At 43.9% G+C, this 288,358-nt stretch overlaps 1 protein-coding gene across 1 annotated transcript; it reads right to left on the reverse strand.

Annotated features, from left to right (window-relative positions):
- Window positions 1-27,970: 27,970 nt before the first annotated feature.
- On the reverse strand, window positions 27,971-208,858 carry LEPR (leptin receptor). The gene is made up of 19 exons (XM_082264988.1): window positions 208,771-208,858; window positions 144,154-144,214; window positions 106,897-107,220; window positions 103,892-104,015; window positions 96,362-96,540; window positions 80,735-80,880; window positions 74,095-74,233; window positions 72,588-72,881; window positions 65,253-65,370; window positions 61,973-62,172; window positions 56,290-56,438; window positions 54,174-54,327; window positions 53,995-54,077; window positions 51,254-51,467; window positions 45,816-45,995; window positions 44,164-44,259; window positions 36,228-36,333; window positions 32,980-33,055; window positions 27,971-28,807 (listed from the first exon to the last, which is right to left on the reverse strand). The coding sequence occupies exons 2-19, from the start codon at window positions 144,191-144,193 to the stop codon at window positions 28,019-28,021; spliced, it is 3,411 nt and encodes a 1,136-aa protein (XP_082121114.1). The 5' UTR covers window positions 144,194-144,214; window positions 208,771-208,858; the 3' UTR covers window positions 27,971-28,018.
- Between the last annotated feature and the right edge of the window lie 79,500 nt (window positions 208,859-288,358).

Here is a 288,358-nt window from a genome sequence, read left to right on the forward strand (position 1 = left end):
AGTAATGACATGGGGTAGTTATCTGGGTTTGCGGATGGTACATATTAAATGGTGAACACAAGATTAAATGTTGGGGCATTTGCTAATGTCTTAGACCAGGCATGTCCAAACTGTGGCCCGGGGGCCGCATGCGGCCCAAAACTGCAGGCAATGCGGCCCACTGCCCCATGAATATTTTTTGCTGTGGAGGAAGGAAGTCAAGTCAGGGGCACGGCCACAGAGGCTGCTTCGGAGGGGATCATCCACTAGTTGTGTTAAATTAGTGCTGGGGGAGGGGGGGGGCTTTAGCACGGGAAGGGCGAAGTGGCGTTTTAGTACTTACCTTATATACCTTAACTATAGTATATATTTTTTATGCGGCCCGAGAAAATTTATCTACACTCAATGTGGCCCAGAGAAGCCAAAAGTTTGGACACTCATGTCTTAGACCGTAAGTATCAGGCTACATCACTGAGCCACATTGTACTGTGTGTACAGTAAAATAGGTTTGAGACATTCATTTCCATGCATCCCCCCCCCCCCCCCACTGCTATACCCCATTTCCTCACTTCCACCTCCAAATGGCTTGAGATTCTTGTGTAAGTTTAACACTGTGCACAACCCCCCTACATTCCTTGACATTGCTGGTGCATGGCTATTGGCCAAACATGGCATTCCCGGAAGGACGAGGGAAGAGTCACTTGTTCCCCCATGCCAGGAAGAACCAGACATTTTTGGGAAGTTCTTGGGGCAGATAAGATGGTGGTGGGATGTATGGAAGGTTAGTAAACATTACTTAGACTCTCTGCTATAACTGGAGCCTGTTTCTTTATCTTTTATGGGAAAAATACAAGTTTATTACAAAGCTCAAATCCAGACAAAACATTTTTAGTTTAGGTAAAAGAGGATATGATAGGGAGCCTCTCCCTTGGGACAGAGAATGCAAAAAAATAATTTTCTTCATTGGAATTGGTATGGGTTAGAACCTCCCATAATTTATTACTACTGTGCTCTCCTCATTTCTTTTTTGTTCTTCCACAGGGACATAATGGGGGGGGGGGGGGGGTCTCCCGAACAGGGTCATGTACTCAATAAACATAATAGAAGCATTTGCTCCTGCAAATTATTCAAAGAAAACTTTTTGGTTGGAGTTGGGCTTGAAAGTGACCATAGACATCAGAAGGCATCAGACTTGGAAGCACATTACAACCTTCAAAGGCATCTTTAGGTTGTGAATCATGTATGAACAAATGGTGGTATGCCATGAATGTGGGAGGTGCATGGAGACACTTCTGCTGACAAGGCATATACTAGGGTTCCAATCGCTGTTGCCCCTTAGATCATAGGATTGTTGACATCTGCAAGCCATAACTGACAATAATCATCTAATGCTGGTGGTAGGGTTACTTTTGGGCTGATAGACTATATGGCCAAAAGTCTGAGGACAGCTGACCATCACTCCTATTCAAGCTGGTTTGACATCCCATTGGCAAACAAAAAATAATTGAGTTCAGCTGTTTCAGGTGAAGGGTGTTGTTAATGCTACAGCATACAAAACCATTTTAGATAATTTTGGGTTTCCATCCTTGTGGTAACAGTTTGGAGAAGGCCCTTTTCTGTTCAGGCATGACTGTGCTCCTGTGTACAAAGCCAGCTCCATAAAAGCATGGTTTGACCAGTTAGGTTTGGAGGAACTCAAGTGGCTTCCACCGAGCCCTGACCACAACCTTACAGAACACCTTTGAAATGAAATGGAACTCTAATGGCGAGCCAGGTGCTCTCATCCAACATCAGTGCCTGACCTCACAATGCCTATTTTGGCTGAATGGGCACAAACTCCCACAGACACCCTCCAGGAGAGTGAAGGCTGGTATAGTCACAAATGAGGGCAACTCCATATCAATGCCCATGGTTTTGGAATAGGTTTACAGTAAGCTCCTACACTTTAGGTGCAATGGTCTGTTGTCCACACACGCTTGGCTATATAGTGGCCTCGTACATTAAAATGAGACGTTTCAACGTCCCTCCCTGCGATCCTGAACGAGTTCCGCAAATTTGGCCTTATGAGCAACTTTAAAGTTAATCACTCTAAATCGGAGATACTAAATATCTCCCTGCCTAACTCAACTCTCCAGCGTATCTCGGATGCTTATCCCTTTAAGACGGGATCATCCTCCGTTCGCTACTTGGGCGTTCAGCTACCTTCTGACCCGACACGACTCTTCGCTGACAATTTTGCCCCTCTCTTCACTAAAACCCTATCTGACCTATCTACCTACTCCACGAAATGCTTGTCCTGGTTTGGGAGGATCAATGTTCTGAAGATGGACGTTCTACCTCGATTTTTATACCTCTTTCAAGCGCTTCCTATCCACATACCTGCCTCCTTCTTTGACAAGCTACGCAAAGCACTCTCGAGATTTGTATGGCTTCATAGCCGACCCCGCTTAAAATATGCAACTCTCACCCTTCCAAAGTCTAGAGGGGGCACTGGTATCCCAGATTTCGCTCTCTACCACCGAGCGGCGACCTTGACGCGCTTAGTGGATTGGTTTCACAATGCCCCAACTAAACTGTGGGTGCAACTTGAACATCTTCTGGCCCCCTTTGATCTCAGGGCACTCCCCTGGACCCCGGTACATCTCCGTGGCCACACTTCTTCTTTCGGCGCTTTAACGCGTCAGACCTTACGGGTCTGGGATTGCCTGAATAAATCGGGACATCTGTCAAGTCCTCAGGGCCCCATGACGCCCTTCTTTGGATCCCTAGCGTTCCCTCCGGCGTCCTCGTGTTCCAGATTTGGCTCCTGGAACGCGACGGACCATCAACGGGTATCCCAAATTCTCCGAGCTGACCCGTCCCTGTTGATGTCTCCTGCATCCGCCACCCCCAGTGGTGCTCTTGTGAACTGGCTGCAGCGCCGCCAGGCCCTCTCCTATATACACACTCTACCCTCGTTGACTGATGTTAGGGGAGACCCTTCGGAGTTGGACTCTATCCTGCTCCAGGATGTTCCCCCCACGCACACGGTGTCTCTCTTATATTCCTTGTTATTGCGTGCCCTCCGCCCTGACCTGCCGACATATACTGCTGTCCGGGACAGGGACCTGGGCCGAACCCTTTCATCTACCGACTGGCACAAATGTTTTGCGATGACCCACTCGCTGTCTCCTGCTACCCAAGTTCAGGAGAAGGGGTTCAAACTCTTGAGCAGATGGTACAGGTGCCCTTCCTCGATCGCCTACATTGACCCACTCCAGTCGGACCAATGTTGGCGGTGCACGTCCTCTAGGGGAACGCTTATTCACATCTGGTGGGAATGTCCCCAGATCCATGAATTGTGGACTGGAATTATAGCTCTGTATTGCAGGCTCCAGGCAACCAATGTTCCTGCGACAGCGGAACTGGCCCTGTTGTCTTTGTTACCTGGCTCCTTCCGGTCGATCAAGAGAGACGTTTTGAGGTTTTTCTTGGCGGCTGTTCGGACGGTGATACCCAGACACTGGAGGACCAAGCGTGTACCCTCTAAACTTGAGTGGGCTCTGGAACTGGACCGGCTTAGAGACATGGAAAACCTGTTGGCGCGGGAGGGGGGCAGGGAGGACCGATTCTCTGCTGCTTGGAGGTCCTGGGACATGTTTCGGTGTTCGGACGCCTTTCAGTCCTGGCTCGAGACGTCTGTGCTACCTGGTGCTGGGGGGCAGTAGTGGGACGTGGGCGGCCCCTCCTGATTTCCTCCGCCTTCTTTGCCCCCTTGGCATACCTCTTTACATTCTCCTGCTTTATCCTATCCTCTTACCTTTATTCCCCTCTCTGGCTGTACCATTGACACCATAAGGCAATCCTCTTTTGCTTATTTGTTGTTTTTAGGCGCTTCTCAATGGAAAGCCGGGATATTTATCAATGCCTACCACACTTCCCACAATCTCCTCAAGTGACGCCAGCCATGAAAGTGTTTATACTGGTGTTGGCCTTTCCTTGACTTTTCTCTTATTTATGTTACCACCTGACACCCCAAGTTGCTGTTTTCTTGACCTTGTGCTGCTGCCAAGATCTGATGGACCTGGCGGTTTAGGTTCCTTATTTGCACTTATTGATATTGATTGTTGTATGCACTTACTCACAGTTTACCATATGTCATACCTGAACAATTTATTTCACTGTATGTTTCATACCCCCATGTTTCTCCCCTAACTCTGTAAAACCCTTCTCTTTCAATAAAATAAGATTGAACTAAAATGAGACGTTTCACCAAAGTTATTGGTAGAAAGGAGCCATAAGGCAGTGCCATCTTAGGAGCATTAAAGGGCCTCAGGCAATGCAGTCCACTGGGGCCCCGCCTACACAATCACCCACGAGAATAAAAATGCAAATTATCAATAAGGCAATATTTATTGGTACAGCAGTGCCAGGCTAAGGACAGCTTCCAAGTTTGGCAGCTGGGTCCAGTTAACACACACATGGAGTCAGACTCGACTGACCTGTGTGTGCCTGTTCCCGTGGCCACACTCCACGGCCCAAGTGGCCTGACAGCAGTGCAGGGCCGACAGGCGATTGCCACCTGCTAAGTTCAGTGGCGGGAATCGGGACTAATGGTTGGCTGGGGCTGGGTCGGTGGGGCCCCCCAGGCAAGTGGGGCCCCGGGCAAATGCCCGGTCTGCCCATTCAGTAAGATGGCCCTGACATAAGGCATAAGGTGTAAAGGAGTAGGTGATAGCCTGTGGTCACCTTTAGTCCTCACTATTTGATCATTGCCTGAAAAGAAAAGCTGACCCTCCGATTGTTCAATCTACATTAGATCAGCCAAGAACTTTGTAATGTATTGGATTGTCTAGGTAGGCCCTCGCATTTCATAGCACTAGATTCCAGATTGCAACATGTGTGGCCAGCTAAAAGCACACTGTCCATAACAGTCAATCAGAACACACTACCGTTTCCTAAATTGGATGGAAGTTAATTGGCTGTTATGGGCAGCGATGCATTTTTTTCCTTTCACATGCATCTTATTCATCGGGCCTGTAGCACGCGGGCTGAGCGAATACTTTTAAACTTGATGAATTAATTAGTCTCTTTGCACCCAGCAGCGGAGATCATGTGACAGCATCGTGTTTTTTTTAGTCATTGTTCTGTCACTCCGCAGGCTGGTGACAACATCTGTGCAATTAATCCGAACGTTCTCCGAAGTCTCAGAGGGCCGCACTGGCTTCGCTTGTTGAGGCACAATAATTATGCCTTCTTTCTTACAGGCTGCCGAGAAAGCGTTAACAGCAATTAACTTGTCAGCAGTCGGGTTCTTAGAAGGAAATCAGAGTCAAGATTTTTCTTTTTCATATCTTGTTAGCAATGTGCAATTTTTATACACTTTAGGAATTGAGCCTGTAGGCTTCCTTTATGAACAGCATTGGAACGGAAGGTGTGATGCCTGTGGAGACCAGCTGGCTTACAGTTGTCATTCTTCCAGTGCAAGACTGAAGACAAGTCGCTCAGGGTAGAGCTACATCGGGGATTTCGATCTCTTACTACCAAGGGATTTAGCCACCTACTGACAGTCAACCTATTAGGCTACAGCTATCAATGCGATTTTTATTGTGTTAATAAAATTGTGAAAAATCCCTAAGATTAGAGATGGGATTCCATTTTTTTCCTTTTGTTTTTAATGTGTGCTCCCCCCTTTAAAAAAAAAAAAAAAAAAAAAGAAAACCAGTGCAAGGTGTGGAAGGGGCCCTCCGCAAGGTTGCCATTCCAGTGCCAGCAGGAGCCCGGGTCCACTGTAATCTGTTTGTCCAGTTGAGTACAGAAGAGGAGAAGGAACATCATTTCCTTCCCCTCCTCTGTGGGGAATGAAGCCAGTTATATAGTTACGTAGTTAGTTAGGTTGAAAAAAGACACAAGTCCATCTAGCTCAACCAATAAAAGAAAAAAAAAAAAACATACAATCCCATATACACAATACCCACAGTTGAATCAGAGGAAGGTGAAAAAACAAAGCAAAGCATGATCCAATTTGCTCCAGCAGGGGAATCAAATTTCTTCCTGATCCCCCGAGAGGCAATCGGATATTCCCTGGATCAAACGTTACCTATAAATATTAGTACCCACTTATATTAAGTACACCCAGGAAAGAATCCAGGCCCATTTAAAGCAATCTAGTGAGCTGGCCAGAACCACCTCTGGAGGGAGTCTATTCCACATTTTCACAGCTCTTACAGTGAAGAAACATTTCTGTATTTGGAGACAAAATCTCTTTTCCTCCAGACGTAAAGAGTGCCCCCTTGTCCTCTGTGATGACCTTAAGGTGAATAACTCAACACCAAGTTCACTTTATGGACCCCTTATGTATTTATACATGTTGATCATATCCCCCCTAATCTCCTCTTCTCAAGAGAGAATAAATTCAGTTCCTCTAATCTCTCCTCATAGCTGAGCTCCTCCATGCCTCTTATCAGTTTGGTTGCCCTTCTCTGCACTTTCTCCAGTTCCCCGATATCCTTTTTTGAGAACCGTGCCCAAAACTGAACTGCATATTCCAGATGAGGCCTTACTAATGATTTGTACAGGATTAAAATGATATCTCTCCCTCTGGAGTCCATGCCTCTGTTAATACAAGAAAGGACTTTGCTCGCTTTGGAAACCGCAGCTTGGCATTGCATGCTATTATTAAGTTTATGATCTACCAGAACCCCCAGATCCTTCTCAGCTATGGATTCCCCCAGTTGCACTCCCCCTAGTATGTATGATGCATGCATATTCTTAGCCCCAAGTGCATAACTTTACATTTATCAACATTAAACCTCATTTGCCACATTGTTGCCCAATGAAGCAGTGCATTGAGGTCGGCTAAACAGTACATTGAGGTCGGCTAAACAATGCATTGGGGTATAGTTTGTTGTTTACTAGCCGTTATTGCAGGGCTTGACAACTTTGCTTTGAATCTAGGAGCCAGCTAAAAAACGTAGGCGCCAGTTTTTCTTTTTTTTATTAACCTAACAAATCTTACGGGTGCAACATGTAACATGTTCCCGAAGGTGAACTTAGCCATTTTTGCATTTTTTTTGCACACATTTAAAAAATAATTTTGGGCCTGAGGATTACATAAAACCCCCAAACATATCTTTTTTTTGAAAGAAGACATCCTAGAGAATGAAATAGTTATAGTTTCAATTTTTTACGTCACAAGATATTACTGCTAAGGTCTAGGAAGCAAAAATTTCAGTGAAAGAACACATTAAAAGTTAATTTTAGGGGGTAAGAAAATGCAATAAATTACCAAATTTTTTTGGTAAAATAAAAAAGGCCAAGGTTGCACCGAGTAAATAGATATCTAACATGTCAAACCTTCTTGGGCGGGTCCCTACTGCGCATGTGCAAAAACAGGTATCCGTTCCCCCCTCCCCCCCCCCAGAAAGGTGCCAAATGTGGCACTGGAGGGGGGGGGGGAAGCAAATGAACGGAAGTTCCACTTTTGGGTGGAACTCCGCTTTAATATAAAAAGCCTTCTGTGTGCAGCAGCCCCTCTAATACTTACCTGAACCCCCTCTCTTTCCAAGGATATGTCCACGAATGTCTCAGTCATCCGGAACTCTCTCTCCTGATTGGCTGAGACACAGCCTCGCTGCAGTCAATCAAACTCAGTTAGCCAATCAGGAGAGAAATGGGGTGGGGCGAAACGGCAGATCCATGTGTGAATAGACACAGGGAGCTGTGACTCGGCTCGAGTGCCCCCATAGCAAGCTGCTTGTTGTGGGGGCACTCAGCAGGAGGTAGGAGCCAGGAGAGCTGAAAAGGGACCCGAGAAGGGGAGGATCGGAGCTGTTTTGTGCAAGACCAACTACATAGAGCAGGTAAGTATAACATGTTTGTTATCTTAATAGAAAAAGAAAACAAGACTTTACAATCAATTTAAACATGTCAGTACCCTATATTTTCAATAGGTAATGCTTTAAAAGCCCCCTATAGGTCATCTGTGTAACGTTACAAAGGAGGTCTGGTACTAGAATTATTGCTCTCAATCCCTGCGTGCGCAGTGATATGTAACATGTGTTTCGCAATCCACATTTTAAGTCATAGGCACACCACTAGGCGCCTTTACGTTTGTGCGTGTGTATATGTGGGGGTGGGGGAACCTAATTTTTTTTTTTGGGGGGGGGGGATTTCATGTGTTTGGATGGGCTTTGGCATTAACTCGACTCACTGTGTTTGGAGGAAGAAAAAAGCTGTTTCTATGCTGAAGGTACAGGCCGCATTGAGGGGCCATGTATTGTAAAATATTGGATGAGAACCTTCTTCCCTCAGCCAGTACATTTAAGATGGGTCATGGATGGCTCTCCCAGCATGACTTCTGTTGGATAATTCTCCTTTAAAGGGCGTGGCAGGGGGTGTATTCTATGCTTACGTTCTTTTGCTAATACGTGTCCCTCGCGTCTATCTTAAAAAGTTGGGAGGTGTGCACAGTACCATGCATACCTCCCAAATTTTTGAGCTGGGAATGAGGGACACGTATTAGCAAAAGTATGTAGGAATAGGACACCCCCCCCCCTGCCACGCCCCTTTAAAGGAGAATTATACAGCAAAGGTGATTAGTTAACCACTTGCCGACTGCCTAACGCCGATCTACGTCGGCAGTCAGCCCCTCACAGGCAAAGTGAGGTAGGGCTACGTCACTAGCTTGTGAGGGTCTAGGGAGCGAGCGCGCACCCCCGGAGGCGCGCTCCCGCTCCCGCGTGGTCACGGACCCCCCCCGCGCGTGTGACCGGCGGACCCGATGTCCGCCGGTCACTCGGCGATCGGCGGGGGAGAGGGAGAATGTCAGGCAGCTTGTGTAAACAAGCCACCTGTCATTCTCCTTGCTGTTAGGATACTGATCACTCGGATCTAGTATGTAGATCCGTTGATCAGTGTCCATACAGCTCAAGCCCCAGCCAATCACAGTAGAAAGCACGCCCCTAGGGATACACACAGCCCCTCCCTCCCAAATAAAGTTAACCCCTTCACTACCAGTGTATTTTTACAGTAACAGTGCATATATATAGCACTGATTACTGTAGAAATGTCACTGGTAACCCCAAAAGTGTCAAAAATGTCAGTCAAGGGTCCGATCTGTCCGCCCCAATGTCGCAGTACCGCAAAAAAATCGCAGATCGCCGCCATTACACGTTAAAAAAAAAAACAACAAAAATGACAGAAATCTTTCCCTTTGTTAGTAAACGCAATAACTTTTGCGCAAACCAATCAAAATACGCTTTTTGCAATTTTTTTTACCAAACATAGGTAGCATAAAACAAATTGGCCGAAAAAGTAAAAAAATTTTGATTTTTAAATTTTTTTTTTGGGGAATTTCATATAAAAAAATGTGAAAAATATTGCTATTTTTGCAAAATTGACGCTCTTTTTTTGTTTATAGCGCGTGATCAAAAAATCGCACAGGTGATCAAATACCACCAAAAGAAAGCTCTGTTTGTGGGAAAAAAAGGACGCCAAATTCGTTTAGGTACAGCGTCGCACGACCGCGCAATTGTCCGTTAAAGTCACGCAGTGCCGAATCGCAAAATACCCCCTGGTCGGAATGGGGGTAAAATCTTCCGGGGCTTAAGTGGTTAAACCCACAAGTGCTTTTTTTTAACCAATACTTTTCCTTTATATTGGCCTTTGAAATTTACAAATGCAGCAATTGAGAAATTGGATGAAAGGTTTAGCGCTGGGAAATAATTTTCAATGATAAAAAGTGCATTTCATATACAATTATATAGATTGGACCAAAATGAGGGACAAATGAGGAGGAAAGAGGGACTTTGTTCCAAATCAGGGACAGTCCCTCCAAATCAGGGACAGTCCCTCCAAATCAGGGACAGTCCCTCCAAATCAGGGACAGTTGGGAGCTATGCACTGTGCCAGTACTATGAGCTTTGGTGCTGCGCCTTTTTCAAAAGTTGTGCATGCAATGCTTTTTGTGTGTTCAGGTGCAATTTGCAAGATCCCACTGCAGGGGAAACGCACAGGAGTGCTGACTCTGTTTCTCTGCAATGCTGGTGTGAACCCCAAGTTAAGGGACAAAAATGAGGGACAAATGAGGAAGAAAGAGGGACAGAGGGGCTTTGTTTCAAATCAGGGACAGTCCCTCCAAATCAGGGACCGATGAAAGCAACGGCTATGTGATCTGGTGCCTGCACACGCAAAGCGTTTTGAACGAGGTGCCGAAAACATGCCCTAAACGCACCATTCCCGCACCGTCCGCGCTCTGGTGTGTAAGTTAGGAGGCCAGTTCTGTTCATAAGAGAAAAAAAAAATCTGACAGTATTTTTGATGAAATATTTATATTTACAACTATTATGTCACAAAAATATAAGGAAGAGGACATCTGATGACGAAACGCGTACATCGCCGTCGCATCACTTCCGGTATTCTGGTGGAACGCATTGCGTTCCAGGACGCTACTCATTGCTTGTGTTGACTGCAATACTGTGAGTACCCATTTCTTGTATGATTTTCCAATAAAGGCTTTACGGTATCACACTATTAGCCTTCTTTTCTGCCCTATATGACCCTCCTGCCCCTACATATTACCGATTGGCCGAGGCCCACCCACGGACCATTGGATATACTACCGCTCCCAAAGTAGATGATCAGAGGATTCTGAACTCCTTCTGGGACGCCTATACACCCCGGACATCCAGGGAGGACCCCCGACATCCCCCCATCACAGAAGGGAGATAGGAAACCTACGGAGCAACCTTCGCTTGCACCTGATATCCGCTCTATACCCCTGTGTGGGGTGGGTATATCTGGTGAGTAGGACATTTACCTTAGGGGTCACCCAGTCCCTCACCAGTTACCCACCACGGGGTCACCCTATGATTCATCTACGAAGTCACCCTTATATATTCATTTGGTTATGGACTAATTCGGTAATCTACACACCACCACTGTATTACTGGCTATAAGGACTCTTTACGGCCAGTCACTCCATTATATGCATTATTCACTTTCGTGCACTTCATTGCACCCTATTTTCTATTGTCACTTTAATTTTTCTGAGCGCCTAGACCACTTTACATTTTTAGTGCACCTTATTGCACTTTCGCTTGTTACTGTCACTGTACTTTGTTTTATATATTTATATCTTTGTATTGTACCAATTGTATAGTGCACTATGTATTTTATTTTATATTTCTAATTGCTTGATCACACTTTTAATTCTTATATACACGTCGTCACCTTGATTGCACCATACCACCTGGATATTGGTACACACCATTCACTGTGTTTTACTATTTATATATTATATGTTGCTTTTATATATTTCTGGAATATTTGTTGCACTGATACCATACTGACCACTATTTTCTACATATACATCACGGTGTATTTACATATTAGTTTTATTTATCACCGTTTACAAGTCCACTACCAAAGGCAGCGCCAATTACCCTAATTTTTTATCTAATTCCTTTTGTTTATACACAGAAAAAAAAAGTCTGACAATATTTTTGATGAAATATTTATATTTACAACTATTATGTCACAAAAATATAAGGAATGTCTATACCGACATCCGGTTTATTACACATTTACAAAAATAGGTTCACAGTATACTGTATATTATGCAATATAGTCTTGATATGAACTCCAGGTTCTGTCTCCAATGAAAATAGGTTAAAGAATCATCATTTATATACGAGAAAGACAGAGAAGTGCCGTGAAGAAGTGCGGTAATCCATAGCGGCCAATCAGAAATGATCCCTTCACTTATCCATGGTGCTACGGGTTACTGTACTCTGCATACCACCCTTTGCATCACCGAGTAGTCAGACAACAGCATCGGATCATTTACATTTTAAATTCCACACATTTGTCATGTTTTTACACTGTTTTGGGGGTGGGGATGGATATTAAAATCGCTCGCCGACTGCCTAACGACTATTTACGTCGGCAGTCAGCCCCTCACAGGCAAAGCGACGTAGGGCTACATTGTTAGCCTGTGAGGCTCTAGGGAGCGAGCGAGCGCCGCCACCGGAGGCACGCTCCCGCCCCCGCTCGCTCACGGACCCCCCCGCGCGAGTGAGTGCGGCGGACCAGATGTCCGCCGCTCTCTCTCGATCGTCGGTTACATCGGGAGAAAGGCAGGCGGCTAATGTAAACACAGCCGCCTGTCATTCTTCCCTGTGTAACAGCAGAGATCATACGGTCCTGCTATGTAGGACCGTAGATCTCTGCTGTTACATCACTAGCCACATCCAATCACAGTTAGAAGCATGCCTTTAGGGACACACTTAGCCCCTCCCTCTCTAATAAAGTTAACCCCTTCCCTGCCAGTGTCATTTTTACAGTAACAGTGCATATTTTTAGCACTGATTACTGTAGTTATGTCACTGGTACTCCCAAAAGTGTCAAAAATGTCAGTCAAGGGTCCAATCTGTCCGCCGCAATGTCGCAGTCCCGCAAAAAAATCGCAGATCGCCACCACTACTCGTTAAAACAAAAAACAATAAAAATGACAAAAATCTTTCCCTTAGTTAGTAGATGCGATAACTTTTGCGCAAACCAATCAAAATACGCTTTTTGCGATTTTTTTTTACCAAACATATGTAGCAGAAAGCAAATTGGCCTAAAATGTTAAAAAATTTTGAAAAATATTGTTATTTTTGCAAAATTGGCGCTCTTTTTTTGTTTATAGCGCATGATCAAAAAATCGCACAGGTGATCAAATACCACCAAAAGAAAGCTCTGTTTTTGTGGGAAAAAAAGGACGTCAAATTCATTTAAGGAACAAGGTCGCAAGCAGCGCAATTGTCCGTTAAAGTCACACAGTGCTGAATCGCAAAATAGGCCCTGGTCAGGAAGGGGGTAAAATCTTCCGGGGCATAAGTGGTTAAGGCTCAGTTTACATATATGTGAATCGGATGCTTTTAAACCGCATCCGATTCGTGTAACATGTAAACCAGACTGACTTTCACAGGAGTCGGTTCACATATATGCGGGACGCTTGCGCTGCAAATTTCAGTCGGGTTCAGGTGCGATATAAGTGTCAAATTTGCACCTGAACCGCTGAATGGAGACTGCATTGGACTCTGCGCAGACACCGGCCCTTCATATATGTGAGCCCAGTCGAAGGCTGGCCATACATTATACAATTTTTCTTATCCAATTTTCCTTTAGATTTACCAAAACCATATAATATGAGGTCAAACCTAAACACTTTCAATGTGTATGCAGTCAGGCAGGCCCTTGCACTGCATAGTTTAAGGTAAATCTAAAGAAAATTGAATAAGAAAATTGTATAGTGTATGGCCAGCCTAAGGAGGGCCTTCACCAAGTTGTTCTTAAAGTATAACTAAAGGCAAACTTTTTTTTTTTTTTTTAGTTTTGGATAGAGTGGAGAGGGATTAGAACCCCTGTCAGTTTTTATTGTGGTCTGTGTCCCCATTAGGGAGAGTCACCTTCTCTATTTGTCCTGTTTACTATTACACAAAGTGAAAGTAATGAAAATCCCAAGTTTTGGGTTGTCCCCAGAAAAGTAATAGAGGAGAAATCAATGGGAACACTAATTATGGTGAGCTGGGGGGTCCCCAAGAAATTCCCCTAATTTGCAGGGATTTCCTCTCACTTCCTGTTTGGAGATGGGACAGGAAGTGAAGGGAAATCTCCCCAATGGGTCACAGATGGGGAAAAAAAAAAAAAATCTGACGAGTTATAACCCTCCCTTGCTCTATCCAAAATGTAAAAAAGTTTTACCTATAGTTCTACTTTTACTGCTGCCCTTCCACTGCCCCTGAACCCTTTTCACAGAATCACAATTTTTGTGTGTGTGTTTAACCACTTCAATACCGGGCACTCCCCCCCCCCTTCCTGCCCAGGCCAATTTTCAGCTTTTAGCGCTGTTGCATTTTGAATGACAATTGTGCGGTCATGCAACACTGTACCTAAACCAAATTTATGTCATTATTTTCCCACAAATAGAGTTTTCTTTTGGTGGTATTTGGTCACCGCAAGGTTTTTTGCTTTTTTTGCTAAACAAATAAAAAAAGACCAAAAAGTTTGAAAAAAAAAAAAATTTTTTTTGTTTATGTCATAAAATTTTGTAAATAAATACGTTTTTTTCCTGCACTGATGAGGCCGCACTGACAGGCACTGATGGGATGGCACTGATGGGGTGGCACTGATGATGAGGCACTAATATGCAGCTCTGATGGGCACTGATATGTGGCACTGATAGGTAGCACTGATATGCAGCATTGATGGGCACTGATAGGCTGCACTGATGGGCACTGATAGGCGGCACTGATGGGCACTGATAGGCAGCACTGATGGGCACTGATAGGCGGCACTGATGGGCAGTGGTGGGTGGCACTGAGAGATGGCAATGATGGGCAGTGGTGGGTGGCACTGATAGATGGCAATGATGGGCAGCACTGATGAGGAGGGCACTGGCAGGCTCCCTGAGCACTGATTGGCATCCCTGGTGGCATGAGTGGGTATCCCTGGTGGCCATAGATGGGCAATCCCTGGTGGCTCTAGTGGCATCCCCAAAGGGTCTGCACTGGTTATCAATGCTCTGATTACCAGCACAGACCCCCCCACTGTTAAGACTGGAGAGCCGCTAATCGGCTCTCCTTTACTCACGCCTGTCAGGCGCACACTGAGGAAAGCCAATCAACGGCGCTTCCTATTTACTTTGTGACCAGCTGTGATTGGACACAGCTGGTCACATGGTAAAGAGCCTACGTCATAGGCTCTTTACCAGGACCTGAGATGCGGTGTGTCAGAGTGACACGCCGCACCACCGATCGCCCCCAGGGGGTACGTCATATGTCACCCACTCAGGATAGAGCAATCACTTTGTGGCCGGCGTTTTGCTATATGACGGGTGGGAAGTGGTTAAAGAAGAATTCTAGGTTGGCGCTGATGAGTGTATTCGGGGGGGGGGGGGGAAGTCTCCCCCCACGGCCGGAGGGATGAGGATGTGGATGGGGGAATCGAGTCATTTTCTTTCGTTCAACCAATGAATTGAAGAAAAGAAAATGACTCAAGTATGGCAAGCTGTACAGTTCCCATGTCAAGTGGTTGCCCTGCTACATTGTGAACAATGTGAACTTTAATGGCATCCCAGTCTTAGTCCGTAGGGTTCAATATTGGGTTGGCCCACCCTTTGCAGCTATAACAGCATCAACTCTTCTGGGAAGGCTGTCCACAAGGTTTAGGAGTGTGTCTATGGGAATGTTTGACCATTCTTCCAGAAGAGCATTTGTGAGGTCAGACACTGATGTTGGACGAAAATGCCTGGCTCGCAGTCTCCACTCTAATTCATCCCAAAGGTGTTCTATCGGGATGACTCTGTGCAGGCCAGTCAAATTCCTACACCCCAAACTCGCTCATCCATGTCTTTATGGACCTTGCTTTGTGCACTGGTCCACATCATTTGGTGGAGGGGGGATTATGGTTTGGGGTTGTTTCTCAGGGGTTGGGCTTGGCCCCTTAGTTTCAATGAAGGGAACTCTTTTGGCATCAGCACACCAAGACAATTTGGAGAACTTCATGCTCGCAACTTTGCGGGAAGAGTTTGGGGATGGCCCCTTCCTGTTCTAACATGACTGCGCACCAGTGCACAAAGCAAGGTCCATAAAGACAAGGATGAGAGAGTTTGGGGTGGAGGAACTTGACCTTGCTTTGTGCACCTAAAAGTCACGCAATTCTACCACATATTTTTTGCCACGATTTTGACTGGACTTGAAGCAATGCCTATGTTTATGGACCTCATAGTCGGACCAAAGTAGTGCAGGGACTACTTTGAAGTGGCTGTGACTTGAAGTCACATAGATATGAAGGGTAATCATTGGAAATCATGTAGTACAACTTGTTATGCGACTTTTCAGTCCCAAGTCGCAGGACAAGTTGCACAAGTGTGAAAGGGGCCTATAGTTCTATAGTACTGGCTTTTAAAATAGTGTTCCTTTTATTTTGTATAGATTGTGTTTTGCATGGTCCTAGATCCCCCAAATCCAGCTTACACCCTTTACTGGGGCACTTTCCACTGGCTGCATTGGTTAGTGGGATGAGAAGAGGCATGTAAGAACTGAGTGGAGACATCTGATTGTTAAGTACAACCAATTTTGGGTAATCCTCCTGAGCCACAGAGTGAAGAGAAGTGGACAAATAAAGAGTCAGGCCACCCAAATAAAGAGTCAGGCCACCCAAAAGGTACATTTTAGCTGTAAATTGGACCTGTTAGGCTAAAGCCAGGTACACATGATGACAATATCGGACGAAAGATCGTCCGTTTTTTTTTTTTGCATGCTAATCTCATACCGAAAATGAAGAGGTTCTAGAAGAGGTTACTAAACATACCAAAATTCTCGTGCGACAGAATAAAATTTCGGAAGTGATGTATTGTATTGTATTGCATTCATTAATTTCTGAGCATGCGTGGTCTTGCTTTTCCAGTCTTTTTTCGGACAAAATCTGTACTGATTAATCTCTTCCGCTCCGGATGGTTTACCCCTTTTCATGACCAGGCCATTTTTTGCGATACGCATTACTTTAACTGACAATTGCGTGGTCGTGCGACGCTGTACCCAAATAAAATTGATGTCCTTTTTTTCCCACAAGTAGAGCTTTCATTTGGTGGTATTTGATCACCTGCGCGATTTTTTATTTTTTGCACTATACACAAAAAAAGCGACAATTTTGAAACAAAAAACAATTGTTTACTTTCTCCTATAAAACATACCCAATAAAAAATGTAAAAAATAAATTTCTTCATAAATTTAGGCCAATTTGTATTCTGCTATGTTTTTGATAAAGAAAATCCCAATAAGCGTATATTGATTGGTTTGCGCAAAAATTATCGGGTCTACAAGCTATGGGATAGATTTTTTTGGGCTTTTTTAAATTTTTTAAATTTGTTTTACTAGTATTGGCGGCGACCAGCGATCTTCAGCAGGACTGTGACATTGCGGCAGACAAATCTGACTAGTGACACATTTTTGGGGACCAGTGACACCAATACAGTGGTCAGTGCTGGAAAAAAAAAACCCACTGTTACTGTACTAATGACAGTGGCAGGTAAGGGGTTAACATCAGGGGCGATCAAAGGGTTGAATGCGTCCCCTGGGAGTGCTTGCTAACTGTGGGGGGGGTGCTTTGACTGGGGAAAGACAGAGATCAGTGTTCCTGCTTAGTAGAAACACAAGATCTCCATCCTCCATGCAGACAGAACGGCGATCTGCCTTGTTTATCTTTCCCATCTTCCTTCTTATAGCAGAACCGGTAAGAGGAAGATCTTTCCCATTTTCCTTCTTATGGCAGAATCGGTAGGAGGAAGATCTTTCCCATCTTCCTTCTAATAGCAGAACCCGTAAGAGGAAGATCTTTCCCATTTTCCTTCTTATGGCAGAACCCATAAGAGGAAGATCTTTCCCATTTTCCTTCCTATGGCAGATCCCGTAAGAGGAAGATCTTTCCCATCTTCTTTCTTATGGCAAAAACCCGTAAGAGGAAGATCTTTCCCATCTTCCTTCTTATGGCAGAACCAGTAAGAGGAAGATCTTTCCCATTTTCCTTCTTATGGCAGAATCGGTAGGAGGAAGATCTTTCCCATCTTCCTTCTAATAGCAGAACCGGTAAGAGGAAGATCTTTCCCATTTTCCTTCTTATGGCAGAATCGGTAGGAGGAAGATCTTTCCCATCTTCCTTCTAATAGCAGAACCCGTAAGAGGAAGATCTTTCCCATTTTCCTTCTTATGGCAGAACCCATAAGAGGAAGATCTTTCCCATTTTCCTTCCTATGGCAGATCCCGTAAGAGGAAGATCTTTCCCATCTTCTTTCTTATGGCAAAAACCCGTAAGAGGAAGATCTTTCCCATCTTCCTTCTTATGGCAGAACCAGTAAGAGGAAGATCTTTCCCATTTTCCTTCTTATGGCAGAAATGGTAAGAGGAAGATCTTTCCCATCTTCTTTCTTATGGCAGAACCCGTAAGAGGAAGATCTTTCCCATTTTCCTTCTTATGGCAGAACTGGTAAGAGGAAGATCTTTCCCATCTTCCTTCTTATGGCAGAACCCGTAAGAGGAAGATCTTTCCCATCTACCTTCTTATGGCAGCACCAGTAGGAGGAAGATCTTTCCCATCTTCCTTCTTATGGCAGAACCAGTAAGAAGAAGATCTTTCCCATCCTGATTCTTATGGCAGAACCCGTAAGAGGGAGATCTTTCCCATCTTCCTACTTAAGGCAGAACCCGTAAGAGGGAGATCTTTCCCATCTTCCTACTTATGGCAGAACCCGTAAGAGGAAGATCTTTCCCATCTTCCTTCTTATGGCAGAACAGTAAGAGGAAGATCTTTCCCATCTTCTGTCTTATGGCAGAACCGGTAAGAGGAAGATCTTTCCCATCTTCTGTCTTATGGCAGAACCGGTAAGAGGAAGATCTTTCCCATCTTCCTTCTTATGGCAGAACGGTAGAAGAAAGATCTTTCCCATCTTCTTTCTTATGGCAGAACCGGTAAGAGGAAGATCTTTCCCATCTTCTGTCTTATGGCAGAACCGGTAAGAGGAAGATCTTTCCCATCTTCCTTCTTATGGCAGAACGGTAGGAGGAAGATCTTTCCCATCTTCTTTCTTATGGCAGAACCAGTAAGAGGAAGATCTTTCCCATCTTCCTTCTTATGGCAGAACTGGTAAGAGGAAGATATTTCCCATCTTCCGAGTCCTAACACACAAAGTGATAATGCTTAGGCGCATGGAGTGATTAGAATGTGCCCAGGCTCACCCAACACACCCTATGCGCACACCTATGCTTGTTTACATAGGCAGACTGTCTTTCTGTCTGCCTCAGGAATGATCGGCGGGTCCCGGCAGACTTTGGGTCCGACGGACCTGCTAAATTGGCTCCCGCTGTGTCCAATCACAACATGTGCGCCCCCCGAAGAGAAAAATCACATACAGGTTCATGATTTCATGCTGAAGGGCCACCCTGCCCCAGCATATATGCATGAGGCAGTCCGGGAGCAGGTAAATTAAAATCTTACAATCAGGTATAATACGAGAACAATTTTCGCATTTCAGATTATCGGCTCTCGAAAGCGTACTAACTATCAGATTATTGTACGATCACTTCGAATTCTGTATTTTTCATCCGATGTTCTGATCATGGGTACTAGGCTGTAGTCAGCCCGTGTTTATTTTTTATGCCTTGGAAGCTCCATCAGTGAGATTTACCTGCCATGATTACCAACTCCGTTCCTCTCCACCTGGGAGTTTTGAGTGTTCCCTCCCACCTTTGTGTGTTCCAGCTCGTCGGATTGTTAGATTCTTCATAACATAAAATTTATAAAAATATTCCAGAGGGATGAAGGGAACCCCATCATTTTAGCCACAGACCTGGGAACTCATCTCAGAGGGATAGGAGGTACTGGCAGCTGGTTTAACTCTACATCAGGGACATGACTACAATTCAAGGGGCCCCATTATCGAATTTGTTGGGTCCCCTCCAGCAACTTCTCTCTGTGACACCTGGCAATGTCAATTGTCTCAATAGTGTAATTGAACCTAACATAAAGTACAGGTGCATCTCAAAAAATTAGAATATCATCAAAAAAATAATTTCAGTCCGCATTGTTGAGTCTGGTGTCTCTCGTCTTTCTCTTGACAATACCCCACATATTCTCTATGGGGTTTAGGTGAGGCCAGTTTGCTGGCCAATCAAGCACAGTGATATCATGATCATCAAACCAGGTAATGATAGTTTTGGTTGACTTGATAAAACACAGTAGACCAACACCAGCAGATGACATGGCTCCCCAAATCATCATTGTCTGTGGAAACTTCACACTGGACCTCATGCAACTTGGATTCTTTGCCTCGCCACCCTTCCCACTTGACTCTGGGACCTTCATTTCCAAATAAAATGAAAAATTAGCTTTCATCCGAAAAGAGGACTTTGGACCACTGAGCAACAGTCCAGTCCTTTTTCTCATTAGCCCAGGGAAGACGCTTCTGACGTTGTCTCTGGTTCATTAGTGGCTTGACACAAGGAATGCGACAATTGTAGCCCATGTCCTGGATATATCTGTGTGTGGTGGCTCTTGAAGCACTGACACAAGCCATAGTCCACTCCTTGTGAATCTCCCCCAAATTTTTGATTGGCCTTTGCTTCACATTCCTCTCAAGGCAGTGGTTATCCCTATTGCACGTGAAACTTTTTCTTCCACACTTTTCCCTTTCACTCAACTTTCCATTATTATGCTTGGATACAGCACTCTGTGAACAGCCAGCTTCTTTAGCTATGACCTTTTGTCCTACCCTCCTTGTGGAATATCTTCTGGTCAACTGTCGAGTCAGCAGTCTTCCCCATGATTGTGTAACCTACTGAACCAGACTGAGAGACCATTTAAAGGCTCAGGAAACCTTTACAGGTGTTTTGAGTTAATTAGCTGATTAGAGTGTGATGCCATGGGCTTGATTTACTAAAGGCAAATCCACTGTGCACTTGGACGTGCACTTGGAAGTGCAGTCATGTAGATCGGAGGCAGTACCGCAAGGAGTGGGCAGGAGGAGCATCTTCCCTGGGCACTAGGGTATCATGTGAGGCTTGGGGGAACCACAAGGAGATTGACGAGAGGGAATATGTGTTGGGAGGGCAAGTTTAGGAAGGTGTGCTAGGAGTGGTGCTTTGAGGGGCTTTTGTGTTGAGAGGAAGAGGATTTATGCTGGGATGGGGGTTTGTGCTAGAAAAGGTAATACGGTGGGGAGGGGGGGAATTTGTGCCAGGAGGGGACATTTTTTTATGGGAGAGGGATTTGTGTTAGTAGGAATGATTGGAGGGCATTTGTGCTAGGAGGGGAAATTTTGGAAGGGGGGGGGGGATTTGTGCTAAGATGGGGGATTGGAGGAGGGGAATTTGTGCTGAGAGGGGGGATTTGGAGTGGGGAGGAGAGGATTTGTGCTCGGAGGGGAAATTGAGGGGTGGAGAATTTGTGCTAGGAGTAGGGAAATTTTTTTTGTTTTCTTGGGGGGCGGGGGAATGATCTGGGAGCATATGGAGATTGAGAGGAATTGAGCTTAGCATGCAAATAAGCGCTCAACTTTTTTTTTTTTGGGGGGGGGGGAGTTTGCTGACCCATGATGCTCATACATGTTTGGGGGGGTGCAATTTGGCATGTTCGCCCTTGGTTCTAGATGACCTGAGGGGAAGATTTGAAATGAGGGGAAGCTCTACTGATTTCTATCATCCAATCATGTTCAAGCGTAGAATGCTGTTTTTTATTTTCCTTGCATGTCCTCCTCAGATCTGCAGCGACTGCACTTCAAAGTGCACTTGTAGAACACAGTGGATTTGCCTTTAGTAAATAAGCCCCACGAGTCTACAATATTGAACTTTTTCACAATATTCTAATTTTCCGAGATACTGAATTTTGGGGTGTCACTAGCTGTAAGCCATAATCATCAACATTAAAAGAAAGAAATGCTTGAAATATATCACTCTGTGTGTAATGAATCTATAATATGTTTCACTTTTTTTAATTGAATTACTGAAATTAATTAGCTTTTTGATGATATTCTCATTTTTTAATGCACTTGTATATCTAAATCAAGGATAGGAAAAAAGACAGATGTTAACATGGTCAGTACATTACTAGGGAGAAGAGCTGGGGACAGAGGTTGCTAGAGAGTGTTACTAAACCCAGAAGCCTGCACTCACTATATCTGCTCTCCCCTGGAGCCTGCATTCACTATATCTGCTCTCCCCAGGAGCCTACACTCACTATATCTGCTCTCCCCTAGAGCCTGCATTCACTATATCTGCTCTCCCCAGGAGCCTGCAGTCACTATATCTGCTCTCCCCAGGAGCCTGCAGTCACTATATCTGCTCTCCCCAGGAGCCTGCACTCACTATATCTGCTCTCCCCAGGAGCCTGCATTCACTATATCTGCTCTCCCCAGGAGCCTGCTGTCACTATATCTGCTCTCCCCTGGAGCCTGCATTCACTATATCTGCTCTCCCCAGGAGCCTGCAGTCACTATATCTGCTCTCCCCAGGAGCCTGCAGTCACTATATCTGCTCTCCCCAGGAGCCTGCAGTCACTATATCTGCTCTCCCCTAGAGCCTGCATTCACTATATCTGCTCTCCCCTGGAGCCTGCATTCACTATATCTGCTCTCCCCAGGAGCCTGCAGTCACTATATCTGCTCTCCCCAGGAGCCTGCAGTCACTATATCTGCTCTCCCCAGGAGCCTGCATTCACTATATCTGCTCTCCCCAGGAGCCTGCACTCACTATATCTGCTCCCCCACAGTACACAGAACATGGAAATGCAATTATTGTAGTAAAAATAAACTGCTAAATACCTTTTCTCATCAGCAGTATATAGCAGTCTTGTGACTTCTATCAGTGTCTGGTTAAAACTTGTAGGGGGAAGGAGAATTTCCATTCTCCTCTGACTGTCCTATGAGGCTGCAGGACCCCTGATCCTCTGTCTGGACAGTGCTGATTGGTCCTGTGCTGATGACATGCACCCTCCCAAAAAAGAAAGAAACTCTCTAGCAATACACAACCAAACTGAGCATGTGCAGAGTGCCCCCAAGGCTCTGTTCTATCAACAGGTGAACTGGGGACAGTAAAAGAAGTGGAGGATCAGAGAAGACAGGATCAAACAGCTTTTTTTTTTTACACAATGCAGAGGATTAATCCCTTAGATTCCACAGTGAGTATAACAAGCATGCTTTACTGCATATACTGTACACACTGATTTTACTGTTATGGGTTTAGTAAAACGGTAACTTTAATCCTCCAGCTGGCTACTTAGTAGCTCACCAGCATTTTACAGCATAAACTGATCTTTGTCCGAGTATAAAATCGTAGGGCTTTGGTTTGAATTCTAAGCCCTCCCACCCTTTTTCCATTACAGCCAGCAAGTTTTGAACATTGTGTGGTTTAGTAATCTGTAAAAAAAAAAAAAAAGTTATATTTTAATAATGGGGGGGGGGGGGGGGGTGGGCGGTTCCAAGGGAGGGTTGTGACTAGTAATTGATCCCAAAGCACGATCCCGTGCATTTGCCGTCAGCTCTTCTGGAATCGATTTGTCAGGAAACTTCCTTAGTGGGGGGCCCTCATCCCAAGCTCGGGCCCCATAGCAGCCACTGGGCTCATAGGCGTGCACACAGGGTGTGCCGGGTGTGCCTGGGCACACCCTAATCACCTAGGGCACCTTAGCATTATCGCTCTGTTTGCCAGTGAGGAGATGGGAAAGATCTCCCTCGGACCTGCTCTGCCATAAGAGAAGTGCCACACACTTCTATTTCACTTTGCCAGCAGGGAGAGTAATGTATCGGGGCCATGTACATGTAGGCAAACACATGCATGTGTATTTAAACTTTGGGGTGCACACCCTAATGCAATAGGCTGCGCACACCTATGACTGGGCTGCTATGTATAGCTATAGTTAGGCCACTGCTCCTTAGCATCTAGCAAACATTAAGGCTCAATTCACACCGATGAGACTCCAAAGTTTCCTGACTTTGAAGTGCAACTTTAATGCAACTTTGGATGGGTGTGACTTGGATACGACTTTGACAGTTATAAGTAATAATGCGGCGCTCCCTCTAAGTGAAAACAAAGTGATCAATTTGCTATGTGAAATGTGAATATACGTGCGGGATCGCATATCAATGTCAGCGACACCCATTATAAAATGAGCTGCCGTAGTTTTACTGTCGCTTCGTGGGACCGTTAGTGGGGGTGCATGCGTGCCCATTGGCCACCGGGGGAGCCTATCAGCGGATCTGGCGGCCGCAATTGCCGTCGGCACCCACGATTGCTCCCCCATGGAGACAGAATGGCGGTCTGCCATTGTAAACACGGCGGACCGCTGTTCTGTCAGTAATGAACACAGGGATCCTGTGTTACTTTTATTTAGGAGCACAGGTCTCTGTGTTCATGCAGCAAGCCCATCCCCTACACAGTTAGAAAGCACCCCCTAGGGACACATTTAACCCTTTGATCGCCCCTGGTGTTAACCTCTTCCCTGCCAGTGTCATTAGTACAGTAACGGTGCATATTTTTAGCACTGATTACTGTAGTAATGTCACTGGTCCCCCCCAAAAGGGTCAAAAATGTCAGTTAGGGGTTCGATCTGAAATTGCAGATCGCCGCCATTACAAGTAAAATAAATAAATAAATAAAAATGATATAAATCTTTCCCCTAGTTTGTAGACGCGATAACTTTTGCGCAAACCAATCAATATACACTTTTTGGGGTGTTTTTTTTACCAATAATATGTAGCAGAATACAAATTGGCCTTAAAATATGAAAAAATTAATTATTAAATTTTTTTATTGGGGATGTTATATAGCAGAAAGTAAAAATTATTGTTTTTTTTTTTTTTTTTTTTCAGAATTGTCGCTCTTTTTTTGTTTATAGTACAAAAAATAAAAACTGCAGAGGTGATCAAATACCACCAAAAGAAAGCTCTATTTGTGGGAAAAAAAGGACATCAATTTTATTTGGGAACAGCTTCGCACGACCGCGTAATTGTCAGTTAAAGTAACGCAGGACTCTGTGCAGGCCAGTCAAGTTCCTCCACCCCAAACTCTCTCATCCGTGTCTTTATGGACCTTGCTTTGTGCACTGGTGCGCAGTCATGTTGGAACAGGAAGGGGCCATCCCCAAACTGTTCCCACAAAGTTGGGAGCGTGAAATTGTCCAAAATGTCTTGTTATGCTGACACCTTAAAGTGATTGTAAATGATCACCTTGTAAAACAACCCATTCGGTTTAAAATAGAAGAGAAATGCAAAACATTTTTGTATAGATATAAAAAAAAAAATTATAAATATAATTTTCCCCTTTTTTTAAAAATGATCACATTCCCTCTGTTCTCAGCTGCATAAGGAGCTCAGAAAGCCAAGGGAGGGAAGCAGCAGGACACTGAGTTTCCCAGTGAATGGCTGGGCAGCGGGGGCGTGTCAGGACAAGTCTGATCATTGGGGGAGAGACTACTGAGTTCCCAGCATAGCTAGAGAACTGACCACGCTGTGCTCTCCTGCTTAGTGTAGTCAGTTTTTACTTGGAAAGCGAGGGGATTAGCAGAACCACCAGGGATTTCACATAAAGGAAGCAATACAAGGAAAACAGGATCATTTCTCATGCAAGTACATAGTACAGCAGCCACATATCAGGAATATGAAGTGTTGGGGTAACAAACACTTTAAGAGTTCCCTTCACTGGAACTAAGGGGCCAAGCCCAACCCCTGAAAAACAACCCCACACCATAATCCCCCCTCCACCAAATGATTTGGACCAGTGCACAAAATTTGTGGGAACAGTTTGGGGGTGACCCCTTCCTATTCCAACCTGACTGCACACCAGTGCACAAAGCAAGGCCCATAAAGACATGGATGAGTGAGTTTGGGGTGGAGGAACATGACTGGCCTGCACAGAGTCCCGACCTCAACCCGACAGACCATCTTTGAGATGAATTAGAGCCGAGACCGAGAACCTTCTGTTCCAACATGAGTGTCTGACCTCACAAATGCACTTCTGGAAGAATGGTCAAACATTCCCATAGACACACTCCTAAACCTTGTGGACAGCCTTCGCAGAAGAGTTGAAGCTGTTATAGCTGAAAAGGGTGGGCCAACTCAATATTGAACCCTACGGACTAAGACTGGGATGCCATTAAAGTTAATGTGTGTGTGAAGGCAGACGTCCCAATACTTTTGGTAATAAAGTGTAGCTTATAACCTTAAAAAACCCATTTAATGGGTACAAGGAAACTCTTCCTCGTTACTATGGGAATTTAAAAAAAATTTAAAATACACAAATAATGCATCTCTATCATTAATGTATCTGGTTTAAATAAAAACTAAAGAACATATTACCAGTTCATGCGCTGATCCTAGATTTAAACCGTCCAGGCGGGTGATTTTTAGAAATAACACACGGTGATGTAGGCAATGGGGCGTTGCAGCTCACCTAACTCTCCACTGGGTGGTGGACAATCACTAGAGAAAATAAAGGAAAAAGAGCGCACAACCGCCCTAGCATAACACCATTTACTAAGATGAAAGTAAAAACAGTCAATGATACACTCACATGGAACAGAGTGATAAGGGCACATCGATACATCAATTGACCCCAGGACGTCAGCAGCTTCCTGTAGTGTATGACCGCACTCCCGCTCACCGTGTGCCTCCTGTGTACCGAGACTCCCGGAGATGGAGACTGCACAAAAAACGGGGTTTCCGGCCCTCGCCGGAGAATGGAGAGTGCGGGGTTCCTGAGGAACGGGCGAGGGCCGGAAACCCTGTTTTTTGTGCAGTCTCCATCTCCGGGAGTCTCGGTACACAGGAGGCACACGGTGAGCGGGAGTGCGGTCATACACTACAGGAAGCTGCTGATGTCCTGGGGTCAATTGGTGTTAGGGCCGGTGCTACCTATAGGCAAGGTAGGCGCCCGCCTAGAGTGCACATCAGTTGGGGGCGCCACGCTGGCATGCCGCTGGTGTGTTAAGCAAGCTCTGGAGCTGGCACTGTTTGTTCTCTGAGTTTTCTGGCCAGGTCCAAAGGCGCAGGTGTTGGCCCGGGACCTGTGGACCACGGCTGGGCTGAGGAAGCGAGCCAGGGTCACCACTATTTGTCTTCAGGCCGGATTCAGAAGTGCAGGTGCGGGCCTGTGGACCACGGCCGAACAAATGACCTGAGAGGCACCCGCAAAAATCTCCACCCCCGCCACCTTCACTGTACACATGGGCAGGGCAAAGGGGGTGGAGTCAGTGACGGAGCCAAGGGGGCGGCAAAATGAGTTTTCGCCTAGGGTGTCAAAAATCCTTGCACCAGTCCTGATTGATGTATCGATGTGCCCTTAGCCATCTGTTCCATGTGAGTGTATCATTGACTGTTTTTACTTTCATATTAATAAACCGTGTTATGCTAGGGCGGTCGTGCGCTCTTTTTCCTTTATTTTATTTTCTCTTGTTTTAAATAGAAGCAGTGTAATGTAATTAACTTAAATTGACCTAGTACCAGCCTTGCAGTCGCTGTCCCTGTACAGCAGAGCTCAGTCTGGTAGACAAATAAGCAGCACAAGGAGCCAACCAGCTCATGTGCTGACAAAAAGCATGCCGATAGGAGTAAAGTGCAGAGTGACAGAGAGCTGAACTTATCATTGTGCTGCTTCTTCTTTCACAGTCTAATCACAGGATGGGGGGGGGGGGGCAGGATAACCTGGGCTCAGAGGAAGTAGGTTGAAGGATGCTTTAAGAATTGGCACTGACATGAGAAATATGATTGTACTAAGTTCACCCCACAAGTCCCTTCCTAAAATAAAGTTTGGCACGGAGGCCTCTCATAAAGTCAATCTTTTTAAAAAATATAAAGAAAAATACTTCACCAATTCCAGTTAAAAAAAATGTTCACTACTGGAAACCATTATCCTATTCACATTTTGAGAAAATCATTTCCATGAGCTTATTCCTGCAGAGCAAAATGCTCCAAAACATGCTAATTATCTTTGCATGTGCAAATGTTCATACTTATCAAATTGACGAAGGTTCCCCAAGCAGCACAGCATGGCCGTTCCCATTGAGCATATTTCGTCATCCATGAAATCCTTTTTTGCCCTGTGTTCTGCCGAAAACTCCAACTTGCCGAGATCTCCAACCTCGTTATTTCCGGTGAGTGTACACCAGTAATAATTGGAGATTTCGACCACTTGGGGTTTTCACACCACACCGGCAGCCTATACATGCCAGTAGATGCTATAATTAGTGCAGGTTGTTAGTCCGCCCGCCAGTTGTCGCTGCTTCGGAGGCCGCCATGTTTCTGGTTTCTAGCGGACGGACTAACAATCTGCACTAATTATAGCATCTACCGGAGTGTATAGGCTGCCGATGTTGTGTGAAAACCCCAAGTGGTCCAAATCTCCAATTATTCCTGGTTTACACTCACCGGAAATAACGTGGTTGGAGATCTCGGCAAGGTGGAGTTTTCGGCAGAACACCGGCCTCAGCTGCTTTGCTGGTATATGAAAAGAGCCCGGTGACCTAAGCTGCATCATGTGCAAATGTCCACCATTCCCGCTGAATTTGCCGATTGTATCTGAAATTGAGGAATGTAGGGCCGCAGCGACTTCTTCACGAGATCTCGCTGGCTATAGTCCATGTTGATAAATTCTGATGATTCGTTGTGGCTGAAGTTAATCGTTCCATAGGAGACATTTTCCTGGATGTGATAGGTCATTAAAGGATTTTCAGAGTAGTAGTTGCTGACCTCGTCGTCGTTTTGGACAGACCCAAGCCCCACGTAGTAGAGATTCTTCTCCGGACTATCGCCTTCGAAACTTTGCTCAGACGGCTCCGAAAACCCCTCGGAAGACACGGTGGAATTAGAAGACATTTTGCTGGGCTGTTTTGCCTGTAACCCCGCCATGATCAAAAAGGTTGGATTGTCCTTGTCCAGATTCCTAATAGCGGCTGAATTGGCCCTCAAAAAACACCCGTCGCAGGAGCTGACGCTCAGTTTCCTCTCGTTTATGCCTGGCTTGCTTTGTTGGGGGTTACTTAAGATTGTTGCATACTTGATGTTGGATTGGCAGGGGCTCCCCCCGTACATGGCGGTCTCGCTGTTGTCCGCGTAGCTGCAACTGCTGCTGAAGTGGCTGGTGGCGCATGCAGAGTCGCGGTCGTCCGTCAGCTTCCCGATTATTGAGAAGTTGTCTGTTTCTTTCTCCCAGGCATTCACGATGTTGACATTTTCAAACATGGTTTCTGGTTCGAGGATTAAGGGGAAACTGTGCGCCAGGTGGTCGCGGTGCTTGGTAAAAAGGTTTTCTAGTGTATCTGGCTGGACAAAACAAAAAAACAATCACTCATTTTTAGTAAGGCTCTTAATACCGTGAAAGGATAGCTGTTCTTTACATGCTGAGATACAACGGGATTAGAGAAAAGAAGCGCGGATTGTAGGCGGACGGCTTGCGTTTGCAGCTTGATCTGATTTTAATAAGCGTTTCTGCTGGATATATTCATATAGGGCTTATTCTGAAAACAAACCTAAAAACCATTATAAAATCAAATCACCCCTGGGACCAGTTAAGCAAAAAAAATAAAAATACTTGAAGAGTCAGCCCAACCAAAAAGTGATACACTATATTATCAAAAGTATTGGGACGCCTGCCTTTACACACACATGAACTTTAACCGCTTGCCGACTGCCGCACGACTATTTACACAGACCCCCCCCCCCCCCCACGCGTGTGCCCGGCGGACCCGATGTCCGCCGGGCACTCGCGATCTTCCGTTACACCGGAAGAAAGGCAGGCGGCTAATGTAAACAAAGCCGCCTGTCATTCTCCCTTGTGTAAGAATAGTGATCATTCGGTTCTACTATGTAGGACTGTTGATCTCTGTTCTTACACCAGTAGCCACAGCTAATCACAGTTAGAAACACGCCCCTAGGGACACACTTAACCCCTCCCTCTCCAATAAAGTTAACTACTTCACTGCCAGTGTCATTTTTACAGTAACAGTGCATATGTATAGCACTGATTACTGTAGTAATGTCACTGGTAACCCCAAAAGGGTCAAAAATGTCAGTCAAGGGTCCGATCTGTGCACCGCTATGTCGCAGTCCCGCAAAAAAAAAAATCGCAGATCGCCGCCATTACACGTTAAAAGAAAAAACAACAAAAATGACAAAAATCTTTCCCTTTGTTAGTAAACGCAATAACTTTTGCGCAAACCAATCAAAATACACTTTTTGCGATTTTATTTTACCAAACATATGGTAAAAAAAAAATTGGCCTAAAATGTTAAAAAAATTTAGATTTTTACATTTTTTTGGGGGGATTTCATATAAAAAAAATGTGAAAAATATTGTTATTTTTGCAAAATTGATGCTCTTTTTTTGTTTTTAGCACATGATCAAAAAATCGCACAGGTGATCATATACCACCAAAAGAAAGCTCTGTTTGTGGGAAAAAAAGGACGTCAAATTAGTTTAGGTACATCGTTTCATGACCGCGCAATTGTCCGTTAAAGTCACGCAGTGCCGAATCGCAAAATAGGCCCTGGTCAGGAAGGGGGTAAAATCTTCCGGGGCTTAAGTGGTTAATGGCATCCCAGTCTTAGTCTGTAGGGTTCAATATTGTGCTGTCCACAAGGTTTAGGAGTGTGTCTATGGGAATGTTTTACCATTTGTCCAGAAGCGCATTTGTGAGGTCAGGCACTGATTTTGGAGAGAAAGCCTGACTCACAGTCTCCGCTCTAATTCATCCCAAAGGTGTTCTATCAGGTTGAGTTCAGGACTCTGTGCAAGCCAGTCAAGTTCCTCCACCTCAAACTCGCTCCTCCGTGTCTTTATGGACCTTGGTTTGTGCACTGGTGCACAGTCAGGAACAGGAAGGGGTTAACCCCAAACTGTTCACACAAAGTTGGGAGCATGAAATTGTCCAAAAGGTATGCTGATGTCTTAAGAGTTTCCTTCACTGGAACTAAGGGACCAAGCCCAACCACTAAAGAACAACCCCACATTATAATTCCCCCTCCAACAAATGATTTGGAGCAGTGCACAAAGCAAAGTCCATAAAGACAGGGGTGGAGGAACTTGAATGGCCTGCACAGGGTCCTGACCTCAACCCGACAGAACACCTTTGGGAGGAATTAGAGCGCAGACTGCAAGCCAGGACTTCCCATCCAACATCAGTGCCTGACCTCACAAATGTGCTTCTGGAAGAATGGTCAAACATTCCCATAGACACACTCCTAAACCTTGTGGACAGCCTTCCCAAAAGGGCTGAAGCTGTTATAACTGCAAAGTGTGGGCCAACTCGATATTGTACCCTACGGTCTAAGACTGGGATGCCATTAAAGTTCATGTGTGTGTAAAGGCAGGTGTCCCAATACTTTTGGTAATATAGTGTATTTTAGTAACAAAAGGCGCCTGGAAGTCAGACATCCTTTGGGGTCCATTTATAAAAAAAAAATTGCTGTGCAAATTTCTCAAGCATTTTGACTGCTGTTACGAATAATCCCCATAATTTGCCTAATATGCCTATTTCCTATGGTTGTCAGCTCCATCTAGTGGCCATAATACAGTATTTTCCTGAAATAACTCAATCAGTAAAATACTACATTATAGTCACTTGATGGAGTTGATAATCAACATACTAGGCAAATTATGGGTATTATTCGTCATAGCTGTGCGAATGCTTACGACATGCACACAGCGATTTTGTTTCATAGACCGATCTTCGAGATCTCCCTGCCAGAGTTCCCAACTATGTTCCTGTGTTACCAGAAGTTTTCAGTCTCTATTATATAAAATAAATAAAAAATCCAGGAGGGAGAGTGGGAGGGTGCAACACATGTGCACAGGTTAGCTATTGTTTGAGATCATGCTAACTCAACATCTGAGTGATGGGTTGATGTGCGTTGTTCATTTGTTGAAGCACTGATGCATGTTATAGGGCATATTGATAACAATAGCAGCTTGCTGATAAGCTGATAGGAAGTGAAAATCAGTGGGCCTGAGCATGGGGCTGGGTCAGATGGCGGAGTAGGCGGTGGGGCTAACAATGGAGTGTTATGCATGATGTGAGAAATAGTGGGTGTGGTCATATTTCACTAACAGTGGGAGGAGGGGTAAAAAGGTACAGTTAAAAGCCTACTCTGCTCTGGGTCAAGAATACTAATTGACGCTAAGAGTACATAATTCAAAGAGTGCAGGGGTCAGACGCATGTAATGCACAGAAGGTAGGGGTCAGGAGGGTGTAATGCACAAAGTGTTGGGGTAAGAAGTGTATAATGCACAGAGTGCAGGGGTCACGAGTGTGGAATGCACTGACTGCAGGGGTTAGAAGTGTATAATACACAGTGTTGGGGTCAGGAGTTTGTAATGCACAGAGTGCAGGGGTCAGGAGTAGGTAATGCACAGAGTGCAGGAGTCAGGAATAGGTAGTGTACAGAGTGCAGTGGTCAAGAGTGTTTAACGCACAGAGTGTAGGGGTCAGATGTGAGTAATGCACAGAGTGCAGGGGTTAGAAGTGTATAATGCCACCGAGAGTTGGGGATAGGACTGTATAATGCACAGAGTGTAGGGGTCATGAGTGTATAATGCACACAGTGCTGGGGTCAAAAGTGTGTAATGCACAAAGTGCAAGGGTTCAGAGTGTGTAATGCATAGGGTGCAGGGATCAGGAGTGTGTAATGTGCAGGGGTCAGGAGTGTGTAATGCAAAGAATGCAAGGGTCAGGAGTGTGTAATGCACAGAGTGCAAGGGTCAGGAGTGTGTAATGCACAGAGCGCAGGGGTCAGGAGTGTGTAATGCAAAGAGTGCAGAGGTCAGGAGTGTGTAATGCACAGAGTCCAAGGGTCAGAAGTGAGTAATGCACAGAGCGCAAGGGTCAGATGTGAGTAATGCACAAAATGCAGGGGACAGAAGTAAGTAATACACAAAGTGAAGGGGTCAAAAGTGTATAATGCACAGAGTGTTGGGGATAGGAGTGTATAATGCACAGAGTGCAAAGGGTCTGGAGTGTGTGATGCACAGAGGGCAAGGGTAAGGATTGTGTAATGCACAGGGTGCAGGGGTCAGGAGTGTGTAATGCACAGGGTGCAGGGGTCAGGAGTGTGTAATGCACAGGGTGCAGGAGTCAGGAGTGTTTAATGCACAGAGTCCAAGGGTCAGATGTGAGTAATGCATAGAGTGCAGGGGTCAGAAGTGAGTAATGCACAGAGTGCAGGGGTCAGGGGTGTATAATGCACATAGACCAGGGGTCAGAAGTGAGTAATGCACAGAGTGCAGGGGTGAGAAGTGAGTAATGCACAGAGTGCAGGGGTGAGAAGTGAGTAATGCACAGAGTGCAGTGGTCAGGGCTAACACTGTTTAGGTCTAGTAACCAAACCAAAAATCTGATACTGCCAGGCAAGATCCAGTTATGCTGGTAATGCATGTAAAATGCATGAAAACACACAGAAAAAAAATATGAAAATTCAGGTGTTTTTCTGGGACGAACTCACCTTTTCGAAGTTGACACCCTGGGCCCAGGAGCAGTATTTGGGATTTGGTACATCCTTCCAGAACAACCTCTTCATTCTGGAATTAGCAAGATAAAGGATAATTAAATGTCATCTGACAATATAGAGATATGGTTATGGGCTGGGATTTTAGGGACAATTCTTCTGTGATTTTTCTAAAAAGAACAAATACACCCGAGGTAAACAATGTTAGGTAAAGGTCCTAAAGGAAACCAACAATAGAGGAGCTCTAGGCAAATATCATATACCATCATTTAGACCATCCATTCTCAGCCAGGGTATAGGGAACCCTGGGGTTCCTCCAGAGGCTGATAGGGGATCTTTGAACAATGAGCAATTTCTAGCACTCTGATCAGTTATTACCAACAATCTTTTCACCCATCTGTAAGGGGGAAATTCTTCCCACTGACCACCAATGCAAGCTGTTTTCTTCCTTTTCACCACCAATCTAATGCCCCATACACACGTGCAGATTATCTGCAGACTTTTGTCTGCAGACTTACCTTTTCTATGTAGTGCAAGGGCCTTCCGGATTGCATACAAATTGAAAGTGTTTAGGTTTGACCTCATATTATATGGTTTTGGTAAGTCTGCAGACAAAAGTCTGCAGATAATCTGCACGTGTGTATGGGGCATAAAGCTGGCCATAGAAGTTGTGATATTTGTTCCTGCAACCTTGTAAGGAGCTTTCTTCCCACTGAGCACCAATGTAAGGAGCTTTCTTCCCACTGAGCACCAATGTAAGGAGCTTTCTTCCCACTGAGCACCAATGTAAGGAGCATTCTTCCCACTGAGCACCAATGTAAGGAGGCATTCTTCCCACTGATCACCAATGTAAGGAGGCATTCTTCCCACTGACTCCAATGTAAGGAACATTCTTCCCACTGACCACCAATGTAAGGAGCATTCTTCCCACTGACCACCAATGTAAGGAGGCATTCTTCCCACTGACTCCCAATGTAAGGAGCATTCTTCCCACTGACCACCAATGTAAGGGGCATTCTTCCCCCTGTCCACCAATGTAAGGGGCATTCTTCCCACTGACTCCCAATGTAAGGAACATTCTTCCCACTGACCACCAATGTAAGGGGCATTCTTCCCACTGTCCACCAATGTAAGGGGCATTCTTCCCACTGACTCCCAATGTAAGGAACATTCTTTTCACTGTTCCTCAGTCTGTACTCTGATGACACCATACTGTACATTGTATTAAGACCAGTCTGTACCCTGATGACACCATAATGTACATTATATACAGACCATATATACCATGTGTATATAACATACAGTACAGTGTCAGAGTACAGATTGGTCTGTATATAATGTACAGTATGGTATAATCAGGGTAAAGACTGGTCTGTATATAATGTACAGTATGGTATAATCAGGGTACAGACTGGTCTGTATATAATGTACAGTATGGTGTTACCAGGGTACAGACTGGTCTGTATAAAATGTACAGTATGATGTACATATAATGTACAGTTTGTACCCTGATGAAACTATTATTATTATTATACTATTATTAACATTATATACAACCCATGTTTTACCGCTCCAGGTGACACCAACCCTGGTGACGCTACTGTGTAGTTGACAGAAGATTGCTGGGAAAGCTGAGGACGTTGTTTGAGATTTCAAGTTTCAAGAACACTGAATTTCTATCAGGATCAACAGTTGTTTTTCTGTACTTGCAGAAAATGTATTTAGCCTGAAAAAGGAAAACTTTTACAACTACCACGTGTAAGGAAAAAATATGCTTTAAATGGCTATGGGGCCCCATCAATCATAGAAACAGCCCTGACTCACTGTCTATGTTACATCTTCCTCTAAAAATACTGTGATGGACCCCATACTCAAGAAGAGTATGTCCACCGTATATGCTTCCCTTTCCTGATACCAGCACGATCCAAGATCCCTTAGCCCACCCAGTCGAGACATCAGTGTAGGGTGGTGAGAAGCCTAAGAGTTTTTTCAAACACAGGCACAAAGAGATATACACTCTGAGACAATCCCCCCCTCCCATTTAGCAGCTAATCCACATACACATATATACTCCATAATAGGGTGATCCCAAGGCAGACAGAAACAATAGAACAATGGGATACAGGCACTTAACAATAACAAACCCCACCCCACCTCAAACGATCTAGCAATGGTCTATGAGATAAGCTTTTACAAGCAGCCTGAAAAGGTCGAACCAATGTATCATAATATATTTCTTCAAGGGGTATTGTTTATAAATATTACTGTCCTAAGGCAGCATTCACATGTCAGCGTTTGGATCGCGGGCAGAATCTCCGCGATTCCGCCCGCGATCCAGAGATTATTGCAAATCGCGGGACGCCTGTGCATTGCCCGTGATTTGCAATAGCACCCCAAACGCTGAGCGATGTTGCCGCGATTTCCGCCTGCCGAAATGCGGTAACATCGCGCAAAAAAAATCGTGGGACGCTTTACGCCCAAAAAAGTACAAGAGCTTCTTTGGAGCGTATTGCGTCCCGCGATTTTTTCTGCGCGATGTTACCACGATTCGGCAGGCGGAAATCGCGGCAACATTGCTCAGCGTTTGGGGTGCTATTGCAAATCACGGGCAACGCACAGGTGTCCCGCGATTTGCAATAATCTCTGGATCGCGGGCGGAATCGCGGCAATTCTGCCCGCGATCCAAACGCTGACATGTGAATGCAGCCTTAGTGAAAAAGCCCTTGCATTCTTTCAACACAAACCACACATATAGAACCCAGGATAACCGGGGTAACACGAAATGCTGAGTCCGGTGTGGTTGTACTGTGAGTCTGGTTAGTGCAGACCCGACTGCGGATCTTGGTCACCCTGTGCGCCTAATAGACACAGGTTGACTTACACATAGAAGGGGCCAGGGAAGCTGGACCAGGAGTTTCCCGACCTCTCTAAGGTAATCTGGGTTCCACGAGCCCCCCGCCCAAAGTGACTCCCGTCACAGATACGTTTCCAAGATCTTTTCACTGTCACGTCTTCAACAACATACACATATCCTACATCAAATATCATGGGCTCCCCAATATACAACATCTATGAAACAGCATACAGCTCATAAAACTGACCCGAATCGTGGGGCATGCAGATACTACGAATTACAGTATTAATAAAAATACTAGTAATAATATTTTAGAGTGTAATTATTTTGGTTGGTCAGAGTTTTGCTTTAAACTCTCTTTTCATCTCCAATAATAAAAGATGACATTTACCTTTGATGTGATATTGCCAGAGTTATCACTAGCAGAAAGGATGTGGCCGTTATCACAGGTAATATAATATATACTCCTCCATTATTCTGCATCTCATTGGGTTCCTCTGCAAATAAAAAAGGGAAACATTCAGACAAAAACATCCTGACAATAATTATATATTGCAGTGACTGTACTGACGTTCTCTCTCCTTCATTGCCAATAAATTAATTTCACCAGTGCATTTGTTTCCGGTACTCAATGCATTTGGAGACTGCAGAGTATTAGCAGGTAATTAGAAGGTTTTACCCCCTTAATGACCAGGCCATATTTTGCGATTCGGCACTGCGTTACTTTAACGAAAAATTGCGCAGTCATGCAATGTTGTACCCAAATAAAATTGATGTCCTTTTTTCCCCACAAATAGAGCTTTCTTTTGGTAAAATTTGATTGCCTCTGCGGTTTTTAGATTTTGCACTATAAACAAAAAAAGAGCGACAATTTTGAAAAAAAGGCCATATTTTTTACTTTCTGCTATAAACCCTTCTCAATAAATTTTTTTTTAAAAAATCAAGTTTTTTTTTATCAGTTTAGGCCAATTTGTATTCTGCTACATATTTTTGGTAAAAGAAAATCCCAAAAAGCGTATTTTAATTGGTTTGCGCAAAAGTTGTAGCGTTTACAAACTACGGATAGATGTTTGGAATTTTTTTTTTGTTTGTTTTTATTAGAAATGACGGCGATCATAGTTTTTTTTAGCGGGACTGCAATAGTGCGGCGGACAGATCGGACCCCTAACTGACATTTTTGGCACTTTTTTGAGGACCAGTGACATTAATACAGTAATCAGTGCTAAATAATATGCACTGTTACTGTATAAATGACACTGGCAGGGAAGAGGTTAACACTGGAGGTGATCAAGGGGGTTAATGTATGCCTGTTGGTGCTTACTAACTGTGGGGGGGGGGGCCTCAGTGACAGGCACAGAGAGATTGGGGTTGCAGCTTAGCTGAAACTCCTGATCTTTCCCTGTCTGAGTGACAGAAGAGCTGCCTGCTTTGTTTACAGAAGCAGGCGGGTCTTCTGTCAGTTTCTCTGATGATCGCGAAAGACTGGTGGCAATCGTCGCCACTCCTCCCACAGCCCGCCTCCTGTTGTGTATAAACATAGCGGGAGCGCGGCGCACTGCCGAGACCTCGTACACAAAGTCATGTAGATCTACGTGATTTAGCGCAGCCGAGCCGCCCTGCCGCAGTATATCTGCGGTGGGCGGTCGGCAAGAGGTTAAGGGAATGAATAGGTGTGACGAAACCACATATTTGGGTTGTTTATTTATATCCTGGTTATTTATAACCTTGGTACCGAATACCTTTTTCCCCTTCAGCCAGGAGAGCGTTTTGGCGTGGCTGCCCCTAAGACCCAGATGATCCAACACTACTCCTGAAACCCGCGGACAGTTCACCTTTTTGGGTCAATTTGGAGACATTCAGCACTCACCGACCGCGACCACTGAACTTATGGAACATTGTATGAGCTTTGACTCATAGACTATTGTAGGTCGGAGGCGGACAGTCTGCTACTGGAGTCTCCTGCTATTGTCTGTTTAACCCCTTCAGCTCTGGAAAGGTTTTACCCCCTCAATGACCAGGCCATTTTTTGCGATTCGGCACTGCGTTGCTTTAACTGACCATTGCGACCCTGTACCCAAATACAATTGATGTCCTTTTTTACCCACAAATAGAGCTTTCTTTTGGTGGTATTTGATCACCTCTGTGGTTTTTAGATTTTGCGCTATAAACAAAAAAAAGAGCGACAATTTTGAAAAAAAGAAACACAATATTTTTTACTTTCTGCTATAAAACATTTCCAATAAAAAAAATTATGCGCAAAAGTTATAGCTGATGACGTATGTGTTACGAAACGCGTACAGCGTGTCGCGTCACTTCTGGTTTGGATACGAGATCGAGGCTTGGACCGCACAGCGTTCGGATCCATCCTTATTTGCCTGTTTATATCAGCTCAATTGCACATACTCCTGAGTGATACCGGTGGGTACTCTGGAACATACCGTTACTGGGAGCCTAAATAGGAGCCATAGGAAGGGACACCTTACATTAGGACCATCCAGGTTTCCAATAGGACGTTCCCATCTGACGCAAGTGGATATCGCTGGGCTGCTGGATTTGCTCTAATACACCCGTTATATACCCCTGTGTGGGGTGGGTGTTTCTGGTAAGTGGGGTCTCTTACCAGAAAGGATCACCCAGCACCTCATCACTTACCACGGAGTCACCCCTCTTTTTGAATCATTCACCAGAGTGTTGTCACCTATATTGGATTGGGGATCACATTCCTACTTGTGGTCACTGCATGTGACATATAGACTGTTTATTCATATTGGACTTTCTCTGCGGTGTACACCGAATACCGTTTATTGTTGGCACCTTATATCACCCTGATACCATATTACAGAGTCGAACTGTCTTATATGACACTATTGCACTTTTTTTCTGCGGTGTATACTGAATACCGTTTACTGTTGGCACTTTATATCACCTTGATACTATATTACAGAGTTGAACTGTTTCATATGACACTATTGCACCTTTCTCACTAGCACTTTATATATTTTTGCATGTATAAATTGATACACTTATTGAGTGCTAACTGTTGCTCATTGCCATTTATCACTATTTATAGATTTATGCACTAGTCACTTTATAAGAGCACCTTATATATTGCACATTGATATTTAAATTATTTATTGTGATCAATTTTATTTACACAGGAGTGTTTATATCGTTATTTATATTTATGAGCAACTATCTATACATTTTTTAATATTACCAGCACCAATTTGATACATTTTGTTTTAACTATAGGCAGCGCCAACCATCCCTTCTTTTCTTGCAAAAGTAATAGCGTTTACAAGCCACGGGATAGATTTATTCGACTTTTAAATATTTTTATTAGTAATGGCGGCGATCAGCGATTTTAATCGGGACTGCGACATTGTGGCGGGCAGATCAGACCCGATTAAAATCGCTGATCGCCGCCATTACTAATAAAAATATGTAACTGACATTTTTTTAATTTTTTGGGGACCAGTGACATTACTACAGTAATCAGTGATAAATAATATGCACTGTTACTGTATAAATGACACTGGCAGGGAAGGGGTTAATACAGGGAGTGATCAAGGGGTTAAATGTGTTCCCTATTGTGCTTACTAACTGTGTGGGGGGGGGGGGTTGGACAGAGGCAGAGAGAGATAAGTGATTCAGCTTAGCTGAATCACACAAGCTTTCCCTGCCTCTCTGACAGAAGAGCCGTCTACTTTGTTTACATAGGCAGGCAACTCTTCTGTCATTCTAGCCAAAGAACGCGGGAGGCCGGCGGCAATCTCGCCCGCTCCTCCCGTGGTCTGCCTCCCGCTGTGTCTAATCATGCCCTGCCGAAACCTTCGTGCACATAATCGCATAGATCTACCTGATTATGCGCAGCCGAGCCACCCTGCCGTAGTAAATCTGCGTGGGGCAGTCGGCAAGTTTAATAAGGTGTTCTGTGTTTATACGTAGGATAATGTGTGATGTACTTTGTTTTAGTCTTGTTGCTGGCCAGTCTGGTCACCCAGGCTGGTTTAAGTGCTGAGTTAATTAGCATGTTAATTATAACATTGTCTAGGTCTAGATTCCCATTCACCTATTGTTTCTGTCCAGATGGCTAGTTATATAGCTCAGGTTAATTACATTTCTATATACAATTTCATCTGCATACGATAATGTAATCAGGCTCACCTGACCTGGTGGGGTATAGAGTCTGTTCAATAAAAGTTCCTGTTTTACCCCTCATCTAGTTTTGACTGATGTTTGGGTATGCGATTGTTGAGTTGCTTTATTTTTCTTCTATGTTCACTAGGATTTCAGGAACGATTGACTGCGCTCCAGGCAAAAAGGGCTATAATCACAAAGTCCCTAGCCGGTTCAGGAATGTCTGAAAGAACAGGTGTTTGGGATACCAGCATTCTTTACAGTAGGCTGGAAGTTTTGATCTCCCTCCCTTAACCAGTTCCAGACCACCTACCGCCGATTTACTGCGGCAGGGCGGTCCTACTGCGTGAAACGACATAGACCTATGTCGGTCGCGCGCTTGCAGCTAGGGGGATTCCGATGCACGGGACTCCGATGCATGGGACAGACGGCTCCAATTGCCGCCTGAGACCCGCGATCGTTCCCACAGCTGACCATTCTTCTCTCTGGAATGATCACAGAGCGCCTGTGATCCTTCTGTATAGGATCACAGGTCTCTATGATCATTTCACAAGCTACACCCCCATACAGTTAGAAACACGCCCCTAGGCTCACATTTAACCCCTTGATTACCCACAGTGTTAACCCCTTCCCTGCCAGTGTCATTATTACAGTAACAGTGCATATTTTTAGCACTGATTACTGTAGTAATGTCACTAGTCCCCCCAAAAGTGTAAAAAATGTCAGGTGTCCGATCTGTCCGCCGCAATGTCGCAGTCCCGCTAAAAATTGCAGATCGTCGCCATTACTAGTAAAAAATAAATAGAAAAAATGATAAAAATGACATAAATCTTTCCCGTAGTTAGTAGACGCGATAACTTGTGCAAACCAATCAAAATTTGCTTACGGCAATTTTATTTTATTTTTTTATTCACCAAAAATATGTAGCAGAAAACGAATTGGCCTAAAATGTTAAAAAATTTTGATTTTTTTAAATTTATTTTTTTGAGAATGTTATATTGCAGAAAGTGAAAAATATTATTTTTTTTTTTCAGAATTGTCGCTCTTTTTTTGTTTATAGCGCAAAAAAATAAAAATCGCACAGGTGATTAAATACCATCAAAAGAAAGCTCTATTTGTGGGAAAAAAAAGGACATCATTTTATTTGGGTACAGCGTCGCACGACCGCGCAATTGTCTGTTAAAGTAACGCAGTGCCGAATCGCAAAATATGGCCTGGTCATTAAGAAGCAAAATCTTCCAGTCCGGAAGTGGTAAAATGCTATTTGGCTGGCTGTGTTTGTAAACCAATCACTTTAATAGTAGAGTCACTGACTTATCACTGACTTTCTAAATGAAATACTTTCTTGTTTCACATGAGCGATGGCACTGAAACTAGGGGCAGCCAAGCAGCTAGCATTTTTCAGATAGAGGTTAGCAATGGTGGCCTTTGTGCTTCTCCAGCCATGCCAGGGCTTAGTAAATGATGGGAAATGTAGCTTCACATACAGGAACTACATGACCAGAGACATAGCATACAGCAGGGGTACTCAAATGTAAACTTGAAAGGTCCACTTACAAATTTTCCATTCAGTCCGAGGTCCGGAAAAGTGACCGTCAAATTCCAAATACAGAACGCCAACAACAAAAAAAGGCATTCCCCAAAACTTGCCCCCATCCAATGCAGAGCGACCATTGTGCGTGCCCCCATTAATGAAAAGCAACCAGTGTGCATGCCCCCATTAATGCAGAGTGACCATGTGCGTGCCCCCATTAATGCAGAGCGACCATGTGCGTGCCCCCATTAATGCAGAGTGACCATGTGTGTGCCCCCATTAATGCAGAACGACCATGTGTGTGCCCCCATTAATGCAGAGCGTGTCCCCATTAATGCAGAGCGACCATGTGCGTGCCCCCATTAATGCAGAGCGACCATGTGTGTGCCCCCATTAATGCAGAGGGTGTCCCCATTAATGCAGAGCGACCATGTGTGTGCCCCCATTAATGCAGAGCGACCATGTGTGTGCCCCTATTAATGCAGAGCGTGTCCCCATTAATGCAGAGCGACCATGTGCGTGCCCCCATTAATGCAGAGTGACCATGTGCGTGCCCCCATTAATGCAGAGTGACCATGTGCGTGCCCCCATTAATGCAGAGCAACCGTGTGTGTGCCCCCATTAATGCAGAGTGACCAGTGTGTGTGCCCCAAATAATGCAGAGTGACCAGTGTGTGTGCCCTCAATAATGCAGAGTGACCAGTGTGTGTACCCCCAATAATGCAGAGTGACCAGTGTGTGTGCCCTCAATAATGCAGAGTGACCAGTGTGTGTTCCCCCAATAATGCAGTGACCAGTGTGTGTGCCCCCAATAATGCAGTGACCAGTGTTTGTGCCCCCAATAATGCAGAGTGACCAGTGTGTGTGCCCCCAATAATGCAGAGTGACCAGTGTTTGTGCCCCCATTAATGCAGAGCGACCATGTGCGTGCCCCCATTAATGCAGAGTGACCATGTGTGTGCCCCCATTAATGCAGAACGACCATGTGTGTGCCCCCATTAATGCAGAGCGTGTCCCCATTAATGCAGAGCGACCATGTGCGTGCCCCCATTAATGCAGAGCGACCATGTGTGTGCCCCCATTAATGCAGAGGGTGTCCCCATTAATGCAGAGCGACCATGTGTGTGCCCCCATTAATGCAGAGCGACCATGTGTGTGCCCCTATTAATGCAGAGCGTGTCCCCATTAATGCAGAGCGACCATGTGCGTGCCCCCATTAATGCAGAGTGACCATGTGCGTGCCCCCATTAATGCAGAGTGACCATGTGCGTGCCCCCATTAATGCAGAGCAACCGTGTGTGTGCCCCCATTAATGCAGAGTGACCAGTGTGTGTGCCCCAAATAATGCAGAGTGACCAGTGTGTGTTCCCCCAATAATGCAGTGACCAGTGTGTGTGCCCCCAATAATGCAGTGACCAGTGTTTGTGCCCCCAATAATGCAGAGTGACCAGTGTGTGTGCCCCCAATAATGCAGAGTGACCAGTGTTTGTGCCCCCAATAATGCAGAGTGACCAGTGTTTGTGCCCCCAATAATGCAGAGTGACCAGTGTTTGTGCCCCCAATAATGCAGAGTGACCAGTGTGCGTGCCCCCAATAATGCAGAGTGACCAGTGTTTGTGCCCCCAATAATGCAGTGACCAGTGTGCGTGCCCCCAATAATGCAGAGTGAAAAGTGTTTGTGCCCCCAATAATGCAGTGACCAGTGTGCGTGCCCCCATTAATCTGGACCGCCGAGGTCTGCTTCCTTCTGTCATCAGCGGGGGGGTTAGAATTGAGAGGATCGGAGTGGCTGTGTTTAGCGCTGCATGATTACAAAAAGCCGAGTACAAGTTCTTCTGCGGCGGAGAGGATGTCCTACAAAGTCCCGCCTCCTGGACACTGGCTCCTATGATAGACGTCACCAGTGTTCTGTCTATCATAGGTAACAGCCGGCCCAGGAGGCGGGACTTTGTAGGACATCCTCTCCGCCGCAGAAGAACTTGTACTCGGCTTTTTGTAATCATGCAGCGCTAAACACAGCCAGTCCGATCCTCCCGATCCTCTCCATTCTGTCCCCCGCTGAGACAGAAGGAAGCAGACCGCTTCGGCGGTCCAGATTTTAATCCGTGTGGGTCCGGAGGCGGCCCGGAGTCCGCCTATTGAGGACCCCGGGCATACAGGGACGGTGTGACTTAATCCAAAATTTCAGTCAAAAAATAAAAAAATAAATAGCCTATAAAAAGATAAAATAAATACAGAATCAGATTTTTCTGCCATAATAATCTTCAATCCAGACATTTCCCCTGCAGTACCTTTTTCTGCCACTAAATGCTTCCGGTCTTATAGTCATCCAACCGGCTTCCTCAGAGCCCAGGTCACCCTAGCCTGTGACTGGACAGTGAAAAGAGAAGCAGCACTGTGACGCTCTCTCTCACTTTATTTTCTGTTCCTATCAGCACGCATCTTGTCAGCACATAAACTGATTGGCTCCTTCTGTTGCTTCCTCCTCTCACACTCCAGCCCTGCTGTACAAGGACTGCAAACAGCGGATACCGGGACACATTCAGGTACTTACACTGTTTGTACCTAAATATTACATTTAATGGTGTAGTAATCATTACGGAGATGCATTAGTGTGTGTGTTTTCTATATCAGTTTTATTTTTAGCATTTACCTTTAGAAAATTCATAGGTGATTTTTGGGCTTCCGACACCTTCCAGAAACACCGGAGTCAGGCTGAACTGGTATTTTTCAATTTTGAAAAAATGGTCTGTAAAATTAAAGTGAAGGAAGATGTCATACTGGGATCCTCAGAGAAAAGGCAAAATGAAACAGAGTTTTTCTTCGGGCAGGGGTCTCCAAACTTTCTCAACGAAGGGCCAGTTTACTGTCCTTCAGACTTTAGAGGGGCCGGACTGTGGCCAGTGGCAATAAAGAAAGGTCTTGTGTTGGTGGAGGTAAACAATGCCTCATCATTGGTGTCAGTGGATGGAATAGTGCCCTATTGGTGCCATTGGGAGGGTGAGTGCCCCATCAGTGGTGTCAGTGGAAGGAATTGTACCCAAAACTTGGTGTCATTGGAAGGGATAGTGCTCCACCCTTGGTGTCATTGGTAGACATTGTGCCTCATTGTTGGTGTTATTGAAATAGTGAAATAGTGTCCCATTGTTGAGGTCATTGGGAGGAATAGTGCCCCATCAGTGTCAGTGGGAGGATATATGCCCCTTTGTTGGTGTCAAAAGGACGAAAAGTGCCCTTTGCTGGTGTCAGTGGAAGGAATAATGCCCCATCGTTGGTGTCAGTGGAAGGAATAATGACCCATCATTGGTGCCAGTGGAAGGAATTGTGCCCCATCCTTGGTGTCATTGGGAGGAATAGTGCCCCATGGTTGATGCCATTGGGAGGAATAGTGTCCCATCATTGGTGTCAGTGGAATGAATTGTATCCAATACTTGGTGTCATTGGCAGGAATAGTGCCCCATCCTTTGTGTTATTTGGTAGGAATTGTGCCCCATTGTTGGTGTTATTGGGAGAAATAGTGCCCCATTGTTGGTGTCATTGGAAGGAATAGTGCTCCATCAGTATCAGTGGGAGAATATATGCCCCTTTGTTGGTTTTAGAAGGACAAAAAGTGCCCTATCGTTAGTGTCAGTGGGAGGAATAGTGCCCCATCGTGGGTCTCAGTGGGAGGAATAATGCCCCATCGTTGGTGTCAGTGGAAGGAATTGTGCCACATCATTGGTATCATTGGGAGGAAAAGTTGTCCCATCGTTGGTGTCAGTGCAAGGAATTGTACCTCATTGTTGGTGTTATTGGGAGAAATAGTGTCCCAATGTTGGTGTCATTGGGAGGAATAGTGCCCCATCAGTGTCAGCGGGAGGAATTATGCCCCTCTGTTGGTGTCAAACGGTGGAAAAATGCCCCAGCATTGGTGTCAGTGGGAGGAATAGTGCCCCATTGTTGGTCTCAGTGGAAATAACTGTGCCCCATCCATGGTGTCACTAGGAGGAACAGTGTCTCATCATTGGTGTCATTAGGAGGAATAGTGTCCCATCATTGGAGTCATTGGGAAGAATTGTACCCCATTGTTGGTGTTATTGGGAGAAATGGTGTCCCATTGCTTACTGTCATGGGGAGGAATAGTGCCTCATTAGTGTCAGTGGGAGAAAGGCTTTGCCCCTTTGTTGGTGTCAGAAGGAGGAAAAGTGCCCCATTGTTGGTGTCAGTGGATGTAATAGTGCCCCAAGGGTCGGATAAAGGCAAGCTGCAGTTTGGAGACCATTGTCTTAGTGCTTTCCATTGCCCCATTTACTGTATTTCCCTTACCTTTAATGTAGTATCTGCTGACATTGGGGGGGATATATTGCCAGCGCACATGGGATGCCTTGCGGAGGTTCTTCCATTCCAGGACAAACTCGAGGACTTCGTACTCCACCGGGAGCAAACGCCACACTGCAACCACACTTTTGTTTAGAAGGTACATCTCCAGAGATTCTACTGCCTGCACTTAAAAGACAAAATACACAGCTTATTTAAGTTGGCTGATCTGTAACTTAGTTAAAGTCTATTTTTTATCTAAAACATTTTTTTTTTTGTTAATTTTGGATTGTGAAAGAGACGGTTAAAACGCCTATCAGGATTTTTTTTTTTTGTTTTTTGCCCTTGGCTTGCGTTTGGTTGCGTTATACAGCTTTGGAACATTTGTCATCACTATCTGAGGCTCGGGTACATGAACACCTACAAAAACGGCTACCCCTATTAGGCATTTTGTGCTATATCATGCAAACCAACCAGATTCCACTCTGTGTGGTCTATGTATAAAATATTCTATATGTGGATGTGACAAACATCTGCACATTTGGAACAAAAATCGCTGTATTTTCTGTAATATATGTGCTTGATATATCTTCATTGCCACCTAGTGGCCATACTATATTCTGTTTTTTTTTTTTTTTTCTATAAATACCTCAATCAGGAAAAAAACACATTTTGGTCACCAGGTGACGCTGGTAATATGGGAAATCCATGGAAATTGAATGGCATCCCAGTCTTTGTCTGTAGGGTTCAATATTAGGTTGGCCCACCCTTTGCATGAGGTCAGGCACTAATGTGAACGAGAAGGCCTGGCTCGCAGTCTCCGTTCTTAATAATCCCAAAGGTGTTCTATCCGGTTGAGGTCAGGACTCTGTGCAGGCCAGTCAAGTTCCTCCACCCCAAACTCGCTCACCCATGCCTTTATGGACCTTGCTTTGTGCACTGGTCCACATCATTTGGTGGAGGGGGGGATTATGGTGCGGGGGTTATTTTTCAGGGGTTGGGCTTGGCCCCTTAGTTCCAGTGAAGGGAACTCTTAAGGCGTCAGCATACCAAGACATTTTGGACAATTTCATGCTCCCAACTTTGTGGGAGCAGTTTAGGGATGGCGACTTCCTGTTCCAACATGACTGCACACCAGTGCACAAAGCAAGGTCCATAAAGACATGGATGAGTGAGTTTAGGGTGGAGGAACTTGACTGGCCTGCACCTCAACCCGACCACGATTTTGGATGAATTAGAGAGGAGACTCTGAGCCAGGCCTTCTCCTCCACATCAGTGCCTGACCTCACAAATGCGTTTCTGGAAGAATGGTCAAACATACCCAAAGACACACTCCTAAACCTTGTGGACAGCCTTCCCTAAAGAGTTGAAGCTGGTATAGATGCAACTCAATGTTGAACCCTACAGACTAAGGGATGCCATTAAAGTCCATGTGCGTGCGTGTAAAGGTAGGTGTCCCAATTCTTTTGGTAATATAGTGTATGTATATAGACCTTATAGAATGGGACCTAATTGGTTTGCATAGCGTAGCACACAATGCTTAATTGGGGGTGACCATCTGTGGAGGTGCCCATGTTGGTAAATTGTAACCCCCCCCCCCCCCCCTCATAAAATTGATCATACACGATTTTTGTTTAGTTTTGAATAGAATATGGACTGGTTAGAATCCCTATCTGGAGGCCTTCTGGGGAGATTTCCCTTTATCCTGTCCAGGAGACTCAACAGGAATTGAGAGACAATCTCCCCATAGTGAGGGAAAATCGATTCTTAAACAGTTGTTACTGGAACAGGTGTTCTCAGTGAAATATTTCCCCTCACTTCCTGTATATACAGTGCCTTGAAAAAGTATTCATACCCCTTGAAATTTTCCACATTTTGACATGTTACAACCAAAAACATAAATTGATTTTATTGAAGTTTTATGTGATAGATCAACACAAAGTGGCACATAATTGTGAAGTGAAAGGAAAAATGATAAATGGTTTTCAAATTTTTTTTACAAATAAATATCTGAAAAGTGTGGTGTGCATTTGTATTCAGCACCCATTTACTCTGATTACCCCTAACTAAAATCTAGTGGAACCAATTGCCTTTAGAAGTCACCTAATGAGTACATAGAGTCCACCTGTGTATAATTTAGTCTCATATAAATACAGCTGTTCTGTGAAGCCCTCAGAGGTTTGTTAGAGATCCTTAGTGAACAAACCGAATCATGAAGGCCAAGGAACACACCATGCAGGTCAGGGATAAAGTTGTGGAGAAGTTTAAAGCAGGGTTAGGTTATAAAAAAATATCCCAAGCTTTGAACATCTCACAGAGCACTGTTCAATCCATCATCGGAAAATGGAAAGAGTATGGAACAACTGCAAACCTACCAAGACATGGCCGCCCACCTAAACTGACAGGCCGGGCAAGGAGAGCATTCATCAGAGAAGCAGCCAAGAGGCCCATGGTAACTGCAGAGATCCATAGTTCAGGTGGGAGAATCTGTCCACAGGACAACTATTAGTCGTGCACTTCACAAATCTGTCCTTTATGGAAGAGTGGCAAAAAGAAAGCCATTGTTGAAAGAAAGCCATAAGAAGTCCTGTTTGCAGTTTCAGAGTTGATAGGAAGATGGATGGAGCCAAATACAGGGCAATCTTAGAAGAAACCCTGTTAGAGTCTGCAAAAGATTTGAGACTGGGGCGGAAGTTCACCTTCCAGCAGAACAATAATCCTAAACATACAGCCAGACCTACAATGGAATGGTTTACATCAAAGCATGTTCATGTGTTAGAATGGCCCATTCAAAGTCCAGACCTAAATCCAATTGAGAATCTGTGGCAAGACTTGAAAACTGCTGCTCACAGACGCTCTCCATCCAATCGGACATAGATTGAGCTATCGTGCAAAGAAGAATGGGCACAAAGTCCCTCTCTAGATGTGCAAAGCTGGTGACATCCCCAAAAAGACTTGCAGCTGTAATTGCAGGGAAAGGCGGTTCTACAAAGTTTTGACTCAGGGTTGCTGAATATAAATGCACGCCACAGTTTTCACATATTTATTTGTAAAAAAATTTGAAAACCATTTATCATTTTCCTTCCACTTCACAATTATGTGCCACTTTGTGTCGGTCTATCACATAAAATCCCAATAAATACATTTACGTTTTTAGTTGTAACATGACAAAATATGGAAAATTTCAAGGGGTGTGAATACTTTTTCAAGGCACTGTACCCATAAAATCCTGTGCTCACCTACTGTTCCAATAATGACAGTCACCAGGACAGAGAGGGTGCATGGCATTGCACCCAAGTAATTGGTGGGCATTGTAAAGGTGGGTGTGACTAAAGGACATGGTTATCGTGACACACACCTTTTCACATCTTCCAGCACCAGCTTCCTTTGTAGATCTCGGCATTCGGTCACATGACGTCTCAGAGCCACAAAGGAAGGTAACGCTGGAAGCCGGTAATAATGCTCATCGTGTGTCAACTGACTCTGGATCTTGCTGTGATTGATGTCTGAATGATGAAGCATCTCCACTCAGGGCCACCAGCCCATTATATCTTATGAGTCTTGGCCTGGGATGCCATACTGTTCCTAGTCCAGTCCTCCCCTAGCTCTAGTAGGGACTGGTAATATTGGTTATCCATTCACACAGGGCAAGAGAAGTGCCAAAATATTTCAGCAGTCATGATCATGGAGCTACACCAAAATAACTGAGCATAGTCCTCGTTTTCAGCTCCCTTGGATATAGAAACATTAACCACTTGCCGACCGCCCGCTGCACATATACTGCGACAGGTTGGCTCGGCTGCGTGAACTGCTGTACTGCTCCTGGTGACGCACGCGCTCTGCCGGTGGCGCGTGCCCACCCCCTTAGGAACAGTGGTGTATTTTGCTTTTGTGCTGCCCTAAGCAAGACTAAAATTGGGCGCCCCCCTCCCCCACCTATGTAACTTTTCCCCACTCCTTTTTTAATGGATGTGGCTCCCTCAAAAATTGAAGGACTACAAGTCCCAGCATGAACCCCTGAGATCTCATGAGAGAGGGGGTGGGTGAGGGACAGAGGGGGGGGGGGGTGGGTGAGGGGGGATGAGAGAGAGAGGGGGGTTGAGAGAGAGAGGGGGGATGAGAGAGCGAGAAAGGGGGGATGAGAGAGAGACAGAGAGAGAGGGGGATGAGAGAGAGCGAGAGGGGGGATGAGAGAGAGAGAGGAGGGGTGAGAGAGAGAGGGAGGGTGAGAAAGAGAGAAGAGGGGTGAGAGAGAGAGAGGAGGGGTGAGAGAGAGAGAGAGGGGGGTGAGAGAGAGAGAGAGGGGGGTGAGAGTGAGAGAGAGGGGGGAATGAGAGAGGCGGCTCTAGCAACCAGTGGCCAATAGAGTCTCAGGTGGAGGGGGGCGGCTTCTTTGCTGCCCCCTGCAAAGTGCCGCCCTAGGCCTGGGCCTTGTTGGCCTAGGCCAAAATACAGCACTGCTTAGGAAGCGGAGAAGTTGATCCATGGGACCGGTGGCCGCGATTGCTGCCGGGCACCTGCGATCGTTCCCTGCTGAGAGAAAACGAGTTGTAAACACAGCTGACCGATGTTCTCTCTGGAATGAACACATGGCTCACAGGTCTCTGTGTTCATTTCACAAGTCCCTCCCCCATACTGTTAGAAAACACCCCCTAGGCTAACACCTAACCCTTTGATCACCCCTGGGTTAACCCCTTCCCTGCCAGTGTCAATATTATAGTAACAGTGCATATTTTTAGCACTTATTATCGTAGTAATGTCACTGGTCCCCCCAAAAGTGTCAAAAATATCAGTTAGGGGTCCGATCTGTCCGCCGCAATGTCACAGTCCCACTAGAAATCGATGATCGCCGCCATTACTAGTAAACAATAAATAAATAAATAAAAATGACATAAATCTTTCCCCTAGTTTGTAGACACGATAACTTTTGTGCAAACCAATCAAAATGCGCTTATTGGGATTTTTTTAACCAAAAATTTGTAGCAAAATACAAATTGGCCTAAAATTATGAAAAAATTTGATTTTTAAATATTTTTTGGGGGGAATGTTATATAGCAGAAAGTGAAAGATACTGCTTTTTTTTTTTTTTAAATTGTCGCTGTTTTTTTGTTTATAGCGCGTAATCAAAAAAGCGCAGAGGTGATCGAATACCACCAAAAGAAAGCCCTGTTTGTGGGGAAAAAATAAATGTCAATTTTTTTTGGGTGCAGCGTCGCACGACCGCGCATTTGTCAGTTAAAGTAACGCAGAGCCTAATCGCAAAAAATGGCCTGGTCATTAAGGGGGCAAATCCTTCGGGTCCAGGTTAGGACAGCTGACTGACATGGGATTTTACTTGTTATGCGACTTGGAGTCTTGCAAGTTGGCTCACAAGTCGTGGCAGTGTGAACTGGGCCTTACATATACATACAAATATTACAGATAGACCATGGTTTTTTAGGGTTTACCTGTGCTCATCCTTCGTGACAGCAAAAGATTTCGGTTCATACTCGAATGACCCAGAGCATTGTGTGCTCGGACAGTGACGGTAGCAGCGCTATTCTGAAGAGTCAGTGTGTAGTTTGTGGAGTTCCCAATATATATTGATGAGATAACTTCATCAGACATTTCGTATAACACTTCATATTCCACGGGAACGCACAGGAAAGGGTCCTTCACTGGCTGCAATACACATCAACAATGTAAAACATTCCATTCAGTTTAAGATAGCAATTAAATTCAAAACATTTGTGTATCAATTAAAAAAAATAAATTATAAATACACTTTTTCCCCTTTTTTTTTTAGAAGTGATCACATTAGACATGTGCATGACGAAAAAAATTGTTTCGTTTGGATTCATTAATCTGCCGTAGTTATTTAGTTTTGTTAAATTCGGTCGATTCGTTCAATTCGTATTCGGAAATTTGTATTCAGGATTCGTTTTATGTCTTTTTAGAATTTTCTTCAAATTTACCGATTTTTTTCGATTCGAAACGTTCGAATTGATATATTTTGAATCATTCTAATCTAAAACTTTATTTATTTATTTTCGATTCGAATGTGGAAAAGTGAACACATAAAAGAAAAATCTTCACCAAATGATTACAATGACTCTTTAAATCATCTTTGGCTTAACAAAAACAGCATTATTTAGAAATGGTAAGGGTAGGGGATGCTCTGGACATCTAGTCTTACAGATAGAACTGGCCCTTTTGAGGGCAATAATAATGCTGATACGGCCCGCGATTAAATTGAGTTTGACACCCCTGTAAAGGGATGCAGGTCCTGCAACTTTCCTCATGAGAGCCCTTATTCTGCAGCAGCTGATTGAAAATTATGAAACCTCTCCCATTATACTCACTCAGCATAGAGGAAAAAAACAGGGATTTCTTCAGAATAACAAAAGGTAGGAATCTGCAACAAAGGTTTTTTTTTTTTTTAAATCCTTGCAATGTACAGAGATCACCCAGAGGGGAATGTATATTTCTCAACAAAAGTGGAGTTACGCTTTAAAAGTCTTACAAAAAGGGAATAATGGTACCAAACACAGAGGTGCATCTGATAATACCATACAGTCAGAGCAGAACAGATCACAGCTTGTTACAAATACAGAAATAATAAATGGAGAAAAAGTGTATCTGGCATGTAATAAACGGAAGGCAACAATTATTTTTGGGTATTAGTTGTGCATATTGATTTCTAATAGCATATGATTATGTTTTATCAATTATGTATTAATTATGTGCACTGATATATGTTTGTTTGATTATAAGAAGAGAGTTGCAAATATTTTCTTATTTAAGGGGACAGCACACTTTATTCATGTAGAATTGCATTGGGTCCAGTATTCAGGATATATACGTTGCAACAGTCCCGTGATCACAGCTAACCAAGTGCAAGGTTTCATTTTAAATAAGAAGCTTTTGGGGGGGGGTCTACTTTTTTTTTCTAGGTTCAATCAGTGCCAATACATGGAGGTTTAGCTAAATTCTAAGACAAAAACAATCTGGAAATTAGGGAAGAGTGAAAAAAAAAAAAAAAACACGGTAAAAAAAAAAAAAAAAAAAAGAGCCTGAGAAAAGGCAGGGAAGTGGGTTCTGGAATGGGGAAGGATGGAATTAACTTAGAGTATGTGTTCAATGGCTTTTTTAATTGGTCTGTGATCATTCTTGAGTCAATTGTTATTAGTTTGTTAAACAATGCTTATAGTTTATTTTAGTCTTCAGTCTATTTTCATCTCTTTTCTGCTTTCTTTTTCAGTACTCACTAAGCAAAACTGTAAAAGATCAATTGATACCGCACTTTCAGCCACATTAAATCAGATTTTATTCACAGAAACCAGATGGATCATTGTAACGTTTTATCCAAACCATGAAATTATCAAAACTGTTGGTGGAAGTTTGTTTAGACCCATTTAATCATTTTGTGATCAAAGAATTAGAAAAAGTGTTTGGAAATGAGAAAAATCGCAGGACCAGTTTTCAGTAAAAAGACATAAAAAAGGCCTTGTGCACGTACCCATGGCCGTCCCGTTATTTTAAAGAACAAGATTTAGAACAAGAGCCATTGTTTGGTCCCCTAAACAAGCTGCCATGCAAAACTGATGTTGGCTGGGAACAGTTGGAGAAAAACATGACACCCCACCTAATCTGTAACTAAAAGCCACATATTGTATGCAAAAATAGAAAGAATTGTGGACACCACATCTTATCTGTAATTCATAATATCAAAAGTATATATATGAACAATTTCATAGTGTATATATGTAAAAAAAAATGACCCCATATTGCCTGTAAGAAAGCTTCCATTTATTGGGTTTAGCAATAGTCACAGAGAAAATGAGCTTCCCAATTAATTAGGAACTTGTAGCCTTAGTGAGATAAACTATAAAAGCAGGCATCTGAATGACTGGACCTATATCACTGAGGATGAAACCTATTTATCAGGAGCTTATGACATTACAAGGGCCATTCCCATTGTGCAGCCTAATGAGACAGCAAAAGAAACAGGAAGCAAGGTGATTCTTCTCACCCTGTCAAGTACACCTCCATCTCTGGCTATTTTTAAAAGGCGGATTGTATGGTTTGTAATGAACACTTGAGAGAAGCTTTACGGTGATCTGGTGCATCACTAATATTTGACCAATATTCCAAAATAACAGCCAATTATTGTTCCTACTTTTCATATACATCATCTTTGTGTGCTTACCTGCCATATTAATGTAATATTGTCTCCCTTCTGTAGATGATTATTTTGCACAATTCTCCAAAATTCGGGCCCCTTTACAGGTGCTGAAACATACGTAAATGTATTTATTACTTATTATATTTCATTATTTGAAATTCCACCTTTTTAACCCTCCTTAGTAAATAAAGAAATCATACTACCTCTGATATCCTTGATGGTTAGACTAATAGGATCACTCCAGTCACTCCAGTACCCTGATACATTCAAACCTCTACAGCGGACTTGAACAGAGTATGATTCACAGGCGTCCACTTCTTCTATGATGATCGATTCATTAATATATATATCTAGAACCTGGAAAATGTATTGGATTGTTTTGTATGTTTCATGTAACACTGAGAGCCTACTGTGAAAAAAATATTTAATGTCTTCATATGAAGGTATTGTGATCAGATACAGTACTGGCTCCTTGGACCTGTTGCTTTCTCTAACTAAAATCACAGTTTAATCTCCTTGTGGGTCATAACTAGTCAAGCTTGGGTCTAACCTGGATAGTCCAGTGTAAATCCTTAAAATCTGATTTGTAATTGCTTAAGACTTCTATCACAATGCGCAACTCCAAAGTTGCATGAATTCAAGTATGACTTTGGAGCGCGACTTTGACTTGACTTTATACTCTCTGGATCAAAGTGACATGACAAGGTGCATCAAAGTATTGCAGGCACCTTTTCAAAGTTGCTGTGAACCGGTGCAATTGAAAAGAATTGGCTGTGACCTGTCTTGTGACTTTGATGTTCAAAGTTGCATGACAAGTCACACAAGTGTTAATGGAGCCTAAAAGTAACTCTGTATCTGGCTGTGTGGAAATTCAAGAAAACAATTCCATGTATTTGTGATAAATGCAAAAGGGGAATTTTTGGAATCTGACATAAGCCTACCTCTTAAAGGTTCTGAGCACATCTATTGAGGTCAATTAATATATACATTTTATTGTTAAAAGTATTGGGACGCCTGCCTTCACACGCACATGAACTTTAATGGCATCCCAGTCTTAGTCGGTAGGGGTTAATATTGAGCTGGCCCACCGTTTGCAACTAGAACAGCTTCAACTCTTCTGGGAAGGCTGTCCACAAGGTTTAGGAGTGTGTCTATGGGAATATTTGACCATTCTTCCAGAAGCGCATTTGTGAGGTCAGGCACTGATGTTCGACGAGAAGGCCTGCCTCGCAGTCCCTGCTCTAATTCATCACAAAACAGGTTCTGTCGGGTTGAGGTCAGGATTCTGTGCAGACCACTAAAGTTCCTTTACCCCAAATTCACTCATCCATGTCTTTATGGACCTTGCTTTGTGCACTGGTCCAAATCATTTGGTGGAGGGGGGATTATGTTGGGTTGTTTTTCAGGGGTTGAGCTTGGTCCCTTAGTTCCTGTGAAGGGAACTCCTAAAGTGTCAGAATACCAAGACATTTTGGACAATTTCATGCTCCCAACTTTGTGGGAACCGTTTAGGGATGTCCCCTTCCTGTTTCAACATGAAATGCGCACCAGTGCACAAAGCAAGGTCCATAAAGACATGGATGAGTGTTCCCAGAGCCGAGACTCTATACCAGGCCTTCAGTTCCAACATCAGTGCCTGACCTCACAAATGCGCTTCTGGAAGAATGGTCAAACATTCCCATAGACACACTCTTAAACCTTGTGGACAGCTTTCCCAGAAGAGTTGTAGCTGTTATAGCTGCAAAGGGTGGGTCAACTCAATATTGAACCCTACGGACTAAGACTGGGATGCCATTAAATTTCATGTGCGTGTAAAGGCAGGCATTCCAATACTTTTGAAAATACAGTGTATACAGATGCCGATTTGTCCAGTCAGTGTAGAATCAAACAATTTATAAATTACCACTGCCAGGATTTTGGAATTGTATGAGTCTTCAAAAGCCTGGAAAGATCTCCTTCTAAATATTTCTAAATAAAACTTTTTTGAAAGGAAGATTCTTCTTGTGTGAGCATTGCTGCTTCTGACCATTGGAGGAGTTAATCTGCAAAACACCGGGGGTTGACTTACTAAAACTGGAGAGTAAAAAATCTGGTGCAGATCTGCATGGTAGCCAATCAGCTTCTAACTTCAGCTTGCTCAATTAGGTTTTGGCAATAAAACCTGGAAGCCAATTGGTTTTTCATGCAGAGCTGCACCAGATTTTTGCATTCATACGAGCTGACAACAAATCTGTCTCAACTACTACTACAACTGTTTCTTCTGAATATATCCCAACTGTGTCCCCAAAATGATACTTCCTATAAGAAGAAAACCAGTACCTTCCATCCGCCTTCTTGCCTCTTTATGCGGTAGCGAACCTGGTAGTGCAAGTCAAAGACAGCGAACCTCGGCCGTGTCCACATTACCAGTAAATATCCCGTGCCCACTGTCATCTCAGCCTGGATGTTGGATGGAGCATATGGCTTCACTAAAAAAAAAAACACATTTTATTTTCTTAAACGGTTTTAACTGATTTTTTTTTTTTTTTCAAACAGCGCACGTGTCTTCCTATTTTTATTTTTCACATAAAGTTCCACAATAAAAAGGAATTGATTTTGGTGAGTGAAGCACTGTTTATCTGGGTCTGTTGACATATTTGATGACACTTGATTGGTAATAGATATGTGGAGCCAATATATTGTCATTATGTAAGGACTTAAATTCAATATATATCTATATAAATATAATAATCATATGTTTATATATATATATATTATATAATATATATATAACATATTATATATATATATATATATATATATATATATATATATATATATAATATATACATATATCTATATAAATATAATAATCATATGTTTATATATATATATATATATTATATAATATATATAACATATTATATATATATATATATATATATATATATATATACACAAAATATATATATTTATATATATATATTTAATACTATGCTTAGATTTCAGCCTTGGAGTTATTTTTATGTGATGCCTATTGTTGTGCTCTCACTTAATTGTTTTATGTGTTTCTTTTTGTTTTCTTCTAAAAAATGTAATAAAAAGAATTTCTAAAAGAAAAAAAAAAGAAAAGAAATTGATTTATTAGGATAATATTGAGTAGACATGTGCAGAACAAAAAAATTTGTTTCGTTACGATTCGTAATTTGTACAAATTTTTCTAGTTAAATGCGTTTAATTTGTTTGATTTGTTTTCAGTTTATTCGTATTTGAATCGATTCAAATTTTCCAAATTCTAATTCTAATATTTTTCTAATTCGAATAAGTTTTCAAACTCGAATTGGAAACATTTTCGAAGTCGAAAAGTTTTCAAATGTGAAAAGTTTTCGGATTTGAAAAGTTTTCGATTTTTTTTTCAATTTCCAAAGACCATAAAATAGAAAAGAATATAAAAGAATAGAATAGAAAAAATATAATAGAATAGAAAGAATATAACCATTTCCCAAAATTTAAATAGAATCAATTTGAATCTAAATAGAATGTTTATTCTGTTCTATTTTTTTCTATTCTATTCTTTTCATTTCTATTCTGTTCAAATTCTAATTTATTCTATTTAAAATTTGAATTTGAAGATGGTTATATTCGTTCTATTCTGTTCCATTCTAGTCTGTTGTTTTTTTCTATACTATTCTGTTATTTTCTAATCTGTTCTTTTTGAGTTTTGGGAAACGGTTATATTCTTTCTGTTCTATTTTCTTTACTTTTCTATTTTTTCTATTCTATTCTCTTGTTTGTCTTTTTTTTTATTATTTTCTTTTCTATTCTATTATAGTCTATTCTATTCTTTTGTATTCTATTTTTTTCATATGTATTCAAATTCAAATTTATTCTATTTGAAATTTGAATTCCAGAAGATGGTTATATTCTTTTTATTTTATTCTATTCTATTTTATTTCTATTATACTCCTTTACTTTCTATTCTATTTTATTTTCTTAGGGAATTGGAAAACAAATCGAAAACTATTCAAATTCGAAAACTTTTCAAATTCAAAGTTTTTCGAATTTGAAAACTATTCAAAATTGATTTGAAAACTATTTGAATCGATTCGAATTTCGTCGGAATTCTTTTGGTTATTTTTTCTTTTCTTTTAAATTTGGTACTATTGTAATTCGAAAATGGAAAATTTGTCCGAATTTCAATTTGGAATGAAAAGAAATGCACATGTCCAATATTGAGCGCCGTGGGACAAGTCAGACCTAACACAGACATGTACAAATGGCAGGCAATGTAGTCATCTAAAAAGTTGATACTATTCGGACAGATTTTGGTTGTTAAGGGGTTTCGCAGACCTTGGTTCTTTCACACAGGCAGTCAGGTGGAGGTAAAAACAGTAGGTTGAGCCCTAGTTTTACTGATGCACAACCCTTAAAGTAGGTAATAGACATGTGTGGTTCGTTTAGCTCCGAATCGAAATTTGGACACTTGTTTGTTTTTGGAAAATTATGTGTCCAAATTACAATAGTAACGAACTTAAACAAATCCAAAATAATGAATCAAAATTTCAGACGATAATCTAATTTGAATAGTTTTCTAATTGAATTTGAATTTCCAAAGATAATAAAATAGAATTGAAAATAAAAGAATTGAATAGAAAAAAAAAATAGTATATAATATACTAGAGTAAAACAGAACAAAAAAGAATAGAAAATAAAAGAACAGAATAAAACAGAATAGAAAATAAAGGAATATAATGAAAAATAGAAAATAATAAAATAAAATAGAAAGAATATAACCATGTTCTGAAATTCTAATAGGATATAAAATAATAGAATAAAATAGAAAAGAATAGAATACAAAAATAAAATAATAGAATGGAAAAGAATAGAATAGAAAGAATAGAAAAATATAACTGTTAGAATAAATTTGAATTTAAATAGAATAGAAAAGAATATAATATAATATAATATAATAGAAAAGAAAAGAATAGAATAGAAAAGATTAGAATAGAAAAAAACAATAGAATATAATGGAATAGAAAGAATATAACCATCTTCCAAAATTCGAATTTCTAATAGAATAAATTAGATTTTTAATGGAATTCAATTCGAATGGCATTTGAATTATAAAAAATGTAATCGACCCAAATAAGAATATGCAAAACTAATTCTATAAAAAAGAGAATTAAATGTATTAAACAAATTTATGTAAATGATGAACTGAAAAGAAACACGTTTTTTTGGTCTGCACATGTCTAGTAGGTAGTTGGCGGTTTGTCATGTCCTCCAAGTTTCCCTCCCCTTGGGCGCCAAGCAAGGGTCACATGAGAGGCCTACCCCGGGTTTGAGTTCTTCTGGGCACCTTGTACAGGGTCACTTTACTAGACTATGGATATCTTTGCTTTGTGTCATCTTCATCAATGCCCTGGGACAAGGCTGAGGCTGCTGTGGGGGAATAGATGGCCTTCAGGCTGGCCTCTACTCTTAGATATTACACCATGCACACTGGCACACCAACTGTTCTCCAGTTACCTCTCGGTTCCCCGTGACAATGTACACCGTCTCTGTAATCTACATTTGGGACAATTTCCCTTTTATATCACACAGGACCAGTGGGCCGAACTGAGAGAAGAACTCGCAGAAAAGACCAAAGAACCAGGAAAGGCATTAACTCCTACCCCATGGCGGGGACAGCACCTATCTAACTAATTCAACCAGCTTACAAACCGCTCACCTAAATTCTACCATTACAGCCGGAAGGGGCTGTACACTTGCCATTGCTGCAGCAAATTTTACTTACTTTCTAAAGTTCATCAGACTACACTTCCTGTTAAATGCACCCATTAAAGTAACAAAAAAGCATTTTTCAACAATGAGCTAAATGCTTACCTTGTCGTTGCAGTGCGTTATTTTAATACAAAATTTTCTTTGAGATTAAAACAAGAAAGACATTCAGGAAGTGGTAGGATCACCTCCTGGACGCCTGGCAGCTGCTGCTATGCCTCCCTCTGGAAAGTGATCCATTGCAGACCACTTTATAGAGGGTGCTAGGCATTGTCACCAGTGTGAAAGAGCCCTTAGTGCCTTGGGGCCCCTGCAAACACTAATCTTTTTTCCCTATTCCCTGTTTTTGCAGTGATCTCTAGGAGTCTCATGTAATTTCTCTCTAGTTTTCATACCGTCTTCTGAAGCGTGTTTCCAACAACTCCTGTAACATGTTCACAGTCTCTGAAAGCCTCCTGCAGCATGTCTGCAGTCTCTGACCATCTCTTGTATCATGTCTGCACTCTCTGACCATCTCTTGTATCATGTCTGCAGTCTCTGACCATCTCCTGTACCATATCCACAGTCTCTGACCCTCTCTTGTATCATGTCAGCAGTCTCTGACCATCTCTTGTATCATTTCAGCAGTCTCTGACCATCTCCTGTATCATGTCTGTAGTCTCTGACCATCTCTTGTATCATGCCAGCAGTCTCTGACCATCTCTTGTATCATGCCAGCAGTCTCTGACCATCTCTTGTATCATGCCAGCAGTCTCTAACCATCTCTTGTATCATGTCTGTAGTCTCTGACAATCTCTTGTATCATGTCCGCAGTCTAGGGATGCCACCGTATTTCTTCAAACCAAACCCGAACACTTTAGCCACTAAGGGCGAATGCTGTGGACTCTGGTGTAAAGGGGAATTCTGATGTAAGGGGGTTTCTGCTCACCAAAGCCTCTGCTTACTTTAGAATGTCCATTATTCCCCCTTAAATCAGGGTTCACAAAGCCCCCTTACATCAGAGTCCACAAAGCACCCCTTACATTTGGGTCCCCCTTACATTAGTGTACTCACTCGCTCGGAGGCAGGAGAGTGAAGTGAAGGGGAGGGGGAGACTTCAGTTACATACAGTGGATGGTGAGCTCACTCACCCAAGGATGGATGCTCATGCATCAATATCTTTCATCCACAATGTATCTGCTTGCTGCTGGGCTTAAAATATCCAGCCCACAATCCCTTTCCTGAGGCACAGAGTGATTGAAGAGTGGGCGGACACTGGACAGACAGAGAGGTAGGGTCAGGAGGAGGAGGAGCAGACCAAGCCCTCTCTCCTCTCCTGTCCATGTATGGGGGTGGGGCCCATGCACACACGTTTGCACTTGGCAGTTGTGGTACTAGGTTACTTGGGGAGCCAAAGTCCATTCTGAATAATGTGGCCAGGTTTCAGGATCCTGGACAGGTGGCAACCCTACCGCAGTCTCTGATGATCTCTTGTTGCATGTCTGCAGTCTCTGACCATCTCTTGTATCATGTCTGCAGTCTCTGACCATCTCTTTTATCATGTTTTCACTCTCTGACCATCTCTTGTATCATGCCCATGGTCTTTGAGTACATCCTGTTGGGTCTGCTGTCTGACACTAAATATTCACTAAATTTTAAGTGCAGCCCTTTGATGATGTTGAGGGCCAGGCTTGAGGCCCCCCACACCAAATAAATCGACCACCACTGCCTTAGTATTAAAAAAAAAAACTGCTATGTTGAGCTTCCACTTCCCACCAGCAGGTGGCAACAAGCACAAAGATATTTTTTTGTATGAGAACTTAAAATAATTTTTCCACTTTTCAAAAATGTTTTAGAAATTGGCACAAATTTTCTCCCTAAAAAAATGTTTATCCTGTTTAATTTTTCTTAATTTCTTTTTAGATGAATACATTTGTAATCTCAGCTTAACACCTATTCATTTATCAGGATGTTCATTTATTGTTTTTTAATAAAATGTATTTCTATTTTCAAAAAAAAAAAAAACATTTCTGTATAATTACAGTTATCCTTTAATTAAAAAGAAAATTTATAAAAAGGTAAATGTATTCATATTTAGAGCATTACAAATCCTAGGGCTACATATTTCCTTCTAATGTAGTGTATGCGCACTGCGGTCCCATGGCCTGGAAGCTGATGGGTGTACAGGACAAGATGGCTGGACTTCGGGTACATTCTGCAAAGAGTATCGATTCAGTGTAAAGCAAATGAAATCATCACTTACCTACATCTCTGGGAATGACGCAGACAGGTATAGACTGTAGCCGCCCCAGAGGATGTTGTATTTCCACCCACATGGTGTAACTGAATATGGCTTTAATTGTGCTAAAAACACATTTGTAAAATCCGTCCTCCTGCAATGTGCAGCTTTTCTCAGCAGAGTCGCCGTATCTTATATCCGTCTCAATACAGTAACTCAAATCCCTATAAAAAAAAGTTGAAGAATATCACTTATTTGTGCATTTGTGAAAAAAAATAAAATAAATATATATAAATATATATATATATATATATATATATATATATATATATATATATATATCAGAGCTGTCGGTCCTGTCAAACTGCATGTACATTTGTTCTGTGCGAATGGGGGCAAAATTTAATGTTTTTAGGCTATTTTCCCTCTAGGTCAGATGTTATTCATTCATTGGGAATAGAGTGGATCACACTCCGCAAAAGTTTCAGACAGGTGTGAAGAAATGCTGTAAAGTAAGGATGCTTTCAAAAATATATATTTTAATTGTTTATTTTTATCAATTTAGAAAATTTTAAGTTAGTGAATGAAGGATAAACCCAAATCAAATCAATATTTGGTGTGACTACCCTTTGGCTTCAAACCAGAATTGATGCTGGTTTGAAGCCAAAGTGGTTTGATTTGGATTTATCTTCTGTCTAACTTTCCATTTTCTAAATTGATAAAAATAAACAATTAAAATACATATTTTTGAAATAGCATCAATTCTTACACTTGCACACTTTGTACAGGGATTTTTGCAGGATTAGAGTCAGGTGTGTGACTAACTAATTATATCAAGCAGGTGCTATGATCAATAATTTCATATGTAGGCTGAAACGCAGTCATTTACTGAAACAGCTGTGTAGGCAGGGGCAGACTTGTAACTTTCAGCAGGGGCAAGTACAAACCAGAGGCCCATGGTGCAGTGACTCCCCCCCCCCCCCCTCCCACTCTCCCTCTTTTTGTCCTTCTCCTGACTCCCATTCCAGGCTGAAGTCCTGCTCCAGGTACTCTCTACTCACCAGCAGAATCCGGTTCCCAACCTGGCCAGCAGGGGGCGGGTGGGGGGAGCTGGGACAGCTCAGTTGGGACTGGCCAGGAGAGGAGAATCTCAAGTGAGGCATGGAACTGGCCCCTGCTCAGACAGTTTACACCATCCATGCTGGGGAGGGAGGCCTGCGCTCTGTCCTTGTCTTCATCACGCCCTCAGTAGGTAAGTGGCAGAGACTTTTTACTTCTCTTCACCAGGGATCCTTAAGGCATGTCTGTGGCGGAAGAGGTGCAGCATTTTTACAGGACATTAGAGCGACCCAGGGGGCAATTGCCCCCCCTGTCCCCTGGCCCAGTCCTCCCCTGTGTGTAGGAGGCTTAAAACTGGGTGAGGAACAGCCAAACTCTGCTACTTAGGTGAGGTTGTGGAAGTCAGTTTCATGTCACAGGCCATACAACATGGCAAGACTGAGCACAGCAACAAGACACAAGGTAGTTATATTGCATCAGCAAGGTCTTTCCCAGGCAAAGATTCTAAATCAGACTGGGGTTTCAAGATGTGCCATTCAAGCTCTTTTGAAGAGGCACAAAGAAACGGGCAATGTTGAGCGCCATAGACACAGTAGTCAGCCAAGGAAACTTAACGCAGCAGATGAAAGTCACATCATGCTTACTTCCCTTCTACATGGCAAGAAGTCCAGCAGTGCCATCAGCACAGAACTGGTGGAAACCAGTGGGCCCCAGGTACACCTATCTACTGTCTGGAGAAGTCTGGCCGGAAGTGTCTTCATGGAAGAATTGCGGCAAAAAAGCCACCATACCTCCGACATGGAAACAAAGCTAAGTGACTCAACTATACACCAAAAAATAGGAAATGGGGTGCAGAAAATTGGCAGTGGGTGCTCTGGATTGATGAGTCAAAATGTGAAATATTTGGCTGTAGAGGCAGTTTGTTGGTGAAGGACTGAGAGCGGTACAATTATATGTTTCTGCGGGCAACTGTGAAGCATGGTGGAGGTTCCCTGCAAGTTTGGGGCATTTCTGCAAATAGAGTTGCAGATTTGGTCAGGACCAATGGTCTCCTCAATGCTGGGAAATACAGGTAGCTACTTATCCATCATCTCATACTATCAGGGAGGTGTGTGATTGGCCCCATACTTATTCTGCAGCAGGACATTGACCTCAAACATACAGCCAATGTCATTAAGAACTATCTTCAGCGCAGGGCAGTATTCCAACATCATAACAACCCCCAACACACCTCCAAGAGGACCACTGACTTGCTAAAGAAGCTGAGGGTAAAGGTGATGAACTGGCCAAGCATGTCTCCAGACCTAAAGCCTATTGAGCATCTGTGGGGCATCCTCAAATGGAAGGTGGAGGAGCGCAAGGTCTCTAACATCCACCAGCTCCGTGATGTCATGGAGGAGTGGAAGAGGACTCCAGTGGCAACCTGTGAAGCTCTGGTGAACTCCATGCCCAAGAGGGGTAGGGCAGTGCTGGAAAATTATGGTGGCCACACAAAATATTGACACTTTGGGCCCAATTTGGACATTTTTTACTTAGGGGTGTACTCACTTTTGTTGCCAGCGATTTAATGGCTGTGTGTTGAGTTATTTTGAGGGGACAGCAAATTTACACTGTTATACAAGCTGTACACTCACTACTTTACATTGTAGCAAAAGTGTCATTTCCTCGGTGTTGTCACATGAAAATAAAATATTTACAAAAATGTGAGGGGGTACTCACTTTTGTGAGATACTGTGTGTGTATATATATATATGCCTTGTTCCATCCTTCTCACGCCTTATGACTTGCGACAAAGTTACATTGTTGCAGTCTGGGCACTGGGGGGGAAAATTGAGGAAATGCTTCCTCCTGCCTGCAGCAGAGGGATGACATAATTTCAGCCTAGGCAAAGTCACTGGATTGGAGCTCATGGATGTTTATTTCATAATGAAACGGTAGAATTTTTCCGATCAATGATATTGTTGTTGGATACTGTGACATGTCAGGAATGAATTTATGTTTTGGAATGTTACTAAAAGACCCCCCCTTAACCAGGCATGTTTTGCTTTCCCTGAGAGGCTAAAAACGACTGCCTGCTCAACCCGATTTAGGATGGAATGCACCATATAACCAGAGACTCTGGTTTCCCAGAATCCTTCTGGAGATGAGCAGCCATCGACATAAAGTACATGTGATCAGTTTATAAGAACAGCCGGTACCCAACCATTATCCATACACAATCAACCTCTTCCCGCTGTCCACTCACTGGTAGGATCGGAATGTCCAGATGCTGTCCTTCAGAGATAAAATGTGCTTGGAACTCCACCTACATGTCATATTTGTGAACGTTCCATCAGTTTCGCACGTGATGCTTATATTAAGATCTGCCAAATAGTCCAAGAAAAGTATATTAGTAGAGAAGGAATTAAGAATTCCAAAGAGCAACCATGACATGCAGAGAATAGTTATTGGGGCAAATAGTTCTACACCAGCTTTATAGGTTTAAAGGGCTTAATCAGGCCCTGGCTTCTTATAGGTCTTAGATACTCTAAGGCAGGGATGGCGAACCTTGGCACCCCAGATGTTTTGGAACTACATTTCCCGCGATGCTCATGTACTCTGCAGTGTAGTTGAGCATCATGGGAAATGTCGCTCCAAAACATCTGGGGTGCCAAGGTTCGCCATCACTGCACTAAGGGCTTGTTTACACTTTAAAATGTGGCACTGAACACGCTTTTTTAAAGCTCTCTGAATGCCAATCAAAGCCCCCATCACAAAATAAAATGGTTAGCTTACAGTCCTGTTCACACATTGCGTTTAGTTTGCTTCGTTTCAAGAATTAGACTGCATGTCTCTTTCTTGGTGCTTCAAAACTTCTTTAAATCCTCCACTTACGGAACGTCCACCGCATATTTACGTTGGTACTTTGACATTAAATACCGGAGTTATGGCAGCATATAGCTTCCATAACCCCGGTATTTTTTTACACGGCAGGCGATCTGCTTTAAATAAATTGGTCCCAGCGGCAGATTCGCCACGGGATCACTTTATTGGGTGGTGGGAGAGGTGCCCCCCCCCCCCGGGTCATTTTCCCCGCTTACCAGAGCCGTCGGTAGCGGGGAAAACAAACTGATCCCCTGTGCTGATGGTCAGGAAGTCGAGTGAGGACAAGATGGCCCCAACTCGACTCTATGCCCTTGGAGGACTGGAGTGACATCAAACGCCGCTTCCCCCCAACTACCTTAAGGCCAAATTATTTATTTTTTCAAATTACATTTTTTTTTTTTTTAATTGCTTTTAACCACTTCCATACAGAGCAGTTACACCCCCTTCCTGCCCAGACCAATTTTCAGCTTTCAGCGCTCTCACACTTTGAATGATATTTACTCAGTCATACAACGCTGTGCCCAATCAAGGACAATAGAAAAAATAAAAAGTAAAATAAATAAGAAAAAAAAACATTTTTTAAACCGTCCCTTCCCTCCGAGTTTGCGCATACGCAAGTCGCACCCTTATAGGTAAATGGTGTTCAAACCACACATGTGATGTATCTCCATGATTGTCAGAGTGAGAGCAATAATTCTAATACTAGACCTCCTCTGTAACTCTAAGCTAGTAACCTGTAAAAACGTTTAAAGCGTCGCCTACAGAGATGTATAGTAACTAAGTAGAACTACTTCACTACTGTACTTAAGTACGGAAAGGCGGTATCTGTACTTTCCTGGAGTATAATTTTTTTCTCCTACTTCCACTTTTACTTCACTACATTTTTTCAATGATTTCAATACTTCTACTCAGATATTTTTTTTGTGCTGCATAGTTACTCGTTACAATTATAAAAATTACCACTGTCAGAACAGTAGATGGCAGGTTTCATGAAGCTCAAAACATGTGTATTATCAGCGCATACGAAAATAAATGCTACTGTATGTATAAATAAAAGCTGCATTTGAAATAATAAAAAACAATATGATGTTCAAACTTTTAAATTCTTTCTTTAATAACTACATAACACAGTACTTGTACTTTTACTTTCAGTACTTGAGTAGCAAAATTTTTAAAAAAACTACTTGCAATACTTAAGTACAAAAAATGTTGAATACTTTAGTACTTCTACTCAAGTCACTTTTTAATTGAGCACTTCCACTTCTACTCAATTCACTTTTTGATTGAGTACTTTTACTCAAGTATGGGTTTTGAGTACTTTATACAACTCTGGTCGCCTATGGAGATTTTGAAGTAACAAAGTTGGTCGCCATTCTACGAGCGTGCGCAATTTTACAGCCTGTCATGTTGGGTATCTATTTACTTGCTGTAATATCATCTTTCACATTGTACAAAAAATTGGGCTATCTACTTTTTTGTCTTTTATTTTTAATTCAAAAAAGTATATTTTTTCCAAAACAATTGTGCTTGTAAGATCGCCGCGCAAATACGGTGTGACATAAAGTATTGCAACAATCTCCATTTTATTCTCTAAGGACTCTGCAAAAAAAAAAAAAAAATGTTATATAATGTTTGGGGGTTTTAAGTGATTTTCTAGCAAAAAAATACTGATTTTAACTTGTAAACAACAAGTGTCAGAAATAGGCCCGGTCCTTAAATGTTTAAGACAACATTCGCTTACGGCACCTGAAGTTTTATAGGTACTGCAGATATGAGATATCCCAGGATATACTTGGAAACCAACAAGCGAACCGGACAGACGTCATCAGCAGTCACTTCCGGGTTCATGTGTATATATTCTGGGAGTGTCTGGGGTAGACGACACATCTGGTATTCAGCGAGGAGCAGCAGGAAGGTGAGCGGTGGTCCGGACTGGAGCAGAGCAACTAACAGACGGCACACATTGTGTGCAACACGACAACACTATAGCAGAAGGTGAATGGGGCTCGGAGAGAGAGGACTGAGTGGCAGAGGATCAGCAGAGCTGGGGGACTGCATCAGGAGAAGCTGGCAATGTCACATATGGTGCACAGCGTGGGAGCAATATAGTGGGAGATGAGCAGGGACCAAAGAGAGGAGGATCAGCAAACCTGGGGATCAGCAGAGTAGGGGATCAGCAGAGCTGGGGCTTACTACTTGAGCACGGAATCTGCTGAACAAGGGTACCAATAAGCTGGGAATCTACTGAACAATGGTATCAATGAGCTGGTGATCTACTGAACAGGAATATTAAATTTTTTTTTTATCCAACTGTGATAAAAAAAAAAAAATACTGTAGCTGCTGACTTTTAATATATAGACACTTACCTGTCCAGGGAGCCTGCGATGTCGGCACCCCAGCCGATTTTCGGATCGGCTACCGGGTGCTGCCACTGCCATTCATTCTAAGGGAAACCGGCAATGAAGCCTTTCAGCTTCACAGCCGGTTCCCTACTGCGCATTCTCGAAGCGCGCTGCGTATTCTCATTGGCTCGGCGGCGGGGGAAGGAGAAATGGGACAGAACTACCGAGGGACGGCGCTGTCTCCCGGGAAGTATGAAAGGGTACCTGTCAAAAACAGGTACCCGTTCCCCCCTGAAAGGTGCCATATGTGGCACCTGGGGGGGGGGGGTAGCAGATGAGTGGAAGTTCCACTTTTGGGTGGAACTCCACTTTAACCACTTTACCACCGGAGGATTTTGCTGTCTTCCGTCCAGGCCACTTTTTGCGATTCGGCGCTGTGCGACTTTAACTGACAAGTGTGCGGTCGTGCGACGCCGTACCCAAACGAAATTTACGTCCTTTTATTCCCACAAACAGAGCTTTCTTTGGTGGTATTTGATCACCTGTGCGATTTTTACTTTTTGCACTATAAACAAAAAAAAAACGTTTATTTTGAAAAAATAACAATATTTTTCACATTTTTTTATATGAAATTCCCCCCCCAAAAAAATGTAAAAATCAAATTGTTTTTAAATTTTTGGCCAATTTGTTTTCTGCTACCTATGTTTAGTAAAAAAAAATCGCAATAAGCGTATTTTGATTGGTTTGCGCAAAAGTTATTGCGTTTACTAACTAAGGGAAAGATTTCTGTCATTTTTGGTGGGTTTTTTTTAACGCGTAATGGCGGTGATCTGCGATTTTTTTTGCGGGACTGCGACATTGCGGCAGACAGATCGGACCCTTGACTGACATTTTTGACACTTTTGGGGGTACCAGTGACATTTCTACAGTAATCAGTGCTATATATATGCACTGTTACTGTAAAAATGACACTGGCAGGGAAGGGGTTAATTTTATTGGAGAGGGAGGGGTTAATGTATGCCTGGTTCTTACTGACATGTGGGGGGGAGGTGACTGTGTGACAGAAGGACAGATCGGATGTCCAGCTATGCTGAACACTCCGATCTGTCAGTCCCTGTCACTATGGAGATCCGCCCGCTGTGTTTACACACAGCGGGCGGATCTCCAGACTCGATCCCCGACGATCGGGGCAGAGCAGCGGCAATCGTCGCTGCTCCTCCCCTTGCCCGACTCCCGCTGTGAATGAACACAGCGGGAGCGAGCCTCCGGCGGCGCGCGAGCGCCGCCCACAATGGGCGGAGTCCAGCGACGTAGGTCTACGTCGCTGGACGGGATCGCGGCACTTTGCCGCAGTAGCCTCCATGTGAGCGGGGCTAAAGTGGTTAATCACTCAAGCTTTTTCTGACTTTTGTGGTTTGCAAGTTAAAATCAGTATTTTTTTGCTAGAAAATTACGTAGAACCTCCAAACATTATATATAACTTTTAAGCGAAGACACTAAAGAATAAAAAAATGTCCTTCCTGATACCCCGAGAGGCTATCGGATATTCCCTGGATCAACTTTACCTATAAATATTAGTACCCATTTATATTATGTATAGCTAGGAAAGAATCCAGGCCTTTTTTTTAAAGCAATCTAGTAAGCTAGCCAGAACCACCTCTGGAGGGAGTCTATTCCACATTTTCACAGCTCTTACTGTGAAGAAACCTTTCCGTATTTGGAGACTAAATCTCTTTTCCTCTAGACATAAAGAGTGTCCCCTTGTCCTCTGTGATGACCTTAAAGTGAATATCTCAACACCAAGTTCACTATATGGACCCCTTATGTATTTATACATGTTGATCATATCCCCCCTTAATCTCTTCTCAAGAGAAAAAAAAATCAGTTCCTCTAATATTTCCTCATAGCTGAGCTCCTCCATGCCTCTTATCAGCTTGGTTGCCCTTCTCTGAACTTTCTCCAGTTCCCCGATATCCTTTTTGAGAACTGGTGTCCAAAACTGAACTGTGTATTCCAGATGAGGTCTTACTAATGATTTGTTCAGGGGCAAAACGATATCTCTCTCTCTGGAGTCCATGCCTGTCCTAAAACAAGACTTTGCTTGTTTTGGAAACCGCAGCTTGGCATTGCATGCCATTATTAAGCTTATGATCTACCAGAACACCCAGATCCTTCTCCACCATTGATTCCCCCAATTCTACTACCCCTAGTATGTATGATGCATGCATATTCTTAGCCCCCAAGTGCAGAACTTTACATTTATCAACATTAAACCTAATTTGCCACATAGTTGCTCAATGAAACAGTGCATTGAGGTCGTCTTGTAAGTAGGAGACATCCTGTAAGGAAGTTATTCCACTGCAAAGCTTGGTGTCATCTGCAAAGACTAAAATTGTACTTTTAATCCCACACCTTACATCATTTATAAATATATTAAAAAGTAAGGGTCCCAACCAGGGCTTTTTTTCTCACAGAATAGGTGCAGGAACTCTACTTTGTGTCTCCGCCCCCTACCAACCTCCGATCACTGACCCTTGGTTCCACCCCCTATCCAGCTTCCAGTACAGCCCCTTTTAGAGAATATAGAGCCAATTATAATTTCGTATTGGAATGTATGGAATTAGGTTATGAAAACAAGAAAAGCAATAAAATAGATCTCCCACAGCCAGCAAAAATAGACCCCCCCCCAGAAGCAATCAATAAGAAATAGACCCCCCCCCCAGCATCAACAGACTCTCTATCAGCCAGCAACAGTAGACCCCTCCCTAAACAGTAGACCCCTACCAGAAACAATTAACCCTCAGTATCAAATGATCCTCCACCAACAACAATAGATTGCCATGCAAAAATAGATTCCCCTCCAGCAACAATAGATCCCCCCAGCAGCCAGCATCAGTAGACCCTCCAGCACCCCCTGGAGGTGCCAGAACTGCGCATTCCCACTGAAACAAAGCCCTGGTCTCAGCACTGAACCTTGCGGTACACCACTGATAACCTTAGACTTTTCAAGAGTCAAGAATCATTAATCACTACTCTCTGATTTCTATCTTTTAGGCAGTTTTCTATCCATTTACAAACAGATCTTTCCAAGCCTGTAGACTGGACCTTGCACATTAACCCACAGCCACTCCTTTGTCCAAGGTTTTACTTACCTCTTCATAAAAAGAAATCAGATTTGTCTGACAACTTCTGTCTTTCATGAACCTATGCTGTTAAGTATGCACGTTGCTTAAAATATTTCTTTCCAGCAAGAACTCATCTATGTGGTCTTTTATTAACCACTTAATCCCCGAAAGATTTTACCCCCTTCCTGACCAGGGCCTATTTTGCGATTCGGCACTGCGTGACTTTAACGGACAATTGCGTGGTCGTGCGACGCTGTACGTAAACGAATTTGACGTCCTTTTTTTCCCAAAAACAGAGCTTTCTTTTGGTGGTATTTGATCACCTGTGCGATTTTTTGATCATGCGCTATAATCAAAAAAAGAGCGACAATTTTGCAAAAATAACAATATTTTTCAAATTTTTTATATGAAATTTCCACAAAAAAATGTAAAAATCAACATTTTTTAACATTTTAGGCCAATTTGTTTTATGCTACATATGTTTGGTAAAAAAAAAATCGCAAAAAGCGTATTTTGATTGGTTTGCGCAAAAGTTATCGCGTTTACTAACTAAGGGAAAGATTTTTGTCATTTTTGTTGTTTTTTTGTTTTTAACGAGTAATGGCGGCAATCTGCAATTTTTTTTGCGGGACTGCGACATTGTGGTGGACAGATCGGACCCTTGACTGACATTTTTGACACTTTTGGGGGTACCAGTGACATTACTACAGTAATCAGTGCTATACATATGCACTGTTACTGTAAAAATTACACTGGCAGTGAATGGGTTAACTTTATTTGAGAGGGAGGGGTTAAGTGTGTCCCCTGAGGGTGTGATTCTATTGGCTGTGGCTACTAGTGTAAGAACAGAGATCAACGGTCCTACATAGCAGAACCGTATGATCTCCATTCTTACACAGGGAAGAATGACAGGAGGCTTTATTTACATTAGCCGCCTGCCTTTCTCCCGGTGTAACGGACGATCGCGAGTGCCCGGCGGATAATCGGGTCCGCCGGGCACACGCGCGGGGGGGTCTGTGACGGAGCGGGAGCGCGCCTCCGGCGGCGCGCGCTCGCTCCCTAGAGCCTCACAGGCTAGCGACGTAGACCTACGCCGCTTTGCCTGTGAGGGGCTGACCGCCGCCGTTAATAGTCGTGCGGCGGTCGGCAAGCGGTTAAACTGTCCAGTATCTTCCCCACTATAGAAGTTAAACTAACAGGTCTATTGTGAGCACAGATAATTCAGGAACCCGACAGAAAATTCTCACCTATGACATAAATTTCGGCATAGCGAAGCTGACACCCGATATCGTCTACACAGCAGTACAAGGCGTCATACTGGAACTTCCCTTTCGGTTTTGTCGGGTTTAGATTTTTTAATGCAACTTTCCCAACATAATTGCTGACGGCTGTATATTGGTGTGGCGGGATCTCCTCGGCCAGGTGCATGCCCCAGGTGATCCTACTTGATAGAACTTTCTGGTTGTTGTGGCAGAACATACAGAAAATGGAGAAGATGGAGCCGCTTCCAATAAGAACCTTCTGTGGGAAGTAGAAGCCACCTACAAGAAAATATAATAGCAGGGTGAGGAATATCAAAGGTTTCTGTAGCTGTCAAGACTTGGATTACATCCAGGGCCGGTGCTAGACTACTTTGCGCCCTAGGTAAGACCAGCTACTTGCGCACACCCCCGACATCACCGCTGAGTTTTTACAGCTGGTCTTGCTCCCTGCAAGCAGTAACATTACCTGACAGTGTCACACACACTGAGCGGCTCTGGCAAGCCTCACTATCTGCTGAATGTGAACCTGTTTCACAGGCAGCGCAGGCTACACACTACTTGGATGCAGCATTTCACGGCAGCCCCCGGGTGGAAAACTGTGATAGTAGGGGGGGGGTGCCAGCGGGAGGGGAGACATGACAGCCAACAGCACAGCCACCTCTCCACCGAGTATCTCACTACCCTCAGTGCCAAAGATGGAGATCTCGGGAGACAGTCGGCACTACACTAACAGACACCGGTGATTAGGGTGTGCCCGGGCACACCTGGCACACCCCGTGCGCACGCCTATGTGGTAGATTAAGGCCCCTTTCACACAGATGGACCGTTCAGATCTGCCTGTCAGTTTTTTTGGTGGATCTGAACGGTCACCCCATGCATCTCTATGGGGCATTGGATATCAGCGGAGACATGTCCGCTGACATCCGATCCGATCTGTCAAATCTGGATGGATGGAAACCCTATTTTCCATCCGTCCAGTGGATTGGATCGGATGAGAACGGACAGACGGTCGGTTCCCATCCGATTCCCCCATAGAGATGTACGGGGACCTGACAGCTGTGTCTCCACATACAGCGCGGAGAACAGCTGTCATCCTCCTGCTCAATGGGGGATCGGCAGATCGATCCCCCGCTGAGAAAAACAGAGTCCGTCTGATGGACTCCATGGGTGAAAGGGCCCTAATTGCTAAAGCCAAAAACTAGGCTTTTACCTATCACATATCTAGGAGGGTGCTACACAGAAAGTGAAAAATATTGTTTTTTTTTTTTCAGAATTGTTGCTCTTTTTTTTTTTTTATAGTGCAAAAAATAAAAGGTGATTAAATACCACCAAAAGAAAGCTCTATTTGTGGGGGAAAAAAGGACATACATTTTTTTGGGTACAGCCCTGCACGCCTGCGCAATTGTCTGTTAAATTAATGCAGTGGTTAATCGTGTAAACTGCCTGTATTTATACAAGAACCCCAGATATTTACCGTACTTGCATTACAAACCTTGTGTATTAAAGACTATAGGATGACTCCAGTCACTCCAGACTCCGGGGCTTCTCCGGCAACGCACTTCAAACACCAACGGAGAGCATGACTCTGCCACATCAAGGATGATGAAGGTTTCCTCTGTGAATAGTTTGGTCTGTTAAGGAATAATTTGTTAGTTTTTCAGCAAAATCAAATTTAAACACTTAAAAGCTGATTCAGTACATGCAAAGTGCAATGGTAATGTGCAAAGTGCAGTAGCCCACAGCAACCAATCAGCATGTATCATTGAAAATATTGTATACATCAAGATTCTCTGAGCTTTTATAAAATTATTATTTATAAAATTTCAGCAAGTTTCAAACAGCTTTGTTAATGCATTTTAGAAAAAAAAAAAAAAATTTCTGGTGAAGGTGTGTTAAACACATATCCCAATAGTAGTGCTGGCTGACAATTGAAACAAGCTGCAAGCAGTCCTTCAAAAAGCTGTGGGAAGTGCTAAAAGCCCACTGAGGCATGTTTAAAGCAGAACTTAACTCTTTAATATTCACCTCTAAGGTGGCATCAATAAGCCTCCCTCACTGGTGCCAATGTCTTTTCATCGGGTAATTCTGGGTTCAGGTACAACAATGGGCACCTCAGCTTCACCCTGCACAGAGATTTTCCAGCCCACAGGACAACAATCTAAGTGCCAGCAGACTGAGAGTGATCATCATTGGGGTTGCCTAACTCTGCAGTTAAACCTTTACATACACATAAATGCTAGCTTCCACCAGTGCTGGGACAAGGTCATCTAGCGCCCAGGGCGACCATGCCAAACTGTGCCCCCAAAGATGTATGAGCAATTTGTGCCAGCAAAAACCATCCTCCCCCAAAAAAACTGAGCACTAATCTGCATGCTTACCCCTAAGCATAAATTCCCCCTCCTCCCAGTACAAATATGCCCCCCTACTGAAATCACCCCTCCAAGCACAGATCTTTGCCCCTCCCCATCCCCCCAACTCAAATGCCTCCCTCCAAAGAAATCGCCCTCTAGCACAAATCCTCTACCCATAAAATTTCCTCTTCCAGTACCCATCTTCCCCCCCTCATTGCAAATCCCCCTTCCAGCACAAATCCCCCTCCTTGCACAAATCTTTTCCCCCCACCCACCCTCCTAACACAAACCCCCCTAAATCACCACTCTTAGCATACCCCCCCACCCAAATTTCCCTTCCTAGAACAATACTTACCCCCATGCCGTCTTTCCAAGTTCCCCCTTTCAGCACAAATCCCCTCCCCGCTCATCTCCCTGCACCGCCCTCCCCACCTCACATGATACCACAGTGCCCATGGCAGCTTCCCCTCCTGCCCGCCTCTTGTCCCGGCCCTGGCTGCCACCACATGTTTTACTGAAAACATGCACCGTTCACATGCTCTGTTCTAAGAGGTCCTGCTGTCTGCGCTTTATAAAGGCGTACACCTTCTTCCCTGTTTTATAGTTGAGAGACACGCACACAGACAGGACACAGCAGTGCAGAGTTTCAACATTTCATTTCTGACCTATAAGAAGCATGCACCTGTAGCACCCTCTAGTGTACAGTGCTAGGAAATGTACATAGGTTTTTGTAATGTAGGTAAATAGTTTGGCTTGGCTGGCAGTCCAAGCCTGTTTTTTGAATCTGGGTCAGGGTGAGTGACTCAGGGAGGCTGGATGACTCATTAGGCAGCATCTCTGGTATCTCCCCCTGCTTGCTGGAACTTTGGAGAAACTTCCAGAAGAATGGGAGGGAGGTTAAGAGGAGCTGCCTGGATTATTGATGAGGGCCCCAACCAATCCTTGGCCAAATTGGCTGGCTGGGGGAGGGCACCTCTTAAATACTTTGGGTCAAGCCAGCAAGTGCAGAGTGGAGTTGCGGTGGAAGCTGGAGATGGAGTGCTGAGGAGGCTGTCAGGGGCCCTTAAGTGTAACCCCCTTGTCGGGGGGGTGATCTTGGGCCTGGGTCTCTGGTGCTACAGGGATCCTCTAAAAATACAAGGAGGAGTCCTGTCCAGAGGCATGGGAGCAAGAGTGAGGACAGCAGAAGCTAGCGAGCAAGTCCAGGAGATCTCGAGGGAGAAGTCCGCCAGGTGGCTGGTGAGAGACAAAGTCTGGGAGGACTGAGAGACAGCCTGAGAGGGCTGGTGAGTGAGACAGTCTGGGATGGCTGGAGAATCCATCCGGGAGGACTGTGGAAGATTAGCCAGGAGGGCTAATGAAAGGGGCATCTGCAGTCAGGTGGGCTGGCATGCCTGAAGAGGTGGTACTGGGATCAGTAGCCACAGGAAGATAGTGTGACACTAGGACTTTTTCTACATACCAAAGGGGACCACAGTCCCTGCCTGTACAAGGCTTTTGCTCAATCTGGCCTTGTCAGATCCCCCCTAAACAGTCTCCTGCTGGGTCTGAGTGTTTCTGCAAGCACGTGATGTGCTGGAGGAAGAGGAGTGTATATAGAGAGTCTATAAAGTTGACGTGTCCCTGAAGAGATGTTGTTCCAGTCAAGTGGGCATCCCATAATACTGCTATCCCCATTCAAGTTATAAACCCCTAAATAAAATACAAAAACAAAGCTGCAAATACTGTTTCCTGTCTCAGAGAGCCTGTGAAAAATTTGTTGTGCCTGGCTTTGCAGGGTGGGGGGTCCCTATTCACCAGCCGCTCCTACGGGGGATGTGCTACACACCTCCACACAGGGAAGTAGGCTAGGCCTGGAGGGAACAGCATCTGCGAGACATATTCGCAAACAGTATAGGATCACCTTAAGCCATTCACACCGAAGATTCAGAAAGGTGTAAGTATTTTTTTGGAACACAGTGCTTTAGAAAGTCGAGCATTGTATTACAAGCAATTTAGCCAACACATTCGGCATCAATGTCGTAGACATATTTGCTATGTTGCTAATGCTCCGAGCAAAAAGGTCCTGCTGTCTGTCCTCTGTAAAGGGGGATATCTTCTTCCTTGTTTTATAGTCAAGACAGAGCACACAGACAGGACAGCAGTGCAGTCTCCAACTTTTCACTTCTGACCTATAAGAAGCATGTACCACTACACAGGGGTCTGTTTACCAGTAGGATAGGCTTGGAGGGATCAGCTTAGGGGAAACTTACTTTTAACAGTATAAAAGCTATTTAACCCATTCACATCAAAGATGCGGAAAGGTGCATTGTATTTTTTGGAACACTGTGCTGTACAATGTACACTATTGGGCTACTACACAATTTAGCAAACACATTAGGCATCACTATCATAGACACATTTGCTGTGTTAATGATGCTCTGGACAAAAAGGTACTGCTGTCTGTCCTCTGTAAAGGGGTATACCTTCTTCCCCATTTTACAGTCGAGGCAGAGCACACAGACAGGACAGAGTTCCAACATTTAACCACTTTACCACTGGAGGATTTTGCTGTCTTAAGTCTGGGCCACTTTTTGCGATTCGGCACTGTGCGACTTTAACTGACAATTGCGCGGTCGTGCCACGCCGTACCGAAACGAAATTTACGTTTTTTTTTTCCCCCACAAACAGAGCTTTCTTTTGGTGGTATTTGATCACCTGTGCGATTTTTACTTTTTGCGCTATAAACAAAAAAAGAGTGTTTATTTTGAAAAAATAATATTTTTCACATTTTTTTATATGAAATTCCCCCCAAAAAAATGTAAAAATCTAATTTTTTTTAAATTTTTGGCCAATTTGTTTTCTGCTACCTATGTTTGGTAAAAAAAATCACAATAAGCGTATTTTGATTGGTTTGCGCAAAAGTTATTGCGTTTACTAACAAAGGGAAAGATTTCTGTCATTTTTGGTGTTTTTTTCTTTAACGCGTAATGGCGGCGATCTGCGATTTTTTTTGCGGGACTGCGACATTACGGCGGACAGATCGGACCATTGACTGACATTTTTGACACTTTTGGGGGTACCAGTGACATTTCTGCAGTAATCAGTGCTATATATATGCACTGTTACTGTAAAAATGACACTGGCAGGGAAGGGGTTAATTTTATTGGAGAAGGAGGGGTTAATGTATGCCTGGTGCTTACTGACGTGTGTGGGGGGAGGTGACTGAGTGACACAGGGACAGATCGAGGATTCAACTATGCTGAACCCTGCAATCTGACCCTGCCTGTCACTTAGGAGATCCGCCCGCTTGTGTTTACACAAGCAGGCGGATCTCCACACTCGATTCCCCGACGATCGGGGAAGAGCAGCGGCGATCGCCACTGCTCCTCCCCTGGCCCATCTCCCGCTGTGACTGAATACAGCGGGAGCGAGCCTCCGGCGGCGCGCACGTGCCGCCGAGAAAGGGGAGTGTCTGGCGACGTAGGTCTACGTCGCCAGACGATAACGAACCACTTTGCCGCAGTAGTGCTCGAGTGAGCAGACGGCAAGTTGTTAATTTCCAACCTCTAAGAAGGGTCTACAGTACCTCTACATAGGGATCTGTTTACAAGTAGGATAGGACTGGAGGGATCAGCCTATGGGAGACAGAATTGCGAATAATATAGAAGCTCCTTAAGCCATTCACATTAAAGATTCAGAAGGGTGCATATCTGCTGTAACAATTCTGTCCTTTAGGAAATGCCTGACATTCACTGCCACGCAGGCACAAAGGTAGAGTTTGATATACTGTATGGTAGCACTCTTAAAATAACAAGGGTCTATTACACCCCTGTCAAGTTGGCGAGACTGTATCCTGGACAGCCATCTAATTGTTGGTGGTGCACATTTGTCCATGCAGACTTCGATCATATTTTTTGGGGATGTGTTGAGATTCAGGCATTATGGAAGGGAGTAATGGATTGTATAGCTGAAGTGATAGCCATTTTGGTAGAGTCAGGGGTGGTAGTATGTCTTTTAGGTTTAGTGGATGCCGGATTGGTACATAAAAATGACTCTTACTCCTTTGACTATTTTATTTTTCTACGCAAAGAAAGCAATAATACTCTCATAGAAAAAATCTAAGCCGCCTACAGTACAGACATGGAAAGCAATTGTAAATAAGACACTCCCGATGTATAAAACTGCAAACATGAACAGGGGAACACTGGCTAAGTTCAATAAGGTATGGGGGCCTTGGGTGGATAGTATAACCACGGTATCCGAATGACACAGGGGCACCCTTAAGATAGAGTTGGCCAGGGCAAATGGAAACCCTGGGGAGTAAGGGTACCTATATATGTGTAGCTTGGGCTTTATGTATGATGAGTAGGGAATGTGGGTGCATGGCCCGGCGTTTAGTGAGAGAGAGAAGGGGTAACTTCCACTTTCTCTCACTGGAGGTAGGGTTAATTGCGTAAGAAATATCAATATATATAGGGCCTATGGTACATATGGTTGAGTAACAAGCTGATTGTTGACACTCTAGGATTCTTCTTCACCTCATTGAGCAGTCTGCGCTGTGCTCTTGCAGTCATCTTTACAGGATGGCCACTCCTAGGGAGAGTAGCAGCAGTGCTGAACTTTCTCCAATTATAGACAATTTGTCTTACCGTTGACTGATGAACAGCAAGGCTTTTGGAGATACTTTTATAACCCTTTCCAGCTTTATGCAAGTCAACAATTCTTAATCATAGGTCTTCTGAGAGCTCTTTTGTGCGAGGCATCATTCACATCAGGCAATGCTTCTTGTGAAAAGCAAACCCAGAACTGGTGTGTGTTTTTTTATAGGGCAGCTGTAACCAACACCTCCAATCTCATCTCATTGATTGGACTCCAGTTGGCTGACATCTCACTCCAATTAGCTCTTGGAGGTGTCATTAGTCTAGGGGTTCACATACTTTTTCCACCTGCACTGTGAATGTTTACATGGTGTGTTCAATAAAAACATGGCAACATTTCATTCTTTCTGTGTTATTAGTTTAAGCAGACTGTGATTGTCTATTGTTGTGACTTAGATGATGATCAGATCACATTTTATGACCAATTTGTGCAGAAATCCACATAATTCCAAAGGGTTCACATACTTTTTCTTGCAGCTGTATGTATGTATTGTTTGCCCAGGAGAGGGCAGTTTTAAGTATGTCTTTATATATGTGTTAAAATCAATAAAAAACTATTTAAAAAAAAAAAAAAAAGGAACAAGGATTTATTTTTGATTTAGAGCATTTAGAGATGAAGCTTAACAACCTTTAAATACATACCGTGAGAAGATCACAGTGTGCAGTGAAATCAGAGTAAGCAATTTCATTACAGGAGAGGAGCCGGTACAACTGCACAAGACTGAATGGAAGGCTGGAGTTCAGTTCTAAAACATTATTCTGCTTTCCAGTAAGACTGGAGCCCTCTAATACAGATATATCACCAGAAGATTGTTCACTTTACCAGGCTACATGAATGCCCCCTTCCTCCTCCATAGATGCATCCATAGGTCCTCGGTTACATATCATACAATGATTATTTCTTTTAATTACAAAGTATCTGTTGTTAGAAAATTTACATTTACAAAGTTTCTATATAATTACGACACTGAGAAACGGAAGCAATGCCCTATTCGACCCCTGTTTTATCTCAGCTCTAGCAGTGTGACAGTAATGAGTCCTCTGATTAGTCACAACATTTAATGACATCGCCACATTCTCAATTATAAAGTATAATAACATTTTAATGAAATATCGTTGGAGCGTAAAACGCAATTCTTACCTGCGAACCGTTATCGCTTGTGTTGATATATTGTTTCACTTGGTACTGCAGCCTGGGAGCTGAGGATTTCGGAGGAGACCACAGCACTTTTAATTTTCCCTGATCTGTGATCTTAAAAGTCAGGTCGCTCGGTGGGTCTGGTTTTACTGCGGGTGAGAAGAATAGTTAAAAGAGGCATTTCAAAAATACTCAATTTCCAAATGAACCTTTAGGATTCACTCCAAGTGCATCAAAACAGAAGGTGTTCGCTGTTCTTTCTATTTAGAACAGGGCTTCCCAAACTTTATTTGGCCAAGACCCACTTCTGAATGCAGTTATTTTTCGGGACCCACTTGCTTGTAATTGAATATTGTAAAGCTCTACAGAATTTGTTGGCAGGCAATATGGCACTCACCCTCCTTCCTCTCCCAATGGTCCACAGTGAAGGTGAAGCCCCTGTTTGCCCTCTCCAGGGCCCAGCACACCTCACCCAGAGTCTCCATGATGAGGAGCTCTCTGCTGGTCTTGGTGTCCTGGCTCTTGTCCTTCAGATCCTCTACTGGGGTCACAGAAACTGCCATGAACTCCTGACACTGCCGGGCCACCTGGTCCTCCTATGACACTGCCGTCTCTGCCTGCTATAGCTGAGAGAATCCTGCCGTCAGTCTAGCCACCATTGCTGCCACCAGCAGGACTGAGAAGCTGTCTCTGCGCCCTTTGAACATATCCTACATAACAGCCCACATATGTACTCACTGATGCAAGTATCCTCCTCGTGGGAAATGCAGACCAGCCTCCATAATCTGCGTGGGTGGGGTCCTGAATCCATCGCAATATGACTGCTCTGGCTCTCTGTAATTTGCGCAGGCTCGCATGGCACAATTTAAGCAGGCCCGCTCTCAGTGATTTCCGGCTCAGTGCGACCCACTCAAACACAGCTTGCGACCCACCAGTGGGTCCCGACCCACAGTTTGGGAACTCCTGATTTAGAAAGCAGCCACAGCCTGAGTAGAAAATACTTTCCCTTGCCAGCATGCTGCACAGTAGGACCCTTGCTCTCTGCTTGGAAGCAGTGCTCTCTCTGTTGAGCTCCAACATGCTCGCTGCTGGTTCAGACCTGTAGTTCTGCAATAAGCAAAACTCAAAAACTCATGCTTCCCGCTGATTGGAGAGCTCTCTGATTCAGCAGCGGGCATGTTGGAAATCTGCAGAGACTACTGCTTTCCCACCGAGCGCCAGGGGTCTTCTCTGCGGCATGCAGGCTTTTCTATTAGGCTGCTTCTGAATAAAACAAAATCTGTAACTGTAAGACCTTGCACATTTTTTGTTTTGCTGCACTTGGAATGTATTAAGCTTATGTAAACTGGAAATTCAATTTGGCTTTATCACTTAAAGGTCAACACCAGCTAATCTAATAATAAAAAAATATCAATTTGGCCATAGATTTGCTTTAGGAATACAGATTTTAGCCATCTATTTCCCTGATGGCCCTGTCCCCTCTCATATCCTTCAAGTCAATACTGGCAAAGGAGACTGTCCATCAAAGTATCGGACCAATGACTAGTAAAATCCTGACCACGGGAGATGATGGAAAGTCCTTTAACAGTGCTCTCGGTTCAGCAGCTCTCCACAAAACCGGGGTCTCTCTATAAATAGGGGTCACCCAGATTGAGAATTGAACAGTCAATATATAGTTGAGCCAGAAGGAGTGCCAAACACAAATGTTGAGAACCTAGAAATGTAATTCTAAATTCTGTAATGGGGAAAAGACAACTGACTGCCAACACGTTTCGGAGGCCAAAACATCTCTATTCATCAGGGCTGGTAAATCAGTATGAAGCGGGTGGATGATTGTTTTGTGGGGGGGGGGGCACTGGTCAAGCTCAGGTCACCTAGGGCAATTGCGCTGTGTTCCTATTAATCTGGGTCTCTCTCTCAAGTCTCAGGGCTGCCTATACAAGCCGTGTGCTGACTGGAAAAAGTCAGATATTGAGACTAATATGGTTGGGGAGCTTCTCACTCTGAGGCATTGACTGTCATTTGTCATCTTTTGGCCATTTGTGGAATTAACAAATTACATTTCTGGACACTCAACACAAGTGTTTGGGGCTCTTTCTTGCTCAACTATATACAATAAGTCGCTTTTAGATGTCCAGAGGTGCCCTTTAGAACAAGGCAAGTTCAGACAACAAACTATGATGGGTTCCTGGCTTTGAAAGTCAACAAACTGACATAGTGGCCTTCTTCCTAGCTTCATAAACCAAGACATAGTTGACAATTGGTTACATTTTCGAGAACTCAAGGCTGAATTCTAGGTATGGTTTCCAACTTGGACCATTGTAAGTATGAATATTCTAAACCTGTGGGTTCCCTCTGGAGGCTGGAAATCACTGTAGTAGTCTCTACTACCAAAGTGACCGCCACTGTCTTCGGGTTCCCGCGCCGAGTGGCTAACCACAGGGGTTGGTCACCTGGCACAGGTGCCAAGCAGACAATCAGAGAGGGCTTTGCACTTTACTCAATGAATACTAGGCGCTCTCTGAATGGACAAGGTGGAGGGCTGGGAGATGATGCTACAATCTCTACCTCATCCAATCATAAAACTCCTTGTATCTATTCAGGAAAATGCAAGGAGCTCTGTGAATGGCCCCAATGTCGAGCAAACACCCCTATGTGATCACTATGCAGAAGGGCAGCTACTTGGGCTAGGACCCAGAAGACAACTGTGATTACTGTAGTAGTGATGACTGGAGTCCCTCATTAATGAATACTATCGTTCTTGATCTTTATGGTCTTACGTAGGCGTGAGGTCCTTATGCCAAAAGTGTGATTACAGTGTATTATATGGATACATGGAACAGCTGTTTTATTGGTCTCCAGGGCTGAGGAGTTATAGATAAATTCTTCCATGTGATAACTCATTAAATAAATCCATTATTGGATCCAGAAGAGCGTCTGACCGAGAGGCTGGACGATCGGCAGACATCAGGCAATTAATGCTAATGACAATATTTATCAATGCCTCTTGATGCCCCGGTTGTAAACATCACACGGTGAGGAAAACAATTTAAGTACAAGTCAATCTCAACAACACCAAGGGGAGCGGGGAAGTCATGACAATTTGATGTACCGCCGAAGGCTTTTGTTCCCACTCACGTAAACCCATTATGCTCCACTATGGTATGTGGGAGAATCATAAAATATGACAAAAAGCTGCAAACATAAAAATGCCTAAGCACAATTAAATCTAACAATTTTACTAAACAGCAGCTCAGAGGGCCCTCTTAAGCATACCTGTTGTTTTTTTTTTTTTTTTTTTTTTTTCAGAAAGATGCATATATTTTTTTAAAGTAGAACTATGGACAAATTTTTATTTTTATTTTTATTTTGGATAGAACAAGTTTTTTGAGCTGCACAAGTGTTCTATATATAAATAAAAAAAAATATATATATATATATATATATACACATATATATATATACAAACATACACACAGTGGGGAAAAAAAATATTTGATCCCCTGCAGATTTTTTGGAAAGTTTGTCCACTTACAAAGAAATGAAGGGTTTAACATTTTTATCATAAATTTTTATCATTCTAAATGATAGAAACAGAATATCAACCAAAAATCCAGAAAAAAACACACAATACAATTGTTATAAATTAAGTTACAGTTTAGTGAGTAAAATAAGTATTTGATTCCCAGGCGAAACCTGACTTAATACTTGGCGGAGAAACCCTTGTTGGCAAGCACAGAGGCAAGACATTTTTTGGAGTTAGTTACCAGATTTTCACACATCTCAGGAGGAATTTTGGTCTACTCTTTTTTACAGATCCTCTTTAAATCCTTAAGGTTTCTTGGCTGTCGCTTGGCAACTCGGAGTTTCAGTCCCCTCCATACATTTTCAATAGGATTAAGGTCTGGAGACTGGCTAGGCCACTCCATGACCTAAATGTGCTTTTTCTTGAGACACTCCTTTGTTGCCTTAGAGGTATGTTTTGGGTCATTGTCATGCGGAAATACCCATCCATGACCCATCTTTAGTGTTCTGGCTGAAGGAAGGTTATCATCCAAGATTTTACAATACATGGCCCCGTCCATTTTCTTCTCAACGTGGCAAATTCGGCCTGTACCTTTTGCAGAGAAACAGCCCCAAAGCATAATGTTTCCACCTCCATGCTTAACTGTAGGGATGGTGTTCTTAGGGTCATAGTCAGCAATTTTCTTCTTTCAAATATGGCGAGTTCCCATATGTACAGTAATGCCAATGAACATCTAAACGATTTAGAGAAGGATTGGGAGAAAGTGCTTTGGTTAGATGAGCCCAAAATTTAGTTCTTTGGTATTAACTCGCTGTGTTTGGAGGAAAAAAAATGCTGACTATGACCCTTAGAACACCATCCCTACAGATAAGCACAGAGGTGGAAACATGATGCTTTGGGGCTGTTTACAACACAAAAAGTGGGATCTGGCACCCAGATTATCAATGGTTACAAGCAAACAGAAAAAAAAAAAAGTTTTTTTTTTTTTTAATTTTGACCACTGCTAACTATCTGCAGGTATACCAAGCATCAGAATAATAGAAAATCAGTCAGCGCAGATCGACAGCTAATGAGGCGGGGATAGTAAAGTAAATTATCCCCTATTAAAACAAAAAAAAAAAACTATGTGCTCAATCCCTAAAGTGCTAGTGCAATTGTTGTAAACAGTTATTCTCATATGAATGCGATAAATTGGTGCTACATGAAAAATAAATAATACATGTAAAAAATACAATTATAAAACTACAAATTCATATGATACATAACAAACATATATACTGTGAATACAAAATCAAATATCGGGGGACTCTACCAAAGCCCAACGAGGTGACATTACAATATACAAAATTTGAAGAGACTTGCGAACAAAAAGGGATACTATCACATTCCATTTCCAAACTGTACTCGATGCTGGGGGACAACGGAGATACCCGCCAATTACTATATATGAATGAATGGGAGAAGGAATTAAATAAGACTTTCTCAGACGTAGAGAAAAAGCGGATGTTCCAGTTGGCCCATTCAACATCTATTAGTACAAAAATACAAGAGATGAATTACAAATTACTGTCAAGATGGTACCAAACCCCAGTTAAAATGCATAAAATAGTACCAATAAACACAGATAGATGTTGGAGATGTGGAGAGGGAAGGGGAACATTGTTACATATATTCTGGCTATGTCCCAAAATGGAAAAATTTTGGAAACAGATTTATGAAATTACACAAACCCTGACAGAATATCAGCTGACAATGGACCCAGCCCTCTTCCTCCTTCACAAAACTAGCATTCCATCTAAACAATACAAAAACTCAATAATACCTTATTTACTTAACGCAGCGAAAATGTGCATTCCCTTAACGTGGAAAAAAGAGGAACCACCAGATGTAAATATGTGGATTAATAAGGTGGAAGAGATTAACAAACTAGAAAATCTGGTACTGAACGCCAACCATAAAATAGAAAAATATAAAGCAATATGGAATGGATGGAATGAGTATATAGTCTCTAGAGAGCAGAATCCAGTATGAAGGCTTAGGAGTTAAGGAGTTAAGGGGAACCCCATATTTAGGGAGAACTCCCTCTTTGTCTGTTCTTTTTGCTCCTCTTCCTCCCCTTCCCCCCCTGGGTCCTTCTATCCCCCCCTTCCCCCCCCCCTCCCCTTTTCCTTTTTTTTTTTTTTTTTTGTTTAGTGTTTAGTGTCTTGTCTAGTTGTCGCCTCATGGTTTCTCAGAGTAGTAAAAGAGAGGTCCGATGGTTAAAAGTATACAAATGGACCAGCTAATTGGGGGAATACGTAAGATGAGATTATTTCTCAGTGATATTGTTTAGCTTTTCTTTTTTTTTTTATACTCTCCCCACAGCGGGAAAGTTATTGAAGCTATAAACCTTAACCTCTGTTATAATGTAAATAATACATGAAAACATGAATGTATAAGAAATGTATGTGAAAAAATCAGAAATAAATAAAATTTAGTAAAAAAAAAATCAAATATCGTTGTAAAGTGATTCAAAAACCACAAAAATGATCTCATATTTCATAAAGTCCCAGAAAAACAGCCAAAAAAGTGCATATGACAGTGTGCAAAATCTTCAACAAGCAAGTCTGTGGAATCACCCAGTGCGATCCTTCCACCGATCACCCCAAACTGACTCACCAGATGGAGTGGCTGGTAAAATTATAAACCAGCTTCAATGCCTAGTTTTAAAATATCCAGCAGGCCGGCTCATAACCCTATACTGTAGATGGTATTCCCGTCTTTATGATCAGGCTCTCTCAAAAAGATGTATGGCGGTATATAGTTTTAAGAAGAAAGGAGAATCCACATAGCGTAAATCCATAAAACTGCATCAGTTTATTTAAAACAGCAATAATAACACTCACATTTTAAATGTGTCAGACCGACACTAAGGAACAAGGGCTTTTGGTTATATGTATCTGTATTGCCTCCGGCTGTCACTCCAAAGCCACAAGCGCGATTCTGACATGTGAAATGGTGTCCAACGTCCTAGCCCCGCCCGATTAGTTTCGTCATTCGACGTTCTCACGGAGCAGAAGCGATTTCTCTGTTAAAGGTACAGGCCAGCTTTGCCGCAGTAAGGGCCAATGGACGGGGTCATGTATTGTTAAATCTTGGATGAGAACCTTCTTTCCCCAGTCAGAAAACTGAAGATGGGTCATGGATAGGGTTGAGCGGACACCTAGATGTCCGTGTTCGACGGGTTCGGCCGAACTTTAAAAAAAAGTCCGGGTCCGTGTCCCGGACTTTTACCGAACTTTTCCCGGACACCGAACCCCATTGAAGTCAATGGGGACCCGAACTTTAAGGCACTAAAATGGCTCTAAAACACCAAAGGAAAGGGCTAGAGTGCTGCAAATGGCAGCAAAACGTAATTAAGAGCATGGCAAGTGCTCTGCAAACAAATGTGGATAGGGAAATAACTTAAAACAACAAAAAAAAACAGAAAAATAAAACAATGTTCTTCTTCATCTCTGAAGGACGAGGCCCATATGGAGTAGGAGGGAGATTGAGGTGGTGGTGGATGTGGCGGTGACATAGGCGTGCGCACAGGGTGTGCTGGGTGTGCCTGGGCACACCCTAATCACCTAGGGCACATAGCATTGCCAGTGAGGAGATGGGAAAGATCTCCCTGGGACCTGCTCTGCTCTATTTCTCCTTGCCTACAGGTACATGGCCCCGATACATTACTCTCCCTGCTGGCAAACACATGCATGTGTATTTCAACTTTGGGGTGCACACCTTAATGCAATAGGCTGCGCACACCTATGGGCGGTGTAGGTGGAAGCGGCGGTGGAGGAGGACCAGGGCCGGATTAACAGCATCATGGGCTTGGTGCTGAGGATTTTGAAGGGCCTTAAGGGCCGTGCCTTGCCATGCACCCAGAGGAGGAAGGGTGCAGCCATGCATGCCTAATTCAACATGGGATGCTGTCTCTGAAGCCCATAAACACATCCATGCATCGCCAACTGTCCCTCCTTGTCCGGCCTTCACGCTGTGTGGGGAGGTTCTGAGGGTGCTGCCTGGGGAAGCGAGCATAGAAGCCAGACTTCTGTGTTTACAAGTGACAGAAGAGCGGTAACAGTGAATATGGCCAACCCGGGGCCTATATAAAAGGTAGGGGCCTGGAGCTGCAGCTCCAATAGCCCCTACATTAATCTGGCCCTGAGGAGGAGGACGAGGTAGCCAACACTGCTTCTTTTCAAAAATTTTAAATGAGGGTACACCCCAAAAGAGTGAGAAAGAGCAAAAATGGAACAATGGGTGGGTAAGGTCGGTATCCATTGCTATTCTGCATAAGGTACGGAAAAGTCCCGTGGGATCCATGCCTGGTTCATTTTAATGAACGTGAGCTTGTCCACATTGTCTCTGGACAGGCGGCTGCGCTTGTCTGTTATAACGCCCCCAGCCGTGCTAAATACCCGTTCAGATAATACACTGGCTGCAGGGCACGCCAGCACCTCCAAGGCGTAAAGGGCAAGCTCAGGCCATGTGCCCAATTTGGAGACCCAGAAGTTGAAGGGGGCAGACCCGTCATTCACTACATGTAGGCGTGTGCACACATACTGCTCCACCATGTTGGTAAAATGCTGCCTCCTGCTAAGACGTTCCATCTGAGCTGCTGGTGCTGCTGTTTGTTGTGGCGTGCTGACAAAGCTTTTCCACATTTCGGCCATGCTAACCCTGCCTTCTGAGGTGCTGGCGGTGCCCTGGTTGCGTTGGCGACCTCCTCCTCCTCCTCCTCTGCCTTGTGCTTCCACTGTGGCCCCGCTGTCAGATGGGAATGCCAGCAGCATGGCGTCTACCAGCGTGCGCTTGTACTCGCGCATCTTGCGATCGCGCTCCAGTGAGTGAATTAAGGACGGTACGTTGTCCTTGTAATGGGGATCCAGCAGCGTGGCCACCCAGTAATCAGCACAAGTTAGAATGTGGGCAACTCGGCGGTCGTTGTGGAGACACTGCAGCATGTAATCGCTCATGTGTGCCAGGCTGCCCAGAGGCGACGAAAGGCTGTCCTCTGTGGGAGGTGTATCGTCCGTGTCCTCTGTATCCCCCCAGCCACGCACCAGTGATGGCCATGAGCTGGCCTGGGTGCCACCCTGCTGTGAACATGGTTCCATCTCCTCCTCCAGCTCCTCCTCCTCCTCATCCTCCTCATCCTCCAGAACTGTGCCCCTGCTGGACAATTGTGTCCCTGGCGTTTGTGTGTGCAGGAACCCACCCTCGGAGCCCCTTGCGAATGACTGCCCTGAAAGCCTTTGAAATGTTACCTCTTCATCCTCCTCCTCCTCCTCCTCATCCTGTGCCACATCCTCTTCCATCATCGCCCAAATTGTTTTTTCAAGGAGGCATAGAAGTGGGATAGTTAAGCTGAGAATGGCGTCATTGCCACTGGCCATGTTGGTGGAGTACCCAAAACAGCGCAACAAGGCACAATATATGCAAATGTCAAATATGCAAACTATGCCGCAATTTAATGTTTTTTACACCAAAAGGGTGTGTATTGAATAGCGGAATAGGATAAAAAACTGTGTATCTCACACGTACAAACACAGACTAGGCCCGATTAAATTTTTTCCTACCCTAAAGGGAGGATGAGGAAGAGGAGTATGGAACATGCAGCACCCTCAAATCTTCAGAAGTATGAGATGAACCCCAAAAACTTGGAAAGGTGGATCTCTCTCACACGTACCAACACAGACTATCCCCCAATTTAACTGATTCCCAAAGGTTTTTGATTAAATAGCGGAATAGAAAATATGATCCAAAAAAAGTGTATGTATATCACACGTACACAACCACACTGGGCCCCAATTACTATTGTTTGTACCCCTAAAAGGCTAGATGAGGAGTAGGGGGAGTATGGAACAGGCAGCACCCTCAAACCTTCAGAAGTATGAGATGAACCCCAACAACTTGGAAAGGTGGATCTCTCTCACACGTACCAACACAGACTATCCCCCAATTTAACTGATCCCCAAAGGTTTTTGATTAAATAGCGGAATAGAAAATATGATCCAAAAAAAGTGTATGTATATCACACGTACACAACCACACTAGGCCCCAATTACTATTGTTTGTACCCCTAAAAGGCTAGATGAGGAGTAGGGGGGGTATGGAACAGGCAGCACCCTCAAACCTTCAGAAGTATGAGATGAACCCCAACAACTTGGAAAGGTGGATCTCTCTCACACGTACCAACACAGACTATCCCCCAATTTAACTGATCCCCAAAGGTTTTTGATTAAATAGCGGAATAGAAAATATGATCCAAAAAAAGTGTATGTATATCACACGTACACAACCACACTAGGCCCCAATTACTATTGTTTGTACCCCTAAAAGGCTAGATGAGGAGTAGGGGGGGTATGGAACAGGCAGCACCCTCAAACCTTCAGAAGTATGAGATGAACCCCAACAACTTGGAAAGGTGGATCTCTCTCACACGTACCAACACAGACTATCCCCCAATTTAACTGATCCCCAAAGGTTTTTGATTAAATAGCGGAATAGAAAATATGATCCAAAAAAAGTGTATGTATATCACACGTACACAACCACACTAGGCCCCAATTACTATTGTTTGTACCCCTAAAAGGCTAGATGAGGAGTAGGGGGGGTATGGAACAGGCAGCACCCTCAAATCTTCAGAAGTATGAGATGAACCCCAAAAACTTGGAAAGGTGGATCTCTCTCACACGTACCAACACAGACTATCCCCCAATTTAACTGATCCCCAAAGGTTTTTGATTAAATAGCGGAATAGAAAATATGATCCAAAAAAAGTGTATGTATATCACACGTACACAACCACACTAGGCCCCAATTACTATTGTTTGTACCCCTAAAAGGCTAGATGAGGAGTAGGGGGGGTATGGAACAGGCAGCACCCTCAAACCTTCAGAAGTATGAGATGAACCCCAACAACTTGGAAAGGTGGATCTCTCTCACACGTACCAACACAGACTATCCCCCAATTTAACTGATCCCCAAAGGTTTTTGATTAAATAGCGGAATAGAAAATATGATCCAAAAAAAGTGTATGTATATCACACGTACACAACCACACTAGGCCCCAATTACTATTGTTTGTACCCCTAAAAGGCTAGATGAGGAGTAGGGGGAGTATGGAACAGGCAGCACCCTCAAATCTTCAGAAGTATGAGATTGTGTTCACTGTACCCCACAAAGATTGAGTTCACTGCACCCCACAATGATTGTGTTCACTGCACCCCACAAAGATTGTGTTCACTGCACCTCACAAAGATTGTGTTCACTGTACCCCCCAAAGATTGTGTTCACTGCACCCCACAAAGATTCTGTTCACTGTACCCCACAAAGATTGTGTTCACTGCACCCTAAAAGGATGTTGTTCACTGCACCCCACAAAGATTGTGTTCACTGCACCCTAAAAGGATGTTGTTCACTGCACCCCAAAAAGATTGTGTTCACTGTACCCCCCCAAAGATTGTGTTCACTGCACCCCACAAAGATTGTGTTCACTGCACCCCAAAAAGATTGTGTTCACTGTACCCCCCAAAGATTGTGTTCACTGCACCCCAAAAAGATTGTGTTCACTGTACCCCCCAAAGATTGTGTTCACTGCACCCCACAAAGATTCTGTTCACTGTACCCCACAAAGATTGTGTTCACTGCACCCCAAAAAGATTGTGTTCACTGTACCCCCCCAAAGATTGTGTTCACTGCACCCCACAAAGATTCTGTTCACTGCACCCCACAAAGGATTTTGTTCACTGCACCCCAAAAAGATTGTGTTCACTGCACCCCAAAAAGGATGTTGTTCACTGCACCCCAAAAAGGATTTTGTTCACTGCACCCCAAAAAGATTGTGTTCACTGCACCCCACAAAGGATTTTGTTCACTGCACCCCACAAAGATTGTGTTCACTGCACACCAAAAAGGATTGTGTTCACTGCACCCCAAAAAGATTTTGTTCACTGCACCCCAAAAAGATTGTGTTCACTGCAGCCCAAAAAGATTGTGTTCACTGCAGCCCAAAAAGATTGTGTTCACTGCAGCCCAAAAAGATTGTGTTCACTGCAGCTCACACACAGAAAAATGGATGTGGATCACTGACACCTGCCTATCTCCAATCCCACACCACACAGCAATATCGATTGTAGTTTGTAGAACACAGTTTCCCTAAAATTCAGCAGACTCTGTCCCTAACAGGATTGAGAAGAGATCGTAGATCAGGATTGAGTGCAGATTCACCCCACCCCCCACACAGCAATATCGATTGTAGTTTGTAGAAGACACTGACCCTATAATTCAGCAGACTCTATCCCTAAAATGCCTACAACTCGCCCTGCCTAAACACTCCGACCTGTCCCTCAATTCTATCCGGACACAAATGGTTTTTTCCTGCCTATCTTTCCCTAATCAGCAGCCAGCACATTGATGTGTGCTCTGTCCCTTAGCTAAGCAGCAGAATGACGCTGCTGCGGCGGCTGCCTCGAACTTATAAAGACTTGGTCACATGCTTCAGACGGCCAATCACAGCTACTAAGACATTTGCAGGCATGGCTGGGATGGCTTAAGGCACACCAGTTAAACGATTGTTGATTGGCTGTTGAAAGCCCGCCATGAAAAGAGCGCCAAAGCATGCAAAACCCGGAAATAAAACGACCGAACACGGATTTTTACCCGAACATACAGTAAAGTGTCCGTGTCCGTGTTCGGGTAAAAAAAATCCAATTATTCGGTACGAACACGAATAATACAGTCCGTGTTCGCTCAACACTAGTCATGGATGGGTCTTCCAGCATGACAATGACCCAAAACATACCACCAAGGCAACAAAGGAGTGGCTCAAGAAGAAGCATATTAAGGTCATGGAGTGGCCTAGTCAGCCTCCAGACCTTAATCCTATAGAAAATTTATAGCGGGAGCTGAAACTTCAGGTCTGCTAAGAGAGAGCCAAAAAACCTTAAAGCGGTGTTCCGGGCACAAAATCGACCTAATCGATTTTGTGCCCATCCGCTGGATCTTCTTCACCTGAAAAGGAATTGGATAGTTAGGTATATATTTTTTTTTTACTCATCTTGCAATTGTAGATAGAAAATACTCACCTATTCTCCACTTCCTCCCTCTGTGCCGCGGCTCCGCCGTCACTTCCTGTCTTGCGTTGATTCCTGGGAGCTGAACGTCATCACTCCCAGGAATCAATGCGATGGCACCGGCCCCGCTCGTCACTTCCGGGGCGACGCTGCATTCCCTGCTAAACAGCTTCTGGGCATGCCCAGAAGCTGTGGAGGAATGCGGCGCCGCACCGGAAGTGACGAGAAGGGCCGGTGCAGGCGCATTCTGGGAGAAGAAGACACGGAAGAGGACGCAGAAGAGGATCGCGCCAGCTTCAGCTGCCCACAACAGAGATGGCAACGCTGGAGAAGAAATGTTATAAGTGAGTATTTCTTCTTGCAGGTAAGTGCGAACCGGGACAGATCAGAGGCTAGCCATTGTGGAATGTACTAGCCCTGACTGTCCCGAGGGTATGTTTAGTGAAAAAAAATTTTCGTGCCCGGAACTCCGCTTTAAGGATTTAGAGAAGATCTGTAAAGAAGAGTGGACCAAAATCCTGAGATGTGCGCAAAGACCCATCATTTCTTTGTAAGTGGGCAAACTTACAAAATCTGCAGGGGATCAAATAATTAATTTTCCCCACTATATATACTGTATATATATATATACACATATGCTGCATCCTTTTGTTGTGTTCTTTACTGTTCTTATTGCCAGAAGCTATTCATCAATCAATCAATTCATCAGACATGTTATGTGTCTATGTTATTGCGCTTGACTGCCCTCCCTCCCCCTTACCCTATATACAATTTTTAATATTTTTTTTTTTTCAGTAATACCTTTTTTTTACCTGCATTTTCTTAATCCTTGCCTAGGCAAGAATGATATACCCAGACCCTGTGCATGTTCTGACACGCTGAAAGTCACTCCGATCGCCCTTGCAGAATTCCTGTGCATGCATGAGATCCCACAATCTGCCTCCTGGGACTTCTATGTCATCCATCCCAAGAGTCTCGTGTGTGCATGTGCACGAATACCGCAGGGTCTCTGCCAGTTTACTGGAGTTCAGCTTTTATGCTGTATAAGATGGCAAACCAGCAACCTGCTTTTAAATCAGGTTATGCCACACCTATTTTTTATAAATAGCTTAAGAATATTATTATATCGTCCAGTCTTTTTTTATGTTTTATATGGTTTTATCTACATAATTATCTCCATTTGGTTGCATTATCGTAGTAATGATATTAGTTTATTGCAATCTTTCACAGCCCTGATCATAGGTGTGCGCAGCCTATTGTATTAGGGCGTGCACCCCAGAACACAAACACACATGCATTTATATTAGTGGAGCATTGGACGGTTCCAGTAGAGAAAAAATTGGTGTCAGTAGGGCAGTGGACGGTGTCAGTATTTTTTTATTTTTATTATTTTTTAAATATTTTTTGCAATATTATTTTTTAATAATTTATTTACATTTTTTTTTTTTTTTGGAGCCCCGTTATGGGGCTTTAGTGAAATATCAAGGGTCTAAACAAACCCCTGATGTTTCACTTTTGAGACAGAAAAAGAAACTGAGGACAGAGATTCTCCAGTTCCTTTCTCTACAGTCTGCAGTAAACAGAGTTTATTATGCTTCAGTTAAGAATGATGACAGGAGCCATCTGTATAGATGGATCATTCAGAAAAGAAAGGCCGGTTAATGAAATATTTACCAGCCCCTTCCCCGCTCATGAAAGGTGAGGAGGGAAGCTGGCAGCACTTCAGGGAGGAGATGGGAAGCATGAGGAATCAGCACCGCACACAGTGATTAGGGTGTGCCCAGGCACACCCTGTGCACACGCCCATGGCCCTGATGAAGGAGACATCTGTGTAAAACCTGAAACATGTTGGGTATTTTATATATCTTCTTTGTCTATCTGTCCTGGGACTTTGACTATCTGTCCTGGGACCAATCCTATTTAATTTATACATAAACGACTGAGAGGATGGGATAAACAGCACAATCTCAGTATTTGCGGACAATTCTAGAAGCCCTGAACAAAATAATGGGGTGGGCATCTACATGGCAAATGAGGTTTGATGTTGAAAAATGTAAGGTAATGCATTTGGGTGCCAGAAATACGAACGCAAGTTACTCACTAGGGGGAGAACCTCTGGGGGAATCTAAGATGGCAAAGGACCTGGGGGTCCTAGTAGACGACAAGCTCAGCAATGGCATGCAATGTCAAGCTGCTGCATCAAAGCCAACAGAATATTGGCATTTAATAAAAAGGGGATTCACTCCAGAGACAAAACAATAATTCACCCACTCTACAAGACTCTAGTTCAGCCACATCTGGAGTATGCTGTCCAGTTCTGGGCACCAGTCCTCAGGAAGGATGTGCTGGAACTGGAGAGAGTCCAGAGAAGGGCAACAAAGCTAATAAAGGGACTGGAGGACTTCAGCTATGAGGAAAGACTACAAGCATTGAACTTATTCTCTCTGGAGAAGAGACGCTTGAGAGTGGATATGATATCAATGTACAAATACCGTACTGGTGACCCTAGCATAGGGAACAAACTATTCAGCGAAAGGAAATATAAAAGGACTCGTGGCCATTCACTAAAATTAGAAGAGAAGCAGTTTAACCTTAAACTGAGTAAAGGGTTCTTTACTGTCAGAGCGGTAAGGATGTGGAATTCTCTTCCACAAGCAGTGGTATCAGCGAGGAGCATCGATAGTTTCAAAAAACTATTAGATGGGCACCTTAACGACCACAACATACAGGAGTATACAATGTACTATTGACATAAACACAAACACACTCATCATAGGTTGAACTGTGTTTGTCTTTTTTCAACCTCACTAACTACTAACTATGTAAGTGACTAATAAATAAAATTTTACATTTAGATCTATAAATGAGTTTGGTGAATTCTTCTTTGTGTCTTTCATTGCCCATGTGAGAGATACAGTTTGAAAATCAGTATTCTCTAAATACAGATCTCTTCTGTGATACCAGTTATGAATATTTGATGTAGTCAATAGAAATGTCACTTACTAATAGCGGAAGCTTCCATGGACATCGGCGGGGAGAGCACAGCATTGACAGAACTGACAATCTCCATCCACAGGATATAGGAATCATCCTCGTCTCTTACAGGCTGTATGACACACTGACATGATTTATATCCCAGGCATCGGCAATCAGCAGCTTTTCTCTCTCCATCTGTATTTGCCCTGAATTATGGTAAAGCAGAAAGTGTGAACATTCTATATGTACAGAGCACAATCCATCAAAATGATGTGTGATTAGGAGAGAAAGTTCAGCGGTAATTTACAGTTGATGGCGCATATGGAGTGGAGAACAACCCCATTACCAGCTGAGTGAGCTTAATAAATTCTGCCCCTGCTGTGATCGCTGTCACCGAAACAGCAGGGACTTATACAGGAACATACTGTAGGTCCTATACAGGTTACTATGTATAGTAGAAAACTTAACAAAGCTGGGTGATAATGCATGGAACTGGGGCTTGATTTTTATTTTTAAGTTTTTTTGAAACAATAAAGATTTCCCCAAAAAATGTAATTGTTACTACAGGTTGCGGGTAAAGCGGGGAAAAAAAAAAACATTCAAAAGTAGGAGAGGAGTGGGGAAGAAGGTTTTTAAGAAGAACTTCCCTTTTACGTGAAGTTCTGCTTTATTGATGTGCATTTTATAAAACTATGGTTGTCCAGGCTAGCCATCTTCAACCAAGGTTCATTCAGAGATTGCTAAGGGTTCTTTAGGCTGTGGTTGATTTTTTTCCCAATTGATAATGCCTGCATAGTCCTGGCACCAATGCCACCTGGCAGAGCCAACTGCATTAAACCAATAATCTGTCTGTAAGGGTGGCATTCTGACCATTACTGTAAGGGGGCAATCTTCCCATTGGCCATCAATGTAATTTCCCACAGCCACAAGTGTAAGGGGGCAATAGTCCCACTGGCCAACAATGGAATCTTCCCACTGGCCACCAATGTAAAGGGGCATCCTTCCTACTGGCCACCAAAGTAAAGGGGCAATCTTCCCACTGGCCACCATTGTAAGGGGGAAATCTTCCCACTGACCACCAATGTAAGGGAGCAATCTTCCCACTGGCCACCAATGTAAGGAGGCAATCTTCCCACTGGCCGCCAATGTAAGGGGGCAATCTTCCCACTGGTCACCAATGTAAGGGGCAATCTTTCCACTGGCCACCAATGTAAGGGGACAATCTTCACACTGGCCATCAATGTAAGGAGGCAGTCTTCACACTGGCCACCGAGGTAAGGGGACATTCTTCACACTGGCCAACAATTTTAGGGGGCAATCTTCCTACTGGCCACCAATGTAAGGGGACAATCTTCACACTGACCACCAATGTAGGGGGACAATCTTCACACTGGCCACCAATGTAAGGGGGCAATCTTTCCACTGGCCACCAATGTAAGGGAGCAATCTTCCCACTTACCACCAATGTAAGGGGGCAATCTTTCCACTGGCCACCAATGTGAGGGGGCAATCTTTTCACTGGTCAACAATGTGAGGGGGCAATCTTCCCACTGACCACCAATGTAAGGAGCATTCATCCTACTGGTTACCAATGTAACGGGGCAATCTTCCCACTGGTCACCAATGTAAGTGGCATTTTTTTTCTCTCTAGCACCCAATGAATTGGTTTTCTCAGAGGTTCTCTGAGACCTAAAAATAACTGTAGGGGTTCCTTTGGGGTAAAACAGTCGAGAAAGGTTGGTCTAGGCCAGTGATGGCGAACCTTTGGCACACAGAGCCCTCTGTGTGGGCACGCAAGCTATACTCTGAAGAGCTTGACATAGGAGAGCACACTGATCGGCCATTGCCAGTGCGCATGCTCATCACTGGACAGCTCATCCAGTGACGTCATCTTGCCGGACGACTCGCTCCAAGAGCGCTCCAGCCTTCTCTCCTGGTTATTGGGTTCCGGCAGTTGCCGGTTCACCCATCTCCCAGGTCCTGCTGGAGTCCTTCGTTAATCCCACAGGGGATCCAGAGTTTTTTAGCCAGCCCTTCGCCTGACCTGGTGGTTTTGTGCTTTTCTACATCTATGTGACTTTCCTTCATACTCCCATTGTTTATCACATTGCTCTTCCACCTGCCTATACACCTGGCTTACCATACAAACTGTCCTTTGCCTGTGGAAAGTTTTTAATAATACATGTTTTTTCTTTCAATGGATTTGCCCTGGTCTCCATCTGGTACAGCGCCCCCTTATTAGTATGTTTTTGGCTTTGAAAGCGTTAGCACTTTGAAATAAATAAGTTGGTTTTGTGTTGCAGTTTGGGCAGTAGGGTTCACCATCACTGGTCTAGGCACTTTAAGATTTATGGACCTTTTGAGCAGTTGACTATCTCCATATCAGCGCACAGTTTTTTAAATGCAATAGAAGAGACCAATTAGCTTTTGACGGTGAAGTTCACTTTCAGCTGTGCTTTGTAATAAGATAACTGCAGGACAGAGAGCGTTCTCGAGTGCTTGAAGAGCTTGTACATCATAATTGCTACATCAATAGACAGCAATCTTCATTTCTCGGGGAGGGAAGTCTCTGCTCTGCTTCACATATGGTACAGGACTTTGCAAGAGAACACCAACTTCATTTTCCCAGAAAAGCACATTTGCTAGGATCTTGGCATAATAAATATAAATAGTTTACGGCCCAGCGCGTCATACGGACAATGGAGTGCTTTGAATCTTTCTCAATCCCCTGCAAAGGGACATAATGTTCCTTTTGGCTCACCTCTCGGGTTTTGTGTTCAAGCCTTCGACATATTGAAACAATTCTACATAAAATTCCGTACAAAAAAAAGATCAACTAAAACACACTGGGATTCAAAAAGATTCAGGAATTGGGGGGGGGGATACTTTTTCAAAGCAACCAATCGGATGTTGCTTTCACCTTCTGACTTTAGCTAAAATAATAGGAGCAAACACAATTTATTTGTATTTAGAGGCACATTTCAGCTTCTTTAGGTTTTGGTGCGGAATTGATCACAATTGATTGGCGTTTGCAATTATGAGCATTGAAGCCTGTTAGTTGAACTAAACGATTTTGTTATCGTGCGTGACTAAATGTGGTTCTCTGCTACAACGTGGTTCAGCCAATAAACTGCAATCGTGTTACACCAAGGACTGTAGTTATTAAAAATCTGCATAGCTGTTCTTTCAACGAAACTGCATTTAAATTAATTTTGTGTGAATGGGACAAACTCGATTGTTCCAAACCTATCTGCTCTGCAATTCAAATGTGTGAACAGTGGTGTATTTAGGTTTTGTGCTGCCCTAGGCCTGACTAAACTTGTGCACCCCCTAATTTACATATGACCCACCCCTTCCTGTAAAGGCCACGCCCTTTACTGTTTACGACCCACCCTGTCATCTGTGAACCGCAGACCACAAGTCTATCAGTGCCCATCAGCGTAGCCTCATCAGTTCCCATACGTTCAGCCTCATCAGTGCCCATCTGTGCAGCCTTATCATTGCCACCTCATTACTGCCCATCAGTGCAGCCTCTTCACTGACCGCTTTATGGGGTGCCAGACCAATTTGGTAGAAAAATATACTGTGTATATTAGCGCGCCAGAGAGCTGGTATCTATGACCTGGTTTGGAATTATATATTAAATAAAATTGTGATAATAAATTGGTGATAATAAATTATTTGCAGCTGCTAGTAAAGTGCGGGTGCCTCCTGGACTCTGCCCTCTGGCCCAATTCACCCTATAAGACTGGCACTATATTAAAAGTGTAGCGCAAGGCGGCGGAGACTCTTTTCGTGCGGGAACTGGGAGGAGGCTGTTTTCTTTTTGCTGCCCCCCTGCAAAGTGCCGCCCTAGGCCTGGGCCTTGTTAGCCTAGGCCAAGATACAGCACTGTGTGTGAACACACAAAATACTCCATTATGGCCACTAGATGGATCTGAGTTGCATATTTATTGCCTATGATAGTCAGCGCCTTCTAGTAGCCATCATGTGGTATTTTTACATTCATATATTCAAGCTGAAGAAAATATAGCCTGAGAACATTTGATTTTGCCCCATTCGCACAGAACAAATGTGCATACAGTTTCGGAAGACATGCAGCTATGCAAATTTTTTGTTATACTCAAAAGTGTCGCTCGCACAAATTAAAACTTCTATTCACTACCAGTCTTTTCCATTGCATGCTGGAGTTTGACTGTGACCCAAAAAGACAAACTTTAGGTGGCGCTCAGGTAGAGAGGTAAAGTCAAACTAGACCGCTGTGAGTGCAGGCAGGAACAGGGAGCTTGCCCTAGCTCCAAGATGCAGCAATGTCAAAGGAAAAGATCCATAAGCCACGCATCATGAAGCAGACCCATGTGAATGAAGTGAGATGAATGGCAGCCTCAGCCCCGACTCAAGCTAGGCCACACCCCCAATGCATTATCGCTCTGCTCCTTGGAGCGTATTCCGTTGGGAGGAAGTCCTGGCTGGAGTCCGGGCTGAGGCTGCCATTCATCTCACTTCATGCACATGGGTCTGCTTCAAGATGTGTGGCTTATGGATCTTTTCCTCTGACATTGCTTGAGTTTGACTGGTTGATAAAATGTAGCACAGACAGTTTCTTTGAAACTGGCTTTGAGACCCTCTGTCATACCTACTAACTTTCTGAGCTAAGAAGGACATCTGTGGGAAGGTGCCGCGTGGTGCGGTGGCAGTGAAGACTCCAGAGAAGAGTCCAGTTGCAGAAACAGAACTGTACTAAAGTCAAGGTTCAACAAAGCACAAATACCCGGTGGGAAATCAACCCAACCAGATGCACTCACAGAATGTTGCAGCGAAAAGTATAACAGTCGGCCTCGGATGTACCGACAGTGTCTGTCTCCAGGGATGGAATGTGGCCTGGCTGGTCTGTACCTAAGTGGGGAGGCCTCCAGAAAGGATGGCATGTCCCTGCTCTTTCCCTACCAGTCTGGAACCTATATCTGCCTCTAAAACTGTCCTGACAGATGAATGACCTGTCCCTACACTACCCACATGCCAAATGCATGCCAAACCTGGGAGCCAGGATCATAAATAGACTGCTAACCCAAAATGACTGCCAGAGTCAAATGGGGATGCATCATCCAATTGGATAGCAGCCCAGTGACCCAGAAACCATAGAGGAACCGTGTTTCTCTTGACTTCCCCTCCATCTGCAATGCTGCTGCCGTTGAGCACCACCTGCAGTGGAAAAATTAGACTACATCTGCCTATACACCTTTTAGTCAAAATATTTAGGTCATGGGTGTCCAACCTTTTGGCTTCTCTGGGCCACATTGAGTGTAGAGAAATTTTCTCGGGCCGCATATAAAATATATACTATAGTTAGGGTATAGAAGTAATAAAATGCCGCCACACCCTTCCAGCACCGCCGCACCCCCCGTACTAATTTAACACAACTAGAGGATGATGAAATGAAATGGAATCAGTATACAGAGGTTTACTTCTTCTGAGAGATATTAAAGGAACACTCTAACCACCATGACCACTTCAGTGATTTGAAGTGGTCATGGTGGCACTGGTAGGAGTCAGAAACACTGCACATGCTCGCCTCCCCCCCCCCCTTCGAGGCAGCCTCTGCCTACCGTTAGTTGGAAGTCGCTGTGGCCATTCCCCCGACCCAACTTCCTTCCTCCCTAGCAAAACCTCCCTAGCAAAAAAAATTGTCAGGGGGCAGTGGGCCGCATTGTCTGGGGTTCCGGGCTGCATGTGGCCCCCGGGCCGCAGGTTGGACATGCCTGATTTAGGTAATGGACACAACCCTGTCATGCCCTGAATAACACGGACCATAAGAACTAATAATGGCTAAACCTACAAGTGCTTTTTCCACCACTAGTTTTCCTTTATACTGACTTTTCAAAAAACGAATTCAATAGCTAGTAACCGTCCCATTCAGCTGGCCTTGTTCTGTAATGTTAAAGACATTTCATAGCTTGGTCAAGCCTGTTCTTCAGTTCCAATGAGTGTCAGGAACATATCCCAGTATTTATATCCACACAGGAAGCACAAACACCTGAATCCAATCACCATGGTTTGTTTCAAGGCAGATGTTGATTGTCCGGAACAAATTAAATAATTTAGAGGTTAACGCCATATTGTCACTTCCATGGCCATAAGGCCAAAATCCATGTGAACCTCACAATCCTCGGGAGGTTCACCTGCAACTGTTCAGAGACTCTTTCTCTTACATTCCAGTACATGTAATCCTCCGCAATCTGTCTGACACCCAGGGGTCACCGGAAGGCCACCAGTACAGCTGCCCTTCACTGTTCACAAGGCCCCACAGGGGTATATAAACCCTTCACACCATCTCAGGCATCATACTCAGCTCACCCGTTACCACAATGTCCAGTAGGGAAACTTACTTTTTTGCTATTTTACTAACTGGTAAAATGGCATTACAGGGTCAAAATAATGGTAAAGCTTTAACATCTCTTCCATAGTGTCAATTTATCCTGCAATGAGGAACATGGTCCTCAATGATTTAGCTCACTTGCCAGCCAGTCTGCAACAAACCAAATTACCCTGTCCAACAGCTCACGTTAAAACAATTGGCTTAGTTTGCACACATTTGCAAGCCATGTGATGCCACTTCATTGCACCCTAGTATATCTGCAGTCCTAAATTTTGAGAGCCTCCATAGTTGAAGCACATATAGATAATGGATAGATTGAGGGCAGGTATGCCTGGAGGGAGCCCTCCCCTCCTTAAAGGTATAGGAACGTACTGGACACCCAGCAAGAGCACAATGGCAGGGAAGGTATGCAGTGCGTCCCCTCACCAATTCACCAACAGTACAGACAAATGGCAACCACCCTAATCTATAACTGGCCTATGCAGCAAGAAGCACATGGAAGGGCGATGCATGTCAAAAAACAACAAACAAAAATTCCCAGCTCACTTGCCAGCCAGCCTGCAACAAACCGAATTACCCTGTCCAACAGTAAACATGTTAAAACAAGGGGTTTGTTGTTTTTTTCCATGTGCTCCTTGCTGCATAGGCCAGTTACAGATTCAGATGTTTGCAATTTGTTTGTATCATCAATGATGTAGGCCTGAGTCCTTAGCCTCAAGCCACATTCATTATACCACAGAACTTGAATACGGCCCTAAACTGGGTCCCGTTGAGAGGAAGACACGTGGGTCCTCTTACCACCACCTGCTGGAGATCTCCATAGTTCTACTTTTTTCACTACTACAATAGCATCACCAACACAAGTATGTATACCCTGCCCTGGGAAAGGAAGGCCAGCTCAAACTGACTGAAACCAGGATGGAGACTCACCCTAAAAGGGATACAAACCCTCCATTACAAATATATTTTTTATAAAGGTCAACATCAGTGCAAAAGGAGGACAAATTAAGAGGTCTAGAGGGATTTGGTTCAAAAAGAGGGACAGTCCCTCCAAATGATGGACAATTGCAAATTCTGTAGAAACCCTGCTTTGCAGATTACAGTAGGCGATAGCTATCATGTAATATCCATCAGGTCCTACAGAAGGAATTTTTTCCATTACATTTGTGAAGGTTCCTTACCGTGCATAGTACAGGTTAAGCTTGAGCCCATCATTCATATCTGCCTTCTCCGTGATATATTGTATCTTGCAGGTTATTTGGCTGCTGTTCTCCCTTCTCCAGAGAAGCAAGTTCCACGAGTGAACTGAGAAAGACAAAATACATGATATAATACAAATTGAAGGAAAATTACTGAGCTTCCAAAAACAACCAATTAAATATGACTTCTATTGCTTGACAAAGGCACGTTAATTGGCTGGTATTTGTGTCCACGGTAATCGTGTCCATCGTATTGTAGAATACCAATTTTTCTTCTTTTATTTGTGTGTAGGCCTTTTTATTTGTACTTTGACGAGGGACCTTTAAAAGTCCACAAAGAACTAATATTTTGGTTACAGGTAGAGCCTGGTGGGTTCATTTAGTCCCTGGCATCTTACCTCGTTTCCACTGAGTGGTACGGTACGGTTCGGTTCAGTGCGGTACGGTTCAGAACGGTACACCTTGCATTTCCACTGCCAATAGTACCCATTCATGATAGGCGAGGTGTAGCAGGAAAGCTGTGATAGACTATTCTCTGTCAACAAATCAAAGTTCTGCAGAGTGTAGCTCCACCCTGTTGGTACGGTACTAATGTGCTTAGTACCCCAACGAAAGGGTCCCAAAAAAGTGGTACGGTACGGTTCGGAATTAGGGTACCATTCACAATGGAAACAGCAAAAATAGCGTACCATACCGAACCAAACCGTACCGTACCGCTCAGTGGAAATGAGCCATTAAATGTCTCGGATACTTCATCAATGAGATCTCTCTGCTAGAAGTCCCAGCTCTGTTCTTGTTCATTTGGGAGTTCTAGCTGTTTCCACCCATCGTTGTGTGTTCTAGCTCCTCCCGTTACATTCTCTAAAATGTAAATTAAATAAAAAACCCATTGGTGATGGTGGGAGCTCCTCTCGGTGTGCAAACCTACCAATAGATCTCACCAATAGAGTCCCCAAATGGCAGAAGTGTCAGGTGCTCTAACTCTCCAGTATCTGGTCAAACACTGAAATACCAGATTTGGGTAGACTGGCCATTTCATAATATTAAATTTACCCCTTCCTGGCCAGCCCTTGCATCTTTTTAAAAGAGAAGTTTGGGGGGGGGGGGGGTTATAGAAATCATACTTACCTAGGTGGATGCAACAGCTGTCCCCTGTTGGCTCTAGGTCTGAGAACTGAGCAATCAAACAGTGCTGATCGTAAACCTTAGGTTGACAACTGACTCTCCCAATCACTCCATTATTAGCACTATTGGGTATCCCAGATGATGAACAGCAATCTCACCAAAATAAGTTTCTGATAGCTTATCTCCTTTATGAGTATTACGCTAAAAAGGAAATCTTGATAAAGTGGCCATCCTAAACCCCCCCAGGGTATCTTCCTGGGAGGCTATTGTGGATGCAGCCCTTCCTATGTACAAACTAACCTATATCAATTGGGGCTGCCCTTGGAAGTATGTTAAAGTTTGGTACCCATGGACTTTGAGTTAACTGGCTCTCTATCCTGCACAGATACTGGGCAAGTGTTCTGGGTGTAGAGTCTGGGTTACTTGTTTAATACGTCTCTATAAAATGATGTGTTTGTTCTATACACAGCTTCAAACAAATTCCTTATCTTTTGCTGATCTCAGAGGCGTAACTAGAACCTTCAGGGCCCCGATGCAAGAAACCATGAAGGGCCCCCCAGACCCCTGGCCGGGGCCCTTCCCTTCAAGCCCGGGGCTCTTCCCACTAATCCTGGGGCTCTTTACTCTCATTGCATGGCCTTTTATTATGGTCCCGCATCAGGATCCTTTCACAAGTTCTGCAGTGGGCCCCCTTCCTGCAATCTTGGGGCCTCCCCACAGTGGTGAAATGCCAGGGCCCGGTCGCAAGTGTGACCTTTGAGATCCTAGAGGTTCACCCACTGTTTTGCTACCGGGCCCCCTGGAGCATGGGGCCCGGTAGCGATTGCAACCCCTGCAACCCCTGTAGTTACGCCCCTGGCTGATCTCTTAGTTTGTGTGACTTTTTCTTTTGCCAATGTAATGCACTGTACCTTGCCTTGTGTACTTTTCTACCTTATTTGTGGCAATGTGAAAAAAGCACCCCGGTTTTGTAAAAAAAAAAAAAAAAAACACTTCTGATTGCTCAGTTCTCAGAGCTCCATGAGCAGAGAGCCGGTGACTGTTGGTCACCGGCTCTCTGCTCTGCACGCCCCCCCGGTGCACTGGAGCGCTGGGTTGTGGAGGGCATGGGAGCATCTGGTCCAGGCTCTCAGTGGCTCACTAAGAGGCTGAGCCAGGTGCTGGTCCAGGGTTGTGAATGGATGCTGACTTTTTTGTTGCGATCTTGCCCCAGCCTGGACTGGCTTTGTGACGTCAGCCAATAGCGGGCTTCAAAACCAACTGCACTGCACCAAGTACTGCCAAACGAGCTGTAATTTTCCTTTAAAGTGGTAGTGAAGACTACCTTGTTTACTTGTACCTACAGGTAAGCCTAAAATAAGGCCTACCTATAGGTACAGTAAATATCTCCTAAACGGTGACGTCACTGGTGCATGCCCACTGCATTCTCAATGGATGGCGTGCCATTCATTGAGAGAGCCTTGCCGTGGCCCTGACTCCCACTCTCGCGGCTCGGCCAGTCAAGATGCCAAAGCAAACCCGGGTAAGGATGGAAGCCCTATCAGCAGTGACAGCACGCCGCTAGAAGGCTTCTTTTTAAAGTAAGACTTTCATAACGTGCTAGTATGCAGTGCATACTAGTACATTATTTTGTTGTTTTGCAAGGGGTTTTTTTTGGGGGGGTTTACTACTGCTTTAAGTGAATCTTTACGCTTGGGGGGTAGGACAGTCTTCCCAATCACATACCACCGTGATTAGCTGAAAGGTGAATTCTGATTGGTTGCTGTGGCTTTCTGGACTTTGTAAATCATACTGAACAGGCTTAGACATGTTTTGGTTACACAGTTAATCGGAGGTGAATGGAGGATGCTACAACAACACACCTACTAGATGCATGGCAAAAGAGAGGGAGGACAGTATTTGTGTCTTCAATTCCCTGTATTCATCATCAATTGATGCATATTGATCACTGGCCGTCCACAGACACAATGTGTCATGAGCTGAAGTGTTCTCATTGTCCTGACTGTTGCATTGGAATTTCCTGGAGCTCAGGATGTCACTTCCCTCTAGAAGAGTGTGGAGATCCTTTGCTGGCCTTCCATTGATAGGGGTGTCTGGGGGTTCATCGGTAAACAGAGACAGAAAGATGCTGGATGAAGGTATCTTGTAAATCTCAGGTGATGCCATCGTTGCTATTAGGAGGCTTTCTGCAAAAGAAACACAGAACACTAGCAAGATAGATAGGAACAAAAAGGTATTACATTGTGATCAACCTGTCCTTGCATGTGGTGGCTGCATTTCTTTTTGAGTCTTTTTTTTCCTCTTTACTCTCACCCAGGGCAGCCATCAGAAATTTTGGGGCCCCTTACACAGCTTTAGGCCTAGGCCCCTCCGGACCTGACAACCAATATTCCCCAGTGCCCGCCCTCTGGCCATCCCACCGAGTCCTTCAGTGCACCCACTTTTATTTTAACACTATTACAACTTAATATATGAAAATATATCCAATCCAGCAAAAATACATCCCCATATATTCAGCAAAGAGTCATCCAATCCAGCAAGGAGACGGCCTCATACGGCAGACCGCTGTTCTGTCTCCATGGGGAGCGATCGTGGGTGGCTGGCGGACATCGCGTCTGCCGGACCCGCTGATTGGTTCCCCCTCTAGACATGAATGGTTGTGTGTTGAGTTATTTTGAGGGGACAGCAAATGTACACTGTTATACAAGCTGTACACTCACTACTTTACATTGTAGCAAAGTGTCATTTCTTCAGCGTTGTCACATGAAAAGATAGAATAAAATATCTACAAAAATGTGAGGGGTGTACTTACTTTTGGGAGATACTGTAAGTGGCCATTAAGCAAGTGGGTAATCAACCCCTTTGTTCCATGTGAACTAACTGGATTCTGAATTAGGCCTCATGCACACTGGACGTTTTTAAGCGGCTGGTTTTGGCGTCAGACGTTTTTTTCTGCAGCCAGTAATCTCCCCCCATGTTCTCCTATGTCTCCATACACACACAGGCTGTTATCAGCAGATTTTGGCAGAGGCTTTTCTGGCTGTAAAAAAAATAAAAAAAAAACCTAGTGGGTTTTGAGTGGCGTTTTTCAGCTGTAAAAACGCTTTAACGTCAATAAACGCTGCTAACTGGCGTTTTTTTTACGTTTTTTAATCCATTGCTTTTTGTAAGCCTGGGTTCTGTTTGGAGGTGTCGTTGATGGAATATAGCCCTGGGTTCACACTGGTGCATGTTGAACACCGCATGTAATTTGCACCAAAAACGCACCGCATTCCTCTGCATATCACATGAGATGTCTGTGCGATGCGATTTGAGTCATATGTTTTGTATGGCTCAAATTGCATCACATTTGCACCAAACTGTTGTAGGACCCTTTTTTTCTCCACACCTAATCACATTGCAGGGGTGTGAACAATGCCTTTTGCAATCTGTTTCGGGGTATCATATCATGTTGAATCGCATGTCAAATCGGAGCCTATTGCTGGCACCGGTTCACACAGTGACGTCTTAAGAGCATTAAAGGGCTCTGGGCAGGGCCGCTGATAGGGGGGGACCACCAGCCCTCTTGTAGGGGGCCCGAGCACACAGGGGGGGTCCACACAGAGAGGGGGATTAGTGATGGACAACAAATACAGAAATCTTCCTCCAGCACCTGAATCTTATCTGTCCCTCTCCCTGCTATCAGCTTTTATCTGTTGAGAAAGAGACAGTCGTCCCTCACTAATCCCCCTCCCTTGTGTGGGCCCCTCCTCCCAGCACTTATCTCTGCTCAGGAGTTTATTTGTAAATTGTAACTTTGTTTCTCTCTCTCTGTCTCTCTGATCACTGAGCTCCAACTGCCCAGCCTGTATATTTTTCTCATCTCATCTTCATTTTTATTTAACATAGTTTTTTTTTAGATTTAGACCCGATCCACACTAGCGCGACTTGTTCTTGTGACTTGACAGCCTGACAAGTCGCGTTCCCTCGCGGTCCATTGACCGCTACAGGACCCGTTCTAATAGGAGCGACACAAGCCGCTCCGACTTAGAAAAAGTGTCCTGTACTACTTCGGGGCGACCTCGGAGCGACTTGCATAGACTTCCATTATGTGAAGTCCATGCAAGTCGTTCCGAAGTCGTGGTGCATGGGAATGTACAAGTCGCCCCCAAAGTAGTACAGAGTCGTGTCGCCCCAGCGTGAACCGACTCTTAGCAGGAATTATGCGAGTTATGTTATATTTGTGTCTGCTAATAGTGATTTTGTTGTAATTTTAGCTAAATATATCTTTAATATTTTCTTGGGGGGGGGGCCTGCCAGGTAGTCTGTACAGGGCCCTGCGATTTCTAACAGCAGCCCTGGCTCTGGGCAATGCAGTGCACTGGGGCCCCGCCTACACAATCACCCACGAGAATAAAAATGCAAATTATGGATAAGGCGATATTTATTGGTACAGCAGTGCCAGGCTAAAGACAGCTTCCGAGTTCAGCGGCTGGATCCAGTGAACACACACACGGACGGGAGTCAGACTCAACTGTCCTGTGTGTCCCTGTTCCCGTGGAGGCGGACAGGCATTTCTGCAGTTGTGGGCTCCCCATTCTACGGTTCAAGTGGCCTGACAGCAGCGCAGGGCCGACAGGAGCTTACCACCTGCTAAGTTCTGCGGTGGGATGCACACGGGAATCGGGACTAATGCTTGGCTGGGGCTGGGTCGCTGGGCAGGTGGGGGCCCCCTGGGAAAGTAGGGCCCCGGGCAACTGCCCAGCGTGCCTATTCAGTAAGATGGCCCTGGGTTCACACTGAGGGCGGGTTTGAAATTATTCAGCTGAATGCGCACAATTTCAAACTCGCATGTCAGTGCAACTTCGGGGACGATTTGACAGACATCTGTTGAAATCGCCTAAAGTGGCCAAAATTAGTGCAGAAACTACTTTTGGGAATCGGTGCAACTCCCCAAAGTTAGGGTTGCAACAATTCAGACAGTGACGTTGCCGGCAATAGGCTCTGATTTGGCATGCGATTTCACATGTCAAATTTGCCCGATGTGAAGGGGGGCTTAATGTTCCATGAGCGACACCCCGAAACAGATTGCAAAATGCAGTGAGCTTGAAAGAAACACATCACATGGTTGTTCACACCCATGTGAAGCGATTTTGATGCGGGGGATCCATATTTGCACCAAAATGTTATAGGACCCTTTTTCCCCCCACCCCTAAATCTTATGTGAACACCTATGCGATGCAATTCTGGCAAGCATTGCATTGTGGGAAAGTCTGAGTTACTAAAATAGCAGAGAGGTGAATTTTAGCTAAAAATGCTAAAAAATGCAAAAAAAAGCTAAAAAAAAAACACTAAAAAAACTCACCACAAAGCTACTGTCGCTTTTATAATGTCCAGTGTGTATGAGGCCTAAAATTCAATGGTGCTGCACTCCCTCTATCCTTTACATATATAATATAATATGATATGATATGATATGAGATAATATGATGTGATATGATATGAGATAATATGATATGATATGATATAATATGATATAATATGATATAATATGATATAATATGATATGATATGATATTATATGATATGATATAATATAATACGATATGATATGATATACAGTAATATGATATGATATGATATGATGTGATATGATATAATATAATATGATATGATATGATATAATATGATATGATGATATGATATAATATAATATAATATGATATAATATAATATAATATGATATAATATAATATGATATGATATGATATGATATAATATGATATGATGATATGATATAATATAATATAATATGATATGATATGATATGATATAATATAATACGATATGATATGATATACAGTAATACGATATGATATGATATGATGTGATATGATATAATATAATATGATATGATATGATATAATATGATATGATGATATGATATAATATAATATAATATAATATAATATAATATAATATGATATGATATGATATGATATGATATAATATAATACGATATGATATGATATGATATGATATACAGTAATACGATATGATATGATATGATGTGATATGATATAATATAATATGATATGATATGATATAATATGATGATATGATATAATATGATATGATATGATATGATATAATATGATATGATGATATGATATAATGTAATATGATATGATACGATATGATATGATATGATATGATATGATATACAGTAATACAATATGATATGATATGATGTGATATGATATAATATAATATAATATGATATGATATGATATGATATGATATGATATGATATAATATAATATAATACGATATGATATGATATACAGTAATATGATATGATATGATGTGATATAATATAATATGATATGATATGATATGATATAATATGATATGATGATATGATATAATATAATATAATATAATATGATATGATATGATATGATATAATATGATATGATGATATGATATAATATAATATAATATGATATGATATGATATACAGTAATACGATATGATATGATATGATGTGATATAATATAATATGATATGATATGATATAATATAATAGCATTTATTTAAAAAAATGTTTTCTTTTTTTTTTTACTTATCGGGTTTTTCATATATTCACAAGGCTTACAAATGACAGCGTGGTTTTGAGAAAAAAAAATACAGAAAAAAAAAAACCCAGTGCCTTCCCCTTCCAGCTGACACTGCTGCATCTATCAGACCTTGCAGGGATGTTTGTATTTGGCGCAGTTGAAGTATACTCTCAGGCGCTCTCCGTTTAAGAGCTCATTTTTCTCTTTATGCGTCCATAGGGCCAATTACAAACACAGCTGCATTGGCCTGAGTGCGTATAAACGGAGGGGGGAGGAGATCTTACAATTAGGAAAGCTACGCCATAGATGTAAATATAAACGCCAGCGATAAATAAATGCGTATATAAAAACGAGGGGGAAAAAAATTTGGCAGCAAAAGAGTAAAAGAGCTCACCACCAATATATCACATACATGCTTATCGCAGTACCAGAAACTGTTGTATAATTCAAACTGTCCACAACTAACATCCCCATAAATCACAGACTGACTTTGCAAACAGTTGATTTATTAAAGGCAAATAGACAGTGCACTCTGCAAGCAAAGTTGCTGCACAGCTTAGTAAATGAGGGGAAGCTCTGTCGACTTCCATCATCCAATCATGTGAAAGTAAAAATGCTGTTTTTTTTTCCTTGCATGTGATTGAGTATTAACCGGTTGCCGATCGCCGCAAGTACATATACTGCGGCAGTCAGCTCCGGCCAGGCAAAGTGATGTATGGGTACGTCACTCGCCTGTAAGCCAATAGGAGGCGAGCGCGCGCCCCCGGAGGTGCGCTCCCGCCCCGGCTCGTTCACGGACACCTCCGTGCGTGTGACCGGAGGACCCGATGTCCTCCGGTCACCTGCGATCGTCCGCTGTGAAGGGAGAAAGGCAGGCGGCTAATGTAAACAAAGCCGCCTGTCACTCTCCCCTGTGTAAAAGCACAGATCATACGGTCCTTCTATGTAGGACCGTTGATCTGTGCTGTTACATGTAAAGCCACATCCAATCACAGTTAGAAACACGCCCCTAGGGACACACTTAACCCCTCCTTCCCCAATAAAGTTAACCCCTTTCCTGCCAGTGTCATTATTACAGTAACGGTTAGGGTTGAGCGGACACCTAGATGTCCGTGTTCGACGGGTTCGGCCGAACTTTAAAAAAAAGTCCGGGTCCGTGTCCCGGACTTTTACCGAACTTTTCCCGGACACCGAACCCCATTGAAGTCAATGGGGACCCGAACTTTAAGGCACTAAAATGGCTCTAAAACACCAAAGGAAAGGGCTAGAGTGCTGCAAATGGCAGCAAAACGTAATTAAGAGCATGGCAAGTGCTCTGCAAACAAATGTGGATAGGGAAATAACTTAAAACAACAAAAAAAAACAGAAAAATAAAACAATGTTCTTCTTCATCTCTGAAGGACGAGGCCCATATGGAGTAGGAGGGAGGTTGAGGTGGTGGTGGATGTGGCGGTGACATAGGCGTGCGCACAGGGTGTGCTGGGTGTGCCTGGGCACACCCTAATCACCTAGGGCACATAGCATTGCCAGTGAGGAGATGGGAAAGATCTCCCTGGGACCTGCTCTGCTCTATTTCTCCTTGCCTACAGGTACATGGCCCCGATACATTACTCTCCCTGCTGGCAAACACATGCATGTGTATTTCAACTTTGGGGTGCACACCTTAATGCAATAGGCTGCGCACACCTATGGGCGGTGTAGGTGGAAGCGGCGGTGGAGGAGGACCAGGGCCGGATTAACAGCATCATGGGCTTGGTGCTGAGGATTTTGAAGGGCCTTAAGGGCCGTGCCTTGCCATGCACCCAGAGGAGGAAGGGTGCAGCCATGCATGCCTAATTCAACATGGGATGCTGTCTCTGAAGCCCATAAACACATCCATGCATCGCCAACTGTCCCTCCTTGTCCGGCCTTCACGCTGTGTGGGGAGGTTCTGAGGGTGCTGCCTGGGGAAGCGAGCATAGAAGCCAGACTTCTGTGTTTACAAGTGACAGAAGAGCGGTAACAGTGAATATGGCCAACCCGGGGCCTATATAAAAGGTAGGGGCCTGGAGCTGCAGCTCCAATAGCCCCTACATTAATCTGGCCCTGAGGAGGAGGACGAGGTAGCCAACACTGCTTCTTTTCAAAAATTTTAAATGAGGGTACACCCCAAAAGAGTGAGAAAGAGCAAAAATGGAACAATGGGTGGGTAAGGTCGGTATCCATTGCTATTCTGCATAAGGTACGGAAAAGTCCCGTGGGATCCATGCCTGGTTCATTTTAATGAACGTGAGCTTGTCCACATTGTCTCTGGACAGGCGGCTGCGCTTGTCTGTTATAACGCCCCCAGCCGTGCTAAATACCCGTTCAGATAATACACTGGCTGCAGGGCACGCCAGCACCTCCAAGGCGTAAAGGGCAAGCTCAGGCCATGTGCCCAATTTGGAGACCCAGAAGTTGAAGGGGGCAGACCCGTCATTCACTACATGTAGGCGTGTGCACACATACTGCTCCACCATGTTGGTAAAATGCTGCCTCCTGCTAAGACGTTCCATCTGAGCTGCTGGTGCTGCTGTTTGTTGTGGCGTGCTGACAAAGCTTTTCCACATTTCGGCCATGCTAACCCTGCCTTCTGAGGTGCTGGCGGTGCCCTGGTTGCGTTGGCGACCTCCTCCTCCTCCTCCTCTGCCTTGTGCTTCCACTGTGGCCCCGCTGTCAGATGGGAATGCCAGCAGCATGGCGTCTACCAGCGTGCGCTTGTACTCGCGCATCTTGCGATCGCGCTCCAGTGAGTGAATTAAGGACGGTACGTTGTCCTTGTAACGGGGATCCAGCAGCGTGGCCACCCAGTAATCAGCACAAGTTAGAATGTGGGCAACTCGGCGGTCGTTGTGGAGACACTGCAGCATGTAATCGCTCATGTGTGCCAGGCTGCCCAGAGGCGACGAAAGGCTGTCCTCTGTGGGAGGTGTATCGTCCGTGTCCTCTGTATCCCCCCAGCCACGCACCAGTGATGGCCATGAGCTGGCCTGGGTGCCACCCTGCTGTGAACATGGTTCCATCTCCTCCTCCAGCTCCTCCTCCTCCTCATCCTCCTCATCCTCCAGAACTGTGCCCCTGCTGGACAATTGCGTCCCTGGCGTTTGCGTGTGCAGGAACCCACCCTCGGAGCCCCTTGCGAATGACTGCCCTGAAAGCCTTGGAAATGTTACCTCTTCATCCTCCTCCTCCTCCTCATCCTGTGCCACATCCTCTTCCATCATCGCCCGAATTGTTTTTTCAAGGAGGCATAGAAGTGGGATAGTTAAGCTGAGAACGGCGTCATTGCCACTGGCCATGTTGGTGGAGTACTCAAAACAGCGCAACAAGGCACACAGGTCTCGCATGGAGGCCCAGTTATTGGTGGTGAAGTGGTGCTGTTCCGCAGAGCGACTCACACGTGCGTGCTGCAGCTGAAACTCCACTATGGCCTGCTGCTGCTCGCACAGTCTTTCCAGCATGTGCAAGGTGGAGTTCCACCTTGTGGGCACGTCACATATGAGGCGGTGAGCGGGAAGGCCGAAGTTACGCTGCAGCGCTGCCAGGCGAGCAGCAGCAGGGTGAGAACGCCGAAAGTGCGCACAAACGGCCCGCACTTTCTGCAGCAGCTCTGACATATCGGGGTAGTTTTTAAGGAACCTCTGCACCACCAAATTCAGCACATGCGCCAGGCAAGGGATGTGCGTCAAACCGGCTAGGCCCAGAGCTGCTATGAGATTTCGCCCGTTATCGCACACCACCAGGCCGGGCTTGAGGCTCGCTGGCAGCAACCACTCATTTGTCTGCTGTTCCATGCTCCTCCACAACTCCTGCGCGGTGTGTGGTTTGTCCCCCAAACAGGCAAGTTGTAAAACTGCCTGCTGTCGTTTACCCCTGGCCGTGCTGAAGTTGGTGGTGAAGGTGTTACGCTGTCCGGATGAGGAGGCGGTAGAGGATGAGGAAGCGGAGTAGGAGGAGTTAGGAACAGGAGGCAAACTGAAGCGCCCTGCAATCCTCGGTGGTGGAAGGACATGCGCCAAATTGCTATCCGCCTCAGGCCCATCCGCCACTGCATTTACCCAGTGTGCCGTTAGGGAGATATAACGCCCCTGACCGTGCTTACTGGTCCACGTATCCGTAGTTAGGTGGACCTTGGCACAGATGGCGTTGCGCAGTGCACACCTGATATTTTCCCCCACTTGGTTGTGCAGGGAAGGGATGGCTTGCCTGGAAAAGTAGTGGCGGCTGGGCACGACGTACTGTGGGACAGCCACCGACATAAGGTTTTTAAAACTGTGCGTCTCCACCAGACGGAATGACAGCATTTCAAAGGCCAATAATTTTGAAATGCTGGCATTCAGGGCCAGGGATCGCGGGTGGGTAGGGGGGTACTTCCTCTTCCTCTCAAGTGTTTGGGAGATGGAAAGCTGAACGCTTCCACGGGACATTGTGGAGATGGTTGTTGGTGACCCAGGTGGTGGTGTTGCTGACAGATCGTCTGTTTGCGGGGTGGCAGGTGCCGGTATCACTACAGATGTGGCTGGAGCAGCCGAGACTGCAGCAGAAGAGGAAGCAGGATGAGCCAGAGACGTTTCTTGGTTTTGAAGGTGTGTACTCCACTGCAGCTCGTGCTTTGCACTTAGATGCCTGATCATGCAGGTTGTGCTCAGGTTGAGAAGGTTTATGCCTCGCTTCAAGCTCTGATTGCACAGGGTGCAAACCACTCGTGTCCTGTCATCAGCACATTTTCTAAAGAACTTCCACGCTAGAGAACTCCTTTGAGCTGACTTTGGTGCGCTCGTTCCCTTGCTGCGTTGGGCAGTAGCGGGCGTAGTGTCTAGGGCACGGCCGCTCCGCTTCTGCACCCTGCTCCCTCTTCTGCTGTGCTGGTGGCTCTGTGCGACCACCGCCTCTTCCTCCAAACTACTCAGGTCACCTGCATGACGTTCATTCCATGTGGGGTCGAGGACCTCATCGTCCTCCACATCATCTTCCACCCAGTCTTCACCCCTGCCCTCCTTGTCGGTCTCCACAATGCTGAACGCCGCAGCAGTTGGCACCTGCGTTTCATCATCATCGGAGACGTGCTGCGATGATCCTTGCATGTACTCATCTTGAGAAATAAGTGGTTGGGCATCGCTGCACTCAATCTCTTCCACTTCTGGGGCAGGGCTAGGTGGATGGCCCTGGGAAACCCTGCTGACAGAGTCCTCAAAAAGAATAAGAGACTGCTGTATGGCTTGGGGCTCAGACTGCTGGCCTGATTTGCAAGGGGGTGAGGTGAAAGACGGTTGGACATTGGCTGCAGGTGCCAACTCTGACCTTTCTGCAGTAGACTGGGTGGGAGACAATGTGAAGGAACTGGAGGCACTGTCAGCAGCAAACCAATCTACTATCGCCTCAACTTGTTCTGGCCTCATCACTTCTAGGGGCGTTTGATGCCCTACCAAATACTGATGCAGGTTCTGTCGCCTACTCACACTTGAGGAAGGTGTTTCACTTGTGCGTGTAGCTGGCACAGATCGACCACGTCCTCTCCTTGCAACAGGAGCTCTACCAGCAGCACCACGACCCAGGCCACGGCCCTTATTTGACGGTCTCCTCATATTTCTGTAATTTAAGATCTTGCCCTAGAAAGGTTTTTATTGAATAGCGGAATAGGAAATATGATCCAAAAAAGTGTATGTATCTCGCACGTACAAAACCACACTAGGCCCCAATTACTATTGTTTCTACCCCTAAAAGGATGGATGAGGAGTAGGAGGAGTATGGAACAGACAGCACCCTCAAATCTTCAGAAGTATGAGATGAACCCCAAAAACTTGGAAAGGTGGATCTCACACGTACCGACACAGACTATCCCGCAATTCAATTGATCCTCAAAGGTTTTTATTGAATAGCGGAATAGGAAATATGATCAAAAAAAGTGTATGTATCTCGCACGTACACAACCACACTAGGCCCCAATTACTATTGTTTGTACCCCTAAAAGGATGGATGAGGAGTAGGAGGAGGAGTATGGAACAGGCAGCACCCTCAAATCTTCAGAAGTATGAGATGAACCCCAAAAACTTGGAAAGGTGGATCTCACACGTACCGACACAGACTATCCCGCAATTCAATTGATCCTCAAAGGTTTTTATTGAATAGCGGAATAGGAAATATGATCAAAAAAAGTGTATGTATCTCGCACGTACACAACCACACTAGGCCCCAATTACTATTGTTTGTACCCCTAAAAGGATGGTTGAGCAGTAGGAGCAGGAGTATGGAACAGGCAGCACCCTCAAATCTTCAGAAGTATGAGATGAACCCCAACAACTTGGAAAGGTGGATCTCTCTCACACGTACCAACACAGACTATCCCCCAATTTAACTGATCCCCAAAGGTTTTTGATTAAATAGCGGAATAGAAAATATGATCCAAAAAAAGTGTATGTATATCACACGTACACAACCACACTGGGCCCCAATTACTATTGTTTGTACCCCTAAAAGGCTAGATGAGGAGTAGGGGGAGTATGGAACAGGCAGCACCCTCAAACCTTCAGAAGTATGAGATGAACCCCAACAACTTGGAAAGGTGGATCTCTCTCACACGTACCAACACAGACTATCCCCCAATTTAACTGATCCCCAAAGGTTTTTGATTAAATAGCGGAATAGAAAATATGATCCAAAAAAAGTGTATGTATATCACACGTACACAACCACACTAGGCCCCAATTACTATTGTTTGTACCCCTAAAAGGCTAGATGAGGAGTAGGGGGGGTATGGAACAGGCAGCACCCTCAAACCTTCAGAAGTATGAGATGAACCCCAACAACTTGGAAAGGTGGATCTCTCTCACACGTACCAACACAGACTATCCCCCAATTTAACTGATCCCCAAAGGTTTTTGATTAAATAGCGGAATAGAAAATATGATCCAAAAAAAGTGTATGTATATCACACGTACACAACCACACTAGGCCCCAATTACTATTGTTTGTACCCCTAAAAGGCTAGGAGTAGGGGGAGTATGGAACAGGCAGCACCCTCAAACCTTCAGAAGTATGAGATGAACCCCAACAACTTGGAAAGGTGGATCTCTCTCACACGTACCAACACAGACTATCCCCCAATTTAACTGATCCCCAAAGGTTTTTGATTAAATAGCGGAATAGAAAATATGATCCAAAAAAAGTGTATGTATATCACACGTACACAACCACACTAGGCCCCAATTACTATTGTTTGTACCCCTAAAAGGCTAGATGAGGAGTAGGGGGAGTATGGAACAGGCAGCACCCTCAAACCTTCAGAAGTATGAGATGAACCCCAACAACTTGGAAAGGTGGATCTCTCTCACACGTACCAACACAGACTATCCCCCAATTTAACTGATCCCCAAAGGTTTTTGATTAAATAGCGGAATAGAAAATATGATCCAAAAAAAGTGTATGTATATCACACGTACACAACCACACTAGGCCCCAATTACTATTGTTTGTACCCCTAAAAGGCTAGATGAGGAGTAGGGGGGGTATGGAACAGGCAGCACCCTCAAATCTTCAGAAGTATGAGATGAACCCCAAAAACTTGGAAAGGTGGATCTCTCTCACACGTACCAACACAGACTATCCCCCAATTTAACTGATCCCCAAAGGTTTTTGATTAAATAGCGGAATAGAAAATATGATCCAAAAAAAGTGTATGTATATCACACGTACACAACCACACTAGGCCCCAATTACTATTGTTTGTACCCCTAAAAGGCTAGGAGTAGGGGGAGTATGGAACAGGCAGGACCCTCAAACCTTCAGAAGTATGAGATGAACCCCAACAACTTGGAAAGGTGGATCTCTCTCACACGTACCAACACAGACTATCCCCCAATTTAACTGATCCCCAAAGGTTTTTGATTAAATAGCGGAATAGAAAATATGATCCAAAAAAAGTGTATGTATATCACACGTACACAACCACACTGGGCCCCAATTACTATTGTTTGTACCCCTAAAAGGCTAGATGAGGAGTAGGGGGAGTATGGAACAGGCAGCACCCTCAAACCTTCAGAAGTATGAGATGAACCCCAACAACTTGGAAAGGTGGATCTCTCTCACACGTACCAACACAGACTATCCCCCAATTTAACTGATCCCCAAAGGTTTTTGATTAAATAGCGGAATAGAAAATATGATCCAAAAAAAGTGTATGTATATCACACGTACACAACCACACTAGGCCCCAATTACTATTGTTTGTACCCCTAAAAGGCTAGATGAGGAGTAGGGGGGGTATGGAACAGGCAGCACCCTCAAACCTTCAGAAGTATGAGATGAACCCCAACAACTTGGAAAGGTGGATCTCTCTCACACGTACCAACACAGACTATCCCCCAATTTAACTGATCCCCAAAGGTTTTTGATTAAATAGCGGAATAGAAAATATGATCCAAAAAAAGTGTATGTATATCACACGTACACAACCACACTAGGCCCCAATTACTATTGTTTGTACCCCTAAAAGGCTAGATGAGGAGTAGGGGGGGTATGGAACAGGCAGCACCCTCAAATCTTCAGAAGTATGAGATGAACCCCAAAAACTTGGAAAGGTGGATCTCTCTCACACGTACCAACACAGACTATCCCCCAATTTAACTGATCCCCAAAGGTTTTTGATTAAATAGCGGAATAGAAAATATGATCCAAAAAAAGTGTATGTATATCACACGTACACAACCACACTAGGCCCCAATTACTATTGTTTGTACCCCTAAAAGGCTAGATGAGGAGTAGGGGGGGTATGGAACAGGCAGCACCCTCAAACCTTCAGAAGTATGAGATGAACCCCAACAACTTGGAAAGGTGGATCTCTCTCACACGTACCAACACAGACTATCCCCCAATTTAACTGATCCCCAAAGGTTTTTGATTAAATAGCGGAATAGAAAATATGATCCAAAAAAAGTGTATGTATATCACACGTACACAACCACACTGGGCCCCAATTACTATTGTTTGTACCCCTAAAAGGCTAGATGAGGAGTAGGGGGAGTATGGAACAGGCAGCACCCTCAAACCTTCAGAAGTATGAGATGAACCCCAACAACTTGGAAAGGTGGATCTCTCTCACACGTACCAACACAGACTATCCCCCAATTTAACTGATCCCCAAAGGTTTTTGATTAAATAGCGGAATAGAAAATATGATCCAAAAAAAGTGTATGTATATCACACGTACACAACCACACTAGGCCCCAATTACTATTGTTTGTACCCCTAAAAGGCTAGATGAGGAGTAGGGGGGGTATGGAACAGGCAGCACCCTCAAACCTTCAGAAGTATGAGATGAACCCCAACAACTTGGAAAGGTGGATCTCTCTCACACGTACCAACACAGACTATCCCCCAATTTAACTGATCCCCAAAGGTTTTTGATTAAATAGCGGAATAGAAAATATGATCCAAAAAAAGTGTATGTATATCACACGTACACAACCACACTGGGCCCCAATTACTATTGTTTGTACCCCTAAAAGGCTAGATGAGGAGTAGGGGGAGTATGGAACAGGCAGCACCCTCAAACCTTCAGAAGTATGAGATGAACCCCAACAACTTGGAAAGGTGGATCTCTCTCACACGTACCAACACAGACTATCCCCCAATTTAACTGATCCCCAAAGGTTTTTGATTAAATAGCGGAATAGAAAATATGATCCAAAAAAAGTGTATGTATATCACACGTACACAACCACACTAGGCCCCAATTACTATTGTTTGTACCCCTAAAAGGCTAGATGAGGAGTAGGGGGGGTATGGAACAGGCAGCACCCTCAAACCTTCAGAAGTATGAGATGAACCCCAACAACTTGGAAAGGTGGATCTCTCTCACACGTACCAACACAGACTATCCCCCAATTTAACTGATCCCCAAAGGTTTTTGATTAAATAGCGGAATAGAAAATATGATCCAAAAAAAGTGTATGTATATCACACGTACACAACCACACTAGGCCCCAATTACTATTGTTTGTACCCCTAAAAGGCTAGGAGTAGGGGGAGTATGGAACAGGCAGCACCCTCAAACCTTCAGAAGTATGAGATGAACCCCAACAACTTGGAAAGGTGGATCTCTCTCACACGTACCAACACAGACTATCCCCCAATTTAACTGATCCCCAAAGGTTTTTGATTAAATAGCGGAATAGAAAATATGATCCAAAAAAAGTGTATGTATATCACACGTACACAACCACACTAGGCCCCAATTACTATTGTTTGTACCCCTAAAAGGCTAGGAGTAGGGGGAGTATGGAACAGGCAGCACCCTCAAACCTTCAGAAGTATGAGATGAACCCCAACAACTTGGAAAGGTGGATCTCTCTCACACGTACCAACACAGACTATCCCCCAATTTAACTGATCCCCAAAGGTTTTTGATTAAATAGCGGAATAGAAAATATGATCCAAAAAAAGTGTATGTATATCACACGTACACAACCACACTAGGCCCCAATTACTATTGTTTGTACCCCTAAAAGGCTAGGAGTAGGGGGAGTATGGAACAGGCAGCACCCTCAAACCTTCAGAAGTATGAGATGAACCCCAACAACTTGGAAAGGTGGATCTCTCTCACACGTACCAACACAGACTATCCCCCAATTTAACTGATCCCCAAAGGTTTTTGATTAAATAGCGGAATAGAAAATATGATCCAAAAAAAGTGTATGTATATCACACGTACACAACCACACTAGGCCCCAATTACTATTGTTTGTACCCCTAAAAGGCTAGATGAGGAGTAGGGGGGGTATGGAACAGGCAGCACCCTCAAACCTTCAGAAGTATGAGATGAACCCCAACAACTTGGAAAGGTGGATCTCTCTCACACGTACCAACACAGACTATCCCCCAATTTAACTGATCCCCAAAGGTTTTTGATTAAATAGCGGAATAGAAAATATGATCCAAAAAAAGTGTATGTATATCACACGTACACAACCACACTAGGCCCCAATTACTATTGTTTGTACCCCTAAAAGGCTAGATGAGGAGTAGGGGGGGTATGGAACAGGCAGCACCCTCAAACCTTCAGAAGTATGAGATGAACCCCAACAACTTGGAAAGGTGGATCTCTCTCACACGTACCAACACAGACTATCCCCCAATTTAACTGATCCCCAAAGGTTTTTGATTAAATAGCGGAATAGAAAATATGATCCAAAAAAAGTGTATGTATATCACACGTACACAACCACACTAGGCCCCAATTACTATTGTTTGTACCCCTAAAAGGCTAGATGAGGAGTAGGGGGGGTATGGAACAGGCAGCACCCTCAAACCTTCAGAAGTATGAGATGAACCCCAACAACTTGGAAAGGTGGATCTCTCTCACACGCACCAACACAGACTATCCCCCAATTTAACTGATCCCCAAAGGTTTTTGATTAAATAGCGGAATAGAAAATATGATCCAAAAAAAGTGTATGTATATCACACGTACACAACCACACTAGGCCCCAATTACTATTGTTTGTACCCCTAAAAGGCTAGATGAGGAGTAGGGGGGGTATGGAACAGGCAGCACCCTCAAACCTTCAGAAGTATGAAATGAACCCCAACAACTTGGAAAGGTGGATCTCTCTCACACGTACCAACACAGACTATCCCCCAATTTAACTGATCCCCAAAGGTTTTTGATTAAATAGCGGAATAGAAAATATGATCCAAAAAAAGTGTATGTATATCACACGTACACAACCACACTAGGCCCCAATTACTATTGTTTGTACCCCTAAAAGGCTAGGAGTAGGGGGAGTATGGAACAGGCAGCACCCTCAAACCTTCAGAAGTATGAGATGAACCCCAACAACTTGGAAAGGTGGATCTCTCTCACACGTACCAACACAGACTATCCCCCAATTTAACTGATCCCCAAAGGTTTTTGATTAAATAGCGGAATAGAAAATATGATCCAAAAAAAGTGTATGTATATCACACGTACACAACCACACTAGGCCCCAATTACTATTGTTTGTACCCCTAAAAGGCTAGATGAGGAGTAGGGGGAGTATGGAACAGGCAGCACCCTCAAATCTTCAGAAGTATGAGATTGTGTTCACTGTACCCCACAAAGATTGAGTTCACTGCACCCCACAATGATTGTGTTCACTGCACCCCACAAAGATTGTGTTCACTGCACCTCACAAAGATTGTGTTCACTGTACCCCCCAAAGATTGTGTTCACTGCACCCCACAAAGATTCTGTTCACTGTACCCCACAAAGATTGTGTTCACTGCACCCTAAAAGGATGTTGTTCACTGCACCCCACAAAGATTGTGTTCACTGCACCCTAAAAGGATGTTGTTCACTGCACCCCAAAAAGATTGTGTTCACTGTACCCCCCCCAAAGATTGTGTTCACTGCACCCCACAAAGATTGTGTTCACTGCACCCCAAAAAGATTGTGTTCACTGTACCCCCCAAAGATTGTGTTCACTGCACCCCAAAAAGATTGTGTTCACTGTACCCCCCAAAGATTGTGTTCACTACACCCCACAAAGATTCTGTTCACTGTACCCCACAAAGATTGTGTTCACTGCACCCCAAAAAGATTGTGTTCACTGTACCCCCCCAAAGATTGTGTTCACTGCACCCCACAAAGATTCTGTTCACTGCACCCCACAAAGGATTTTGTTCACTGCACCCCAAAAAGATTGTGTTCACTGCACCCCAAAAAGGATTTTGATCACTGCACCCCAAAAAGGATGTTGTTCACTGCACCCCAAAAATGATTTTGTTCACTCCACCCCAAAAAGATTGTGTTCACTGCACCCCACAAAGATTGTGTTCACTGCACCCCAAAAAGATTGTGTTCACTGTACCCCCCAAAGATTGTGTTCACTGCACCCCACAAAGATTCTGTTCACTGTACCCCACAAAGATTGTGTTCACTGCACCCCAAAAAGATTGTGTTCACTGCACCCCAAAAAGGATGTTGTTCACTGCACCCCAAAAAGGATGTTGTTCACTCCACCCCAAAAAGATTGTGTTCACTGCACCCCACAAAGATTGTGTTCACTGCACCCCAAAAAGATTGTGTTCACTGCACCCCAAAAATGATTTTGTTCACTGCACCCCAAAAAGGATTTTGTTCACTGCACCCCAAAAAGGATGTTGTTCACTCCACCCCAAAAAGATTGTGTTCACTGCACCCCAAAAAGATTGTGTTCACTGCACCCCACAAAGGATTTTGTTCACTGCACCCCAAAAAGATTGTGTTCACTGCACCCCAAAAAGGATGTTGTTCACTGCACCCCAAAAAGGATTTTGTTCACTGCACCCCAAAAAGATTGTGTTCACTGCACCCCACAAAGGATTTTGTTCACTGCACCCCACAAAGATTGTGTTCACTGCACACCAAAAAGGATTGTGTTCACTGCACCCCAAAAAGATTTTGTTCACTGCACCCCAAAAAGATTGTGTTCACTGCAGCCCAAAAAGATTGTGTTCACTGCAGCCCAAAAAGATTGTGTTCACTGCAGCCCAAAAAGATTGTGTTCACTGCAGCTCACACACAGAAAAATGGATGTGGATCACTGACACCTGCCTATCTCCAATCCCACACCACACAGCAATATCGATTGTAGTTTGTAGAACACAGTTTCCCTAAAATTCAGCAGACTCTGTCCCTAACAGGATTGAGAAGAGATCGTAGATCAGGATTGAGTGCAGATTCACCCCACCCCCCACACAGCAATATCGATTGTAGTTTGTAGAAGACACTGACCCTATAATTCAGCAGACTCTATCCCTAAAATGCCTACAACTCGCCCTGCCTAAACACTCCGACCTGTCCCTCAATTCTATCCGGACACAAATGGTTTTTTCCTGCCTATCTTTCCCTAATCAGCAGCCAGCACATTGATGTGTGCTCTGTCCCTTAGCTAAGCAGCAGAATGACGCTGCTGCGGCGGCTGCCTCGAACTTATAAAGACTTGGTCACATGCTTCAGACGGCCAATCACAGCTACTAAGACATTTGCAGGCATGGCTGGGATGGCTTAAGGCACACCAGTTAAACGATTGTTGATTGGCTGTTGAAAGCCCGCCATGAAAAGAGCGCCAAAGCATGCAAAACCCGGAAATAAAACGACCGAACACGGATTTTTACCCGAACATACAGTAAAGTGTCCGTGTCCGTGTTCGGGTAAAAAAAATCCAATTATTCGGTACGAACACGAATAATACAGTCCGTGTTCGCTCAACACTAGTAACGGTGCATATTTTTAGCACTGATTACTGTAGTAATGTCACCGGTCCCCCCAAAAGAGTCAAAAATGTCAGTTAGGGGTCCCCTCTGTCCGCCGCAATGTCGCAGTCCCGCAAAAAATCACGGATTGCCACCATTACTAGTAAAAAAAAAACAATAAAAATGACATAAATCTTTCCCGTAGTTAGTAGACGCAATAACTTTTGCGCAAATCAATCAAAATAGGCTTATTGTGATTTTTATTTATTTTTAAAATACGTAGCAGAAAACAAATTGGCCTAAAATGTTAAAAAAAAATCGATTTTTAAATTTTTGTTTTGAGAATGTCATACAGAAGAATGTGTAAAATATTGTTTTTTTTTTCAAAATTGTCGCTCTTTTTTTTTTTTTATAGCGCAAAAAATAAAAATCGCAGAGGTGATCAAATACCGCCAAAAGAAAGCTCTATTTGTGGGAAAAAAGGACATCAAATGTATTTGGGTACAGCGTCGCACGACCGCGCAATTGTCCGTTAAAGTAACGCAGTGCCGAATCGCAAAATATGGCCTAGTCAGAAAGGGGCAAATCCTTCCGGTGTTAAAGTGGTTAAAAGTGAAGCTTTACCCCTTTAGAAGAGGACGAAGCTTTACTAAGTTCAGGATCAACTGTACTTGCAGAGTGCACAGTTTGTTTGCCTTTAATAAACCAACCCTATAGACCAGGGGCGTAACTACAGGGTTGCAGGGGTCACAATTGCAACCGGGCCCCATGCTCCAAGGGGCCTGTGCGGCTCCCCTGTACACCTGGATAGAGGGGTGGTGGGGGCAGCATGTAAAGAAATCACAGTTCCCATTTTTCCTCCTGTAGCTGCAGGAGGAAAATGGAGGAGATTGGTTCCTCTGTATGCTGCCCCCGCCACTCCTCCTATCCAGTTCACTTGTGTTCTGCTGTCGCTGGGCCCCTGTGTGCTCCCCTGGTCCCCCCCCCCCGTGCTCCCTCCCCTCTCCTGCCGGCTGCTGCAGGGGATGTGTCACAATAGAGAACCAGGAAGGGGTCGGTAAATATGTAATTTACCAGCTCCTTCCTTTTCTGAATGGACAGAGTCATAGTCAGTGACATTGTAAAAATATAATATAAAATTATTAAAAAATAATACAATCAAAATACCAAAAAGTAAAAACTACTGACACCAGTGGGTGAACTTCCAGGATCGCAAAGGTCACACTCAATCGGGCCCTGGCATTCCACCACTGTAGGGAGACCCCAAGATGGCAGGAAGGGGGCCCACTGCAGAACTTGTGAAAGGGTCCCGCTGCGAGAGTAAAGGGTCCCAGGATCAGTGGGAAGAGCCCCAGGCTTGAAGGGAAGGGCCTCGGCCAGGGGTCCGGGGGCCCTTCATGGTTTCTTGCACCGGGGCCCTGAAGGTTCTAGTTACGCCTCTGCGATAGACATATAAATTTAAAAAAACAATTCCTACATCTGAGATATTTTGCATTGTATTAAAGCTGTATTAAACCCAAAAACCAAAAATGTAATATATTGCAGCTTTAGATGTGATGGCTGCAATAGTTTTCTTCTTTTTTTTTTTTTTTTTTTAGGCTTTTCTTCCCTCTCCCCCTCCTCTTTTTTTACCTACTGAAGAAGCCCAATGCATGGGCGACACGCGTATTGAAGGGAGGGGCCGAGCCCATGATGTCATGCAGCCACTGAGATCTGTGCGAAGTGGTGAGCAGACGAATGTGATTACAAGCGCTTTTGATTTTACATTTTGTAAGTGTTTTTTATATGGTAGCTTTTAATAAAGTTTTTTTCAAATGGAGAGCACTATGTAGCGTGTCTTTGTACTTGCATGAGGTTCGTAGAACAGTAAGAGGAGCTCGCAGAGATGGATGCCAGGAGAGGAGAGCGGAGCAGGATATTGCAGGAGTGTCTATATACAAAGCTGATTGATCTCATCTGTGAGGTGAGCAGGTTTTCCAGCCGGAGGTGGTGTGCACTTTTGGGTGTCATTAGACCCCGTTCACACTGGGGCGATCCGACTTGCAGGGGCGACCTCACAATTTGCGGTGCGCAGCTCGCACCGTGACCTCGGAGCGGCCGGCACGGACTTCATAACATTGAAGTCAATGCAGGTCACTCTAGGTCGCCCCAAAGAAGCTCCGGACCCTTTTTCTAAGTCGGAGCGACTTGTGTTGCTCCTATTAGAACGGGTCCACAGCTTCTCTATGGCAGGCGAACCAGGTCGCCTGACAGGTCGCCCCAGTGTGAACGGGGTCTTAGTGATTGAAGAACACTGCAGGGGATCACTCTTTATATTGCATTTATTTATTTTTTTATACACGTTTTTTGAGGGTATTGTTGATTTAAAAGGACTTTGATTGAAGACACACAAATTTTTATTATATTTTTATTCTATTACTTATGGTGATTTTTGGTTAAGCTGCACTGTAAGAATATTTATATTTTTCCCCCCTCTGTTTTCTCCTGGTGATCTGGCCAGTAACACACCTCCTGTATTGGAGTGCCCCTGTTCTGTAAAACGCGCGCTCGCCCCCTACCTGCCTCCAGGCGAGCGACGTAAACCTACGTCGTTTTACCTGTAGGAGCCAGCCTGCCGCAGTAAATATGGCATAAGCGGTCGGCAAGTGGTTAAACACATCTTTTATACTGCAATTAGATGGCGCTGCTCTCCTTTCTCTTGTGTCATAGAGCAGAGCGGCTGTGTCCGTGTCCACTCTGCATAAGTGGAGTGGACATGGACCTATCATCCAGCTTCTCCGCTCAGATCAGCAGGGGATCAGTGGACAGATCCCCTGCTCAGCAAAACCAAATCCGGGCCGTGTGAAAGGCAGTGTTAATTTTGGCAGCAAATTTCAATTTAGTTTTAGTCTTAGTCTTAGGACTAAAATGGCATTTTAGTTTTAGTCCTATTTTAGTCTTCTGCAAGGGTTTTCGTTTTAGTCGACTAAAACTCCAGTATATTTTAGTCGACTAAAACGCCCTACATTTTAGTCGACTAAAACTCATTTTAGTCATCTATAATCAAATGGGTGTAGTTCAATTGTAATTTGGAATGCATTATTTAAGCATTTCTCTACAATTTCCAAACTCCTTATATACTACTGCTGGTCCTGGAGTGAAAAATCGAATATGTTATTATTTATGCTTTGAGCATGCACCAGTGTAAATTTTTGGCAGCAAATTTCGATTTAGTTTTAGTTATAGTCTTTTGACTAAAATGCCATTTTAGTTTTAGTCGTATTTTAGTCTTAAGACTAAAATGCCATTTTAGTTTTAGTCGTATTTTAGTCATCTGAATTGTGTTAGTCGACGAAAACGTTTTAGTCGGTTTTAGTCGACGAAATTAACACTGGTGAAAGGGGCCTAAAGGTTTTACATAAATAATTAAACGCTGATCATTGTAAGCACCCCTGCCAGTGGTAAATGTTCTGTCTCATCCCTGTAACTGCAAGAGAGATTGATCTTTTAAAAAAAAAAACGACACTTATACCTTACTTGATCTTGAAGCATTATTTAGTGCCTGTTCTCGTTAACTCTTTTTCTACCAGTTTGGTGTATGTTGGTAACGCTAACTTGGGTTCTCCCTACTGTATTAAGCTTCGTTCCAGGTGAAGGAAACTATTGAAGAGATGTGATCTCGCTTTAACGTCCATGAATCACCTAGCTAATTCTCATACTGTGTTGAAAGTAACCTGCTGAATGATTTATTCAACCTATTGTTTGGATATTGTTGTTATTGCCGGTTGTATTACCACTCTGTTATGTATTATTGCATACCTTTAAATAAAAAATTAAGCCTCAAAAAGAAAACTAAAGCAGCCATCACATCTGAGAAATACTGTAATCAGCTTCATTATAATAAGTGTTTGCCTTTTAGTTTAATACTGTTTTAAGACTTATTGCCTTACTGAACACACTTCATTGTTCTAAAGTATTTTCTCATTGTACACCGAGCATGCAATAATTACTAACAAGAAGTCAGTTGTTTGGGACAATACACAGTTCCTCCATACTATAACATCATTTTTATTTATCTGCCAAACCTCCTATGATTTATTAGCAGAAATAAAATGAAATGTGCTCCTGGCAGCAGCATTATACCTGACACATAAACAAAGCTCCCACTGTACTGTATACAGTTGTGTTCAAAATTATTCAACCCCCAATGCTGTAAAGGGTTTTAGGGAATTTAGTGTACATTTGTAATTGTATTCAGAATGAAATCCTACAAGGACTTCTTAAAGAACCCATATGCAACTAAAATGACATCAATTGGTTTTGTAATACAGTAGTAAATGTTTCTTTTGTGAATTCTTCATTGACACAATTATTCAACCCCTTAAAGACTACCACTCTGAAGAACAGAGGTTCATTGGAAGTGTTTTCAATCAGGTATTGAAAACACCTGTGGATGTCAGGGAGCAGCAATAAAGCCTAATAAGCACCAATTAGGCAGCTTTAAAATGACTGTGATACTCAGCTCCTTCTAGACATTTACTGGTGTGGTTACAAACATGGTGAAGTCAAGAGAATGGTCCAGGAAGACAAGAGAAGAGGTGATTACTCTTCACAGGAAGGGCAATGGCTATAAGAAGATTGCAAAGATGTGAAACATACCAAGAGACACCATAGGAAGCATCATTCGCAAATTCAAGGCAAAGGGCACTGTTGAAACGCTACCTGGTTGTGGCAGAAAGAAGATGCTGACTTCGACTGCTGTGCGCTACCTGAAGCGTCGAGTGGAGAAAAGTCCCCGTGTGACTGCTGAGAAACTGAGAAAAGATTTGTCAGATGTGGGTACTGAAGTTTCTGCTCAGACAATACGGCGCACACTGCGTAATGAAGGCCTCCATGCCAGAACTCCCAGGCGCACCCCCTTGCTGTCTCCAAAGAATAAGAAGAGTCGACTGCATTATGCCAAAAGTCATGTGGACAAACCACAGAAGTTCTGGGATAGTGTTCTGTGGACTGATGAAACAAAATTAGAACTGTTTGGGCCCATGGATCAATGCTATGTTTGGAGGAGGAAGAACAAGGCCTATGAAGAAAAGAACACCTTGCCTACTGTGAAGCATGGCGGGGGGTCAATCATGCTTTGGGGCTGTTTTGCTTCTGCAGGTACAGGGAAGCTTCAGCGTGTGCAAGGTACCATGAATTCTCTTCAGTACCAGGAGATATTGGATGACAATGTGATGCAGCCCGTTACAAACCTGAGGCTTGGGAGACGTTGGACCTTTCAACAGGACAATGATCCCAAGCATACCTCCAAGTCCACTAGAGCATGGTTGCAGATTAAAGGCTGGAACATTTTGGAGTGGCCATCACAGTCACCAGACTTAAATCCGATTGAGAACCTCTGGTGGGACTTAAAGAAAGCAGTTGCAGTGCACAAGCCTAAGAATGTGACTGAACTGGAGGCTTTTGCCCATGACGAATGGGCGAAGATACCCGTAGATCGCTGCAAGACACTTGTGTCAAGCTATGCTTCACGTTTAAAAGCTGTTATAACTGTAAAAGGATGTTGTACTAAGTACTAAGATTGAATGTCACTTGGGGGTTGAATAAAACTGATAATGATGTGAGCACAGAAAAGACATTTGTGGTTATTTCATTATAAATGTTATGTTATATTTGTCTGACCTACACGTGTCTCTTTGATTTAATTGTAAGCAGGATGACTGAATGATCAAAAACAATGTCAAGCTGGCCAAAAGAATCAATTTCAGTGGGGGTCGAATAATTTTGAACACAACTGTATATTAAAAGATGATTGTAATCTCAATATAACTTTTACCTTAATGCATTCCCTGCATTAGGGTAAAAAAATGCCCCACTACCTGTTCTAACTCCCCCGCCCCCAAACTCAACCCCTCAAACTCCTTTTAGTAGAGAGCAGAGGCGTGGTTTACTGTCACTCTGTGTGTCTATAGACACACACAGCCATGCCTGGGAGCGCAAGCAGATAGGCGCTCTCTTGCCACCTGGATTGCTAAGGAGGCACCAGGAGCAGGTAGAAGCAGACAGTGCTGGCTAGGGACCTCCAAAGAGAAGGTAAGGGGTCGTTCTGTGCAATATCATTGCACAGAGCAGATATGTATAACATCTTTTTATTTTAAGACAAAAAAATGATCCATTGGTATCACTTTAACATTTATCATACAGGTCATAGTGAGAGAGGGCTAAAGGAATCAAAAATCCCTCCATCCAAATCAGTGCATACTGCATAACTACTTCACATGGCTTTCACACACTGCACTGATGATGGCCAGGAAGCCTGAAACAGCTGTATGCATTACACACTCCTGTCTCCACACTGTAGGCCTCTTGAATCTACTACCCCCTGGTGGGGCAATTCCAGGGCTGGAAACCTTGAGGTAGTTACAGCAAAGAGTTTTGGGAAACCACTGGGATTTCCAGCCCATCTCCACCATCAGGAGCTCTTGGAGAGAACAACTGGTAGTTAGATCCCTCACCCTGGGAGAGCCAACATCACCTACCAAAGGTAACCATAACACTGATAATACCATATTAATACCATAATAATAATACCATAACACTGATAGTCAAAAATTGGTAATACAATAATAATAATAATTGATAATACCATAACACTGATAGTCAAAAATTGGTCTTCTTGGAATACTCTTAGACTCCTTCTACACAGGGCAGGCTGCTTTGGAGTCAGCCTGCTCAGCGGGGAAGCTGTCTACTGATCACTGCTGAGCAGGCGGATGTCTGGTCCATGTCTGCTCCGCTTTTGCAGAGCAGGCACAGACACAGCCCGCTCTCCTATATGGGCGGTTGGATGTAAATGGATCACCTGTCCGTTTACACCTGACTTCGATCCAATCTGCCAGACAGATGGTGAATGGATCTCCATCAGTCTGTTTTTAGCAGTTAGGATCAGATGCCAGTACATGTCCATTGACACCCACCGCTCCACAGAGGAGACTGGAGGGTCTGATTGGGTCCGCCTGAAAAACTGATCAGTCCGCTAGTGTGAAAGGGCCCTTACACACATGTTCAAAGAAAACAAGGCAAAATAAAGAAAACAAATACAGGGTTGCAGTCATAGTGCGCCCTCTTCCCTCGGTATCTCCACCATTGGCTTACGGGAAAGTCGACCCTGGGCGGTGTAAATGTAAAAGTGGGGTCTTCTGATCACTGCACATGAAAACACGTAGCAATAGGCTTCATTGTTTTATGTGTAGCAGTAGGCCTCATTGTTTTAAGTATAGCAGTAGGCCTCATTGTTTTAAGTATAGCAGTAGGCCTCATTGTTTTATGTATAGCATTAGGCCTCATTGTTTTTTGTGTAGCAGTAGGCCTCATTTCTTTATGTGTAGCAGCAGGCCTCATTGTTTTATGTGTAGCAGTAGGCCTCATTGTTTTTTGTGTAGCAGTAGGCCTAATTGTTTTTTGTGTAGCAGTAGGCCTCATTGTTTTATGTGTAGCAGTAGGCCTCATTGCATTATGTGTAGCAGTAGGCCTCATTGTTTTATGTGCAGCAGTAGGCCTCATTGTTTTTTGTGTAGCAGTAGGCCAAATTGTTTTTTTGTGTAGCAGTGGGCCTCATTGTTTTATGTGTAGCGGTAGGCCTCATTGTTTTATGTGTAGCAGCAGGCCTCATTGTTTTATGTGTAGTAGTAGGCCTCATTGTTTTATGTGTAACAGTAGGCCACATTGTTTTTATGTGTAGCAGTAGGCCTCATTGTTTTATGTGTAGCGGTAGGCCTTATTGTTTTATGTGTAGCAGTAGGCCTCATTGTTTTATGTGTAACAGTAGGCCTCACTGTTTTATGTGTAGCAGTAGGCCTCATTGTTTTATGTGTAGCAGTAGGCCACATTGTTTTATGTGTAGCAGTAGGCCTCATTGTTTTTTGTGTAGCAGTAGGCCTCACTGTTTTATGTGTAGCAGTAGGCCTCATTGTTTTATGTGCAGCAGTAGGCCTCGTTTTATGTCTTCACCTAGTAAGAAATCTATTGATTAATACTACACGCTTAGCAGATGATACTTTGAAATTGTCCTCACGTTGAAGAAATTGGTCCGAATGGGAGAATTTACATCAGGTTTTAATAAGGGGCTTGATGAATAGCACCAAGGTGTGAGATAGATCTGCACAATTAATCAAGCCTCTGGAAATATATCCTGTCGGAGGGTAATATGAAGACAGATTTTTCTCACATCTCGAAGGTTCACGCAGACTTCTGACAGATTGCCTTGTTAGTCACGTAGAAGCACGGCTAAGGGAGGCAGCTGGACAATCAACATATCAATTTAGAGAGGAGCAGTTTATGAGGCTGCTGTGTATTATCCATGAGCATTGCCAGGTAAGAGTCCCACAGCTTTCTTCAGGGAGAATACCAAGTCTAAGGCAGGGTTCACATTTATTGTGGCCGTGGCTCACAGAAGGGGCTCTGGTGCGTCCCTGTTCACCAATTCAGGTGCAAATCATGTCCGAATTTCTGCCTGAATTCGCACCTGATTTGAAGCCAAGGACAGACAAGACCCTTTCCAAATATGGACTGCGGCGGTCTCGGAGGAGTATGAACTGGCTCCATTGAGAGCCGGTCACACTCTCCTGTTATACTGATTGGATGCGGGGAAACCCAACTCCAATAGGCATAAGTGTGAACCCAGCTTAAAACACAGGCAGCAATGCTGAGGCTGTACCTTATTTGGTTGATTCTTCAAAATGACTACCACTGTTTCAGAATGTGAAAGGTGCTCCTTGAATGCTAATCATCCACTTACTTAGTGGGCAAATTCTGCTACTGTAGGCATCAATGTCACCCTTTGCACTGATTTCTAGGTGCTTTCTATGTCATTACCATAGGCGCAGCCTATTGCATTAGGGCGTGCAACCCAAAGTTCAAACACACATGCGCTGTAGAGCAGTGGATGGTGTCAGAAGGCCAGTGGACGGTGTTAGTAGAACAGAGGACGGTGACAGTAGAGCAGTGGACAGTGACAGTAGAGCAGAGGATGGTGTCAGTAGAGCAGTGGACACTGTCAGTAGAGCAGTGGATGGTGTCAGAAGGCCAGTGGACGGTGTTAGTAGAACAGAGGACGGTGTTAATAGAGCAGTGGACTGTGTCAGTAGAGCAGTGGATGGTGTCAGTAGAGCCATGGATGGTGTCAGTAGAGCAGTGGACGGTGTCAGTAGAGCAGTGGACAGTGACAGTAGTGCAGTGGACCATGTCAGTAGAGCAGAGGATGGTGTCAGTAGAGCAGAGGATGGTGTCAGTAGAGCAGAGGATGGTGTCAGTAGAGCAGTGGACGGTGTCAGTAGAGCAGTGGACAGTGACAGTAGTGCAGTGGACCATGTCAGTAGAGCAGAGGATGGTGTCGGTAGAGCTGAGGATGGTGTCAGTAGAGCTGAGGATGGTGTCAGTAGAGCTGAGGATGGTGTCAGTAGAGCAGAGGATGGTGTCAGTAGAGCAGTGGACGGTGTCAGTAGAGCAGAGGATGGTGTCAGTAGAGCAGAGGATGGTGTTAGTAGAGCAGTGGACGGTGTCAGTATGGCAGTGGACGATGACAGTAGTGCAGAGGATGGTGTCAGTAGAGCAGTGGACAGAGTCAGTAGAGCAGTGAACAGTGTAAGTAGAGCAGTGGGTGGTGAAAGTAGAGCTGTGGGTGGTGAAAGTAGAGCTGAGGATGGTGTCAGTAGAGCAGAGGATGGTGTCAGTAGAGCAGTGGATGGTGTCAGTATGGCAGAGGACGGTGTCAGTAGAGCAGTGGACGGTGAAAGTAGAGCTGAGGATGGTGTCAGTAGAGCAGAGGACGGTGTCAGTAGAGCAGTGGACGGTGTCAGTAGAGCAGTGAACGGTGACAGTAGAGCAGTGGACACTGTCAGTAGAGCAGTGGATGGTGTCAGAAGGCCAGTGGACGGTGTTAGTAGAACAGAGGACGGTGTTAGTAGAGCAGTGGACAGTGTCAGTAGAGCAGTGAACGGTGTCAGTAGAGCCGTGGATGGTGTCAGTAGAGCAGTGGACGGTGTCAGTAGAGCAGTGGACGGTGACAGTAGTGCAGTGGACCATGGCAGTAGAACAGAGGATGGTGTCGGTAGAGCAGAGGATGGTGTCAGTAGAGAAGAGGATGGTGTCAGTAGAGCAGAGGATGGTGTCAGTAGAGCAGAGGATGGTGTCAGTAGAGCAGAGGATGGTGTCAGTAGAGCAGAGGATGGTGTTAGTAGAGCAGTGGACGGTGTCAGTATGGCAGTGGACGATGACAGTAGTACAGAGGATGGTGTCAGTAGAGCAGTGGACAGAGTCAGTAGAGCAGTGAACAGTGTCAGTAGAGCAGTGGGTGGTGAAAGTAGAGCTGAGGATGGTGTCAGTAGAGCAGAGGATGGTGTCAGTAGAGCAGTGGATGGTGTCAGTATGGCAGAGCACGTGTCAGTAGAGCAGTGGACAGTGAAAGTAGAGCTGAGGATGGTGTCAGTAGAGCAGAGGACGGTGTCAGTAGAGCAGTGGACGGTGTCAGTAGAGCAGTGGACGGTGACAGTAGAGCAGAGGATGGTGTCAGTAGAGCAGTGGACACTGTCAGTAGAGCAGTGGATGGTGTCAGAAGGCCAGTGGACGGTGTTAGTAGAACAGAGGACGGTGTTAGTAGAGCAGTGGACAGTGTTAGTAGAGCAGTGGACAGTGTCAGTAGAGCCGTGGATGGTGTCAGTAGAGCCGTGGATGGTGTCAGTAGAGCAGTGGACGGTGTCAGTAGAGCAGTGGATGGTGACAGTAGTGCAGTGGACCATGTCAGTAGAGCAGAGGATGGTGTCAGTAGAGCAGAGGATGTTGTCAGTAGAGCAGTGGACGGTGTCAGTAGAGCAGTGGACAGTGACAGTAGTGCAGTGGACCATGTCAGTAGAGCAGAGGATGGTGTCGGTAGAGCTGAGGATGGTGTCAGTAGAGCTGAGGATGGTGTCAGTAGAGCAGAGGATGGTGTCAGTAGAGCAGAGGATGGTGTCAGTAGAGCAGAGGATGGTGTCAGTAGAGCAGAGGATGGTGTCAGTAGAGCAGTGGACGGTGTCAGTAGAGCAGAGAATGGTGTCAGTAGAGCAGAGGATGGTGTTAGTAGAGCAGTGGACGGTGTTAGTAGAGCAGTGGACGGTGTCAGTATGGCAGTGGACGATGACAGTAGTGCAGAGGATGGTGTCAGTAGAGCAGTGGACAGAGTCAGTAGAGCAGTGAACAGTGTCAGTAGAGCAGTGGGTGGTGAAAGTAGAGATGAGGATTGTGTCAGTAGAGCAGAGGATGGTGTCAGTAGAGCAGTGGATGGTGTCAGTAGGGCAGAGGACGGTGTCAGTAGAGCAGTGGACGGTGAAAGTAGAGCTGAGGATGGTGTCAGTAGAGCAGTGGACGGTGTCAGTAGAGCAGTGAACAGTGTCAGTAGAGCAGTGGACAGTGTCAGTATAGCAGAGGACGGTGTCAGTTGAGCAGTGGACAGTGTCAGTAGAGCAGTGGACGGTGACAGTAGAGCTGAGGATGGTGTCAGTAGAACAGAGGATGGTGTCAGTAGAGCAGTGGATGGTGTCAGTATGGCAGAGGACGGTGTCAGTAGAGCAGTGGACGGTGTCAGTAGAGCTGAGGATGGTGTCAGTAGAGCAGAGGACGGTGTCAGTAGAGCAGTGGACGGTGTCAGTAGAGCAGTGGACGGTGACAGTAGAGCTGAGGATGGTGTCAGTAGAGCAGTGGACGGTGTCAGTATGGCAGAGGACGGTGTCAGTATGGCAGTGGATGGTGACAGTAGTGCAGAGGACAGTGTCAGTAGAGCAGTGGATGGTGTCAGTATGGCAGAGCACGTGTCAGTAGAGCAGTGGACAGTGAAAGTAGAGCTGAGGATGTTGTCAGTAGAGCAGAGGACGGTGTCAGTAGAGCAGTGGACGGTGTCAGTAGAGCAGTGGACGGTGACAGTAGAGCTGAGGATGGTGTCAGTAGAGCAGTGGACGGTGTCAGTATGGCAGAGGACGGTGTCAGTATGGCAGTGGATGGTGACAGTAGTGCAGAGGACAGTGTCAGTAGAGCAGTGGATGGTGTCATTAGAGCAGTAGACAGCATCAGTAAGGATGAGATTGGTGGCAGCAGTTTTTTTGTTTTTATTATTTTATTTTGTTAGTTTTTTACAATAATTATAGTAATGTTATTTTTGTTTACTATTTTTTTTACAATTTGTTAGGAGCCCCATTAAGGGGCTTCGGTGAAATAGCAGAGAAAGGGACTGAGGACAGAGATTCCCCAGTCCCTTTCTCCGTAGCCTCAGCTGCCACGTGAGTTCAGTAGGGGGAATCTGTGTCGCACAGGGTGATTAGGGTGTGCCCAGGCACCCCCGACACTCCCTGTGTGCATGCCTATGGTAATCACCAACATTTTATCATTCATGTACAGTGTGGGATAGATTTAATTCATTGTATGACATTTTTTGGAAACAAAAGCAATATTCACACTAAAGTGATAACATTGTTCAGGTGTTGTTTCCAGTATTAAGGTTTAGGTTTAGAATAATTAATAATAAAATACAGGATTTATCAAGTACAAGCAAAGGGAAAGAGTAAAGTTACAATACAATTTAAGGCAAGAGAGTTAGGCGGGCCCTGCTCTGGGACAGCTTACAGGGGTCAAGTGAAACAAAAGGTAATAAGTGGAGGAATGAGTTAAAGTGCAGTTCCACCCGTTTTTTAAAAGTCCAATTACTCTCATGCCAATCCTGAATGCTGTAATAAATAGCAATTATTTTTTTATTTGTATATACCTTTTTTAAACTTTTCTTCTGCAGCACTGGCGGCTGCAGCCACCTAGGCGATTACGTCACTAGGCGATTTAAAAGGGCTCCTAGGATAGCGGCGTCATGTATCCCAAGAGTCCTTGCGAATCGCCCAGTGACGAAATCTTGCATTATTTACAGACCAGAAGTTACGCAAACGGAAGGATCAGGATGTCATGATTGACAGGTTGCTATAGCATTGGGGCGGGAACTTCGCCGACACCGCCATTGTTATGGCAATCTGTCAGGAAGACAGAGAGCCGCTCAGTGCACAGGTAGCCAGCTGCACCGAGTCCTGGAGATCAAGAGAAGAGGGCTTCAGATGCCCACAGATGATATGGAACCTGCCTGCTTCTGGGATCTGGTTAGTCTTCAAATATTTTAACTCAAACTTCAGGAACTACATATAGGACATGTTCTAAATGTTGCTAGATATATTTAAACAAGTTCACAGTAAGAATTTTGTTCAATTAAGAAAAAATTTCCATCCTGTTCCTTTGAATTTTACTGTCCCTACAGTCAAAAATGATAGTTGATATCACCACACTAGCCACTAGAAGATAGAATGAATGCTTCAAAAATGAAAATGTTCTTGTCAAATTCCACTGATGTATGGACAAACTAAAGTGTCACTAAACCCACATAATAAAACACGATCAATAAATGGTGTATTACATGCTGTTCATACTCACTCTGAGATGTCTGAGAGTCACTATGAGATTGGTTTTCTGTATTCAGCAAAGCTGGTTAATCCTGCTGCTTTCTATCTCCACCTTCTGTCCATGTCCCCAATTCCGCTAGGGATTTTGCAGCTGTGGTGGCAGTTCTGCACATGCTCAGTTTTCAGTGAATTTCTATGCTGAGCATTTCTATCCTATCACATCTGATTAGCCCATGTAATTATGGAGTCATACCTGTGGGCATATACAGAGTAGTAAATGTCTTGCCCAATGACTGAAAAAGGTCAGTCGATCGGCATCGGATCAGCACTCTCGGCCAATGGCTGAAAGCCCTGACCGGTGTGTTCTAGCAAGGGGGGGGAAGCCCCCCAGTCATAACACAATAGCTCAGTGGGGAGATCGCTGTACTAACATCAGATTGTTAATACAGGATCTCCTCTCAACCGCTTCAGTTTTTTTTTGTTCAGCTCGCTGGTTTGAACGAAAAAAAAAAACTTACAGTGTATACTAGTCTTTATGCTAAGACACAGGCTGGAGGGGCGTGAATGACAGAAACCATGTTATTTCTACAAAATAATAAAGATAAACCGGGACCCAACAACGTATTTGTGGGCTTTTGTCAGAATACCGCTTCCTCCAGTTTGAACATAGGTATCAGATATTACAGCCACCCTACATACAAAACTAGCCTGAACTTAACTTGTATGGAACTGAAATAACAACCTTTATTGAACAGTCTCACACACAATATATACACGCAGAAGAACATCCCCCTCCTGATCAAATTACCCCATGTGGTCAGGTGCCGGATTACATTATCATATGCAGATGAAATTGTGTAATTACCATATCTAAGGAACAACCAACACAAACAGTATACTATTTCTCCTCAGCAACTAACAGATGACAGTGATTTAATTATCCTGAGTTAATTGACTAGCAGACTTGATGTTAACGAGCTCACAAAATACAATACACAATATTATAAGTGTAAACACAGAACCCACAGTAAACAATAGGTGAGTAAAACAGCATAATCAACAATGGGTGGAAGACAGGTGGTTGAGTTGATGATATTGAGTCTGATTCTGTGAAGCTCTTTCTTATTGGCAATAGACAGCTAGGCCTAGAGTCCCAGAGTCTTCACATATTCATATATTCCTTGAGATATATTGTGGACAAATATTACTGTCCCATTTTGAGTAATCCAAACCATATTCTCAGTGTCTATTAAGTAGCTGTCCATCATTTCCTTGGTCACCCTGTGTCCCTAATAGACACAGGGTGACTTACACATAGGAGGGGCCTAGGGAGCTGAGAGAGGGATTTCTCAACCTCTCGAAGGTAAGCTGGGTTCCACTGGCCCCCCAACCAAAGTGAGTCCCGTCTCATCTCTCCCCTTTTAGAAGGAGGCTAACACAGGAGGAGACCCCAAACAGGTTGACTTCGAAGTTAATCCGTAGTTTCCCTCACAATTTCATTTCAAATTTACACTATATTGTCAAAAGTATTGGGACGCCTGCCTTTACACACACATGAACTTTAATGGCATCCCAGTCCTAGTCCGTAGGGTTCAATATTGAGACTCGCACATCCATGTCTTTATGGACCTTGCTTTGTGCACTGGTGCGCAGTCATGTTGGAACAGGAAGGAGCCATCCCCAAACTCTTCCCACTAAGTTGGGAGCATGAAATTGTCCAAAATGTCTTGGTATGCTGACGCCTTAAGAGTTCCCTTCACTGGAACTAAGGGGCTAAGCTCAACCCCTGAAAAACAACCTCACATCATAATCCCCCCTCCACCAAATGATTTGGACAAGTGCACAAAGCAAGGTCCATAAAGACATGGAGGGGTGAGTGTTGGTGGGGGAACTTGACTGGCCTGCACAGAGTCCTGACCTCAACCCAATAGAACACCTTTGGGATGAATTCAAGCAGAGACCGCGAGCCATGCCTTCTCCTCCAACATCAGTGCCTGACCTCACAAATGCGCTTCTGGAAAACATTCCCATAGGCACACTCCTAAACTTTGTGGACAATCTTCCCAGAAGAGTTGAAGTTGTTATAGCAGGGTGGGCAAACTCAATATTGAACCCTACGGACTAAGACTGGGATGCCATTAAAGTTCATGTGTGTGTGTAAAGGTAGGTGTCCCAATACTTTTGACAATAATTAAACAGTTTTTTGATATTAATTATTGATTTTTACTCTGCATTCCTTTTTTTTTTATTATTACATGTTACCAGCTCCTCCTGCTTAGGTTTCCCTGCAGACAGGCTGGGAGAGAGCTGGGTCATGTGAATGCTGTATATCGATTAGGAAAAAGGTACTTAGTTCAGGTAGCAACATTTATACCTTTCTATACTTGTAACATTATATTGTTGTGCTTTAATAAGCTTCACATCTTAGTCGGTTATGATATACTAGATTTTGATCCTTTCTAGATATTTTCAAGGATGAATTTTCTTGTTTGCTATACCTATTTTTGAACTACACGGTATTCATTATATTACATTGTATCTGTAATTATCTTTATACCCGTACTTTATAATGTTACATTCTTATTGTTGCATCTAAACCTCCTTGTATAAAATGTTAAAACTCAATAAAACTAATTAGACAAGGAAAAAGGTACTTAAATTATTATTTATTTTTTTTTAAATAATTATAGTGCCATCATCCACATACAGAAATAGAAGGGACAATGGTAATTAAACAGTGTGTGTTTATGAGTGGAATAATTTCACTTGCGCCAGAGAATCACCACAAACCAGAAAATAGTGTAAAACAAAATAATGTGCTATAAAGCAGCTGCTGGAGCAAGCTAGGTAGCTAAATAATGTAATAAGGACAGCTAGGATATATAATAATCCATGCGTACACTAGCGCTTGCTTAAATGGTGAAAATAAAATGTGAATTATATTATACCAATATTCTTAATAAACAATACCTTCTTCAAAAAACACATAAATACAATTAAATTACAATAGAGGAAATTCCATAACCTTCAGTAACCCCAAGAAATAAAGTGACATGTGCCAAAAAATAAATAAATAAAATTCATTATAAAATGTGCATAAGTGGCAAGTGAAAAAAGGGTCCAAATGAGTGTAAGATAATATATTCCGTATGTTCCAAGATAGAAAGATTTGTGATCTTTTAGAAATAGGATGAAAATCTTCCCAATCTTAAGGATCCACACCAAAAGGAAAAAACAGCACCCTTGTGAACAGAAGGCAAGCAAAATTCCCACTCACCAGATGCTGCAGATCCTCCTTTCCATACGGCAATAGGATCAGTAAGGATTTGTGGGGTTCCTTTGCCCCAGGTGAATTCTCCTGAGCAGGGCCGGTGCTAGACTATTTAGCACCATAGGCAAGACCAGCCCCCACCCCAAAAAATACTGTACACATTGCCCCCTTTCCTGCACACAACGCCCCCCCCCCCTTTTATCCCTACATTCCCCTTCCTATATACACTGCACCCTTTTAGCCTACATTCCCCTTCCTGCACACACTGCCCCCTTTTAACCCTACACCCCCTTTCTGCACACACTGCCCTGCTTTAATGCTACACCCCCTTCCTGCTCACACTACCCCCCTTTATTGCTACACCCCCTTTAACCCTACACCCCCTTCCTGCACACACTTCCCCCCTTTAACGCTACACCCCCTTCCTGCACACACTGCCCTGCTTTAATGCTACACCCCCTTCCTGCACACACTGCCCCCCTTTATTGCTACACCCCCTTTAATCCTACACCCCCTTTCTGCACTCACTTCCCCCCTTTAACGCTACACCCCCTTCCTGCACACACTGCCCTGCTTTAATACTACACCCCTTTCCTGCACACACTGCCCCCCTTTAATGCTACACCCCCTTCCTGCACACACTGCCCCCCCTTTAACGCTACACCCCGTTCCTGCAAACACTGCCCTGCTTTAATGCTACACCCCCTTCCTGCACATACTACCCCCTTTATTGCTACACCCCCTTTAATCCTACACCCCCTTCCTGCACACACTGCCCCCCTTTAACGATACACCCCCTTCCTGCACACACTGCCCCCCCCCCTTTAACGCTACACCCCGTTCCTGCACACACTGCCCTGCTTTGATGCTACACCCTCTTCCTGTTCACACTGCCCCCCTTTATTGCTACACCCCCTTTAATCCTACACCCCTTCCTGCTCACACTTCCCCCCTTTAACGCTACACCCCCTTACTGTACACACTGCCCCCCCTTTAACGCTACACCCCGTTCCTGCACACACTGCCCTGCTTTAATGCTACACCACCTTCCTGCTCACACTCCCCCCCTTCATTGCTACACCCCCTTTAACCCTACACCCCCCTTCCTGCACACACTTCCCCCCTTTAACCCTACACCCCTCTTCCTAAACACACTGCCCCCCTTTAACCCTACATCCCCCTTCCTATATACACTGCCCCCCCTTTAGCTCTATACCCCCCTTCCTATACACACTACCCCCTTTAACCGTACACCCTCCTTCATATACACACTGACCCCCTTTAACCCTCCACCCTCCATCATATACACACTGACCCCATTTAACCATACACCCTCCTTCATATACACACTGACCCCCTTTACCCTACACCCCCCTTCCTGTACACACTGCCCCTCTCTCCAAGGGTGACATTTACCGGGCATGAGGAGGTGACAGGAGAGGAATGTGGCGCTGGCCATGGTTGCACCCTAGGTGGCAGTGCACCCTAGGCGGTGGCCTAGTTCGTCTAGTGGCAGCACCGGCCCTGCTCCTGAGTGAATGTATGTGCTTAGTATAAATAAAAAGCCAATCTTACCCCACTGCAACACAACTGCCAGAGCCCATTGTTGAAACATGACTCCAAATTCCAAGAGAATCTGAAAAGGAACACATGTAAAGAATCAGAATTGATAAAGCAGCACACATCACAAACAACCCATCAGTATTCATCCTGGGTATTGGCTTTATTGATTATACCATTTGCTGTCAGTGGATTCAGATAAACAGCGCTGTGAGTGACCCTTGCATCCCCATCCCCCGCTACCACCAAACTGCTTAGTATGTTAATCCAGGTGAGTTATGTTTTCTGCACAATGACTGACTTTATATGCTGCAGTCACATCATTTGTATTCATTGGAAAAGTACAGTGCTTAACCAAGGAAATGTATGCAGGGTCATATGTGCAATGTTAGAGAACAAATATCACTAGGGAAATCCTTCTGGAGACACAAAATACAAAAAGAAAACTTCATTCAAGTTTATCAAGTGCAGGATTGGCTACATTGACTTTGGTGAGCACCAGCTGGAAGCTTCCCGCACCTAGGGATTGTGGGGGAAGAATGGCGATGCTGCAGTCATAATAGCTAAATGTAGGCACCTCCTGCAGAGTGGTTGGCGGCAATGAGTATGGTATGCTGTGCTGCATAGACATGTGCAAATTTGGACACATTTTTCATTGTTTGGATGTATTCGAATTACAATAGTAACGAATTTAAACAAATTCAAAATAGGGAACTGAAATTCAGACAAAATTTGGTTTTAATTTGAAAACAAATTTAAATCCAATAATAAAAAAAATCAAATCGAGTTTGAAAAAATTAGAAATTGATTTTCTAAAAAAGAACACAATAAAATAGAATATAAAAAAACAAAGCAATAGAATAAAAATGAAAGAATAGTAAAGAATATAATAGAATTTATTATAATTGAATAAAATAAAATAGAATATGACCATCTTAAGAAATTTGAATAAAGTACATTTGAATAGAATAGATTGAAATAGAATCCAAAATAATGGAATCCAAAATAATATAAAATAAGAGAATAGAATAGAATAGAGAAGAAAAAAAAAGAATAGAATATAATAGAATATAAACAATATAACCATCTTCAGAAATTCAGATTTTGAATGGAATGAATTTGATTAGAAAACATTAAAATAGAAAATAATAGAAAAAAATAGAATAGAAAATAAGAGCATAGAATAGAATAGAAAAGAATAGAAAAACAATGAATATAGAATAACATAAAATAGAAAGAATATAACCCTTACATTTTTTTCTATTTTCTTTTATTCTATTTTATTGTTTTTCTATTCTATTCCTTTCTATTCTCTTATTTTCTGTTTTATTCTTTTTTTATTATTTTCTATTCAAATTTGAATTCATTCTAATCAAAATTCAAATTCCGGAAGATTTTTATATATTATATTCTTTCTTTTTTATTCTATTCTTTTGTTTTTCTATTCTATTCTGTTATTTTCTATTCTATTCTAATCTTTTCTATTCAAATTCGTTCTATTCGAAATTAGAGTTTCGAAAGATGGTTATATATTTTTTCTATCTTATTCTATTTTTGTTTTCTTTTTTTTTTTTTTTTCCCATAATGGATTTTTTTTTTTTTTTTGTTTTCATTTTCAAATTATAAGACAGTCAGTATCAATAGCCGAATGCAACAGCTGCATTTAAATGGAAAACAATTTGAATTCAAATGCGTTTTCGTATTTGAATACCAATATCGATAATTTTTTAACTTTTTTTTTTAATGCAGTCAAATGTTTTCAAATATGGTTGAATTTTTAGAATATAAAAAAGTAACGAAACAAATTCTGAAAACGAATGAATCTAAAGTAACTCATTTTAACAAAACTAATTTATTTAAATAAAGAAATTAACGTTCAGTCATTCAGCCAACAGCACCATCACCCCTGGACTGGAAATGCAAAAAATAGGTTGAAGAACTAGAAAAGGGGGCTATAGCGGTGCTGTATAACCCGTCCCTGGAGACAATGAGTAGCAAGACAATGTTATAATAAAAAATACCTTTATTTCAAAATACAAAAATTAAAATAGACAATTGAAAGACACACATTAATACAACCACCATCACATATTCATCAAACCATGAATGTGGGCCTCTGTAGACCACCTTACCCACACCCAGTTCCACATATATATAGGGCTTGCCTATAGTGGTGCAGGGTATGGATCACCGATGCATTTCGCCTGTACGGCTTCTTCAGGGCAAAATAGGTGCCACAGATTCACAGAGGCTCATGGGGTTGTTAATAAAATCAATTCAAAAGATGGTCACACATATGCAAGGGCCAGTGGAGCGTCCAAAGACAGTTGTAAATTGAATCAACCGCAAATGGAATCCAAATTCCTCAAATAGATTAAATATACATTGCCAAAGATGTGGTCAGTTTAGATCCATGACTACCCAAACGGGGAGGGAAAATGTGGAAAGATGTCCGGGGCTCCTTAGGTCAAGTAAATTGATCCACAGATAAAACAAAACCCCAATCCTTCTGGGGACAAGATTGTCCCTAGAAGATCCCAGTTACAGCTATCACAGGGTGATGGGATTGCTAATGTGGACATAGATATCCTATACGGCAAAGAATTCAAGCCACTCCAGTGCCCAGCGACATAAATAAGGGAGTTTTCAAAGCCCGTCTGGTCTGCTTGCACAGCAATCTCCAAATTTATTTAAATAACAAATCGAAACGAAACAAAACAAAAGTAATTTTTCCGTCCTGCACATGTCTAAGGCTCCATTCACACCTGGGCGTTTTCAGCTCCAAAAACGCTCAAAAGAAACGCTTCCAAAACGCCCAACAAGTAAAACCCCATTCATTTAAATGGCCCCTGTTCACATCTGAGCGTTTTGCAAAACGCCTGTAGCTAAAAAAAGTACATGAGCTTCTTTTTGGGCTGATTACCAGCGTTTTTGATAGATGTCAATGAAAAACGCCTGAAAAAATCGCGGTAAAATCGCAATAAAAATCGCGGTAAAAATCGTGGTAAAATCGCGGTAAAAAACACTACGCTCAAGTGTGAATGCAGCCTAAGAGCCCATTCACACTAGCGCGACTTGTGAGGCAACTTGTGTTGCCCCAGGTAGCTTGACATAACAAAAGCAATGTTAATCAATCAGTGCCGTCTTAATTGGCACTACTGAAGTTGCTCCGACTTCAGAAAAGGGTCCTGTACTACTTTGAGGCGACCTGTGATCCGACTGTCCCATATACTTCAATGGGAGTCGCCTCCTTATCTTAATTGACACGACTTGTTATCAGACTTTCCAGGAAGAAGAAAGAGATTAGCCAGGCATTCCCCACAGACAAAGTCGCCTGTCTCTTCAAAGTAGTGCACAAGTCTCTTCCAAGTCTCTTCCAAGTCTCTTCCAAGTCTCTTCCAAGTCTCTAAACAAGTCTCTTCAAGTCACGGGGCGACTTTCTGGTAGTGGTAGTGTGAACCAGCTCTAAAGCTGCACCAAAATGCCTTGTAATCAAGCCTTGTCAGGATCTCTGTGCAGTCTGGTAAGCCAAGGCAAGAGAAGACACTGGAACCGTGAGATGTCACAATGGAACAGAGAATCTTTCTTTTTATTAAAGGTATTAAAGTGACCTCCCCATCATAGTGAGCTCAGTGGGTGCTGTCCTGGCTGGGAGGGTTGGGGGTTAATGTTTTGCCCGCGCTCCTGATCTTTTTTGGGGGCTTTCCTGTCTGGGTCCGGCCCACTTGCCCGTGTAATACAAATTGGGACAGTAGTCCATTTCAGGGAGAGTCCCCCAAAGGAGTCCAGGGATCCATCAGTGGTTCTACAGAAGACACTTAGTAACATGGTTCAGCCTTGAGCGTAAGATCCGGAGGGGATGAATAAGGACGAAGAGACCCATAGGAGAGAGTCGCCTGACATGGAGCTGAATTTATAACTTGGGGTTTGCCCTGAAGATACCAGTACTGGAGTATACCGCTGAAGGACTTACACTTGCGTGAGAGCACCTATAAATGACTTTGGACACTGGAATGCACTTTCACAGGTATGCTGGGGCAGCACATCAGCCTGTAGTATTAGTTAAAGAACTAGGAAAGTGTCATGTCTTGCCTGTTAGATTGTAAAATGTCTACTTTTACACTTTTATTAACCACTTCCCGCCCGCCCTATAACAAAATGACGGCGGGAATGTGGTTGTGTTAACCTGACCGGACGTCATATGACGGCGGCAGGATAACACAGCTCTGGGCCCCCCCCGGGGGCACGCAGAGCGGCGATCGGTGATGCGAGGTGTCAGTCTGACACCCTGCATCTCCGATCTCGGTAAAGAGCCTCTGACGGAGGCTCTTTACCATGTGATCAGCCGTGTCCAATCACGGCTGGTCACATAGTAAATAGGAACAGCCGTTGATCGGCTTTCCTTAGTTCGTGCCTGACAGGCACGAGTAAAGGAGCGCCGATCGGCGGCTCCCCTGACAGGGGGGGGGGTCGGCACTGGTAATCAGATCATTGATTACCAGTGCAGACCCTCGGGGGGGGATGCCACTAGATCCACCAGGGATGCCCACTATGACCCCAGGGATGCCCACTATGACCCCAGGGATGCCCACTATGGCCACCATGGATGGCAATCAGGGCTCATGGAGCCCCCCATTGCCCTCCCCATCAGTGATGCCCGCCAGTGTCCTCCCTATCAGTGCTGCCCACAAGTGCCCATCATTGCCATCCTTTAGTGTCGCCCACCAGTGCCCATTATTGCCCACCAGTGCCGCCTATCAGTGCCCATTAGTGCCCATCAGTGCCACCCATCAGTGCCGCCCATCAGTGCCCATCAGTGCCCACCAGTGCCGCCTATCAGTGCCCATTAGTGCCTGTCAGTGCCACCTATCAGTGCCCGTCAGTGCCACCTATCAGTGTCCATCAATGCCGCCTATCAGTGCCCAGCAGTGCCGCCTATCAGTGCCCACCAATGCTGTATATCTGTGCTACCTATCAGTGCCACATATCAGTGCCTATCAGTGCCGCATATCAGTGCCGCCTATCAGTGCCACCCCATCAGTGCCACCCCATCAGTGCCACCCCATCAGTGCCTACTCATCAGTGCCTGTCAGTGCAGTCTCATCAGTGCTCATCAGTGCAGGAAAAAACTTATTTATTTACAAAATTGTATAACATAAACAAAAAAACTTTTTTTTTTTTTTCGAACTTTTCGGTCTTTTTTTATTTGTTTAGCAAAAAGTAAAAATCGCACAGGTGATCAAATACCACCAAAAGAAAGCTCTATTTGTGGGGGGAAAATGACATAAATTTGGTGTAGGTACAGTGTTGCATGACCGCGCAATTGTCATTCAAAATGCAACAGCGCTAAAAGGGGAAAATTGGCCTGGGCAGGAAGGGAGGGAAGTGCCCTGTATTAAAGTGGTTAAGTAAAGTGTTTGAAACTTTGTCCATGCCTGGTCTGAAGCTATTAAATAGGTGTATCGTAAATAACTGGCACACACACACAGTTTACGAGTGGTGTAAAGACATTGGTGTGGAATAGAGTAATTTGAAGGCATAAGTTCAGTAGTTGCAAAGAGTAACAGAATTGTAACAAGCAAACTGTCAATAGCATATACCTGTTATAGGTGACACGGCCTTTAGCAGTGAGGGAGATTCTGTCGGCATGCTTTCACCAGCGGTCTGTCTCCCTTAGCAACGGGAGAGGATTGCAACCCAGAGGTTTCTCATCCTGTACAGAGGTACAAAAGGTTCGAGAGTCAAGTTAAGTGCACGGCGGGGCTCCTCAGCTACTGGTGTCAGGGCGCCAGGAAACCAGACCACATGGGGATGCAGGTAAAATAAAGCAGTTTATTGGAGAAATCAACAATAAACGCACAGCAAGAGTGAGGAAGTGAGAGCAGGAACAAGCGGGGGTCTAGTCCAGAAGTGGGTAGTTATACAAGCTGGGGTCGAGTCCAGAAGTGGGTAGCCTACCAATGTCGGGTCGCCTGCCAATGCGGAGTCATCTGCCAATGCGGGCTCGAGAGACAGGAGAGTCGTCAGCCAATCCAGGTCATACACGGAGGAACGCGGAGAACAGAAGACTGCTAGCAGAGAAGCACCTTGGAGCACAAACTGAGGGCAAGGACTGCAATCCATCAGGTGATAGATATAGTCAGGTGTGCAGCATCATCACTGTGCCACACCCAGGCAGCAAGCAAGAGATGATGCAATCAGAGTTTATAAGAGGCAGCAACTGGGAATTGTAGTGAAAAACGCTAAACAGGTGGATGTCTACATTGGCTCGGTGTGTCCCTCCAAAATGCAAGTTACTGTGAAGATGTACATTGTCATGGGGAACTGGGAGTTAACTGGAGAATAGTTGCAGCGCAGTGTACATAGTGTACGTTCATCTCTAAGAGTAGAGGTCCGCCTTAAGGTCGAGTATTCCCCCACAGCAGCCTCAGTCTTGTTGGAAGGCATCAAAAAACGACACAAAGCAAAGGTACCCCATGTGTGTTTGTGTGTATAGTGACCCTGTGAGAAAGTGCCTAACAAAGCCCAGAAGAACCCAGCCCAGGGTAGGCCTCTCATATGACCCTTGCTTAGCGCCCAACGAGGAGGGAGACATGGAGGACGTGACTGTCAACCACCACCAGGCCCCCACATGCCCACCTCTTGCAGTAGTTCAGATAACGACTTTCTGTAAGTTAGTATATACATTGGTTTTGTCACACGCATTGCCTCTCATGTGACGAGGTGGAGGGAGTAGCTCTGCTCCCCATACCACAGAGGTTGGAGACTTTAATCAAGCTGGCACTGGGAGGGGGCCCAGAATGAAAAGCATACAAGGTGTTGGGAATACCGGGTCATGGACTCACAACCGGAAAAAAAACATTCAGAAACACATATGAAATGTTAGCAAGTTCCACAATTTTCACACCTTCCATCATGTTCTTAGACAACAGCATCTGCCTTTCAACCATAGTTGAATCAAGGTGTTGGTGCTTCCTGCGTGGATATAAATGCTTGAGTATCTTGCTGACATTCTTTAAAATTGAAGAAGTGGCTTGGATATTCTGTGAAACATCTTCAGCATTACAGAATAAGTCCAGTTGAATGCGACCAACTACTACTAGATATCAGCAAGCTGTCCAGAACTCCAGCACAGACTTTTTAGCTGAATATTTTTGGTATGTGGGGACTTTAGGTTGACCAAAAGGAGGGAATGAGTTTAGATTACTGCACTGGAAATAAAGGACTTCCTTGCTAATAAGAGACAGTTGGGAATTATTCTATAAAGTACAAGGTTGTGTCTTCAATATTGGAGTGTTACGTAAAAAAAAGTCCGGTAGGCTTGGGCAGCCAATTGCAACCACTGCACTGCGTTTCTAGAAAGTACAACATAGACTCCACACAGAAACTACTCATATAGACAAGTCTTTTCTCCCTACAGTGGCTATGTGTATTTGTAACTAATCAGGTTATTTTTTTAGCCCAAATTGGCAGAACTGCATAGGGAGACATTTAATATTAATATATTATTATACAGGATTTATATAGCGCCAACAGTTTGTGCAGCACTTTACAAAATAAAGGGAGACAATACACCAACAGTACAATTCAAAACAAGAGGGATAAAAAGGCCCTGCTCCTGCGAGCTTACAATCTAAGAAGGAGGGGCGGGTGAAACAAAAGGTAGTAACTGAGAGGGATGAACTGATGAGGAAGTAGAAGATTTGGTTGTTAGCTGAAGGCAGGATAGGCCTCCCTGAAGAGATGAGTTTTCAGGGATCCCCTAAAAGTGGACAGAGTAGGAGATAACCGGACAGATTGGGGTAGTGAGTTCCAGAGGATGGGAGAGGCTCTGGAGAAGTCCTGGAGATGAGCATGGGAGGAGGAGACAAGGCAGCTGGAGAGCAGAAGGTCTTGGGAGTAGCGGAGATGACGGTTTGGGTGATATTTGGAGATACGAATGGTGATGTAGTTGGGGGGCAGAATTGTAAATGGCTTTGTATGTTGTTAGTGTTTTGAATTTTATTTGTTGGGCAATGGGAAGCCAGTGGAGGGATTGGCGGAGAGAGTGGCGGACATTGAATGGTTGATAAGGTGGATGAGTCTGGCAGCGGCATTCATGATAGGCTGAAGAGGGGATGGCTTGCATAGAGGTAGGCCAATGAGGAGGGAGATGAGGAAGTTTTAAGCCAACTATAGAGATGCTAAAAGGCATGGAATGCAGAACCTTCTATTCCATCACGAGATAACTGTACCACCTAAAACCATCAGTAAGAGAATGGCTTAAAATCTTTGAAAAGTTTAATCATCCCAATCTTCCTTTATGGTAATGAAGTATGGGGTCCTGTCACCTACCCAGACTAGCCCAAATGGGACTCCGGCTCAACAGAAATATTTAATTTGGAATTCTGCAAGCACCTCCTCCAAATTCATTGGTGCACCTCCAACAATGCATGCCAGGCTAGTCTGGGAAGATTCCCCTTACTGCTTGCGGTGCAGCAGCAACAGATCACACCACCATAAAACCATACTGACCAACTCCAATCCAAACCGTGCGGACAACAACTCGTCAGCATCCTGTCCAACCAAACTTCCCAACCATCCAGCCTGGCAAAAATCTCAAATAAATGATACAAATAAACAATTTCAAAGAAAAATATGTCAAAGAATGGAAATTAGATAACAAACTCCCAGAAACGAACTACATACTAGTACAGAGAGACTACAAACTGCTACAAGACGTCAAAAGCAGGTAGACCCTGAACGTGTAGAGACACACAGCTTAAATATTGAATCAGGGCAGCACAGACAGACCTACAAGAAGGTAAATCAGAGTAGATTGTGTCAGTGGTGTGCCCAAGAGGGTCCTGGATGATGAGGCCCACTTCTTGTTGCAAGTACTTAGCAGCTAGTGACACTCAATTCCAGAGACTCTTTGCTATAAGCCTGGACTTCACTGCTATAGAGAAGAAGAGGAGCCAACCATGAGAAAAGCTGCACAATGCTACAGCAGCGGCCCCCAACCTTTTATGGTACCAGGGACCGATTTCCTAGCAGCCAATTTTTCCAGGGATGTGGAGGGTGGTTGTTGGGGCTCACAGAGTCAGTCCTCAACACCCCTTCACATCACAACCCCATTTTACTGCTCAGTCCCCCCTTTAAATCAGTGGCCACATTCCCCCTTTTCAATAATGTAAAGGGGATTGCACTGTAAAGGGGCACTATGATGTAAATGGGACTTCACTGTAAAAGGGCACTGTAATATAAAGGTCTTTACAGTGCAGTCCCTTTTATATCACAGTGCCCCTTTACAATAACAGCCCCCCCATTACAGTATACCTTTATATCACAGTGCCCCTTTACATTACAGTGCCCCTAACAATAACGGCCCCACCCCCTCATCACAGTGCCCCTAGCAGTCATGCCCCCCCCTCCTCTTTTACACTTTCCTTCTCTGCCTTCCCTGCTCAGTCCTACTTTTAGCAGGGCAGTGGCAGTTATCAACCTCTGTGTCCTCTCCCTGGTCTCCCACCATGCCGACGATGTCATACTATCAACAGGACAGAGGGCGGGAGGAGCTGCAGATCTGGATGGAGGGCGGGAGCTGCCCAACTTATTATGTTAACAAGAGGATGATTACACGCTTGTTAATATAAAAAGACCCCCACTGTCTTTCCCAATCTGCAGCTTTTCCCAACCCCTGCCCTGTTAATAGAATGGCATCGGCGGCGGGGCAGGAGACTCGGGAGAGGACACACACAAGTGTCACAGACTGCGGTCACTGCTCACCTCCTGCTCTGTGGCCGGTTATCAACAGGCTGTGGCCAGGGGGTTGAGGACCCCTGTGTTAACAGCAAGAAATAATAAAGTGCAGTCTTATAAATCTCTTACATGGACTCATCCTTTATCCTTTTCATAGTATCCCTAATATGATACGATTTCTGGACTCATCTCCTATTCCTAGTAATCCCTTACATTATCTTCAATTTCTTTGCCAATGTTAACATGTGTTTAGTGCTGCCAATAAAGCTAATATAAATTGAATTGAATTGGAAAAGAGACAGAGAAAGAGGAGGAATAAAAAGTTTGAGCGAGAAAATAAAAAGGGAATGGGATAGAGGGAAAAGCGTGTAAAGAGAAGAAGATTATGATACAATTATTGCACCTTTAAATTAAACATGTTGCATTCTGTTATACAGTATATCTTACAAACATTAAAGACTTCATACCAAACAAGGGACACACCAATAGAAAATTCAGTTAATGTATCCACCCAGCGCCAAAAAATATATATAAACTTGTAGGTATGAACTTGTTGCTAAACAAACAAAAAATAGCAGCCACTATAAATAATAACAATAAAAACATTAATATGTATGATAAGGTCAATCACACATTAGCAGCGCTTAAACACAGAATGTGCTGTGTAAATAGAAAAATACAAGGAAAAGTCCACTGTGATAAAAAGTCCACTGAGATTAAAATAAATTCTTCCACATCAATCCCAGTAGCCGTGGTAAGAGGATAGGAGAGATCAGTGTGGTCAGAAACAACTGTGTGCCTTCACCGCACCCCGTGGAAGATCGACCCCCACAGGTAGAAAACTCACCACAGACATATGCAATTGGGGCCGAAATGCAATCAAACAACACAGAGTTGTCTCCAATTTTTTTTTTTAAAGCCGTGGTGTGTGAACACACTTAAAGACTAACACCAGGTGCATAAAAAAGTGCACACACGCAAACGTGGGAAACACAAAAAGTGCACAGGGTGTGCGAAATAGTCCACCTCCGAAGAGGTTGGACCCTGACCTTGATCCCCCGGGGCGCAAGACTCCTGACAGGGACTGAGGTACTTCCAATGGTTTGCCTGGCCGAAACCAGGTAAACCCCGTTCTCCAGGGGGACTGCCGAAACAGCCCACCCCAAGTACTAGGTGGGGCTCCCCCGAAGGGAGACCCCATGAGAGAGGGCGAACTAAGCCAGAAGGCCATATCCACCCCCTCCCAAGATTTTCAAGGCTGGGCCTGAGGACCCACACCCTACAAGTCATGCATGGAAAAGAAAGGTGATAGTGCAGTGACTCACAACAAAGAAAAACACACACAAACAAAAAGGTGGGGAAAGGGAAGTGGGGGAAGTGCATAGGTGCCAATGTGAAGTACAATGGCAGGCCTTCCGGCCGGAATAAAAAATTCCTCTGGTCCGAGCCAAAAGGCCTGTCCCAAGAGGCAGGTGTGAAAAAAGTGTGTATGGTGCAGTGACCAAGGTGCCGAAAAACTCAAGGCGAGCTGCCCCTCACCAGTGAGAATTAAGGCACCCCTGGGCTGCCACCCCAGGGGCATGTACACCACGGGCTTTTTCCAGTCTCGACCTCCGGCCAGACCCAGTGTAGCCCATCCTACCAGGAGGCATCGGAACTTTAGACAGCTTAGGGAGAGCCTGCCTTCAACTGGGGACAAAAAACGTTGTCTCCAATGCGTCAATCAATCTTCACATCACCTACCCTCAAGGATGAATCCCATGAGAACAGATATACCAGCATATCAGGAAAAAGGGGACAAACTCATAGTGAAGTCCGTTTTGACCATTTATTAAATTCAAAAACCCCCCTAACAATATGCACTTACAATAACAGTGTAACAGAAAGACTGTCCTTCCTGGATTCCAAACTATCTTTCTACAGGAGGTGAGACATCCCCCCCCCCCCCCCTACACCAGGGCTGTGAGGGGATGTCTCTCTTCAAACATATTGGCTATGCAGATATAAACATCTTCAATCCAAGTTGTTTCCTAAAGAGATATGTTGTACCTTTAACTGATAAACGATTATCTAAATTGATTCTGTATAGCTACATGTTTTTCCTTTCACCCCCCCCCCCCCCCCGTTCTCCCCGTCCTCCAACATGTGTATTAAGTTTTATAAACCTTTGTTAATAGCTTCAAAAGTTTATGTACCGCAATGCGTGTTACGTTTGACTTCGATGAATGTTGATCATAGCTGTATCTTGTGCACTTATTTTAAATAAAATAGAACTTTTATTGGAAAAAAAAATGCCAACAGCAGAGATAGAGGCTGCCAGCTTCAGCTCACCACTCTCCGTCCAGCAGTGTTCAGCGGCGGGGGAACTCTGCAGCGGTATTCAGCGGTGTCAGAGTTTGCACAGACATATGCAATTGGGGCCAAAATGCAATCAAACAAAACAGAGTTGTCTCCAATGGGTCAATCAATCTTCAAGTCACCTCCCCTCAAAAATACACACTAGGGGGGGGAAACTCGGGGGGTACCAAAAATGGAGGAAGATCTGGGGGTCTTAGTAGAAAATAGACTTAGCAATAGCATGCAATGTCAAGCTGCAGCTGCCAAAGCCGACAGAATATTGGCATGCATAAGGAAGGGGATGTATTCCAGAGATAAAACTATAATCCTACCACTTTATAAAACACAGTTCCGACCGCATCTGGAGTATTCTGTCCAATTCTGGTCGCCACAGTCCTCAGAAGGGATGTATTGGAGCTAGAGAGAGTACAGAGAAGGGCAACAAAACTTATTAGGGGGTTAGAGGACCTTAACTACAAAAAGTGTTTAGAAGCACTTGATTTATTCTCCCTGGAAAAGAGACGCCTGAGAGGGGACATGATAGAGATTTACAAATACCTCATTGGTGATCTGAGCATAGAAAAAAAAAGTATTCAGCCGCAAGGAATGCATGAGGACACAAGGTCATACAATGCAATTAGAGGGGAAGAGATTTAACCTCAAGGGGTTCTTTACTGTAAGGGCTACAAGACTGTGGAATTCTCTGCCACAAATGGTAGTAACTGCGGGGAAGCATATATCTATCTCAATGTTTCTTGATTTATTTATTTTTTCCATCAATTTGTATTTATTTTTAATTTTTACCATTATATTTTTCAATTTTTTTTAAATGTGATGCAATATATGGGTTTCTGTGACCTTAAAATTACCATCGGATTAGCACACAATACTATCTATGTTTTAAATTGTAATTTGTAAATTTATTATTAGTATTTTATTAGTATTTTTTTTTGGTTTTCAATACCTTTTAGATGGTGTGTGGTATCTGACAACATATAGTATTAGACTGTTTATTAATTAATTAATGTAGCCTATCATTAAGTGTTGCCAGTATTTTATTCTTGGTCTTCTGTTTAATGAGTATTTACGTACACTACTTGTGAATAAATAGTTATTCCTCCTTTGGACATTGGACTCTAGTAATATGGCCGCCGCTTTATCACTAGTTTACCGGTGGACGGTCTTGGGCATCATGGCCACAGTCTTTTTCCCTATGGGAGTTACTGATTGGCCTCTAGTGCCTGTACCGCAGCAACATGGTCGATGTACACCATCTGAAGATAATTAATGGGCTGCATTTGTGGATATAAAACATTACACACCGCTGTACTTTTTAACCCCTTGATAACGCTCCTTCGAACGAAACACGTCAATAGGGAGGAGCTACAGTGGTGATGCCATCACACCCGCCAGGGTGCTGCATGTGTTATGTGAGTTTACTCCTGCTTGTTGTAAGTAGATTTAATCTAATAAAAACTTGAACTGTTATTACTACACTATTGGTTCCTCCTCTGTTTCCCCTTCTCATTGAGTGCACTGTTGGACCGTTTTATATGCATCTTGCAACCCTTGCTCTTGGCATTCATCCATCCCATAGGGATATTGGGCCTAGGCAATGTTATACTTCCACCTTGGGTCTAAGCGGTTGATTGTGGATTTTTCTGTTTGCTTGGTTTTGTCCATTTTTTGAATCCTGGCTCCTGGCATGCATCCATCCTATAGGGATATTGGGATAAGGCGCAGCCTGACCTCCATCCTAGGGTCTTAACAGCTGGTAAGTGGCTAATAAATGGGTGGTGCACTGTCTGGGTGTGAAGAATCCTTCTTCATTCACTTTTGGAGCACTGAATTTTGGTAACTCAAAGGGTAACACCATTTTCGTGGGGAAAAAAAATAGCCAATCAAGAAAAAAAAATATAGCGTATACAATTGCGACACAAGTCATATTACATAGTTACATAGTTATTCGGGTTGAAAAAAGACACAAGTCCATCTGGCTCAACCAATAACCAATAATTGAATGTTATTAAAAATTATCTTTCCTTTTCAATATGCAGTTGCAGTAATTTTCTGAAAATACAATGCAATATGGCCACCTGGAGCTGTCCCGCACACAGAATTTATACTGGCCATGCCCCAGAAACATCATTTCCTGCTTGTGTGATTGGCTCACCAATTTTCCCAGAAGTCTGCACTAAGATACAAGTCAGATTTCTGGCATCCCCTGCAACAAAAATGTCATTTTTGGTGAGATACTCCCAATAGGAACACGTCTAAAGGGATGCAGGCCCAGCAGATTTCCTCATTAGAGCTCTGCAGCTGCCACAGCTGATAGATAATTATGAAACCACTCCCATTAGACACTCTCAGCACAGAGGAACAAACAGGAATTTCTTCAGAATGACAAAAGGTAGGAATCTGCAACAAAGTTTGTTATAATCCCTGCAATGTACAGAGATCACCCAGAGGGGAATGTTTTTTTTCTCAACAAAAGTGGACCTACGCTTTAAATGGACATATGACCTTTTTTTGCACTAAAGCACTTTATTACCTGGACTTTATGGATTGTTAATGGATTTATTTTATTACTTGCACATGTGTTTTAAATTACTTTTTTCCTTTTCACTTGGTTGTATGATTATTACAATGATCTAACGATAGTGTAACACATTTTTTGTTTTTATTATATTAGTGGCATAGTCATACTGTGAAGTCCAGGGACTGGGTCAGTACCCCTCAATGTCCTGATTCTTCTATACTTCTGTACATATTTTAGCAATCAGGTCACTGTTAAGCCTTTAAGGAATTCCTTATGAATGTGTTCTTTTTATGTCAGGTCACAAAGTATTATTAGAAAAGTTATTTACGGAATAATATTGGAGCAGAAATGGTGAGTGCATCCCAACAAAAGGTGTGCAAAGTATTACAGTTTATTTTCTGTAACTGTTTACAAGGTTAGGCATTAATTGGCTTTATTATATGATGCCAATTACATTGAGCCCAAATCCTTGAATTCTTTTTGTGTATGAAAAGGCTTCATAATAAGAGAGCACCAGAGAGGACGAGAGGACAAGATTTAACTAACTTGGGAGTTAAGGCTTGGCGGTTTCAGAAAATGTAATGAAAAAAAAATATATACTTATAGGAATGTATCTTTTGATTTTCAACAAAATGTAAGGATCATAGGTATACACAGAAATCCTTATTGAACCTTAATGTTAAAATGAGCTAAATATGTACTGGAACACTTATCCTTATCCATTACTGTAGCATTGGATTTCATTACTGTATAGTGTATTGTCTTGATACTGACATCTAATGGCAATTCAGTGCAACTACAACTTGTTATTTTTGTTAATGGTATAATCCTGCTTCCCTGCAGTTTAGTCCATATGCCTCTTTTACATGGAGTGGACTCCACCATCGGATCAGCCTGCTCAGTGGGGGATCTGTCTGCTGATCCCTCCCTGAGCAGGTGGATGACAGGTCCCTGTCTGCTCTGCTAATGCAGAGCAGACACAGACACATCCCATTTTCCTCTATGGGCGGTTGGATGTAAACGAAACGGACCGCCTATCAGTTTACATCTGACTGTCATCCGATCTGGTCCACCAGACAGATGGGGAATGGATTCCCTTATTCGTCTGTTTTTAGCAGATAGGATTGGATGTCAGTGGGTGTAAACAGACAGATGTACATTTACATCTGCTGCATCATAGAAGGGCAATGGATGGTCCAATCTGGTCCACCTAAAAAACTGGCAGGTGGACCGTGTGAAAGGGGTCTAAAATCAGCCTTTATCAACACAGTGGAACCGTTGAATTAACTTTCCAGTCTAAGGGAACCCATGATAAAAATCACTAGATCTACAACTCATGATACATTAGGTGGTCAGTGGGAAGAATGCTCCTTACCATTGTGGTCATTGGGAAGCATTTCCACCTTACAGAGAGCTTAAAAGATCAATGGTGTCAGTGGAAACTTATCTGGGATACAGAAATTGCTCATTGCTCAAGGGACCCCAACCTCTGGAGGAACCTTGGAGTTCCATTGAACCATGGTTGAGAAACTCTGCCTTAGATAGACCAATGTCTTTTTCTTCAGGTTCTCAAAAAGATGTCAGCCTTCATATCAGGCATAATACTGAGGAATTACTGTCTCTTTACACTTCAAATGACTGGTGAACATTGCATGTACTGTATTTTAGGAAGTAAAACTATGTGGCATTAAACTAAAGTGTGTTATTGAAGAGTCCAGCTGTCTGTCCATATTGGACCTGATGGAAACAGAACTACATACAATCCATTGTTAAAAGTATTGGTACGTCTGCCTTTACACACACATGAACTCTGTGCAGGCCAGTGGTGAGCAGTCATGTTGGAACAGGAAGGGGCCATCCCCAAACTCTCCCCACAATGTTGGGAGCATAAAATTTTCCAAAATGTCTTGGTATGCTGACACCTTAAGAGTTCCCTTCACTGGTACTAAGGGGCCAAGCCCAACCCCTGAAAAACAACCCCTACACCATAATCTCCCCCCCCCCCCCCACCAAATGATTTGGACCAGTGCACAAAGCAAGGTCCATAAAGACACGGATGAGCAAGTTTGGGGTGGAGGAACTTGACTGGCCTGCACAGAGTCCTGACTTCAACCCGATACACCTTTGGGATGAAGTAGAGCAGAGACTGTGAGCCAAGCCTTCTTATCCAACATCAGTGCCTGACCTCGCAAATGTGGTTCTGGAAGAATGGTCAAACATAGACACACTCCTAAACCTTGTGCACAGCCTTTCCAGAAGAGCTGAAGAGCTGTTATAGCTGCAAAGGGTGGGCCAACTAAATTTTGAACCCTACGAACCAAGACTGGGATGCCATTAAAGGTCATGGCCGTGTAAAGGCAGGCGTCCCAATACTTATGACAATATAGTGTACACTTTAAGTGCATCAAAACAAAAAGAGATTGTAAAGTCTTACAATTTATTTTCTTTCTAAAGCAGCCACAGCCTAAAAGAAAAGCCTGTTCCCTGTCAACATGCTGCAGAGGAGGACCCTTGCTCTCTGCAGGGAAGCAGTGATCCCTCTGCAGAGGTTCAACACCCCCCCTTACCCCCCCCCCCGAAGGCTCTTCAATCTTCAATCAGCAGAAACCATGAGCCACAACATGTAGATTGTAGGTATATAGGTCTGACTATAGGGGACTAGAAGGGGATATATTGGACCTTTGCAGAGACACCACTGCTTTCACAAAGAAAGAGTCCTTATCTGCAGCATCCCGAGAGGGGACAGGACTCTCTAATAAGGTTGTTGCTGTGCAGTGTAAATTTCTTCAACAAAAACGTTTTCATCAAAGTTTTCGTCAGCGGCATTTTTACAGTGATGAAAACGAAATGAAAAGTACACCACATTTTCATCCACTGACGAAAACTATGAGTAAAATCAAATCTATTTTCGCTAGCGAACGTAAAGGGGACGAAAATATGAGGCGGGGACGTTTACCCTCATGAACTAACTTCCAGATTTCACGGAGCTCCGCCTGCTTCCTCTCCCAGCAACCAAGCGAGTTGAAGCGACTGTGTGCACCATCCGGTACGACTGCCAGAGACCAGAGCAGCACTGTGCATTACAGGCAGGCCTCCCGAGTCCTGACAAGACTGTCCCACTCCCGAATTCCAACTCACAAGACAACCCCCCACATCCAGATCAGAGAGCTGACTGTGAGTGTGTAGTACTAACCTAGTGTACATTACAATTACAGCAGGCCTGAGGCCTCCCCCCAAACCACTGTCCGTCCAGAGCACTGTGTGTGCATTATTACAGGCCTCCTCTGACCACTGGCAGTGGCATCCAGGGGACTGTGCATTACATCCCTCAGACCTGAGACCAACATCCAGCACTCTGCAGCATTACAGGCCTCCTCAGACCACCATCCAGAGCACTGTGTGCATTACAGGCCTCCTCAGACCACCGTCCAACACTCTTCAGCATTACAGACCTCCTCAGACCACCGTCCCGAACATTCTGTGCCTTACAGCCCTCTTCAGACCACTGTCCAGAGCACTGTGTGCATTACAGGCCTCCTCAGACCACTGTCCAGAGTACTGTGTGGATTACAGGCCTCCTCAGGCCACCGTCCAGAGCACTGTGTGGATTACAGGCCTCCTCAGACCCCAGCCCAGCACTCTGCAGCAATATAGACCTCCTCAGACCACAGTCCAGAGCATTGTGTGCATTACAGACCTCCTCAGACCACAGTGTGGATTACAGGCCCATCAGACCCCAGTCCAGCACTCTGCAGCAATATAGACCTCCTCAGACCACAGTCCAGAGCACTGTGTGCATTACAGGCCTCCTCAGACCACCTTCCAGAGCACTGTGTGAATTACTGGCCTCCTTAGACCATCCAGAGTGGCTAAACTTGTATCTGTGAGTTTGTTCAAAACTTAAAGAGGAACTGCAGTCTGCTCACATAATTTTTGCATTCTGAAGCCTCCCTCTAACCGCTTTGCATAATAATTATATATACTGTACTTGCCAAATATGCTGCAGAATTCTCCCTCCACTAAGTCTGGCTGCAGCCATTTTAACTGTGGGCAGCTGAAGCTGCTGACTATTCACTTCCTGGATTTACACAGACACACAGAGGCACACAGACACACACACACACACACCACTGCACATTTCTCCTCTCTTGATGAATACTCATGGATCTCTGAAGTCTCCTGTTATCTCCGCCCTCATCCAGCCCCCGCCAGCTCTCATTGGCTTTCCTATGACTCATCCCTCCCTCTCTTGCTGGCAAACTCCCACAAGAGTGAGAGAGGGAGAGCTGTGCATGATGTCATTAGCCTAGGCTAAATACCAAACAAGAAAGAGGAAGTGTGCTGTATAAGGTATTAACTGACAGGAAAAAAATGTTTTACTATCCAAAGTTAAAACAACAAGTGCAGAAGATTTAATAGATGGAGAGATGAAAAATGACTGAAGGTCTGCTTTAATACCATAAATAATAATATGATATTAGATTTTTTTACTCCAGGTGTATATAATGAATTTGGAAATTCTTTCGAAATGCTCAAATAATGCATTACAATTTACCTAAACACATTTGATTTCAGTAGACTAAAATGGTTTTATTCGACTAAAATGTACTGGAGGTTTCAGTTGATTAAAATACAATTAAAAGAAATAGAGTAGCGCTAACGTCCTTTAAAAAATTCTGACTAAAAAGTCCATATCATATCCAATCAAAAAAAGAATGAGTCATTCCAAGAAAAGGAAGAAATCCACAGAAGTAGTGCTCAATTCCCAAACAAAAAATCATATGCCTCCTCAATGTTGAAAACCACGTGAAGGAAAGCCACCACCAAACAGGTTTAATCAGCCTCTTACCAAAACTCTATGATCCTTATTACAGAGACCATAGACAGCCGAAAGCAAGTAATGGTAGATGTCAGGATGAGACCTCTCAGCTATCCTCTCTCCGGTGGGTCCAACGTTCCTCTCATGGATTAACATTCCATGTGAAGAAAAACACTCCAAATAGTGTAATATTGTCACACATACGTGTATTGAGGTTAGGCAGATAAATGGCTACTTACATTTAGCCGGCATATAGAGAGCATTTCCATACAGTCCATACACTTGATGCGGAGTTGGTTACCAACCAAGAAAATGGCCGCTGCGTCCCCTGTCCGTAGTGGCGTGACGTGCAGCAAGCTCATCATACGCGTTTCGTCACACTTTGACGTCGTCAGGGGGTGTGGCTTAGCGGCATAAGCACTTAATTTATAGGCTATGGAGCCGGCGGAGCTCGTAATTTGCCTTCCAGAAGCAGGAACCAGGAAGTGATCCTGCGTACCAACCACCGGAAGCCAACAATAAGGTTATTTAAACAAAATCGGGAATTCACTCAAGAACTCATAAGGGTAATATCTAATATACTTGGTAGGCCTCACACTGCCTAATAACAATTATAGAGGCAATAAATAGGATATCATCCATTTTATATATATTAGCGTACACAGCCAGCACTGGACAGCGGGAAACAGCGCCACCCCATAGCCAGAAACCAAATTACCAAAAGGGGACAACCAGAAATGCTCTGCATGACATAGATAAAATGTATATCCACAAACTCAAATATTAAAAATATATAAACATTAAAAATAATACACTAAAAAATGTATTAAAAATACAATATACTAAGAAAGGTGACCAGAAAAAATAAATATAATACAATTTCAAGGAAGTTCAAGGAAATGTACCTCTAAGACTCAACATGCAAAAAATATTAGGAGTTTTTATAAAAGAGTTAAGATCCCACTCTATGTTCAGCCCATGAGGGGCATAGGATTTTAATTTATAAATCCAGTTTGTCTCAAGTTGGGACACTCCCCTAATCATGTTGCTGCCCCTCCAATTTCCTGAGTATTTATCAATCCCCAGGAAAGTGGTACCACTGGGGTCCCTCCCGTGACAAAGATCATAATGTCTTGAAACACTCTGTTTCGGGAAGCCCTTGATGATGTTAGCAACATGTTCTTCGAGCCTTATGTGTAACATCCGAATGGTACGGCCAACGTATTCGAAGCCACAAGGGCATCGAATGAGATAAACTACAAACTTTGTAGTACAGGAGATGAAAGGTCTTATAGCAAAATTTTGTTGAGTTACATTCGAATGAAAGGATTCAACCCTTCTATCCTTATTGTTATTCAATTTACAAATAGCACATTTTCTGCAAGGGAAAAAACCCCCTCTGTTATGGAAAAATGTAACTGTTTTTGGAGGATCCACTATATTGGGTGCCACCTGTAACCTCAAAGGGGGTACACCTCTAAATATAACTGTAGGAGCCTCCGGAAGAAGAGGGCCCAACAGGTCGTAATTTTTTAACACGTGCGAATGTTTGCGTATTATCTTCTTAACAGAAAAATGTTGTAAAGAATACGAAGAGAAAAACGCATGTTGAAAGGTGTCATTATTTTTACGCATTCTAGGTTGCAACAAATCCTCTCTATTCCATTGGTCTGCCTGGATCAGAGCTTTTTCAAGCTCTTCCTCCTTGTATCCCTTCTCCAAAAATGTAATCTTAAGAGAGGAGGCTTCCTGTAAGAAATCTGTCCTATTTGAACAGTTACGTTTCAATCTGAGGAACTGACTGACAGGAACGGACCTCAACCATGCCGCATGATGACAGCTGGATGTGTTGATGAATCCGTTCCTGTCAGTCTCTTTGAAGTACGTGGCTGTCTCAATATGTCCATCCACCACTCTGATCCTCAGATCTAAAAAAATGGATCTCTGCTCTACTATATTCATGCTGTAACCTGATTCCTCTATCGTTAGTGTTAAGTGTGGCCATAAATCCATCCAAAGAATCAAAATCTCCATCCCATAGGAGGAGGATGTCATCGATATACCTCCGCCAAAGTATGACCTCAGGCCTTGGTACATTATCGATGACATCGTCCTCCCACTTGGCCATAAAAAGATTGGCCATGCTGGGCGCGAACTTCGTGCCCATAGCCACACCCCTATTTTGCCTATAATAGGTACCACCAAACCAAAAGTAATTGTGGCCCATTGCATAGTCAAGGAGGGAAAGAATAAATTGGCTTTGAAAACTTAACAAAGAAACCTGTCCCAGATAATATGACACTGCTTCCCTACCATGATGGTGGGAGATTACCGTATATAAAGATGAAAGGTCTGCGGTGACTAGGACATAGCTATCTTTCCATTCGATATGTTTAAGTTCATTAATAACTTGCATAGAGTCCCTCAAAAAGGAAGGGGTGTATAAAATACAATGACCAAAATGGGACTAAAACTAAAATGGCATTTAGTCAAAAGACTATAACTAAAACGAAATCAATTGCAGATGAATAAAATGGGACTAAAACTAAAATGGCATTTTAGTCAAAAGACTATAACTAAAACTAAATAAATTGCAGATGAATAAAATGGGACTAAAACTAAAATGGCATTTTAGTCAAAAGACTATAACTAAAACAAAATCAATTGCAGATGAATAAAATGGGACTAAAACTAAAATGGCATTTTAGTCAGAAGACTATGACCAAAACTAAATCAATTGCAGATGAATAAAATGGGACTAAAACTAAAATGGCATTTTAGTCAAAAGACTATGTGTGACAGTATTCACCATCACTGGAAGTTAAAAACAGATAATTAATGGTTTGAATTGCTTCAGATGGGACAGTCATATTTGTCCAAAATATCTCCATATAGAAATATGAGGATTTATTCCCAATGCCATGAAATCTGTAATTCCTAAATAATGTGTGTATTACGTATCCCTCAATGTCAGACAGGTTTTCCCTATTGTTTGTGGATTGGGATATTGTGTATTCCTACTTCAATGTGAGAGAGACACACAGACTGTCATTGGCAGCCTTGTCCTATTGTTTGTGTATTGGGAGGGAATGTGGATTGGGCTGTCCCATTTTCTAAGGTAATGACCTCACATTGTTCTGTCAAGATGGCTAGATAATTAGTTTAGGTTAGGTGGAGGGATTGTGTACACTGTATGGGAATAACTGAGTGTAAAACCCTGTTTCTATTGGATTGTGAATGTCACGTCCAGTCCTCAACAAGGTCCACCTGGGTGGTAACCTTGTGGGGGAAAACTGTATACAAGGAGATTGTGAGGAATCATGGGTTGGAAAACCAAACCCCAACTGACTCTTCACAAAAACATATGACTGTACTTTCTAAGGCAGTGGTCCTTAACCCTGGCCTATAGGACCCACTAACAGGCCAGATTTTGAAGATAACTGAAATACATCCCAGGTGATATAATTTGCTGCTCAGTGATTGCAGTACTCTAGTCTGCATCTCCCCAAGGTAATACCTAAAATCTGGCCTGTTAGTGGGCCCTGTAGGCCAGGGTTGAGGAAAACTGTTCTAAGGCACATCATGAAATGAATCATAGCGACTCACACATTTTTTTTTAAAAAAACATAATTTTATTGAATACAACCAAAATAAAAAATGAGGGCAAAAGACAAAATGTCCTCATTAAAAAATACAAGACATATAACAAACAACCTGGGATCTTTAAAATCGAATAACCTAAGACTATTTTTTACCCATGTAGTCTCTAAGGACAAATGGGAAAAATGTGTAGGTTATTATAAATTCACAATATTTGGGTACATCATATAATTAATCATATCATATTTTTGGACCCAAAAATTAGATATGATTATATATTATATGATGTACCCAAATATTGTGAATTTATAATAACCTACACATTTTTCACATTTGTCCTTAGAGACTACATGGGTAAAAAATAGTCTTAGGTTATTCGATTTTAAAGATCCCAGGTTGTTTGTTATATGTCTTGTATTTTTTAATGAGGACATTTTGTCTTTTGCCCTCATTTTTTATTTTGGTTGTATTCAATAAAATTATGTTTTTTTTAAAAAAAATTTGTGAGTCACTATGATTCATTTCATGATGTGCCTTAGAAAGTCCAGTCATATGTTTTTGTGAAGAGTCAGTTGTGGTTTGGTTTTCCAACCCATGATTCCTCACAATCTCCTTTTTTCTTCCTCAATTTTGGATGACGGCGCGTGTTGGGTAGTTCAATTTCTTTAATACTGTATATAAGTCTGTTTCTTGTTCAATAAAGTTGAGTTAGTTCACCCTCAATCTAGAGTCCTGCCTCTTATTGGGGGAATAAGCTACAAGGGATTTCTATGGTCTTCCATACTCCCTTGGATAACCACTGAGCTCTTGTAAGAGCTTGTGTAGAGCTTGTTCTGCTGCACTCTCTGGGGAAAGAGAGGTTCGCCCATGGGAACCTGGAGCCTTGTCGTAGGTCCAGGGTGGGTAGGAGACGGCAAGACCCTAAGCAAGCTGCGGCGGTTCGTGGGGTCTGAAGTGGTTACGGTGTCTGGTGGAGTGCTTGGAGCCCTCGGGAAGCACTAGGAGCATCCGTCAACAGAGGTACCCAGTCGGGGTGCTGGTTGATCCGTTACACTATGACTAAAACTACATCAATTGCAGATGAATAAAATGGGACTAAAACTAAAATGGTATTTTAGTCAAAAGACTATAACTTAAAACTAAATTAAAATTTGATACCAAAATTAACACTGTTGATGTGTTAGAAACAAAATGAAATGTAACATTTTGTAATCCTTTTGTTTTGATGGACCTGGAATGTATTTACCTAATTTTAACCAAAGGTTCAATTATTCTTTCTTATAGATTTCCCTGTATACCTGTGAACGGTTCATTTTACTGAATATCAAAAGCTACATTTCTATAAGAATATTTTTGCTTCTATTCTTCTAATCAATTTTCTGAAAGCGCCGAGCCACAAATCCCAAGTTGGGTATATCTTGTCCCCTCCGGTTCTCTCCTATTATGAAGCTCTTTCAGATGGAAGAATAATTCAATGTTTTGAGCTCAATGTAATTGGCGCTGTATAAAAAAAAGCCGATTAATGCCTAGTCTTGTAAACAGTTACAGATAAAATCATTGTCATTACTGTCAGAGACACAATGTTCCTTACCAGCTCCCCCCATCAATGTGACATAACTTCTGTAACTTGTCTACTAAGCTTTAACACTTTACTGTCACATTGACAAAAGAATGATCAGGAAACCATAAAGGATTCACAATCACATTTTATATGTTAGAGACGAGTCTATAACAATAAGAATATACGAACCCTGAATTCCATACATTATTTTTATATTTTTATTTCGCTATTTTTATGTACCACTGAAATGCATGTATATAAAGCTGATCTTTAATCTTCTTACATTTCGCCTTCTCTGGCCCCTCTTTCTCCCCCTTCATTAACATGCTAATGCCATTTTGAAATAAAACCTTTCTTTGCTTTTTTTTACATGCCTTATTTTGGACCTAATGACTTCATCACTATATCTCTGTGCTTCTCTATGCAATGTAAGGGCCAGATGATACTGGATGCTCTCCAGCTAGGAAATGAGACAGGCTCTTTCTGACTTGCTGCAGCCTCTGAAGCACATCTGTTAATGCCTCAAAAACCTTGTTTCTGTATCCAGTTTGAACATTAATGCATTCCCTGCATTAGGGTAAAAAAATGCCCCACTACCTGTTCTAACTCCCCCGCCCCCCCCCCCCCCATAGGTACCTGCTGCTGTCTGTCGAACTCCTTTTAGGAGAGAGCAGAGGCGTGGTTTACTGTCACTGTGTGTTAGGGATCGAACGATTATCGGCAAAGCCGATATATCGAGGGCCGGTCTGCACTTTCCCCTATATATTGGAATCGGCCCCGGAGGTTACCGATATTGCCGATATTTCGGGAAAGTGCTGTACCGGAGTGATGCCTGCAGCTAGAGGCATCACCCCGGTACCGGCATCCATAGCCGACGGTCGGCTGTCTTGTAATGACAACCGATGTGGCTGAGAAGCCGCTCAGCTATCATTACAAGGAGCGGTAGGGATGTCCCCTTCCCTCCCGCCACCTTCCATGGCTATCCCGGGTCTCCTGTCCTACCGGGAGACCCGGGCAACAATCCTGCATGGCCGTTGAAGACACGATCAAGCCGCATTCGGCTCTGATCGGGTCTCCATGTAAAAACCCGGAAGTGATGTCATGACATCACTTACGGGTACTCGGCGCCACATTTTAAAAAATGACAGCATTCAAAACAGCCAAACTTGACGTTTTGAATGCTTTTAAGTGCAGAGGAGGGGTTCACTCCTCAAGAGAACCTGTCAAGAAAAAAAAATGTTTTTAAATGTACGAAAATAGCAGCCAATATCGGCCGATACCGATATGCGGTGACCAAAATATCGGTATCGATATTGGCAATAAAAAAACAATATCGGTTGATCACTAATATATACAGTATATATATATATATATATATATATATATATATATATATATATATAATGGACCCCTTGCTCTTCTGCATTGAATAATATAGAAAACTCAGGACCCATCTGTGACCACAGATTCAGGAAAAAAATATATACTTTTAGTTTGGAACATTTGGGGGGTGATTGAGGGAGTATTAAGGGTTAGTATAATCACGGAGTCTCCAAAGTTTTACATACGACGGCCACATAGTATACTTTACATAATATTCACCGACCGCAAAAATCTATTTTATAATTAAATGAGTTCCCCCTTATATCAGATCCTCCATCACAGTCCCCCCTTACATTAGGGTCTCCATCAGAGTCCCTCTTTACATCAGGGTCTCCATCAGTATCTTCCCTTACATCTTCCCTTATTTATTAATAAAAATGAAGACGGCTGAATTAGTTCTATTTTGTTCTATTGTTTTCTATTCTGTTCTATTCTATTCTTAATTTTCGATTATATTACATTCTTTTCTATTCTATTCTTTTACTTTCTATTGTATTTTATTCTATTCTCTTCCTTTATTTTCTATTTTATTCTGTTTTATTATGATCTAATATTTCTATTCTTTTCTATTCAGTTTTTTTATTCTATTCTTTTATATTCTATTTTTTTCTGTTTTATTATTATATTCTATTCTTTTTTTCTATTCTATTCTATTTTTATTTTCTATTCTATTCTGTTTTATTCGATTAGATTCCTTTATTTTTTATGCTATTCTATTCTGTTGTATTCAATTCCATGTTATTTTATTCTATTCTATTAAGCAGCCTAATTAGGAATCATCATCTTATTTCACTTTTATACCTAACTAAATTTATTGCAATATATGTTTCCATTTCAAATTCAAATTCACTTTCGAATTCAAATTCCTTTTCAAATTCAAATATTTTGTTTCCTTATAATTTATTTCAGATTTTTTGAAATTCATTACTATTTTGATTCGTAAATTCGGACACATCTGAATAACAAATATGTTGTCAAAGTTTCAGAATAAACGGAACAAATCACACATGTCTACTTATTGAAGTGTCCTCATCAAAGTCCTTCCTTACATCAGGTCGAAGCAGAGACCATAAAGCCGACCATAGATGGTGTGATTGCAGCAAAGAAATTCACTTGATTCCCCCATCAATACAGTCAGTGTTAAAGGGGAAATCCCTCCCATGGAGCTAATGTGTTCTCTCTGCATTCCTCCCATGGAGCTAATGTGTTCTCTCTGCATTCCTCCCATGGAGCTAATGTGTTCTCTCTGCATCCCTCCCATGGAGCTAATGTGTTCTCTCTGCATCCCTCCCATGGAGCTAATGTGTTTTCTCGGCAGGGGGGCGCAGGAAAACCGCGGGGAGCCATCCTTGCCAGGAGAACACACAGTGATTATTGCTAGCGGCTATAGCTGTAGTTTTGAGACCCCTGATATAATTAATTACATGATCAAAATATTAAATATTGTGTACAGTGGTGATCGAAAGTTTGGGCACCCCAGGTAAAAATTTGTATTAATGTGCGTAAAGAAGCCAAGGAAAGATGGAAAAATCTCCAAAAGGCATCAAATTACAAATTAGACATTCTTATAATATGTCAACAAAAGTTACATTTTATTTCCATCATTTACACTTTCAAAATAACAGAAAACAAAAAAATGGCGTCTGCAAAAGTTTGGGCACCCTGCAGAGTTAATATCTTGTACTGCCCCCTTTGGCAAGTATCACAGCTTGTAAACGCTTTTTGTAGCCAGCCAAGGGTCTTTCAATTCTTGTTTGAGGTATCTTTGCCCATTCTTCCTTACAAAAGTCTTCCAGTTCTTTGAGATTTCTGGGCTGTCTGTCACGCGCTGCTCTTTTAAGGTCTATCCATAGATTTTCAATTATGTTGAGGTCAGGAGATTGTGAAGGCCATTGCAAAACCTTCAGTTTACGCCTCTTGATGTAATTCCCCGTGGATTTCTAGGTGTGTTTAGGATCATTATCCATTTGTAGAAGCCATCCTCTCTTTAACTTCAGCTTTTTCACAGATGGCATCAAGTTGCCATCCAAAATTTGCTGAAATTTTATTGAATCCATTTTTCCTTTTACTCGTGAGATGTTCCCTGTGCCACTGGCTGCAATACAACCCCAAAGCATGATTGATCCACCCCCATGCTTAACAGTTGGACAGAGGTTCTTTTCATTAAATTCTGTGCCCCTTCTTTTCCGAACGTACCTTTGCTCATTCCAGCCAAAAAGTTAAATTTTAACCTCATCGGTCCACAGAACTTGTTTCCAAAATGCATCAGGCTTGTCTATATGTTCATTTGCAAAGTTCAAACACTGATTTTTGTGGTGAGGACGTAGAAGAGGTTTTCTTCTGATGACTCTTCCATGAAGACCATATTTGTACAAGTATCTCTTTATAGTGGAATAGTGTACCACAACTCCAGTGTCTGCCAGATCTTTCTGGAGGGATCGGGCAGTCAAACCTGGGTTTTGAATTGTTTTTCTCAAAATCCTGCGAGCTGTTCTGTCTGATATTTTTCTTGGTCTTCCAGATCTTGCTTTAACTTCCACTGTTCCTGATGACTGCAATTTCTTAATTACATTCAGAACAGAGGATATTGACATCTGAAAACGCTTTGCTATCTTCTTATAGCCTTTTCCAGCTTTGTGAGCGTCAACTATTTTTAGTTTCAGTTTTCTAGACAACTGCTTAGAAGATCCCATGGTGCTGATTGTTGGGGCAAGGTCAGATGAGTCTGGGCATTTAAAACCTTTGAGATTGACATCACCTGGTCTTCCCAGACGATGATTGAGAACAATCCATGACACTGGCAGGTCTCAGCCTTGCAAAGGGAGCAGTGCATGCTATAAATTCTGCAGGGTGCCCAAACTTTTGCAGACGCCATGTTTTTTGTTTTCTGCAATTTTGGAAGTGTAAATGATGGAAATAAAATCTAACTTTTGTTGACATATTATAAGAATGTCTAATCTGTAATTTGATGCCTTTTGGAGATTTTTCCATCTTTCCTTGGCTTCTTTATGCACATTAATACAAATTTTTACCTGGGGTGCCCAAACTTTCGATCACCACTGTACGTAACAACCCTTATGCTGTAAACAATATCCAATAATCAAACACCACACTTCACTGTAGAATTCCTTCAACCCCTAAATATTATTTATACCAAAATCTGAAACATTATTTATACCGAATTGGAAGAAGTGGGGGCCCAGCATTCTCGCACAAACAGTTTTCCTCTTTTCAAGTTTGGCTTTTTGTTCCTTTCCCGTAATGTCTTAACCTGTCCTGGCTGTACAGGAAGGTAACAATTTGACACTAATGGGATGTAATATTTACACTGGAAGCTGGGGAGCCGAGGCACAAACAATAAAGAGGTGAAAATATTGGGGCAAGGTGTTTGTCATAAAATGGTCCTAGCGATATCGTGCTGAGCTTCACAGCCGGAGAGGCAATTAGGAACCTGTTGGAGGTTGAAATAAGTCGTAGGTTTCCCTAAAAGCCTGGTCATGCTGAACCAAAACAAATACTGAATTTTCCATATCAATTAATGTTTTACAGAGGCAGGAGGAAGCAGGGCGGGCGGTGAGGGTGGAATGGTGTTTTCATGAACATTTGTTCCTCGCTTAATGGTCTAACTTCAATTATGTTTACACATTGATGTGCAGTGGGCTTAAAGAAAAATTACAGGCATGGCATGGCACACACACATGAACTTTAATGGCTCCTCAGTCCTAGTCCATAGGGTTCAATATTGAGTTGGCCCATTCTTTGCAGCTATAGCAGCTTCAACTCTTCTTAGGAGAGTGTCTGTGGGAAGGTTTGACCATTCTTCCAGAAGCCCATGGATGAGAAAGCCTGGCTCACAGTCTCCGCTATAATTCACCCCAAAGGTGTTCTATCGGGTTGAGGTCAGGACTCTGTGCAGGCCAGTCAAGTTCCTCTACCCCAAACTCGCTCATACATGTCTTTATTGACCTTGCTTTTTGCACTGGTCCAAATAATTTGGTGGAGAGGAGATTATGGTGTGGGGTTGTTTTTCAGGGGTTGGTCTCCGCTCTAATTCACCCCAAAGGTGTTCTATCAGGTTGAGGTTAGGACTCTTTGCAGGCCAGTGAAGTTCCACACCCCATCCATGTCTTTATGGACCTTGCTTTGTGCACTGGCTGGCTGTCATGTTGGAACAGGAAGGGGCCATCCCCAAACTGTTCCCACAAAGTTGGGAGCATGTAAATGTCCAAAATGTCTTGGTAGGCTGATGCCTTAAGAGTTCTCTTAACTGGAACTAAACGGCCAAACCCCTGAAACACAACTCCACACCATAATCCCCCCTCCTCCAAATGATTTGGACCAGTGCACAAAGCAAGGTCCATTAAAGACATGGATGAGTGAGTTTGGGGAGGAGGAACTTGACTGGCCTGCACAGAGTCCTGACCTCAACCCAATACAACACCTTTGGGATGAAATGTCAGCAAATGTGTTTTTAGTATCACCAGAAGATGTGCTCCAATATTACCAGCAGATGTGTTCCAGTATTGTCAGCAAATGTGTTTTTAATATCACCAAAAAATGTGTTCCACAATCACCAGCAGATGAGTTCCACCATCACCAGCAGATGAGTTCCACCATCACCAGCAGATGTGTTTCACCATCAACAGCAGATGTGTTTGAACATAATCAGCAAATGTGTTTCAGCATCACCAGAAGATATCTTCCAGCAATACCGGCAGAAGTGCTCCAGTATTTTCAGCAAATGTGTTTTTAGTATCATCAGAAGATGTTCTCCACCATCATCAGCAGATGAGTTCCACCATCACCAGCAGGTGCGTTCTACCATTACAAGCAGATGTGTTCCAGCATCATCAGCAGATGAGTTCCACCTTCACAAGCAGGTGCGTTCTACCATTACAAGCAGATGTGTTCCAGCATTATCAGCAGATGGGTTCCACCATCATCAGCAGATGAGTTCCACCATTACCAGCAGATGCGTTCTACCATTACCAACAGATGTGATCCAGCATCATCAGCAGATGTGTTTCACCATCACCAGAAGATGTCTTCCAGAAACACAAGAATATGTGTTCCAGTATCAGCAGCTTACACACTGGTATGCTTCATTGCATTGCGTGCGTTTTCTTAAACCTTTTTTGTAACTTTATGGTATTACTATGCACTGAAGCATGTTGCAGAATCTGCTGTGCCAAAATGCAACATGTCCTAGTCTTTTCAGCACAGCTGAAACCATAGGACATAAGGCAAGTTGCCTTTGTTCTAGCATCATCAACGCTGTTGGTGTGAATGAGCCCTAAGATGCAGATGTTGATTAATATCATTTATTCAGTGTACTGAAAATCTGCAATTTTTATTATAATGATATTTATTATACATTTTGCATTTTTAAGTAATTGTATTTTATTTTTGAGTATTATCCTTTATTCATATTTATTTTAATGTATTATTTTTACTGAGCATCAAAACACTTTTATGTTATATTATTTATTAATAATATTTGTTATTAAAATAAGGATCAAATAATGTTTTTTTAATTTATTCATAATATGTATTATAATATAATATTAAAAAGAGGATTAAGCTTTTTATTTATTTATTCATCATATTTATTATAATGTAATATTATATTGAGGATCAATCAATTTTTATTTTATTTATAATTAATGATAATATTTCATATAATTTATTATTATAATGAAGATTAAGCTATTTTAATTTCATTTTATTTATTTATAATATTTATTGTCTTGGTAATGATTAAGCAATTTTTAGAAGCAGGGCTAAATAATAGCGGCACCCCATGACAGGTTTCCTTCAAAGAAAAAAAATGGTAGAAAAACAAATGGACGTGTTCCCCCGTGGATTTAATGCCAGCATCTGTGAATTGGGTTTTATTCCAGCACAGATTTCCAGATTGATTGATTCATAGCTACCAGCTCTGACACTCTCACCTTGATATCTGCCTGTTGGTGACCACAGAGAGCGAAGGGGGGAAAGGGTAAGAGAAGCGAAGACATAAGAAGAGAGGGTAAGGGGGTGGGGGAGATAAGGAGAAGAACAGAACACTGCACAAGATAATGTGTTAGTACTGAATGACCAAGAGGATTATCCCCCAGGGATCAATATCAAATATTCATGACAAACAATTTACTTGGAAATGAGACTTTCACCAGTTCCTAGCTCATAAACCATTCTCAACATGAAGTCCTTCACTCTGCAACCACTGACTACAATATACAATGTGCCAATGTCTAACATACAAACAGCTGTGTTCACTTGCAGGAATCTGCCCATATTTTATTAACCTTGGCCCAAATATATTTATATTTAATATTTTTGGACAAATGTAGTAGAACTTAGTTTTGTGAAAATGTGAGACACACAGACCATGCCAATAAACAGGCTTTCAGTTTGTGAGAGATAGCAAGGAGGGTGTTCAACCATCACCAGTACATGTGTTCCACCATCACCAGCAGATGTGTTCCACCATCACCAGCAGATGTGTTCCATCGTCACCAGCAGATGTGTTCCAGGATCACCAGCAAAAATTGTTCCACCATCACCAGCAGATGCGTTTCAACATCATCAGCAGATGTGTTTCAGCATTACCAAAACATATCTCCCAGCAACACCAGCAGATGTGTTCCAACATCACCAGCAGAAGTGTTCCACCATCATCAGCAGATGTTTTCCACCATCACCAGCAAAAGTGTTCCACCATCACCAGAAGATGCATTTCAACATTATCAGCAGATGTGTTTCAGCATTACCAGAAGATGTCTTCCAGCAACACCAGCAGATGTGTTCCAGGATCACCAGCAGATGTGTTTCACCATCACCAGCAGATGTGTTCCACCATTACCAGCAAAAAGTGTTCCACCATCACCAGCAGATGCATTTCAACATCATCAGCAGATGTGTTTCAGCATTACCAGAAGATGCCTTCCAGCAACACCAGCAGATGTGTTCTAGTATCACCAGCAGATGAGTTCCACCATCACCAGCAGATGTGTTCCACCCTCACCAGCAAAAAGTGTTCCATCATCACCAGCAGATGCATTTCAACATCATCAGCAGATGTGTTTCAGCATCACCAGAAGATGTCTTACAGCAACACCAGCAGATGTGTTCAACCATCAACAGCAAATATGATTTTAGTATCACCAGAATGTGGGTTTAACAATCACCAGCAGATGTGTTCCAATATCATCAACAGATGTGTTTCAATATCACTAGCAAAAGTGTTTTTAGTATCACCAGCAGATGTGTTCCAGAATCATCAGCAGATGTGTTTCAGCATCACCAGAAAATGTTTTCCAGCAACACCAGAAGATGTCTTCCAGTATCAGAAGCAAATATGTTTTTAGTATCTCCGGAGGATGTGTTCCAATATTACCAGCAATAGATGTGTTCCAGTATCACCAGCAGATGTAATCCAACATCACCAGAAGATGTATTTTTAGGATCACCAGATGTGTTCCAATTTTGCCAGCAGATGTGTTCCAGTATAACCAGCAGATGCGTTTCAGCTTCACTAGAAGAGGTCTTCCAGAATTATCAGCAGATTTGTTTCAGTAACACCAGCAGATGTGTTTTCAGTATCACAAACAGATATGTTTCAGAGTCCCCAGGAGTTGCGTTCCAGGGTCACCAACAGATGTGTTCCAGCATCACCACAAATATGTTCCAGGGTCATCAGTTGATGTTTTCTATCATCACCAGCAGGTATATTCTAGGGCTGCCACGACGCGTCGATGTAGTCGACTACGTCGACTACAAAAAAACGTCGACGTGCGTGAAAAGCGTCGACGCGTCAACGCGTGACGTCACACGCCCCCTGGCCGGCCGCCGCGCCGCTTGAAGCATTGCCGGCCGGGTGAAATTCCCCCGCCGGGCTCTGTCCACACCGATGTCGGAGACAAGAGGTGAGCGCTGACCGTCTCCAGCACCCCCGTACTCCGCCACAGCTTCTGCCGCAACACATCCTCCCCGATCACCCAGCTACTTAGAAATGTCACATGTGCGGCGCTACACCGGCTTGTACTGTACTGTGGCGGCTTGTAATGGCCTGTACTAGGTGGGAGGGCTTACTGGGGGGTCTGTACTGGGAGGGGGGGCTTACTAAGTGGTCTGTACAGTACAGACCACTTAGTAAGCCCCCCTCCCAGTGCAGACCCCTCAGTAAGCCCTCCCACCTAGTATAGACCCCTTAGTAAGCCCCCCCTCCCAGTGCAGACCCCTCAGTAAGCCCTCCCACCTAGTACAGTCTGTACTAGGTGGGAGGGCTTACTGAGGGGTCTGCACTGGGAGGGGGGGCTTACTAAGGGGTTTGTACTAGGTTGGAGGGCTTACTGAGGGGTCTGTACTAGTGTACTGGGAGGGGGGCTTACTAAGTGGTCTGTACAGTACAGACCACTTAGTAAGCCCCCCTTCCAGTACAGACCCCTCAGTAAGCCCTCCCACCTAGTACATACCACTTAGTAAGCCCCCCTCCCAGTACAGACCCCTCAGTAAGCCCTCCCACCTAGTACAGACTGTACTAGGTGGGAGGGCTCACTGAGGGGTCTTCACTGGGAGGGGGGCTTACTAAGTAGTCTGTACTAGGTGGGAGGGCTTACTGAGGGGTCTGTACTGGGAGGGGGGCTTACTAAGTGGTCTGTACTAGGTGGGAGGGCTTACTGTGGGGTCTGTACTGGGAGGGGGCTTACTGAGGGTTCTGTATTAATTACAGGATTAATTAGCTAATCAAAAAAACACTCAATTAAGCAAAAAAAATAAAATAAAAATAATCATTAGATTAATCGACTAATCGTAAAATTAATCTATAGATTAGTCGACAGACAAATTAATCGTTAGTTGCAGCCCTAGTGTATTCCATAATCACCAGATTAGACATAGGGGAAGTGGGGTTAACTGGTGCAGTGCAGCAACGTCTGGAAAAATGCCACTACTTAGCAGGTAAGCTGTGTTCCATGCATGCATGTTTAAGGTTCAATTTTTAGTTTTGACTTGAGTGTACCAGAAGGTCTAGCTGGAGTTAGGATTTCGTTTTTTTTTTGTGAACTTGCTATTGTAAAAGTAAACCTTTTTGCTATCTGCCAAATTTGGTTTGCTGTACTTGTCATGCACAGTCCCTGCACTTTGCACTGGCTCATTAAAGAACAGCTTGAGCCAATGAGTTAAAGTACAGGTCAAACACAGTAGGGCACTATTTAAGATGCCAAAAGATTAGGTTAACAAAGTAATACACATGCTCTTGTGAAACCCAAATCTCACATTATATATATATGCATAATGTCAGAAGAAATGCATTTTGTATATTTATCGCCTGGATTTGTTCTTTTAAACAAATGTAAATTTTATAGATATTGTGTCGGGTGAATTTGAGTAAATTTGTCACAAACTTGAGCATTTCATCCAAAGCATATAATGTGTTAGCAAATCTCTACTTTTTCTGAAGGTTAAAGTGGTTGTAAATATGAACAAAGCACATCCTTCTATAGTGTGTACTTGTCTCAATCCAGAGCAAATGTCATTTCTTTCTGCTGCTTTATTCCTCTGCTATTCGCATGTGTCATTTCTGACAGAAAAAAAGGTGGCAGGGGAGGCAGCCTGTGATTGATAGCCTCAGCTTTGTTTCTGAGTGCTGTGTGAAGGCCGTGGGGTACCTTATCTCCAATCAGGTCTCAGCTCTCCTCACTGTAACTTCAGCTCCTCCTCCTCTGCTTTCGGGAAACTCAGACAAGCTGTATAAATTGGAATAGCTCTGGATAAGGGAGAGCTGCAAATAAACAGGTACAACGTATGTAGGAGGGTTTGTTTCACCTCTTTGTATTACCTGAGGCAAGCCACTTTATTGGGTATACATAAGGATTTACAACTACTTTAAGCATGGCTCCAGCTCCTGAGCTTCTTTGTTGGTCACAGTGGCTGTGCATGCTATTTGTTATTAATCTAAATGTATTGAATAGAAACATTTTTATATACAGAACATATACAAATGGTACCTACATACCTACAGGAACAATACAAACATAGGGTCAGACAATAAACAATACTTTTAGAAAGCACCTAAAAGTGAAGGTGTATATCATGTATGATATATAAGCACCCCATGGAGGACATAGCACGTGTGTTATATAGGCCAATGCTGGTACACAAATGGACCAATACAGTTTCATAGCTATAAGGGAGAAACAGTGCACCAATTGCTGGGTCTAGGGGGGCATTATGCCACACACTACCCAATATCAATGGAGGTTATGATCAACAATACATCGGTCTTTAGCATTATTCTACAACTCCAGAGAGGATACTAATGACAAAAAAAAAAAAAATCTACAAACAAAAAAGAGAAATTTAACACAAGAAAAGTGTAAAGCTTCACAAGAACTAGATACGAGTCCTACAATGGTTCCGCGAGGAGATTTCACATTTCAGGTGACTCCCTAAATACCTTCCAAGAGAGTCATATTTGATAGCATTGTTTGTATGTATCCAATGCGTGCGCCAAAAGGGACTTCATCTTCTCAATTTAGTCAATCTCTGCAACCCACTCAATCAGAGAAGGAACCTGTGCTATCCGCCAATGGCGTGGTTGATAGGGAAATTGCATATTTTATATTCCTTATTAAGGTTTGCATCACAAATAAAGCCTCTAATATCCTGTTTAAGGAAGCCATATAAGGACATAAGCATAGCTTTACCTTATACCAAATTAATATCATTGTTAACTCACCAAGTCTTTGAGGGGTCAATTGCAAAGGGAGTTGGCTTGGGCGTTGTCTTTTCCTTATATTCAAGTTCTATATTACCACAGCCAAAACTGGTAAGATTTTAGTCTCACACCAGAGCTTGCAAATTATGCATGCATCTGATTCTGGTCAGCCATGTTGCGTAACAGCAAACAGTACTCCGTGGCAGAAACAGCATCTTTAGTTACATATTCTTGTCTTATTTTCTTTATCTGTATGTTATTACTTTTAATAAAAGTTATAAATATAAGTATTTGTGTGATCTCTCTTTGCACATATCAAACACTACGTGAAAAACGTGACAAAAGAGTGCCTAAAGAGACCTTTTTTTGATACATGTCAGAGAGCAAAGTGGTTTGCGGTGTGTTAGGAGCAATTGCCCCTATAACAGTGGTATAGAGCCGCAAAATCCGATTCCAGATATCTTGAATAGGAGGGCATTCCCACCAGATATGCAGTAGAGAGCCCTTTAGAGGAGTGGCTATGCCAGCATATGTCAGAAGCATCCTGGTGTTTCCATTGGAGCAGCATTGGACACCGGTACCATCAGGAGAGTAACTTAAAATTCATCTCATGGGCCTTAGTCGCCAAAGACAGACAGTGAGGAAAAATAACCAACTTCTCCCACCCCTCTGTTGTGATCTGAACATTGAGATCGGATGTCCATTTAGTTCTGTATACCAGGAGATCTGGATGACATTTTCAAAAGGAGGACCTTATATACCATTGAGAGAACACGGTTCGGTATTTGATCTTGCAGAAGGAGGGTCTCAAAAGGATCAAAGTCCCTGGTAAAGGAATCAGTTAGGAAAGAAGAGGAAAAGAAGGATGACAATTGCCAATATTCCAGCCAATGCGTAAGTGAGGGCTGCTGTGTGAAAATCATCCTAGATATGGGAGGAAGAGTTCCCTGACAGAGGATTTGGCTCAATCTTTGATGCCACTCTTTATTCCAGGCTAAAAAACGTGTCCGGGCCACCGCTGGAGGAATATGTGGATTGCCAAACAGAGGAGTAATTTGACCTGCCTGTGAAGAGAGCCCCAACCGTTATAACAATTTGTCCCAGATACTCAATAAATGAGATGTAAGGAAAGGTAGGGAAGAAGATGGACCACGGAACGGTGGATTTATCTAAGGGAGCGTCTGAAGATCATAAGGAGTAATCGACTGCTCTAAAGAGACCCATTACTTGGAATGCGAATGGTGAAATCAGTTCACCAGCCTGGTTAAAACTGCCGTGGCATGGTAATAATAGCTTCTCTATTGGTCACAGTGACTGTCCATGCTATTTGAAAACCAACAATGAAGATTGGGAGATTTGAATTTGACTACCTCCAATGTACCAGAGTAAGGAAAGGGATGGTCGGCACTTAGGATGACATCCAAAAAATAGTGTTCCTTTATTAAAAAAGACATTTACAACGCTGAAAAAACATTCAACGCATTTCGGACGTTAGTCCTCAGGACTAACGTCCGAAACGTGTAGGATGTTTTTACAGAGTTGTACATGTCTCTGCAATAAAGGAACACTATTATTTGGATGTCATGCTTAGTGTAGACCATTATTTTCCTTATTCTCCAATAGAGCTAGAAGAAAGTGTTTGCTGGTCTGGGTTGATTGACCTTTTAATCACTTGCCAACCTCCCTGCCGCAGATGCAGCTGCGGCTCGGGAGGTCGGCTTTCAGAAGATTACAGCCGATTCGTGCAGCTCGGGAGTCGCTCAGCCGTTATCCCAGCAAGCAGGAGGGGACCCCCTCCTTCTGCCACCTTCCACGACTTTGCCCGGGTCTCCAGTCCCACTGGCTGATTGGAGTCCCGATAAAAGCTGGATTCGGATTTGGCATGGATCAGGTCTCCAATGTATTAACCTGGAAGCGGCGTCATTACGCCGCTTGCGGTTTACTCGGCAGCTAACAGCGCCGAATTAAAAAAACTGTCAGTATTCAAAAATGCCAATTTCAGCATTTTGAATACTTTGGAGTGCAGAGGAGGGGTTTGGGGTCTTTTAGACCCCGGATTCCACCATAAAAAGTACCTGTCCCTGCCTATTACTGTCACAAGGGAAGTTTACATTCCTTGTGACAGCAATAAAAGTGATCAGATTAATTTTTTTTTTTTTAAAAACAGTGCTAAAAATAAAAAATGTAATAAAATAAATAGAAAATGTTTTTATTTTTTTTTTAAAGCGCCCCTGTCACCATGAGTTTGCGCACGAAAGCAAAAGCATACATAAGTCGGCCCGCAAATGAAAGCGGTGTTCAAACCACACATGTGAGGTATCGCAGCGATCGCCAGAGCAAGAGCAATAATTCTAAAAAAAGGCCCTACGCTGTAACTCTAAACTTTTTAAAGCGTCGCCTATGGAGATTTTTAAGTACCGTAGTTTGTCGCTATTCCAAGAGTGTGCGCAAACCGTAACATGTTAGGTATCTATTTACTCGGTGTAACATCATCTTTCACATTATACAAAAATATTGGGCTAACATTACTGTTTAATTCTTTAAAAAACGCAGTGAAATTTATTTTTTCCCCAAAAAATTGCGTTTGATAGACTGCTACACAAATACCGCGTGACAAAAAATATTGCAACGACCGACATTTTATTCTCTGCTAAAAATATATATATAATGTTTTGGGGTTCTAAGTAATTTTCTAGCAAAAAATACTGATTTAAACTTGTAAACAACAAGTGTCAGAAATAGGCTTTCCACCGTGGTATTAACCAGTTCTGGACCGGAAGGATTTGCCCCCTTAATGACCAGGCCATTTTTTGCGTTTCGGCACTGCGTTACTTTAACAAACAATTGCGCGGTTGTGCGACGCTTTACCCAAATAAAATTGATGTCCTTTTTCCCCCACAAATAGAGCTTTCTTTTGGTGGTACTTGATCACCTGTGCTATTTTTATTTTTTGCGCTATAAACAAAAAAAGACAATCCCAAAAAAAAAAAAAAAAAACAATATTTTTCACATCCTGCTATATAACATTCTAAAAAATAAAAAATGTAAAAATCAATTTTTTTTAACATTTTAGGCCAATTTGTTTTCTGCTACATATTTTTGTTAAAAAAAAATTGCAAAGAGCGTATTTTGTGCAAAAGTTATCATGTCTACAAACTAGGGGAAAGATTTATGTAATTTTTATTGTTGGTTTTGGTTTTTTTTTTTTACTAGTAATGGCGGCGATTTGCGATTTTTAGCGGGACTGTGACATTGCGGCGGACAGATCGGACCCCTAACTGACATTTTTGACACTTTTGGGGGGACCAGTGACATTACTACAGTAATCAGTGCTAAAAATATGCTCTGTTACTGTAATAATGACACTGGCAGGGAAGGGGTTAACACTGTGGGTGATCAAGGGGTTAAATGTGAGCCTAGGGGAGTGATTCTAACTGTGGGGGGGGGGGGGTGGCTTGTGAAATGATCATAGAGACCTGTGATCCTATATAGAAGGATCACAGGCGCTCTGTAATCATTCCAGAGAGAAGAACGGTCAACTGTGTTTACAACAGCTGACCGTCCTTCTCTCTCAGCGGGGAGCGATCGTGGGTGCCCGGCGGCAATCGGAGCCACCTGGCCTGTGCATTGGAGTCCTGGCTGCCGAGTGGGGCCAGGAGCGTGCCCCTTAGCTGCAGGCATGCGACCGACGTACAGCTACGTCGGTTCGTGCAGGAGGGGCTGCCTGCCGCAGTAATTCTGCGGTGGGCGGTCCGGAAGAGGTTAAATACAACCAAAAGAAAGCTCTATTTGTGGGGGAAAAAATGACAGTCTTGGATGACAGCTCAATTGTCAGTTAAAGTAATGCAGTGCCGTATCGTAAAAAATGACCTGGTCGTAAAGGGGGGGGGGGGGTCATAAATCTTCTGAAGGTCAAGTGGATAAAAAATTAAAAATACAGTGACACGATATATAGGATTCATGTGAATGAATTACGGCACCCAATACTTGACTGTTCACTAAAATTCACATACTCAGCTAAAATAAAGCTTTGGTCTTCAGATTTTTTATTTTCCAGTCATGTGATGAGGATGTCGCAGATCTTTTATGCACGGTGATGTAATGATGACATCACCCCAGGCTGCGATCTCTGGACGTACTCCAGAAATCAGGAAGGTTTTTTGTTGTCTGGCTGATCATCGGCTGTAACAAAAAAAAAAAATCAAATCTGTTCTGTGTAATTCACAAAAGACTCGTAATCTAATCCATGCCGCTTGTGTAAAACAGCTCCGGCGACATGCGCAAGTTACCGGATGGATAAGCGGCGTTATTACCGCAGGTGCCGCGCCATAAAACTCATCTCCGTTCCCTTCTGTAATTAACTCCTCATTTACTCCTGACACAAGGCATCAACGTTGTCTCAAGGCCAAAACCAGCCATGATAATCATTTTACTGCCCCTACTTCGGAGGGTGGTACCATGTCAGCCTTGAAATGGATCAAAGTTTGGTTCTTTTACAGAGGAACGGTCCTCTCACACAGAGCGCACCGTATTTTGATCCGCTCCGGCACTTTTCCGTATGTCCGCATATCATCCCATCCGTTTGCGGATGATATACGGACATAATGTATGTCTATGGGATTGCGGATGTCAGTGGATGACACCGCTGACATCCGATTTTCCTTCCTTTCCGTTTTTTAAATGGAAGAAAAATAGGGTTCTGTTACGTTCCAAAAAATGGAACAGAACTGAAAGGACGCAAATCGGATGTCAGCGGATGGTCATCCACAGACATCCGCAATCCCATTGACATACATTATCTCCGTATATCATCCGCAAACGGATAAGGTGATGTACGGACATACGGAGCGCCCGTGTGAAAGAGTAAGGAAAACCCTCCTCTGACACTTTTACCTATAGGTGATCCTATGATAAGGCTTACCTATAGGTACTGTAAATATCTCCTAAACATGTACCGTTTAGGAGATATTTACCTTACATGCAGCCAGTGACGTCACTGGCGCATGCGCTCTGAAGGAAGGGCCGCTCGTGCCGTTCCTTCAGAGCCCCGTGCCTTGACTGTCGGCTCCCGCGCGCGGGAGTGACGTCACCGCGGCTCCGGCCAATCAGATGGCCGGATGCCGCGATCCCGGAAGACGGGCGACTGGACATGTCGCCCGTCATAGAGGTGAGCGGACGGCACGGCGGGGGCTCGTTCTAAGGTAAGTATTTCATAATGAGCTAGTATGCGATGCATACTAGCTCATTATGTCTTTCTCTTTCAGCTTGTAAAAAAAAAAAAAAAATTACTGAGTTTACAACCTCTTTCAGTCACGTCAAAATGTATCAGTTTTCCATCCGTTTTTCATCCATTTTTCATCCGTTTTTCATCCGTTTTCCATCAGTTTTTTCATCCCTTTTTCATCCATTTTTCGTCCGTTTTCATCCCTTTTTCCATCAAATTTTTTTTTACATCCACTAGCAATTAGTGATGTCGCGAACCTAAAATTCGCGGTTCGCGAACGGCGAACGCGAACATCGGCAAATGTTCGCGAACCGGCGAACCGGGCGAACCGCCATAGACTTCAATAGGCAGGCGAATTTTAAAACACACAGGGACTCTTTCTGGCCACAATAGTGATGGAAAAGTTGTTTCAAGGGGACTAACACCTGGACTGTGGCATGCCGGAGAGGGATCACGCAAAAAAAAGTTCTTAAAAATTATAATTTTTTGATAGAGAGCCAATTATTGGAAAAATTAAAAAAAAATAAAAATAAAAAAATTCTTTGGATTTAGCATCTGGGGGGTCTAAAAAGTGTACCTGTGAAGTTTCAGCTCTGTAGCATGTCCAGAACCCCTAAAAAACAGCATTTTTCTTATATTTTCAGGAATATGGCTTCTCTGCGGCTGGCTTTTTCTCTTGCAGGCATTTAGCGGGCATTTTTTTAGGCAGGCATGTCATTTTTTGTATTTAGTGTCTGGGGGGGTCTAAAAAGTGTACCTGTCAAGTTTCAGCTCTGTAGCATGTCCAGAACCCCTAAAAAACAGCATTTTTCTTATATTTTCAGCAATACGGCTTCTCTGCGGCTGTCTTTTTCTCTTGCAGGCATTTATCGGGCATTTTTTTAGGCAGGCATGTAATTTTTTGTATTTAGTGTCTGGGGGGTCTAAAAAGTGTACCTGTCAAGTTTCAGCTCTGTAGCATGTCCAGAACCCCTAAAAAACAGCATTTTTCTTATATTTTCAGGAATACGGCTTCTCTGCGGCTGGCTTTTTCTCTTGCAGGCATTTATCCGGCATTTTTTTAGGCAGGCATGTCATTTTTTGTATTTAGTGTCTGGGGGGTCTAAAAAGTGTACCTGTCAAGTTTCAGCTCTGTAGCATGTCCAGAACCCCTAAAAAACAGCATTTTTCTTATATTTTCAGGAATACGGCTTCTCTGCGGCTGGCTTTTTCTCTTGCAGGCATTTATCGGGCATTTTTTTAGGCAGGCATGTCATTTTTTGTATTTAGTGTCTGGGGGGTCACAAAAGTGTACCTGTCAAGTTTCAGCTCTGTAGCATGTCCAGAACCCCTAAAAAACAGCATTTTTCTTATATTTTCAGGAATACGGCTTCTCTGCGGCTGGCTTTTTCTCTTGCAGGCATTTATCGGGCATTTTTTTAGGCAGGCATGTCATTTTTTGTATTTAGTGTCTGGGGGGTCTAAAAAGTGTACCTGTCAAGTTTGAGCTCTGTAGCATGTCCAGAACCCCTAAAAAACAGCATTTTTCTTATATTTTCAGGAATACGGCTTCTCTGCGGCTGGCTTTTTCTCTTGCAGGCATTTATCGGGCATTTTTTTAGGCAGGCATGTCATTTTTTGTATTTAGTGTCTGGGGGGTCACAAAAGTGTACCTGTCAAGTTTCAGCTTTGTAGCATGTCCAGAACCCCTAAAAAACAGCATTTTTCTTATATTTTCAGGAATACGGCTTCTCTGCGGCTGTCTTTTTCTCTTGCAGGCATTTATTGGGCATTTTTTTAGGCAGGCATGTCATTTTTTGTATTTAGTGTCTGGGGGGTCACAAAAGTGTACCTGTCAAGTTTCAGCTCTGTAGCATGTCCAGAACCCCTAAAAAACAGCATTTTTCTTATATTTTCAGGAATACGGCTTCTCTGCGGCTGGCTTTTTCTCTTGCAGGCATTTATCGGGCATTTTTTTAGGCAGGCATGTCATTTTTTGTATTTAGTGTCTGGGGGGTCTAAAAAGTGTACCTGTCAAGTTTCAGCTCTGTAGCATGTCCAGAACCCCTAAAAAACAGCATTTTTCTTATATTTTCAGGAATACGGCTTCTCTGCGGCTGGCTTTTTCTCTTGCAGGCATTTATCGGGCATTTTTTTAGGCAGGCATGTCATTTTTTGTATTTAGTGTCTGGGGGGTCACAAAAGTGTACCTGTCAAGTTTCAGCTCTGTAGCATGTCCAGAACCCCTAAAAAACAGCATTTTTCTTATATTTTCAGGAATACGGCTTCTCTGCGGCTGTCTTTTTCTCTTGCAGGCATTTATCGGGCATTTTTTTAGGCAGGCATGTCATTTTTTGTATTTAGTGTCTGGGGGGTCACAAAAGTGTACCTGTCAAGTTTCAGATCTGTAGCATGTCCAGAACCCCTAAAAAACAGCATTTTTCTTATATTTTCAGGAATACGGCTTCTCTGCGGCTGTCTTTTTCTCTTGCAGGCATTTATCAGGCATTTTTTTAGGCAGGCATGTCATTTTTTGTATTTAGTGTCTGGGGGGTCACAAAAGTGTACCTGTCAAGTTTCAGATCTGTAGCATGTCCAGAACCCCTAAAAAACAGCATTTTTCTTATATTTTCAGGAATACGGCTTCTCTGCGGCTGTCTTTTTCTCTTGCAGGCATTTATCGGGCATTTTTTTAGGCAGGCATGTCATTTTTTGTATTTAGTGTCTGGGGGGTCTAAAAAGTGTACCTGTCAAGTTTCAGCTCTGTAGTATGTCCACAACCCAAAAAAAACAGCATTTTTCTTATGATTTTTAGTAGAAAACTAATGCAGTGTCTTTCCAGCTGTCTTTTTTTCTTTCTGGCAAGCTGAAATATGATATGCCAAGGCAAACATGCCTATCAGTTGAGCTATGACACAGACAACACTGCACACATGGGGAAATATGTAAAACAAAAAACAGGAAAAGGAAATTAGGTGACGGTAACAAAACATGATATTGTGATTGGCCAAATAAAAAGTCACCTCGCGATGAGGTCGCGCCAAAGTCGCGCTAAGTCGCGCCAAAGTCGCACTGGAAGCGACGCTACTTTAGTGGTAGCGGCAGTGTAAACCAGCACTAAAACATCCAGTGTGTGAATACGATCAGGTATGATGTTTTATCGGTCAAGTAGTGTAAGGGTTACGCCCGTTGCCCGCTTCACAGTGACAGACGAAACTCTGACAGACCAAACTCCCCGTTTAACAGTCTGTCAGTCCATTTGCACAACCGCAAACTCCCAATTTGCACAAGGTTGGATACCAAGCTAGCCATGTCCCGTTCCTTGTCCTCACTGACATCATTGAAGGTCTCTTCCTCCACCCAGCCACATACAACACCAAGGGTCCCCGAAAGGTGAGAACAAGCCCCCTGGGACGCCTGCTGTGGCTGGTATTCCACCTCCTCAAAGCCACCTTCCTCCTCTGACTTCTCTTCTTCAGACTCCTCTCTCTGCGTTGCCACAGGTCCAGCAATTGACAACGACAAGGCTGCTTCTGGTGGTGATGAGGACCACAACTCTTCCTCTTCATGCTCATCTACAGCCTGATCCAGTACTCTTCGCAGGGCACGCTCCAGAAAAAACGCATATGGGATGAGGTCGATGATGTTGCCTTGGGTTCGACTGACCACCAGGGTTGTCATCTCCGCAAAAGGACGCATGAGCCTACAGCCATTGTTCATGAGCATTCAGTAACGCGGCCAAAAAATACCCAGCTCCGCAGAAAGAATGAAAGAAAATGAATGTTTTTTTTTATGAAAAATTATCCTGCGGATCGCTTTTGGTCTGTACACAATGAAGCAACGACCTTATCATCTGGGGTGTGCCAACACAATCCTAGAGGTGATCGCTTCATTGTGATACGCAAGCCCCTTCACCACGACAAGGTAACGATCACGAAGGGGAATTGACACATGTATGTGCCTTTTTTTTTGTTTTTTGTTTTTTTGCAGCCACAGTGTAGCACCAGAGGCCAGAAAAATTAGGCATGTACACATGCATGAAAAAGTAGGTATTGTTGCAGCCGCTGCTGTAGCAGCGGCCTGAAAAATTGAGGTTTTAAGGCAGAAAGTGCACTAAAACATTGCTGCTTGAACCGTAGTTGGTGGCGGAGACGTCACGTAAGTCATCCGGCATGCAGAGAATGATTATATACAGCAGCGTGTGGACCATTTTTAGGCCAAGGCATCTCAGTCATCACCAGGCCTTTTTTAGTCAAATGCATCCCCCACTGTCAGTCCCTTCGGGATCCATGCCTCATTCATCTTAATAAACGTGAGGTAATCAAGACTTTTTTGACCTAGGCGACTTCTCTTCTCAGTGACAATACCTCCTGCTGCGCTGAAGGTCCTTTCTGACAGCACACTTGAAGCGGGGCAGGCCAGAAGTTCAATGGCAAACTGGGATAGCTCAGGCCACAGGTCAAGCCTGCACACCCAGTAGTCAAGGGGTTCATCGCTCCTCAGAGTGTCGATATCTGCAGTTAAGGCAAGGTAGTCTGCTACCTGTCGGTCGAGTCGTTCTCTGAGGGTGGACCCCGAAGGGCTGTGGCGATGCATAGGACTAAAAAAGCTCCGCATGTCCTCCATCAACAAGACGTCTGTAAAGCGTCCTGTCCTTGCCGGCGTGGTTGTGGTGGTAGGAGGAGGATTACTTTCACCTCTTCCCCTGTTGGATTCCCGTTGTGCTGTGACATCACCCTTATACGCTGTGTAGAGCATAGTTTTTAACTTATTTTGTAGCTGCTGCATCCTTTGCGACTGCCGGTAATTGGGTAACATGTCACAGACTTTCTGCTTATACCGGGGGTCTAGTAGCGTGGCCACCCAGTACAGGTCGTTCTCCTTCAGCCTTTTTATACGAGGGTCTCTCAACAGGCATGACAGCATGAAAGACCCCATTTGGACAAGGTTGGATGCCGAGCTACTCATGTCCAATTCCTCGTCCTCACTGATGTCATTGAAGGTGTGTTCTTCCCCCCAGCCACGTACAACACCACGGGTACCAGATAGGTGACAACGAGCACCCTGGGATGCCTGCTGTGGTTGGTGTTCCTCCTCCTCAAAGCCACATTCCTCCTCTGACTCCTCTTCCTCACACTCCTCTTCCAGTGTTGCCGCAGGTCCAGCAATCGATGGTAAGGCTGTTTCTGGTGGTGGTGATGGTGACCACAACTCTTCCTCTTCCTCTTCACGCTCATCTACGGCCTGATCCAGCACTCTTCGCAGGGCACGCTCCAGGAAAAAAACATATGGGATGATGTCGCTGATGGTGCCTTCAGTGCGACTCACTAGGTTTGTCACCTCCTCAAAAGGACGCATGAGCCTACAGGCATTGCGCATGAGCGTCCAGTAGCGTGGCAAAAAAATACCCAGCTCCGCAGAGGCTGTCCTAGCACCCCGGTCATACAAATACTCGTTGACCGCTTTTTCTTGTTGGAGCAGGCGGTCGAACATTAGCAGTGTTGAATTCCAACGTGTCGGGCTGTCGCAAATCAAGCGCCTCACTGGCATGTTGTTTCGCCGCTGAATATCTGCAAAGTGCGCCATGGCCGTGTAGGAACGCCTGAAATGGCCACACACCTTCCTGGCCTGCTTGAGGACGTCCTGTAAGCCTGGGTACTTCTGCACAAAACGTTGCACAATCAGATTCAACACATGTGCCATGCACGGCACATGTGTCAACTTGCCCAAATTCAATGCCGCCAACAAATTGCTCCCGTTGTCACACACCACTTTGCCGATCTCCAGTTGGTGCGGGGTCAGCCATTGATCCACCTGTGCATTCAGGGCGGACAGTAGTGCTGGTCCGGTGTGACTCTCTGCTTTCAGGCAAGTCAACCCCAAGACAGCGTGACACTGTCGTATCCGGCATGTGGAATAGCCCCTGGGGAGCTGGGGGGGTGCAGTTGGTGTGGAGCAAGACGCAACAGCAGAAGAGGACTCAGCCGAGGAGGTTAGCAAAGAGGATGGAGTAGGAGGAGTAGAGGAGGTGGCAGCAGGCCTGCCTGCAAGTCGTGGCGGTGTCACCAACTCCTCTGCAGCAGAGCCACGCATTCCATGCTTGGCAGCCGCCAGCAGGTTTACCCAATGCGCAGTGTACGTTATATACCTGCCCTGACCGTGCTTTGCAGACCAGCTATCAGTGGTCAGATGGACCCTTGCCCCAACACTGTGTGCCAGACGTGACATGATTTCTTTTTCCACAATAGAGTACAGGTTGGGGATTGCCTTTTGTGAAAAATAATTTCGGCCGGGTACCTTCCACTGCGGTGTCCCAATAGCGACAAATTTTTTGAAGGCCTCAGACTCCACCAGCTTGTATGGTAAAAGCTGGCGGGCTAAGAGTTCCGACAAGCCAGCTGTCAGACGCCGGGCAAGGGGGTGACTCTGCGAGATTGGCTTTTTGCGCTCAAACATTTCCTTCACAGACACCTGACTGTGGGCAGGTGACGAGCAGGAACTGCTGAAGGTGAGAGGCGGAGGGGCGGGTTGTTGATAGGGGGCATGGAGGACAGCAGTGGTTGACGTGGCTGAAGATGCTGGACCAGGAGGAGGATGGTGGCTTTCAGTTTGTGTGCTGCTTTTACTCATGTGTTGATCCCATAGGCGTTTGTGATGTGAGATCATGTGCCTTCGCAAAGCAGTTGTACCTAGGTGGGTGTTGGACTTCCCACGACTCAGTTTCTTTTGGCACAGGTTACAAATGGCATCGCTGATATCAGAGGCAGACACACAAAAAAAATGCCACACTGCTGAGCTTTGCAAGGACGGCATTCTGGTGGTGGCAACAGCTTGCGTTGATTGGCGTGCTGTCTGGCTGACCCCGGGTGCCGAATCTACATGCTGTCTGACTGCGCCACTAGCTCCTTGCGATGACCTCCTCCCCCTGCTTCCAACTCGTCTCCTCCTCCTCTCTGTCTCCCCATCTGAACTTTCCCCCTCTTCTTCTGCTCTTCGAGCAGGCACCCAGGTGACATCCACAGACACATCGTCATCATCAGCCGCTTCACTTGACAACTCAGCAAAGGCAGCAGCAGCAGGTACAACATCATCATCATCACAATGTACGTCCATGTGTATAATGCTGCCTGACTGAGACATATCCCCGTTATCTACATCCTCTGGCACTAATAGTTGCGCATCACTTATTTCTTCAAACTGATGTGAAAATAACTCCTCTGACGGATCAAGTGAAGCGGCTGTGGTGCTAGTGTTGGTGGTGGTGCCGGCGGGCTGGCGAGTGGTAAATTGAGAGGTGCCCGAAGCTGAGCTGGAGGAGGATGGTGCATTAAGGTTCCGAGCGGAAGCTGTAGACGATTGGGTGTCCTGTGTAAGCCAGTCAACTATGGCCTCAGAATTTTTTGAGTTCAGGGGCTGTGGTGGCCTCTGAACACTGGGCATTATTCTAGAGCCTAAGGAAATCACAGCACCACGACCACGACGGCCCTTGCGGGGTGGCCTGCCTCTGCCTGTCATTTTTTTTTTAATGTGTTGTTACTGTTGTACTATGAGTGCAAGCTGCTGTGCCACCTTATATATCAGTGGTGGGTGGGCAGTGGCACAGTACACTCTCTGTGGACCTGACAGCAGTCACTGGCACCCAGGCAACTGCAATTTAAAAAATATATATATTTTTTTTTACTTTGCAAGCTGCTGTGCCACCTTATATATCAGTGGTGGGTGGGCAGTGGCACAGTACACTCTCTGTGGACCTGACAGCAGTCACTGGCACCCAGACAACTGCAATTTAAAAAATATATATATATTTTTTTACTTTGCAAGCTGCTGTGCCACCTTATATATCAGTGGTGGGTGGGCAGTGGCACAGTACACTCTCTGTGGACCTGACAGCAGTCACTGGCACCCAGGCAACTGCAATTTAAAAAAATATATATATATTTTTTACTTTGCAAGCTGCTGTGCCACCTTATATATCAGTGGTGGGTGGGTGGGCAGTGGCACAGTACACTCTCTGTGGACCTGACAGCAGTCACTGGCACCCAGGCAACTGCAATTTAAAAAAATATATATATTTTTTTTACTTTGCAAGCTGCTGTGCCACCTTATATATCAGTGGTGGGTGGGCAGTGGCACAGTACACTCTCTGTGGACCTGACAGCAGTCACTGGCACCCAGGCAACTGCAATTTAAAAAAATATATATTTTTTTTTTACTTTGCAAGCTGCTGTGCCACCTTATATATCAGTGGTGGGTGGGCACACAGTGGCACTGCAGTGGGCACAGTACACTCTGTGGACCTGACAGTCACTGGCAGCCCAGGCAACTGCAATAATAAAAAATATTTTTTTTTTCAATTTATTGCAACAAGATGCTGTGCCAACGTATATATATCAGTGGTGGGCAGTGCACTGCAGTGGGTACAGTGCACTCTGTGGACCTGACACAGCACTCACTGCAATTATGACAGAGAAAAAAAAAATATTTTTTAAAATGCCAGGTACTGTGCCTGTGCCACCCGAAATGAGTGTGGTGTGCACACAGTACAGTCTGTGGTAGGTCTGTGGCCTCTCACACACAGCGGGCAGGCAACTGCAGTGTACAATAGATATATATATATATATATATATATATATATATATATATATATAGAAAAAAATCTATTACCTTACCAGCCCTTGAAAGGGCTTTTGGGGACACTATATATATATATATATATGTATATATATAAAAATAAAAAAATCCTCAATTACCAGCCCTTAAAAGGGCTTTTGGGGACACTAGATAGATATAGGTATATATATATATATGAAGAAACAACTCAATTACCAGCCCTTAAAAGGGCTTTTGGGGACGCTAGGTATATATATATATATATATATATAAAAAAAAAAAAAAACACAAATACCAGCCCTTAGAAGGGCTTTTTGGGGTGCTGATATTACAGCAGTAGTGGACCAAGAACACTGCAAGACCAGGAACACTGACTAACTGTCCCTAGCTTAACAGCAGCAGCAGCAGCAGCTCTCTCCCTACTCTCACTACACACACTGCTTCAGAATGATCTAAGATGGATGCTGCCCTTGCTTATTTATAGGAGGTGGGAGGGTGTGGGAGGGAGGTATGCTGATTGGCTGGAAATGTGTCTGCTGACTGTAAAGTTCAGGGTCAAAGTTTGCCTCAATGATGTCTTATGGGGGGCGGACCGAACATCGCATATGTTCGCCGGCAGCGGCGAACGCGAACATGCTAAGTTCGCCGGGAACTGTTCGCCGGCGAACAGTTCTATACATCTCTACTAGCAATGCAATAACGGATGAAAAATGGACCAGAAAAATAGGGCTTTCATCTGTTCAAACGAAGATAACGGATGATCATCCGTTGTCATCCGTTTTTACATAGAGATGCATTGATGTCCATTTTTCATCCGTCAACGGATGGATGAAAAACGGACAAACGGACCGTATATGTGTGAAAGGGGCCTTAGGGCTCTTTCACACGGGCGGTCCGATCAGATCCGCCTGTCAGTTTTTTAGGCGGATCTGATCGGATCCTCCATGCAGCTCTATGGGGCAGCGGGTGTCAGCGGAGGTGACCTCCGCTGACACTCGCTGCCATCCGCATCCGATCCTGTGCTGAAATCTGGACGGATGGAAACCCTATTTTTCCATCCGTTCAGTAATCGGAGCGGAGCGGATCTGATGAGAGCGGACAAGCGGTCCGCTCTCCTCCGATCCCCCATAGAGGGCAGCGGGTGCTGAGACACCTCCCTCTCCGCTCTGCAAGCGGAGACGGAGCTGTCATCCGCCCGGCTCAGCGGGGATCGCGGATCGATCCCCGCTGAGCAACACGGATCCGCCTGCGGAGGCGGACCGTGTGAAAGAAGCCTTAGGGTCCTTTCACACATGCGGTCCGTTCAGTTTATCAGTTCAGCCACTTCAAAATGTATCAGTTTTTCATCCGTTTTTCATCTGTTTTTCATCAGTTTTTTCATCAGTTTTTTCATCCGTTTTTCATCCGTTTTTTTATCCGTTTTTCATCTGTTTTTTTTTTTTACATCCACTACCAATTCAAAAACGGATGAAAAACGGACCGTTTGTCTGTTTACATCCGTTTTTCATCCAATCCGTTTTTTTGACGGATGAAAATAGGGCATTTCTATTCACCATTCACTTGTAAGCATCTGATCATATCGAGTTTTCTGCTTTAGAAAGCCCTGCTTGTTATTCTGCAGAAATTAAGTGTAAAGGTGCCAGGTGCCCCCCTGTTAAGCTGATAAGAAAGTGCACTGCTGAGAAACTTGGGTTGATTGCCCGCATCCCTCAAATATCAAAAATCAGACATGAACCCCTAGAGGTGGGACTTTTTAGGGCATTGGATAATAAAATGTTGATAAATAAAAAGTACTTTTTATTTATCAACATTTTATTATTCTATGCTCTAAAAAGTCCCACCTCTAGGGGGTTCATGTCTGATTTCTTTTAAGCTGATAGGGACGGGCCCGGGTACAACGTACTGCCTTATCAGCGGCCCTGAACCCCAAAAACCCAGATTGTTTCAGATATGCAAATATTGACTTTATCCAGGACGTCAGGAGTTTGGCACATGCCTCTGATAAGTCCTCTCTGCCTCACTATTGGTTAGTAACTTCTCCCAAAACATTGACTGGTTATAGGTTTGCACTGTGCAGGCTGAGGTACCAGTGCCCCCCCGGCGGTCCTTCATGGTGACCCCTTGTGGGTGTGTTGTTGGGGAAATGCCTGTTCTTGTGGGCATCCTTCTGTGATTTTTGTGATCATTAATGAGCCAATAGAGAAGTTTTAGAGATCATAAAAGGCAAACCAAAATTCCAACACGCCAACTGAAGTTTTTCATTTGCATAAGAGAGCCCCCCAAGTTCTGGGGTGGAAAAGAAGTGAAAAGAAAACTTTTCCAGGGAGCAACATGAAGTTGCCATTGTTATGTCTGATTCTATGAGCGCTAGTTTCCTGACTGGCGAACACGATATCTGACAATTGCTGGATTGCAGAGCGCCTCACACTGGGCTTGCCTATGATAGCAGTTTGGTCGCAGTAAGGCACTAAACCAATTGGATGCATTTTGGCCCGCATCCGAATTTAAATGACATGTGAATCAAGTCGGCTTTCTATGGAGCCTATCACATATGTGTGGTGCAGCGGCAGTGCGAATTCGCTGCAAATCTAAAAAGAGTCCCGTGTGTTTTTGAGCACTGGGGTGCGATTCAGAAGCAAATTCAATGCTTATTGCCTTCTATGGGAATGCATCTGAATCCCAAATCTGATCATTTTTAACACAAATTCAATCCGAGAAAAAAACAGCGTTTGGTCATAGCAGCTGCCGATGGGAAGCTGTCAGTGCTGTGGGGGAAAAGGGCACACGGGGGGGACCCAGACAGCTGATAGAAGGGGCACATGCCAGATCCAATCCCCCTGCAGTGCATCCAGAGAGAGAAAGAGGAGGAGAAGAAGCTGGAAGCACTTCAGGGGGAGGCAGAAGAGGATTGGTTTCTGCAATAAGACGGTACAGCCGCACCTCCTACTCAGCAGGTGCCAGGGCCCCCCTTTTGAAGTGATGAGGCCCGGGCCCAGTACAGGAGGGCTGGCTGTACTGCCTTATCAGTGGCCCTGATCACGATGCCCACCACCACCACCGAACCGAGAAAAAAAAAGCTCAGCTCACGCTGAAGACTCCCGCCGTCTGCTTATTCCGCTTAACCACTCATGGATCGACCACCGTGTATTTAGGTCGGTATTTTGACATTAAATACCAGGGTTATGGCAGCAGATAGCTACCATAACCCTGGTCTTTTTTTAAACAGCGAGCAGTCCGCTTTAACATAAGGGTGGTACCAGCAGCGGATTCGCACCGGGATCACCTTCATGGGCGGCGGGAGAGGTACCTCCCCTCGCTTCCCTGTAGTTTTCCCCGCTTACCGGACCCGTCGGTAGCAGGGAAAATGATCCAGTCTGCTCTCCTCTCAGGCAGGAGGTCGAGTGAGGGCAAAATGGCCCTCACTCATCTCTATGGCCTTGGAGGACCGGAGCGACATCATATGTCGCTTCCTAGCAGCGGATTTAACCTCTTGCCAACCGCCCACCGTAATATTACTGCGGCAGGGTGGCTCAGTTGCGGAAAATCACGTAGTACTACGTGATTTTGTGCGCGAGATCTCGTGGCGCGCGGGCGCCTCCGGATCCGCACTTCCGCTGTGTTTAGACACAGCGGGAGGAGCGGCGGCGATTGCCGCCGGCCTCCTGCGATCGTCAGATAAACTGACAGAAGACCTGCCTGCTTATGTAAACAAAGCAGGTGAGTCTTCTGTCAGACAGGCAGGGTGAGATCAGAAGTTTCAGCTAAGCTACAACCCCAATCTCTCTGTGCCTGTCACGGAACCCTTCCCCCACACAGTTAGTAAGCATATTTAGGTACACATTAACCCCTTTGATCACCCCCAGTGTTAACCCCTTCCCTGCCAGTGTCATTTATACAGTAACAGTGCATAATATTTATCACTGATTACTGTATTAATGTTACTGGTCCCCAAAAAGTGTCAAAAATGTCCGTTAGAGGCCCGATCTGTCCGTCGCAATGTCGCAGTCCTGCTCAAAAATGCTGATCACTGCCATTACTAATAAAAACAAATACATTTTAAAAAAATTCCAAAAATCTATCCCTTTAGTTTGTAGACGCTATAACTTTTGCGCAAACTAATTAAAATACGCTTTTTGGGATTCTTTTTTTACCAAAAATATGTAGCAGAATACAATTTGGCCTAAACTGATAAAAAAAATTAGATTTTTAAAAATTTTTTATTGGGAATGTTTTATAGCAGAAAGTAAAAAATGTGGCATTTTTTTCAGAATTGTCACTATTTTTTTGTTTATAGCGCAAAATCTAAAAACCGCAGAGGTGATCAAATACCACCAAAAGAAAGCTCTATTTGTGGGGGAAAAAAAAGGACATCAATTGCATTTGGGTACAGCGTCGCATGACCGTGCAATTTTTCGTTAAAGTAACGCAGTGCCGAATCGCAAAAAATGGCCTGGTCATTATGGGGGTAAAACCTTCCGGAGCTGAAGTGGTTAAAGAGCCCATTTTTTTTTTTTTAAATGACTTGGCACCGCCCCCTGTGACGTCACCGACCGGGGCTGTCAAATGTATATGTAACTGGAATTTCCAGTTTTTTTTGGACTTTGATTATTACTATATAAGTTTCACCTTCACGGACTACTGAAATTTGACTGCATATGTTGTTAGAACGCTTGAGCGCTGATCCTTTTTACTATGTCATATGTATATACTGTATAATAAAAGAGCCACAATGAATGCCGAAATTAGAGTTGCACAAAAATTTTCCATGTGAATATTCACCATCTCCACCTATGTTGGCTGCTCATTTTATTTTATTTCTGTTTTAGGCTCGGTTCACATCTATGTGGGTGACTGCTGGTGCAGAAATCGCAGCGATTTCCACACCCGCAACCACCCCAAGTGAAAATGCACTGCTGTGAGAAAATGCAGGGGTGAATGGCACCCCTATGCATGTAAAAAGGCAGTGAGTTTGAGGGTGCACTAACCGCATGGAAATCGCATAGTCAAAATGACCATGCAATTTTCCTGCAGGCCCCCATTTTAAAAAAGATAAAAAACCTTTTCGTGTGGAACTGCAGACAAATGAATGGGCTTCCGTGCCTGAGCAAACGTGACCCGCAAAAACGCATTTATGTGAACCAAGGCTTTTTTTTCCTTATTTCCCCATGGTGATCCTGCCAGTAACACACTTCCTGTCTTGGGGTGACAACGCTCATCATGCTGTATTAATGGTGGAGCACTGTTGTCACCCAAGGCTTTTGGACTACAGAACATCCCCTCATCTCCATGACATAGGGTGAAGATGTTCTGTAATTCAAAGAGAGAACTCAGGCTGTCTCAGGGCAGCTACACTCACCCCTCCACTGTATCTATGGAGGAGCAACATAGCCACTCTTGGGCAGCAGCAATGTCATCCTGTGCAGAGGTGAGTGTTAAATGGAATAGAAAAATTAGATAGACTTTACATGAGTAACTTATAAATTAAAGCTGAACTCCAACGAACACTGGTTAGGAAGTTACAGAAAACTTTTTTTTTTCCCTTTTGTGATAAAGGTTTTAGATAAATAAATAATAGCTGACCAATGTAAGCACCCCTGTCTGTATTAAATGGTTTATCTCAACCCTCTAACTGCTACTTTTGCTGGACAGGTTGACCGGTGTAAAGTGAAAAAATAACATATCTACTGCTACTATGCTAATGCTGATAGACTGCATCATGCAGGTATTTTTTATTTTGCCGACAGTTTCACTTTGATTATTCTTGGCAGAACAGAATATATTTATTTACATAAATTTTAATCTTGAGAGAATTTCCCTGTACACAGCGGACTTCCCAAAAAACACCGTGGGCAGCCTTTGATCAGCCTGCAATGGCGGACAACAAAGGGCAGTCAGATCTCAGAAACATAAATACAATGTGACAGTTTTCAGATTCCTAACAAGTAGGGTGGACTTTGTATAGTGATATATGTATATATGTGTACTATTAGTAGCACAGTGCTATATGTGCTAGTATTATGTTGTGGGTGTGTATACATATATATAATATACAGTATTTCACAGAAGTGAGTACACCCCTCACATTTTTGTAAATATTTTATTCTATCTTTTCATGTGACAACACTGAAGAAATTACACTTTGCTACAATGTAAAGTAGTGAGTGTACAGCTTGTATAACAGTGTAAATTTGCTGTCCCCTCAAAATAACTCAACACACAGCCATTAATGTCTAAACTGCTGGCAACAAAAGTGAGTACACCCCTAAGTGAAAATTTCCAAATTGGGCCCAATTAGCCATTTTCCCTCCCCGGTGTCATGTGACTCCTTAGTGTTACAAGGTTTCAGGTGTGAATGGGGAGCAGGTGTGTTAAATTTGGTGTTATCACTTTCACTCTCTCATACTGGTCACTGGAAGTTCAACATGGCACCTCATGGCAAAGAACTCTCTGAGGATCTGAAAAAAAGAATTTTTGCTCTATATAAAGATGGCCTAGGCCATAAAAAGATTTCCAAGACCCTGATACTGAGCTGCAGCACGGTGGCCAAGACCATACAGCGGTTTACCAGGACAGGTTCCACTCAGAACAGGCCTCGCCATGGTGGACCAAAGAAGTTGAGTGCACATGCTCACTGTCATATTCAGAGGTTGTCTTTGGTAAATAGACATAGAAGTGCTGCCGGCATTGCTGCAGAGGTTGAAGGGGTGGGGGGTCAGCCTGTCAGTGCTCAGACCATACGCCACACACTGCATCAAATTGATCTGCATGGCTGTTATCCCAGAAGGAAGACTCTTCTAAAGATGATGCACAAGAAAGCCCTCAAACAGTTTTCTGAAGACAAGCAGACTAAGGACATGGATTACTGGAACCATGTCCCGTGGTTTTATGAGACCAAGATAAATTAATTTGGTTCAGATGATGTCAAGCATGTGTGGTGGCAACCAGGTGAGGAGTACAAAGACAAGTGTGTCTTACCTACAGTCAAGCATGGTGGTGGGAGTGTCATGGTCTGGGGCTGCATGAGTGCAGCCGGCACTGGGGAGCTACAGTTCATTGAGGGAACCATGAATGCCAACATGTACTGTGACATACTGAAGCAGAGCATGATCCCCTCCCTTCATGGACTGGGCAATAGGGCAGTATTCCAACATGACAACCCCAAACACACCTCCAAGTCGACCACTGCCTTGCTAAAGAAGCTGAGGGTAAAGGTGATGGACTGACCAAGCATGTCTCCTGACCTAAACCCTATGGAGCATCTGTGGGGCATCATCAAACGGAAGGTGGAGGAGCGCAAGGTCTCTAACATCCACCAGCTCTGTGATGTCATCATGGAGGAGTGGAAGAGGATTCCAGTGGCAACCTGTGAAGCTCTTGGTAACTCCATGCCCAAGAGGGTTAAGGCAGTGCTGGAAAATAATGGTGGCCACACAAAATATTGACACTTTGAGTCCAATTTGGACATTTTTGACTTAGGGGTGTACTCACTTTTGTTGCCAGCAGTTTAGACATTAATGGCTGTGTGTTGAGTTATTTTATACAAGCTGTACACTCACTACTTTACATTGTAGCAAAGTGTCATTTCTTCAGTGTGGTCACATGAAAAGATAGAATAAAATATTTACAAAATGTGAGGGGTGTACTCAATTTTGTGAGATACTGTATATATATATATACGCTATATTGCCAAAAGTGCTGGGACGCCAGCCGTTACACGCACATGAACTTTAATGGCATCCCAGTCTTAGTCCGTAGCGTTCAATATTGAGTTAGCCCATCCTTTGCAGCTATAACTCAACTTCAACTCCTCTGGGAAGGCTGTCCACAAGGTTTAGGAGTGTGTCTATGGGAATATTTGACCATTCTTCCAGAAGCGCATTTGTGATGTCAGGCACTGATGTTGATTGAGAAGGCCTGGCTTGCAGTCTCTGCTTTAATTCATCCCAAAAGTGTTCTTTCGGGTTGAGGTCAGGACTCTGTGCAGGCCAGTCAAGTTCCTCCACCCCAAACTCACTCATCCATGTTTTTTATGGACCTTGCTTTGTGCACAGATCCAAATCATTTGGTGGAGGGGGGATTATGGTTTGGGGTTGTTTATCAGGGGCTTAGCTTGGCCCCTTAGTTTTAGTGAAGGGAACTCTTAAGGCATCAGCATACCGAGACCTTTTGGACAATTTAATTCTCCCAACTTTGTGGGAACAGTTTGGAGATGGCCCCTTCCTGTTCCAACATGACTGCGCACCAGTGCACAAACCAAGGTCCATAAAGACATGGATGAGCGAGTTTGGGGTGTTCTATCAGGTTGAGGTGCAGGCCAGTCAAGTCCCCTCCACCCCAAACTCACTCATTCATGTCTTTATGGACCTTGCTTTGTGCACTGGTGTACAGTCATGTTGGAACAGGAAGGGTCATCCCCAAACTGTTCTCACAAAAATGTCCTGGTATGCTACCACCTTAGGAGTTTCCTTCACTGGAACTAAAGGGCCAAGACCAACCCCTGAAAAACAACCCCACACCATAATCCCCCCCTATATCAAATGATTTGGACCAGTGCCAAAACAAAACAAGGTTCTGGAAGAATGGTCAAACATTCCCATAGACACACTCCTAAACCTTGTGGACAGCCTTCCCAGAAGAGTTGAAGCTGTTATAGCTGCAAAGGGTGGGCCAACTCAATATTGAACCCTACGGACTAAGACTGGGATGCCATTAAAGTTCATGTGCGTGTAAAGGCAGGTGTCCCAATACTTTTGGTAATATAGTGTGTTTTATATATATATATATATATATATATATATATATATATATATATATATACACACACACACACACACACTACTCAAAGGGTCCCCATCACATTAGAATCCCCCAATCAACTTAGAGGTTTCCCCTTCACATCAGAGTTCCACCATCACATTAGAGGTCACCCGTCATATCAGAGGTTACCCGTCACATCAGATGTCCCCCTCACATCAGAGTCCCTCATTACATCATAGGTCCTCCATTTATATCAAAGGGTCGCCATTACATCAGAGTCCTCCAATCAAATTAGAGGTTCCCCCTTCACGTCAGAGGTCGCGCTTCACATCAGAGGTCACCCATCACATCAGAGTTCCCCCATCACATCAAAGGTCCCCTTTTACATCAGAGGTCCCCCATCACATCAGAGGTCCCCCATCACATCAAAGGTCCCCCTTTACATCAGAGGTCCCCCATCACATCAGAGGTCCCCCATCACATCAGAGATTCCCATTCACATCACATGTCCCCCATCGCATCAGATGTCCCCCATCATATCAGAGGTCCCCCATCATATCTGATGCCAGCCATCCCATTTGAGGTCCCTCATCACATCAGAGGGCCCACCTCAGAGTCCCCGTCACATCAGAGGTCCCCTTCACATCAGAGGCCCCCCATCACATCAGAAGTCCCCCATCACAGCCAATGCCATCCATCACATCTGAGGTCCCCCATCACATCAGAAGCCCCCCCCCCATCTCATCAGAGGTCTCCCATCACATAAGAGTTCCCCCATCACATCAGAGTCCCCCATTACATCAGAGATTCCCCATCACATCAGAGGTCCTCCTTAACATCCCAGCCCCCCCTTCATGTCAGAGGTCCCCTTCACATCAGAGGTCCCCCATCACATCAAAGGTCCCCCTTTACATCAGAGGTCCCCCATCACATCAGAGGTCCCCCATCACATCAGAGATTCCCATTCACATCACATGTCCCCCATCGCATCAGATGTCCCCCATCATATCAGAGGTCCCCCATCATATCTGATGCCAGCCATCCCATTTGAGGTCCCTCATCACATCAGAGGGCCCACCTCAGAGTCCCCGTCACATCAGAGGTCCCCTTCACATCAGAGGCCCCCCATCACATCAGAAGTCCCCCATCACAGCCGATGCCATCCATCACATCTGAGGTCCCCCATCACATCAGAAGCCCCCCCCCATCTCATCAGAGGTCTCCCATCACATAAGAGTTCCCCCATCACATCAGAGTCCCCCATTACATCAGAGATTCCCCATCACATCAGAGGTCCTCCTTAACATCCCAGCCCCCCCTTCATGTCAGAGGTCCCCTTCACATCAGAGGTCCCCCATCACATCAAAGGTCCCCCTTTACATCAGAGGTCCCCCATCACATCAGAGGTCCCCCATCACATCAGAGATTCCCATTCACATCACATGTCCCCCATCGCATCAGATGTCCCCCATCATATCAGAGGTCCCCCATCATATCTGATGCCAGCCATCCCATTTGAGGTCCCTCATCACATCAGAGGGCCCACCTCAGAGTCCCCGTCACATCAGAGGTCCCCTTCACATCAGAGGCCCCCCATCACATCAGAAGTCCCCCATCACAGCCGATGCCATCCATCACATCTGAGGTCCCCCATCACATCAGAAGCCCCCCCCCCATCTCATCAGAGGTCTCCCATCACATAAGAGTTCCCCCATCACATCAGAGTCCCCCATTACATCAGAGATTCCCCATCACATCAGAGGTCCTCCTTAACATCCCAGCCCCCCCTTCATGTCAGAGGTCCCCTTCACATCAGAGGTCCTCCCTTCATATCAAAGGGTCCCCAGCACATCAGGGTCCCCCATCACATAATAGGTCCTCCATTTATATCAAAGGGTCCCCATTACATCAGAATCCCCCAATCACATTAGCGGTTCCCTCTTCACATCAGAGGTCCCCCTTCACATCAGAGGTCCCCCATCACATCAAAGTCCTCTATTGCATCGGAGGTACCCCTTCACATTAGAGCCCATTCCTATATATCAGAAGCCCTCCCCCTCCCTGTCCCTGTCCCCATCACCACAGAGTCTCCCCATCACAAGGTCAGAGGCCTCTTCATCACATCAGAATCCCTCCTATACATGAGAGCCACCATCACATCAGAGTACTCCCATAATCGAGTCCCCTAACATATCAGAATCTCTCCCAAACATCAGAGCCCCCATGACTACAGAGACCCCCCATCACAGAGTCCTCTCATCCATCACTGATCCAGGGCAAACTGAGTCTCATCCTTGTGGCTTTTATGAAGACAACATAAGGATCTTTATTTTGGACATGTGACTATACTTTTCACACCTGATTGGCTTTGGATAAGGCAGAAAATATACAAGTGTATATATATATTATTATTTTTTTATTTTTATGTATTTATTTATTTATTTCATTTTTAATAAGAATCCTGGTGTGTTAGCTTTCTAAACTGAGCCTATAGAAAGTTATGGAAATACAGAAGTCATGCAGTATGATGATCAGCACTTCTTTGTAGTGTTGGGGTTCTGGGTTCAGTGGCCAGCAAGCATCTTGTCTACATGGGTGAGTAAAACCATAAAGGTAATTTAATCATCTAAAGTGCCCCTAGAATGGTGAGTAGCTTTGGTACGTCATTATTTCCTTTGGTGAACAGAGACTACTGCAAATGATCTCTGCACTCTCGTATAGGTTGGTGCTACATTTACAACATTCAAAATGGTAATTATCTATTCTGTCTCAGCTCTCCCTAGAAGGGTGGGTGGCTTTGGTACAATCATTAGCTACTTTGGGGACAAAGACTAATGCAAATGATCTATGCGCTTTGGTATAGGTTGGTGCTATATTAAAATCACCCAAAGTGGTAATTTAACCACCTTCCTCCTAAACTACCCCTAGGAGGGTGGGTGGATTTGGAACAATAATTAGCTGCTATAGGAACAGCGACTGATACTAACGATCTATGCGCTTTGGTATAGGTTGGTGCTATATTAGGGTTGGTCTATATTAAAAGCATCCAAATTGGTAATTTACCTACCTTCCTCCTAAACTGCCCCTAGGAGGGTAAGTGACTTTGGTACAATCAACAGCTCCTTTAGGAATAGAAACTGATACATATGATCTATGCGCTTTGGTATAGGTTGGTGCCATATAAAAAGCATCCGAAGTAGTAATTTAACTACCTTCCTCCTAAACTGCCCCATAGGAGGGTGGGTGGATTTGGTACAATGATTAGCTCCTTTAGGAACAGAGACTGATACAAATGATCTATGCGCTTTGGTATAGGTTGGTGCTATATTAAAGGCAGCCAAAGGGGTAATTTAGCCACCTTCCTCCTAAACTGCCCCATAGGAGGGTGAGTGGATTTGGTACAACCATTAGCTACTTTAGGAACAGAGACTGACTCTGTTTTAGATTTGGACCAGAACAGTCCGAACAATACAAATGATCTATGCGCTTTGGTATAGGTTGGTACTATAATAAAAGCATCCAAAGTGGTAATTTAACTACCTTCCTCCTAAACTTCCCCTAGGAGGGTGGGTGGCTTTGGTACAACCATTAGCTCCTTTAGGAACAGAGACTGATACAAATGATCTATGCGCTTTGGTATAGGCTGGTGCAATATTAAAAGCAACCAAAGTGGTAATTTAACTACCTTCCTCCCAATCTGTCCCTAAGAGGGTGAGTGGATTTGGTACAACCATTAGCTCCTTTAGGAATAGAGATTGATACAAATGATCTATGCGCTTTGGTATAGGTTGGTGCTATATTAAAAGCATCCAAAGTGGTAATTTGACTACATTCCTCCCAATCTGCCCCTAAGAGGGTGAGTGGATTTGGTACAATGATTAGCTCCTTTAGGAACAGAGACTGATACAAATAATCTATGCCCTTTGGTATAGGTTGGTGCCATATAAAAAGCATCCAAAGTGGAAATTTACATACCTTCCTCCTAAACTGCCCCTAGGGGGGTGAGTGGATTTGGTACAACCATTAGCTACTTTAGGAACAGAGACTGATACAAATGATCTTTGCGCTTTGGTATAGGTTAATGCCATATAAAAAGCATCCAGAGTGGTAATTTAACTACCTTACTCCTAATCTGCCCCTAGGGGGGGTGAGTGGATTTGGTACAACCATTAGCTCCTTTAGGAACAGAGACTGACACTGTTTTGGATTTGGACCAGAACAGTCCGAACAATACAAATAATCTATGCACTTTGGTATAGGTTGGTGCTATAATAAAAGCATCCAAAGTGGAAATTTACCTACCTTCCTCCTAAACTGCCCCTAGGAGGGTGAGTGGATTTGGTACAACCATTAGCTCCTTTAGGAACAGAGACTGATACAAATAATCTATGCGCTTTGGTATAGGTTAATGCCATATAAAAAGCATCCAAAGTGGTAATTTAACTACCTTCCTCCTAATCTGCCCCTAGGGGGGTGAGTGGATTTTGTACAACCATTAGCTCCTTTAGGAACAGAGACTGATACAAATGATCTATGCACTTTGGTATAGGTTGGTGCTATATTAAAGGCATCCAAAGTGGTAATTTAACCACCTTCCTCCTAATCTGCCCCTAGGGGGGTGAGTGGATTTTGGCACAACCATTAGCTCCTTTAGGAACAGAGACTGATACAAATGATCTACGCGCTCTAGTATAGGTTGATGCTATATTAAAAGCATCCAAATACCAAAATGGTAATTTAATTATTTTCCACCTAAAAGAATGAATGGTTTTGGTACAGATATCAACTCCTTTGGGAACAAAGACTAATGCGCTCCGCTATAGGTTGGAGCTATATTAAAAACTCCAAACTGCCTTTTTCACTATTTCCTTCAGTCAAGCCATTTCTATAACACAAGCCACTCTACCTACATCGATCAATCAGCATATTTTACAGGACAATTGATTTTTAAATCTACACAAGGCTAGGCACTAGCACAGGTCAATAAATATAAGTTGAAAATTTACAAAAAATAAATACGCAATATAACTTTAGTGTCAAATTAATGAGGCTTACACTATCAGAATACCAAATAGTCTGATCTCTACATCATTTTCAATTTTAATGACAATCAATTAATTTACTGACAGTTATTTTGTAAAGCGTTGCACAAACTCTTGGCGCTATATAAATCCTGTAAAATAATAATAAAAAAAATAATGTTTGGCTATGACAGTTCGAAAGCTTCTTTTTTTTTTTTTTAATTAGTTTTAGTAAGCAAAATGAAATATTTATACATACAAAAATGAAATATCTATACGTACAAGGTGACAAAGGAAGTTGCTGGGGTGACCATGGATCAGTAATGGGGACATCAAGCACTTACCTATTTGCCTGCAGTCCGGGCTGAGCATGCAGAGAGAGTAGTTGCTGAGTGTTTGGCGAGTCTGTGCAGCTGCTGATCCTGATGTGTATGTGTGTGGATGTGTATGTGTGTATGGGGATGTCACACCCCCTTGCAGCCATTGCCAGCTCCCACTCACACACAGGGGAGGGTAACATAGTCTGACATAGGAGGCTGCAGAGCTGAATCACAGCACTGAATGTTGCAAGGCAATGGACGATGCAATTGAAGGCACCAGAGACATCTGTATCTTCCCAAATCCTTCAATCACTGCCATCACAGGGGACGCACAGAGCTCTAATCTGAGCAAAATAATTACTGTCAGCATGTTGCGTGCCAATCCAGCTGACATCCCAGTGTTTCCCTGCATGCAGCACATACAACTTTGGACGTCTAGGGAGACTAAAATGTTTTTTTTTTTTTTTTTACAGCTATTATTATTTTTTATTTTTTATTATTATTTGTAGGACTAGTATTTTTTTATTATTATTATTATTATTATTACTATTTTAGATGATGATGATGATAATGATAATTAGTAATAGAAGAAGTTTTTTTTATTATTATTACTATTGCTTATGATAATTAACATCAATAGTAATTATTATTATTATTATTATTATTATCCTCATTATTATCATCGTTATCATCATCATTATCATTATTATAATTATTATCATCTTTATTATTATCATTATTATTATCATCATTATCATTATTATCATTATCATCATCATTATTATTATTATTATTATTATTATTATCACCAGGGCTTTTTTTCTCAGAGAATAGGTGCAGGAACTCCTCCTAAGTTACTTTGTGTCTCCGCCCCCTACCCACCTCTGAGCACTAATCCTTGGTTCCACCCCTACCCACCTCCGAGCACTGACCCTTGGTTCCACCCCCTAACCAGCTTCCAGTATAGCCCTTTTAGAGAATATAGAGTCAAGTATAATTTTGTATTGGAATGTATGGAATTTGGTTATGATAACAAGAAAAGCAATAAAATAGACCCCCCACAGGCAGCAGCAATAGACCCCCCCCCCCGGCCCCCAGCAGCAGAAAAATATCTCCCAACAGCCAGCATCAATAGACTCTCTAGCAGCCAGCAACAGTAGACCCCTCCCTAAACAGTAGATCCCTTCCAGCAACAATTAACCCTCAGTATCAAAAGATCCTCCACCAGCAACAATAGATCGCCATGCAAAAATAGATCCCCGTCCAGTAACAATAGATCCCTCAGCAGCCAGCATCAGTAGACCTTCCAGCACCCCCTGGAGGTGCTGGAACTGCGTTCCCCCACGTTCCCGCTGAAAAAAAGCCCTGATTATCACTATTATTATGATTATTATCATCATTATTATTATCATTATTAATATCATCATTATTATTATTATTATCATCATTATCATCATTATTATCATTATTATTATCATTATCATTATCATTATTATCATCATTATCATCATTATTATTATTATTATTATCATTATTATCATCATTATTATCATTATTATTATCATTATCATTATTATCATCATTATCATCATTATTATTATCATTATCATCATTATTATCATTATTATTATTATTATTATTATTATTATTATAATACAGGATGTATATAGCGCCAACAGTTTGTGCAGCACTTTACAACATGAGGGCAGACAATACAATTACAATACAATTCAATACAGGAGGAATCAATTATTATTATTATTATTTTGTCCAGGTTTTATACAGTGCATCCGGAAAGTATTCACAGCACTTCACTTTTTCCACACTTTGTTATGTTACAGCCTTATTACAAAATGGATTACAATTCATTATTTTCCTCAAAATTCCACAGTACCCTATAATGACAACGTGAAAGAAATTTGTTGGAAATCTTTGCAAATTTATAAAAAATAAAAAAACATGTACAGAAGTCTTCAAAGCCTTTGCCATGGCACTCAAAATTGAGCTTGGGGGGTGCATTCTGTTTCCGCTGATCAGCCTTGAGATGTTTCTACAACTTGACTGAAGTCCACCTGTGGTAAATTCAGTTGATTGGACATGATTTAGAAAGGCACACACCTGTCTATATAAGCTCTCACAGTTACCAGTGCTTGTCAGAGCACAAACCAAGCCATGAAGTCCAAAGAATTGTCTGTAGACCTCCTAGACAGGATTGTATCAAAGCACAGATCTGGGGAAGGGTACAGAAGTCTTTCTGCAGTATTGAAGGTCCCAATGAGCACAGTGGCCTCCATCATCCGTAAATGGAAGAAGTTCGGAACCGCCAGGGCTCTTCCTAGAGCGGGCCACCAGGGAGGTGACCAAGAACCCGATGGTCACTCTGACAGAGATCCAGCATTTCTCTGTGGAGGGAGGAGAACTTTCCAGGAGAACATCCATCTCTGCAGCACTCCACCAACCAGGCCTGTATGGTAGAGTGGCCAGACAGAAGCCACTCCTCAGTAAAAGGCATATGACAGCCTGCCTGGAGTTTGCCAAAAGGCACCTAAGGACTCTCAGACCATGAGAAACAAAATTCTCTGGTCTGATGAAACAAAGATTAAACTCTTTGGCCTGAATGGCAAGCGTCATGTCTGGAGGAAACCAGGCATCGGTCATCACTTGGCCAATACCATCTCTACAGTGAAGCATGGTGGTGGCAGCATCATGCTGTGGGGATGTTTTTCAGCGGCAGGAACTGGGAGACTAGAAAGGATCAATGGAAAGATGAATGCAGCAATGTTCAGACCTTGATGAAAACCTGTTCCAGAGCGCTCTGGACCTCAGACTGGAGCGAAGATTCATCTTCCAACAGGACAATGACCCTAAGCACCCAGCCAAGATAACAAAGAGTGGCTACGGGACAACTCTGTGAATGTCCTTGGGTGGCCCTGTCAGAGCCCAGACTTGAACCCGATTGAACATCTCTGGAGAGATATGAAAATGGCTGTGCATTCAACCCGATGGAGCTTGAGAGGTCCTGAAAAGAAAAATGGGAGAACTGCCCAAAAATAGGAGTGCCAAACTTGTAGCATCATACTCAAAGACTTGAGGCTGTAATTGGTGCCAAAGGTGCTTCAACAAAGTATTGAGCGAAGGCTGTGATACTTATGCACATGGGATTTTTTTTATTTATTTATTTTATTTTTAATAAATTTGCAAAGATTTCAAAGAAACGTCTTTCACGTTGTCATTATGGGGTTTGTAGAATTTTGAGGAAAATAATGAATTTAATCCATTTTGGAATAAGGATGTAACAAAAAAATGTGGAAAAAATGAAGCGCTGTGAATACTTTCCAGATGCACTGTATAGCGCCTTCAGTTGGACTAGTTTAGTATAAATAATCTCAATAATGAGGACCTTTCAATAACTTTGCAAGTCTGTATGAATAAATTCCTGACATGTCACAATATACAGCAACAGTATCACATTTAAAAAAAATCCACCTTCTATCATATACATGCTTCAGCTTAAAGGGATTATAAAGGCAGAAGGTTTTGCATTCTATGCATTAAGAAAAAAAAAAAAGCCTTCTGTGAGCAGCAGCCACCCCTAATTCTTACCTGAGCCCCATCTAGATACAGCGATGTTGCAGGAGTGTCTCTATGGTCATTTCACAAGCCACGCCCCCCCCCCCACAGTTAGAAACACACCCCCTAGGCTCACATTTAACCCATTGATCACCCATAGGGTTAACCCCTTCCCGGCCAGTGTCATTATTACAGTAACAGTGCATATAGTTTCAAAAATGTCAGTTAGGGGTCCGATCTGTCCGCTGCAATGTCGCAATCCAGCAAAAAAATCGCCACTACTAGTAAACAAAAAAAAAAAAAAAATGACAATAATCTTTCCAGTAGTTAGTAGACGCAATAACGTTTGCGTAAACCAATCAAAATACACTAATTGTGATTTTTTTTTTTTTACCAAAAATATGTAGCAGAAAATAAATTGGAATAAATTGTTAAAAAAAATTTTGAGAATGTTATATAGCAAAATGTGAAAAATACAGTTTTTTTTTTTCAAAATTGTCGCTCTTTTTTTGTTTATAGCGTAAAAAATAAAAATCGCACAGGTGATCAAATACCACCAAAAGAAAGCTCTGTTTGTGGGAAAAAAAGGATATCAATTTTATTTGAGTACAGCGTCGCACGACCGCGCAATTGTCCGTTAAATTAACGCAGTGCCGAATCGCAAAATAGGGCCTGGTCATTAAAGCGGAGTTCCGGCCTCGGAAACTTTTTTTCAATAAAAATACCACCGGGACAGTCAGGGATAGTGCATTCCACAATGGATAGCCTCTGATCTGTCCCGGTTCGCACTTACCTTTTAGAAGAAATACTTACCTTGAAAATTTCTTCTCCAGCGCTGCCATCTCAGGTGTGGGCAGCTGGAGCCGGAGCGTCCTCTTCGGTCCCAGAATGCCCTGCACCGGCCCCGCCCTCACTTCCGGTGCAGGCATGTCATTCCCTGCTAAACAGCTTCTGGTCAGTTCCGGTGCAGGCGCGTCATCCCTGCACAGCTTCTGGGCATGCAAAGAAGCTGTTTAGAAGGGAATGCCGTGCCTGCACCGGAAGTGATGAGTGGGGCCGGTGCAGGCGCATTGATTCCTGGGAGTGATGACGCTCAGCTCCCAGGAGTCAATGCAAGCAGGAAGAGACGGCGCGGACCGCGGCCGCAGAGGGAGGAAGTAGAAGAAAGGTGAGTATATTTTCTTCAATATTAAGGTAAGTAATTGAAAAAAAAAAAATCGGGACTATCCATTTCTTTTTTAGGTGACACAGAGCAAGCGGATAGCCCAAAGTGTTTTTTGAGGCCGGAACTCCGCTTTAAGGGGGCAAATCCTTCCGGTCCAGAAGTGGTTAAATTCAGTCATAAGAAAAATATTAGCTTTCCTCAAAGTGAATCAGTGCAGAGCAAAGCAAAAGGACGCCCATGCCCCCTCCCCCCACCTGCATATATTCACCTTCCCTTCAGGCATTATGGCACCCTTTACTCTAGACGGGAATGTGGTACTGGCAGTAACATGCTATGTATGTGTCTGCGTGGCTCCCCCTGGTACTCTGCTGCCTTAGGCTAGGGCCTATGCTGACTATGCAGAAATGTACCCTTGCCCCTGGCAGCTCTTACTATGGATCCGTGTGATTCCAGGACATAGGAAGGTGTACAGTGCTACTCTTCAAGGATTTTCCTCATCATTCTCCGTCGTCAGACGTGTTTTCCGCACCAGGAGTGTCCTAACCTTACTGGAATATTTACCTCCAGGCTTCCTTTAATCGATGCAATTAAAGCACTGAGCTGTTTTATAGGGAGCTGTGTAATAAAAACTTCCATCAGTCACATGATTCATTCAAGAACAACTCAAATCATAGCTGTACTCCTTGCACTCCTATCATGGCCACTAACGAAAATTTTCACCCAATTCCGACTCATTTCAACTAGTCTCGGATTGCAAAAATATCCAAACAGATCGGGGTAACTTACCACCAACACTTTATATCATTTTGTGGTGTTGATAGACCCAGGGATGGGGGATGTTCAGAGATGTATAGTAACTAAGTAGAACTACTTCACTACTGTACTTAAGTACTGAAAGGCGGTATCTGCACTTTCCTAGAGTAGAATTTTTTTCTCCTACTTCCACTTTTACTTCACTACATTTTTTCGATGATTTCAATACTTCTACTCCAATATTTTATTTTTGTGCTGCATAGTTACTCGTTACAATTATAAAAATTACCACTGCCAGAACAGTAGATGGCAGGTTTCATTAAGCTCAAAAACATGTGTATTATCAGCGCATACGAAAATAAATGCTACTGTATGTATAAATAAAAGCTGCATTTGAAATAATAAAAAAACAATATGATGTTCAAACTTTTGACTTCTTTCTTTAATAACTACATAACACAGTACTTGTACTTTTACTTTCAGTACTTGAGTAGCAAAATGTAAAACAAACTACTTGCAATACTTAAGTACAAAAAATGTTGAATACTTTAGTACTTCTACTCAAGTCACTTTTTGATCGAGCACTTGTACTTTTACTCAAGTATAAGTTTCGAGTACTTTATACAACTCTGGGGATGTTTAAAGTATTACTGAACCCACAACAGTAAAATCAGTGTGTGTATGCAGTAAAGCATGCTTGTTATACTCACTGTGGAACCTAAGGGGTTAAACCTCTTTGCGTAAAAAGGCTGTTTGATCCTGTCTTCTCTGATCCTCCCCGTCTTTTACTGTCCCCAATCCATCTGCTGATAGAACAGAGCTTTGGAGGCACTCTGCACATGCTCAGTTTGTTGTGTATTGCTAGAGGGTTTTTTTTTTTGGTTTTGTTTTTCGGGAGGGTGCATGTGATCAGCGCAGGGTCATTCAGCACTGTCCAGACAGAGGGTCAGGGGGTCCTGCAGCCTCAAAGGACAGTCAAAGAAGAATGAAAACTCTTCCTACAAGATTTACCTGGACACTGATAGACGTCACAAGACTGCTATATACTGCTGATGAGAAAAGTTATTTAGCAATTTATATTTACTAAAATAATTACATTTCCATGTTCTGTGTACTGTGGGAGAGCAGATATAGTGACTGCAGAGTCCTGGGTTTAGTAACACTTTAACCACTTCAGGATCGGAAGGTTTTCCCCCCTTAATGACCAGGCCATTTTTTTTGCGATTCGGGCACTGCATTACTTTAACTGACAATTGCGCGGTCGTGCGACGCTGTACCCAAATAAAATTGATGTCCTTTTTTCCCATAAATAGAGCTTTCATTTGGTGGTATTTGATCACCTGTACGATTTTTTTTTTTTTTTCGCTATAAACAGAAAAATGACAATTCTGAAAAAAAAAAAAAAAACAATATTTTTTTACTTTCTTCTATATAACATTCCCAATATAAAAAAAGATTCAAAAATCTAATTTTTAGGCCAATTTGTATTCTGCTACATATTTTTGGTAAAAAAAATCCCAATAAGAGTATATTGATTGGTTTACGCAAAAGTTATCGCGTCTACAAACTAGGGGAAAGATTTATCTCATTCTTTTTTTTTTTTTTACTAGTAATGGCGGCGATCAGCGATTTTTAGCGGGACATTGGGGCAGACAGATTGGACCCCGACTGACATTTTTGGGGGGACCAGTGACATTACTACAGTAATCAGTGCTAAAAATATGCACTGTTACTGTAATAATGACACTGGCAGGGAAGGGATTAACCCAGGGGCGATCAAAGGGTTAAATGTGTCCCTAGGGGGGGTTCTTTCTAACTGTGTGGGGGATGGGCTTATGGAATGAGCCCATCCTAAATAGGAGGAACACAGAATCCCTGTGTTCATTACTGACAAAACAGCAGTCTGCCGTGTTTACAGCGGCAGACCACCAATCTGTCTCCATGGGGAGCGATCGCGGCTGCTGGACCCGCAGATCAGCTTCTCCTTTGGCGAATGGGCGCGCGCGCTCCCTGACTCGTGGTCCCGTGAAGCAAAGTACAGTTACGTAGTTTCGTGAGACAGAGCCAACCTGCCGCAGTATATGTACTGCTGGCGGTCGGCAAGTGGTTAAAGGGATTGTACAGGCAGAAGGTTTTTTTCATCTTAATGTATTCTATGCATGAAGATAAAAAAAAAAAAACCTTCTGTGTGCAGCAGCCCCCACCCTAAGCCCCCCTAATACTTACCTGAGCCCATCTTTATCCAGCATTGATGCAGGAGTGTCTTAGTTGCCCAGAACTCCCCTCCTCAATGGCTAGGACATGATTGGCTCTTGATCCTGTCAATCAAAGTCAGTCAGCCAATCAAGAGAGAAAGGGGGCGGGAGCAGGTCGCAGCTCCATGTCTGAATGGACACAGGGAGCTGTGACTCAGTTCGGGTGCCCCCATAGCAAACTGCTTGCTGTGGGGGCACTCAACAGGAGGGAGGAGCCAGGAGCACAGAAGAGGGACCCGAAAAGAGGAGGATCGGGGCTGGTCTGTGCAAATCCACTGTACAGAGGAGAGAAGTATAACATGAAAAAGAAAAAGTGTATGTCAGTGCCTCTTTAAAAAGTCAGCAGCATGCAAACAGTGTAAATATACCAACACCAACTGTAAATGAATAATAATATGGTTACAGCGCTAAAACCAATGAAAACAAAATGATATAATGCACAATAATGGTATATAACTATACAAATATAGTCTACACTTAATGCATCCAAAAAGTGAATAAGTGAATAAGTATAACATGTTTATTAATTTAAAAAAAAACAAAAAAAAAAAACGAGACTTTACAATCACTTTAATTTCTATGACCTTTTTGCAGTCAGGATATTTTGCCCACTGTGGGAGAACATCATTTCTCCTCCATGGAGTTAGTAACAAAGGTAAAATTAAGGTAATTTTAGTTATTTTTTAAGGGTGCAATGCACATTAAAGTAGGGATCGACTGATATTGTTTTTTCATTGCCGATACCGATATTTTGGTCATTGCGTATCGGTATCAGCCCACATAGGCCGATATTTTCATACATTTAAAAAATTGTATATTTTTTTACTTGACAGGTACTCTTGTGGAGGGATCTGGGGGGTCTAAAAGACCCCAAACCCCTCCTCTGCACCTAAAAACATTCAAAACGGCAAGTTTGGCTGTTTTGAATGCTGTCATTGTTTTTATTTTGGCGTTGAGTACCCGGAAGTGATGTCATGACATCACTTCCGGGTTTTTACATGGAGACCCAATCAGAGCCAAATGCGGCTTTGATCGGGTCTTCGGCGGGCGTGCAGGCTGGTTGCCCGGTTCTCCAGGTGGGACGGGAGACCCGGGCGAGCCGTGAAAGGTGGGGGGGGGGGCGTCCCCTCCCTCCTTGTAACGACAGCCTCAAAACCCTCTAATTCTGCATTTTGTTTCCATACAGAAAACGCCCCTGCAAAAAATTAAATTGCTCCTAACAGCCTATGTGTGCTTGGGCACATAGGATAACATGCTGGGACGATTATTGGCTGCAGAAAAAAATCACCTGAAGCCAAAAACAACAGCTGTAAAAACATCCAATGTGCATGAGGCATTAAAGCATTACTCCACTTTTGTTGATAAAAAAAACATTCCCCTCTGGGTGATCTCTGTACATTGTAGGGATTATAACAACCTTTGTTGCAGATTCCTACCTTTTGTTATTCTGAAGAAATCATTGTTTGTTCCTCCGTGCCTCTGTGCTAGGTGAGTTTAACTGGAGTGGTTTCATAATTATCAATCAGCTGTGCAGCTGCAGAGCACTGATGAGGAAATCTGCTGGGCCTGCATCCTTTTAGACGTGTTCCTATTGGGAGTATTTCACCAAAAATGACATTTTTGTTGCAGGGGATGCCAGAAATCTGACTTGTATCTTAGTGCAGACTTCTGGGTAAATTGGTGAGCCAATCACACAAGCAGGAAATGATGTTTCTGGGGTGTGGTCAGTATACATTCTGTGTACAGAACAGCTCAAGGTGGCCATATTTTATTGCATTTTTCAGAAAATTACAGCAGCTGCAGATTGGAAAGAAAAGGTAATTTTAATAGCAATCAGTTACAATATGACCTGTGTCGCAATTTTATACGATATATATTTTTTTCCTTTATTTACTATTTTTTCCCCAATGAAAATGGAGTTACTCTTTAAACTTATACTACTAAAACAACATTAGTACTAAACAAACAAACTACGCCCGGCAAGCATAAACTTTGCTCAGAGTACCAAGACAAAGTAAAGGATAAATGCAAGGTACAGTAGTCCTGTCTATACCGCATTAGGGGACACAAAATAATGAAGCAAGGGGAGAGGGGGGAGAGGGGAGCAATAGTAGAAGGGGGGGGGGGTCACAAAAGCTATAAAGCTCATATCAAATTAAAGGAGGTGAGACAAAAGGTAGGCATTGGAAGAATTCATAATTTAAGCAGCTGTCAGATCCGACTCAACCAAGACATCGTGGACTTTATTGAACTCCTTGGGGCCCCCTCTAAAATGGTATGTTGCTTTGTATAAGGAAACCATAGTGTTAATGAGAGAGTTCCATAAAACAAGAGTGGGGGCAGTAGAAGATTTCCATTGTCACAGTATTGCCTTCCTGGCATAAAACAGTAATAAACTGGATAAGGTCCCAAGATACAGCTCTCCACTGAGGAAGAAACTTGTATAGTCATTAAGCGAAAAATGAAATCAAGCACCTCTCCTCAGTATGACTGTATAGAAGGTCATGACCAAATCATGTGTATAAAAATGCTTACAGGGATTAAAGCCCCGTACAAACGCGTCGAAAATTGGCAGGGAATTTTCGGCCAACGTCCGATCTGCCGATTTTCGGCTTGTTAGTATGATGCTTCCGACAACCAACTCCGACTTTTCGGCCAAAAAAATCTGGTGTGCAGACTATAAAATTTTTGTTGGCCGTCAACACAACGGCCGATTTTCGTTCAGTCAGTACAGATTTTGACAGGGAAAAATCTGATGAACAAGTCTGGGCATGCTCAGAGAAGAAAAAACACAAAGAAAACAAACCAACACATGACATCACTTATGAAGTAGAATTTTGTTGGCCGAGAAAATTCGTGTGCAGTCTAGGCACATTCCAACCAACAAAACACCACTCTGGACAAAAGTCGGACGATCGGTCGGCCGATAATCATTGCGTGTGTACGAGGCTTTAGACAGCAACAATGGAGCAATTTAAATTGCTTTAGTCTATCCCTGGCCGAGACTAATCGTGCAAAAGGGCCCTCCAAAATGTCCTCCCAGTCTTCACCATCTAACTCAGGCACCATTGTTCCTGATGACTCCCATAAGCATTCCAAACCGTAATGGATAGTGGGTTGCATTGCCTTATTTATAGTCAATAAGGGCTTCACCAATTCCTCATCTTTAGGAAACAATTCCAAGGGACCACAAAGCAGGAGTTACCAAATTGGGCTGAAGAGCGTGCTGTAGTTGCAAAAATCTAAAAACATTGGAATTTGTGAGATCAAATTGCGTGTTCAAGGAATCAAAGGTTTTCAGTATGCTATTTTTAATGATGTGAGATAAATAACGCACCCCCCTGGAAGGCCACAGAGAGAGTCTGGAATTCCGCTAGAGTTGGATTTAGCCATAAGGGCATATGAGAAGAACATTGTATAGAACCCACCAACCATTTAGGAATCACCATTTTCAAATTCAGGATGACTGTTTTCATTGACTGATTGAGGTGAAAGGGGGTTGCAGTGCCTCTAAAAGGCAAATTTCAAAGCGCTTCTAAGATCCCAAGTGAGCAGCCTCTTAACCACAGAAGAGTTGGTATCATCGGCGATCAACAATTAAATACTTATAAAAATCCGGGCAAGCCAAACCACCTAGAGTCCACGGTCGCTGAAGTAGCGGGAGATGGAATCGAGGCAGACCAGTACTCCATAGGAATCCATAGGAGATGTGCAAATTGAGGTGCATAAAAATAAAAATGTGGTATTCACACTGGAGAATGGCGTAACAAATATAAGAGTAATGGTAATATTTTCATCTTTGACAGATTGATCCTGTCTATTAGGAACAAAGGGAGATGACCCCAAGCTCTAAGGGGCAGCACCATGCCTTTCTAGCCCATAGAGTGGTATGCACTGGAGGTGTCCTAAGCTGTGAGTTGATTTTGGCATACCCAGTGTCCAGTGGGGCTCTTGGGCAGCAATGTGACCATAAATAAAACTCTCTCCATAGGAAGAAATATACCTTTGTATTCAATTCATGACAATGTGTCTATTATTGTTTAAATAAGCAGACACATAAAGGTACCCACATATTCTTGTTATCGTACAGAGCACCCAAGGAGCACCCAAAACCAATAAGCTGAGCAGGCATTTTGTACTTTGAAGCATCAAAGTTGGAACAACTATCTCCCCACAATATCCTCCAATGGAATGCCTTAGTATGCACTGGAGGGGCCCTAGCTAAGTGTTATTACAAGGGGGGAGAGTTACTAAAACTGGTGCACACAGAACCTGGTACAGCTGAGCATAGTAACCAATCAGCTTCTAACTTCAGCTTCTAACTTCAGCTTGTTCAATTAAGCTTTGGCAATAAAACCTAGAAGCTGATTGGTTACTATGCACAACTGCACCAAAATCTGTGTGAACCAGTTTTAGTAAATTTCCCCCATAGTGATACCCTCCAATTAGAAAAATATATTTTTCAGCACAGAGGCTGCTATGATAAATTCAATAAACAATGGGCACCTTGGTTAGACACACCTGGTCTAGCACCAGTGGACTTGACTATGGCCTGGCTGGTCATTGGTAGAGGGTAATTACAAATTGGTTTTAGAGATTACCCTTGGGTAATGGGGTGTGGGGTTATGGGCATATTCATGCAAGTCATGTTTTTGGTAATGGTTATGATTTACTATGTTTCTATGGATGTAATCTCCCCCTAGTGTCTGGTGGGGCTCTTGGGTACCAGTGACCATAGAAGAGCTCTCCCCATTGGAATTATTATTCCTTGGTACTATTAGATTCATGATCAGTTGTTTATTATTTTAGATAAAAACAACACAAAAAGGTGCATACGTGTATTTCTCATTATCTTCCAGAGCACCCCAAGAGCCCCAAAGCCAGTGAGCTGAGCATACATATTGTGCTTTCAAGCACCAAAGATGGAAAAAGGATTCTCCCGCCATATTCCTCTATGAAACACACCATGCCTTTCTAACCAACAGAATGGTATGCGATGGTGGGGCTATAGATGAGAGCCAATATTGGTATACTTAGAGTCTAGTGGGGTTTTTGGGTACCAGTGACTATAGTCTCCCCACTGGAATAATGATTCCTTGGAACTATTATATTCAATAAATGTGTCTATTATTTTAAATATTAACAGACACATAAAGGTAACCTATATATATATATATATATATATATACACCTCTCGTTATCTTCCAGAACACCCCAGGAATTACCAAAGCCAATGAGCTCATCATGCATATGGTGGTTTCAAGCACCAAAGTTGGAACATCACCATATCCCTCAATAAAACACCATGCCTTGGTATGAACTGGAGGGGCCTTAGCGGGGGTCGAATTTAGCATACCCAGTGTCCAGTGGGGCTCTTGGGTACCAGTGTCCACAGATGAGATCCCAACTAGAAGAATTATTCTTTGGTACTATTAGATTATTGATAACTTGTCTATTATTTTCTTAAACATATCAACATTTTCATATAAACTAATTTCTTTTCCATAAAACCAACGAATCTACAGGAAACAATAAGCCCTCTCTACACCCTCATAATGATCAAAATAATGGAGCTGAACACAACAGTCAGTAAGCTCCACTTAAAAACTGAAAGCTTCCGTCGCAGCAGTATTATGGCAATCAATAGCTATTCATTAAAGATGCTAGAGCAGAGAGTAATTGAATACACTACATTCCCCTCTATACGCTTGCTCATCAATGGACAATTTATTACAAACCATTGTGACCAGACAGATGTGTATGCAATAGCTTACCTTGCCATTTATTCCCTGGCCTCCATTGTTGGTTCAGGTCATCACAACCGTCATAAATGTCTATCAATAAAAAGTCTTTTCACAGGCTAATTATCACAGATCCTCCAAAGACGCATATGTTTTTACCCGATAAGTTGAAGATCTGGGGCTTATTAAAGACAACCTGTTACCAACTTTGCAGGTAAAAGTTCAGAGAAATCAAGTATTTGAATACGTATTTGCCTTTCCATAAACATATTTGTATTAACTTGCAATTTCCTTATGAGCTTGTTACCAAATTTGCCTTCTTCAGGAAGTCAATTACCCAGCACAACTGGTCCTTGCACAACAGAACCCTCATCTTTTCTGGGACTGTCTAATTACTGTTTGTGCTGGTCCACTTTAAGCATCTGAAAACCAGGTCATTGTTTTCTCTGAAACTAGTGCTGCCCTCTCTATTTTCCACTGCAGCCCCACCCACAATAGAACCATGTGGCAAGAGATGCAGACCCAATCTGACATACACCATATTTCCAAAAGTATTGGAAAACCTGCCTTGACGCACACATAAACTTTAATGGGATGCCAGTTTTAGTCTGTAGGGTTCAATATTGAGTTGGCCCACCCTTTGCAGCTATAACAGCTTCAACTCTTCTAGGAAGGCTGTCCACAAGGTTTAGGAGTGTGTCTATGGGAATGTTTGACCATTCTTCCAGAAGCGCATTTGTGAGGTGTGGTGAGAAAGAGAAGGCCTGGCTCGCAGTCTCCGCTCTACGTCATCCCAAAAGTGTTCTATTTGGTTGAGGTAAGGACTCTGTGCAGTGCCAGTCAAGTTCCTCCACCCCAAGCTCGCTCATCCATGTCTTTATGGACCTTGCTTTGTGCACTGGTGCGCAGTCATGTTGGAACAGGGAAGGGTCACCCCCAAACTGTTCCCAAAAAGTTGGGAGCATGAAATAGTCCAAAATGTCTTGTTATGCTGATGCCTTAAGAGTTCCCTTAACTGGAACTAAGGGGCCAAGCCCAACCCCTGAAAAACAACCCCACACCATAATCCCCACTCCACCAAATGATTTGGACCAGTGCACAAAGCAAGGTCCATAAAGACATGAGTCAGACCCATTGATTGGCTTCCATTGTGTCCAATCAAAGCTTGAGATGGTTGCCGGCGGTGCGTGTGCGCACCCCAGACCTGGAAATGCAGAATCACGTACCTGTACGTGATTCTGCACAGAGGAGCCGCTGCCCCACAGTAAATGTATGTGGGGTGGTTGGTAAGAGTTTAAAGTATAAGTTCACTTTTTAGAAAAAAAAATAATTAATGTACATTTTTTTGCAGGTAAAAAAAAAAAAAAAAATGTGCATTAATTATTATTATTATTTTTTTTTTTTTTTTTGAGCCTGCAAAGCATTGCACCAGCAATCAGCAGATTGCTAGTGCTATGCAGATCTCCAGCAGATCTGCTAGTGAATCCGTGTACCCATACATCCCGTACGGGTAAGCTGACAGGAAGAGAGAATAAACTACCACGACGCTCCACAGCACCATGGTAGTTCATTGAAAATTACAAGCCGACAGCCGCAAAGGCTGCAGGACCTTGTCATTTTCCATTCACAGGACACTGTGAACAAGTGACTCGGCCAGGCGGGCAAAGCCCCGCTCAGCCACGTTTTAAAAAAAATTGTGACAGCTAAAGGAATGGGGGGGGGGGGATATCCCCACTAGCTGTCAGATCGGGGACTCAGGGAGGTGCGGGGGCAGGTCAATTCATAAAATGTTACACCCTGAATATGGGTGTAACATGTTACGAAAGGTCAACTTATCCTTTAATAGGTGGATGTCATTGTAGAGCAGTGAGCATTCCTAGGCAGAGTGCATTGCATGACGACCTCCAAAGTTAGCACCCGCATATGATGCTGAGCCTCAACGATTGAGAGAACTGAAATCCACTGAACGGAAGTGGAGGGCCAAAGGCTATAGAGAAAAGCACTAGATGATGTTGGGTGTCCTCTAGGAAGGGAGTGAAGCAGGTTCTATCTGACTTTCTGCAGGTTCTAATGCACAGCGTGAGAAGCTCACAGTGTGCAGTGAAATAAGAATAAGCAATTTCAGTACAAGAGAAGAGCCTATACAACTGTGCAAGACTGCAGGGAAGGCTGGAGTTCTGCTTTAAAGCATTTCTCAAGAAAAGAGTTTTCATGGTAATTAGTAGTACAGAGATAAGTAGACTACTTCAGACATGATTACAGATTTTGTCATAAGAGTTTTCTAGGAGAACAATGCTTCTTGGCTGCAGGAGGTCTTCCCATACTACAATCCCATCTACACCCATTATAGGAGTCCCATGTTCTGCCCTGTGCATTGTCACCATTGTACAGATTGTTTTGTTTTCTGTTGTTTGTCTATATTCTGTTCTTGTTACCAAAAAAAAAAAAAAGTATAAACACGCCAATTTCCTGACAAATAAAAAAACTTCAAACAGAGGCAACGTTTCCCCAACCGGATGTATGCCTGCGAAGCTTGTTGAGAATTATAATTCAGACATTCCTGAAACTTCCAGCTACAGTCAAAGGGGGACGATATGCTGATATGTCTACTGGAACACAAAAATTTCTTATACGAGAGCCACTGTTCGAAACAGACTTCTCAGTTGTCACGTTACTTCAGGAAAGTTGTTTATTTTCTTAAAGTAAAGCAAAACATACAAAACAGATCAAAAAAGAAAGGTTTCACGTGTCAAAAAGAGAGAGAAAGAGGTGTTACGTGTCTTTAGAGTGTAGGATGTTCTATTCTCATCTCTGCTTGGTTTGTAGATCTAGTTGTCTTTTAGGTCTCATACACACAAGGCGTTTGAAAAAGCGAGTTGCAAAGCCAGTTCTGACGCCAGGAAAAAGCAGCTGTAAAAACTTGCTTTTAGAAGGGCTTTGTATTGGCGTTAATGCACGTTTTAGCCATGTTTAACAGTTTTAGTATTTAGCAGCCTTTCTCTGCCCTCTTCTATTTTTCAACCTCAAATCCAACTACTACAGCTTACAAGCATCTGACGTGGCCTAACTCTGTATGCTGTCTTTAGCAGCATCAGGCATTTTACAGTTTAACGCTAATGCTCCAGAACGCACTGGCCCTGGGGTTTTTTTACAGCTTAAAAACGCCTATGCCACTTACAACTCCTAAAAGCCTGTGTGTGCATGAGGTCATAGAATAACAAGGAGGGCCGTTTTAAAAAAAAAAAAAAACGCCTGACGCTCCTAAAAGCAGCAGTAAAAATGCCCTGTGTGCATGAGGCCTTATACTTTATGTAAAGACAATGTCAGCAAAAAGTGTGTCCCAAGAAGGTAGTAATTTCTAAATATAAAAGTAACACCCACTCTTGCATATATGGTTAGAGTTTATAGTTTATTGGGAGTAGAAATACATACATAGCAAAATGGCTTCTCTGTCCTTTACAAAAACAAGTAACCTTCAAAACTTACATATTACATTATAACAATCATATGCATTTCAGAGACTTTTATCATTTAAAATCATATTAAACTCTAAATCTCTAACAATTCCCCCTCAATGCACTATAATCAAGTAATAAAAGTGCATTCATCTTAAATAAGAAATGTCTCTGATCATCTATCATCTTTTTTTTTTCACAATACAATAAACAATAATAAAATTGGATATGTCAGATAATGTGCAAAAACACACAGAGGGAAAAAACTCAGGCGTATAGTGTTCAAACATCCAGGTCGGGTGCTAGTTAGATCTACAATCCCGGCAGCTGTGTAGATAGAAGTAGAAAACTGCACTCTGACTTGAAGATTAATAAAATATATATTTATTGAAAAATCCAAAAATCCATCATATATCAAAATTATCAGAGACAGGGGACAGGCATAGTTGACGCGTTTCACGAAGTTAGATTAGCTTCTTCTCCAAAATCCGCAGAGTTTCCTGTGAAAGATTTAACTATTTCATTCCATCAAGAGACTATAAATCACATTTTATTATTTATTAATTTTAGTTAGTTTTCCATCCAAATTATGTAATATCATCAAAGAGTTTCTTCCTTCAATTTCATAAATGAATTTAACTTTTTGAAAAAAGCCTACATCTTTGACCATAGCATATAACTTATTTCCAATTTTAATGTAAGGAAGAAGTAAATAATATCTTTGATATGTAAACTTATATTACTCTGTAATATAAATTATTAATTAATAAATAAAATCTCTTCTTTCCCAGGAAATTTAAATGATTCGTACAATATAAGCCTTTGTACATTATCTTTCACACCAAACAAGTATAAGTATGATAAGTAATCATAACTCTCCATTATTCAATTGCCATATTCATTTTTATATATTCTATCTATCTATCTATGACCAGCAAGCAACTCTTTTCTATGCTCTTTTTTTAACATTCTGTATTATTTAGTTCAACTGTAACTCTTTAACTATATCTTTTTTCATCTAGATATACAGTAATTAACATCTTCTTCAATAGAAGTATATATCCATAAGTCATGTAAAATATTTTTAAAATAAGATAAATATTTCCTCTTAGTGATAATAATGCTTCAAATGTACAATTTTTGTACATCCTTGTTATAGCAACCCATCCATCTAACTTTCCCAAGTTGTGTGTGTTCTAACAAAATTAGTAAAATAAAATAAATTCTACGTTTACAAGTTGATTATTATATGTGTTTCTGTAAAATAATAAGGATGTAACAACTATAATGTAAACTAAACTAGTATCATTATTATTAGCTATTGCTGTGATATCAATCTTTCAAGAATCTACTAAACCAGGGGTCGGGAACCTTTTTGGCTGAGAGAGAAATGAAAACCACATATTTTCAAATGTAATTCTGTGAGAGCCATACACTATATTTCAGGGGTTGGGAACCTTTATTTAATATTCATATTCATGGGCCGCAGCTATACAGTGAGTTGATGGAGCTGTGTGAAAGTGCCTGGAGTCTGGACGGGAAGAGAGCAGAGCAGGCAGGTATGCAATGAGGCCGGAGTGGTGAAGCGCCTGCAGGCCTGCGAGTGATGGAGGTGAGTATAGGCCCTGAGAAAATGGTGGCCGGCCGCTGAAGGCCTCAGAATTGGATGTGAGAGGCAGCTCCCGCGGGTCCCCGGGTGTCAGATGGGAAGGAAATCGTATCTGTCGGGGCACAGGGAGCAGATGGCAGGTCTCCTTACCGGGCGGTGATTGCTAAGGCCCTCAGATGCACAGCGAACGAGCTGGCAGGTGTTCCGCGAGTAGGCCATGGGGTCTGTAGCACGACAATCCGGTCACCCAGAGATGAACTGAGTATAGCGGTGGGTAGCCCACAAAGTGTACCGTCGATGGGTGCAGAAATCTCCTTGGCATCGGGCACAGCTACGTGGATGGCACTGGATTGAGTGGTAGATGCGGCGGAGCTCTAGGACTTCACGTTCAGCGCAACTCACGTCCGGACATGCCCCCCTTTATTAAAGATTTGTCTGCGAGCCAGATGCAGCCATCAAAAGAGCCACGTCTGGCTCGCGAGCCATAGGTTCCCTACCCCTGTACTAAACTAACATGGTGGTTCACACCTATGCGATCCGATTCATGTCCGAACTGACAGATTGCACTGCTTTAACTTTGTATTGACACCCCCAGCGATTCGCATATGGCAGTTTGAACTGCCTGCGATTTGAATGCGATGCTGGAACCCGCAGTGGATTTGCAGGGTTCCCGCATCGCATATATGTGAACCGGCGCTAAAGCTCTTAAGTTAAAAAGTATCTTTCCTTTTTGGGTTGTTCTATAAACAAATAAACCAAGAGTCAGAAGTTTGATGACAAAGGGCTCTTAAAATTAGTATTTCAAAAATTTACTTCCACTAGCTCACACAAAAAAAATCAGGTACTGGATGTGAAAAAAGAGAATAATTAAATTTCAATAGCGTTCTAGCCATTATTCTTGAAATATGAGTAACCAATTGAACTTCAATATTTTTTACAATAAATGTTATCTCTACTATCAGTCTGCACTGATTCTTACTAAGATAAAATTACAGGGTCCCCCTCTTTATCCTGTGACCGAATTTAAACTCTTGTAAAGAAGTAGCCTGATCAGATTCTTATATTCTTTTGACTACTACACTCACAATTGCTTTATTTTTGCAAAAGGACCACTGATTTATTTTGAGCTTTCCTATATGTTCTATTTCTGAAAGAAACTTGATCATGTTGAAGTGGATTATTTTTGAGAACCAACCATGCCTCTCATGGACCATATACAGTAGAAAGATACAATGTGATTAAATGAACCACTGCACAAATGCACTGTCACTCTGATTGCAAAACAAACACAAGGCAGCCTCAGATCCAGCTGTTTGTGCAGACATATATCTAGGAAGCTTATATTGTAACAAAAGTTGCTGATCTAGAATCCAAACAGCAGATCCCATCAAATACGCTCCATTGTGCCAATATATTGGTCCATCTATATAGGCACAGGAAATTTCCTCCTGACAAATGTCCACTAAAAGGTGAAGGAGTGACTCTTTCATGTTCAATTACACAACTATGGCTCTGTCTCTCACATTGCATCATTTGAGTCAAGAAATATTTATCTCTCACTTCAACTAACAAGCCTTTCTCTTCAAGATCCAATTGTCACTAGGCAAATCTATGTGAATGAACACCCCTTGCCTTTCTTTGTAATAACACCTTTTGGTGTCGGTTCACACATATGTGATGCGAGAACCCTGCAAATCCACTGCGGGTTCCCACATCGCATTCGACCTGCAGGCAGTTCACGCTGCAATATGCAAATCGCTGGGGGTGTCAATACAAAGTTAACGACGCCCCCAGATCAGTTCACATTCGCAGTGCGAACTGTCAGTTCGGACATGAATCGGATAGCATAGGTGTGAACACCCATGCGATCCGATTCTGGTGCGGACCAAAAAAAGGGTCCTGTGCGACCTTGGTCCAATTGCGATGTGAATTCAGCCATACAATCTGTATGGCTGAATTCGCGAAGCACAGACATTGTATGTGATTTTCAGAGCAGTGTGCTGCAAATCACATGCAATGTCTGACATCACATATGTGTGAACCGGGTCTTAGTGTAACCTGAGGTGTTAGCAAAACAAGTGGTGCAAAACCCACAATGTGTCTGACTTGTAGCATTGTCCAATGCACTCCTAACACATTTTTACTGATGAAATTGTCTCCTAATCCACATATACTTGAATGTAAAATGGTTGAGAGAGATCTTCATTAATCAGAAATACTGAATTTATAAAGGCTTTCTTTAGATCTTCAAATGATTATATACAAGGCCTTCCCCTATTATTCAAAATATTTGCCCTATATCCTCAATAATTCATTAAGATTTGCTCAGACAGATGCTTTGTCTGCAAAAGTCTCAATGAATTCTCGATAAAAAAAGTTGATAAGGCCTAAAAATGTTCTTGAAAATTCGTCCGAGACCCGTTTCCCGATTGGCCGAAAGGCGAACACATGCCATTGGCCTAGGCGGGAGGACTCAAGCAGACGCGGGAAACTGAGGAGAAGCCACTGCTGCAGGTAAGTGCACTGGTCTCTCTGCATTGAAGAGGGTAGGGCGCGCTGGTCTCTCTGCATTGAAGGGGGCACGGCACGCTGGTCTCTTTACATTGAAGGGGGCACGGCATGCTGGTCACTCTGCATTGAAAGGGGGAATGGCACGCTGGTCACTCTGCATTGAAAGGGGGCAGGATGGTCACTTTTCATTGAAAGGGGGAATGGCACGCCGGTCACTCTGCATTGAAGGGGGCATGGCACGCTGGTCACTCTGCATTGAAAGGGGGCACGGCACGCTGGTGTAACGCTCCTGCGTTTCATGTATGGTGTGGATTTTCAGCTGCAGAAATATTCCACTTCAGTAGTCATGTAAGAGAGATGCTGAGATACCATTCCCAACCTCAATGACTCATCATGTGTGGAAGGTCTTAATTCAGCTAGTAAATACACACACTCAACAAGCTGGTTCCTAGAGTGACTTTATGTATGTAGTAACACAGTGATGAAGATTTAAGAGACAGGTTGAGTGGAGGTGGTAGGTGACAGACACTTGAAGGTAAGACAGTAGCAGATGGATGCAGGTAGGTTTAGCAATCATGTATGGTAGCAGATGACAGAGTAGCAGGTGGACATACAAGAGAGATCAACCCAGTGCAGGAATAAGTAGCAGTAGTCTTAAGAGCTAGCAATCTAGATATGCAGATGTGATAAATAGTCTTTACTATGCAGAGCTAGATAGTGTAAGCTTAGTATAAGTTTATAGAGGGTTCCCCTGCGGGGTACTTAGCACTAATAGCAATACAGCCGAAGGTTGGTTCAGGAGGAGCGGATGATCCAGAAGCGGGATACAGGGATCAGCGCAGCGAGGTTCCGTCAGCGAGGTATGCTTGCAAGCATGAAAGCTTCAAGCCAAGTTAGCATCCAGGTAAGGGTGTTTGAACGAACACATGTGAGTGAGAACCGGCGATTTAAATAGCCATCTAGTCCGGCGCTGAGTGATGACAGCATCAGTCTTAAAGGGAAACACACCTATATGTGTGTCTTCTATCTAGGTAGATGGAAATCACCCGGAAATAATGTGATAGGAGGCACTGAGAGTGCCAGAACCTTACAGTACCCCCCCCCCGTAAGGCCGGCTCCGGAAGGCCTCTAAGGCTGGTTGTCGATATAAGAATCGGAAAAGACTGGTTGCCGATACGAGAATCGGATAATACTGGTTGCCGATACGAGAATCAGATCAGACTGGTTGCCGATGCGAGAATCGGATGAGACTGGTTGCCGATGCGAGAATCGGAAAATACTGGTTGCCGATACGAGAATCGGAAGAGACTGGTTGCCGATGCGAGAATCGGATGAGACTGGTTGCCGATGCGAGAATCGGATGAGACTGGTTGCCGATGCGAGAATCGGATAAGACTGGTTGCCGATATGAAAATCGGGAAGAGAAAAAAAAAATGGTTGCCAATACGAGAATCGGATAAGACTGGTTGCCGATACGAGAATCGGATGAGACTGGTTTCCGATATGAAAATCGGAAAAAAAAAAAAAATGGTTGCCGATATGAGAATCGGATAATACTGGTTGCCGATACGAGAATCGGATAAGACTGGTTGCCGATACGAGAATCGGATAAGACTGGTTGCCGATACGAGAATCGGATCAGGTTGGTAACCGATCTGAGAATCGGATCACTTGTTGCCGATATGAAAATCGGATCACTTGTTGTTAGGGTGTCTGCTACATGAACCCCTCACTAGAATCGGACGCATAACCATCCGAAGTAATCCTAGTAGTCCTAGCAACCAATGCTTCTTCAAACATCCTCAGATCCTTCCTACATACCACCGTGCCATTAGAAGCGCGTACGCAGTCAGGTGCAAGAATCTCAATGTTTTCATTGGAAGCTAAAAATGTGCTTGCAAAAATAGGAGTATCTATACCAACATCTGCCAATTTCTGGGTGTCCTTTTCTGATATAGAACGGGGACAGGGCTGGCAACAGCCTTGGTAATTTCCAGGCTGTTTTTCAGGGAAGACCCTTCGGATTCGCCTGGCCTCCATTGGGAGAGCCTTAGGCCTATGGGGTCTGATTGGGCAGAATGTAATGAAATGTCCTCCTTCACCACAATAAAAACAAAGGCCACATATTCTCCTGTGATCTCTTTTTTCTTGTAAGGACAACTTAGTATGTACGGCACCAATCTCCATAGGCTCTTCATCCATCTCTGTAGGATCAGGGTTCAAATGGGATGTGTCAGAGTGACAAGGCTGACTGTTTAAGGCAGGCTTGGACCATGACCAGGCAGGATCACCATATTTATTTGGTTTCCTATTTTCCCTAGGTAGCCGGGGTCTGTGGTTACCTGGAGCAGGTTTAGGAGTGGGGTCAACGGCCGAAATCCGAGAAGAACTGGATAATGGCATTCCCATTTTTTCAGACTTCCTTTCTCGTAGTCTTCTATCTATGGTGATACTGAGTTGTATCAATGCATCCAGGGTTTTTGGCAGATCCGCTCGGGCCAGCTCGTCTTTAACGGCCTCTGATAGGCCAAGCCTAAATTGGGTTTTCAGAGATGCATCATTCCATTCTGAATCAAGGGTCCATCTCTTGAATTCTGCGACAAAGTCTTCCACAGGTCTCCCACCTTGGTTCAAGGATCTTAATTGAAAATCGGCAGTACTCTGCCTATTGGGATCATCATATAGGCTAGTAAGTTCTGCTAGAAACAAGGCATAGGAGCTGAGAAGCTGGTCGTTTTTCTCAAAAAGAGAGTCTGCCCAGGCCCGAGGATCGCCTGTTAGGTAAGAAATAATAGTACAAACCTTAATATGATCAGTAAGGTAGGTACGGGGTCTTAACAAGAAAAGTAACTCACATGCGTTTTTAAATTCGCGAAATTTTTTGCGATCGCCTGTAAATACCAAAGGAGGATTTATTTTAGGTTCAGGGGACTGAGCAGAGGTAAGTTGTGTCAGTCTAATTACCTGCTGCGACAGAGCCTGATTGTCTTCTTTTAATTCAGCAAGTGCGTGTATTAACGCAGTTACTTGCTGTTTTAATTGTGTCACCTGAGTGGTTATTTCTGCTGAATCCATTTGTAGGTTCGTTCAATCTGTAACGCTCCTGCGTTTCATGTATGGTGTGGATTTTCAGCAGCAGAAATATTCCACTTCAGTAGTCATGTAAGAGAGATGCTGAGATACCATTCCCAACCTCAATGACTCATCATGTGTGGAAGGTCTTAATTAAGCTAATAAATACACACACTCAACAAGCTGGTTCCTAGAGTGACTTTATGTATGTAGTAACACAGTGATGAAGATTTAAGAGACAGGTTGAGTGGAGGTGGTAGGTGACAGACACTTGAAGGTAAGACAGTAGCAGATGGATGCAGGTAGGTTTAGCAATCATGTATGGTAGCAGATGACAGAGTAGCAGGTGGACATACAAGAGAGATCAACCCAGTGCAGGAATAAGTAGCAGTAGTCTTAAGAGCTAGCAATCTAGATATGCAGATGTGATAAATAGTCTTTACTATGCAGAGCTAGATAGTGTAAGCTTAGTATAAGTTTATAGAGGGTTCCCCTGCGGGGTACTTAGCACTAATAGCAATACAGCCGAAGGTTGGTTCAGGAGGAGCGGATGATCCAGAAGCGGGATACAGGGATCAGCGCAGCGAGGTTCCGTCAGCGAGGTATGCTTGCAAGCATGAAAGCTTCAAGCCAAGTTAGCATCCAGGTAAGGGTGTTTGAACGAACACATGTGAGTGAGAACCGGCGATTTAAATAGCCATCTAGTCCGGCGCTGAGTGATGACAGCATCAGTCTTAAAGGGAAACACACCTATATGTGTTTCTTCTATCTAGGTAGATGGAAATCACCCGGAAATAATGTGATAGGAGGCACTGAGAGTGCCAGAACCTTACAGCTGGTCACTCTGCATTGAAGGGGGCATGATGGTCTCTCTGCATTGAAGGGGGCACGATGGTCTCTCTGCATTGAAGGGGGCACGATGGTCACTCTGCATTGAAAGGGGAGCGCTGGTCACTGCATTGAAAGGGGGAACGCTGGTCACTCTGCATTGAAAGGGGGCACGCTGGTCACTCTGCATTGAAAGGGGGCACGCTGGTCACTCTGCATTGAAAGGGGGCATGGCATGCTGGTGACTCTGCATTGAAAGGGGGCACAATGATCACTCTGCATTGAAGGGGGCACGATGGTCACTCTGCATTGAAAGGGGGCACCCTGGTCACTCTGCATTGAAGGGGGCATGATGGTCACTCTGCATTGAAGGGGGCACACTATACATTGATTACTGAAGGCCCCTTTCACACTTTTGTGAACTCAAAGTCACGCAATTTTTTACAGCTTTTGCCGCAAAGCAATGCCTATTACATTTTTCTGTTTGAGCACCAGCTGCCACTGCTTCTGAGCTTGAGATGTTACCCATTCAATTTTATCTGCTTATATGAACAAACACACTCACCCCTGTTAAGAATGACAGTCCTGTGTGCACAGAAGCAGCCCCACTGCAGATACTGCTATGCATCTGGTTTTGAACACCTTTAGTTTGGGCATTCTGCATAATAAACTGAACCTACACCACCACCATCCTGCTCTTCTAGAGAAATATGTTAGGTTTAGCTGTCAATTTTACCTCCATTTGTGCTCTATGTATCAGGACTGTAATGGATCCTGCAAAATGTTTTTGCATGTTTTTGATTCATAAATACATCATCACAATATTATTGCAATACAGTTTTGTTAGATTGTTTGTGCAAATCAAATACTTCACTTTTGATATGTACAGTTCCAGCAAGCATGCAGCCAAAAATAAAAAAAATCTGAATTAGTCGGGCTTTAAGCAAACCTGGTAAACCATGCCTGCTTTAGATAAGCTATGGGTCCAAATTACAAGGGATAAAAATGTGATCGAACAAAGTTTTGCAAACTTTCTTATTATTAATTCCCCTCCATGGCCCTCAGCTAGCATTCTTTCTTCTGCAAGCATTCTTCTCTTAGGTCAGATTTGGGCCCCAGTTGCGAAGGGACTACAATTGATCACATCAAGGACAGAGGAAGTGTCCCACATGTTGTACTATATCCATGGAGAATGTGGAATGCACGTTATTCTACAGGGAGAGCTGCTCTACCACTGCCAAGAACACGAGAAGAACTTCTGGATCCCAGACAAGAATTATTATGTAACTCTAAAGTGGTGTGTGTAATGTAGGAGACTACAATTCTACAACTCCAAACTTTAAAGGTCACTTACACAAGTAGTATAGTATTGTAATAACTGTATGCATTCAGTATATTCATTGTTTAGTTTTCCCTATCTTATTTTCTTATATCAGAAGGTACCGTATTCATATCTCATTTCATCGCATATCTCAAAATAAAAATAATTATTTATTATTTCAAGATAGTAAGCAGAGCCATGCAAATCATTCCTTTGGACAAATACAATTTAAAATTGCATGGCTTCTCCCTCCATCATTACAAGGTTGAGTATTGTGAGGAGTGCAGCTTTTATTTGGACTTTATACTCATAGGTATACTCTCTTGTTGGGCCCCAAGCCCTATTCCATACAGCGCCAATGATGGCCAAAACTAGTTATTATATTATATTTATATACTGTTTATAATATATACAGTATATATATATATATATATATATATATATATATATATATATATATATATATATATATATATATATATACACACACAGTATATACACTATATTGTCCAAAGTATTGGGACGTCTGCCTTTATACACACATGAATGGCATCCCAGTCTTAGTCCGTAGAGTTCAATATTGAGTTGGCCCACCCTTTGCAGCTATAACAGTTTTAACTCTTCTGGGAAGACTATCCACAAGGTTTAGGAGTGTGTCTATGGGAATGTTTGACCATTCTTCCAGAAGCGCATCTGTGAGGTCAGGCACTGATCTTGGATGAGAAGGCCTGGCTCGCAGTCTCCACTCTAATGCATCCCAAAGGTGTTCTATCAGGTTGAGGTAAGGACTCTGTGCAGGCCAGTAAAGTTCCTCCACTCAAAACTCGCTCATCCATGTCTTTATGGACCTTGCTTTGTGCACTGGTGCGCAGTCATGTTGGAAACAGAACGGGCCATCCCCAATCTGTTCCAACAAAGTTGGGAGAATGAAATTGTCTAAAAGGTCTCGGTATGCTGACGCCTTAAGAGTTCCCTTCACTGAAACTAAGAGGCCAAGACCAACCCCTGAAAAACAACCCGACACCATAATCCCCCCTCCACCAAATGATTTGGATCAGTGCACAAAGCAAGGTCCATAAAAACATGGATAAGTGATTTTGGAGTGGAGGAACTTGACTGGCCTGCACAAGCAGTTTGGCTTGGCCCCTTAGCTCCAGTGAAGGGAACTCTTAAGGCGTCAGCATACAAAGACAATTTCATGCTCCCAACTTTGTGGGAACAGTTTGGGGATGGCCCCTTCCTGTTTCAACATGACTGCTAGCCAGTGCACGAAGCAAGGTCCATAAAGACATAGATGGGGTGTGGAACTTCACTAGCCTGCAAAGATTTCTAACCTCAACCTAACCTCACCTTTGGGGTGAATTAGAGCGGAGACCAACCCCTGAAAAATAACCCCATAATCACATAATCCCCTCTCCACTCCACCAAATTATTTGGACCAGTGCACAAAGCAAGGTCAATAAATACATGGATGAGCAAGTTTGGGATGGAGGAACTTGACTGGCCTGCAAAGAGTCCAGACCTCAACCTGATAGAACACCTTTGGGATGAATTAGAGCGTAAACTGTGAGCAAGGCCTTCTTGTCCACATCAGTGTCTTACCTCACAAATGTGCTTCTGGAAGAATGGTCAAACATTCCCATAGACACACTCCTAAACCTTGTGGACAGCCTTCCCAGAAGAGTTGAAGCTGCTATAACCACAAAGGGTAGTCGACAAACTCAATACTGAACCCTACGGACTAAGACTGGGGTGCCATTAAAGTTCATGTGCATGTAAAGGCAGGCGTCCCAATACTTTTAACAATATAGTGTATACAGTACATCAGTACAGTGTGATGTTATACAAATTATTTTTTAAGGTACAGACTGTGAACCCTCCAAAATAAACCAACTGAACCCTCTACTATATGTGGCCTTTCCTCTGATCTTACATTAAACATAGCGATCTCATTTTTGTCCTCCCTTGTATTCCAAGCTTACTCCCCTTCTCTCTCCAGAAGTCTTTATTTCCATTTGATGTCTGTTGTCAAGAACTAACAGCCTCTACTTGAAATTTATTTTGCAATGTAGGCTCGTATTGATCTGGTCCTCGCGTCTTCGGGCTCTCACACACTGTGAGAATAGTTTAAAGCAAAGAACAAACAACTCAAGCAATGTCCCCGATGTATGATTGCAACACGAATTATAAACAAGCACACAATATTTTTACACTTCAGAATGTAAAGGCCTACTCTAGCCAAATTCTTTTTTTCAATGTGGAGGGAGTGGGAAAGAATTAGCACTTCTGTTAGTTTTATTTTATTTATGTCCTCAGATTTTCCCCACTTCCTGTCCAAATGACACCAGTACAAGAGATATTAGGGTCTGGGTTGTCAGGAAGACACATGCTCACTTTGACATGTCCACAATTGGATAGTTTTGGGTAGAGTAGGGATGAGTAAGACCCTTGTCAAGTGTTTATTACTGTCAGTGTCCCCACTAGGAAAATTCACCCTTTGTACTGGTGACCACTGTCAATGAGAAAGTCATAGTCAATTCTAACTTTTAGAGCTATCACCAGAACAAGAGTTGATGGTAAATTCTCCGTTGGGGAACCTGTTACTGTGATGACTATCTAACACGGGAACTTTTTTTACATTGGAGGTATAAAGATCTTCTCTCATTTCCTGTTGCATGGTCAGTACAGGAAGAAATCCTGGGTACACACAGGGCCAGAGGGGATGGCCCCAGGGCGGTGACTGTCATTGCAATGTCCATGGTTGTTCTTTTATTGAAGGCAAAAGAAACATGGTACAGTAACATGCAGTAGAAAGATTAGGTACATGCAGTGATAAAACAAGTCACATTAAAATACAGAACTGCAGCATATAACATTCAAGGAACAGGTAACAATGTGATGCGTTTAAGGGATCGACCCGGCGTCCCGACTGAGAAGCAATGAGGGTACGCTCTAACTGTAGGTGAGGCCAAGGTCACAATGCGTGGATGGACCCCCACATAGAAGGGGTCTCAACCAAAACAAAGGTATATCACTTAATTGGGTATGCCGGCGGCCGAGTGGGGAGGGGGGGCTGGGTTGGGAAGAAATCAGGGTAGGTAGGAGAGGGCCATGGGGGGGGGGAGGTAACAGCAGGTACCCGGAGGAAGCCTCGAACTCCCCAAGGGCCCAGGTGGGGAAAGAGGGCCGATAATGAGGACGCCCAATCAGGTGACTATCCCGTGTTAGATAGTCATCACAGTAACAGGTTCCCCAACTGAGAATTTGTCCTGCATTCGGAAGAAAAAAAAATACTTGGCTCCAGAAAGTGCTGTTTTTGGACTTAACAGAGAACTATAATCTCTCATTTTCAAACCAGATTTGCAAAAATTGATTATAAATTGCTTTTTTGTTTCATGCAATTGCTTGTTTTTTAAAGGGTCAGTTCACCTAAAGGTGATATTTTCTTTACCAATTGGGCCTAGTAGGTTGAGTCAGTCCCTGGTTTCTTTGTTAACAAAAAACACAAGTTCAAGCAAAGACACAGGCCATCAAACAGAGAGTAAAAGCAGAATATATGGAGCAATATATTAATACTATATTTAGCTGTAGAGTTGGGAAAAATTCAGAATGATTTTTAACAAACATCTCATCCCTGTGTTCATATAGTCCAGTAATGCCCCATACACATGTTCAGATAATCGGATGACTTATCGTTCGCATTTTGTTGCATGATACTAACATCGAATTCAACAATGCGTACAAACCGTATGATTTTTGTCGTACGATTCTGGAAAAGCTTCCTGGTTGCTTAGCTATGTATCAGATGGTGCAAAACAAAAACAATGGCAGCCAGGCTTTTTCGGGGCTATTTTAGTGTTTCTGAGCATGCGCGGTCTTTGTCGATCGATTTTTAGCGGACGCATAGTGTACTGATTAAACAATTGTGGTTCACGAGGCTGTCGTACAACAGAAGTTTTCCTGTTTGTCCCTTCAGATTTTGTTGTACCAACTGTCCTGATCGGCTGTCGAAAGCTGTGTACTAACGATCAGATTGTCGTGAGATCAGGTCGAAAGCGAGTTTTGTCGTCCGATTATCTGAATGTGTGTACGGGGCATAATACACTAAGACTAAAGCTTTTACATCCAAAAGACCCAACAACCAAACACAAGCAAGTTAGCTTTATATATGCAGCCCAATGTAGTGAGAAATGGAAAGATCTATACATTGGGGAGACAAGGCAACCTCTCAACAAACAAATGGCCCAACATAGGAGGGCAAATTCTACAAGTCAAGAGTTAGTAATTTTCGATACCTTATAGAAAAGAGATGTTCCTTTGAGGCACATTTTGAACATGGAGGACCACAAAAGGTGTAAAAGGCCATCTACGTCAAACTGGAGTGATCATTCCTGGATAGGAGTGGAAGCCTTCAATACCAACTGTCTTCACAATATATAATGCTGTTTCAACCTCTTGGCGCCAATATGCAGGCTCTTGTGGGCCTGGGTGCTGAGTGGCTGGAAGTTTGCATGCAATAGTGCAAATACAGCTGTGCCAAGAGCGCGCGTCCTGCATGCTCCAGGCACAGTTTCCGGCGGCTAACGGAAAGCTCCCGATCACTGCTACCGATCAGAAGCTTTCCGATCATGTGACCACCGTGATAGCCAACGCACTCCTAAACTCTGTATTCTGTACATAACGCACTCCTTAATTCTGCACTCTGTATGTAGTGCACTCCTGAACCTTGCACTCTGTACGTAGCGCACCCCAGATACAACCGGCCCTTTACTGCTGATGAGACCCGCAAGGAAATTCAATTTGACACCCCTGTTGTAGAGGGAATAGGAGAACATTATTTTACCACATTCTTACAGACCAAATATCTATGCACTTTCGTAGGAGGAATAGCTATCCAAATTTTTGATAAAAATGGAAATAGTTGCTGATCCCTGCAAAGTCCTACCATTAAAAGGAACATGACATTCAAAAGATAAAGAAGTTTCAGACTGACATGAGCTTTGTATGTATTTACATTGTCTGAAGAAAGTTGAAGGTGAATCACAGTCTGGTCTCATCCTATAGATGAATCACAAAGCCCAGAGATAGAATGAGCCTGACTATGCCTTGTCCTCCTGACTCATCGTCTTTAATGAGCCGGGGCAATGAGCATTCAATAGACAAACAGCTTGTCAGGATCTCCATAGAGCCTCCACTGAACCTCTTCATGTCTCTCCGCCTCCACCGATCACAATTCATCTCCTCCACATGCATTGTGTCTGCACCAACACACGCGCGTCCTGGGCCCACCGAGACTCAATATTACGTTTTGCTTGTCAATCCTTCAAAGAACCCAACGCAATGTTGGCTGGACACAATCTGCGCTGCTCGAGAAGACAAGAAATCCCCACACAGATTAGTCAGGAAGATAATCACTGCAATCCTTTTATTGTTCTTTGGTCTTTTCGCAGCAGATGCTGCTTAAAGACCTGACAAACAAAAAGCAAAGCTAAATTACTTCCACCCACGATCCACAACAAAAACGGGAGTTTGTTGAAGAAGCTTTTTGTGTCGATAAAGTTTCTTTTAGCGTGGAAAACTTTGAAAAAGAACCGTTGATCAATATATATACATACCTGTGATCTGTTAAAAGTGACAGTCATGGTGTCTTTATACAAAACTGCAATTCAGCAGCTGAAAGTTTAAATGTGGCTTGCAACTGGTGTGCAGCAGCTGCAAGCTGATGGGTGGGAGCAGGGCCGCTGATAGGGGGGGACCACTGGTCCTCTTGTAGGGGACCCGAGCACACGGGGGCCCACACAGGGAGGAGGATTTGTGATGAACAACATTTACAGAAATCTTCCTCCAGCAGCTGAAAGCTGATCTCTACCCCTCTCTCTGCTGCCAGCTTTTATCTGCTAAAGCCCCATACACACGATCAGATTATCGAACGATCTGTCGTCCGTTTTTTGTGGCATGCTAGTCTGATGTGGAAAGTGAAGAGGTTATTTTCATACGAATTTTCCCGTACAACAGAATTCTACTTCAGAAGTGATGTCATGTGTTGGATTGTTTTGTATGTGTTCTTTCGTCTCTGAGCATGCCTAGTCTTGCTGTTAAGATTTTTTTCCGTCGAAAACTGTACTAATGAGATGAAAATCGGACGTTGTGATGACAGGCGATAGAAATTTTATAGACTGCACATCAGGATTTTTTCGGCCGAAAGGTCAGAGTCGGCTGTCGAAAGCACCATACTAACAATCCGAAACCATACTAGTAGATCGGTCTTCGGACGAAATGTCCTTTCAGATTTTCTTATGGTGTGTACGAACCTTAAGAAAGAGACAGTTGTCCCTCACTAATCCCCCTCCCTGTGTGAGTCCCCCCTCCCAGCCATGGCTCTAATGTTAGCTCTGCTAGGTGAGTTTGTTATCTCTATAACTTTGTTTGTCTCCCTGCAGTACTTCCTATACTCCTTGTCCCAGCCTGTATATTTTTTCTTCTGTTTCCCCCCTTTGCTCTGTCTCCCTGACACAGTCACAGCTGATCAGCTGCATTCCCATGGGGTGAAGAATTTACTGATACACCAGGTACATAGCTGCCTGTTATCTTGTCCCAGTGCAGTTTAGTGTGCTTTATGTAGCTGGGCTTCCCCCTCCTCTCCTCCAGACTGCTTCCTAATCTAAGCAACTTTGCTTCTTCTCCCCTTAACTGTCAGTTCCCTGTGCACATCCATGTATTATCCCCTTCTATGTAACCCTTTATTAACTGATCTGGCAGTACTAAACTCCATTTTTTTATCTTGTATCTACAGGTAAGCCTATAGTAGGGCTTACGTGTAGGTACAGTGAATATCTCCTAAATGTAGCAGTCGGTGATAGCACCAGCGCATGTGCACTGTGCTCTCAATGGATGACATACCAACCATTGAGAGAGCTGTGCTGTTACCATGACACCGCGTGCATGCATGTGAGTTAAGCCCCGTACACACGCACAGATTGTTGGCCAACTGATCGGCCAACTTTAGTCCAGTGTTGTTTGTTGGTTGAAATGTGCTCTAGACTTGCACTGGACTTTTGTTGGCCAACAAAAACCAACTTCAGAAGTGATGTCATGTGCTGGTTTACTTTCCGTGTGTTTTTTCTTCCCTGAGCATGCCCAGTCTTGCTCATCTGATTTGTGTCTGCCGAAATCTGTACTCACTGAGGAACAATCGGCCGTTTTTTGTTGGCCAACAAAAATTTTATAGCATGCACACCAGATTTTTTTCGGCCGAAAATTCGCAGTTGGTTGTCAGAAGCATCATACTAACAAGCCTACAATCGGCAGATCGGACGTTGGCCAACAATTTACGGCCAACAATCTGTGCGTGTGTACGGGGCTTTACAGCATCGCAGTTTGGCAATAAAGACCAGATGAAGATGGATTCCCTTTTAGTAGTAACAGCACACCGCTGGAGAGGTCTGTTTTTTTTTTTTTTAGGTTAGAAAATTATAAATCGGGGCTCTTTACCACAGGTGCTCTGGCTGTGTGAAAGAGGGGTTTGGGCTGGAGCCGCCTGTCATTCTATGGGGATGCAGCGCCTGTATGAACACAGCCACTGGCCCTACTTGTACAGGTGTGCAGGTGAGCGGTCCCCAAATACACACTGTCTGTGCTCGGGCCGTACACCTGCATCCCCATGCCAGTCAAATTAGGACCTGCAGCTGTGTTCATAAAGCTCCAGGTGGCTCAAGCCACGTAAATGAACCACTGATTCACCCATGTGCACAAGCCCCAAGACCTCATTCACACACGGAGATTTATTTATCAACTCAGTTTCATCCTTTAGATTTAGCAGGAGTTCTGTGAGTTATGTTGTATTTGTGTCTGCTAATAATGATTTTATTGTATTTTTATCGAAATATAGCTTTAATATTTTCTTGGGGGACGGGGACCTGTCAGGTAGTCTGTAATTTCTATCAGCAGCCCTGGGTAGGAGGGGGGTTCTTTGGAGAGTTTATAGAAGGAAGGGATGGGTGGACATCACCAATGCTTTGTATTTTGTTATATTTCCAACAAGGCTGTAAGCAGATCGGAGCCACCGGTCACACGGGCTAATTCCCCAGGGAAAGAGCGGGGGAGGGAGCGCGTCGCCGACGGAGCACGCTCGCCCCCCACAGGCGACTGAGCAAGCGACGTGGGGCTACGTCGCTTTGCCCAGCAGCGGCAGAGTGCCACAGTAAATGTACGGTGGGCGGGGCTGAAGTGGTTAATTCAATATCCTTGATTTATACCAAAAACAGTGACTGATCTGGTTAGTGATGTTGGACTGCTATTATTTTGAACACAGCGGTACCTATTATGAAATACTATATGCTGTATCTATGCAGTACAGTAAAGGGTTAATTCCCACCAGCTAGCGCTAAGCTGCTCACGAAGTGTGTGCTCTGATTTGTGTTGTGCTTGCGTGCTCCGACAAGTTGTAAAATTCACCGCAGTGCTTGCTTTTTTTTTGTGTTTTTTTTTTTTTAAACTTTATTCACCTTGACACTTACCTCTATGCAGTACAGCCTGTTGAGATACATGAAAGCGCATTACAAAGCGTTGTTCAAAAATGCAAATTGCTTATTTCAGGACATGTTGCAGCCCATTGGTGTCACCTGAAGCAGTGAAACTAAAGGATATCCTTATTCTTCACAAATCCTCCATATGCATCCACTACTTAAAGGGGAAAGATCCTCTCATCATCCTCCTCCATACTGCAACATTATTGGCAGTTTTTTCTTTCTGGGAGCAGTTACCTTTTTCTGACAGGAACCCACTCCCACTTCTGCGTTTCTCTCCTAGGCGAGGATTACAGAGGTTTTGCCCACCCGCAACCTCCTGGAACACATTGCATGTTGCAGAAGGCTGCCAGACCAGGCACTGATCTTGCGCATGCGCAGTGGATGAAAGCTGTGAAACAGCAGGAAGTGATAGCCCACAACAGCAGGAAGTGACAGCCCACAACCAAGATGGTGGCCACCGGAATCCAAAGACCATGGAAGAAACATCCCAGGTGAAGGCAGTACTGGACTTTTGAAATGGTGAGTGTTAAAAGTCAGTTTAAAAAGCAGCTGCAGTAAAAATAAATGCAGTTCCTCTTTAATGGTCCTGTAATCTATTTTTAATTTATTGTTGCTGTGTTTTTCTGCCTCCTTATAATATTTTCAGGGAATCCCTGTGAGACATCTGGCACATAGATATGCGCATGGTATTTCCTGAAGAAAGGCTAACAGGCATGCGCATGGGCGCGAAAAAAAGCTGTGCCTTGTGTCCTGATTGATCCTGCATGTTTTCCCTGTTGCCATACCTCCCAACCATCCCGGATTCCGCGGGACCGGCACGGGCTTTAACGTAAGTCCCTCAGATCTTAGCTGAAGTCCCGGAGCCCACTGCTAGAGCATTGGCTGTACTCAGTGAAATATCCTCAATGAATGCAATGTGTACTCTCACACATTGCACCCAGTGAGGATTCCTACATGCCTATCCGATTCCAATTTTTCCTCTCCATTTCAAGCTTTTTTTCAGTCTCTTGTTGCTAGGACTGCCGGCGTCCTAGCAACCAATGACGTAGTTTGTAGGCGCCCATTCTGCCTCCTGACTCTGGCTCCTGCATACTGCCTCCCAGCCTCCTCCGACACTGCACAGGTTGATGATAGGTGTCATGTGCTACAGCATAAGGGTTAGGTGTCCCCGCATACACTATCCCCTCTACTGGCCCTGCCTCTCCCCCTTAGCTCAGTTGGTGACTCTTCTCGGCAACATGCTTCCCCTCCTCCGGCTCTCCCCCCCCCATCTCTCCACCCTAAACAATAATCCCCCCTCCCTGCCTCCCCATTCTAAACAATAACCCCTCCCTGCCTCTCTACCCTAAACAATGACCCCCTCCCTGCCTCTCCACCCTAAAAAACAACTCCCCCTCCATGCCTCTCTACCCTAAACAATAACCCCCTCCCTGCCTCTCCACCCTAAACAATAACCCCCTCCCTGCCTCTCCACCCTAAACAATAACCCCCTCCCTGCCTCTCCACCCTAAACAATTACCCCCCCCCCTCCCTGCCTCTCCACCCTAAACAATAACCCCCTCCCTGCCTCTCCACCCTAAACAATAACCCCCTCCCTGCCTCTCCACCCTAAACAATAACCCCCTCCCTGCCTCTCCAACCTAAACAATAGCCCCCTCCCTGCCTCTCCACCCTAAACAATAGCCCCCCTCCCTGCCTCTCCACCCTAAAAAATAACCCCCCCCCCCTTCCCTGCCTCTTCACCCTAAACAATAACCCCCCCTTCCCTGCTTCTTCACCCTAAACAATAGCCCCCTCCCTGCCCTTCCACTCTGTCCTTGGAGTTGCATTCCCTGCTGCAGGTTATGCAATCAACACCCAGAGGCACTCATGTCCCTCCTGTCCTTCAACACCCTCTGTCTCATCCTCAGTGGGGCCAGGGTGGAAGAGATAAGAGAGGCCAACGTTGTCAATTCAGTCTCCTATCAGGTGCGTGACAAATGTCCTCTGTGAGCTCCTGATACTCTCCTTTTCCCCCTCGGAGTAGCCACCTTCTAACAGCAGCAGAAAAAAAAAAACGAATTTGGGTATTTGGAGGAGGCAGAGATCAACAGAAGAACTGAGAGCCTCATGAATTCAGTCGCCTATCAGGTAAGTGACAGTATCAGTCAGCCAGTTATGGAGTCTGAAAGGAAGTCCTCTCCACTGGAGGACATTTGCAGATCGATCTCTGCACTATCCTACATCGTGCAAAGTCTGCAAGGAAAACTTGATCACATGGAAGATCGATTACTGGCCTGCAGGACCGGGACAAGGGGTGGGCAAGAAGGGCGGCTGCCCTGGGCACTGTGGTATCATGTGAGGTTTGGGGACATCCAGGGCCGGGACACGTGGTGGGCAGGAGGGACGGCTGCCCTGGGCACTGTGGTATCATGTAAGGTTTGGGGGCATCCAGGGCCGGGACAAGGGGTGGGCACAAGGGGGGGCTGCCCTGGGTGCAATAGTTTATTATAGGTATGGGGGCACCTTAAACCTAATCATAAGGGAAGGGGGGTGCAGTTTGGCATCTTTGAACCTAATCCTAAGTGCAATCGTTTATAGTCGGTATGGGGGCACCTTGAACCTAATCCTAAGGGAAGGGGAGTGCAGTTTGGCATCTTTGAACCTAATCCTAAGTGCAATAGTTTATTGTAGGTATGGGGGCACCTTGAACCTAATCCTAAGGGAAGGGAGGGCGCAGTTTGGCATCTTTGCCCTGGGCGCTGGATGGCCTTGTCCTGGCACTGCCGGTGTTCCGTGAAAAAACCATACCCGTGAGAAAACCATACCCTCGTCACTTCCGGTTCCGCTACGGAGGGTATGGATTTCTCATGGTAGTTAAACTTGCGGCGCTTACATTAAAACAGCTTATCTGCAACATAAATCATCTCCGCTCTTCGCCCTGTCACTGCCCTCATCTCCGGTAATAAATATAAAAGCGGATCACGGAGCCGCGATCGCCGTCACATTTACATCTCATACTCCCGCCGCCGCTTTTATATTTATTACCGGAGATGAGGGAAGTTACAGCGATAGCAGAGGAGATGATTCATGTTGCAGCCGAAGTGTTTTAATGTACCCGCCGCAAGTATTACATTAGACACAGTGCCGTGAGAATTTCATGCCCACCGAGCATGCGCACTTGTCAAATTCTTTCATGTTCATTTACGTATCCGGCGCTCTGAGCATGCGCACTGCTGCGCTGCTCAGCTGTTTCAGACCGGAAGTGACGACGGTATGGTTTCTCCACGGGGTATGGTTTTTTAATGTTACACCGGCCTTTACAGAGGATTTGTCAGTTTTGGGCCCTCCTGCTGTCACAGATGAAGTCACTCAGACAGAGTCCAGCACATCATGCCGGGCCATTCTCCCACCGGAACCCCCGGTTCCCATCCCTGAACGCTTTTCTGAAGATCGCAGGATATTTCAGACTTTTCGTATCTCTTGCGAACTGTACTTTTCCCTTCTGCCCCGAACCTTCTCTTCGCAAGATACTAGGGTGGGGTTCATCATCTTGCTTGTTCAGGATGAGCCCCAATCCTTGGCTAATCACCTCCAAGAGCAACACAATCCAGCTCTGACAACTATGGATTCTGTCTTCTCTGCCATGTCTCAGCTTTACGCTGATCCTTTCTATTATCAGACTGCTGAATCAATGCTTAGTAAGTTACAGCAAGGTCAAAGGCCTGTGGAAGACTGACTTCCGTTTATGGAGTGCTGATACTCAGTGGAACGATTCAGCCCCCCCTTATCAGTTCTGTCTCGGTTTATATGATGCTCTGAAGGATGAACTTGCCAGAGTGGGGTTACCACCAGGATCTGGTGAATCTTGTTTTCCAGATTGATCGATGGCTACGAGAAGGACAATCCGAGAGTACCAGCAGAAGTCCTTTGGTCTGAAGTTACTGATCACTTCATTGCTGAGAGCACGCCAGATGCACCTCATGGCTCCTTGCAAAAGTGTTTCTGGAGACACCCTCTGTCTGCTGCTGAAAGCCTTTGACTATATCGTTCCAAACTCTGCCTCTACTGTGGTGATGCTGGTCACTATATATAGACCTATCCAGTGAAACCTTGCAAGTCCTCCACTAACTGGATCTATACGATGCATCCACCCGGGACTAATCAAACGCACCTTACCTTCCTATGTCACCTGAGGCTTGCTGAAAAGACTGTTTCTGTTCCTGCAATCATAGACTCTGTTGCCTGAAGCTAATTTGTGGACTCTACATTTGCAGCCCAACATAATCTTTCCCTCTGCATCAAGAAACAAGGGTTTGTTGTTCTTCTGGCTGATGGTACCGGTATCAAGTCTGGCCAAGTGACACAAGAGACTGTTCCAATCCTCTGTCATTCCTCCTCCGGTCATCAAGAATTCCCATGCCTAGACGTCATAGCGTCACCCATGTTCCCCATCATTCTCGGTATGCCCTGGCTGAAGGCACATAACCCCAGCATTAATTGGCTTACGGGTGAGACCTTCTTTTTTTCTCCATACTGCCAGGCACATTGTGTTCCGAAGCAGTGCCGGCTGGTGTACTGAGGGCGCAGGGGCACCGCCCCCCCATCCATGCGTCCGGCCCCCTAATCTGCATGTAGGGCGCCGGACGCATGGAGCTTAATAGGTTTTTTTTCTAATCAACTGATTAGAGCCAGAGGCTCTAATAGGGTGATGCAAAGGGTGGTCCCGGGGCGCAGAGCAGTGCGCCCAGAGCCCACCCATTGTGTGACAATAGCGAATGAAAATTCGCTATTGTCACACAGATCCTCCTCCTGGCCAGTCAGGAAGCCGGTCTAATACCAGCTTCCTGATTGGCCACATGGCAAATTGGCCGAGGAGGAGGCGGGAGCAGGAGGACCAGAGAAGACGCGCCGCCGGAATGAGGACTCGGAGAAGCCGCCCGCCGGGAGTCCGGGACTGAAGACAAGGAAGCCGTCGCCGCCGGGCTGCTCCAGGTAAGCGCACTGGTCTCATGGGGGGGGGGGGGGGCACGCACGCTGAACTCTGCATTGATGGCGGCACAGCAGTGGCACAATGCTTATTGCATTGAAGGGGGCACGCACACTGAACTCTGCATTGATGGCGGCACGGCAGTGGCACAGTGTTCATTGCATTGAAGGTGGCACGCACGCTGAACTCTGCATTGATGGCGGCATGGCAGTGGCACAATGTTTATTGCATTGAAGGGGGCACGCACGCTGAACTCTGCATTGATGGCGGCACGGCAGTGGCACAATGTTTATTGCATTGAAGGGGGCACGCACGCTGAACTCTGCATTGATGGCGGCACGGCAGGGGCACAATGTTCATTGCATTGAAGGGGCACGCACGCTGAACTCTGCATTGATGGGGGCACGGCAGTGGCACAATGTTTTTTGCATTGAAGGGGGCACGCATGCTGAACTCTGCATTGATGGGGGCATGGCACAATGTTCATTGCATTAATGGGGGCACGGCAGTGGCACAATGTTCATTGCATTGAAGGGGGCACGGCACGCTGTTCACTGCATTGAAGGGGGCACGCACGCTGATCTCTGCATTGAAGGGGGCATGTACGCTGATCACTGCATTGAAGGGGGCATGTACGCTGGTCACAGCATTGAAGGGTGCATGTACGCTGGTCACTGCATTGAAGGGGGCACGCTGGTCCCTGTTTTGAAGGGGGCACGCTGGTCACTGTGCATTGAAAGGGGCACGCTGGTCACTGTGCATTGAAAGGGGACACGCTGGTCACTGTGCATTGAAAGGGGGCATGCTGGTCTCTCTGCATTGAAAGGGGGCACGCTGGTCTCTCTGCATTGAAAGGGGGCATACTATACCTTAACCACTTAAGCCCCGGAGGATTTGGCTGCTAAAGGACCAGGGGTTTTTTTGCGATTTTTTACTGCGTGACTTTAACGGACAATTGCGCGGTCGTGCGATGCTGTACCTAAACGAATTTGACGTCCTTTTTTTCCCACAAACAGAGCTTTCTTTTGGTGGTATTTGATCACCTGTGCGATTTTTTGATCACGCGCTATAAACAAAAAAAGAGCGTAAATTTTGCAAAAATAACAATATTTTTTACGTTTTTTTATATGAAATTCCCCCCAAAAAAAAGTAAAAATCAAAATTTTTTAACATTTTTCGGCCAATTTGTTTTATGCTACATATGTTTGGTAAAAAAAATCGCAAAAAGCGTATTTTGATTGGTTTGCGCAAAAGTTATCGCGTTTACTAACAAAGGGAAAGATTTTTGTCATTTTTGGTGTTTTTTTTTTTTAACACGTAATGGCGGCGATCTGCGATTTTTTTTTCGGTACTGCGACATTGCGGCGGACAGATCGGACCCTTGACTGACATTTTTGACACTTTTGGGGGTACCAGTGACATTACTGCAGTAATCAGTGCTATATATATGCACTGTTACTGCAAAAATGACACTGGCAGGGAAGGGGTTAACTTTATTGGACAGGGAGGGGTTAAGTGTGTCCTAGGGGCGTGATTCTAACTGTGTAGGGACTTTCCTATTGGTGTAAAAGCAAAGATCAACCGTTCTACATAGTAGAACGGACAGATCTTCACTTTTACACAGGGAGAACTGACAGGCAGCTTGTTTACACAAGCTGCTCTGTCTTTCTCCCTTCACAGGAGCGATCGCAGTGTGACTGGCGGACATCGAGTCCGCCGGTCACACGCACTGACTTGCCTGTGAACGAGCCGCGGCGGGCGCGCGCCCGCCCGCGATAGGCTCGCAAGTCAGTGACAGGCGAGTGACGTACCGATACGTCACTCTGCCTGGCCGGGGCTGACCGCCGCAGTATATAGTCGTGCGGCGGTCGGCAACCGGTTAATTACTGAAGGCCCCTTTCACACTTTTGTGACCTCAAAGTCACGCAATTTTTTAAAGCGTTTTTTGCCGCAAAGCAATGCCTATTACATTTTTCTGTTTGCGCCCCCCCCCCCCCCAAAAAAAATTTTTGAGCACCAGCCGCCACTGGTCCAAAGGAATTTCATACAGTTACTCCTCTCTTTGGTATCCTTCCTGAATATGAAGTGTTGAAACTAGTCCCCACAGTTTACCACGAATATTTGGATGTATTTATTATGAAGAGTGATGATACTCTTCCTCCCCAACAAACTTACCATTGCTCCATAGAACTGCTGCCGGGGGCTGAGATACCTTTTGGCCAAATCTACCCTCTCTCTGAACTAGAATTAAGTCCTCCGTAATTACATTAACGAAAGCTTGGAAAAGGATTCATCTGACCTTCCACATCATCTGCAGGAACTGGCATCTGCTTCGTTGAAAAGAAATATCGTACCCTTAGGCCCTGTGTGGACTATTGCGATCTCAACAAAATAACTGTCAAGAATCGCTATCCTCTTCTTTTAAATCTCGAGCTATTCCAGAGGTTACGAGGGGTGCATGTTTTCTTTAAGCCCAATTTGAGGGGTGAGTACAATCTAGACAGAATTTGTGAAGGAGACGAAAGGAAGACAGCGTTCTGAACACGCTCTGGACATTTGGAATAGTCATGCCTTTGTAATGCCCCAACCACGTTACAGCACCTTGTCAATGACTTATTTTGGGAATATCTTGATTTGTTTATCACCGTATACTTGAATGACATCCTTGTATTTTCCAGTTCCCTAGACCTACACAGAAGTCATGTGAAAAAGGTACTGGACAGACTTCGCCAACATCATCTCTACATGAAAGCTGAGAAATGCGAGTTCGAAAGACAGACCATTAAATTCCTGGGACTGGAACCATGACCTGGTGGGGTATCTATTCGGTGTGAGTTTGTTCAATAAATGTTCCAGATCTTATACAAGCCATTCTTGGCTAGTTTTGTATTGGGGTGGATAGAATATCTGATATCTATGTTCAAGACTGAAGGAAGCGGTATTCTGATGGAAGCACACAAGCGCATTGTGGGTCGCGGTTCGGTTACACCGCTGCTCTTGTGCACATCACTGGATCAAGATGGGGCTCAGGTATGTATAGGGGGGGGGCTGGGGGGAAAGCTGCATGCAGAATGTTTTTAACCTTTATGCATAGAATGCATGTAGGTAAAAAAAAACTTCAGCCTTTAGAACTATTTTAAACAATGTTGCCCAATGCAGCTGAATGGGACTGGTCTGATCAAGCCCTAAAAGATCCACTTTAAAGTGGAGTTCCGGCCTCAAATACCTTTTTTAACTAAAAATACCCCTATAATACTAATCCATCGCCCTTTACAGAACCGCTATTCTCATACTTACAAGGTGTACAGTATTGGATTTTAGTCAAAATCTTACTTTTAAAAACGCTGTCTGGGCGCGGCCATCTTGGATGTGGGCATCTGAAGCCGCAGTGTAATCTGCTGTGTCCTTCTTCCTGATTCCAGGGAGTGTTCTGGGAGTTCTTCCTGATTCCAGCCTCCTGGGAGTGATGACAAACAGCTCCCAAGATTCAATGCAAAGGCGGAAGTGATGTCGGCGGCCGTGGCCACAGAGGGGGGAGAAGGAGGAAGTACAATCAAAAATGCTCTGCAAATAAGGTAAGGGACCCCCGAAAAAAATTGAAAATGCCCAACTGTTGATCAGCATAGCGAGCACTCCAGGAATCACTAAAGTTGCAAAATAGGCCGGAACTGCGCTTTAAGGATCCCTTTATCCTGAAAAGCCCTTATTGATTTTAGAACTGTCAGGGTCTCCGGAAGCTTGCATGTTAAACAGCATTTTTATTCATTACCGTGAGGCTGAAACAAGATCCTGTTATTTTTTTTTACACATGAAAATGAGGTAATTCAATCCAGTGATTCAATTTGGAGAAAGACGATGTGAAATATATTATTAATGCAGCGCGGTCCCTGCAGAGAGAGACAGAGAGCCCGGGTAATTGTTTATGAGCACAGTAACCAAAATGGCATTTGACTCAAGTTGTTACCATTTCATTGCATCAGACTGAGTCATCGCTAATTACCAATCCTCAGAAAACTAGCGCTACTAAAAGAAAAAAAAAAAAATTAAAACGCAACAGATGTTGTTGCTACGTGTTAGGCAGAAATAATGCATGGGATTCTAATGCGTTCAATAATCAGTGAACTGAGCAGACAGTGCGTTCAATGTCCCGGTAAATTCGTTTTCAATATTAATTGAGATAACTTGGTGGAACATGGGGCGGATGCTATCAATGTCCCGAGTGATGTAATTTAATATTTATTGAACCGCTGGGTCACTCGTTCACAAGGTGGGGAGAAGCGTTGATAGCAGGCTGAGGTCGTTCAGTAAATAAGCCGTTATGGAGGATGAATGGGCTGTTTATCAATGAATAACCATGTGATGGGGTGATAGGGGCGTGTGGGTGCACAGACCTTTTATCACACCCCCAGCAATAACCGGGAGTGTAAAAAAACAAAAAAACACGTTTAGAAAACTACTGGGGAAAAGTTTGTTCAGCAGTACCATACTGTCACAGATCTGCTACCTAGGGCCTTGGATAACGGGGTACTATCAGTCCTTCTGTAGGGCAGTGTTAAAGTGGAGTTCCGGCCTATTTTGCAACTTTAGTGATTCCTGGAGTGCTCGCTATGCTGATCAACAATTGGGCATTTTCAATTTTTTTCGGGGGTCCCTTACCTTATTTTCAGGGCATTTTTGATTGTACTTCCTCCTTCTCCCCCCCTCTGTGGCCGCAGCCACCGACATCACTTCCGCCTTTGCATTGCATCCTGGGAGCTGTTTGTCATCACTCCCAGGAGGCTGGAATCAGGAAGAACTCCCAGAACACTCCCTGGAATCAGGAAGAAGGGCATAGCAGATAACACTGCGGCTTCAGATGCCCACATCCAAAATGGCCACGCCCAGACAGTGTTTTTAAAAGTAAGATTTTGACTAAAATCCAATACTGTACACCTTGTAAGTATGAGAATAGCGGTTCTGTAAAGGGCGATGGATTAGTATTATAGGGGTATTTTTAGATAAAAAAGGTATTTGAGGCCAGGAACTCCACTTTAAATTCATCAACTAAAACATTTTTGTCAAAATTTTTCGTCAGCGGCTTTTTTACGGTGACAAAAAGTAAGCGAAAAATATACCACATCGTCCACTGACGAAAATCAATTACTTTTTCTTTAACCACTTCTGGACCGGAAAGTATTTGCCCACTTAATGACCAGGCCATATTTTGCGATTTGGCACTGTGTTATTTTAACGGACAATTTCGCGGTCATGTGACGCTGTACCTAAATAAAATTGATGTCCTTTTTTTCCACACCTGTGCGATTTTTATTTTTTGCGCTATAAACAAAAAAAAGAGCGACAATTCTGGAAAAAAAAAAACAATATTTTTCACTTTCTGCTATATAACAGTCTCAAAAAAAAAAAGTTTAAAAATCTAAATTTTTTAACATTTTAGTACAATTTGTTTTCACGTCTGCAAACGACGGGAAAGATTTATGTCATCTTTATTGGTTTTTTTTTTTTCACTAGTAATGGGGGCGATCTGCGATTTTTGGCGGGACTTTGCAGCCAACAGATCGGACCCCTAACTGACATTTTTGACACTTTTGGGGGGACCAGTGACATTACTACAGTAATCAGTGCTAAAAATATGCACTGTTACTGTAATAACGACACTGACAGGGAAGGGGTTAACACTGTGGGTGATCAAGGGGTTAAATGTGTACCTAGGGGCGTGTTTCTAACTGTATGGGGGCAGGGCTTGTGAAATGATCACAGAGACCTGTGATCCTACATAGAAGGATCACAGGCGCTCTGTGATCATTCCAGGGAGAACGGTCAGCTGTGTTTACAACAGCTGACCGTTCTTCTCTTTCAGCGGGGAGCGATCGTGGGTGTCAGGCAGCAATCGGAGTCCCTGCTGCCGAGCAGGGGCGGGAGCACGCCACCAGCGACGTGCACTCTCCCCCTAGCTGCAGGCACGCGACTGACATATACCTACCTCAGTTCGTACAGGAGGGCCGCCCTGCTGCGTAGGGTGACCACGTGTCCCAGATCGCCCGGGACAGTCCCGCATTTGGAGAGTCTGTCCCGGGTCCCGGTCACCCTCATTCCAGGACAATGCAGTGTCCCGGAATGATTTTGGCTCCACAGTCACAGAAGCGAACGTATCCAGTCCAGTCCTCCGCTCTTCTCGGCTTCCGGGTGACTCCTCCGGCTGGCCATCTACGGACTTCCGGTCCCGTCCTGTGCGGTGACGTCATGATCAGCGTGCGCCGCCCTCCCGGTGCTCACAGGCACCGAGGGAGCTCAACGCAGAGTCGCAGACTGGCTCTGGTCTGGGAAGGCGGCTGCAGTCTAAGTCCTAAGGTCAGGTTGCTGGAAGCATCGTTCAAAGGTCATCGAGGTCCCAGCTGGAACATAAGCTGGGGGCCTATCCTCAAAGTCTGTTCTGGGAATTTTATGGTCTGGACTCTGGAGCACTCTCTGAAGAGAACTGGTGGAAGTTGGGGGGAAGAGTGTTCAGCTGTCTTGTGATATTGGGAGTCTGTGTCTCCCTCGTTAAGGAGTGTTTTTGGATATCTGAAGGAGAGGAACGATGCTTCTGTGGCACAGTGAGTACCGATCTAAGTTCTGAGCCTTAGTACCTGTGTGCAGTTCCTTTTTAAAGCGGAGTTCCAGCCATTTACTCACCTGTCCAACGGTCCAGTGATGCGGCCGCCGGAAGCCTCGATCCTCTCCCTCGGCGCCGGCATCACTGCTGTGGGCACCCGGCTGTTACAGTTTGCGGCTTCACAGCCGGGTACCCACTGCGCATGCGCGAGTCGCGCTGCGCGCCGTGATTGGCCGGCAATCTTCTGGGACCTCTGACGTGTCCCAGAAGATTGCAGGGAGGGAGGGGGAGAGGAGAACTTCCGCTCAGGGCGCCGCGGCGCTCCGAGCGGAAGTGGGAGCGGGTACCTGTCATAACTAGGTACCCGCTCCCCCCCCCAAAAAATGACATGCCAAATGTGGCATGTCGGGGGGTCAGGACTCCCTAAAGCGGAAGTTCCACTTTTGGGTGGAACTCCGCTTTAAAGGAGGTCCTAGGCACCTTTCAACCAGTAGTGAGTTGTGTGGAACTTTTTGTGCAGATCTGTGTGAAGAGAACTCTGAAAAGAAGTCAGTTCAGAAATCCTGGGGTAACCCGCCGCACACCAGACCGTTTGGGAGGCTGTAATGAAGAAGAAGGTAAAACAAGTGGGGGACAGTAATTTAGAAGAAGGAGATACAAGTGAGGGACAGTAATGAAAAAAAAGTTGACACAAGTGGGAGGCTGTAATGAAGAAGAAGGTGAAAAAAGTGGGGGACAGTAATCAAGAAGAAGGCGACGCAAGTAGGGGGTAGTAATCAAGAAGGGGACTTAGTTAAAGCAGGTGCACATTGTAAACAACCTGTTTTTTAACTAATTGGCAAAAAAAATATAAAAAATCATCTTTTTTTTTGGGCGGGGGAGTTGTCGGGGGGGGGGGGGGGGGGGACGTGAATGGCAGTTTGGAAAAGTGGTCACCCTACTGCTGCGGCGGGTGGTCGGGAAGTGGTTAATGAACAAAAATTAAACTAAATTGTGAGGCAGGGATGTTTACCCTTGTGAACTTTCAGTTTCCACAGAGCTCCCAGTAAGCAAGGCTCTCGAGACGGTAGCGTGCTTCGCTTAGCAACAGTTACAGACCTCTGAGTCCTCGGATGACCGTCCAGAGCAGCACTGTGCAACAGGCCTCCCGACGAGAGTCCTACTCCTGACGACGGCCGTCCAGAGCAGAGAGCACCATGAGTGTGTACATTAAATTACAGGCCTCCCCTCAGTGATTGGTACTGATCACTCATTATATTCATTCATAACTGAAAGAGGTTGTAAACCCCACATTTTTATTTTTATTTTTCAACCTGCAAGAGAAACACATAATGAGCTAGTATGCATCACATACTAGCTCATTATGAAATACTTACCTCAGAACGAGCCCCCGCCGTGCCGCCCGCTTACCTCTATGACGGGCGACATGTCCAGTCTTCCGGGTTTGCGGCATCCGGCCATCTGATTGGCCGGAGCCGCGGTGACGTCATTCCCGCGCACGCGCGCGAGAGCCGACGGTCACGGCACGGGGCTCTGAAGGAACGGCACCAGCGGCCGTTCCTTCAGAGCGCATGCGCCAGTGACGTCTCTGGCTGCATGTAAGGTTAATATCTCCTAAGCGGTACATGTTTAGGAGATATTTACAGTACCTATAGGTAAGCCTTAATATAGGCAGTGTCAGAGGAGGGTTTACTTCCTCTTGAAGCATGGAAGACTTTGTTTATTTGGAGGGGGGCTGTCGAGTTGACTGTATGGGACCCCCTTGTTTCTAACATAAGCCCTTCTGCTACCCATAGTGCTACTGACATGTAAAATAAGGTGACCAGGTTTTTAAAATAAAATCCGGGGACATATATTTATTTTAATTTTTTTATTGGCAAATGGCACAGGACTGCATAATACACAGAGCGCTGGGCACAGGACTACATAATACACAGAGCGCTGGGCACAGGACTACATAATACACAGAGCGCTGGGCACAGGACTTCATAATACACAGAGCGCTGAGCACAGGACTTCATAATACACAGAGTGCTGGGCACAAGACTGCATAATACACAGAGCTCTGGGCACAGGACTACATAATACACAGAGCGCTGGGCACAGGACTACATAATACACAGAGCGCTGGGTACAGGACTACATAATACACAGAGCGCTGAGCACAGGACTTCATAATACACAGAGCGCTGAGCACAGGACTTCATAATACACAGAGTGCTGGGCACAAGACTGCATAATACACAGAGCTCTGGGCACAGGACTACATAATACACAGAGCGCTGGGCACAGGACTACATAATACACAGAGCGCTGGGTACAGGACTACATAATACACAGAGCGCTGAGCACAGGACCACATAATACACAGAGTGCTGGGCACAAGACTACATAATACACAGAGCTCTGGGAACAGGACTACATAATACACAGAGCGCTGGGCACAGGACTACATAATACAAAGAGCGCTGGGTACAGGACTTCATAATACACAGAGCACTGAGCACAGGACTTCATAATACACAGAGTGCTGGGCACAAGACTGCATAATACACAGAGCTCTGGGCACAGGACTACATAATACACAGAGCGCTGGGCACAGGACTACATAATACACAGAGCGCTGGGTACAGGACTACATAATACAGAGCGCTGAGCACAGAACTACATAATACACAGAGCGCTGGGCACAGGACTACATAATACACAGATCGCTGGGTACTGGACTACATAATACACAGAGCACTGGGCACAGGACTGCATAATACACAGAGCGCTGAGCACAGGACCACACAATACACAGAGTGCTGAGCACAAGACTACATAATACACAAAGCGGTGGGCACAAGACTACATAATACACAGAGCGCTGGGTACAGGACTACATAATACACAAAGCGCTGGACACAGGATTACATAATACACAGAGCGCTGAGCACAGGACCACATAATACACAGAGTGCTGGGCACAAGACTACATAATACACAGAGCGCTGGGCACAGGACTACATAATACACAGAGCTCTGGGTACAGGACTACATAATACACAGAGCGCTGGGCACAGGACTACATAATACAAAGAGCGCTGGGTACAGGACTACATAATACACAGAGCGCTGAGCACAGGACTACATAATACACAGAGCACAGAACTACATAATACACAGAGCGCTGGGCACAGGACTACATAATACAGAGGGCGCTGAGCACAGGATTACACAATACACAGAGCACTGGACACAGGATTACATAATACACAGAGCGCTGAGCACAGGACTACATAATATACAGGAGGGTGTTAGACATAGAGTACAGGGTTCAGAGGTTTGCTTAGCACAGAGGACACTTCTGCCTCCGTATCCATAGCTCACCTCTGCACTCTTCTCTCACAGATTATCTCTGCAGCCACCTCTTAGCCCTTCCCCCACAACAGCTAAACTCTCCATCTCTCCATGCAGCTGCATCATCTCTGACCCCTGCTCCCCCACTGCCCTCACCTGTGTACAAACAGACCCCCCCCCCATCTACTCATCTCCCGGTCTAAGCCCTCCACACAGTTATATTTTGTCTCTGCCTCTCCTCCACTAAACAGCAGCAGGAGCGGCAGTGAGATCGTCCAGCAGGGGGCATCTGCATCTGAGCCACCAGGCTGTTTCTCAGCCAGCATGGGATGCCTGGTCTACATTAATCTGGCCCTGAATCCGGGGACAGACTTGGACCGAGGACAGTGTCCTCAATCCGGGGACTGTCCCCAGAAACCAGGGACATCTGGTCACCCTAATGTAAAACTCATCTGTTACCTGTAGTGCTACAGATATGTAGTCTCTTCCTGCTTTGCTCTCTCAGTGGTCCAGGAGCTTTAAGGCCCGCACACATGATACGAAAATCGTAAGGAAAATTTCGTCCGAAGAACGATCTATCGATTTTCGGATTGTTAGTATGGTGCTTTCGACAGCTGATTACGAATTTTCGGAAGACAAAAGCTGGATGTGCAGGCTATAAAATTTTTATCGTATGTCAACACAACGTCCGATTTTCATTTAATTAGTACAGTTTTTGTCCGAAAAAAAATCGTAAGAGCAAAACTAGGCATGCTCAGAAATGAAAGAACACATACAGAACAATTCAACGCATGACATCACTTCTGAAGTAGAATTCTGTCGTACGGGAAATTTCGTATAAGTAACCTCTTCACTTTCCACATCAGACCAGCATGCCACAAAAAACGGACGACAGATCGTTCCATAATCTGATTGTGTGTACGAGGCTTTAGACATTGCCTGATCCCATCTACTGATTGATACAGCAGTGTCTTAGCTGGCCACACTGGAATGTTAAGCCCCGTACACACGTACCGATCGTCGGCCGAATGATCGGCCGTCTTTTGTCCAGGGTTGTCGTGTCTGTTGAAAACTGCAAAAGACTGCACACAAATTTTGTCGGCCAACAACAGCCGACTGCAGAAGTGATGTCATGTGATGGTTAACTTTCCTTGTCTTTTTTCTTTTCTGAGCATGCCCAGTCTTGCAAATCTGCTGTCTGTCGGCTGAAATCTGTACTGACTGGCGAACAATCGGCCGTTCTGGTGTTGGCATACAAAAATTTTAAAGCTTGCATGACAGATTCTGTTCGGCCGAAAGTGCACTGTCAGCTGTTGGAAGCATCATACTAACAAGCCGAAAATCGGCCGATCGTTCGGCGGCCGAACATTTTCGGCCGACAATTGGTACGTGTGTATGGGCCTTTATAGTCCAAGTAAGGTTTTATTACAAACAATAATTGCCTACAACAGGCAATGCAATTCAGGAGCCCCGAAACGCCTTGGCTCTCATACCAAATTAAGATTTGGAATAAAACCCTACTCTGGACCCTGGCGTAGTGCTTCAATTTAAGATTCAAATGTTGGGGTATATTTACTAAAACTGAAACACTCAGAATCTGGTGCAGCTGTGCATGGTAGCCAATCAGCTTCTAACTTCAGCTTGTTCAATTAAGCTTTGGCAAGAAAGTCTGCAAGCTGATTGGTTTCTAAAGGCCCGTACACACGTACCGATCGTCGGCATACAAACGTCGGTGGACGAAGGATCTGCCGATTGTACGCGTGTTAGTATGGTGCCTCCGACAGATGTCTGCGCACAATCCGCGGACAAAAGTCTTTCGTGCAAACATGAAAATATTTGTATGCCGACACCAGAACGGACGATTGTTCGCCTGTCAGTACACAATTCGGCCGACAGACCGCAGATTTGCAAGACTGGGCATGCTCAGAAAATAGAAAACACAGGGAAAGTTAACCATTACATGACATCACTTCTGCAGTCGGCGGACAAAATTCTTGTGCTGTCCTTGTGCTGTCTTTGCACTTTTCAGCAGACACCGACATCCCGGGGAGAAAAGAGGAACATTTGTAAGCCGACCATCGGTACGTGTGTACGGGGCTTTAGCAGAGTTGCACCAAATTTTGCACTATCTGGTTATAGTAAATAATCCCCTACAGTGCACCTGGAAAGTATTCACAGCGCTTCACTTTTTCCACATTTTGTTATGGTACAGCCTTAAGCCTCGTACACACGCAAGTAACTTCCGCCGACCGGTCGTCCATCTTTTGTCCAGAGTGGTGTCTGTTGGTTGGAATGTGCTCTAGACTGCACGCGAATTTTCCCGCACGACAGAATTCTACTTCAGAAGTGATGTCATGTGTTGGATTGCTTTGTATGTGTTCTTTCATCTCTGAGCATGCCTAGTCATGCTCATAAGATTTTTCCCCATCGAAATCTGTACTATTGAGATGAAAATCGGACGTGTTTTGATGGTTGACAAAAATTATATAGCCTGCACACCAGGATTTTTTCGGCCGAAAAGTCGGAGTCGGTTGTCGAAAGCATCATACTAACAAGCCGAAAATCGGCAGATCGGTCGTCGGACGAAATTTCCCTCCCGAATTTCTACTCGTGTGTATGGGGCTTTACTTGAAAGAAGTTTGTTTGAAATCTTTGCAAATTTAATAAAAATAAAAAATGAAAAGAATCACATGTGCATAAAAATTCACAGCCTTTGCCATGTCTGCCAAGCATGAAGTGCTCTAGAATTTCCTGGTAGAAGGCTGCGCTGACTTAAGACTTGATAGAACACAGTGGGCCAACACCAGCAGATGACACGGCTCCCCAAATCATCACTGACTGTGGAAACTTCACACTGGACCTCATGCAATTTGGATTCTGTGCCTCGCCACTCTTCCTCCAGACTCTGGTTAGAGTGTGACACCATGAGTCTACAAAATTGAATTTTTTCACGATATTCAAATTTTCTGAGATACTGGATTTTGGGTTTTCACAAGCTATAAGCCATGATCATCAAAATTAAAAGAAAGAAATGCTTGAAATATATCACTATGTGTGTAATGAACTTATTGTAGCACTACTCCCATGGGAGCTGCTGGTTACGGGTTCCCCTGGGTTTGAGCTGCTGGTTACGGGTTCCCCTGGGTTTGAGCTGCTGGTTACGGGTTCCCCTGGGTTTGAGCTGCTGGTTACGGGTTCCCCTGGGTTTGAGCTGCTGGTTACGGGTTCCCCTGGGTTTGAGCTGGTTACGGGTTCTCCTGGGTTTGAGCTGGTTACGGGTTCCCCTGGGTTTGAGCTGCTGGTTACGGGTTCTCCTGGGTTTGAGCTGGTTACGGGTTCTCCTGGGTTTGAGCTGCTGGTTACGGGTTCCCCTGGGTTTGAGCTGCTGGTTACGGGTTCCCCCTGGGTTTGAGCTGCTGGTTATGGGTTCCCCTGTGCTACCATTAGCAACAGCATGACAGTTCAACATTTTCCCAAGTGTTTTAGCTCAGTCAGGAAACAGTCCAGTAGCTTTGGTTGTTGTGTTTTTATTGAGAACTTGCATACTTGCCAACTGTCCCTTTTTCCTGGGACAGTCCCTGCAAATAGGAGCCTGTCCCAGGTAATTTATATTGTCCCTGGAAGCGCCTGTTAATCGGGCTGCCCGTAAATGTTACGCAGAAGTAGTGCAGCTAAATGGGAGAATTATTCCAACTCTGCTACTGTGGCCTTAAGTTTGAAATTCCCTTTTTAATTTCCTGTAATTCTCTCTATATTGAGTAGACTCTATAATCTGATAAGTAGGTGGAGATTAATTATGCAGAGTGGGCGGAGATTCATGGAAGTGGGTGTGGTGATTGATAGCTGTGCTGCAAAGTGTCCCTGGAAATTTTTTTAAATGTTGGCAACTATGAACTTGGGTAGGAATGAGTGGGATACTCCAACTTGTATAACTATGCACAATCTACTTGGACGACTGAATATTGCTGAATGCGGCAAGGCCGCTGCTTCACCTTGTCAGTAGCGGTGAAGAAGTAGTTAATGAAATATTGAGGGTAACTTGACTGTACTGCAGAACAATCTTCAGGGCCCTTCCTGGCACCCCCCTTTGTTCCTATTCTTCAGGGTTATCTACACGGCACCCCCTTTCCTGTAAATCTCTCTGTGTGAGCTAGCTCCTTGATCCCCTGACTTCACTGGAGTGGTCCCCCTTCCTGGGCCGACCCTTAGGCAAATCTCCTGGTATTCACGGACACTGTTTTTCTCAAGAGACTCTTCCAGCAACTCCACCGTCAGCACTCTGGATCGTCTGCAGCTCAGCTCCACACACCTGGTTCACTAGGCCGACTGCCTAAGGCCACCTTCCTCACACCTGCCGGAGGAGAAACAGCCGTCCACCTCCTCCGGGTACTCTGCTTCCCGACAAAGACGCCCTGTCACATATCCCCTCAGTATTTATGGTCAATCCCAGGATGCATTGCAGGAATGCCCTCCCACTGACATGATGTGTCACTGGCTGGGTTTCCTCCACTGTCCAACAAGCTCCCTCATTGGATACAGTGGAAACACTCCCTCAGACCCAGCGAATCACACCTGGAAACATGTGACAGGCAAACTAATAGATCAGCTCCCCTAATAAGCAGAAGGAGCAATAGATGCTTTTAACAAGCACCTACCTAACTAGGAGGGTGCTACATTAATAATATTAATATTTTACTTTTTCAATTGAAATACTGAAATAAATTAACTTTTTGATGCTATTCAAATTTTTTGAGATGCACCTGTATAGTTTGGTCTCAGTTTCTAAGTGTACCCATGCAGATCTGGTCATCTCTGTGCTGATCTCTAACACCATCAATGTACTACTCTTGGTTCTGTGTTGTGTTGAAGAGCTGTGTTGATCTCAGAAAAGGATGGAAAGAAATGCAAATTTTTATTTTTGGTATAATAAAACTATTTCCTGGAGTTTGCCATTAAAAACTTCTCTTCTTTAATCTGAAATGCTAAAAGCATGATAAAAGTATATTTTATGTCTAACAATAAGGACATTATAAGGTCTCTGCCTTTCCCATTGTTGGTACATATTCTAATGTATTTGTGCCATTATTAAACAAAAGGCACGGCACAAAATGACCAGAGGACTCTGGTAAATCGCATTTCATGTTGCTGCGCTCTGTGTTTTGCTTGTAGTTTTCCTGTAATAAGTGATGTTGATGTAAGACGGAGCTGGTCACTTCTAAAGGGTGCTTGAGTTCTGAACAAAATCCATTAACGGCAATTAGTGCCAGAGATTTGGGGCCGCTAAGCTATACTCCCCCCAAAATTGGAACGTGGCTTGAATGGTGAGAGTACCCAGTGATGCTAATGGGGACAGGACTAAAAAGGGAAATCGAGCGAAACTTGCTGGTAATTATGTTCTTCAGCTTCTAATTGTCCATATCCCCGGGAACACAGAGAGGGTTAACAACCATTGTCGTTTGTCCTGTGTTGGCTAATGAATAGTATCAAAGGCTCCACCCGATGTGATGTCCATGGATTGTTGTTTCTTCCCATCAAAGAGCTGTCTGTGGTGCATCTTCCACTTGAAAGTGAAATATTGGTAATAATGGATGTTACTACAAGTACTTGTAGACAGGGCTCATTGGAGTCATAGCTAATCCTGTGCTCATAAAGTGTTTCTTGTGAACGATCGTTACACAATGGAAGCCAATCAACGGGTCTGACTCATGTCTTTAACGACTTTTCTTTCACAGGAAATATTATTTTTGAAAATGCACAAGACAGAGATATGTTTCCAGGTACAAAAAATATACATATCTACATATCAAATCAATTAAAAGTAATATTTAAAGGATCAGTCCACCCAGAACTGGTCTTTTAGTGTTTGGTAGATGCTGTAGAGTAGTCATGTCCAAAGTCCGGCCCGCGGGCCAGTTGCGGCCCATCCTTTAGTTTTCTACGGCCCCCTGAGCTGTATGGGGAATGTAGTGCCTACCGCCGCCACCACCGTTCTAAATGGTTCTTCAGAAAATAGTGGACCCGGGGGGCAGAGCAGTGCGCCCTGAGCCCACCCATTGTGTGAATATTCGCTATTGTCACATGGATCCGCCTCCTGATCCTCCTCCTGGCCAATCAGGAAGCGGGTCCGAAACCCATTTCCTGATTGGCCGAAAGGCAAACAATTGCCATTGGCCAAGGAGGAGGACTCGGGAGACGCAGAGGTTTGAGGAGAAGCCGCCGCTGCGTCAGGTAAGTGCGCGCTGGTCTCTCTGCACGCTGTGGGCACTCTGCATTTAAGGGGGCATGCTGTGGGCACTCTGCATTCAAGGGGGCACGCTGTGGGCACTCTGGCGAGGGCGGAGCAGGGTAGGGTTTGGGTGGGGCAACAAGTGGCAAGTAACTCTTAAGGCCTGGCTAGTAGCTCATGACTTGAAATTTTGAGGTGTGTGTGTTTAATTTTAATGGTTTAAATGTCAGGCAAAATGGTCGGCCCTCACGCATGTTCACTTCATCAAATCTGGCCCTCTTTGAAAAAAGTTTGGACACCACTGCTGTAGAGTAAAGTCCAACTGCGCTTCCTGTTTAAATCAACTGATTACATTCCATGTGTGTCAAAAGCAAAGACAGTCAAAGAGTTACAGATAATTTTCTTTTGAAAGCAGCCAAAGCCTGAGTAGAAAAGTCTGCCCCCTGCCAGCATGCTGCAGAGAAGCAAGGAGGATTATTTTCTCTATGTCAGGGGTCTTGAAACATTTCATTATGGGGGCCACATCATATTTTTAGTTTTATAAATCAGTGGTTTCCAAAGTACAGCCCATGGGCCAGATGTGGCCCTTTGCTTGCCTTCATCCGGCGCTTGGGGTCCCATGCCATCCATTGGCACCAATGATGGGGCACCTTTCCTTCCACAGGCACCAATGATGGGGCACCACTCTTCACACAGACACCAATGATGGGGTACCTTTCTTCCCACAGACACCAGTCAATGGGCACCATTTTCCCATAGACATCAATGATGGAATGATAGGGCACCATTCTTTCCCCAGACACCAATGATGGGGCACCATTCTTCCCACAGATGCTAATCATGGGGCACTATTTTTGCCACAGAGGCCATAGATGGGGAACAATTCTTCCCACAGACACCAATGATGGGGCACCATTCTTCCCACAGACACAAATGATGGGGCACCATTCTTCCCACAGACACTAATATGGGGCACCATTCTTCCCACAGACTCCAATGATGGGGCACCATTCTTCCCACAGACTCCAATGATGGGGCACCATTCTTCCCACAGACAGTAATGATGGGGCATCATTCCTCTAACAGACACCAATGATGGGGCACCATTCCTTCCATAGACACCCATGATGGGGAACCATTCCTACCTTAAATACCAATAATGAGGCACCATTCCTTCCACTGATACTATTTATTTTACTAAAACCAATTACGAGGCACTGTTTGCTCCCACCGACACCATAACATTTTCGAATCCCACTGGTCACAGTCTGGCGCTGGTTCCCTATATTAGATTCTCATTTATGCAGGGGTCCTCATCAGAGTCCCTCCTTACATCAGGGTCCCCATTAGAGTTCCCCCTTAAATCAGGGTCCCCATCATAGTCCCCCATTACATCCGAGTGCCTATCAGAGTCCTAACTTACATTAGGTTCACCATCAGAGTCCCCTCTTATATAAGAGACCCATCAGAGTCCACCCTTGCATCAGATTTCCCATCATACCCCCCCCCCCCCCACATCACAGTCCCCATCAGAGTTTCCACTTACATCAGAGTTGCCATTAGAGTCCATCTTACATGAAAGTCCCCTTAACCATTTTAAGGCTTACAGTTTGACTGTAGCAGTGGGGTGAGAGCTGGGGGGTGTAGCAGATCTGGATGGAGGAAGTTCCATCCTTCTGTTATTGCTGGTGCAGGCACATCATTGGTTGTGAGAATGCCGGTGGTCGTAGCTTGGTTGAGGAGGAGAAGCAGAGACCATAGAGCCTCTGTTGACCTGAATTCTCAATCTTTGCTCATTGAGGATACAACACTGACACTTAACTGTGGACCAGATAAAATCTTGTAATGAGCCGGATGTGGCCTGCTAGCCATAGTTTGGAGACCTCTGCTCTATGTGGAAGCAGTTGTCCCTGCCGTGTTCAAACACATTTGCATGTTACATATGCAGGAGCTGCTTTCTGCTTTGCAGTGCTACACAATGGTTGTGCTTTACCGCTCCTTCTCATAATGCAAGTCTAGGAGTCATCAGACTTATTGTAAACTACGTACTCCCTGTGTTGCTGGTATCTGGAAATCCTGGAAGACCCTGCAGAGATCCTGTGAGTACTGGAGTTCCCAGGAATCCCGGCAATACTGGAAGACCCAGCAGGGATGCTGTGAATACTGGAGGTCCTAGAAATCCTGGCAATATTGGAAGACTCGGCAGGGATGTTGTGAGTACTAGTGGTCCCAAGAATCCTGGCAATACTGGAATACCCAGCAGGGATCCTGTGAGTACTGGAGGTGAAAGGAATCCTGACAATACTGGAAGACCTAGCAGAGATTCTGTGAGTACTGGAAGTTCTAGGAATCCTAGCAATGTTGGAAGATCCAGCAGGGATCCTGTGAGTACTGGATGTCCCAGGAATCCTGACAACACTGGAAGATCCAGCAGGAATCCTGTGAGTACTGGAGGTCCAAGGAATCCTGGCAATACTGGAAGACCCAGCAGGGATCCTGTAAGTACTGGAGGTCCTAGGAATCCTGGCAAGACTGGAAGACCTGGCATGGATCCTAAGGGTACTGGAGGTCCTAGGAATCCTTGCAATATTGGAAGACCCGGCAGGGATTCTGTGAGTACTGAAGGTCCCATAAATCCTGGCAATACTGGAAGATCCGGTAGGGATCTTGTGAGTACTGGAGTTCCTAGGAATCCTGACAATACTAGAAGATCCAGCTGGGATCCTGTGAGTACTGAAGGTTCCAGGAATCCTGGCAAGACTGGAAGACCCGGCAGGGATCCTGAAAATACTCGAGGTCCTAGGAATCCTGACAATACTAGAAGATCCAGCAGGGATCCTGTGAGTATTAGAAGTCCCAGGAATCCTGGCAATAGTGGAAGACCTGATGGGTATCCTGTGAGTATTGGAGGTCCTAGGAATCCCAGCAACACTGGAAGACCCAGCAAGGATCCTATGAGTTTTGGAGGTCCTACTCCTAGGAATCCTGGCAATACTGGAAGACTCGGCAGGAATCTTGTAAGTACTGGAGGTCCCAAGAATCCTGGCAATAATGGAAGACCCAGAAGGGATCCTGTGAGAACCGGAGGTCCAAGGAATCCTGGCAATATTGGAAGACCTGGCGGGGATCCTGTAGGTATTGGAGGTCCTTGGAATCCTGGCAATACTGGAAGACCCAGCAGGGATCCTGTGAGTTTTGGAGGTCCTAGGAATCCTGGCAATACCGGAAGACTCGGCAGGGATCTTGTGAGTACTGGAGGTCCCAAGAATCCTGCCAATACTGGAAGACCCGGCAGGGATCTTGTGAGTACTGGAGATCCTAGGAATCCTCTCAATATTGGAAGACCCAGCAGGGATTTTGTGAGTACTGGAGGTCCAAAGAATCCTGGCAATACTGGAAGACCCAGCAGGGATCCTGTGAGTACTGGAGGTCCTAGGAATCCTGGTAATACTGGAAGACCTAGCAGGGATCTTGTGAGTACTGGAGATCCTAGGAATCCTGGCAAAACTGGAAGACCAGACAGGGATCCTGTGAGTACTGGAGGTCCCAGGAATCCTGGCATTCTGGCAATACTGGAATACCCAGCAGGGATCCTGTGAGTACTGGAGGTCCTAGGAATCCAGGCAATACTGGAAGACCCGGCAGGGATCTTGTGACTGCTGGAGGTCCTAGGTATCCCCATCCCCAAGATCCTAGAAAACCCAGCAGGGATGCTAGGAGTACTGACGGTCTGAGAATCCTGGTCCTGGGAAATACTTATTCAACAGGGACACAGATAAAAGCAGAAAAATGACTTTTAGTAGAAATAGGAAGGGTCAGAATTTCTAGCTACAGTATTTATTTATTGCTATCTGTGGCTTCCTGTCCCAGTGACACCAGCACCCCCATTTCTTGTACACGTGTCACAAGGACAGAAAGTGATTGGGAATCTCCCCAATATCAGCGTCAAAGCTAGAGCTCGCCAGTCAGCAGGGGACATAAGCTTTGCTGATTGTAGAAGCTTAGCACTCACTCGGCAGGGGGGGTGTCAGACCTCTGCAGAGAAGCCACTGCTTCCACACAGGGAGCGAGCTTATTTTTTTGGAGCATGCTGGCAGGGGACAGGTGTTTCCACTGAGGCTGTGGCTGCTTTGTGAAGAAAATAAACTGTACGATTTTAAACACGTTTTCTTTTGGTGCACAAGGAATGTTTTTCATTAAATCAAGCTGAAAGATCAATTGGGCTTTAAACCACATTGACATCTCTCAGGTCCTCTAGTGCTGAGATCTCTGCACTGAATTCCTGCTTTGAAGCAGTCCAGCTAAGTATGACATTTGGCTTGACTGTTCCTTTACATAACAGTAGACTAATGCATTCATTTTTTTATCTCTTCAGCAATAAACTGCAAATTGCATACTAAATGCCACTGTTAGATGTATATGCACCTCTTTGTGTCACGTGCTTGTCAGTGGCTCCAATTAGCCCAGTGATATGAAACATTTGCAGCACTCCATCAGGGTCAGGACTTTGTAGTTTAATGAAAAGTATATTGATTAATGAGCTTTCAGCTTTGCACAGGTTGACGTGCTTACATTTTACCGCTCGTGGAGTAATTGGAGGCACCTGTGTCACTGTAAAACGTCAAGCAGTTCCAGCGTACCATTAATGCATCGGAAAACATTGACTGGGGGGGCTTTCATGTGCAATTTCCATGTTTACATACTCATTAAAGTGTACTAGCCCCCTACACAGAGTCATTCGTGAGCGATCCAATATTCATAAAGCCTAATCTAGGCAAGAATTGCAGAGGGCCAGAGGGATGCAGACACCAAAGTGTAAGAAGTGGAGTCAGAAGCGGCACAATGTCGACTGGCGCTCAAGGTGAAGAGTCCTCAACCTCTCCCCCCAACTGTATACAGCAAGCTTTTGTAGATCTAGTTTTATCTGGGAAAAAGCTAATTTTAATATCTTAATAGTAATATCTTGTTAATATCTTGTATCTTATTATTATCTTAATATCCAATTTTAATATCTTGGAAACGCATGGAGTGGTCTAATCCATCCGCAAATATCAGCTGGAAAACCGTAGGATAATTGCTTATGTTATATCAACAATGAAAAATAATTGATTCAGCCAAATAGGAGGTTATGAGATAATTGGAGGTTATGCGTTTTATGTAAAAGCAACAAATAAAAGCATGTAATGGCACACTTCTTCGCAATTTGTGATTTTATTAACATTTTATGTGAGCAGAAGAAAAAAAAAAGTTTGTATTTGTTTTATTCAATTCATTTTAAAGTGAGTAAAAAAAAATTGATCTGGCACAAAAAACAATTGATGGTTTTAGGCTATTCTAAGGCCCCTTTAACACACTCTGTCCGTCGGACGGAGTCCGTTTTTCTCAGCGGGGGATCGATCCGCCGATCCCCTGTTGAGCAGGAGGCTGTTCTGCGCTGCGCTATGTGCGGAGACACAGCTGTCAGTTCCCCATGCATCTCTATGGGGGAAATCGGATGGGAACGGACCGTCGGTCTGTTCTCATCCGATCCCATCCGATCCGATCCGCTGGACGGATGGAAAATCGGGTTTCCATCTGTCCAGATTTGACGGATCGGATCGGATGTCAGCGGACATGTCTCCACTGACATCCGATGCCCCATAGGGATGCATGGGGGGACCGTTCAGATCTGCCAAAAAAAAACCGGACAGGCGGATCTGAACGCTCCACCTGTGTGAAAGAGCCCTAAAGGTATGCTAAAGTATGTAGTTGCTGCTAATTGACTTCAAGATTGTGCAGCATAAAGTGATTCAACAAGTTATAAAATCAGCGCAAATCTACCCTTTGATACTGTAGTGTCCTGAAATCCGCCATCCAAAAAAGGGCAAATCCTATTAATTGTTATTATCTATCAAAAAATTCCTAAAATTCAGTGCAAAAAATGTGATAATACAGATAATATTCAAAATTATATATAACTCAAAGTGAAAAAATATCAATGTAAAAAGACCAATATATAAAAAAAACCAAACAATTTATATCAGTGTAAAAAATCTGTGAAATAAATGTTAAAAAAACAAAAAATAAATAATCATAAACAATATCCATTCATTAATATTCCTATAAGTCCCAAAAGGAAATCCAAAAAGGTACAGGAAAGTGCATGAATTCTGTGCAAAAAATCTTCTATGAAAGGAACGTGCCCAAAAACACCCTGAGTGCTGCTTCCACCAATCACCCCAAACTCACTCACCAGATGGAGTGGCTGCTAAAGTTATAAACCAGCTACTGTGCCTTTATAATACGTATAATATGTCCAGCGTGCAGGTCCACAATTCGCTCTATATAGGGTAGATTTGCACTGATATTAAAACTTGTTGATTCAATTAATTTTAAAGGCATTATACACTTTCAATACATATTTTTGTCCCGACTGGGGCCATTTCCACTGATCCTGGGGCCCTTTACTCCCATTGTGGGACCCTGTATTATAGCCCTGCAGCGGGCAACCTTCAGGCCATCTTTGGGTCCCCCCACAGTGGTGGAACGCCAGAGCCAAGTCGCAGTTACGACCTTTGTAACCCTACTCACTGGTGTCAGTAGTTTTTTATTTTTGTTGGGTTTTTTTATTATTTTTTTACAATTTTATTTTATTTTATTTTACAATTGTATTTTTTCTTATTTTTTACATATTTTTTTGTACCCCAATTGGGGGGCTTTGGTGAAATATCAGGGGTCTAAATATACCCCGAATGTATCATTTTTGAGACAGAGAAAGGGATTCATCAGTCCCTCTCTATGCAGCCTCAGCTGCCCAGAATGAATGGACAGGATTAGCCCTGTACAGAGCTTCCCATTCATTCATAAACGGAGGTATAGATAACACAGTTTCCAATGCCCAAGCTATAAATTAATAAAAAGAAAAAAAAAACAAACTCAATGACCAGTACCGATCACTGACTCTATTCATTAACACAAAGAGGGGGCCGGTAAATGACACATTTATCGGCTCCTTCCCCGCTCTCTATCCTGACAGATCCCCTGCAGCAGCCGGGCAGGAGGTGGGAGGGGAAACCCGGCAGTGATGCTTGGGGGCAGGGAAGAACACAGGGCAGTAGGACAGAGATAGGGAGGCAGCGGGAGCGTCATGTGACAAAACTAATGCCCTCTATTTTTCTCCTGCAGCTGCTGAATGTCTACAGGAGGGAGAGGAGGAGAAGCGGGCATTCAGCGACTGCATGGAGGGATTGGTTCTTCTACATGCCGCCGCCCCCTCCGCTGTCCTATCCAAGCATATCTGTGTGGCCCCTCTGGAGCATGGGGCCAGGTCGTGAGAGTGACCCCTTTGACCCCTGTATGTACGCCTCTGCCTTACCTTATAATGATGGGCTCATGTGTTGTGGTTGCACTTTTGGCATGGCTGTTTGATTCCCCTATGTCCTTATGAATGAGCCCCGTGACCTCATTCACACATCTCCTCCCGGCAAAGAATGTGGATGGGGGGTGAGTAAGCCAACCCTATAAAGTCCCAATCTGACAGCCAGTGGTGTCCTCGATTTGAGATCCCACACCCTTGCAGTTAAGGCATCTCCCTCCACTGGCTGCCTGTCAACCGTGTTAAAGTCAGCTTTCCCTAGGCTCCTCCTTATTAATAAATCTGACATGTCAAGATGAGGAGGAGCCTGGGAGGAAGGACCTCTCACAGCTATCTGCCGTGCTGCATCTGTGTGTTGGAGGGAGGTTGGAATTGCACTGGGTACACATCTGAGTGGTGTGTGGTGGGCGGCCAGGGGGGTCAGCAGAGTAACATTTATATATATACAGTGCCTTGCGAAAGTATTCGGCCCCCTTGAACTTTTCAACCTTTTGCCACATTTCAGGCTTCAATCATAAAGATATAAAACTGTAATGTTTTGTGAATAACCAACAACAAGTGGGACACAATCATAAAGTGGAGCGAAATTTATTGGATATTTCAAACTTTTTTAACAAATAAAAAACTGAAAAATTTGGCGTGCAAAATTATTCAGCCCCCTTAAGTTAATACTTTGTAGCGCCACCTTTTGCTGTGATTACAGCTGTAAGTCACTTGGGGTATGTCTCTATCAGTTTTGCACATCGAGATACTGTAATGTTCTGGTACCTATGGTACCCTTATTTCCATTTCTCTCCTAACATTGCGTCCCATCTTGCTATCCAAATGGAACGCATACACCTTTAAGGGCAATGACATCATCGCCGAGCGCCGCTATGAGCGGCTATTTCAATCGCCGGTTTGCTCTCACTCATTGCTCGATCAAACCGCATGTTCACCTTACCTTGTCTTGTGCTGCCGGAGCTTCTAGCTATACCCTTTGCCTGAACTGAACCGGAACCTCGCTGCCGATCCCGTATCTCGCTACCGGATCACTCCTTACTACTGGACCTTGCTACGACTAACTATCTAGTGATAAGTACCCCACAGGGGATTCCTTCCTAACCTATACTTTCACTATCATCTACTGCATATTACAAAGACTATTACTATCTAATCTATTCCTATCATCTGCATAGATTGTTAGCTCTTGGGACTACCATCATCTATCATTGCACTAGGTTACTCTATCTTGTATACATTCTGCTGTCCCCTACCATCTGTACTATACATGATTGCTAGAACCTATCTGCATACTACCATCACCTACCACTCTCCTGAATACTATTACTGAGTGCTCACCATACTATCGCCTGTCTCTCACCTCTATACTATCATATATTCTATCACTCCAGGAACATCATATTGAGTGTATGTATATTGCATAACAGGCTGTGCACGGTGATGAAGTCCTGAGAGTTGGATATGTTGTTCAACAGAATCTCTACACGACTACTGAGTGTAACAATTCTGCAGCTGCAAATCCATTCATTAACAAAAAACGCATGAGCGTTACAGATACTGACATTTTTGCCCATTCCTCGTTGCAAAACAGCTCGAGCTCAGTGAGGTTGGATGGAGAGCGTTTGTGAACAGCAGTTTTCAGTTCTTTCCACAGATTCTCGATTGGATTCAGGTCTGGACTTTGACTTGGCCATTCTAACACCTGGATATGTTTATTTGTGAACCATTCCATTGTAGATTTTGCTTTATGTTTTGGATCATTGTCTTGTTGGAAGACAAATATCCGTCCCAGTCTCAGGTCTTTTGCAGACTCCATCAGGTTTTCTTCCAGAATGGTCCTGTATTTGGCTCCATCCATCTTCCCATGAATTTTAACCATCTTCCCTGTCCCTGCTGAAGAAAAGCAGGCCCAAACCATGATGCTGCCACCACCATGTTTGACAGTGGGGATGGTGTGTTCAGGGTGATGAGCTGTGTTGCTTTTACGCCAAACATAACATTTTGCATTGTTGCCAAAAAGCTTGATTTTGGTTTCATCTGACCAGAGCACCTTCTTCCACATGTTTGGTGTCTCCCAGGTGGCTTGTGGCAAACTTTAAACGACACTTTTTATGGATATCTTTAAGAAATGGCTTTCTTCTTGCCACTCTTCCATAAAGGCCAGATTTGTGCAGTATACGACTGATTGTTGTCCTATGGACAGAGTCTCCCACCTCAGCTGTAGATCTCTGCAGTTCATCCAGAGTGATCATGGGCCTCTTGGCTGCATCTCTGATCAGTCTTCTCCTTGTATGAGCTGGAAGTTTAGAGGGACGGCCAGGTCTTCGTAGATTTGCAGTGGTCTGATACTCCTTACATTTCAATATTATCGCTTGCACAATGCTCCTTGGGATGTTTAAAGCTTTGGAAATCTTTTTGTATCCAAATCCGGCTTTAAACTTCTCCACAACAGTATCTCGGACCTGCCTGGTGTGTTCCTTGTTCTTCATGATGCTCTCAGCGCTTTAAATGGACCTCTGAGACTATCACAGTGCAGGTGCATTTATACGTAGACTTGATTACACACAGGTGGATTCTATTTATCATCATTAGTCATTTAGGTCAACATTGGATCATTCAGAGATCCTCACTGAACTTCTGGAAAGAGTTTGCTGCACTGAAAGTAAAGGGGCTAAATAATTTTGCACGCCCAATTTTTCCGTTTTTTATTTGTTAAAAAAGTTTGAAATATCCAATAAATTTCGTTCCACTTCATGATTGTGTCCCACTTGTTGTTGATTCTTCACAAAAAATTACAGTTTTATATCTTTATGTTTGAAGCCTGAAATGTGGCAAAAGGTTGAAAAGTTCAAGGGGGCCGAATACTTTTGCAATGCACTGTATATAAATATATATATATATACATATATATATATATATATATATATATATATTAGGGATAAGAGTACTTGTGCTAGGATGGGAGGTAGATGAGGATTAGTGCTAAGAAGGGAATTTTGGGGATTTGTGTTGGGGAGAGATGGAGGGGGAGATTTGTGCTGGGAGGGAGAATTTGGGGGCAGCAAGGGGTAGGATTTGATTTAGAAGTGGAAATTTGATTGAGTGGTGGGGGGGGGGGATTACAATCTCCATACTTTACCGTAGGAATGGTGTTATTTGGATGGTGAGCTGTATTGGATTTTCGCCAGACATATGGTTCAATGTTGAGGCCAAAATAATTCAATTTTAGTCTCATCTGACCATAACACCTTTTTCCATGTGGCATCAGAATCTTTAAGGTGCATTTAATGTGGTCAGATGAGACTAAAATTTAATTATTTGGCCTCAACATCGAACTATATGTCTGGTGGAAATCCAATACAGCTCACCATCCAAATAACACTATTCCTACGGTAAAGCATGGAGGTGGTAATATCCGGTGATAGGGGTGTTTTTTTGCAGCTGGTACTGGAGCACTTGTCAGGAAAGAAGGAAAAATGGATGGGGCAAAATACTATCAAATTCTTGAGGAAAATCTGCTGCCCTCTGCCAGAAAGTTGTCAATGGGAAAAAGTATTACCTTCCAACATGACAATGACCCAAAGCACACAGCAAGAATGAGCACACAGTGGTTGAAGGAGAAAAGGCTGAATGCCCTTGCATGGCCTAGTCAGAGCACAGAACCCCATTGAAAATCTGTAGAATGACTTGAATACTGCAGTCCAGAAATGGTCATTATCAAATGTAACTGAACTTGAGCAGTTCTGAAAAGAAAAAGTGGGCAAATATTGCAAAGTCTAGATGTGCAAAGTTAGTAGAGACATATCCCAACAGACCAGGGATGTAACTACAGGGGTTTCAATTGCAACCGGGCCCCATGCTCCAGGGGCTCCCCTGTACACCTGGATAGGATGGGCAGCATGTAGAGAAATCACTGTCCTCCTTTTTCCTCCTGTAGCTGCAGGAGGAAAATGGAGGAGATTGGTTCCTCTGTATGCTGCCCCCGCCACTCCTCCTATCCAGTTCACTTGTGTTCTGCTGTCTCTGGGCCCCTGTGTGCTCCCATGGCCCCCCCCCCCCCCCCACTGTGCTCCCTCCCCTCTCCTGCCGGCTGCTGCAGGAGATGTCACAATAGAGAAGGGGTCAGTAAATATGTAATTTACCAGCTCCTTCCTTTTCTGAATGGACAGAGTCATAGTCAGTGACATTGTAAAAAAATAAAATAAAATGATAAAAAATAACACAATTAAAATACCTAAACATAAAAACTACTGACACCAGTGGGTGAACTTCCAGGATCACAAAGGTCACACTTGCAACCGGGCCCTGGCATTCTACCACCATGGGGAGGCCTTAAGATGGCAGGAAGGGGACCCACTGCAGAACTTGAGAAAGGGTCCCGCTGTGGGACCGAGAGTAAAGGGCCCCAGGATCAGTGGGAAGCGCCCCAGGCTTGAAGGAAAAGGCCCCGGCCAGGGGTCTGGGGGGCCCTTCATGGTTTCTTCCCCCTAGGCCCTGAAGGTTCTAGTTACACCTCTGCAACAGACTAAAGGCTGTAATTAAAGCAAAAGGTGGTCCAACAAAAAACTGGGGGGGGTGATCCTTTTTCCAACTCATTGATTCTGTTTTTGAATTTTTTTTATGACACGTTGGTGTAATATCTTTCACTTGGATGTTATAATTTGCACAAATAAATACAGCTGGATAATACAAAAACTGGGTCTGTCTTCATCTTAGGCTGCAAAGCAACAACCTGTGATTACTTGAAAGGGGGGGGGGGGTGATTCTTTTCTATACCCACTGTGTATGTTCACTCTTTACAGGTTCAAATATGTGAATACAGACTCTGCTGTTCCTCAGATAAACACCCAATGAGTTGGCCCTTTCTCTTTGTCCTAAGGCATACATCGCAATAGCAGATTTAAAGAGTTGCTCTAAGAATTCATATAAATCCCTGATATTACTGTCCTTCCATTAAAGGCTCAATTGTCCAAATCAAATTACAGTCTGTACATGAGCTGTAAGGTATTATTACTCAAAAACATCCCTTCCGGCTAACATTGAATACTCTGGGATTTACAAATGCGTCACTTGTAACATCACCACCCTATGTGATGCCACGACTCCAATGTTATAGGTGTGAGTGTCCATATCTAACAGAGTGATAACAGTTCCTCCACTTCCTATAGCCATTTACACAATTTGTTGCATTGGCAAAAAAAAATAAAAAAATGGATGTTGTGGTTTGGCAAAAAAAAGTTCAGCCTCCTCTTGGAATGCTCCTACTAGACCCGAGCGTCTACCCATCGGTTCCATTTTGCCATACGTTTAGTGGGTGTAGTTGTATGGGGGCTCAAAAATGTGGCCTACTAGGTCAGAACGGAACTGATAGGCAGACGCCAGGAGTGGTAACAGTGCTTCAAGCAGAAACTTTTCTTTTCTTTCCAAACCACAACCACCATTTATTTACCAGTCAACAAATTGTATGAATGGCAATATGTGATGGAGGAGCTGTAACCACTCTTTTAGATATAGACACTCATGCATATACCATTTAACCACATTAAGACCGCCCGCCGCAGATTTACTGCGTCTGGCAGCCTCTCTTGTGCGAACCGACGTAGTTCTACATGCTCTGGTGCTGGGGGGGGCGCGCGCGCGCCGCCGTCGGTGCGTTTCCGCTCCTACTAGGCAGTGGGGTTGCCGATGCACAGGGCCGGCAGCTGTGATTCCCGCCGGGCACCCGCGATCTCTCCCCGCTGAGAGAGAAGGCCGGTCTGCTATTGTAAACACAGCTGACCGTTGTTCTCTCTGAAATTATCACAGAGCGCCTGTGATCCTTCTATATAGGATCACATGTCTCTATGATCATTTCACAAGCCCCTCCCCCATACAGTTAGTAAACACTCACCTAGGCTCACACTTAACCCTTCTATCACCCCTAGGTTAACCCCTTTCCTGCCAGTGTCATTATTACAGTAACAGTGCATATTTTTAGCACTGATTACTGTAGTAATGTCACTGCTCCCCCCAAAGTGTCAAAAGTGTCAGTTAGGGGTCCGATCTGTCCGTCGCAATGTCGCAGTCCTGCTAAAAATCACAGATCGCCGCCATTACTAGTAAAAAAACAAATAAATAAAAATGACATTAGTCTCTCCCCTAGTTTGTAGACGTGATAACTTTTGGGGAAACCAATCAAAATACGCTTATTGGGATTTTTTTTTTACCAAAAATGTGTAGCAGCAAATTGGCCTAAAAGGATGAGAAATTTTGATTTTTACATTTGTTTTTTTTTTTTTGTTTTTTTTAGAATGTTATATAGCAGAATGTAAAAAATCGTTTTTTTTTTTTCCCCCAGAATTGTCGCTCTTTTTTTGTTTATAGCGCAAAAAATAAAAAATCGCACAGGTGATCAAATACCACCAAAAGAAAGCTCTATTTGTGGGAGAAAAGGACATTAATTTTATTTGGGTACAGCGTCGCACGACCACACAATTTTCTGGTAAAGTAACGCAGTCCCGAATCACAAAAAATGGCCTGGTCATTAAGGGGGCAAATCCTTCTGGTCCAGAAGTGGTTAAGCTGCGATCCCTTATACCCCAACTGACACATACAGATGCATCTCATAAAATTAAAATAACATCAAAAAGTTAATTTATTTTAGCAATTCGATTCAAAAAGTGAAACTCATATATTTTATATAAAAGTGTTACACACAGAGTGATATATTTCAAGCATTTCTTTCTTTTAATTTTGATGATTATGGCTTACAGCTAGTGAAAACCCCAAAATTCAGTATATTACATAAGACCAATAAAAAAAAAAAAAAAAGATTTTTAATACAGAAATGTTGGTTTACTGAGAAGTATGTCCATGTACAGTATAGAATGCACTCAATACTTGGTCAGGGCTCCTTTTGCATGAATTACTGTATCAATGCGGCGTGGCATAGAGGTGATCTGCCTGTGGCACCGCTGAGGTGTTATGGAAGCCCAGGTTGCTTTGATAGTGGCCTTCATCTCATCTGCATTGTTGGGTCCGGTGTCTCTCATCTTCCTCTTGACAATACCCCACAGATTCTCTATAGGGTTTAGGTCAGGCATGAGCTAGAGAGGAACTGAACCCAGAGGTCCTGTGAATCTGACTGAGAAGGGAGACACTGGAGGATCTGACTCTGCATAAAGTGAGTACAGATCTGTGTCAAGGGGCCTGTCAAGGGTACCCACCAGCAGTACCAGCCAGAAGAACCCACCAGCAGTACCAGCCAGCAGTACCCACCAGCAGTATCACTCTGCAGTACCAGCCAGCAATACCCACTAGTAGTACCAGCAGGCTGTACCCGCCAGCAGTACCCACCAGCAGTATCAGTCAGCACTACCAGTGAGCAGTACCCACCAGCAGTACCAGCCAGCACTACCCACCAGTAGTACCAGTCAGCAGTACCCACCAGCAGTATCAGTCAGCAGTACCAGCGAGCAGTACCCACCACCAGTACCAGCCAGCACTACCCACCAGCAGTACCAGTCAGCAGTACCCACCAGCAGTACCAGCCAGCAGTACCAGCCAGCAGTACCAGCCAGCAGTACCCACCAGCAGAACCCGCCAGCTGTACCCGCCAGAAGTACCAGCCAGCAGAACCCACCAGCAGTACCAGCCAGCAGTACCCACCAGCAGTATCCGTCAGCAGTACTAGCGAGCAGTACCCACCAGCAGTACCAGCCAGCAGTACCCACCAGCATTATCCGTCAGCAGTACCAGCGAGCAGTACCCACTAGCAGTACCAGCCAGCAGTACCCACCAGCAGTACCAGTCAGCAGTACCCACCAGCAGTACCAGTCAGCAGTACCCACCAGCAGTACCAGCCAGCACTACCCGCCAGCAGCACCAACGCGGAGTCCCAACTCCCTGAAATTTGTTTTTGCAGTTTGGGATGTCTGCAATTGCATTTCAATAATTTAGAATCACTTGAAGCCATTCAGTCAATATGGTTCAATAAAAGTAAGTAAGTGGATAAACAAATAATAAAATCAGTAACCCACGAGGGGAAAACCACTTCCTCATCCAGTGCAGTTTAAGGTAAGAGGGTTTAAAAAGGTCTTAAAGCGGAGTTCCACCCAAAAGTGGAACTTCCGCTTTAGGGAGTCCTGACCCCCCGACATGCCACATTTGGCATGTCATTTTTTGGGGGGGGGAGCGGGTACCTAGTTTTGACAGGTACCCGCTCCCACTTCCGCTCGGAGCGCCGCGGCGCCCTGAGCGGAAGTTCTCCTCTCCCCCTCCCTCCCTGCAATCTTCTGGGACACGTCAGAGGTCCCAGAAGATTGCCGGCCAATCACGGCGCGCAGCGCTACTCGCGCATGCGCAGTGGGCACCCGGCTGTGAAGCCGCAAACTGTAACAGCCGGGTGCCCACAGCAGTGATGCCGGCGCCGTGGGAGAGGATCGAGGCTTCCGGCGGCCGCATCGCTGGACCGTTGGACAGGTGAGTAAATGGCTGGAACTCCGCTTTAACATCCTGTATAATATGATCAGTCAGAATGGATGAGCAGTAATCCTTTGGCTGTCTTTCTCTGAGTATGGAAATGTTTCTTCTCCATTCACAAACATGTGCAATGCTGACCTAGTGCTGTACAAGGAAAGTGGGAAAATGGAACTGGATCCGTAAGATTATCTTATTGGTATTGCTGTCTTAATAAAAATTGATGTATGTGTAAATGATCTGTATGTACACTCGATATATATATATATATATATACACATACCTCTCAACTTTTTGAGATGGGAATGCTGGACACCTATTAGCAAAAGTATGTAGACATAGGACACACACCCTGCTACATCTCCTTAAAGGCGAATTGTACAAAAAAAAGAAAAAAGATTGGTTAACCACATTCTGGACCGGAAGGATTTGCCCCCTTAATGACCAGGCCATTTTTTTGCGATTCGGCACTGCGTTACTTTAACGGACAACTGCGCGGTCGTGCGACGCTGTACCCAAATAAAATTGATGTCCTTTTTTTCCCACAAATAGAGCTTTCTTTTGGTGGTATTTGATCACCTCTGCGATTTTTATTTTTTGCGCTTCAAACAAAAAAAGAGCGACATTTCTGAAAAAAAAAACAATATTTTTCACATTCTGCTATATAACATTCACACACAAAAAAAAAGAAAAATCTAAATTTTTCATCATTTTTGGCCAATTTGTTTTCTGCTACATATTTTTGGGGGAAAAACAATTGCAATAAGCGTATTTTGATTGGTTTGCGCAAAAGTTATTGCATCTACTAACTACGGGAAAGATTTCTGTCATTTTTATTTATTTATTTTACTAGTAATGGCAGCGATCAGCGATTTTTAGCAGGACTGCAACATTGCGGCGGACAGATCGGACCCCTAACTGACATTTTTGACACTTTTGGGGAGACCAGTGACATTACTACAGTAATCAGTGCTAAAAATATGCACTGTTAATTGCACAGCATTCCTGTTCAAATCACATTCGCCATTCATTTGCACCAAAACTGTGCAGGACCCTTTTTTTTTTTGCCGCACCTGAATCAGACCGCATGGGAGAAAGAGCTTAAAGGGTAACTCCACTTTTGTGGGGAAAAAAATAGCAAATAAAGAAAAAACAATACAGTAAACCCCCCCTTCATTGCGGGGGTTACGTTCCGGACCCAGCCACGAAAAGTGAAATTCCGCGAAATAGAGAAACCCTATTAAAATGCATTGTAGGCATGATTTTTTTTACTGTCACTGTACGTGTAAAAAGCATTTTAAGGTCTTTAAACACACGTTTAAAACAATAGAAACTCATTTAAACACATAAAAGATACTGAGAGACATAGCAAGAGCTATGGAAAACACAAAAATATTTCATTTTTAATGATTTATATAGTAAAATAACATTACAAAAAAAAACGCAAATTACCAGGACCGCAAAAACTGAACCACGATGTAGCGGGGGATTACTGTATAACGTATACAATTGCGACACAAATCATATTGTAATTAAATGTTATTAAAAATGACCTTTCCTTTTCAATCTGCAGCTGTTGTAATTTTCTACAAATGCAATGCAATATGGCTGCCTGGAGGTTCTGTACACAGAATGTATACTGACCACACCCCCAGAAACATCATTTCCTGCTTGTGTGATTGGCTCGCCAATTTTCCAGAAGTCTGCATTAAGATACAAGTCAGATTTCTGGCATCCCCTGCAACAAAAATGTCATTTTTGGGGAGATACTCCCAATAGGAACACGTCTAAAGGGATGCAGGCCCAGCAGATTTCCTCATTAGACCCCTGCAGCTTCCACAGCTGATAGATAATTATGAAACCACTCCCATTAGACCCACTCAGCACAGAAGAACAAACAGGGATTTCTTCAGAATAACAAAAGGTAGGAATCTGCAACAAAGTTTGATAAAATCCCTGCAATGTACAGAGATCACCCAGAGGGGAATGTTTTTTTTTTTCAACAAAAGTATTGTTCCGCTTTCAACATACACCTGCAGCAGTTCGCATGAGCGGGGTGCGGTTTTGATGCGGTGAGGAAACCGCACAGAATTCGCTGTGAATTCCGCACTGCGTCAGCGTGAACCGGACCTCCATGTTCAGTATGTGGAACCAGCACTGACTGTATAGAAGTTCAGTATTGTCCTTTATAGACTTCTAGCCTTCTACATGCAGAAAAACGCACGGCATTTGTTTATCGCACAATACGTGTGACTTCTCCTGAAAAACCCAAAGGAAATTTAGTATCAAGATGACCTTGGGATTCATGAATGTCATGGGGAAACTGTAAATGAGTCACAGCGATAAATAAACCGCTCTTAGATTTCTATGTAAAGCCGTTCTTTAGCAGACAATCTGTCACGCCGTTCTGTTGAAGCTTGTAAACTCGAGCGCGCAGAGCCGGTCCGACACCCACCAAGATCATTAGTGTCCGCCCCCACCGGGGGATGGTATACTGTTCATATGGAGTCATCCCACTGAACGGACCTCACAGAACAAAGCAGAGAGATAGTGTGCCCCCAATGTCATAATTTCATGAGAATTAATGATCCTGATTATCTATGTTATGATAGTATATTTTAACCACTTCAGCTCCGGAAGACTTACCCCCCCCCCCCTTCATGACCAGTCCATTTTTTTCAATACAACACTGCACAACAGGGCTATCTTACCGAATGGGCACACTGGGCAGTTGCCCGGGGGCCCCACTTGCCCAGGGGGCCCCACCTGCCAAGCAACCCAGCCCCAGCCAAGCATGTTTCCCGATTCCCGTGTGCATCCCGCCGTAGAACTTAGCAGGTGGCAAGCGCCTGTCAGGCCTGCGCTGCTGTCAGGCCACTTCGACCGTGGAGGAGGAGCCCACAACTGCAGGAATGCCTGTCTGCCTCCACGGGAACAGGCACACACAGGACAGCCGAGTCTGACTCCCGTCTGTGTGTGTGTTCACCGGACTCAGCCGCCCAACTTCAAAGCTGTCATTAGCTTGGCACGGCTGTACCAATAAATATTGCCTTATCGATTATTAGCATTTTAATTCCCGTGGGTGATTGTGTAGGCGGGGCCCTAGTGCACTGCCTTGCCTGGGGCTCATAAGATGGCACTGCTGCACAACTTTAACCACTTGCCGACCGTCTGCTGCAGATATACTGCAGCAGGCTGCCTTGGCTGCGCTAACCAACGTATGGGCACCCCCATTAGGCAACAGAGAAGCCGATCCACGGGGCTGGCGGCCGCGATTGCCGCCGGGCACCCGCGATTGTGCTCCCCGTGGAGACAGAACAATGGTCTGCTGTTGTAAAACACAGCTGACCGTTGTTCTCCTTGGAATGAACACAGAGCGCCTGTGATCCTCCTATTTAGAAACACAGGTCTTTGTGTTGCTTCCACAAGCCCATCCCCCTCACCGTTAGAAAACACCCCCTAGGCTCACATTTAACCCTTTGATCGCCCCTGGTGTTAGCCCCTTCCCTGCCAGTGTCATTATTACAGTAGCAGTGCATATTTTTAGCACCGATCACAGTAGTAATGTCACTGGTGCCCCCAAAAATGTCAGTTAGGGGTCCGATCTGTCCTCCGCAATGTCGCAGTCCCACTAAAAATCGCAGATCACCGCCATTACTAGTAAAAAAAAATTAAAATGACATAAATCTTTCCCCTAGTTTGTAGACATGATAACTTTTGCACAAACCAATCAAAATACGCTTATTGGAATATTTTTTACTAAAAATATGTAGCAGAATACAAATTGTCCTAAAATGATGAAAAAAATAGATTTTTACAATTTTTTTATTGGGAATGTTATATAGCATAAAGTGAAAAATATTGTTTTTTTTTTTTTCAGAATTGTCGCTCTTTTTTTGTTTATAGCACAAAAAATAAAAATCGCACAGGTGATCAAATACCACCAAAAGAAAGCTCTATTTGTGGGAAAAAAAGGCATACATTTTATCTGTGTACAGCGTGGCACCACCGCACAATTGTCAGTTAAAGCAACACAGTGCCGAATCGCAAAAAAGGCCTGGTCATTAACCACTTAAGGACAGCCCGGCACAGTTATACTTCAGCAGGCAGCCACTCCTGCACGAACCGACATAGGTATACGTTGGTCGCGCACCTGCAGCTAGGGGGCGAGTGTGCGCCACTGCCGGCACGCTCCGCCCCCACTCGGCAGCGGGGACTCCGATGCATGGGGCAGGCGGCTCTGATTGCCACCTGACACCCGCGATCGTTCCCCGCTGACAGAGAAGGACGGTCAGCTGTTGTAAACACAGCTGACCGTTCTTCTCCCTGGAATGATCACAGAGCTCCTGTGATCCTTCTATATAGGATCACAGGTCTCTGAGATCATTTCACAAGCCCCGCCCCCATACAGTTAGATTCACTCCCCTAGGCTCACATTTGACCCCTTGATCACTCACAGTATTATTCCTTTCCCTGACAGTGTCCTTATTACAGTAACAGTGCATTTTCCTAGCACTGATTACTGTAGTAATGTCACTGGTACCCCCAAAAGTGTCAAAAATGTCAGTTAGGGGTCTGATCTGTCCGCCGCAATGTCGCAGTCCCGCAAAAAATTGCAGATCGCTGCCATTACTAGTAAAAAATAAAAATAAAAATTACATAAATCTTTCCCCTAGTTTGTAGACGCAATCACTTTTGGGCAAACCAATCAAAATACGCTTATTGGGATTTTTTTTACCAAAAATATGTATCAGAAAACAAAGTGGCCTAAAATGATTTGATTTTTACATTTTTTTTTATTGGGAATGTTATATAGCAGAATGTGAAAAATTGTTGTTTTTTTTTTTTCTTCAAAATTGTCGCTCTTTTTTTGTTCTTTGTTTAGAGCACAAAAAAAATAAAAATCGCACAGGTGATCAAATACCACCAAAAAAAAGCTCTATTTGTGGGAGTACAGCATCGCACAATTGCGCAATTGTGAGTTAAACACTTTTGGACCAGGAAGATTTCCCCCCTTAATGAGCAGGTCAATACATTGCGATTTGGCACTGCGTTACTTTAACGGACAATTGCGCTGTCGTGCGACGCTGTACCTAAATAAAATGAATGCCCTTTTTTTCCCACAAATAGAACTTTCTTTTGGTGGTATTTGATCACCTGTGCGATTTTTTTTTTTTTTTTGTTCTATAAACCAAATATTCTGACAATTCTAAGAAAAAAAAAACATTATCTTTTTACTTTCTGCTATAAAACACATCCAATAAAAAATATGTAAAAAATCTAATTTCTTCATCAGTTTAGGCCAATTTGTATTGTGCTACATGTTTTTGGTAAAAAAAAACAAAAACAAATCCAAATAAGCGTATATTGATTAGTTTGCGCAAAAGTTATCGCGTCTACAAACTATATGACCTTTTTTATGGACTTTTTTTATATATTTCTTATTAGTAAAGGCGGCGATCAGCAATGTTTAGCAGGACTGCGACATTGCGGAAGACAAATCTGACAATAAGTGGCACTTTTTGGGGACCAGTGACAGTGATTAGTGCTAAAAATATGCGCTGTCAATGTATAAATGACACTGGCATGGAAGGGGTGAACATCAGGGGCGATTAAAGGGTTAAGTGTGCTCCTAGGGAGTGCTTTCTAACTGTGTGAGGGGAGTGCTGTGACTGGGGGAAGTCAGAGATCCGTGTGCCTGCTTAGCAGAAACAGTTCTCCATTTTCCTCCCTCCTTTACATAGACAGACCACCATTCTGCCTCTCCTTTGAACGATTGGCGAGTCCCGCGACCATCGCGGCTGGTGGACCCCAACTCCCACTGTGTCTAAACACAGTGGGAGTGTGCCTCCGATGGCGCACGTGCTCCGCCGAAACCCCTTCCCCCTCAAGTCACGTAGTATTAAGTGACTGGACCCAGGGGAGCCGCACTGCCGCAGTAATATTACTGTGGGCGGTTGGCAAGCGGTTAAACAATGCTCAGTTGGTACTAAAAGGCCCAAAGTGTGCCAAGAATATATCCCCCACACCATTAAACCACCACCACCAGCCTGAACCATTGGCACAAGGCAGGATGGATACATTCTTTCATGTTGTTTATTCCAAATTCTGACCCGACCTTCTGAATGTTGCAGCTGAAATCCACTCATCAGACCAGGTAACGTTTTTCCAATCTTCTATTTTCCAATTTTGGTGACCCTTTGGAATTGTAGCCCCAGTTTCCTGTTCTTAGCTGACAGGAGAGGCACCCGGTGTGGTCTTCTGCTGCTGTTTTTTATGCCAAATTCTGACCCTATCATCTGAATTACTTATACTTTAAAAAGGGTCCTGCTTTCAACCAGGGACAAGCCTGGTAAACCAGGTAAGAATCATCCCATGAAGAAAAGGATGTTCCAACAGTATCCAGCCTATTACATCAGGAATTACTATCTGGCCAGGCCCGGATTGGCCAATCGGGAGCACCGGGACTTCTCCCGATGGGCCGGTCAGTCCGGGGGGCGTTCCACTGGGTTGCCTGATTTTAAAAATGGCGCCGCACGGCGCCAACATGTCACAGCGCATGCGCAGCCGCCGCTTGGAAAAGGCTGTACACGTTCGGCTATTCCAGAGAATAGCCGAATGTATACGAGCTTTCCCGAGTGGTGGCGGCGGCGCATGCGCAATGATGTGCTGGCGCCGGGCGGCACCAATTTTAAATCGATGTGGCCTCAGGAACAGGTGAGACTCCTCCACTGCCTGCCATTATGCGGGGCTGCAGGCATACTACAAGAGATGCAGTGCTGCGGGTATGGCATCTCCTGTACCATGTCCGCAGCCCTGCATTCTCCTGTACCATGTCCGCAGCCCTACATTCTCCTGTACCATGTCCGCAGCCCTGCATTCTCCTGTACCATGTCCGCAGCCCTGCATTCTCCTGTACCATGCCCACAGCCCTACATTCTCCTGTACCATGTCCGCAGCCCTGCATTCTCCTGTACCATGCCGACAGCCCTACATTCTCCTGTACCATGTCCGCAGCCCTGCATTCTCCTGTACCATGCCCACAGCCCTACATTCTCCTGTACCATGTCCACAGCCCTACATTCTCCTGTACCATGCCCACAGCCCTGCATTCTCCTGTACCATGTCCACAGCCCTGCATTCTCCTGTACCATGCCCACAGCCCTACATTCTCCTGTACCATGTCCACAGCCCTACATTCTCCTGTACCATACCCGCAGCCCTGCATTCTCCTGTACCATGTCCGCAGCCCTGCATTCTCCTGTACCATGTCCGCAGCCCTGCATTCCCCTGTACCATGCCCACAGCCCTACATTCTCCTGTACCATGTCCGCAGCCCTGCATTCTCCTGTACCATGCCCGCAGACCTACATTCTCCTGTACCATGTCCACAGCCCTACATTCTCCTGTACCATGCCCACAGCCCTGCATTCTCCTGTACCATGTCCACAGCCCTGCATTCTCCTGTACCATGCCCACAGACCTACATTCTCCTGTACCATGTCCACAGCCCTACATTCTCCTGTACCATGTCCACAGCCCTACATTCTCCTGTACCATGCCCGCAGCCCTGCATTCTCCTGTACCATGTCCACAGCCCTGCATTCTCCTGTACCATGTCCGCAGCCCTGCATTCCCCTGTACCATGCCCACAGCCCTACATTCTCCTGTACCATGTCCGCAGACCGCAGCCCTGCATTCTCCTGTACCATGCCCACAGCCCTACATTCTCCCGTACCATGTCCACAGCCCTACATTCTCCTGTACCATGTCCACAGCCCTACATTCTCCTGTACCATGTCCAGAGCCCTACATTCTCCTGTACCATGCCCACAGCCCTACATTCTCCTGTACCATGCCC

Source organism: Pelophylax lessonae (genome assembly GCF_965119305.1).
Source record: "Pelophylax lessonae genome assembly, chromosome: 8".
In the NCBI taxonomy this organism is placed as follows: domain Eukaryota; kingdom Metazoa; phylum Chordata; class Amphibia; order Anura; family Ranidae; genus Pelophylax; species Pelophylax lessonae.

What these genes read in the sequence shown, in the direction of transcription:
- LEPR (XM_082264988.1), bottom strand. Translation starts at nt 144,193, where the DNA reads ATGTTTCAACAATGGGCTCTGGCAGTTGTGTTGCAGTGGG. An exon ending in TGGACATTCCGATCCTACCA is followed by an intron (nt 62,173 to 65,252) that starts GTGAGTGGACAG and finishes TTTTTTTTATAG; the next exon opens with GGATTTGAGTTACTGTATTG. An exon ending in CTGGCAATATCACATCAAAG is followed by an intron (nt 33,056 to 36,227) that starts GTAAATGTCATC and finishes TGCTAATTCCAG; the next exon opens with AATGAAGAGGTTGTTCTGGA.